General features: G+C 45.8%; 2 protein-coding genes across 7 annotated transcripts; both read left to right on the forward strand.

Moving 5' to 3' along the window:
• Positions 1–42,643: 42,643 nt before the first annotated feature.
• UNC5B (unc-5 netrin receptor B) lies at positions 42,644–189,759 on the forward strand. Of its 3 annotated transcripts, none has more exons than XR_005583220.1 (17): positions 42,644–42,853; positions 147,434–147,655; positions 157,746–157,889; positions 161,515–161,618; positions 165,381–165,561; positions 166,607–166,774; positions 167,474–167,638; positions 172,213–172,245; positions 174,872–175,066; positions 177,601–177,990; positions 178,789–178,876; positions 180,034–180,202; positions 180,606–180,839; positions 183,442–183,591; positions 185,020–185,184; positions 186,350–186,487; positions 188,004–188,135. XR_005583220.1 is itself a non-coding variant. In XM_039483049.1 (17 exons), the coding sequence occupies exons 1-17, from the start codon at positions 42,763–42,765 to the stop codon at positions 188,167–188,169; spliced, it is 2,844 nt and encodes a 947-aa protein (XP_039338983.1). In that variant the 5' UTR covers positions 42,644–42,762; the 3' UTR covers positions 188,170–189,759. The 3 variants fall into 3 exon arrangements, 2 of the variants coding, with proteins under 2 accessions (XP_039338983.1, XP_039338984.1); XM_039483049.1 differs by having other exon boundaries at positions 186,309–186,487; positions 188,004–189,759; XM_039483050.1 differs by lacking the exon at positions 172,213–172,245 and having other exon boundaries at positions 186,309–186,487; positions 188,004–189,759.
• Positions 189,760–205,948: 16,189 nt separating this feature from the next.
• Positions 205,949–243,365, forward strand: SLC29A3 (solute carrier family 29 member 3). 4 transcript variants are annotated; one of them, XM_039481454.1, is made up of 7 exons: positions 205,949–206,237; positions 212,097–212,252; positions 228,071–228,153; positions 234,461–234,687; positions 236,478–236,640; positions 238,043–239,639; positions 242,973–243,365. In XM_039481454.1, exons 2-6 carry the CDS (start codon positions 212,250–212,252, stop codon positions 238,719–238,721), a joined length of 1,155 nt encoding a protein of 384 aa, XP_039337388.1. In that variant the 5' UTR covers positions 205,949–206,237; positions 212,097–212,249; the 3' UTR covers positions 238,722–239,639; positions 242,973–243,365. The 4 variants fall into 4 exon arrangements, with proteins under 4 accessions (XP_039337388.1, XP_039337386.1, XP_039337387.1 ...); XM_039481452.1 differs by lacking the exon at positions 205,949–206,237 and adding an exon at positions 209,277–209,645 and having other exon boundaries at positions 212,097–212,398; XM_039481453.1 differs by lacking the exon at positions 205,949–206,237 and adding an exon at positions 209,277–209,645 and having other exon boundaries at positions 212,097–212,398; positions 242,994–243,365.
• Positions 243,366–258,414: the final 15,049 nt, after the last annotated feature.

Below are 258,414 nucleotides of genomic sequence, written 5' to 3' on the forward strand. Positions count from 1 at the left end.
AGGAAGAGAAAGTGTGAAGAAGGATTCAAAGGTGTCAGACTAGTCCCACTGATTCTGACTACAATAAGTTCTTATTCTTGTCTTTCAGTCTCCGTATCTCCTTTCTTGATCAGGAGGTGCTGCACCGTAATGACTTAGAACCAAGCAGATTGAGAGGCTGATCTATTATGCATGCTGCATTTCCATTCTCATGTAGCCTGTTGCCACCTGTCCTGTTAAATTAATGTGGGGTCTGTAAAAGCACCCAGGCAAGACATGCTCTCCCAGGAGGACTGAATTCTATTGTGTGATATGCCCTGAATATGGCATTCTGTTAAACAACAGCCGCCTCTGGGCTGCCATGAGACTTTGGCTGCTCAGCTGCCTGTGCTGGTTCGAGAGCAGTGTTTCCTCCTATACACCACGGTTTGGTGAAGGGCTTCATGCTGTAGCAGGTAGCAGTTATTCTTCTCAAAAGACTGAGGTTTCTGAAATTCTATTTACACCTACACTGCTTAACTTACAGCACATACCATTGCAAAATCTGTGCAAATATAAGGTGATACACATTATTCTGATGCATTCCCTTTAAGGCTGCTGTATAAAAGGAGCAGAAGGGAGACTGCGGGCACAGCAGCTATTAGAACTAATATGTTCTGTCATATGATACACCTCTGGATTAATTAAAAGTAGAAAAGAAAAGAAAACAAAAGGGGTCAAGATGTCTCTGAGAATTATTCATGCAGCTTTTTACTTCAAGTTCACAAGTCTTGAGGAGATGGAAGGGGGTTTAGTGACTAGGGCACTGACTTGGGGATCAGAAGACCTAGGTTTAATTCTCCTCTTAGACACAGCATTCCCGAGTGACCTTGGGCAAGTCACTTAGTCTATCTTGTGCCTCGGTTTCCATCTGTACAATGGGGATAATACTTCCCTACTTCACAGAGGTGTTGTGAGAAGAAAATCCCATTTCTTGGGATACCCAGATACTGTGGTGATGAGGGCCATATAAGTACCTAGTTATAGAAAGAATACAGAGCAATTCAGTGGTGAGTAAAACGTCATTGATGTTTTGGTAGCCTATGTGAAATGATGTTGTAGCCCTGTGGGTCCCAGGATATTAGAGAGACATGGTGGATGTGGTCATGCCTTTTATTGGACCAACTTCTGTTGGTGAGAGAGACACGCTTTCCAGCTTACTCAGGCCTGAAGAAAAGTTCTGCCTAAGCTCAAAAATGTGTCTCTCGCAACAGAAGTTGATCCAATAAAAGATATTACCTCACCAAGCTTGTCCCTCTACCTGAAATGAGTCAGTCAAGTTCCCCTGGGGGGCAAGTCACCAAATCACCACTTTTGACATCCTTGTAGACAGACAGAAAGGCCTTGGACTGAATGGGCATGGACAATGAACTATCCAAAAAAGTTCTCCGTGTTTGTCTCCCATTCTGCAGATAAATAAAAGGTTTTAATCTCCAAGACTCTGGCACATTTTACAAGCCTCACATTTCCTTTCCCAACTTCTCTCTATGTGTCTGGCAGTTCCCTCCATTTCTCCTGTTGTTTTGCTAATGCTTTCCTCCTAGGAGATGGAGGTGTATGTGAAGAACGCTGCATGGATTTCTCTTGCGGCTGGGTTGTGGAAAGTACAGAAAATGGAGTGTGATTGCACCGCTTAGGTGATTGCTTTGTACCTTGGGAGAAGGGGTTTGACAGTTTGTATGCAGCACTATCTGGGTGTACCTGGAAGGCGTATCTGATTAATAGAATTGCTTTATTTGCCTCCGGCTGAACCACGCAAAGCTCAAGAGAGTTTTTTTTCTGAGCCGCTCCATTAACACACAAACAGGCAGCAATGCTAGCTGCTGACACCAGGGTTAATTAAATCTATCTCTCCATCAATTCTTATTCAACTATTATCGACGGTCGTTAGATCAGTGACAAAGTGACAAGAAAACAGTAATAGACTCATTTTAACCTTTGCAGTGCTGGAAAAGCTTAGTGAGAAACGGGGCTGGCACTTCTCTTGCAATCCTTTTTGTGTTTCTCTCAAATGCTTTTTGGCCCATACCTGTCAGCATCACTTTGTTTTCATACATCTAGGAACATAGGCATCTCTTGCACTTCCTATCCCTGCCCCATCTCCATTAAGGAGAAGGAAGGAGAGTAATTCCTTCCAGGAATAAATTATGTCTCTTTTATCTTGTGACACTTGATACGGTGGAAGAAATTAGGACAATTAGCTTACACAAAAAATGTAAAGAAAACAAAGTTTAGAAGTCATCAAGTCTCTCATAAACTTCAGGCTTTAACATTACATTAGATGCAGTAAGAGCCATATCTTGCCTGCCCAGGAAAATAAGTTATTGGAGAAAACATCCTTTGTAACCATATAGCCCCATAAAATATACTTATCAGAAAATTCTATCTTGCAGCCCTGTGGAGACTCTGCAAACTGGCATATGTATCATACTTCACTGATTACAAACTAACCAATGCACTAAAACAAATTCAGGCTTTTCAGCTCTTTCTCGCTTTCTCTCTCATGGTCTGCAAATCTAGAGATCAAGGCACTGGACCCAAATCCAAAAGCTGGGATTCTGATTTCTGAGTTGCGTGGCAAGCCTGTGGTCCTTCCCCCTCCCCACAATGGTATAAGGAATGCACATGTGATGTGAGATCAATTCTAAGATTAAGCTGTGATGATTTATGTATGACTTATGAATTCTGGCTGATATGAAGTTGTTACTGTGAAAACTACTGTATCATGAATGCCCTTCTCTCTATATGTGTCCTCCATTGCTGACAAGCTTTTAAGCATGTATCTCCAAAACCAGAGACAATGGTGGGTCATTAGACATCAACTACTGTATATTCTGCAACACATCTTGAGATAATGGCTTTTCTTGAAGTGAGACAGAGTTTATAAAAAGACTCAGAGTCACACAGGAAGTTTTGGGCAGCAGGAGGAAGGAAGGCAATGGAATGGCCAAGTCCAGCAGAGGTGGGCCAGGGGAGAAGGCTCCATGTTGCAGAACACAAGCCAGGCACTGCAACAGAAGGACATTGGGTGTCCCCAAAGGACTCTAACCTTACTCTGAAACCTGTCATTATTCTAGGCAAAGGTGTATTTAAGCTAGAAGGAGGGTCTGAGGTCTAAGCACTGGTTCCGGAGATTGGGCAGTGGGCCACATGGTTGCAACTCTCAAGAGGGGGTGATAGCTAGAAGATCTGCACCCCAGTTGTGTGCTCAGAGGCTCCAAGATAGGGACAGTGCCTGGATTCTGTTCAGGCTCCAGGGGCTTAAAACACATGTGATCCAGTAGCTGGATTTGCTCACAGCAGTCTGGTGAATAGCCAAAAGGGGGCATTTGAGTGGACCTGTGACATAAGTCTATCAAGCCTATACCTAGCGGCTGTTTTTCCATTCCTGGGGGATCCCATGCAGATAGTCTGACTCCTCACCCTGGGAGCCATGTAAGTGAGGCATCTAATCATCTGTGATCTTGCTCAGTTCTGACCCCTGTTAGCATCTCCTTTTCAAAGTCTTCTGGGAGTTGTGGAAAAGCCTCATAATATACCAAGAAAGAAGAAAGTTCCCCTCCTAACCAGAGTTGGACTCTGTTAATCACTGGAAAGGGGCAGACTCAATTGGTGACCTGGCTGGAGTCACCCTTTACTGGAAAGGTAACCGCTATGGTGCCAGAGTGACTACCAGCAGGGGACTTCAGAGAAGGGGAACAGTTGTGACCCGGGTATCTAACCACTAGGCAGTACCACCAGTAAGCTCAACCCAACACAACTATAAACTCCTAAGCAATTAAACATCCCTTGGGAAAGTCAACTACAAATGTCACTCAGTCTGTGAAGTATGTAATCACAAAAAGGGACCTAGACACTTTTCATTCCCCGGAGCAGTTCTCTATTGGATCAATATTTTTCCTCCTGTACCAAGGAGAACCTATGTCCTGCAGGCTCCTTTCAGTACCATTTGGGTTTTCACAGGCAAGCTTGAGGGGAAAGAAGCTTTACTCTTTCCCCTCTCTGATTAACAGTTTAAATGAGAACTGAAGGCTGCCGAAGGGCTGCAATCCATTTCCACATTTCTATCTCAGTGGCTTACAGGGTGCTGTCCGGCTCCCTTCAAGGTCAGTCACAGCCCTGCAGTGAAATGTCAGCATATCCAGAAAGTGTTACTTGTGTCCCACAATTGTTCCTTTGCAGAACAGATAGATGGCACTGCAGCCCTGACAGCTCACCTCTCCCAACCTGCCCATCACCTGAATGCCACCTCCACTCTGCCCTGGTGTGAAACTCACCCACGACACATAGCAAACACACTGGTGTCCGCATTTGTCCTCTTGTCCATTGGAAAAACGGTGCTTCAGAGGGGATGCTGCTCTAAACTGCCTGAGCTCAGAAAAGAGAGTGGTCATGTGGTCAGATAGCTCAGTGAGTCAATGCCTTGGCCTGCCACCTCGAAGACTTCATTCAAGTCATGTCTTATGTCATAACTGTGATCTCAATCCAGTCTCTAGAGGACAGCACAAAGCCAGTGATGTGTCAGGACTGATCGTTTCTAGAACCGGAACAGCGGAGAGTGCTCTAGTCTAGCTCACTAATGAGGTACATTCACAGACGTGCTTTATCTGAAACCCAGCTGGCCAATGACACCACGGGATCCATGTCTGCAGCGGTTCATAGGTGATTTAACTGCACTACTGTTGACACTGAAGGGGGTCATGCTCTGACATGGGGACCCAGCACAATGCCAACCCCCCCAGACCTGACACTTGTAATCAGGTCCCATCAGGTTTGGGTGGGGTTGCAAGGCTCTACTCTATTGCTGCATTAGCAGCCCAAGAGAGCAGGACTTTTCAAGTTTTCAGGTGGCAGACTCCATCCTCACTTGTCATGGAACGCTTTCCACCTGTGCATAGGGCAGGCTTTTCACATACCTTAGGTGACATTTTCCACATTGACTTTCCAGTCATTTGCTGGCTCCCTCTTCTGGAGTTGTCACAGATTGCCCATGCAGTGTTTAGGGTATTAGTGAATACCTGTGTCATTTTCCGCATCCTGACAGATTGTCCGTTCCTACATCCTTTCATTGGGGAACAGAGAAAATACCCAACCCTTGCCCTCAAAACATGTGCACATCCACATTTCAGAGAGTTATACCATCCTCCCTTCCCCATTATCATCACCAAACAGGCACATTATAAAATGTCCTTTGGTCTTTATCCCAGTAAAAATAGCAGTGAGGGGAAAGTTGCTGGCTTAAGGTGATTGTTTTAGGCTAACATCAGAACTGAGAGCAAGACCAAAAGCCCTCGTAATCCTAGTCTTGCATGCCTTTCTTTACTCAGCAAAGAGCCCTTGTTCTGCCTTGCAGGGGACTCTCAATGTTGCGTAAAGGAAAGCTTGAAGGGGAAAAAAAAGATGGAGAGAAACAAGCCTGAAAAACTAGCATTTGGAAAGATGAGAGACCGTTTTGTTAAAGAGCAGTAATTAGGAGGTACAGAAACGTAAGGGGTTAACATGCTTGCCTCTCACCTCTCCAGACGTTCACTCCTGTAAGGTTACTGATGAAAATGAGTTCAGTTTCTCAGCCTATTTGCTAGTGGATGTTGGCTCCCAGGGTAAAACACCACTAAAGGGGCACCATTATTAGTTTCTGCTCAGCAGAAACTCAGGACTGGAATATTAGGGATATGACAGATCAGGGTTCTGGCATACTGTCTAGGTTCGGTGGAGGTCCAGGCCTGGGGGAGTGGAAGGGAATGGAGCTATACTTCACAATTGTGGCACAGTTGCATTGGCAGAACTGGACAGGAGCCAGGACTGGAACAGCATGGAGGACTGCGGGCACAGTTCAGTCAATTTTAAAAGCAATTATTTCCTGAGGGGGAAGCGTGTCAGTAATCATGAATATACCCTATTTTTTTCTATTTTACTTTGCCATCCATTCAGTCCAAGGCGCCTGAGCCTCAAGTGTGTCAGTGTCCAGCAGACAACGGCTAGGTGGCCACATAGTGCTTCATGCAGCAGCCAGTAAGGAACTAGTTTCTACACACAGGGTGAGTTTTTTAAGGGTAAAAGTGTGATGCCTTGATAGCAGCTAGAGAGGCAGAGGTGGTAGGAGCTTTATACCTCTCCAGTGCTTCCAGCTTCTGCTGGCCCAGCAGCAAGGTTTTAAAGCAGATCTGCATGTAAGGATCAGTTTTGCTGATTAGCACCAGTTTAAAATAAAACCAAGCCAACACTTTAACTACTTTTAGCCAGCTCTTGTTGCTCAAAAAAGAAAATAATTTCTGTATTCATTTAGCGAAGGAAATAATTACTTCATTTATGACATGAAGTTGATTTTTTTTTTGTCCTGAACAAGAGGGAACTCTGCACCAACAGAGGGAATTTTAGAGAGAAGGGAAACAAGATTTGCATTTCTGTGCTTTAATTAAAAATGAAAAGAAGTCTATGGTGTTGTGGGTTTCTTCCCCCCCCCCTTCCCCAACACAACACAACATAAAATCAGATTGTGTGAAGGCTAAGATTTGATGTGGTTATTAAATGTCCTGGATTTTTCTGTGTTGAAGGGGGGAAATGTCTCCCAAACCTTATTAGTCATAAGACTTGTTGAGACTTTTACAGTTTGGAGACATCTGGGGCTAGGGAGTTCTTCTTTCCCAATTGTCCTTGTAAATAGGTAGATGAATGTAAATTGTAGGCTCAGGAAACCTGTTCTTCTTTCAATGGCCCAAGCAAGATAAAATCGGGCAATTTACATGAGTTAAACTGATTGATGTTAACAGCAGTTGTGGGTATAAATGAGCCAGAAGACCTGTGCGTACATTTCAGCTATTGGGTCATATCTGAAATCCATTCCCAAGTGGGCTGAAAGATCTAACCTGGCATTTCTGTGTGGCTGCCCATAGGTGACAGGTGCAACCTAATGTAGCCTCCACCGATATCCTGGGCATGTACAGGCTTGTTAACTCAGTTAGAATGAGGAGGAAGAGAATGACATGTGGATTTCTTTCTCTTTAACTTCTTCATGTGCATTAGCCTCTGGGAACAGCCTATGCTTCTGTGGTCCTCCTGGCTGCAGCACCCATTGATCCTAATTATAGATTATAAAATTGACTCCTGAAAGACTAGAGAGGAGCTGTGGCAGAATCCAAGGATGGACACAGTATAGGGGTGCTCTGGCCAGTCACCGTTTCCATCCATACCCCCCTAAAGTGGATGCCATGGAAGGATTGGCATAGCGCTACTGTGCTGGGTCTCTGCCACCCAGAGAATCCTCAGGAAGCCAGTTAAGTGGCCTTTATGGCTCATAGCAGGACCGAGTTTCAGGCCTTCAGTTTCTTCCTTGTGTTTGCCAGCACTGCAATGTGAATAACCCTTATTACATTGAGCGTGCAGGCAAGCCTTGAACTGGCACAATTTTGATCTAGCAGGTAGTAGCTCTAGCAGATAAGCTAAAGAAGGGTGCCTTCTGCATAGCTCATCTGCTAGAAGCTCTGCTCCAGCTGAGCAAGTCACAGCTATGCATTGAGCTGTTCTCATTTGAAAGCAGCCTGTACTCATATACAAGGGGAGGGAGATTCTAGTTCACTTTAATCTCCTCTGGGCACACTGCCCTTAGGAAGTGGTCTGGACTGACCTCCATCCCAGCAGCTCCTGCCTGCTTTCCTTGTACAATCTCCAAGGGAAAATGGAGTGGATGCTGGTTCCATCACATGCAAAATCTGAGTCTGCTTCAGGAATGCATGGTGCCCTTCTGGAGCAGTGGTGCAATCGGGTTAAGGAAGGTTATATTTGAACAGGATAATTGATATTAAATTACATGGGAAAGAAGAAATTGTAGACGGGTGAGTTGGTAAATATATCTATTTTTCATCGTCTGCACCAAAATGATTGAAGTCAGTGGCAAGGATGATACATGACAGAAAATTGATAAAACATTGATGACAGAGGATTAATATTTCAGGAGGGGTCATATGCATTGTGTGGCACCCTTGGTAAATCTTTAGCCAACGTTGGATAACCTTGAGAGATGCATTTATAAGTTCTTATTTATTTTGTGGCAAGGCAGGAGTGTGTTTAGGAAATAGTAACCGGGGGGGATTTAGGCACTCTTGTTATCTCACTGGGGAAGTCCCATTGGTGAAGAAGAGATCTGAAATCATCCATTAGGATCAGAGTAGCAGTTTGCAGAAAGAGCTACTGATTAGCTAGCATTGCAACAAAAATCCTTTCAATGCAGCTGGCCTATTCCACAGGCAGGTGCAGAAAGCTGGGGTCAGGGCCCGTCTCCATCTCCCTTCTTCCTTATCCATTTGAGATGCCATGAACCCCTTGGAGCACACCATGGGAGTGGTATCTGTGCTCATGCAAGTGCAGGGATTGCAGCTGTGACAGGCCCTTGAACTGTTTGCCTGAGAGATTGCTCCTTGCCTGCTCCTCTTCTGCTAGCTATGGTCAGGGTGTGTCATAATTTGGCCCTAATGTGAAAATGGGCCTGAACACCTCTCCCCCCTGAACTTTGTGGGATTATGGTGACAGACCAACCCCATCAGTATTTTAGAGCAACTGTGAGGGACAGACTGTATGGTGACAATCTACTGTCCAGTAACTAATCTTTCATGTTTGTTTAAAACTATTGAAAAGATCCCAGAAGGATGTTTTGGGCAGTTGCTTCTCTGCTCTCTGGGTTCTCTTATATGGAATTGTGCAGGGTTCTCCCATGTCTCACCTCCTTTCCATTCATCCCTTGTCTTGTGGGCCTGACACTGACTATGTACGTACTGGTGTCCAGGTGGAGTTTTGGAGGTTGATTTTGACCTGTAAAGCTCTAAATAGGCTGGTCCCAGGCTATCTAAGTAATTGCCTGTCTCCAAGTCCCATACGAATGCAGCTATGGTCAGTAGGGGCACTCAAAGCACAGTCCCCCTGGTATAAAAGAGGGTGAGCTAGGAGCAAAGCATTCTCCATGGGGGAGCTTCAGCTGTAGAATCCACCCTCTTCCCCCTTGATGACTTTCAGGGCATTCTACAAAGTCCATCTCTGTAGTGTAGGTTTCAAGGAGGGGGTAATCTGAGGATAGCTGGTATTTGGGGTGTGTTCAGGGTATTGTTTGGTGCAGGGTTCTAGATGGTTATTTTTCTGTTTACTAGTAGAAAATTTAAAATTAAAATCAGGAGGGGGGATATAAACTGAGATGTTAAAAACGGCCTAGGGATTTGGATGCCCATTTCTCATTAGTTTTAATGGAAATTGGGCATTCAAATCCCTTTGGCAGGTTTGAAAATCTCACAGGCAGTGCTGATGGTTTTTCTGTTGGACTTATCTCAAAATACTAGTATAAATGTACTCCCTCGGGGAAATAAACGGTACTAGCAGCTAGAAAACTGTAATGGGGCTAGGGTGGGATTATCATCAAAATCCTTCTGCTCCCATTGAACCCAATGGTAAAACGCCCACGGACATCAGTGGGAACAGAATTAGGCCCATGCTGAGTGCTTTTAAACCTCCCACTCCTAATGTGTGGAATTAATACTGAATTAAAATTCTTTTAAGCTCAGTTTGGAGACAGGAAGAGGATGTTAGATCACAGAAGGACGGGCCAATCAGAGAAAAGGAGAGGAAGCCATGAGGCTGCAAGAAGGAGGCCTGGGTTTTCAGTGTGCCTCAGTTAGAATGGAGGGGCGTGTTACTGAGGGGAGGATTTAGGAAAGGACTTGCCAGCAATCCTCAAAACAGACAAAGTATGAGTGAAGAAATTAAGAGTAATACGGGGAATTTGGGGCAATGGACACAACTCCTGCTTCCTAGACCCTGCTGAGTGGGAAATTCTTGCTGGTTTGTAGCTATTTAGAGGTAAAGAATTAATTTAGCATTACAGGGAAAACAATAAAGCTGTCCCAGAAACTGAAGCAGTCGAAATGTTATTGCTAGGGATGAAAGTAAATAATAATCACAGACTTGATCTTTATGCTACTGAATTCAGAATTTCCATTGACGTCAATGGGAGCAGAAGCAGGTCCTATGTTTGTTCTATTCATTCGAGGTGCATTTGGGCTGAATTTGTTAATTTTAGAAATAGCCACGCTAATGTACAATGCACCAGCGTTTGCATGGAACCCAAGTGAAGCTCTAACATACCGTACAATGTGCCCATGCAGGCATTAGGCCTAATTCTCTTCAGTGACATTTTGAAGGAGCCTAAGGGGCCCTCTGTATTTGCTGCTCCATAGGTTTGCTTGTTTATTTGGAAATTTGCAGTGCCTGAACTTTTTTGTTTTAATAAAACCTTTAAGAAAGTTTTCCCCTCAGATGAGGGGTTTTTTGGACTATAGGAGATTCTCTAGTGTTGTTTGGATGTTCCATGAACACACATTATTATTATTACTATTATTTATTTGTATTGTGGTAGTGCCTAAGAGACCCAGTCATGGAGAAGGACCCTATTGTGCTAGGCCCTCTATCCCATACAAACGGAATTCCTCAATCCCTTTCAGTCTAGCTCTTGGCCAGAGTATAGTTCCCGAGAATGTGCTAGACTTACTGGCTGTTGATCAAATGATGGACAAAAGTCAGGTGTCCATCCATCCTGATTCTTTTAAATCTATCAGCAGCCTCTGCTCTCATTCCCCATGAGGTTTTGTTGAATTTTCTGGGATCGCTATCTGTAGAAGAGAGTACAGCTCCTGAGTGGTTAGGTTCTTTCCTAAGGGAAGTAATGGAAGCCCCATCATTTGATTTTTTTCTCTTTTTTTAATAAAACGAGGTAACACATTAGCAAATGTGTTCTGTCTGTTCGTGTATCTATACTGTGCCCATCACTGTTTATTTCTGAGTCCCTATAGGGAACTATACTTCACTGGTCATCTAGATTATCTAATAATTCTTTTCATGTCTCGTTTCTATTCTTCTATATCTGGTTCTCCCCAGAGATAATATCATGCAGATTTCTATGGCAGCAGCCTTTGGAATTTTCCATAGCACCGCTAGACTCCCAGATAATGCAATAGTCATTCCAGTGTAAGAAGAGCAACAGGCAATTCCAAAAACCACCTCTGTGTATGCTTCCTCCCCACCAGTGAAAAGAGGGAACAGAAGACTGGGGCATTTGCACATTTCCACAATAACTCACTGATGTCTCTTTTTAGAAAAATAGAATTTTGCATGCATCATTCACATGTCAGAGGTTGTTTTGCACAGAATCAGTTTAATAGAAAGGGGCCATAGACCAGGAAATATTTTTGAAACATGGGTGCAACAGCTCTTTAAAATTATTTTTAATGATTGCACTGGATTTAAAAATTAATCATAGTGGTTGAGAAGATCCTACATTGGTTTCAAAAGACATCACATATCTGTGCACTGAAGCAGGACTTCTTAATTTGTGGCAATGATATTTTCCAGTAGAGTACAGATGTTTCATTTCTCACCTGGCTGTCTAATGTTTAGCAAAAGACCAAGTGCTCCATTATGGGGCTGTATTAACTCTCCTGAACTTCTTGTTCGGGTTACATGTGAGTGTGAGCATATACTGGGGTAGCTCTAGCTTTTTTGCCGCCCCAAGCACGGCAGGCAGGCTGCCTTCGGCGGCACGCCTGCGGGAGGTCCGCTGGTCCTGCGGATTTGGCGTACCTGCCACCGAATTGCCACCAAATCTGTGGGACCGGCAGACCTCCCGCAGGCAAGCCGCCGAAGGCTGCCTGACTGCCGCCCTCGCAGGAACCTGCAGGGCGCCCCCCCACGGCTTGCCGCCCCAGGCATGCGCTTGGAGTGCTGGTGCCTGGAGCCGCCACTGAACATATAGACCCTGATTCAGCAAAGCACCTAAGTGCCTGCTTAACTTCAAGCTTGTGTTTCAATCCAAAATAGGACTTGAGTGTATGCTTAAAGTTAAGCACATACTTAAGTAACTTTTTAATAGAGATTAAGTTAAGCACATGCTTAAGTAGTTCGCTGATCCAGAGCCATAATCACACAATGTATAGGTATCAATTTAGTCTTGCTCTTGGCTGTGATATAGCAAAATCTTTTGTGATAATAAAGTGGTACCATTGCTGGGAAAAGAGAAAATCTAGTACCGCTGGTGTCCTGTGCTGAAGGAGAACTAGGCATATCAGCTGTGACATGTGTGATTTGAAGAAGAGTATTGCTTTAAGAAATTACAATGTCATTTCAGGAAAAGACAGCACAGCTGCACTTAGGAAAACACGGTGAAACTAGACAACCTTCCAGTCCACTCCGCAGTGCATTTGTAGTGTCCATTTCAAGGTTAGTGAAAAAATTAAAAATACTGAGAAAAGAAAGTTAATCTGTGATCCAAAGCATTTAAACAAATATGTTTAAAATAATCACTGCAGACCTGCTGCCTCTCTCCCATCTCTTGTAACAGTGTCACTGAAATGCAATGACTAAAGCAGTCTGCCCCCTTACAATTTCAACATTAATTTAATATCTTATTTCCAGCCAACACCTTATTAATTCTAGATCTTCTAATTTATGTCAGGCCAGGTACTCCAAATGTCCCAATTATGCAAAGATCAAGGAGCACTTACTGCAAACGGCATGCAAGTACTGCTGGGCGAGCATCAGCCTCTTCCCAGCAAACCCTTCACATCGCTGGCTGGAAGAGATTGTCATAGTCGCCTACCGGTTTGTAGAGTTGCATGACACAGTTCCAGGATCAAATATACTCCTGAGATGAAGGATTTCCAGCCTGCAGCAAAGCGTGGGGAAGCAAATGATCCTTTTTGCTGTTATTGCTTCTTGCCACGTTACCGACAACAAAATCCACTGTGTTATGATGAGCTAATGAACGTCCTCCTTGGGAGTTCTGGAGCTACAGCCCTCAAAGACTTTTCCATGGACTAATATGGTTTGTGGAGCAAAATAGCATTTTACAAGCATTGAAAAATTGATGTCTCACATTTTGGACTTTTCTCAAATGTTACCACATATTTCCAAGTGATGGTATTAAGAGGCCACAGGAATTCCATTCTACCAACTCCTAGACCTAGACCCTTTTCTTCCCCTCCTTTATACACCTTCCAGAACTTACCTTCTCCCACCTAAACTGTTTTATCAGATTCCATCTGCCCTCATTATAAGGCTCCTCATTAGACAGGCTGTTCAGTCTCTGATATAGTGCTATTACTATACATTCTGGTTTACAACATAAATCTCATAAATGCATACACTCTATACTGGCATACGCCCCACTGTGCAATATACTCTATAACTGCAGTCACATTACACTGACATACTGCAACTAACTGCTACGAGATGGCTTTAGAACACCAGATGCAACTGAAAACCTTTGATTGACTGTCAGTGATGTCACACCTATATCAAATAAGCTTCTCTACTTGTCTCTTTCTGAAATGATCAAGTGCCCTTGCTCATTGATTGAGTGATAGCAAATACCATGAACTGCAGTTCATCAGTTCTTCAAACTGCTCAAACAAGAAGCAAGAACTCTTGGTAATTCCTGAAATAGGCAGGCAGGGGAGCCCTTGTAAATCGGTTACGCACAGAAACACAAATGCTGCTGTGAGAGAATGTCATAGGTGCTCTCTTGTACTCTGTGTGCCTCTTTTCAGTGCTGTGCCTGTGGCTGTGATACACTCTGCCCAACTGGCATATGAAGAATCTACAGTGCAAGGTAACATCTCCTTTAGAGGGGAAAAAAAGTGCTGAGACTGTTGGTATGTGCTACCCAGTGATTGGTTGAAGGGGCTTCAGTACTGTGTAATGGCCAGTAAATGTACAGTTTTGATTGCCTTGCTTAATTTTACTTACGGATTCCATTTCAGAGCAACAATAAGATACTCCAGGAACATGCATTGCAGGGTGATTATGATATTTCACACAGGGTTTAAACTTACTTGGCTTTGTGTCTTGGAACACCCCAAATGGGGCATGCTGTAATTGCCCAGAAATTGACTCCTGTAATGGGCTGCTTCTGATGCTTTATTAGAGCCACTCCTTAATAAAAACACCTGCTTGTGAGAGATCAAAGTTGCCAGTGTGAGAACATCTTCCAGCCAAGGATTTCAATGAGCGTTGCAAGCATCCAGGAATTCAGCCTCACAGCACCCACATGAAGTACAGTGGTGAAGTATTATCATTATTTGACAGCTGGCAAAATGGAGGCAGAGGGAGATTAAGTGACTTGCCCCAGACTCCTTGGAAAGTCAGTGGCAGAGCTGGGATTAGCATTCTGGTGTTCCTGATTCCCCCACCAGACCAAGCTGTCCATCTGCCTTTTGGAGCCTAGAGTGCAGTAGTGAACTGTAAGCCTGACTCCAGCAGCACTCACGAAGGCTGCATATGTTCACAATAACACAATTGTCAGTTTGAACTTGTAGAACATTATTGCCCGTTAATTATTGATAGTTATTGTACCCTCTGGACAATAAATGATTGAGGTTACACACTGAATGGAGAATGAGAAGCTTGTGTTCTGTTTACAGCACAGCAGGGCTGGGTTGTTTTTTCCTCCTTGCCTTTCCTTCTGAGTGAGAGTCCCTCACTGAAGTTAGATAAATGCCAAGGCTCTGACCACAGTGAATGACAGAGTCATTGGGCCAGACAGTCCCTCATATGTAGGAGTCTCCAGAGGAATCCTGGTTTGGGGGGATCCCTGAATCTTGTGGCCTATAGCTGATAAGTGGCCTCCTGTAATACAGAGCGCATGTCGGTTTGAGCAAGTGGTCGAGAGATGGAGGTGCAATGGCAGGTACCACACCCCATCTCGGCAGCTCATCTTCACAGTAGTTGCTGCACTCTTGGCTCACAGCAACTAAAGTCCGTAGTGGAAAGTCTAGAATGCTATGTCTGGGGGAGGTTAGAGATGTAACAGAAATTTGAGACGCTCCTATTAATAATGGCTTCTTCCCTTAGTATTAGCAGGGCTGACCAGGTCATGTCGTTCAGCACAGACATTCATCATCTTTGGGTGGATGTGCACATACCAGAGGATGTCGCAATCACATGATATTTTGCACTTATATACAGTAACTCCTCACTTAACGTCCTCCCGCTTAACATTGTTTCGAAGTTACGTTGCTGCTCCATTAGGAAACATGCTCATTTAAAGTTGTGCAATGCTCCCTTAAAACGTGGTTTGGCTGACTTCACAAGGGAGCATTGCACAAGTTCCTCTTCTCCGCCTCCTCCCCCTCCCTTCCTCCTTCCCTTCCAGTGCTTCTCCCGCCACCGAACAGTTGTTTGGCAGCGCTTAGGACTGTCTGGGAGGGAGCGGGGAAGCTGCCTTTCCCCCCCGCCACTCCCAGGCAGGGCCGGAAAGCCGGCCGGAAAGAAGTGGCGCTTCAAAGGGGAAAGCACCACTTCTCTCCGGCCGCTGGCTCCCGGCTGCCCCTGCTCCTCCTGAGTCCTCCGGCCCATGCTCGCAGGGCTGCATTCTGAAAGGGGCTTTACAGCTACAGGCCAGGATCCCGGGGCCCCCTTAGCCCAGGGCCCTGCAGCCCCTAAAGCCCCTGTGTTCTGGGTGGCCCTGCCGGGGGTGGGGGGAGGGGCAGCTCCCAGAATTGTGGTTCCCAGAATTGCAGCCATGGGGGCAGTGCCGCACTGCACAGAGCCACCTACACACCCCCTGCACCAAACAGGAGCTGCCCCAGATAAGTGCTCTGCACCTCTTGCCTGCGCCAGCCCTGAGCCTCCTCCCGCACCCCCATCTTCAGCACCCTCCCACACCCTAACTCCCTCCCAGACCCTGCACCCCCAGCCCTGAGCCCCAGGAGGAGAATGGAGAAAAAAAGAATGAAAAACAGGGTGGGGAGGGACATAAGAAAGAATGCTCCCCCTGGGGGGGGCAAAAATGAAGCTGAGCACAGGGCCCCACTAACTCTAAATCCGCCACTGGTGGGAAGGGGAGGAGCGGAGAAGCACTGCGTCTCTGCTTCTCCCCCTCCCTCACAGAAAGTCCTAAGTGCTGCCAAACAGTTGTTTGCCGGCAAGGAAGCGCTGGGAGGAAGTGGGAGGAGCAGGGATGCAGCGTGCGTGCTCCAGGGAGGAGGTGGAGTGAGGGTGGGAAGAGGCGGGCCTGGAGCAGAGCAGGGACGGGAAGAGGCAGGCCTGGAGCATCCCCCAGCAAAGTCAGCACCTGTTCCTCTGGGGGGGAAGCTGCTGCTGTGCAAGGTGCTTCCTGGCGTCCTTGCCTGCCTCATTACTCTGCAGCGGGCTGTGCCTGTGTGGGGTAAGCCAGGGGCACATCCCCACCACAGTACTGTACAGTATATAACGCCTTTTGTCTGTCCCGCAAAAATTTCCTTGGAACCTAACACCCCACATTTACATTAAATCTTATGGGAAAATTGGATTCATTTAACATCGTTTCACTTAAAGTTGCATTTTTCAGGAGCATAACTACAACGTTAAGTGAGGAATTACTGTAGCATCTTTTTTCAAAGCAGCTGACGTTCCTTAGGAGAACTGTTGCCCAGAGAGAAATATGTGCATTTTTAGTGCAAGGGTTAATGGTGGCTGAGTGAGGTCGTTTGTTTGTTTGTTGTAACTTGGTGTTCTCTGCAGGTTCATTTCATTGGTATTTTGACTTTATTGACTGGGTAACAAGAAACACTTCCTGCCTGTGTTTTAAACCCTCACCCTTTCCACACAGCTCTCGTTGCTTAAGCCTTAGGGAACGATGGCTGTTTGGAGACTGCACAAGTGTTGGGGATGATGTTACAGAGAGAGAGAGAGGTTTTCATGTCAGTACCACATTGCTATGTGCAGCAAGGATCCTCATCATGCCAGGTTCTGATGAAAGCATGGGCTAATGCTTTCATCTGAGACTCTCAAATTTCATGTGACTTTCCTAAAGTCATATAGTGAGGGTGACCAGATGTCCCGATTTTATAGGGACAGTCCCGATTTTGGGGTCTTTTTCTTATATAGGCTCCTATTAGCCCCCCACCCCCTGTCCTGATTTTTCACACTTGCTGTCTGGTCACCCTACATACAGTGAACCTGTTCCAGAGATGGCAGTAGAACCTTGGCGTCCTGACTCCCTTGTCTCTACCATGAGAAGTTGTTCTCACCTCCTGGGAAGGATCTCACCCTTTGCATAGTCTTATATGCAACCAGACTTGTACAAAATTCTTAAATACTTTGTGCTGTGTATTAATGATAAAAACTGACCAATTCTTCTCACATGAAGGTGCATTTTAAATATTCTTGCGTGTGTGTGTGTGTGTGTGTGTATATATTCTTTTAGTTTTATCAGACATCAAGGAGAAGGATTTGGATGAGAAGCTCGTTGTGCTTGGTCAAGTTGGGATTGACAAAGAACTGATGTTCTCCACACTGACCTTAAATTAACCACGAGGACTTAGCCTCTGCAGCATTTCTTGGAGGCTTTCTGTTAGACTTCTTGCTTCTTTGGGCTAGTCTACACTACAAAGGCTTTGCCACTGTAGCTGTACCAGCAAAGCCCCCTACTGGAGACACAGCATATGACAGCAAAATGAGTTTTTTTGCCAGTACAGTTAACCCCCCCTTCCCAAACGACAAGCTATTTTCAACACAAAGAATCTTTTGCAGTTATAAGCCTGCGTCTACACTGCATTTTTTGCCAATATAGCTACATTGGTTAGGGGGTTGATTTTTTCCACACTCCAACATGGCTATGCCAGCAAAACTCATCATCAACCTCACTCATCGACTGCAAGGTGGTGTTTGTGATATGGGGTTGATAAAGCTGGTTCCATTCCTTCTCGGTCTATATCCTACCTATAAATGATCTTTCTGCTTTCTGGTCCACTGCAATCATGCAATCATTGCAACATAAAATGCCCCTGATTTCTGTATTCTCTCCATATAGCCCTGAAGGATAGAGCTACGGTGAGCATCCATTCTGTCTCCTCACCCAAGGCTTGTCTGGAGTTTGTTTCTACATTCCTGCCATATCTTTCCACAGCAGCTTGCTGAGAGGCTTGGCTGAGGTAGAGATCTGGCACACCATGGAGATGATAATTAATCATCTCTGACATCCATTTAAAGATTGGCCTCACCAGTTTTAGGAATAGCCAGGCTTAGGAGCACCATCACTTTCTTTTCTGAATCTAACTCCATTCACAGTATTCAGGAGACCTAGGACAGGTACAGAAGGTGGAGAATGAGGCATGGGATGCCATTGGCATAAATGTACTCTCTGAGATGCTCTGCTGCCTTGCTACATATGAAGTCATTTACACCTGTGCAAAATGAGTGTAAAATAATTCCATTGTGATTTGGTAGCATTTTCACTCAACATCACCCAGGTGCTCTTAGCAGTTCAAGGTACAAGCCAGTGGAGAACCAAGCCCACAGTACACACTTTGCCCTCTCTGCAGCTAAAGGACTGCCTCTGGCAGCATGCATCCAGCTTTACTGAGCCTGCAGCATCATCCTGGACCTGTCTGTGCTTGGACAATCTCCATCCCCTTTCCTTGGAGGATTTGGGGAGCAGTTTATTCACATGACAGAGGTGGTATCCTCTTCTAAGCAAGGGACTAGGAATAGAATCGTAGGATCATTATAGTGAGAAATGAAAAATACCTATTCAATCATAGTCTATTTCCCTGCCATAGTGAAATATAATTCCTTTATATGGGGATGTATCAGATATTAAGCTGAGCTTTACACATGAGTAAACCACTTGACCATCACCATCTGTGAGCAAAATAGGACTCATCTCATACACTAAGCAAAGTCTAGTAACAAAACATGTTTTTTCCATAGATTGCTAAGAGATATACTGATGTCACATGGAATAATCCTCAAGAAATATACAGTTAAGCCATGAGAAACAATGGTAACTACATGATAAATGGTTACACTACCCGGTTACACCTGTACTAACGCAGCTCTGTAAATAACTTGTATCATCATTGTAAGATCTTCTCTACCTTCGCCTTTCTTTTCTTCTTTTATCCATATTTGCAATTTCCCACTCTCCTCCTACAAGCCTGACCTGTATCAACTGGATGCATGAGTCAGAAGATTCTTTGACTTGTTCCATTATTCCCTTTATCTCCATTCTCCTCACTACTTCTTCATTGTTTATAGGTAAGGGGATAGAAACTCTACAAGTGCTGCTGACTGTGGATGGTTCAAGTGCTCCCTTTGGAGCCCATCAAGGCCTTGATCAGTTAGGAAAGATCACTGCTCAGTGTCAGAAAACCTGATCTTCCTTTCCTCTTATTGCTGGACCTATAGATCTTCACACATCAGCACCTACACGCCAGCGTGTACCCAGGCATGCATGTGCATAGGCTAATCCCTGGGGCTTGTTTTAGGTAACAAGTGAAATTCATTTTGTGCGCTTAGCTTCATCCTCTCTGGGTGTTCGATGTTTGTCATCCCATCAACCCAAACCTGGCACAGCTACCCTGAGTGTCTGCTCAAGCCCTGTCTCCACCTGTGGAGTTATTTACAAAGAAGTGTTATGATAACTCAGTAAGGTTTCCAGTCACCATGGTTTCAGCTGTGTAGTTCTCATGCATTATTCTGGGGCACCTACAAACTACCCAAGCCACTGGGTATCTCTTAACTACCCAAGCTGACAGAGATGTAAAGGGGTGAGGTGAGGGACTGGAGAAGAGTAGGGAATTCTGAACTCACTTAAACTTAAGCAACGAGAACCTAGGTAACCTATTTAATTGATAATAGGAATCATTTGTAGCAGTCTGATGTCACAAGAATAACATGGCTGTGTTACCTGAGCCAGTCAGGATTGTGTTGCATTGGCAGAACCGTGTAGAGGCAAGAACTGCAAAAGGATTGAAGTGCATCTGTGGAGCTGCAGTGTGGGGCCAGCACTTAAGCAGCAGGAATATTGCAGATCAGGTTTTGAGATGCATTGGCAGCATTGCATGGGGGAAGCTTGCAAAGGCATGTGTTCCATCCTATGGACTGGATTACCTCTCCCTCTGGAAGTACCCACAGAAGAATCCCTGGGAAATAAAATGTCTGTGAGGATCTCCTGGCAAGGTTTCACTTACGTCATTCTGTGGGAGGAGATGGGATTTGCTCCACTTTTGCGCAATGAAATGTGGTTCTTCTCCTATGCCCAGAGGTCTGCTTGGAGTGTCGGACCATCCTTGCGAAGGCCCTCTCACTTTACGCTGGCTGTAGGACTCCCAGCACCCCCTGCCTCTGTGGTTCCAGTGGCTATCAGGGCTTCCTCAGGATGCAGCTGCCCTGAGCTCTTTATTAAAAGGGGGTTGCCCAGTGTGGAGGACTCTGGATAAAGGACAGTACAGCCTGGCATAGCAGAAATGGGGTGAGTGCCGTGGCGGGGCTGGTTGGCTGACCCTCCCCCTTTCACACAGGGCAGAGGAAGCTTGCATGTGGCAGGCCCTTTCCATGCGCAGATCTAGGGCACAGGAGCTGTGCATCTGTTTGGCTCTAACCAGCATTACCAGACTGACATTCATTAGCACCAAAATTCAAATTAAACAACACAAACCATTCTGTCCCCGCAGGCTGCTAACTCATTGCTCCCCCGGGCAGTGATGCATTACATCACATGCAATTGCTCTTAACTACACCTCTACCTCAATATAACGCTGTCCTTGGGAGCCAAAAAAACTTACCGTGTTATAGGTGAAACTGCATTATATCGAACTTGCTTTGATCTGCCAGAGTGCGCAGCCCCGTCCCCCTGGACCACTGCTTTACCATGTTATATCCGAATTTGTGTGATATCGGGTCACGTTATATCGGGGTAGAGGTGTATATCTTTTCCCTGACACATGCCTCTCAAAGTGCATGTGTTCCCCTTCCTCTTATCCCCCTACCTGGGGACAAGCTGCATTGGGGGAGTGATTGCAGCAAATGAATGGGGCTGGGGAGGGAGGAAATGATGTAGGAAGAGAGTGAAAACAACTGCTGGGGCCTTCCTCCTCCTCCTCCTCCTCCACCGCTGCTAGCTGTTGAAGTGGATTTACATCATACTCTCAAACTGAAGCCAAGTAGACTCTGGAATCAGTAGAAAGTGAAGCGCTTTCCCTAATCGAATCACACGCTGGTGTCACTTGTGAAGTGCTGCAAAGCAGAAAGAACTCTGGAGCCACTGAACCGCAAACGCCACCCCCTCCCCTTTATCAAATTGTTCCTTTATTTTCCTTGCCTCTCTCGCTCTCTTTTTTGGCCATGAGCAAGCTTTTTTGGGGTGTGGGGGGGAGGAAGTAGGAATGCCATGTTAGAGACTCTGCCTCACGCTCTGTGCCTCCACTTCTTGCCTACCCCCACCACCACTCGCTCACCCGTAGCTGAGGGAAAGGGAGAGGCTGAAAATGCCACATTGGCTGGGTTGCAGTCCCTTACTATTGCTGCTATTGAGAAAGGGCACCTCCTTTACTTCTGTTTTTAGGCACATCCTGTGAAGCAGTGGGCCTGAGTTTGATCACGCACCAGTGTAAAGCATAAGAGAGATTGGGCCCCGGGGGTGCTGGGGAGTGAACAGGGTTGCAGCTTTCAGGAGATATAAATGGTGTTTTTGCTAATCCATCATGCTCTGCTGCCCCTAGTTTAATATGTGATGGTGTCTCACTCCATCAGGGACTTCAGCCCAATCCTGGGCAGTGCTGAGGGTCTCTCAGGATCAGGTCCTGATCAAGAAGATGGACTCGCTGTCCTAATGGGCCTTTTCCATCTCAGTCTTCTATGCTTCCTCTCATCTTCTCCTGTCACTCACCCACTCATTTCCAGGCATCTCCAACCATTGCACAGGATGAGCTTGCTCCTGCCACATGTCCACCAGTGAAGATGATTTGTTAACAGTCAGTTTGGAGGTGAGAAGCGGATAGAATGGGATCTAGGAGTGGTACATCACCTGCACCAGCCGCAGACCGATCATGGGTCCCCAAACAGGGACTTCTATACTGCATGGCAGAAGGCCTGATTCTCTAGTGCCCTCTGGCCCCTTTGCTCTATTTGGGGAATACAGAGAAATCATAACCCCAGTTTAAATGGTTCCAAAAGATTCCTTCAGCACTGTGGAATCCTGCATTGGTGAAGAAGTGCTGTAATAGTTCCTATGGCACTCTCCTTCCAAGCCCCCAGTTCAGGGGATGTATCTAGGTAAGGCGGGGAGGGTATGGATGGGGCATCCCTATACTCAGCTCTGAGGACTGTGGTTAGGTGGATGCAGCACATCCCTGGGGTCAGCTATAAGCCACTTTTGCCCCCCTTGCTTCCTTCCCATGGACTTGTTCTGAGAGCCTCTCAACTAGTGCAGGGAATCTGGGCCAAAGTGTCCCTGCTGATTTAGATGGGTCAGCTGACTGCATCTTGTCACAAGAGTGCTCTGCCTGCCACCGCTGCTGGTGTGAGGTTTAGCTGTCAGGTAAGGCTGCCATGTAGAGGAGCCTCCATGAGGGAACTGGGGAGATAGATGAATCAACCATGTTCTGAAGACAGCTACACCCAAGTACTTGGGATGAGAGAGTAAAGTCACCAGGCTCAGTCACTGCTCAGCCTCTCTGCTGAGGCTGCTAATAAGGATACCTATTGCATTGGTTTATCTGACACAGACACTTGTCCACCAAGACTGGACTGATACACCAGCTAACTCATGTCACACAGGCCTTAGTGCTTTACTTAGGAAAATGGGTCTCACTGATTTCCCCCTTCCTCTCATCTTCAGGCCATTTCTCCGGTCTCATCTTCTCTGTTCAAGGAAGGGCAGGGTAATAAACTTAAGATAACCAGTCATCCCAGCAAGTGTCCATCCCACACACAAGCTCTGTGGCTTCTCAACAACAGTAAACAGTGTCGTTTCATCAGGTCTGTCAATGGCTGACATGGCAAAAGAGGGGATGTGAGAATAGAAAATTGGCTGAAACTGGCTGTCCTGCCTTTCCATCAGCTCCCTTTTCAGTCTGGTTTGAAAGCAGGAGACCACTATGTGCCTCCAGCTCCTGTCCCATCAATCAGCCAGGGGTATAATTCCACTCCTATAGCCAGTTCCCTGACAGCAGCACAGCTATGGAAAAGAAGAGGAGTGGGAGGTGTTGCTACCACCAGGTGCCTGCCAACTGCAACACAGAGGAAAAAATATTACTAATATTTGAATGTCATTGTATTTATTTTTGCATTTATTTTGTGTTTGGGTTTGTCAGTAACATCCTTTTTATAACTCATCTCTACAAAAAACAAAAGCCACTTCAGCACTTATCAAACCCTGGAGACTTAAATCCCCTATCTCCTGAACAGAGATAGAAGAGGCAGTCACAGGGTAAGCCTCCTCACATGGGCCAATCAATGAGCCTTCAACCTATCCTAGAGGGGCCACTTTTAGGTGTGAAAGGTGCAAAGTTCCCAGGCCCATTCAGTTCTGGGCTTTTCTGGTAAAACTACAGCTAAGGGTCCAAATGATTTTGCAAAGTGGACAACTAGGAATTAAGAACTAGAATGAGACCACAAAACCATTTTGCACTGGCCACCAAACTACCACCAGCTGGTAACACTGCCTGGTCACTCATTCTCATTTTCCTGAATCACCATCCCCCCTTGCTAAAATAATACATTACCAAACCAGAGAAAATTACTTGTTGTCAGGCTTTGCCCTGGGATGTACTATGAATGCTTCACATTCATCTTTCCCCTCCTCCCCCCATTCATCATGCAGAGTTTTAACACATTTCCTCATTAACCGTCCAGGCATAGCTGTGAAACACACACACCCTGAGAGCCATTTCCAGGCATAGCTGTGAGATGCGCAAACACCTTTCCAACTACCTTAACATTTCAAACCACTGGCTTGAGTTTACCCCACCACAGGTGACACAAGTACAGTTCCTTCTTTCACATTGCATCTATTTGGGAAGTGGATGACTTGGGGACATGGTAACAGGATAATGGAGCTTTTCATGTTCTAGTTGACTGGTGTGAGCCTGGGTCTGGTTGGTGGTGATCTAAAGTCATTGCCATTTAATGTATGCAGTGTCATTGTAGCCATGTTGGTCCCAGGATATTAGGCAGATCAATTGTTTAGGTGAAATGAATTGTGGGATTCAGTCCACAAATGGATACCTCTCCATATCACAACTGTCACAAATCACAACCAGCACCCTAGCTGGTGGCAGCCTCAGCAGAGGCCAAAGAAAGAATGGCACGAAAAGCTGTGCTATCATCTCACCTCAGAAGGTGGCTCCCCCAAGTCAGGCATCAGTCAAGTTGGCAGGGCAATGGATTGACTTAGTGTTGCTCTTGCTGTATTTGTTCTCTAATGAATAGAGGACTTTGGAATCCAGGGCTTTCCTCTTGTCGGCTTTTCCCCAGCGCTATAATTCATCCTCAGAAAAAAGGGAGAAAAATAAGCCTGCTATTTTTGTAAGGGAAGCCACAGCCTGGGGAATGATTTGCTGTGGAATTATTTCCGTATCCAGGCAAACTCCAACGTAGCTTGTGTACAGGAGTTCTTCTTGGTTTGTCCTTTTTCATATGCGGTATCCAGCACTATCAGTATCTCTGCCTCACATTCCTTTTTTCTCTGTTAATTTCTCTAGCTTTCTTTCAATGCTGTGTTAATTTCTTTATATTCCTTCACCTTGCAAATGCCTAATTAGGTTGGAGTGACTGTCAGACTTGATAGTATAGTTACAGATAATGTATGCAAATTGTCTTGAAGTCCTGAGAAGCCCTGAAATAGAATGGACAAAGGCCTCCAGCTAACCCAATACACACCTGTTAAAGGGTCTTTTCAGCTGACCAAGGCTGAAAATAACAAGCATGCCTGTGAACCAGCTGCATCTTGAATTGATAAATTGGGGTAAGGCAAGGATACTGCCAAAAAGAAGCAATGGTTTAAAAGTGAAATGGAAAGGTATCTTTTTTTTTAATTCTCTCTCCATTAAAATCCTATCTGTATCCTAAATATACTTACCAGACCTCCCCTGGAATCTCAGGGCACTTGTTGCTGCTCAGACTTAATTTCCAGGAGGGAAGGTTAGAGGTGGTAATGTTGCAGTCTAGTAGCTGATAAGTACTCGTGATTGCTGATCCTACTCTCCCAGCAGGCAGGATGTGATGTGTGTGTGTGTGTATGCCCCTGTGCACTTAAGTACATATGGCAAATCACTCTTGCAGTTAGGATGGAAGAAGATAAACTAATTTCTTCTGTGGGGATGCTGTAGTGTGATCACCTAACTGGAGTTGGGAAAGAACCTTCGTGGTAAAAATGACCTTCATGGAAGACTGAGTAAAGCTTTGCTTCACCTACAGACTATGCCTCGGAGTTTTCTTCTTCTATAATTTGTTATTATTTTGATTTTTAAAATAATACTGTAAGTGCACATAGCCCTTTACAATAGCTAACATATGTGGAATAAGGAACAAAATAGCTGACTCCAATAACTTACAGTCTAAAGGCACAGTGCAATATAATGGAGCAGCACAAAGTGTCATGTGGTCTTTATAATGTGCGTGCATCACAGGAGAGAGGGGATTTTGGATATTTTTGGAAAGAGGAAAGATGAGATGCATTAAATAGGACTGTTCCAAGTGTATTGGTTTGTATGAAAGAAGGAACAAACTCAGAAGTGGGAAAAAGAAGCAGCCAGAAGAGGAGGTTGGGCTGGACCATAGGGAGAGAGGAGAAGTACAAGGGAAGATGAGGATGGAGATGTAGGTGAGGATTAAGTTAGGGAGCCCTATGTGGAATAAGATATGGAGTGAGTGAAGAGAGTCAAGACAGGTTCAAATATCAGTGGAAGAAAATAATCTTGGCAGTGGTGTTTTGGATAGAATGGTGGGGAGACAGAGAGAGATCAGAGGGGAGGCAGAGAAGGAGGGTAATTACATCAGCTGATACTACCCCATCAGAGGAAGACCCAATATAAGATGTGGAGTGAATAGCAGGTCTCATGTGGCAGTGAGCAAAGGCAGAGAAGCCCCAGGGTGGCCAAGACAATATTTTAAAGGCGGTTATATGTTTTCCTCATAGGAAGGGTGTGTTCAGTGAAGAAATCTGACTGATGAATGCTGGTAAAATCCAGTTGGCAAACGCTGTTACCTGGAAGACACCTGTGATACTTCTTGGGGCACCCAGGGCTGTGAGTCACCTTGTTGCCACCTGGCTCTAGTGTGAGGGGGTCTTGCCTGTGCCAGCTGAGTGTTAGGGCTTGTCTACATTACCCGCTGGATCAACGGGCAGCGATCGATCCAGCAGGGGTCATTTATCGCGTTTAGTCTAGACACAATAAATTGACCGCCGAGTGCTCTCCCATCGACTCCAGTACTCCACCAGAGCGAGAGGCGCAGGCGGAGTTGATGGGAGAGCGTCAGCCATCGATTTACCACAGTGAAGACACCGCGGTGAGTAGATCTAAGTATGTCGACTTCAGCTATGTGAATTATGTAGCTGAATTTGTGTAACTTAGATCGATTCCCCCCTGCCCCCTAGTGTAGACCAGGCCTTAGCTCCCTAGCACAACCAGCCTTTCAACCATTCAACCTCTGTCTTCTGGGCTACAGCCAGCCCAACCTTTGCCTTGCAGGTTGGCAATAGATATACCCCATCCCCTGAGTCCCTTCAAAATGTCCCCATGTAATATCCAGCCCCTGATAACTGGACACCCACAGAAATCCCATGTCCTTCATTCTCAAAGGAACAGCGTACCCCAGTTTACAAGTTTTTCCTTAGCCCACTGCTTCTGTATCACACAAAGCACTTGAGTTCAATTATAGTAAAACAAAAGGAAATTGATTTAAAAAAGACTAGAGGTTCAATGAGAAACACATGAGTAGTGGAAACAAATGGCTACATATGAAACAAAATCATAACATGTGAACTAGGGCCTACACTTAATAGCTACCTTTTCTATCTAATAACGTAGATTCTCACCCCAAAGTTCAGTCTTTTGCACCACTTGCTAGTCCCAAGGAACTAGGACCTAGTCTTTCATGAAGCACCCCTGCTCATCAAGGTACCTCCTCAGTGAATGCTGAATCAATCCACATTGTCTTTCTCCATGCTCAATCAGTCTTTTGTCTTTATTCACAGACAGGGCCATCCCCTGTCTACTATAATGCTCCTTTTCACTTCCAAGGGGTGTTGATTATTGTAGTTTGTCTTTGATGGTTTTCCCTTGACTTTTCAGGCTTAGTGCAAAGATAGACAATTGAGCAGTACCTTATGTAATTGGCTAGTCAGAGAAGGGTGACAACTCCCTCCTGCTTGAATGGGCCAGCATAGAGATTTAGGATTGCCTGGTTACTCAATCTCATTCCAAGACCATAATTTTCAATATAGTTATACTTGCCTTAAATATCACCTGTACACACATCTCACAATGATTATGAGGAGTATCAATAAGTTACAAGCTTTAAGTAGAGACCTTGCATGCTACCCTTTGTGGATAAATACCATGAAAGCACCATATTAGGTGTAGTGAGTTTGTCGAGTCTGAGGTGGGAATTGCTTGTAAAGAGCAGTGAAACCTTTGCCAGTTGGCACCAATGGGCCTCTGTGTCACAACACTTTCCATGATTCAGTCCCTAGCGGGGGGTTAACATCTAATCCACATTCAGCTTTCCTGTTACACTGAAATGTTTAACGATAGTCCACCTGACTGAGCCTCATTGCCCCAGATACAAGTGGTGGGGGTGAAGCGGAGGATTTGTGTTCTCGCCTTGTTTGAGCTCATAGTCCCCAATAACATGTGTAGAAGTCATAGATGCAGGAAGGGCAGAATAAGGCTTCTCCGTTTAGATAATATTTGTATTATCAGTGGGTTATGGACTAACCAGCAGGATATAATTCTGGCTTCTGACCTGCTGCCACAAGGCCTGGGGCCAACTCCGCTTCCAGCCAAGGAGAGAATGCAGCACACCATTTCTGAAAAAGGAAAGGCCAGAAGAAATTGTTGGGCAGGGAATTGAATTGCTCATTAAGCCTCCTTCTTGAAGCAGTGCTGTATCTCCTCCTGTGCTACGATGCTATTTCTGCTACCTGAAACTGGATCTCGTTCCATGACTAATACCATCCTCTGGGCCAAGTCCTAGTCCCATGGAAGGCAGTGGGAGTGTGGTCAGTGATTTTAAAGGAATCAGGATTTGGTCCTTTCTGCAAAATGCTTGTGGAAGTAGATGTGACATGTAACCAATAATTTCCTCCTTTTCCATCTCCCCTGGAATGGGCTTTGAACTAGGTGGGCTTCCTTTCTTTACCCAAAATGCTCACTGTTTGAACATTCTCTGAGTGAGGACAGTGAGGGTTTGGGCCTCAGTCACCATAGCAGCTCTGCCGTGCAGTGCATCAGCTAGGGATGGGAGTCAGAATAAGTCCTCTTCTGCACTGAGAAGCACAGTCCCGGAAAGCAACCCAAATGGGGTTGGTGAGGGTGGGGTGGAAGCTGCAGTGGGGAGGACTATTTCAAGTGGGAGTGGCCACCTCTCACTGTGTGCTATGCAGAAACAATCAGTCACGTGGATTTTCCTTCTTTCTGCTGATAGCTGACTCCTGCACAAACTACCGCTAGTGGCAAGAGTCTCGTGTAATGTGTTGTGTGTGCCAGGCTAGTCCTCAGATTGATAGAGCTAGCCCCTAAACAAGGGCCAGGAACCACGACCAGTATGGCCTCAAGCAGCATAGTACTGGCAAGAGTTCAGGAATGCACTGTAGGAAGAGAGGCCCTGAGTACAATTATGCAGCAGCCGCCCCACATCCTACTTCTGTGGATAGACACGTTGCCTATAGGGATGAGTGTACTTTTTGTCCACCGTTGCCCTTGACAGAACTGGCAGAATATGTTCATGCCTAAGGTTGCTAAACTAGTCCCTCCTGTCCTGCAGCTCTTGGGAGACAGAGCCCCATGCAATCCAGTGCATATTCTGACTGGTTATCACAGAGGACACTTTAAAGGGATTCAGGGGTTGGGGTACATAGTTCCACTACCTAGCCCCACCTCAGCCTGAGCAGCCATCACACTGAAAGTCCTTCTAAGCCCCTATATAGTCCTGATCTGGAGCAAGCTCAATCACTCTGTGAGGATGCTGCATGCACAGTCTGGTCAGCAGTAGGAGCTGTGAGAGGTTCTAGCATGCTCATTGAGGACAGAATCTTTGGAGATGTCAGTTGTTGAGCTCTAGTAAGTCTCTACTGAGCATATGCAAAGTGCATTTTTTTTTCAGTCTTATAAACTTAGCTAAAGTTGTGTGGATTATCATGGGAAGAGCAAAAGGCACATCCCTCACACAAAAGTCACCCCCTCCCAAATTTCAAGTTGCTACTCCGAAGCATGAGAGTGTTTCAAAGAAAAAGGGACAAGATTTTTTTTACATAGGCAAACAATGTTTTTGTTCCTAGTCCTTAGCTTAGAAATGGATGAATCATTTTCAGCTGAAAATTAAAAAAAAAAAAAAAATAGCTCGTGGCAGACACCCGGAATAGAAAAAAATCAGTCCAAACAGTTAAAGTTGGGTTAAATTATAAACAACTGAAAACAAAGTCTTAGAATGGGAAGTGTCAGGCAGCCTTAATAATAGGAGGTGCTTCCAGCCCCACTGGTAATACTAGACCTGGGAATTTACATTGTGGCACTTACACGTTGTATGTGTGTGCTTGTTTATCTGTTTTTGCTTATCTGAATGTTTTGCAGCCTGGATGTTCAAACTTGGATTCTTGACAGAAAATTAATAGACCATTGTGTCTAATCCACTAGTACTGCATCATTAGTGGTAAAACGGTATATGGAGAGAGAACACATAGGAACGGCCATACTGAGTCAGACCAATGGTCGATCTTGCCCAGTATCCTGTCTTCTGACAGTGGCTGGTGCCAGATGCTTCAGAGGGAATGAACAGAACAGGGCAATTATCAAATGCTCCATCCCCTGTCATCCAGTCCCAGCTTCTGGCAGTCAGAGGCTTAGAGAGGGATTCAGGGGTTGGGGTACATAGTTCCACTACCTAGCCCCACCTCAGCCTGAGCAGCCATCACAGTGAAAGTCCTTCTAAGCCCCAGAACATGGGGTTGCATCCCTGACCATCTTGGCTAATAGTCATTGATGGCCCTATCCTCCATTCGCTTATCTTATTCTTGTTTGAACCCAGTTATACTTTTAACATTCACAACATGCCCTAGCGATGAGTTCCACAGGTTGACTTGTGTGAAGAAGTACTTCCTTGTTTGTTTTAAACCTGCTGCCTATTAATTGAGTGACCCCACTGTGTTTGTGAAGGGATAAACAATATTTCTTTATTCAATTGCTCCATACCATTCATGATTTTACAGACCTCTATCATATCCCCCTGTAGCGAGGCGGTTTGGCTCCCCGCCGCCCTGGAGGGGGATGAGCCTCTCTGGATACCAAAGTGGGTGGAGCCAGCAAACCCTGCGCCCACCCCTCAGCGGGGAGGGCGCAGGACAGGAAGTATAAAAGCCCGCCCCCAGAGCTCACTTGGCTCTCAGCCACTGGAGCAACCAGATACTTGAGGCGTAGCTCCCGGTGGGGAGACCACGGCGATTGGCGACCGACCTGAGGGCTGGCCAGACCAGACACCACCTGAAGCTAGCCCGAGCCCAGAGACGCTGCCAAGCCTACTGCTCACCCATTACCCCAAGGAACTGCCAGGCCTACCATGTGCCAGTTACCCAGAGGAGCTGCCAAACCTACCGTTCACCAGCTATCCTGAGGAGCCCATGGTGCTAGACCCCCCGGAGGACACCACTGTGACTCAGGTACCTCTAGAGGGGGAGGAAGGAAGTAGCCCAGGGGCAGCTGACTATAGTGTGGCTGCAGCACTGCCCGAGCCCATGTCAGTGTGTTGCAGCCAGGATCCCCACTGAAGGTCTTCTGCCGCTGCTAGGGCCCTGGGCTGGGATGCAGTGGAGTGGGTGGGCCTGCATCCCCCCTGCCACCCAACTCGTGGGTGTCAGTCTCCCCCTCTCCTAGGCCTTTGGAGGCTTGGGCCTACTACTGGTTGTTGCTCCGCCCTGTCCCAGGGCCTGGGCCTGCTAATACTGACTGTTTGCTGCAGGACCACGCTAATTCCCCAACACACCTGACCAACGCAGCGAGGCGGTCTGGCTCCCCGCCGCCCCAGAGGGGGACGAGCCCCAACCAACCAGCGTACACCCCCCTTAGCCATCTCTTTTCTAATTGAACAGTCCTTTCTATTCTCTCTTCAGATGGAAGCTGTTCCATACCCCTAATCATTTTCTCACCCTTCGCTGTATCTTTTCCAATTCTAATATATCTTTTTTGAGATGGGATGACCAGAACTGTATGCAGTATTCAAAGTGTGGACATACCATGGGTTTATATAGTGGCATTATGATATTGTCTGTCTTATTATCTATCCCTGTCCTAATGGTTCCTAACATTCTGTTCGCTTTTTTCACTGCTGCTGCATTTTGAGCGGATGTTTTCAGCGAACTATCTACAATGACGCCAAGATCTCTTTCTTGAGTGGGAGCAGCTAATTTAGACCCTATCATTTTGTATGTATAGTTGGGATTATGTTTTCCAATGTGCATTGCTTTGCACTTGTCAACATTGAATTTCATCTGCCATTTTGTTGCCCAGTCATCCAGTTTTGTAAGATTCCTTCGTAACTCTTTGCAGTCAAATTTGTACTTTAGTATCTTGACTAATTTTGCATCAGCTGCAAACTTTGCTACCTCATCATTTACCAATTTTACCAGAACATTTATGAATATGTTGAACAGCACTGCTCCCAGTACAGAGCCTTAGGAATCCTGCTATTCATCTCTTTCTATTGTAAAAACTGACCATTTATCCCTACCCTTTGTTTCCAGTCTTTCAACCAGTTACTGATCCATGAGAGGCTCTTTCCTCTTATCTCATGACTGCTTACTTTGCATAAGCATAAGTACCGATTCCGTGGATGCTCCAGGGCTGGAGAACCCACGGGAAAAAATGGTGGGTGCAGAGCAACCCACCGGCAGCTCGCCTATTAGCTCGCCCCCACCTCCATGGTGCTTCCTGCCTGCCAGCAGGCCCTACAAATCAGCACCTTCCGCCCCCACTCCCGCACCTCCTGCCCACCGCAATCAGCAGTTTTGCAGCATGTCGGATGCTGGCAGAGAAGGGGAGGGAGCGAGGCCATGGGGATGGAGCGGGGGTGGGAAGAGACGGGGCGTGGGGGAGTGAGGGCAAGGCCTGAGGTGGAGCTGGGCTCAAGCACCCCCCAGCACTTTGAAAAGTTAGCACCTGTGTACCCAGGGCCGGCGCTTCCATTAGGCAACCCTAGGTGGTCGCCTAGGGCGCCAGGATTCGGGGGGCGGCATTTTGTGCGCTCCCACGGGGCGCACGGGAGCTTTTGATTCCGTTCCCGTCACGCCACCAAAGAAGGACCTTCTGCCGATGTGCCGCGGAAAACAGCAGCAGGCAATTGAGCAGCTCAATGACTGCCGCTGTCGCCTGCATCATTTCGGAGGATGGTCCTTCTTTGGCAGCGCGATGGGAGCGTAACCGGAAGCTCCCGCGCGCCCTGTGGGGAGCGCACAAAATGCCGCCCCCCAAATTCTGCCTAGGGCGCCAGAAACTCTGGCGCCGCTCCTGTGTGTACCTAAGGCTATATCTACACTATAGCCTATGTCAGCAAAATTTATGTCACTGAGGGGTGTGAATATTCCCTCCCCTGAATTTTGTCAACATAAACATTTGTGTGTACAGCACTATGTCAGTGGGAGACCATTTCCCACTGACATAGCTTCTGCTGCTCATGGAAGTAGGTTTTTTATGCCAACGGGAGAGCTGTCTCCCATCAGCATAGAGCATCTTCACCAGATGCGCTGCAGCGGTGTATTGGTATCGCTACACCGCTACCGTGCAGTACATATAGACATGGCCTAAGAACCTTTGGTGAGGGACCTTATCAAAGGCTTTCTGAAAGGCCAACTACACTATATTCATTGGATCACCCTTGTCCAGATGTTTGTTGATCCCTCTCAAAGCATTCTAATAGATTGGTGAGGCTTGATTTCCCTTTACAAAAGCCATGTTGACTCTTTCCCAACATATTGTGTCCATTTATGTGTCTGATAATTCTATACTTTACTACAAGTATCAGAGGGGTAGCCGTGTTAGTCTGGATCTGTAAAAGCAGCAAAGAATCCTGTGGCACCTTATAGACTAACAAACTTTACTACAGTTTCAACCAATTTGCCTGGTACTGAAGTTAGGCTTACTGGCCTGTAATTGCCAGGATCCGCTCTGGAGTCTTCTTTTTAAAATAAGCCTTATATTAGCTATCCTCCAGTCATCCAGTACAGAGGCTGATTTAAGCGATAGGTTACATGCCACAATTAGTAGTTCTGCAATTTTATATTTGAGTTCCTTCAGAATTCTTGGGTGAATACCTTCTGGGTCTAGTGACTTATTACTCTTACAGGTGTGCTTCCTTTTCAGCCTCCAGCTGCTGCATTTGTCTTTGGTGAGTAGCTTTCTCCCTTTCCTTGGCTGCTTTTTCCAGTTTGGGCAAAGTTTGCTTCTCCTTAACTCGGATATCAGCCAGCTTTGCTTCATTGTCAAGCCTCTTTTCATCTGCAGATGGACAGCTTCTGTTGTTGCCTTATGTTCTCATATCAGACTCATGGTCACTAATCTTTAACCTTTAAAACTCTCAATATCAAATTTAGATTCTGAAATGTGTGGGGTTCTGATCCAAAGCCCAGTTGACCTGGTTCTGTAGATCCTGTCCTGACTACACCAGTTTGACCTTGCCTGATGTGAGTCACAGCTGAGAATGCCAAATTCAGGACAGACTGATACAAAATAGGCAATCACTCCCCAATACCGGTGGTTATTCTAACATTGGAGTTCACCAAGCCAGTAACAAAAGTGACCTCCTGTATCATCACACTGGTTAACAAGAAGCTAAAAACACAGTCCCTCACAGCCCAAGTGCATGGAAAGTTACTGGCAAAAGATGGAGTCTTCGATCACATGTACTTATCACATATCCTTACATGCCTTGCTGAATCATGTGGCAGCCATTGCCTCAGTGCTCTCTGAAACATCTCCAGGAGGGGCTCACTGAGTGAGCTGATATCAAGTAGGTCGGCTACTTTAGATGCAAATCTGTCCTGGGGCATCACCCAAGAAAATAACATGTTTGAGATACAAGCACATAGCCAATGGTCATTCTGATACAATGAAGATACATGGATTCAAATGGCATAATCATACTTAACAGATTATGACGTTTCCATTGATACCTTACATGACATACTTCGTACAAGACATTGCAATTTTGTAACAGTGGTGACTCTTTTAGTGTACCTAGTTATCTTCTTTTTGACACAGCATCACAGTTAGTTTTTGTGTCTTTTGCTAGTTGATCTTCAAATTCTTTTTGGCCTGCCTAATTATACTTTTACCCCTGACTTGCCAGAGTTTATGATCCTTTCTATTTTATCTGTAGGATACGACGTCCAGGTTTTAAAGGATGCCTTTTTGCCTCTGTCTCGTTTACTCTGCTATTTAGCCATGGTTGTATTTTTTGGTCCTCTTACTTTTTTTTTTTTAATTGGGATATACATATAGATTGTCTCTAGTATCGTGTTTCATTTCCATGAAGCTTGCAAGCATTTCATTCTCATGATTATTCCTTTTAATTTCTGTGTAACTAGCTTCCTCATTTTTTGTGTAGATCTCCTTTTTGAAGTTAAATGCTACTGTGCTGCAATTCTTTGGTATTTATCTCCCCTACAAGAATGTTAAATTTAATTACATCCTGGTCGCTATTAGTGAGTGGTTCAGCTATATTCACCTCTTGGACCAGATCCTATGTTCCACTTAGGACTAAATCAAGAATTGTCTCTCCCCTTGTGGGTTCCAGGACTAGCTGCTCCAAGAATCAGTTATTAATGGTGTCTAGAAATTTTATCTCAGCATCCCATCTGGAGGTGACATGTACCCAGTCAATATGGGGATAGTTGAAATGCCCCATTATTATTGAGTTTTCTGTTTGTGTAGCCTCTCTAATCTCTCTGGACATTTCCCAATCACTGTCACCATCCTGGTCAGGTGGATGGTAATATATTCCTACTGGTCTACTCTTGTTATTCAAGCATGGAATTTCTACCAATAGAGATTCTAGGGTACAATTTGATTCATTTCACATTTTTACTATATATAACTCTATGCTTTCTTTCACATATATAGTGCTATTCTCCCACCAGCACAACCTACTCTGTCATTCCTATATATTTTGTACCCTGGTATTACCAAGTCCCATTGATTAGCTACTTTTGACCAAGTTTCTGCAATGCCTGTTACATCAATATCCTCATTTAATACCAGGCACTCCAGTTCACCCACCTTAGTGTTTAGACTTCTAGCATTTGTATACAAGTACTCACAAAATTTGTCAATATTTAGTTGTCTGCCTTCATGAGATGTAATTGAATGGGATTCTTTTTTGTTTTACTGTTTCTCTTCAAAAACAATGAGGAATCCTTGTGGCACCTTAGAGACTAGCAAATTTATTTGAGCATAAGCTTTTGTGGGCTATAACCCACTTCATCAGATGTATGGAGTGGAAAATACAATAGGCAGGTATAAATATACAGCACATGAAAAGATGGGAGTTGCCTTACCAAGTTGGGGGTCAGTGCTAAGGAGGCCAATTCAATTAGGGTGAATGTGGCCCATTTCCAATAGTTGACAAGAAGGTGTGAGTATCAACAGAGGGAAAATTATTTTTTGTAGTGACCCAGCCACTCCCAGTCTTTATTCAGGCCTAATTTGATGGTGTTAAGTTTGCAAACTCATTCCAGTTCTGCAGTTTCTCATTGAAGTCTGTTTGTTTTTGACATTTTTTTTGTTGAAGAATGGCCACTTTTAAGTCTATTATTGAGTGTCTAAGGAGATTGAAGTGGTCTCCTACTGGTTTTTGAATGTTACAATTCTTGATGTCTGATTTGTGTCCATTTATTCATTTGTGAAGGAACTGTCCGGTTTGGCCAATATACATGGCAGAGGGGCATTGCTGGCACAGGATGGCATATATCACATTGGTAGATGTGCAGGTGAACAAGCCCCTGATGGTGTGGCTGATGTGGTTAGGTCCTACGATGGTGTCCCTTGAATAGATATGTGGATATGTTTCTCTGCAGTTCCTACCCATACTTTATCTTCTTCGATCCTCTCCTTTTTATTAGGATATAAAGAATCACCTTTCATAAATCCTCCCCTAAGGGATGTCTCTGTCCAAACCATGTGCTCCTTCACATCTGTTGGTTTCCCTACAGTCCTTAGTTTAAAAACTACTCTATGACCTTTTTCATTTTACATGCCAGCAATCTGGATCTGTTTCAGTTTAGGTGGAGCCCATGCTTCCTATACTGGATCCTCCTTTCCCAAAAGGTTCTTCAGTTCCTAATAAACCTAACTAAATCCGTCCTCCAAACAGCATTGTCTCATCCACATATTGATAGTGTGCAGTTCTGCCAGTCTAACTGTCCCTGCATGTGGATGTGGAAGCATTTCAGAGACATGAAGGGCCTGGACTTTAATCTCTTATCTAGCAGCCTAAATCTGTCCTCTGAGAGGACCTCTCTCCTACCTTTCCTTATATTATTGGTACCTTCATGTACCACCTCCTCTGGCTCCTCCCCAGCACTGCACATGTCTATCTAGATGTCTTGAAAGGTCCACAACCTTCAGACCCAGAAAACAATTCACCATGTGGTTCTGCCTGTCATCAAAAACTATATTCCTAATAATTGGGTTCCCCTCCCATAGAGAGGTACCCTTAGTGTGAGAGGATACCATGACATCATCTGGGAGGAACCATGGGATCATTTCCTCCATTCCAGCTTGATGTTCTCCTCAGGGCTGCCCAGAGGATTCCGGGGGCCCGGGGTCTTTGGCGGCGGGGGGCCCTTCCGTTCCTGGACCCGCCGCCGAAGTGCCCCGAAGACCCGCGGCGGGGGCCCCCCGCCGCCAAATTACCGCCGAAGCGGGACCCGCCGCCGAAGCGCAGCCCGGTCTTCGGCGGTAATTCGGCGGAGGGGGGCCCCGCCGCAGGTCTTCGGGGCACTTTGGCAGCGGGTCCCGGAACGGAAGAGACCCCCGCCGCCGAATTACCGCCGAAGACCGGGCTGCACTTCGGCGGCGGGTCCCGCTCCGTCTTCGGAGGTAATTTGCCAGTGGGGGGTCCTTCCGCCCCGGAGCGGAAGGACCCCCCGCCGGTGAAGACCGGGAGCGGCAGAAGCTCCTGCGCCCGGCCCCGCAAGAGTTTGCCGGGCACTCCAGAGCGAGTGAGGGACCCCGCTCCAGGGCCCCCGAAAAACTCTGGTGGGGGCCCCCATGGGGCTTGGGGCAAATTGCCCCTCTTGCCCCCCCTCTGGGCGGCCCTGGTTCTCTTTCCCCGAGACTTTCATACTCCTCAGCAAAGTGGCTGGCAGGCTGGGAGTGGGACCACTCTACTGTGTCCCAGAAAGTCTCATCCATGTACCTGTCCATCTCCCTTAGCTCTACAAGTTCAGCTACTCTGGTCTCAAAAGTCCATAGTTGGTCTCTGATGGCCATGAGTTGCTTGCACCCAATGCACACATATGCCCTCTCCCCACAAGGTTGGCAATCATATGCTGCAGTCAGTGCAATAAACTAGAGAGCCCCAGTTCCCTCCCACTGCTGGACTTCTGCCTGCATTATTTTTACTTTTGAAGGGTTTTTTGTTGTTTGGGTTTTTTTATTTGCTTAAGTTTAAAGAATGTTTATTAGGTGTATCTGGCTCTCAGGCTCCCTCACAAAACTCCCCTGTTGCTGCTCCCTGCTTGCTATCTCTGGTAGCTGAGGAGCTGGCTTTTTAAATCTCTGTTCTCCCTGAGACAGTCCTGCTCCCTTGTCAAGGAGTCTAAAGGGATTAGGGAGCAGAGCTTGGCTAGGCTCAGCACAAAGACCACACTGTAAACTTCAGTCAAATAGGCGGAGGGCAAGCACACAACAAACAGGCAACAAACTTACCCCAAGAGTCACACATTGTCTTAATGTGTTAAAATGTTATTCTCTAAGTGTTTTCCCCCTTGGTAAGCACTTTTGTAGGCACAATAAATAAATGTTCAACTGGAAAAGCATCTCCCAACCCCAGGGTGCTCTCTGGCCCAGCTGAAGTAACTCTTAAAAGATCTTGTGGGTGCAAAGATAATCTTGAGTTTTACCTGTCTCAAACTGACAGGTGGGAAGGTGCTGCGTTAACAATTCACCATTGTTAAAGTCAAAGGAGTGCATTCAGACTGAAGTTTGGTTGGACTTTTTCATGCATCTCCTGAGAAACTGACACTTTCGAAAGTGCCTAGTCGAAAGTTGTTGTGCTGTTTGATCTTCTTTGGCAGAATGATGCCTAAGGGCCACACCAAAAAAAGACACCTACCCTCTCTTCCCGGAGAAACCATACACAACAGATCTCGGGGCTGGATGGGAGCCTTACAGCAGTGACTTCCCCTCTAGCCGGAGAATACACTGAAGTGGTTAAAGTTGCAGAGCTCCCCCTGGTGCTGATTTTTTATAATTGCAGGACAGCACTAGGAAGGGGAGTTTTTAATCAAGCTTGTCTTACTGTTTTTGAGGTTCTTACTTAAACAAACAACTGCCATGTCTTTTAGCTGAGACCAGCCCAACCTGAAATGGTGCAGCGCAGAGAAACAACAGAACTGCTGGCACCAAACGCTCCATTGATCATCGAGGTCCATCATTGTTTTCTGTGTTTCATTAATAACTGTCGGGAAAAAACTGAGAGCTGCTTTCTCTTCATTTGACTTTGCAACAGCGCAAAGCTTTAAAATTACAAGACAAAACTTGTCATTACTGTTAGCTGACGCTAAATCACCCCTCCAATAAGGTCCGCAGTAATATCCCATTAGCTTTTCACTCCGCATCAAATTATGAAGGGGATCCACCCGGCTTGTCCGCGTGTTTGGGGGCGGGGGGAGCGGAATAGCTGCCTCTTCTCACACAGCATTTCAAAACCCGATCCACTTCACAGTCCCGATGGCATGTTGTAAGGATACCGCCAGAGTCAGTGAAACATACGGAACCAAGTTACTTGCTTTAACAATTTGGAAGGGATGACTAGGGGGAGAAGTTCAAAACAATGGGGGAAACGTGTCTCTACAATAAATATGTCGAGATGATTATTAATTATTTCGAAGTCAGTACAAAAATGCATGGACTGTATTAAACCACCGGGAAGGTTTCTTATTTGAGAAAAGGGCACACCCACAACATGCAGCGGAGTGCTCCACTTCTCCCTGGAAAGTCTGACCGGTCAGATCTTTCCCCTTCCGGCTGGCAAGCGCGGTCTGCGCGGCTCTGTGGAGTACTTTCAAAAGTCAATACAGAAAAAGAGCCAGGTACATCGCTCGTCGCGTCCTCCGTCCCAATACCCAGACAAAGGAATGAAACCTGACCTGGGACCCCCCAGAACGGCTCGCTGTAATTGCTCCCTGCCGTAGGAGTGCCCCTCTGTTGTAACTCTTCACAAAGTTTTGGGAGGAAATATGTTCCGAGCAAAAGTGTGGCATTGCATTGAGGGGGGAGGGGCAGGGAAAGGGAGTCAGGTATTAGGATGATAAATGTAGTTATTGTTTCTCTTCCCCCAAATGATTGCTCGGGTGGGATGTATTTTTACACTCTCCCTTTCTGCTAAACTTCCCCGGAACCAACATGCAACTAAAGATATTCGCCCCCAAGCAACCTGCAGCCTCCTGTCCCTGATCTGGCGCAGGCACTTGTGCTGGCTCTAGAGAACCCATTGGTCTGGGTCGGTACAAGTTGCAAGTAATTGCCGAGCTTTTTCGGTCCTCACCCGCCCTGCGTGGCGCCAGCGCAATCACTTCATTCTGCACTAGAACGACATCAAGGGCAGGCATCAGATCGCTGATAACCCAGGCACCTTCCCTGCCCCGTAGCATTGTCCAGGCCAAAGGGAAACGTGGCTATCTAATCTGGAGGAGCGGGAGGCGGGCCAGGCTGTCTGGGGAATGTATAGGGAGTGGGCCTGATTCTCTTGTCACTTACTACAATGCTGGAAATTGAAGAATCAGGCCAACTCCTGTCCTTTCGCCGGCCCCCTCCTTTGCGGGTCGCTCAGAGAGATGGTGGTAGGTAAGGGAGGGGAGGAAAGGGAACTTGCTGACGAGTCTCCTCGTATTCCAGTTCAGGAAAGTTATGAAAGAGAAATAGATGCCAAAGGGAGACAAACGAAAGAAGCGTCCCCTCCACCGCCGCCTTTTAATCGAACAAAAGAGGTTTTGTTTGGATAGAGAGCCAGATCCCTTTCCCCCTAAGCAATAAACAGTAGGAGAAGCACCAGAGCTGCTACACTCTCCCTGCCTTGGGAACTGAAAGAATTAAACGTACCAGATAACTCGGAAGCTTCTAAGGGAGGTTCAGAACAGCACGGTGTGGATGCTTATTCTGGCCAATGCTGCTACCTCCCTCCCCCCCAAATCCCCTTACAAAAGGCAATAATTCCACTCTGGGCACGATCAGCAGAGCGCAAGCAGCCCATCAGCTCACCCTAACTGTCCTTTTCTTATTCTTTTCAGATTTGGGGGGGGGCAAAGAGGGCTAGAATTTCTCTGCTATGGATTTCTCCCCCTTAACACAGCTAATCTATTTTACTTTCATCTGTTGCAGACCATATAAAATAAAAATAAATCAGACAAGCTGAGTGCCTCCTAATACTTTGAAAACCCAGTGACTTTTCTTCTTTAAATTTTAAATCTAAAACACTGTGCAGCTTGTTCCAGGGCTCATCAGACCTACACGAAAAGGGAGGAAGACCATGAAGGCCAATCGCTTTCAGGATCTTCTCCCTTCTGCTCCTACATTTAATTTCAAGGAAAATTTGTTTGGGACCATAGGAAGGGCACCTAAAATTGACAGACAACATTCGCTTCCCCACCCTCCCCCAATGTTTCGTCCCTTGTTTCTCCTTGTTTCGTCCACTAAGGGTGGGGGTCGAACTAGGGTACGCAAGTTCAGTTACATGAATAGCGTAGCTGAACTTGAAGTACCCTAGTTCGAACTACTTACCCATCCAGACGCTGCGGGATCGAAGTCCGCGGCTCCAAGGTCGACTCTGCCACCGCCGTTTGCAGTGGTGGAGTACCGGAGTCGACCGGAGCACGCAGGGAGTTCGAACTATCGTGTCCAGATTAGACGAGATAGTTCGAACTCCGAGAAGTCGAACTCACCGCGTGGACCCGGCAGGTAAGTGTAGACTAGCCCTCAGTTGGACGTCTCCTCCTCCAGACAAAGAATTTATGTCAGGTATGGGTGCTGTACTCACCCATTACAACCTCCTTCTCCCCCATACTCCATAGATACAATGCATGTGAAAGAAGCTGGAGGCAAAGGCCAGTGGGAACTGAGGATTGTTTTGGAAACAGCTGGACTGATTTTTTAATTAGGAAAAAAATCAAATGGAAAATGAAGTATTGCCTAAAGAAAAGGAAGGGGGCAGGAAGCATTGGACAACATCACAGAATGCACCTTAAGTGACTGATAGGAGGATAAAGGAAGAGAGAAATACGTGTTCTTAAGGGTTTTTCAGGTGTGATGTTCTGTCCGGCTCCTCCTGGAACATCCGAGGAAAGAGCAGCTATGGAATATGTTTGTACTTATCCCTCCCAGCCCAGTAACCACACCAAATCCAAGCACAAGGGAGGTGGTGCGTTCAGGGGTAGGCAACCTATGGTACACATGTCAAAGGCAGCATGGGAGCTGATTTTCAGTGGCACTCACACTGCCCAGGGCCTGACCATGGGTCAGAGAGCTCTGCATTTTAATTTAATTTTAAATGAAGCTTCTTAAACATTTAAAAAACCTTATTTACTTTACATACAACAATAGTTTAGTTATATATTATAGACATAGAAAGAGACCTTCTAAAAACATTAAAATGTATTACTGGCCCTTGAAACCTTAAATTAGAGTGAATAAATGAAGACTCAGCACAGCACTTCTGAAAGGTTGCGGACCCCGGTCTAGCTAGAGCCACAATGTATGGCTGGAGAGGAGCTGGAAGCTCATTGCATGTAATAACGTATGAAGCTGAGAGCGAGCTGAGGGGAAGGCAGGGGGCTTGAGGGGACGACGACGATGTGGGCCACTGAGGAAAGGGCAAAGGGGGAGGCAGAAAAGAAATTGACGGGCGAAGAGGTTCCGAGCGGACTGGAGGGAAGTGCCGAGTGGCTCCAGCTCCGGCTTTCACTGCGGATCCAGCCAGCCGGGTTTTCCGCTGCGCGTTGCTGCCGGAGCGGCGTGGGCCGTTCCGAACTCCCTGCCGCCCCCCTGCGCCCTGCCCACGCCGCTCCTGCGGCTGTCGGCTCCCCCTCGTGGCCCCCCGCCGCCCCCCTGCGCCTGGGCTCCGGCGTGCGGGACACCTTGGCAGTGTGGCAGGAGCCGGGCTGGGGGCAGGATGCAAGGGCCGTGCTAGGCGCAGCGCCCGGGCAGGGAGGCGGCGGCAGGAGGAGCCTGCAGTGATGCGCACCCAGCGGCCGCTCCTCTGACACGCTCTCCTTGGCACCCAACTTGGGAGGGGAGCTGCCCAGCCTGGCACCGGCGGGATCCAGCGGCAGGGGCGGGAGCCTTCCCCGGGCTCGCCTCCCTCGCCTCGCCGAGACCCGCGTCCCCCAAGCGCGTCGGGAGGAGGCGATCCCGGGCCGGGGAAGTGCCGGGGAGCTGGGGGGCTCGGGGCGAAGCAGGCAGCCGAGGAGAAGGAGCCTGGGAGCCAGCCCCGAGGGGACGGACACAGAAGCTCAGCCGGGGAGCGATGCCTTCAGCTCGGAGCCGGGCCGTCTCCGCGCCCGGGGTGCTGCTCCTGGCTCTGATGCTGCACTGCAACTTCGGGCGCTGTGGAGCAGGTAAGGAACCGAATCAACAAGATGTTGGTATGAACGAGCCGCGGCGCCTCTGCGCCCGGCCACCGCCGGCCTCCTGTCTCCGCGGGGATCGGGCTGGGCTGGCGCCCACAGGGGAGGCTGCCCCCCGGAGCCCCTCCAGAGTTTGCCCTCGCTCTCGGCTTCTGGTTTTCGGAGCGCACGTTTGTTCCCTTCTGCCTCCGGCTGGGTCCGCGCTGTTCCGCGGCGGCAGGAATGCGAGCTGGGCTTTAATAAGAGGCTCGCCGTCAGGAAAATCGCGGCTTTGCTGGCCCCGTGGCGGCTTCGAGGCTGAGCCGTTTTTAAGTCATTGAAAACCGAGAAACGTTCCCATTCTATTTAGAGAGGAAACTGGAGCAAATTATTCCACATCTGCACCGGGCTGGTTTCCCACTGCTCCCTAACTAGTGATTTAGGGGGAGCTGGAAGAAACCCAGCTATTTCAGTCCGCCCAGAGGGGAGAAGAGGGTTATTCACTAACTCTTCCCCTACTTTTGGTTACCTCGTTGATTAATTTTGCATAAGTGAAAATGCTTCACACAAGGGATCGGGGTAGCCCCAGGCAGGAGGTTACTTTGGATTCGGGCTGTAGCATTTGAGAGGTGTTTTTTTTTCTTTGATTGTTGTTTTTATGGAGTTGGAAACTGTTGGTAGAAGAGGAAGGCAAATTGGACATGGATGTTAAATGGTGGCACAGAGAAAGAATGACACCATTGAATACCTCTAAAAGGGGTTTTAAAAAATGTTTGTTCAGACCCTCAGTTACTTGTAAGACCGTGAGTGCCAGTGCAGTTCCAACCCCCTGTTCTTCCACCTTTGCCTAGGTTGACAATAGTCTCACTGAAGCCCTTGAGGCGATCCACGCTGAGCACAGGTAGTAAAATGGGTCCCATGCAAGGGAAATAGGAGCATGCTCACATTTGCAGAAATACAGTTCAACTTTAGTAGCTGACTCTGCCACCCCTTACTTTTGCTGAGTAGCATCTTACTTCAGGATTAGTTCCATGTCTAATCCAGGAATAAGAGGTTACTCAAAGGCCCTTGTTCGTATAATATCTTTCATATGAACTACACAACCTCAGATGTTTTCCTCTAAGGTAAATAATCAATTACAGTGGGAAGAATTAAGAGGGCTAGGCAAGGGAGAAAATAATTATCTTCAGATGAAACTAGAAAGGAGTTGGAGAATGAATGAGCAGTATTAGTTTTGCCTTGTTAGGTGCAGTATTTACTGCTGAAGGCCTCAAATTCCAGGAGAAAGAGGGGACCAGAGTTTGGACCTTTCAGATGGTCAGATTACTTTTGCAGTAAGAAACAGTGTAGGAGTTTTGACCCTCTGGTGTCAGGAGCATGAGTCAAAGTCCTCTTCCAGTGGATCATTGCCATTTTTGCGTGTCCGATTGCTGATGGCTGTGAATGTTCTGTTCTGTGTGTATATTAAAGAGACCTTTCTGTGGTGGAAGGGAAGGAGACAGTACACTATATAATTAGGTAGGCACGCCACATGTTTTTGTGCTTCTTAATCCTTGTGTATCATGTGCTGAAGAAATGTGTAACAGACTCTAGGTTACTGGTCCAAAGGAAAAGGGATTCTCTCTCAGGCCCATGCATGATCTACTGTGAGAGCACTGGTCCATCTTTAAGCTGTTCTGTCTATCTGAGACCTGCTTTTTGGCAGAGATTTAGAACAACAGATGGAATTTTTTGTATGTCAGACACTGTTGAAATGTAAGGCTAAATTGAAGGACACAGATATGCAAAGACTATATTGGTGACAATTTGTGTCTGGTTAAATATTTATAATTGGCAATGCTTGCTACACTGTGCAGAAGCTAATGTTTTGCTAGTCTCATAGGCTGAGTGCCTTTCTTTTCTAGTGCAGTGTTTGATACAGTTCTAAAAAGTTGCAACACTTATAATTTGATCTTGGCTAATTATAATTTGTCCAGAGTCTGGTATTTAAAGATGTATTTTGAAGTTGCAGTTAATGATAGGGGAAGGTTCAGTACTGAATGGAGAACATTGTTTAAAGGGATTCAGGAATGTGAAATAGGAGCACTGGCTTAAGAACATTCAGAGTATGTTTACGAATGTGCAGTACTACAAATTAAAGAGAAGTAAAGCAATAGAGCAGATATTCCAAATTAAAGGCTCAATTCTGCATTCTTTGTGCACCCAAAACACCCACTGAACTCAGTGGGAAACTTGGGTGTGCAAGGAGCCTGGGATTGGGCCCCCGCACAATATGGAGACACTGAATGGAGAGAGTGGGCCTGTTTTGAATTAATATTAATAACAAAGGTGCATTCCTTTGAAAATGATGATTTGGAGGCCTCGGATGAGGGAGAGGATGGGAGACAAGGAAGCCCAGCTGAGTGAGTGACTTGCAAGCTGCCCCTGCTATTAACTCCAACTTTGTGATTCATTTGATTCTTACTGATGTTTTGTTTTGTTGGCAGGGGAAATTACATCCCTGCTTACAATTTCATTCTGTTCAATAATCCGGAGAACTAGGGGTGCAGTTTGAATGATGGGCATAGGGGCTTCTTACTGTGGGAATAAAAAAAGGCCAAGGTAATAATCATTGCAACCACTGAACTCTAGAATTACCTTTTAATTATGGACTCTGATTTCTTATTGATTCAAACATGGAATTGAATCATGTTCTTCTCATACTTGATCTTAATTTTGTAAATCAGGCTGCCATGGTCAGACTAAGTTACCTAAGCCTTGTCTAACAGCTCCCAACATTTCCTAGGGGCAAACAAATCTGGTGATCATGAGTCATTTAAAGTCAGCCCTTCAAGTTGTGTTTGTGTGTGTGTGTGTTTGTGATTCCCCCCTCCCCCCAAATAACTAAGGAGCATGTATCCTGCTCCCTACCCCTATCCCTGATTCCTATAATAAAATTCAGCTGCATGCTGCCCAGAATGACTTCACTTTTGATGCCTGGCCTCTCTTTATCTCTTGATTCTGCACCATTTATCCTTTGTCACCCTCCAGCAATAGGAAAATAAAGGTGTGAGTGTTTTCCCTTTAAGTGCAGATATAAAAAGATGTCTTCAGCTTTAGATCTCAGAAGTGAGGCTCTATAAAGTTTGATGGCTGTGGAGTTTGGAAGAGACCATAACTTTAAATGTCAGACCTTTGGAGTGGCCTGTCAGCCTGTGACAAGCAGACAGCTTGTAATCTTCGTTGAAACTTTAAAGCCTAACTAACATAGCTGGTCATTTCCCTCCCATATTGTGAAGAAAGAGGATGGCTATGGAATGTGGTAGGTGTGTGTCACCAGAACTGGATGTTGTGCAGATTTGTCCTCGTCTTGTTAAAAGCATTTTTTGACAATGTGATCTTACAGGAAAATGAACCAAGCCTTCATTTTAAAGGGTAATTAAAGATGAGTAGGAATTTTGAGCATGTTTCTCAACTAGAAGATTTAACCCCCCAGCTTTCTTCACTTAGGAAGATGTATGTTTTACAAAGGTACTTTTTAAAATGGGGGGAAGAGGGGAAATAAGGGTTGGGGGGACGGACTAGTTTTAATGCACTGTACCTTTGCTTCTAGAGACTGACATTAGATTTCAGTCCTGGGTCAGCATAAGTGAAAATGAGTTGGTTGTTTTCAAGCTTAACCCATAATAGGGAATGTTTGTCCATTTAGGGGATACAAAGACAAGGGAAAAAACCACCCAAATATTTTGGCACAGTTAGCACTGTGTGCTTCAGGGAGACTCAGTCTATTGGAATATAATAGTGGTGGTGCAAGTCAGGATTTCAGTGCCGTGGCAAAGTTGAACAGAGGCCAGGGGAACTGGATTAGCAAGGGTGCTGCAGGTCAGGATTTAGGTGCATTGTCAGAGCTGCAGGGCTCAGGATGGGGATTAGAATGGAGTGCTGCAGGTCAGGATTGAAGCAGGGTGGCAGAACTGTGTGGGTGCCCCAGACTGGAATAGCAGGCTGAGTGCAGGTGTAGAAAGAAAAGCATTGGATTAAATCTATATGTGTGGGAAGGTCGTACAGTTCCTGTCCTGCTCTGTCTATCCCTCTAGTTTTGTGAGCACTAAACTCAGAATTAAAGTATAATTAAAGGAATTAAAAACAGGGTGGGGAAAAGCTGAATATGAGGCCTGACAGGAGAGATTTATTCTCTTCTTTTTAATGGAAGAGAACTTCAATATTTTTTATTGCGCTGTATCTTCTGTTTAAAAAGGGAAGTGATGTTTAGGGTTTTATTTATCTTTCGAGAGCTTTCAGTGGAGAAACAGTAGGAGCATTCGTTCCTTTGAGTTTTCTTTGTTGCTCCAGAAAATGTTACTACCACCCCGATCAGACGGTTTGCGTGATGGGGATTCATTGCCATTCTCTGACATGGAGCTGATTTTGTTGTGCATTTGGTTTTTATTAGAATTGGCATGTACAACTTGGAACAAGGATCACAAGCTCTCTAGGGTACATTTTCCTCTCCCTCTTTCTTCCCCCACACCTCAGTGCCAACTCTATGTGGGTTGTGTAGTGGCTGTGAAAAAATGGAGTGTGATGTTGTGACACTGACTACCATGCTGTACCAGTAACAGCGTGAACCTCTGATTGTTTATTGCAAGGTAACACCATTGCTTCTGTTTGACTAAGATATGGGCCAACACGCAGATGGCTTTTAAAAAAATAGATACACTGGTGTTTATCCTGCTTGACAGAGATGGAATCTCTGGGAGCCTAGGATTAAAATAGCAGTAGTAGGAGGTGTCTGCAGGTCAGGATTGAGATGCATGAGCAGAGCTGTATGATGAAAGTTTCACAGCACTGTCTGCACCATGCTAGGTTTTCTCCAGTGCCGTCAGTTTTGCACTTTCATCACTTTTTGAAGGGGTCTTACCCTGGGTCTCTTGCCCATTAATATACAGAAAAGGTAACAGGAAAGAGAAGGAAACTTCTTGTCCCCAGCCAGGATTGCAGGCCCTTGCCTAGCTGATATGGGTACACTAAGGCATAGGCTTCTTCAGGCACCATGGCCCCAAATAAACAGCCAGGGGCACCTCTGGATCCTTGAGCTAGAGAGCCTTAATTGAGGATCTGTGGTTTTCAGTTTGGCCCTTTCATAGTAGGCCCCAGGCAAACTATTGGGAAGACAGCGCAGTAAGCTAGCACCGTTATCCCAAACTAATTGGAAAGTGGATGCCTATGGAATTCTACATGCTGTTTATGTGAATCCCAGTGGAATTCCTCCCAAGTGATGTCATTGCAACTGTATGGCAAAGGGAGAGAGACATTAGATTGACCAGTCAGTGAAGCCAGACATTGCATAGGAAAGAGACCTGCTTGGCTACAATCAGCGGTGTTTGAAGTTCTCCTGTGTTGTCTATTTTTTCCTCCCTTATTCTTGGACTGGGTCCCCTTCCTAAAATAAAAAGCAAGCCCCCTCTTGCTGTCTCATTATACTAAATGTTTCTATTAAGAACAGTGAATCTGTGAAAATGACACCGTGGGGTTCTGTGTTTGGGACTTCAGGTGTCATTTTCTCTGCTTGCAAATCTAAAGATTTTTCTAACCAGCAACCCTGCAAACACAGCCCGAAAAGTCAAGCTGTGTCCTGTGTGACTGGTGGTAACATAGGAGACAGATTCTACAGTTAGACCCTGAAGGGCCGTGCAGCTGATGCTGTACAGACCAGACTGGAATCTAGGTCCCTTTCCCTTTGCTGCACTAGCTGTGTGATGCTAAAAGGAATAAAAGTTTGTCAGGAAAGAGAGCTCATATGACTGGACGACTCCAGGGAGCAGATCTGTATTGAGTAAGGAGGTCTCTTTATTTAGTTCCTTTTCTGATTGTAATGATACTTTAAAGTCACTAGTTCCATGACTTCCCCCTTTGTGGTGTATTTTGACATGAGCTGGTCAAGGCATAGCACGGCATGCAGTGTGATCCCTATAGGTAAATGGGAGCTCCACATTCTGAGCGACTTTTTTTTTTCTTTCGTTCTTTCGTTCTGCCTTTCTTTCAAAAGACACACAGGCCTGCCTGAGTGGCTCGATGCCGTCACTAAAAGGGCGCCCACATGGCTAATATTTGGGTTCCTGGTTTTGCTGGCAGTATGTCTGGAGAGCAGGCAGGAAGTGGTGAGCACTGAGGTGATGATGGAAGGGGCTGTAACGGAGTCTGCGAGGAGTTCATTACAGCAGATGTTAGTGCCGTAAAGCCACAGGTTCCTGCTGTTTCTTACTTGCTTGTGCCCTTTCAGCTTTAGCAATGCTAATGTTAGTGAAAACATTTGCTGAAGTGGAGGCATAAATTACAAATCTATTCCCACTTCTCACCCCAACCCCCCAGGTCTTGTCTTTCCTCTTCTCTTCATCTTTCTCTCTCTTTTGTTTGCCTCTTTCCTTCCCTTCTACATAACAGCAGCAGAGTCAGTGGAAACTTGCACATTTCTCCCCTGCAACAAAGAGTGCGTATTAGCATCTCTTTAGCAATGTGGGTTTAATTCAGTGCTGTTCAGCAAACACCACTCTGTTACTGTCTGCACACTCCCTCCTTCCCTCCCCAATATGCTGACACTCATTCACATGCATCCTGCACACAATAGCACACTCCTGATCACCAGCCCACATGCAAGGACCTCGACCCCCTCCCCCTGGCTTGCCTTCTCCCAGTCTTATATAAATGATTTACCCAAGAAGCTGTGATGTTGATAATGATGCATGGCCTGGAAATCATTCTCACCTTGTGGGATCTAGCTGCAGTAATCTCACTGTAACTGTTTATCTCTTCCATGACAGAGATACTTGTTTCTCTACTGATGAAGAGAGGGGTGTGCATGTGCGCGTGCGTTAAAGAATAAGCAGTAGAGTTTGACTCTGGTAAAGCTTTCCCCTGTGGATGGGGGGAGGGTTGAAGTAAAGAGGAGTCCAAGTGCAGTAGCTGGTGGTGGGAGTGGACATTCCATCAGAGGATAACACCACCTCAAAGTCTCTTTGCCCAGGATTTAGGATTGCTGCAGAGAAAGCTGGAGAACGACTGCCCCGGACCTGCTTGGTGACCTTGATCTCGGTTTGTTTTCCCAGTTTGAGGCTGAGCTGTTGTCCTGATCTGCTTGTTAATGAAAACCTGTTTTATGTATCCCAAAAAAGGTTGTTTTCCCCTGAGGGCCTTTCTAGGCTCCATTGTGATTGAACTGACTCCCCTCTGCTGGCTGCTTGGGAAGAAAGGCAGATGTAGGCACACACAGTACCTGTTAGAGAGGAAGCAGCAGGGGTAACTTCCTTCTTTCCCAACTGGGTGTTAAATGTATTCCTATTTAAACAAGGGTGAAAAAGAGAGACTGCGGAAGTGAGTGATGGCAGCTAGGATTACTGATCCTCAAGAAGTCTTGGCTGTGGTGGAACCGGATTTGGTTCCCGTGCCTTCCCCAGTCTCTATTATATTTTCACCCACAGCACACTTTAAACCCTTCATGTGGTTATTCCTGGTGATGCCTGTCTTCTTTTGAGCTCTCACCCTGGAATCTGCTGTGAGCAAGAGGCTGGATTCTAAGGATGCCGTTTATGTCTAACATTTAGGATTTGTGTCAAAGGGTTTCATAGCCCCTAATGCAAATGAGAACACTTTCAGGTACACTTACATTGGTTTTGTTTAATCTTTTTAAAGCCTTGTTCCTTTCAATCTGGAGTAAGGTAGAGTTTTGTCACTTTGCTGCAGTGTTGGGAATCCAGACACAATAACTCTGTTGTGCTAGTGCTTGAGAACTAGAAAGGGGCTCAGTGCAAATAAGTGAAGTTGGCTAAGTGCATTGTGATTACTTTCTGCATGTCACACAGTATAGGCAAACAGCACGCATTGCTCTTCTAAAATCCCTTCGGTTCTAATAATTAAAGGTGGTACTAAAGGCGTAAGGAAAGAACATGTCTATTTCTTTAAATATGACAACTGCTGTTGAGTGAAATTAATCCTTACTTTCCCATTGTAGCTAAGTTTAGAAATAATCTTTTTGTTTGTGTGAGAAAAGGGAAGGATTTGGGGAAAGAACAACTAGAAATTACTTGAGCAGGTTGAAAAATGGGGGAAAATTTTGTGCGGAATTTATCCTTTTTTGTCAAAATCTCAGACTTCATCCCAATTTTGAAATTCAGAAAATGTTGCCCAGTTCTATGCTTACCAGAAAGTAGAATGACTTTTTTCTGTAAAATTCATCCCATATTTTAATCAAACTTTCATTGCAAAATCAAAATTTGGAAAATTTCATCTACTCTCAGAATTGGTCTGCATGAAATTAAGTACTTTTTTTTTTAAACAAATGAAGTGCAGTAACTCTTCGTCCCATGGCATAGCCCAGCTATCTTTCCAGCTAAGAAGGATTGACTGAGACTCTTTTCCATTATGTTGTTTACTTGACCAGAGTAGATGGTGCTATTGACTGAACTATGGGACTCCCTTCCACACCACAGAGAGGCTGCTGATGCTGAGTGAAATCCTGGCCTTGATGAAGTCAGTGAGTCCAGGATTTTATTTGCTGTTTCCACAGCATTTCTAGTCCTTTGAGCTTGAGGAACGAGAGCCTAGGACACAAAATATGGTTTCTTCCTGAATGAAGGAGGCTGTTTTGTATTTCCTTTGAATGGGTCAGCTATGCCCCAGCTGTGTGTAGGCCTGTGACTGAAGTGGATTGTGATTTTATTTTTCACCAGTGGGGCATATTTCTCAGTAGAGCTCTAGATCCCCCTTCTCACTAAGCATCATTCCTGCATGAGCACTCCAGAGAGAAGGAAAGTCAGTGCGCTGTCTTCTCTCTGAACCAGAGCTCTTCTCTATGATCACCTTATCCATAGTCCATAAAAGTCATTGAGAGTCTTTCCATTGATTCAGTGGGCTTTGGATAGTAGCACTGCTGCTATAAAGATAAATGGTTTGGTATATGCACCACGTGATCTGCATGCCGTTGCACCAAAATGTATCTGCAGTCCACCTAACGCTACACAGCAAAGAACAATTGTTATCTATTTTTGCAGTGTAGACATAAAACGATCCCTAACATGACAGGTGCAGTTGGACCTAGAAAAGAGTCAGTACATGCCTGGCTGAAGAATAAAAGCCTTGCCTGTTGCCATAAGAAATGTTATATCATGAAAATGAAGGTATTTGGTATCTGTCTTAAAGCCCTAGCTCCTGTTGTTATTGCGTGAGAATCTCATCATTTGTTTGTTTTGTTTTGTTTTGTTTTGAAGTAAGTTTCTAGCCCTCATAGTTGTGGAGAAAAGCTAGAAAACATGACGTCCAAAAGATTCGGAAAATGGAAAGCAAATAAGAAGAACCCAAAATATATATATATTTTTCAAATCTCATGACTTTGAGGGGGCCTGACTCATGGCTTTGGAATGCCTGTGGTTGGCAATACTGTGCCCTACATAGTGGCAGGGGAAAGCAGCCTTCTCTTGCTCTGAAACCAATTCCCCCTTTAAAGTGCCAGACTGAGTGCAAGCACCACAGCTATTGTGTTCTGTGTGTCACACAGTGGCAGTTGCCAGAAGCCACTTCTTTGTCCCCTTTGTGTGTCTGCTAAGTTGGGGCCCTCTTGATAGGGTCTTCTATACTGCCGCTGGTCATGGCAGGCTACAGTTAATTTGGCTCATGGGGAAGCTTGGCTGGCCACGAAATAGGCCATGGCAGGCTGCACGTGGACACTCTCTCTCCCTGGCCATATGCTGTACACCTCTGTGTCAGTATGAATGGAGGAGGTGGGGAAATCGGGCATGAACTCTTAGACACTGAGGACTTGCCTGCTCTGTTGAGTCTGCTGATTTAGAAAAGGAAAGACCCAGCACAAACCCCACAGTTCAAACAAGAATTCAACTGGGAAAGACTATCCAAAAAAATAGGGCCCTACCAAATTCACAGTCCATTTTGGTCAATTTCACGGCCATAAGATTTTAAAAATCGTAAATTTCACAATTTCAGCTGTTTAAATCTGAAATTTCACAGTGTTGTAATTGTCGGGTCTTGACCCAAAAAGGAGTTTGTGCGTGTGTGTGTGGGGGGTGTCACAAGGTTATTGTAGGGGGGATAGCGGTACTGCTACCCTTATTTCTGTGCTATTGCTGGTGGCAGTGCTGCCTTCAGAGCTGGGCAGCTGGAGAGCAGTGCCTGCTGCCTGGGAGCCCAGTTCTGAAAGCAGAGCCACCGCCAGCAACAGTGTAAAAGTAAGGATGGCCTGGTATGGTATTGCCACCCTTACTTCTGTGCTGCTGCCTGCAGAGCTGGGCCCTTAGTCAGCAGCCCCCACTCTCCGGCTGCCCAGCTCTGAAGGCAGCAGCGCAGAATTAAGGGTGGCATGGTATGGTATCACCACCCTTACTTCTGCACTGCTGCTGGGGAGGCACTGCCTTCAGAGCTGGGTGCCCAGCCAACAGCTGCTGCTCTCTGGCCGCCCAGCTCTGAAGGCAGCACAGAAGTAAGGGTGGCAATACTGCGATCCCTTTAAAATAACCTTGAAACCCCCCCTGCAACTCCCTTTTGGGTCAGAACCCCCACTTTGAGAAACACTGGTCTCCCCTGTGAAATCTGTATAGTATAGGATAAAAGCACACAAGACCAGATTTCACGATCTGACACGTTTTTCATGGCCGTGAATTTGGTAGGGCCCAACTTAAAAAGGAGAAGGAATATAAACTAAGTATTTAATGCAGGACCTGCTTCAGGATGTCCCACATGGCTCACACCCTTCAGTGGGTCACTTAATCTGTGTGTGCTTCCTTCCCCATTCCAGCCTATCATGCACAGCTGACAGCCCTAATACTAGGTGCTCCCTGTAATATGCTCTTGTAATTCATTCCATTCTGCCCTTCAGGACCTACATCTCCTCCCACGAGGTCACTCAAACTTCCTGTGTTGTTTGTTTCTTGTTCCAGAAAGTCCTTCGGCCCCTGCACCCCTTTCATTGGGTCTCTTTAGCGTCCTATTGTTGTTTATGAGAAAGCAGATAAGGCTGTAAATATTCAGGACACTACAAACTTGTATAAAGATATGCTCCCTACTCTGAAGGGCTTAGAGTATAAATAAGATAAGGAGGACAGCTCTTCAGGGGATGGAATTGCCAGTGGTAAGAAGGGCAGGGAGATTGACTGAGGAGCGAGCTGTGTTTTAAGGAGGAGAAAGGGGGTGTTTGGCAGTTAAGGACATAGGGAGGGTCGAGGACAACATCTAAGGAGGAAAGCAGCCAAGAGTAAGAGGAGGAGACAAGTGGAGGAGTATGGCTAGAGGACTGGGAAGAGTGTAGGTGAAGGGAGAGGGGATGGGGCAGAACTAGGTGAGGACAAGAGGACATAGAGCCTTGCAGGTGAAAATGAGGAGTTTGCTTTCCTATCTCCTACAGCATCAGATTCAATAGAGAATTTCAAACAGGATGAAAAAGGTGCCTTTAACAGTGGGATTTTGGACAGACTCTGAGGAGACAGCTACAATGACCAAGGCAAGAGACGAGCAGCATTTGGAGGGAGCCTGTGAGGAAAGGGCAGATTTTGTTTGTTGTGTGTTTTGTTTCCCCTCCCATCCTGCCCTGTGGGACCCACACCCTCTCATTAGGTCACTGAAACGGGCCTGTGTGCTCTGTTCCGCATACCAGCCTGCCCTGCAGGGCTCCCACCCTCTTTGCTGCTAGTAGGTCACTTTAACTCCCTTGGCAATGCTTCCATGTTATTCCACAGCCCCCTTGCTGAAGACTCTTCAGTAGGCCCATAATCACCTTTTTAGACCCTGGAACATAACAAGAGAGGAGATAATAAATTGCTGACCTTGCTCAGTGCCATCATTTGAATATTAATGTGGTTTTGTGGGAGAAAAGAGAGGGAATATCTGTTCACAACGGCCCTCTGAGAAATCCTTGAAACTGCCTAAGTATTTGTGAGATTCATGTCCATATCACTGTGCATGTGTGTGAATGTCTGTGGCTACACCTGGAGGCCTGGATTATACTTTGTTCTTGGATGGCACTTTCCACCTGAGGCTCTCCAAAACCAATCTCAGAAACAACCCCCTGTGGTAAATATGATCATGCCCATTTCACAGCTAGAGAAAACAGAGGTCAAATAGCTTCTTTAGAGTCATGTAGGAAGCCTGTGATGGAGCCAGAAATAGAACCCAAGTTTCCAGAGTGCTAGTTCTGTGCCTTAACCACAAGACCATGCTTCTTCCTGGAGCTTTGTTTCTGCAGATGAAATATTTCCAGTGAGCTGATGGGGAAGCATTTATTGTCATTGAAATGTGGGGCTCAGTTCACATAGCCATGAGACTGCAAAGGCAAACATTTTGGATCTACTTCTTCCTTCCATTCCGGCCTCTTTCCCCCTCAGCTTAGTTTATTACTGCATGTTAAAAGTACAGAAAGAAAAGAGCAAAATCTGATGAGGAGGTGGGACTCGGAAAGTGAAGAACAGAATGAATGGAAGCCCATCTAAAGAACGTGTATCCGGTTATACAGTAGGTAGACTTGGAAGGGCTCCAACGCATCTGAATCTGTAAGCATTGAAAGACTGTTTGACTGAGCATCTACACTCTCCCTCTCTGTGGACAAGTAGGGGTCCTTTTGTTAGTGAATAACAATGCCACAGATTGTAAAGCTTCTTTCTCAGTCGCTCTCCTTCCAAGTCTGGTCTGATGTAGCCCATGAGTTATTCACAAAAAAGAGAGACATATAATTAATGAACCCTAACCACCCAGACGTGTTTCCATTTTCTTTTCAATGAAGTAGACTGAGAGTTGGGGGGGGGGGGCGGTGCTGTTTTAGAATCATGGCATCTTCAGCTAAAATGTAATATAAAGGAAATTACCCCTGTTCCCTGCAGCCAGCGAGCCCCACCCTCCAGTGCAAGAACTCACAGGGAGATTCCCCTGCCTGCGTTTTTGTTCCCCATTTATTTTCTAAAACAGTGTCTGCAGTGGAGTGAGCTCTCCTCCAGCTGGAGGTGGGGGGTGTAACTGCAGTCCACAGAAGGGATGGATTGCCTTCCTAATCATTACAAAATCTTCATCGATCCAGAAACAAAAAACAGATTCCAGCATTGCTGATGCTCCCAGGGGGTCTCACTAGTGTGATTTCTTTAAGGGTCCTTTGAGTGACCTTTCTTTTCCCCAATTCCCCTTCCTCACACACATGCACTGAGCTCCAAAGCGAAGGGATTGTTTTCCTTTGAAAGAGCGTGGAAAATCTCATTTTGAGAAGTTTAATGCTTATTACACCCATCTGCCTCTGGGGTGAGCTCCCTTTCTCTCACTTGGAGGCCACCAAAAGAGAAGAGCCAGAGACCCTTTAGCATAATGCACAGACAGATGCAGAGTGCTGAAGCGGGGAGGTCTTTCTCTTTTTTAGGAAGCAATTCTATGGGCAAAACCTGTTAGCAGCATCCACCAGCCATTAATGGACATTCAGGTTGGTAGCTAGAGGGTTAGCATGCAGATATCAAAAGGAGAGAGCTCTGTCTTCTGCACAGGTATGTGTGTATTTGGAAAGGTACAGAATTGCTCCAATTGATAAACACATGTATATGATTTAGCCAAACAAACACACACAAACACCATCCAACACTTTCCCGGTCAACATGGCTACTTTATATTGGTTACATGAATATATTGGGCCAAATCGTGCAGCTGTTACACAGGCAAAACTTCAACAGAGTTTTCTGGGAGATCTTCCGAAGTGAGGACTGCAGGATTTGGCCCATGGACTAGTATTTCCTTGTGTGTGTTGTAGGCACGGGGCTGCTCTTAAAGCTGTATCTTTTCCCATTAAAGGTATGTGACTTTGCTTAAGGTGCCGCTGATGCCATTGTTTCAGATCCCTGGTAGAGGAAGGAAACCACCAGCAGCAGAGAACAGATACTGCTACCTGGGCTCCCCTCCACCGCTGACTTTGTATTACACATTTTAGTATTTTGTTGTCCACTGGTCTATGCAACCCAAGTGGCTAGCCTCAGAGTTCTCATGTCTTCCAGTGGCACTGTGCTTACCTGGACGTGCCAGTCAGAGTGCTGTCTTGGATAACATGGTTGTGGGCCCACCTGATTCCATTACCAATAGGCAGTAGCAGAGACTGACCTCCCTAACTGTCCTTCCCCAAATCCTGCTTCAAAAGCTGCACTTCACTTCCACCTTCTGGTTTCCCAACCCATCTAACGGGTGGTTCTCAGAGGACATGGATCTCTCAAACAGGTGATAGTTTGGGCTGGCAGGAGGTGGCCAGTGAGGGTTCCATGAGTCCATGAAGGTAGGAGGACCCGGATATAAATGGGGAGGCTGCTGGATAGGGCTGTCCATGAAAACTTCCACAGAGCCCCACAAAACCTAGAGCTGGGCTTTGCTTCTCATCTTGTTGGCTGACAACCAAGGCACTAAAATAGCCTTGCCACATAGGAACAGATTCATTTGGTTTGGTATATTTTCCTCTGGCAATAGGTTAGACTGGATACTACTTAGTACAGCTTAAAAAACCCGTATAAAGCATTGGGCAGAGAGCGTACTCCATGGGGAGTGGGCTGGGTAAATTCATTTGTAACTCAAGATGCTGTCAGCTGATGCCTGAAACCATGAGAGCTGGTCAGACTTACAACTTTTTAACCTAGCTAATATATATGAATGTATGTGCCTTATCCCACTCAGTCAAATGTCAGCATTGGTATTGGTTAGGAACATTATGAAGGCAGCACATTAGTTCTTGGGGTGCGGGGAGAATCCTTGCTTTACTGAACAACTCCTCTGACTGAGACAGAGATGCATTTGTGGAGTCCTACCTAATCCTTTGGTGAAATGATGGGGACTTCAATAAGGAGGAGACTTAAAGCAAGCAGAAGGCTGGTAAGGGGACCTTGGGACACTGCATGGAGTTTGGAAGATGCTGAGGAAAGGAAGAAGATGGAAACATCTTTTTCACATCCAACTTGACCACCTTGAATTCTCTCTTCCTCTTCCTGACACGTGCTTTTCTCTCAGTACCAGCTTCTCTTGGTCCAGCTGGACTCATGTCTCCTGGAGACCCTCCATTAGGTACTCTGGAGGTGTGGGATCCAAGAAGGTAGAAATCTGCTCCTGCTTTTTCCGCCACTGGATTAATTTCTATTCCGATACAATTCTTTTCGTTTAACTTACTGTCCTGGCCAAGCAGCAAATAAGCCAAATTCCCAGACTTGTTAAAGGGATGTCATTTTTCTCATGGTTTGATTGTGTAATAGATTATAATAGCTTTGAAATACAGGTAATCAAAAACAAACATTGAGATAGTGCCAAGAGACTTCTATTGTCTCCGCAGGAGACACTCAACCTCTGGTATTGTTCTGTCCTAGGACTTTATTTGTTATACCCCATGGAGACTTAAACAGTGAACTCTGTTGTATTTTTGACAGGCTATGTTTTGCGGGGCTCACTGATTTGCTGTATTTTCATTGGCTTAGAGAACAGACTGTCCTTCAGCCAACTAGAGAGTGGTTTATCCATAAAATTGCAGAGCAAAGCCCTATGTTTATCCACAGAGTGGGTAGAGCATAGGCAAATGTTAGGGCAAACTTCCCCACTCTGACCTGAAGGGACAACCTCTAGGGGCAAGGAGGTAGGCCGTCCTCTGCAGAGACTGGCAATTAGGCTGCTAATTAGTGCCAATTATGGTGGTGGCTCCTGTAATGTGGACATTCTGTCCACTGGGACCTGGCCTGAGGCCACCAGCTCTTTTCACACAGACCACTACCCAGCCCAGATACAAGCCACTTTCAGTCATTTCCTGCACCCTCTGTTTACCCTAAATAAACAGTAAGGACTGTGACTACAACACAAAACATAGTTTCTAATTTGGCTGATTTATTTTTAACTCCCTTCAGACAGTGCTGCAGCGTTTTGCATTTTGGGTCATATTTTGAAGGTTTTTTCCCCCCTGCAAACATGAGGGCTTAGAGACTTCTCTTTAAATGAACGCTTAGAATCTCCCAGCACAATTTATGCAGCAATTATGTGGCTGCATAATCATTCTGCGTAGGCCCTGCCTTCAGTATTTCCTCCCTTGAATTTGGTCCCCTCACCCAATTCTCAGCAGGGCTCACCTAGAGGACTTCTCTTTTCAATCTTAAAATTAAACCAGGGAGCAGTGTCCTATTCTGGTCTGAAGAATACTAAACCTAAATCCGCTGCAAACAAGCTGTCTTGTTACTGCTGTGAGGTGTCTGGGACACTTGCATCAGGAATTGCAAATTTTATCTTGCTTCAGGGGCCCTCTTGGGAAAACATCTTGAAACCAGATAGTACAAAGTAACAACTTGAAATGGCCAGTAAATAGATAGCGAGCTGGGGCAGTGTGAGGTTCGTTAGGAAGAGACTAAGGGCTCTCTTTAAGCCTCTGACCCTGCTGCATATTGTCACTTCTTCCCTGCCTTCAGCCAGAGAGAGGACTTTAAGGTCTCTAACTCTATGAGGGAATATGAGGTTGGAGACCTCGTTAGTTCTGTATCGGGGTAGCCCTGTTAGTCTGTATCCACAAAAGCAACAAGGAGTCTGATGGCACCTTAAAGACTAACAGATTTATTTGGGCATAAGCTTTCGTGGGTAAAAACCCTCACTTCTTTGGTTTTTTACCCACAAAAGCTTATACCCAAATAAATCTGTTAGTCTTTAAGGTGCCACCAGGCTCCTTGTTGTTCCCCTCAGTTCTGTGCCTGATGATTGCTTTTCAGGGCTGCTGAAATCCCATTAGAACCTAGGAGATGACTGGACAGTGTGTGTTTGTAGCTGTTTTCTGTTAGAACTTTGTCCTTTTATTGGAGGTCTGGTGAGATAGATTCTAGGCTGAAGGCCTGTGCCTGCCATTATTTTATGGAGCTCTTTCCTGGAATTTTACATGTTTTGGGAGAAGGAGTCTGTTCTTGGTCCCTGCTTCACTAGGATTGAAATAGCTTTTAATGGTACTGCCAGAATTACTGTTCATGGTGGTAGCAGGGGGCGGGGAAGATGAGCGTGAGATGGAGAGGGATTTAAGCAAAGCTAGAGTTAACTGTCTTTTCTTTTGTTTTTTGTTTGTTTTTATTTTCCAAAAAATCCCTGACAGCTCCTCCTCCTGCCTCCCCATTCTGAACCAAAGGTCAGAATAGTCCGACTCCCAAGCATTATGTCAAGAACAGTTAGTGTAAGTGATGGGCTTAGTGCCATTAGAACAAACCCACCATCTGCTGTTCCCCCCAGAAGTTGCATAATCTTACAGTAGATTGAGTGTTCTGATGGATTCGGGGGACAGCAGTGGTGCTGTTCTCCTGGCAGATTCTTCCCAATATGCCTCTGGGACCTGGTCTACACTGAGGGTGGGGGGAAATCGATCTAAGATATGCAACTTCAGCTACGAGAATAGTGTAGCTGAAGTCGACATATCTTAGATCTACTGTGTGTCCTCGCTGCACGGGATCGACGGCCGCTGCTCCCCCGTCGACTTTACTTCCGCCTCTCTCCGAGCTGGAGTTCCTCAGTTGATGGGAGAGCAATCGGGGATCGATTGACTGCATCTACACTACATGTGATAAATTGATCCTCGATAGATCGATCTCTACCTGCCGATCTGGTGGGTAGTGTAGACATACCCCTGGGTGATCACACTGTTACATGGTTTACAACCCCCATTGAACTCCTTCCCTGGCCTGTTGGTTTTTACTGTAGTTTAAGTTCAGAGATGAGCATTAACTGACCACATAGTAAGTGTTGCTGTTTTGTATGTTCATGTGTTCCAGCTTTTGTTTCAATGTTTATGAAAGCAAGGAACCATTTGCACTGCCTAGAACCAAACATAGCCCAAGTAAGCAATGCGTGAGCTTCCCACTGTCTGTCAGTGTACCTCAGTCCTGGCCTGTAACACCCATGGCATTCCAGTCCTAGAGCCTTGCAGTTTCAGTCTTGGTTTTCTCTGGAGCGCAGGCTGTGTTGAATTGTGTAGTGTATTTTGATGGAGCAAATGGGCACTAGGCATTATTGTGACCTTTTAACACAAGTCAGGTCTGAACTCTGGGCTCTAGAAGGAAATTCCTAGTTCTTATCTATCTTAGGTTTTTATATAGCATCTGTCAGTGTGTGGCATATAAGTGACTGCCCAGTGAGCCTCTCCTCAAATTCCACCATTTTGGATGTTTCCTTTTTCCGCTGAGGAATCCTGTGTGAATTGTCTCCACCCTCTTAAAAGCCCATCTCTGAAGTGTCTCTGAGTAAAATGAAAATGGCAGTCAGTAAGAGTTTGGAAATGGCTGGTGCTGAATCTGGGTCTTGACACTGGTCTACACTACAAACTTATGTCGGTATAGCTAGGTTGTCGGAATATCCACACCCCTGAGCGATGCAGTTACAGCGACTGAACTCCCAGCATAGACAGCACTATGTCGACGGGAGTGTCTTCTCCCATCAACCTAGCTACCGCCTCTCGGGGAGGTGAAGGACCTACAGCTTTCCTGTCAGCATTGATAGTGTCATCACTAAGCGTTACAGTGGCACAGCTGCAAGGGTAGACAAGCCCATAGTTAGAACTCATGGAGCTAGCGTCAGCTCTCAGAGGTTGTGGGTGAAAATCCTTGTGTTTACAGGCTAGGTTGAGACTGCCACCAGCTGGCAGCATTAGGCCACACACAGTGTAACTTTGATAAGCACCAGCTTTGTTTGTCTGTCTTAAGTGATGCCTTTAATTGCAGCTTAGCAAGCTAAGGTAACAAGCTGACCCTCAAGACCTTTTTCCCTCTTCGTGTGTGTGTGTGTGTGTGTGTGTGTGTGTGTGTGCGTGAGAATATGTCTGTTTTCTTGAAGCATTTATAAAATTGTTCTTATTACACTATCACAGGGCCGCCCAGAGGATTCCGGGGGCCCGGGGTCTTCGGTGGTGGGGGGCCCTTCCGTTCCGGGACCCGCCGCCGAAGTGCCCTGAAGACCCGCGGCGAACCCCCTCCCCCCCCGCCGCCAAATTACCGCCGAAGCCGGACCCGCCGCCGAAACGCAGCCCAGTGTTCGGCGGTAATTCGGCGGAGGGGGGCCCCGCCACGGGTCTTCAGGGCACTTCGGCGGCGGGTCCCGGAACGGAAGGACCCCCCGCCGCCGAATTACCGCCGAAGACCGGGCTGAACTTCGGCGGCGGGTCCCGCTCAGTCTTCGGCGGTAATTCGCTGGCGGGGGGTCCTTCCGCCCGGGAGCGGAAGGACCCCCTGCCCTGCCGGTGAAGACCGGGAGCAGAAGAAGCTCCTGCGCCCGGCCCCGCAAGAGTTTTCCGGGCCCCCCGGAGGGAGTGAAGGACCCCGCTCCAGGGGCCCCGAAAAACTCTGGTGGGGGCCCCTGTGGGGCTCGGGGCCTGGGGCAAATTGCCCCTCTTGCCCCCCCCTCTGGGCGGCCCTGCACTATCATAGCAACCCTGGGTAGCTATCCTGGATACTTGCACAGAGCCTTTATTAGCCAGTCAGATAACTCCTTTCATGCACCAGTTTTTAATAATGATAACAGAAGGCTTTGTTTCAGACTGTGGGATTTTACTAAATGGATGTCACAACATTTAGCTCACCCTCCTACCCCCATTGCCCCTCTGGGACAATTCACTCAACTGTCTCTGATCAGGAGAGTGAGTGTCTAATGTAGTGTTAGACCCCAGCAAGAATACTGGCATCGGACATTAGTGGTGTGTCTCCAGTAGGACAACTGCACACACGTTTTTGCTCCTCTGGTGGATGCTGCAGAGCAGACATAGAACTAGTACTTAACTCAGAGCTGGGTTAGACCAGGTGGCAAATGCCTAGTGAAGCAGGCTGGGAGAAATATTTTGAGGTGATTTATCCAAGGATGAGGCTGATCTCAGACTTGGTCGTCCATCAAAAAATTATGATTGTCACAATTTTTTTGAATCCTGGATTTAGCCATGTGCATGCTTCTTCAATTGCAACTGTGCAAGCTAAAGGGGAGATTGAGCAAAATTGCAGGCCTAGTAAGCAAGTCATCCATTTCTTTTGCTGTTCACTGGTGGGTTTGCAAGAAAACCAAGGCAGGTGGCCCAGTTTTCATTTTCAGCCTAGATAAAATCTTCCAGGCAGCTACTCATGATTTTTAAGTGATGTCCTGCACCTTCTCTGGCAGACATTGAGTGGATCACCACCTTCCATAGCCAGAAGGAATACTCTGAGGCTCACTTTGCTGAGTTTTCCTCAGACTGCTAACTTGAAGAGGAGTAGGGTTGCCAGGCGTACAGTTTTCAACCAGAACGCCTGGTCGAAAAGGCCCAGGTGGCTCAGGCTGCTAAAAGTCTGGTTGGCTACAGCGTCTGGCTCAGCACAGCTCCTGGAAGCGGCTGGCATATCCCTCCGGCTCCTAGGCGCAGGGGTGGCCAGGGGGGCTCCACACACTGCCCCTGCTCCTGCTGTGCCACTCCGAGCACTGGCTCCGCAGCTCTCATTGGCCAGGAACCGTGGCCAATGGGAGCTGCAGGGGTGGTGCCTGTGGACGAGAGCAGCACGTGGAGCCCCTTGGCCGCCCCTGCGCCTAGGAATCAGAGGGACATGCTGGCCACTTTCCGGAGCCACCTGAGGAAAGTGCTGCCCAGAACCCACACCTCGAACTCCATCCAACACGCCAAACTCGTGCCCCAGCCCTGAGCCCCCTTCCACATCCATACTTCTGGAGCCTGCACCCTGAACCCCCTCCTGTGCCCCAACCCCCATGCCCCAGCCTGGAACCTCCTCCTGCACCCAAACTCACTCCTGGATCCTGCACCCCCTCCCGCATTCTCTCATGCACCCCAACCCCCATGCCCCAGCCCTGAGCCCCCTCCCACATTCCAAACCCCTGCCTGAGCCTGGTGTCCTCTCCCACACTCTGAGCCCCTCGGCCCTATTCCCCAGCCTGGAGCACCCGCCTGAACCCCAAACCCCTCATCCCTGCACCCCCGCACCCCCAGCCAGAGCCCTCGCCCCCACCCCAGCACCCTGCCCAGAGCCCCTTCTCAGACTCCAAATACCTCAGCCCCACTCCTGAGCCCCTTTCTGCACCCCAAACCCCTCATCCCTGGCCCTACCCCAGAGCCCGCACCCCAAGCCGGAGCCCTCACCCCAACCCACTGCCCCAGCCCCAGCCCGGTGAAAATGAGCGAGTGAGCAAGGGTGGGGGGAGAGTGAGTGACGGAGGGAGGGGGGATGGAGTGACAGAGGGAGGGGGGATGGAGTGAGTGGGGTCGGGGCCTCAGAAAAGGGGTGGGGCAAGGGTGTTCAGTTTTCTGCTCTTAGAAAGTTGGCAGCCCTAAAGGGGAGTGATCTAGGGCTCAGTCTAAAGCCCACAGAAGTCAATGGACAGGCTGCCCTTCACTTCAGTGGGTATTGGATCAGGCACTTATTTTCAGTGGCCTTTGATTCACTTGGAAAAACAAAGCATGCTGGAGTTCTACTTACAGAGCAGATTTTCTGTTCAGCACTCACTTATTGCCTCACTTTCTCTCTGTCTCCATACACACATGACTTATTGGATGGGTTTTCATTAGTATTTATGTACTAGCTATAAGGGAATGTAGCAGCTCCAGCCTGACTGTTAATGACCCTTTCATGCAATAGCAAAGACCACTTAGCTGACTCAGTTGAAGAGTTTTACTGCCAGCCTGTCCATCTCATTCTGCCTATGTCTGTCTTATTCCTTTAGAGAGTGATCTAAAAATGTCTGTGATTTTCACTTAGAGCAAGTGTGTGTGTGTGTGTGTGTGCGCGTGCGTTTAAAGAGAGAATGCAAAATATGTGCCTACAAGGCTTAAGTTGTAGAGTTAAAACAAAAAATGGAGGAAATGGAAATAGTTATGGTTCCTACAATTTAGCTACACTGTATGTTTTGTGTGCATTGAATTATGCCTTTAGCCCCAATGAGATACGGGTCGCAGAATTGAGCCCTAATTATGCAACTTAATATGTTGAGTAGCATTTTCCCATGCAAAGGTCCCACTGAATTTAAATGGCACTACTTGTATGAATAAGTGGTACTGACTGTGAGTGAAGGTTGCAAAATTGGACCCTTAAGGAAAACAGGAATAAAAACAACTCTGCATTATCCTGATTCTTTACAACGTTAACTGTGTAGCCTTAATATCACAGGCACATAATTGCTTGTATTTAACTTCCTAGGCTTAAAAAAAAAAAAAGGGAGTAAAAGGTGGTGGTGGGGAACCACGAATAAACTATCCTAAAGTGGACTTCCTGGAGGAACAGGTACATTCCTTCTATGTACTCTACTAATATGTCTTTGAAATATATACTCCTTTAACCTCGCCATTTGTACTCCTGCTTTGCGTGGTTATTTTAGGGGTATTGTTTTTAAACATTTTGGGTTGTTTGTTTTTTTCAGAATTTCTTGTGAATGATTTTCAGTTTTTTTAATTGAAAATCGAAACTGCAAACTTTAAGATCTTTAAAAAAGATGAAAACTTCAACCACAATGAACGTTTTCTGCCCAAAAAAAAAGAAAAGAAAAGAAAATTGTTTTGGTCAAAAAGCCATTTTTCCTCAAAACAATGTTCTGACAATAAAGTTTCAACCTGCTCTACATTTAAGGAGTGTGTGCTGAATGTAGCTACTAAAGCAGCATTTATTTACAAGTTTCTGTGGAGTCACACAAAAAGAGACTGCAGCAAAGGTTTGTGTGGATCCCTTGCTAATCAGGGACTGGAGGGGCCAAGAGATGCTAGGAAGCAGCCATGGAAACCAAGGATGAAATCCTGGCACTGTTGAAGTCAATGGCAATATTCCCAAAGGCCAGAATTTCACTCCAGGTCTCCAGCTGTTCATCTCATATTTCCCTGGAGAATGTCTGGGGGCTGTAGGCAATCTGGGGCACAGTGCTCAAGGGTCAGGGAAGTTTGAAGGGATGTTTAGTCATATAGATCATATCTTCTTGTAATATCGCTGGTAATATTAACACTTTTTATACCATGAAAGATGGTCCTTATTACACTCTAATTCTGTTAATGGAGTTTACATTAGCTCACAGCATTATTGAGGGGCATAGTCTTTTTGGGGTCCCCTTGTCATCCACTTAGACGGGGCCAGCAGGAAGCCTTTTCACAGAAATGCAAGGACAGCTGTTTTCTGGCTTTACAAAAATATATATATATAATATGTTGTTTGCTATCCTGCTTCTAGTACAATCTGCTGAGTGATGTGATAATTGAGTGAAGTTCAGTAAGAGAGAGAAACAATTGCCCTGCTGGTTGCAAAGTGATCCAAGCATTATTGTCCCTGTGTGGATACTTTTTAAACTTGATTGGTCAGACTTTTTGCTATATATTAAGATCTCCATCGTCTGTACGTTATTGCACTCCTTTAAATCTTCTTAGCATATGTGCAGCATGCCTCAGTGGCACGTGACTAGGATTCATCACTGTATTTGGTCCGCTGGTTGGATCATTCGTTTCCCTGGCTCGGGCTGGGTACTGAAGGGGAGTGCGATGTGAATGCCGGACCATGCCCCTCACTCCTTTAAATGATGAAGAGCAAAGTAATTCAGTTTCTCCTCTTCCCCTAGAGCCTGCCTACTTGGACTGCTTGCTTCTCTCCATGCTGAGTTACCTGGCTGCTACCTCTTCTCCAAGATTTTTTAAAAAGTTTTATATTTGTCTTCTCTTTCCTGATTCCTGATGCTTATCTGCCTTTTTCAAGTGGGTTTTCATTGAACTGCTAAGTCACTTGTCCAGAGACTGGAATGTGTCCCAGGATTCTTTGCATGGCTGCAGAATCTCCTTTAAAGAGTCCTGGTGACTGGTGCCACAGCTGAGTGGGGAACTGAAAACCCATTTCTAAGTGGGAGCCCACTTCCAAAGAGGTACCTGAGGACTAAGCTGGAAAATGCTTTTTTCTTAAAGGAGAGAGAGAGTTTTCCATATAAATTAAACTGGATGACCTTGATTGGGATGATGCACTGTGCGGTGGGGTCCCTCAGCTCCAGGATGTGGAGCGCTAAGACCTGTGCTAACGGTGTGTGGGCACTGGCCCTTTAAGTGCTGGTACTTCCTGAGCTGGCAGAACTCAAAGAGAGTAGTCAGTAAAAAGCAGTTCCAGCTGGAATTGTTTGGGGACTGAACTCTAGTATAGGGGCTGGAAGTAGCTTATGAACAAGGACACTGCCGCTCCTTTCTTGAGTATTTTGCTGTTCCTTTATTTTATTTATTTATTTTCTTGTTCTGATCCAGTTCAAATCCTTGTAGTTAATTTAAGGGCGTGGGTGGGTTGGTTTTTGAGAGACATAACAAAAATAGATGGCAAAGACGGAGTCCTTTTTGGAAACAGCAAGCTGATCTGAGATGCAGCATTGAAGAAGAAGAAGAAAAAGAAAGTAAAATAATGGTAAAAGTGACTACATGGGGGGGGGGGGAAATAGATGGTCTCTACTTTTATGAAAAGGCAAGTTTGTTTTTCCCCACAAAAGCTGTTGTAGGGGTTTTTATGCCAATAACAGAGGAGGAGATAGTCACATAAAAACATCCATTATCCCAACTCTGGCTGAAAAAGAGGTAATTGCAGCCCTGAAATACATATAGGTTTCTCTAAGTGAGGAACAGTAAGTTCTCCAAGCAAATTTCCTAACCTCAAGAGATCTTTCATTTAAAAAAACAAAGGGATAGGGAAAATAGCTGATTTTCCTGGCTAGTCCTAGAAGGCTGTTCATACCTGTCATCTTGGTAACCACCTAATTCTACTAGAAGCCCTCAGGAGTGGTTCTGTATCTGGGACCAGAGTCCAGAACTGAGAGAGAGGCTGTTGAGTATTGTTCACAGAAAGAAACTGAACCTAGAAGCCATGGTGGATATTGCCATGGTGGTTAAGTCCCTGAGAAATGTATTGCAGTTCAAGAGAGCCCTTACACATCCCATAAAGCGGTGCCTCTCAACCTTTCCAGACTACTGTACCCTTTTAGGAGTCTGATTTGTCTTGCATACCTCCAAGTTTCACCTCACTTAAAAACTACTTGCTTACAAAAATCTGACATAAAAATACAAAAGGGCCACAGCGCACTGTGCTGAAAAATTGCTTACTGTCTCATTTTTACCATATAGTTATAAAATAAATCAATTGGAATATAAATATTGTACTTACATTTCAGTGTATAGCATATACAGCAATATAAACAAGTCATTGTCTGGATGAAATTTTAGTTTGTACTGACTTCACTGGTGCATTTTATGTAGCCTATTGTAAAATTAGGCAAATATCTAAATGAGTTGATGTACCCCTGGGAAGACCTCTGCATGCCCCCGGGGTATGTGTACCCCTGTTTGAGAACCACTGACATAAAGGAAGGAAGCCCATGGGCAAAGCCCCCCAGGAAGACATCAGCAAGCTGAAGGGATCTATTTTTCTATTCTTTGGGTATCATCATCCAGAGCAATGATTTTTCAATAAGCTAAAGTGCAGGCTCTGTGATAAGAGAACATCCAACTTATACAGGAACAGGAATTAAACGAATTCCTGTGTATTTTTGCATCTGTGAATATATCACACCAGCTATGGGACTCTGAAGGCAAAAACTGTGCCTGTGCATAATGAGATGAGTTGTGATTTATACCACTTGTGAGAATTGTTTGTGGTATAGGATCAATGCGATGCTAATGTTCCATATTGGGTTAATGTAAATATAAATAATGTAAATAGGAGGATGGTTATTGATACAGGTGCTGGAATAGCTGTAATTTCTAAAGAAATGCACAAGCCAAAATTTGCTAATATTAAACTAAGAACTGAAGCTATATTTAAAAACTATAGTCAAGGTGAGATGAACACTGTAGAATGCCTTCCAGGTCACTGTAAAATACAGTGATATTTGTTTTTTGTTTGATGCCATTAATTGTTACAGAGGCAAATGGTCCTTCACTAATTAGCAGAAATTGACTTCACAAGATGAATCTGAATTGGAGCCCAATACACATCTTTTAGATCTAGTAAAGAAATTAAGAGAAAAATGTGAATCTGTTGTAAAAGCTATAACAAAGAAACTGCACATTACATTGCCATTCCAAAACTACGGAAGGCTTATCCTGTGCCTTATGGTTTGTGAGGACATGTAAACAGGCAATTAGAATGAGAGAACCATGGAAAAATTTCACCTATAATTCAGTGAATGGGTTACACTGATTGTGTGTTTCTACTACTGATGGAAGTGCAAGTAGGTGTGGGTACTAGAAAGGCATTCTAAATCCCTGGATCGGGGCAGATCAGTATCCAGTTCTCAGGGGCGGCTCTAGAAAGTAGGCTGCCCCAAGCAGCGCGGAGCGCTGCGCCGCCCTTCCCCGGTCCCGCGGCGGGTCCCCTCTTCCCGCGGCTCCGGTTGAGCTCCTGCCGGCATGCCTGCGCCAGGTCCACCGGAGCCCGGGACCAGCAGACCTGCCGCAGTCATGCCGGCGGGAGCTCAACCAGAGCCGCGGGAAGACGGGACCCGCCGCAGTCATGCCTGCGGCAGGTCCGCTCGTTCCGGGCTCCGGTGGACCTGCCGCCGGCATGCTGGCGGGAGCTCAACCGGAGCCAAATGCCGCCCCCCCGGGAAACGGCCACCCCAAGCGCCTGCTTGGCACGCTGGGGTCTAGAGCCGCCCCTGCCAGTTCTAAAACCACATGATTTATTTGGTTTAGATGGTAAACTCTTGAGGGCAGGATTGTCTACTCTGTTTTGTACAGTGTCTATAGCAGTGGGTCCTTGATCTTGGTTGGTCCCTAGGTGCTACCATACAAAACAATTAACGATGATAAATTGGCAGAAGAGATCAAGTTCATAAAACTTAACCTATCTCAAGCATATTGACAGGTGGCAGTAGAGCCAGAGTCTTAAAAAAATCTTATAGTGAACCCACACAAAAGAGTTAGTCAGATGCGAAAGTCTCTCAGGCAGTGTAGCTAGGGCCTAGCCATATTTCAAAGAACAATGGATCAAGTTCCTCAATCTTTGAACCATGTTGTTTATTGATATAACATTAAGAACACTTGAGAAACCTTGAAGAGGTTCTAAAAAGGCCACAGAAATATGCGTTTAGAAGTAAGGAAATAAAGTGTGCTTTCTTCCAGAAGCAAGTTGATTATTTAGGGTATAGCACAGATGCTATAGAGGGGCTATATCCCTTAAAAGAAAAACAAAAAAACCCAGAAGCTTCTGAGAATGTGACTGTAGTTCATAATGTTTCAGAGTTGAGGTCATTTTTGGCTATGTTAAACTATTCTGGAGGGTTTATACTGAAATTGTCTGCATTAGTAAACTCAAAGTCTTATTTTTTATAGAAAAATGCAAAATGGGTTTGGACCAACAAATAAAATAAGACTTTTGGGGAAGCAACAGCAAAACAGAGTACTTGTGATGTTTTTGGTAATCTTTAGTCCAGAGCTTCCCTGCCTGTTAGCATGCAGTACTTTTCCAGTAGAATAGGAACTATAATTTCCAACACATGCAAAAATGGAACAAGAAACCCATAGCATTTGCATTAATGAAAGCTGGAAAGAATTCACTCAAATGAAGAGGGGCACTAGATGTTATTTTTGAAGTAATTGCATTTAAAGAACATTTATTTAGAAAGAAATTTACCCTGTTAATTGATCATAAGCTTTTGGAAAAGATAGTAGGCCCAAAGCAAGTATTCTGTCTCTGGTAGTAGTCAGGATTCAGAGGAGGGCTTTAATTTCAGTAGCATATCGGTACAGCGTGGAGTATAAGTGTTCAGTGCAACTTGAAAACAATGATTCATTAACCCAGTTGTCTCTAAAAGTAGAGACCCAGCTAGAAATAGAATCATTATATAGCAGTATCTCTTTCTTAGAGGATCTTCCCATTACTGCAAAAGAATAAGTAATAGAAACTAAAAAATTTCCTGTTTAAAGAGTGCAATATACTCTTTGTGGCTGGTGAAATCATATAATGAATGAGAAATTTTATCTTTGCTCTTCTAGGAAAAATTAAGTGTTCAGAGAACAATTGTTTACAATGGGGACAAGAGTGGTGATACCCAAATGCTTTAATGATAAAATGCTGTTTGAATTATATGACTATTCGCAAGGCATGCTGGAAAGAAAAAGGGTTGGCTACATTATTTTTGGTGGTGAAACTTAGATCAAGATATTGAAGGAGAAATTAAGTAATGTGAACTCTCTAGTCATCACTGATGTGTGTCACAAACCGTTCCATGTAATCTGTGCAAGTCGGCCACTAAGCCTCGGCAAAGAACACGTGCTGATTTTGGTAGAGTACATATTGATTTTGGTAGAAAAGAATTATTAAATGTATTTAATGGTAGTTACAACAAGGTGACCAGAAGTGGTACATATGTCAACCTCTGTTGGGGATTGGAGGAAACTTTTCTTGGGAGCAGATTATTTTATAACTGTCTACTGCTGAGTTTCTTGCATCTCCTCTAGAGCATCTGCTTCTGGCCACCATTGGAAACAAGACAAGGGCTAGATGGACCACTACTCTGATCCAGTATGGCAGTTTTCATATCACACACACTTCTGGTACCAACTATGTCTGCTGCACATGATTTGTCTGAAGAAATAGTTTGGAATAACAGTTCAAATGGTTTCAGAGGGAGTTCAGATTTTCCTCAAGAAGAATGTAGTAAAACACACTAGATCATCTACTCCTTATTCAGCATCGTATGAGTTAACAGAATGCTTTGTGTAGACACTTAGAGTCATTAGAGGAAAAACAAGGGTAGAACCCTCCAAAGCTGTACTGCAGACTGTGTTTTATTGTATAGGTCAGCACTACAGACCACTACACAGAAAACTCCAGCAGAGTTATTTCTTAAACATCAGTTACGAACCAGATTCAATTTGCTTGAACCAGACATAGCAAAAAAACTAGATGGAAAAACAGCAGAGAGCAAGGAACCCACAACATAAGCCTCAGAAGTTTTTATCTAGAACAAAGGGTATTAATTTTTAATTACAAGGGAGGAGAAAAGAGTGGGGGGAAGAGGTTAGAAAGGTGTTGTAAGAAAGGTATTGAGATCAGTGACATGCCTGGTTGAGGTAAATGGAGCCATTATGAAGAAGTGTATTGTTACTGAAGGCTCAGAAAATAGAAGAGGAATTTAAATGGATGCTTACCATGTAATTACTATGAAAGAAAATTGTTCTCCTTTTCATTGGCCTGATGATGGTATCAGTGTCAATATAAATGCAGAAAGTGAATCTAAAAATGCAAATGTTACTGTAGAAAATGAATCTGAACTGGAGAAGCAAGTGACAACTGCTCTTCCTGACATGCCCGTCCAACCAAAACAGAATCGTAAGCCTCCCAAAAGTCTAAACCTATAATTTAAAAATGACGAGGGAGGAGAGTGGTATGCGAAGCGCTAAGAACTGTGGTTACTGTACCTTTAAAACCTGGAACGTTCTGGATGCAGAGTTCAAAACAAGAGTCTCGTCATTTGGAAGCAATTGCAGCAAGAGTTGGTTGGAAACCAGACCCAAGAACGCAGCAAGGAGAGATGTAGCTTGCAAGCAAGGGCCCTCTCACTGGCTTAACTGACTGAATCAGAGCAAGAAAATAAACCGAAGTCCTCGGAGCTGGCTGACATAGCTGGCTGACTGTTTTTTGGGAGACATAACAGCCCAGTGGAACAGCAGCAAAAAAAAGCCAGGATCAGAGTGTCACTGCAGTAAGGGTATGAGCAAGCCAGACATCTTTTAGGCCTTGTCCACATGGGAAAATGTTTTCAGTTATACAGATACTGTATACAGGCATTACCCTCACTGTGTGTAGACATTTTCCTGTATAAGAGTGGGGTTTTTGTGGCTTAACTTAAACTCCTTCCCAAGTGACATAAACTAACCTGAAAAGGACATTTTTACGTCAGAATAAGTGTATCTTCATGGGGTATGTGGTGTGTGCATGTGTGTTCATATCATTATATCTGCTTAAATTCACAGATTAAGTTATGCCAAAAAATCTTCCCTGTGTAGACACAGCCTTAGAAGATCCTTACTGTACCATGGCTCTGGTGCGGATGAGGTAGCCTCACTGGCTGGCTGTGCCGAAGGAAAAGAGAGGCCAGTGAGGTCAGACAGCTGCCTACTGAGGTCCAGATGTAGGGAGAGGGCCAGAAAGCCAGAGGTGAAGAAATTAGTGAAATGGGAGCACAAGTCTGCCATCTTCCTCTCCTCCACTCTCTGAGCAACAGGAAAACAACCTATTTACCTTTTTAACAACTGTATGAACTTTGCATTGGTGGAAGATGAGAGGTTGACAGCCTTGGAGCCTTGAATCCTCTATCTTACCACTAAAAATAGGCACTGCATGGACAGTAACAGTGAAAGCTGCCCCACCGTTAAGACCAACTACTAGCATGGAGGGGTCTCTAATCTCCAGGCCCCCTCAGTTGACATTTCTCAGATTTTTTTTTTTTAAATTCAATAAATTCAATCCGTAGAACTTACAAATGCATCTTATATACACGCTGAACATTTTGGCTCAGCTGAAGTGTGTTGTGACTATAACAACTGATAGGTCCTCTGCCACAGAGTCTATATCCAGCCCATTTGTGGGGTTAGTTTAGTAGGTTTTTCCCTCTACAATTATCTGAACATACTATACTCTTGTTCCTCAGATAGGGAGCCTCACAAATGTAAATATACATTCTAGATGACACTTTACTTAAAGGTTTATGGTGTTTTACTCTCTTTTAAATGTTCATAAATTGATTGCATAGTCTTTTTTTGGCAGAGGAGAGCGAGGATATATGTGTGTGTGCTTGCATGATGTTATTACAGTAGACACCTCTAAACATGTATCAGCATTAGCCTGTGACAATTAAACACCCACAGCGTAACGATGGAAGTTTTGCCTTCCTGGATGGAGGCATCACTGTGCCTGTTAGTGAAGATAATTGAAAAGGGCAGTGCTGGGAGACATTGTGGTTTTACATACATGTGCATTAAACTCCAGCTGGGAAAGTGGCAGGGGCGGCTCCGGGGCAGCATGCTGGGGGCGCTCTGCCGGTCGCCAGGAGGGCGGCAGGCGGCTCCGGTGGACCTTCCACAGGCGTGCCTGCAGAGGGTCCGCTGGTCCTGCGGCTTTGGTGGACCTCCCGCAGGCATGCCTGCGGGACGTCCTCCGGAGCCGCCTGCCGCCCTCCCGGCGACTGGCAGAGCGCCCCCCGCGGCATGCCGCCCCAAACACGTGCTTGGCGTGCCTGGAAAGTGGAGAGCAGGAGTAAGTAAGTTGGGCCAGGTGGAAAGGGTTTTGCTGGCAGCTGGTGAAGCCTGCATGGGTCATGGGGAATTCTTTGTGTTTTGTGAGCAAAGCAGAAGGTTGCGGTGTTGGGGAAACCAGTGTAATGAATGGGCAGAACTTTTGTAGATGTTTCTTCCATTGTTTAGTTTTGGAGCTGGCATAGCTGAAAAATATGTTGGCCTAGAAAGGGTGCAGAGAGTTTCTTGAGCAGGAGCACTGGGTGTTAACCTGTAGTAAGGGCCATGTAGGTTTGTGGACAGGAAGCGGTGATTTCCAACAGCTTGATTTCCCTCCCACCCCCCAACACACACACATCAAGACTAGGGCTATAAAACCTCAAATTTGAATGGCCTTGTGTTGCTGTCGAGCTGGGAACTCTGTCCCCTTACAGCTTTGCATGGAAGGCTCTAATAGCAGTACCTCAAAGGAAGCCCATATCACTACAAAAGAGAGAGTACAGCAAGAGAGGAGGGAGAATTCCCCTGTGCAAATGTGTTCCAGCTCTCCTGATCCCAGCTATGCCATGCCTCCTTAGGCTTCCCATTCGCTCCACTGTAGCGTTGTCCCTGACACACTTGAGCGTCTGGCTCAGATAAGGAGGGTTCTGAAGTTCCTCCAAACTGGGGCTTTTCATGTGGCAGTACACTGTTGTGATGGAACAGTAGGGCTGGCATGCCTCCCTCCTCCTCTTGAACTGTACTTCCAGTTATTAGATTTCCTTGTACTGATGTAGAGAGAGAGGAAAATCCTGACTGCACAGCCATTTGCATCATTGCTGTATTTCTGCTGCGTAGAGGGAGTGGGAAAATAGCCCTTCTTAATTCCGGGATATCACTAGCAGTTTCTAACTTGTACACACTCAAGTCCTGGCTACAGTACACCTACAATCTCCCAAGGTAAGCCTGGAATTACACATAATATGACTGTCTGTGCTGTGGTTGCAGTTAGACAGAAGGCTCTTGGTGTGATCCCATGAGATCTCTCAAGCTGGGAGTGGTTGCAGTGGATGAGTTCTTTGCTAGGAGGCTTTGAAGGGAACAGCTATAAACTGCAGGAATTGGAGGTGATGAATCAGCAGGTGGGATTTTTGCATGTTAATGTTGAACTACTGCCCCGGTTTGGTGCATGGGAGCACTCGGTACTGCTGGAGGTGTCCCCCTTTCAGAGTTGTAAAACTGAAGTTCTGATCAATAGTGACCATTTTAAAGATCACAAGGCAAGGGGTGGCTAGCTCTGATAGCCTGTCAAAATTCTAGCTATGTCACCTGCCTCCCACCACCACCAGCAACGCTTTTGTGTATACTGCCCCTAGCACCCAGCTCTTTGGGATTCTTTTGAGATGAAGGCACCGTAGAAAATATAAGCTATTAGAAGTATTAAGGTAGCATCTAAAGGCCCCAGCCCAGGTAGGGACCCCTTTATGTTAGGCACCACACAAACAAAACACAAATTATGAGAGAGCCACAAAGAGCTTACAATGTAAGGGGCTGGCCAAAGCCCACTGGTGTTAAAGGGAGTCTTACCATAGACTTTGGATTGGGTCTTAAGTGGGCAAGGCAGACCAAATTTGGGAGAAGATAATAAAAATATTTCCTAAGATATCTAGCTGTGTGCTTAATAAAAGGTCTGAACACAACCACTGCCTGTGACAATAAGAAACAATGCCCCAGGAGAACTAAAAGAGTATCTCATGGGAGTCATGGCACATATCGGACTGCCACATGACTGAGTGCCCTGTCGGTATAGGAGGGGTAGGGGATATCTGTTGTGATTTACTGAGTATTCCTACGAGAAGATACAAAATAGCATTGGATGCCAAGGCAGCTACAGTGAAACAAAACAAACTTCATTTCCTTAATTAAAGTGCCTGTAGCTGCCATTTCAAGATGGGTGAAACAATAATAAATAGAGAGCAAAGAAAGTCAATCTGTATCCAAAGCACTTTAATAAATAAAGGTACAGAAATAAAACCACTGTGTCCCTGTTATCTCCCCCAGGCTCTTGGTTTTTATATGCTTTTAGATGCCCCTTAACACAAAGAATGGGAAGAAATGGAAACGATCAAAAACCAATTTGTGTTTGGGTGAGATACTCCAAGATACCTGATCAGATACCAAGCACGGCAGTCAGGCGGCTTTTGGCGGCACACCTGGGAGGTCCGCTGGTAATGCGGATTCAGCAGCGCGCCTGCAGGAGATCCGCCAGTCCCGCGCCTTCGGCGTACCTGCCGTTGAATTGCTGCCGAAAGTGTGGGACCGGCGGACCTCCCACAGGCGCGCTGCCGAAAGCCGCCTGCCTGCTGCCCTCGCAGCGACCAGCAGCCCGCCCCCCACGTCTTGCCGTCCCACGCACGCGCTTAGTGCGCTGGTGCCTGGAGCCGCCCCTGTACCTGATAGTTGAAAGCTGCCGAGCCATCCCCAACTTCTGCCACCACTGGGGCCTCTAGTGAGAACCAGTTCTCTTTCCCTACTTGCAGGTGACTGGTCGGGTAAAAGGGCTGGACAGAGCAGAGCTTTTTTAATCAGCCCCAATAATGACAGTGGGGGGATTTTCTTAAGGACAGTTTATAAAAGGCATTTTCCCCTCCCTCCCCAGTGTGAGGGAGAGGGTTAAAAGTAGTTTACTTGCTGTGGGTTTTGGTTTTTTATTAAGTGATCAAATCTCTGGCATTGGGGTGACCTTTCAAGTGGGCTGAGCTGCAAAAGCAGAGAAGCAGAAGCTGCTTTTGCCCCTCTTTGCAATGTGAGTGGGAAGCTGCAGGTCTGCTGTTAACTAACTTTCTTTGAAGGTGAACTAGGGAACCCTTGTTAAAGGAAGCCCATGGCAGTTTGTTTTGAGAACATCGATTGGAGTTTGCTTTCGCATCATGCTGGAGGGAACTTCACTGCTACTGTCAGCACATAAATAAAATAAGAGCTTTGTTTTAAATTAGACTCTTTCTTCTGTTGGTTAATTAGACGAGCTCCTACCTGCAGATGCATTACCTAGGCACCAACTGTACTGTGCATATTTGAGGCATATGGTTGATGCCTATTGCTTCCAAACTTCATCAGCCCCCTATTATTTTTTTAAATGCCCCTTTTAATTGGATGCAAATTCCTTGAGGACTGCTAGCATAAACAGAGCACTTTGTAGATAGATGCACATGAAACCATCCAGCTTTTCTATACAATCTCTTGCAAAGATTAAGCAGCCGGTTGTTACCACAGATTGGGACACAGCGGCAGATACTGTTAATGGGTGCAGCATATTTAAACGGGAATGCACAGTGCTGGAAATGAATTTATCACTGGCATGAATGTACTGTCTGTGCTGGACTGAGTTTTGGCAAACAGGGGTAATGGTCTAGGTTTCTAATGACGAGTAATCGCTTAGAGTTTTCAAGTTTGTTAAAATGTGGCTGACAGTATTTGCACCAGAAGGATTGGACAGAATGGAGGTTAAGACGAGGCCAGGCTCCAAGAAATTGTTTGTATCTTCACTCTCCCCAGAGTCTTTGACTACATCATCAGTCAGACATTTGGGAGTTCCTCTTGCTGGTTTTGAGTCTTTGTGTCTTGTGTGTGCGTCCAAAGCACTCTGCCTCTTGCTCCACACTTGTTGGACTTGCACTGGCTTGTAAAAATCTCCGTGGACTTGTTCAGCTCTACGTCTGACCTCATATCCACCTACTCCCCTGCCAGCTTGCTCCACTTCTCTATTCTCTGACTCCTGCCACTCCTAGGGGTCTGTCCCATGTGCTGGAAACTTCCTCACCCAACCCACTCAATTGCTTTCTCTCTTTAAATCACTATTGGGCCCTGACAGACATTTTGTAGGGGTCTATATGAGTGATGCTGTTTCAAAATAATATTCATTCTATTTATTTAGTATGTTACAGGGTGACCTCAGCTGAGGCTCAGAGGTGTCTGAGAGGCAGCTAGCCCCCAAGTGGAACACTTTTGGATTCTCTCCATTTTTAGGGTGTGTGGAGAGAAAGAGGGATAAATGGTGTCACACAGGATTTCAGGAGGAGAATTACTATCCTAGAGAGAACCTGTGTATGCACACACAGGCATTTGTATAGTCAGGGATGGATTCTCTCAATATTCAAGACCCCTGGCTGAACTATGCTCATTAAAGGAACAAAGAGGTGCAGGCTTTATTTCACCACTGCGCTGTATGCACTGTGTTGTACGGGCGGGCTTTACATCCGTCTAGTCCCTAGCATACATTAGATCAGCTTTGAGGCAGCTCGAGCTTGTGCCAGATGTCAATAGCTCCTAGGGATGTTCTGTCGGCCAGGAGCAGCTGGAGCACAGTGGCACTTGCCCATGCCCTGTCTCCCGAGGCTTGGACCCCCTACATTTTCCCTACCCAGGAGGTAAACTTGGTGGTCAGATATTATGGCCCCTTTGAGCCACTGGAGCAACACAGATTGTCCGGCTTGGGATCCAAGTGCAGCACAAGCCCCTCAGCGCTGCCAGATGCATCCAGGATATGATAATGGCTGTTCTTCTATTAAAAACTTGCTACGGGGTCAATACACCCTCCGTCCAGTGATGAAGGAGTTAACCTCTGTTCAGTGGTGGCTGCTGCCATGATGACTCCAATAACCCTAACCTCTTTGAACTCTTTTTATTCCTTGGGTGTTAAGCCAATCCTTTATAAAGTAAGCAAGGAACATAGCATGCTGCTAAATCTAAGTGCCACTCCCCCACGCTTCCCCAGAGCACACTTTTTTTTGGGGGAGGAGCTGAGGAAAACGTTAGTCTGAAGTCTGAGTTGGAAATCTGTGCTCCCTAAATTGTCACCCCACGCTCTCTAGCTAAATGCTACCAACAAAAAAAAAAAAAAAAAAAGGGAGCCAGATGTTGCCCTTGCTTTTCCCAAAGAATTAAACTTTTCCGTCATGCTGGTACACTAGGCACTGGGCTGGTATCCCCACATTTCCTTCCTCTTGTGCCCTGGCCAGCTCCAGCGACTGAGGGCTTGACTACGTAGGAAAATGTAGCAGAATAATTATACCAGTATAATTATAGTTCTATAGTTGTTATACTGGTAAAACTCCTTCTGTGGACACCTTATTCCAGAATCAAGAGTGCCTCCTTCTAGCTTATGCAGCTTTAGAAGCAGTACACAGCTAAACTGGAAACGGGGTTGGGGAGGGGTGTTATGCTGGTATAATTACACAGCTATAGTTATGCCAGTAAACTTTCCCATGTATAAAAGCCTGGAGCCTCTTGCCTGCTTCTTCTACTGAAAGGCAGCTCTCTTCCTCCCCCCTCCTTTGTGTGTGTGTGTGTGTGTTTTTCCCCCTCTCTGAAAATGTTGTACTAGTTTCCCTGATCCAACATTCCTCTTTACAAGGAGATAAGGATCCTGTCTGGCGCCTGGGTTTCAAATCTGCTCCCTGATTATCTGCAGACACCCTGGTATGAGAGCCCCAGGCAACAGATAGAGAGAAGGGAAGGCATTCTTCAGACCACAGCAGCAGTTTCGTCCCGCAGCCTGTCTGCTCTGTTCGCTCCAGCAAAACAAAACCCCACTGGGCTATTGCTTAATGCCACCATTGTGCTGAGGAAATTGTTAGCCCTGGTAAAAAGGATATTTTTGCTGACTGGCTTTGTTAGAGGCAATGGGAGGAAAACCAAAAAATAAAATGAATCCAGGAGGAAGAGCTTGACTGGAGCTATTTCCTGCTAGCGAAAGGACGGGGATGGCCATGAGATACCAGGTGGCCAAACTTGATTTTGGGAGTGAAAAGGCTGACAGCCATCACCACCAAGCCAAATAAATAATGAGATGAAATCAAAGTGAAGGAAAGCTATGCTGTCCAGCTCTCCCTGCTGAGCAACTCCTTCCACAGATGGAAGTGAGGAAACCAAAGCCTTAATGAAAGGCAGCTGTTCGAATGCTCTGCATTTGGCAGAGGGGTTTGATCCCTACCTACTAGGTTGAGAACAGGCAAACCCAGGGCTGGAGAGAGAGTGTATTCCTCCTGGCATGCAACTTGAGAAAGAAAAAGGGAGGAATGGGATGGCCCGTATATAGCAGTGGGAGGCAGAGAAGAGAGAGAGTCTGTCTGTGGTCATTGCATTAGTTAATCACCACTTGGATCCAGAAAGAACAGAGGAGATGCAGTGAAACCTACAGTCTGAGGGTTGGCATCTTGCAAAATTATGTTTTCTTGAAGCCAAACCAAGGGAGATGCAAGCCGTTTGGAGCTTTAGTGTTTCTCTCATCCCTCTCCAGAAGAAAACAGCAAACCAATCTAGTGCTGTGTTTCTTAGGGTTTCTTTGTTTTGTTTTGCCTGCTTCCTGTCCTCTTTACCCTGATCATAAATTTCTGTCACCTACCTTGCAGGACAGTTTAAAGTGCCCTGTTTTTATTCTGGGCCTGGTGACACTGAAGTGCAGTGCTACAAGATTGCATTTTAGGGTCAGCATGCAATGCCATTGCATGCTAACCGTATGAAGCCACAAGACCCTCACACATTGGTCTGAGTTATGGGCATGTTGTAATGCAGCTCCCTGGCATTGCCACATGGCTGTTTAGTCTTGTAGACTGTCAGCATTCTGTATGTTTCCTGCTCCAGACCTCAGAGTCTGGGTTTCACCAGCTATAGGACAAATTGCTGTACCAGATGGATGAGCCCTTAGCTGGGCAAAAATACCTATCACGTTTGGGCATCTGACCTGGTATTTCTACTACTCTGTTTAAAATCCAGGTGTCCTCTCTCTCTGCTCTGCTAGGGAATTCAGAAAAGGAAGACGCTTGCTCTGCTCATTTGCATGCTGATAACTGGAACACTTTTTCAGCTCACAGTTCTTTCACAATTGTGGTAAGATCTGAGCTCTGGGAAGAAGCCAAAAAGTTATTTTCTTCCACTCTAATAGAATTTGTAACTAGTATAACTTTCCAGTGTTTATATTTATTATTTTTCCTCCCAGTGGTATTCTCCATACCGCTCACTGAACTCCCAGAAATTCTCCTCACCTCCAAGTCTCTCACTTTTTTTATATACATTCTCTGCAAGGGGGGTGCTGCTCCATCTGGAGACTGAACTCTCTTTCTGACATCAGCCTCATGAGGTTGCTGGAGTGTGGTGAGGTGCTCCCCCATTCAGGGAGTGAACAGTGCTCCCCATTCCTGCTGTGGGAGGAGGAAGAAATTCAGCTTGGATCTCTTTGTGTATGTGTGTCTGTATCTTGTCTACAACTCTCATTATTTCATCATGAGTCTTGCAATATGTGGTGTTTTCCTTAAAGCCCTAGCTCCAGGAGTCAGGTGATCTCAGCTTTCATCTAAGAAAAGTAAGTTTCAAGCTCTCATCGTTGTGAAGAAGAGCTTGAAAATGTGATCCTTAGAGGCTCAAATGCCAGAAAACAAATAAGGGGAACCCAAAATGTATTCTTTGCAAAAAAACAACAACAAACAAACCCAAAAACAAACAAAAAAACCTCCCCTCATTAGTAGGGCCCTACTAATTTCATGGTCCAATTTGGTCAATTTCATGGTCATACGATTTAAAAAATCATAAATTTCATGATTTCAGCTATTTAAATCTGAAATTTCACAGTGCTGTAATTGTAGGCATCCTGACCCAAAAAGGAGTTGTTCGTGGTGGTGAGCGGGGCGTTGCAAGGTTATTGGGGAGGGGGTTGTGTTACTGCTACTCTTACTTCTGTGCTGCTGCTGGCAGTGGTGTTGTCTTCAGAGCTGGGCAGGTGGAGAGCAGTGGCTGCTGGCTGAGAGCCCAGTGCTGAAGGCAGCTCCACCGCCAGCAGCAGTGCAGAAGTAAGGATGGCCTGGTATGGTATTGCCACCCCTACTTCTCCACTGCTGCCTGTAGAACTGGGCCCTCAGTCAGCAGCCTCCGTTCTCCAGCCACTCAGCTCTGAAGGCAGCAATGCAGAAGTAAGGGTGACATGGGATGGTATTGCCACCCTTACATCTGTGCTGGTGGGGTGCTGCCTTCAGAGCTGGGCACCTGGCCACCAGCCACTGCTCTCTGGCCACCCAGCTCTGAAGGCATCACAGAAGCAAGGGTGGCAATACTGTGACCCCCTTGCAACTCCCTTTTGGGTCAAGACCCCCAATTTGAGAAACGCTGGTTTCCCCTGTGAAATCTGTATAATGTAGGGTAAAAGCACACAAAGGACTAGATTTCATGGGGGGAGACCAGATTTCACGGTCCGTGACGCATTTCTCATGGCAGTGAATTTGGTTAGGCCCTCTTCATTATAGTTAAGCCAGTCTAATTTTTGAATGCTTGGGTTTGGCGGTAGTGTGTATGTCCACAGATAAGGAGGGAAGCTCTTTATAGAAACACTGGTTCTCTGAGGAGGTAATAGGTGTCGGACAGACTCTCTCTCTCCAGCTCCTGGACCCATCTGTCTGTGGCATAAATTATGCTAAAACGAAGGTTCTCTCATCCTAGTTAATCTGTTCCCATGGGAGATGGCAGCTTCCATGAAACAATTTCTATGCCCTCCTCTGCCACAGAGCAACGCCGAGTCTTCCATGGGCATTCCTTTAATACTGGTTAATATTGGATATTTTATATCAATAAATATTGATCTCTACAACACTTAATGAGAAAAAATCTGAAGATGTCTCTTAACCTGCTGCACTGCTTTGTTCAACAACATCTTTGGGTACTTCACAAAATACCGATGTGCTCTAGATATATTTTTACATAAATCACTGTAGTTGCACTATTATGACAAAGCAGTGCTTCCTACACATATTGCTTGCCATGTTCATGTGGTATTGGGAACACAATGCTTCAGTGAAGATAAGAGGGAGCATCCCACCTATTCCCTGGGGGAAGACCCTCTGAGGGTAATACTGTATTCTGGGATACACATACACTCCCATATACCTACACTTCCATGCTAAAGGCCACATTTCCAGATACTCAGCTCCCATTGTGACCTGTTGAGAGCAGAACACTTAGGAAAATCTGATCAAGTAATTTTGGTACCTAATTGGGAGCTGAGTTCTTTTGAAAATGTGAGAGGACTGCAGTGAGGGTCAGAGCACTTTTTCCAAGGTCTCCTGTCTGGCAGTATAAAGAGGCGGGTGGCTATTGTGAGAACCCACATGCAATTTTGTTGCATGCTTGAGACCAAAAATAACTCTATTGATTTTGTTTGTAGTTTTTAAAAGAGGTTATCTTCCTTTGTAGCACCAAACCCAGCCTCAGAGCCTTCACGTTAGCCTCAGTCATCAGTACCCCTCCTCCCAACCCACTTTTTTTTAGCCAATCAATCATAAAATAAGGACTCTGAGATACAATGAAAGGGAGATCTCCTCCACTATGTATTGGGGAGGGTCTGGAATGCACTCATGCTCTCGTTTCCAGTGTGGTTTCTTTGAAACTTCCCAGCATTAATGTTTGATGCATTTCCTTGAGGCAAACATTAAAAAGAAATGGCCACCAAAAAAAAAAGTTTTGGAAAAAAAAAAAAGCTGAAATAAAATCATTTTTTATGGCTTCCCGGAGCTGCTTGGAAGAGGACGGGATGGCAGTAGGTCAGAAACAGAAGGCCTGATAGCCCTGTGATTGTCTGCCTCCTTGCATCTTTCCCTTTCAGGTCGTAAATATAAAACCACTGTTTGGAAAACAAAAAGGTCATTAAGCTGTCAGCGGGCTCCTTCTTGGAAGGCTGTAAATGTTTCTTTTAGCAGCGCCTCTTACTCCTCTCAGCTGAGGGCTTAGGTACCCTCTGTCTCCTGAAGAAGGCGAAGTGCTTGGTTAGAGCCTGTAGTAAGTGAGAGAGGAGGTCTCAGATCCCATTCACATGGTTCCTGAATTCACCCCCCAGCCCCCAATTCTCTGAAGAGACAGAGGACTGTTACCTCCCTCTTCCCCCCCCCCCCCCTCCATCTCCAGGTATGAATTCTAAGGAGTGCTTCTGTCATTTCCCCCAGCTTATTTCCCCTGACCACAAGTATGACTGGCCCCTCTTTGTGCTTGTCCTCTGGGGCTTGCACATCTTCAGGCACTGAGACAGCACCCTCCAAATGCAGACACCAGCATGAAGTGAAGACTTGCCTCCTCGCAGAGTGAGACTTAAAATGAAAGTGAAACTCTCTCATCTGCCTACAAGCTGCGTTTCAGTGGCTGGATGGGTCTCTCTTCAGTGCTGCCTCCTTATTGCCCTGAGGAATCGCTGCTGAGCAATGCAAGACACTCCCTATATGAGTGCCAAGCCAGAACCAGGCAGAGCGCTGAGCAATACTGAGTTGTCTCACTTTGGAATAAACGTTCTCTCAGGACGCACAGTTCTCACTCCTGTTTGTTTCTGCTAAAGAAACACATGTAGTGGGCCCTGCACGTAAAGGCTACCCGTGTACCTTATGCATCCATAGAGCGTGCGTCTTTAAAGCGTCTTCTGTCCACAGCTGCTCTTTTCAGGGCTGCTTCAGAATTTTCTGTGGCCGCCATCTCCTCAGACTGCGCAGTGATGGCTTTCGTAATAAAGTTTTTAATCCTTGTGTTAGGTTAAGGATAATATCTGAAATTAGATTAGCTTTTCGTAATTATAGTGAGTTGGGAAGTGTGTGTGTGTGTGTGTGTGGAGGGGGGAGGGATAGAGGAGGAGAGGTAGGAAAGGGAGAGGAGAGGAAGATGGAATGTTAATGGGAACCTGATTTCTGAGCCTGTTTGCATTTACGGCCTTGCAGGTAATTACAACAGGCAGCCTTCATTTGCTTTCCTGGGGAGGGGGGGAGAGGCAAAGCAAGGGCACAGAATTCTGGCACTGTACCACCTCATTAAGTTAATTACAAATAACTTAACACTGCTGCTTATTACTTGCTGAGGCGGGAATTAGGGACAATTCAAATAAATAAATGCCATGATAAAACCAATGAGAAGGAAGAGCTTGTGACAGAGGGCACTGTAAGAGTGAGAGAGTGTGTGTGGCTAATAACAAAGTCCCACTTACTAGTGTGCGGGAAAGCCAAGATGTGGTACCACTTCAGGATCTCCCAGTGCCCCCCTACTGGTGGAAGTTGCTAGCATCAAGGAAGTTGTGAAGCAAAAGGCCAGGGCTGGCAGGTGGAATCCATGTCTTAAGGGATCCGCATAGGCGCAGGAGGTGTTGCAGTACCCTCAGGTCTTACGCGAGGCTCTACTCCTGGCCCTACATGTGGGGTCCTGGCTGCCGGTCCTGTGCCTGGCCCCACAAGCGTGCTTCTGGCCCTGTGCCCAGGACTCCACTGCCGATCCTGTGGCCACCCTGTCCTCTGCCCCCTTACCTCTGTCTGGGTCCCCCGCTCCTGGAGACACAGCCCTGCTCCCGGCCTCAGCTTGGGGAACGGACGGACGGGCTAAGGGGGTTGGCTTTCAGCACCCCCACTATTAACGGGGCCGTAGTGAGTGGCACCTTGCTCTACAGGTACCTCCACTGACACCACTAATGGAGTAAGATGCTACCCAGCATTAGTAAGAGTGGCAGAATCTGGCCCTAGATTTAGACCAGACTTCAAGGTTGAATTGTGCTCAAGAGATTTTTGACCCCAAATGGCGGAAATCTCTTTGAGATCAGTTGGTGTCACAAGTTGTTTCCATTCTGAATGGAGAAAATCTCATGAAGTCAACTGTTCTTGCAAGATTTCCACCATCTTCTGCCAAACTGGGCAGGGCCTGGGTCAGATGCCCCCTCAGGCACAGTTATTTTATTGACCCTGCCAGAGCTGCAGCTTGACCTGCCAGTTAGTCTGTGCAACAGCACTAGTTGCATGGGAAGCCTCCTGCTGCCTCACAGTGTTAGGGTACGTCTACCCTGCAGTTAAACATCCGTGCTGGCCTGTGTCAGCTGACTTGGGCTTGCAGGGCTTGGGCTATGGAGCTGGGCTCAAGGACTTCCCCCTCATTTCTTTTTCTTCTTCCTTTCTCTCTCTCCCCCTCTCTCTCTTGGCTGGCTATGTCTAAACAATAAACCTGCAGCATGGGCAATAAAGGAGGGACATTGCAGAGGACTCGATTATGCAAGAAGCAGTTTCCTGGTAGCTCTTGTTCAAGTGTGCTGCCTCAGCAAACTCCCCCTCCCACAATGGGACAGTCATTTTCTTTTCTTAATGCTGTCTCTCTGTGGGTTCTGAGAATACAGCACTGACACCTGTCCTCCCTCCTCTCTCAGCTAGGCATCTCAAGCTCCTATGGTTGCATCCCTTAACTCAGTCAAAACAAATCATTAGGCTTTACTTTCACTGCCGTTGCTTATGAGGCTGCTTCCAGCTCCTATTCCCACCCGACTCTCAACCCTAACTCTGGTCTCAAGCTAGCAGTTTTCATGTTCAACTGCATCCTAGCTAGTTAACACGTTCACCTGTTGCTATCCCAGCATGCTGCTTTAAGCAGAAAGGCTTATTTTTATTAATAGACAGACATGGATCTGCTATAGATTGATGTCCTTGAACCTTGAAGGATGTGCCATGATGATGGAGGAAAGAGGAGCAGTTGAGATGAGAAGTGGGACCAGGCAGCAGAAAAGCATGTGCTGGGGCAAAGAGGGAAAGAGGAGCAGAACAAACAGAGGGGAGGGAGAGAGTAAATGGAATATAAACACAGTAATTTCTTCATTCTTTTTTCCAAAAACTCGTATCGATCTCTAAAAATACATAAATACTTTCCTAATGTTACTTTCCCATGTAAGCAGTTGCTCTTGGCTCAGGGATGAAATGCAATTATGAATGAGAGGGGGAGACAGTCAACACAGTTGGAACTAGGAGCAGAAGTGTCTGGCAGACAATCTGTCCATTAAGATGGGTACTTTAGACTACAAATAAGAACTCCATCCATGCAATAGTTTTTGTCACTTAGGCCTCTGATTTTCTTCCCTGGTTGCAAACTCCTCAGTGATTGGTTGCAGGCCACATACTGAAAAACAAAACTCCTCTCACTCAAGTGACTGTACTTATCAGCAATTACAAAGCCATGTTTAAAATAGGAGAAGGAGTGAGAAATTAGAGATGGAAAAAACCTATTAGATCATCTAGGCCCTGCACTAGGATTATTTCTTTTGCTTTGTCCAGTTTTTGTTTTAGTGTCCCATGGGCTTCCACCACTTCCCTTGGAGACTATTTCATTGTGTATTGAAAGAGTCGTGAGCCCTGATAAATTTAAAAGCTTTGTACAATAGAATTAAAAGAAACAGCATGTGTCACTACTATTGCATTGTTTTCTGTGGTCAGCTTTGCTTTTCACTTTTTTCAAACCTATTTAGCTGGGATTTTCAAAAGAGGCTGAGGAAGTTAGACGTCCTGTTCCCATCGAAATTCAGTGGGAACTGGGCACCCAACTTCCATAGGCTCTTTGAAACCCCCAGCCTTACATCTTTATCATCAACATAACTCCATTACATCAGACACTCTCTCAAGCTGTGACTAACACTTTATTAGTGGCTTCCATGTTGCCATGTAAGACTGTGAGTCCATGAAGGAGCGAGGAAAAGGAAAACTGCCTTGTCTGGCATTGCAAATTGGACTAAAGGACAGGCACGAACAGCAGATAAAGATGCTGTTACTTGCCTTAAGTCATGCTCCCTGCTGAGTCCAATGAACCCCAAACTGCATGTGGCTTCCCATAGGTAGGGTGGGGGTTTTATTTAACTAGGAGCTTAGTTGTGGGGAAGCCTCTGTCTTTAATCCACTGATCTGTGCTTTTAGTTGAAATGCAGCCTTGATGCTAAGTTATCAGGAGGGCTGGCGGCCATTGATGTAGGGTCCAGTCTGGCCACCAAGGGGCTCATATTAGAAGTGAAAATGAAACCAGCTTTTGCAAAGGTGGCAAGTTTCTGGGTGAGGTCATACAGAATTCTCTCCAGGCTGTGGAACCCAAAGGCAGCAGCCAGTCTGTGTTCCCACTACTGGGCTACGGGCCTGGAGCACGTGCTGGCAAACTATATTCTGACTTCCAGTTGTCATAGACAAGCCTCCGAATTAAGCTGAGCAGTGTGGGAAAGGTGCTTCCCATCACACTGTCTGTTCTTCTGTGACCTCGCAGCATTTCAAAGAAGATAGAAAGTATGTGTGTGGGGGGGTCCCTGTTCCCCCTTTCTGCGCCCCCAGGTGGTCCTCTAGCATGGCACTCCTGGGTAGTTCTGAGAGACTCCCAAGGACAGCACTGCTGAGTAAAGAGTGGCTGTGTGAAGAAATCCCACCATAAGCTGTTTCTTGGTAGTCAGTTTATCTCACCATCTGGTCCTGATCATGAATATTGTTGGGGGCTCTGTGAATTCATCCCCATTTGAAGTGACTCTGGATCCTGGCCTTCTAGATGTTGTACTTGCCTCAGTGTGGATTTCGGAGCGGGGTGGGGGCTGGGATTTTGCATTGGTCAGGGGATGCATGAGTTGCATATGTGTTGAGGGTGATGAAAAATTCTTAACTGTTTACTGCTGAAATAGAGCCGTTCCAAACAGCCTGCCAGAATCCAACACCTTCTGCTCTTTTTCTTAATTGAAATAGTCTATTTGCCCTCCTGCTGTATATGTTCAAATGTCTTCAAGAGACAGTCTGCCTGCGTGTCTAGCCAAATGTAGCTGTGGTGGCAAGCACATGTAACTTCTTCAGTGCTGTTTTACCTCCTGGTGCCAGGGCTGAATTTGGCTTGTCAGATTTCTCTCAAAAAGAAAATGTGATTTAATAGCATGAAAGGGTTATTGGATCTGGGAAGGGGTGGGGGAGAGCGCATAACCCAGTGGAATGGGCATTATACTGGATGCCATGAGGCCTGGATCTACTAACGTAGCACAATTCAAAAAGATCCAGTACAGCAATAGCTTTGTCCTTGTGTTTCCTGCTCTGCCCTTGACCTGCTGGGTGACCTTGAGCAAATCACTTCACCTCCCTGGGCCACACTTTTCCTTCCCACTCTTGGTCTGTCTTGTCTGTTTAGACTGAAATGTTTTGGGGGCAGAGGCCTGTGACAGTGCCTGACACAATGGAGCTCTAATCTGGGAAGGGACCTCTAGGTGCTACTTTAATATTACTAGTAGAGAGGGAGTTGTGCCTCTGTACAGCTAAAGGCTGTTTTGGGGAGCTTTTTTTGGTGGGGAGGGTTCCCAGCCACAAACATTAAATCCTGGGTTCAAAATCTGGTGTAAAGCAACTTCCTATGTTAAAAAAATAAATAAATAACTTACATTGCCCCTGGGTGTGTTCCCTCCCCCCAAGACTAATCCTTAATTCTTACCTTTAAGTGTTTCTGTTCTGTTTCCTCCCAAAACGACTCTTCTCTTTTTGTGATTTTTTTCCCCCCTCCCCTCCCCTCCCTGTTTTTACCTTCAGGGTTTTTTCTCTCCTCCCTCCTTCTCCTCTCAGCTCTAATCTTTTCCCTTCCCTTCCCTTTCTCTCCTGGTCCTCTTGAGGCAGAGCCTAGGTCCTACTTGCCCTCTAAACTAGAGTGTTTCAGAGGGTGGATGGGAGAGAGCCACTCTAGTACAGGCAAGCTGTCAGCCCTGCTTGTAGTGACTCAAGCAAATACAATGTCGTTTCCTTCTTTGTAGCACCTGCTGTACCTGTGGGATGCCAAAGTGCTTTACAGAGCAATGAGTTAGATCGGGGGGGTTAGTACAGTGATGGTGGGCCAATGCTGCAGCCATTATGCACTTGACTATAGTTTTTGTGTACAGCCTTGAACTCTAGAAGCTGGTTCATTAAGAGAAGGAATGTTGAGTGCGACTCTGGGGTTATCGCTCTGCACCTCACAGCAACCATCTGAGAGCTCATCTGAAGGGACCTTGGTTTAATCTATCATCCAGAGGATGGCATGCAACTCAGTCACCATATTCTATGGGGTGTCAGCTGTAGTGCTCTGAGGAGCCTCAGTCCTGAATGGTATAGGATTGACCTCACTTGTATTGTAGCTCCCGAGAGTTTGCATGTGATAGTGACGCGCTGAGCGTTGCACACAGAAACTCAAACAAGCACTGCCGGCATACATATGTACGGCATTAACAAACAAACAGGACACCAACCCGGGAGCGTGTCTATCACTTTGACACCTGTTTGGTCCAGCAAAGCTTTGGCTGTAAAATCAGGGAGCTGTCTTTAATCCTCACTGTTAGAAAATGCAAACCACTAATCCTGGGACTTTTCACAGAATGAGTCGGAACCTCCTCTCCCTGCTTAGAAAGCACAGATGCTAACAGCAAATGTGAGAACCATGACCTGCTCTAAACACCTTCCAAAGCAGCTTCACTGATCATGCGTCTAAAGTTACGTAAAATGGGCATTGAGATTAAGAAAGAAAATGCCCACAGCCCCCATACCTTCTGGGCAGGATCCTTTCAATCCTCCATAGAAGGAAGCAGGGGCAGTGAAGGTGATTTGAATATCAGGGCAACGTGTGGAGCTCCCAAATGTCAGTTTTGCTGGGGATGGCATATGTGCTTGGAGTAGGAGAGAGCTCCAGGAAGCTCAGAGACTCAGAGGTGCTGGGGGAGACTGATTTCCCCCACCCTCCTCCGCTTGCTTTTGAGCTCTGAACCTTGTGTGCCTCACCTCAGGAGGTGTTGGGAAAGTGGAAATAGCTGAATGTGCAGGTCCTGCTGTGTTGCTCATCAAGGATTAGCCCATAGGGGTAGGGTTTGGTAAACCAGAGTGGACCACTTCCCCCACACCCCTCTTCTGTCTCCAGAGGCTGTAGCAGAGCTTTCCTGGTTATCAGGGACACATCACATGCACCCTCCATCTCAGTACCATGCTATAGCAGGGCTGTCACAGCTGCTGCCAATGCAGTGTGTCATTAGTCCCCTTGCTGTCTCTGCTGGGCCATAGCAAAGCTGTTGCAATTGTTTGAAATACACTGTGCACCTTCCGTTATTCCATAGGGTCAGTCTGGCTGCCAGAGATATACCACGAACCCTTCATCTCTCTCTCCTGTGGGCTGTAATTGTGATAAGTTATTTTAGACTCAGATCTATTGTCACTGACTGGTTTGGCAATACAGATGCTACAAAAAGAGATGTCACTGCTACACAGCTCTCTCTGTCCCGGGGTGTGTATGTAAATGTTTATGCCAGGTGTGTGTGTATTTATAGTACAGTGGACTTACCCATTTAACTAGGCAAAGGGTGGGGGGGGCAGGCGGGCTGCAGAGAGAAGGAGAGACCTGATCTAATCCTGAGATGTTTAGGAATTGCTGCATTATGTATCCGATGAGATGGATTGAACCAGACCCTGTCAACAGCGAGAGCCCCATACAAGTAGTGCCCTTCAGAATCAAAAGGGCAGGGGTGCGAGTTTAGGGAAGAAGGGACAAGAGGCAACAGACCTATTTAGTCTTTCATTATTTCTGAGACATGGCACCAGGTATCCCGAGAATCCAGCCACTGTAGGCTTGCAACGTAACAACGGCCAGATGTTTCCCAGATGTTTTTCACTTCCTGTCTGGCTCCTCCGCATTTAGCTTTTTTTTGTGCATGTATTTGTTTTGGACTACAAACAAAATCAAAAAAGGCTTTTATAACCCTGTTCCCATGCAAGGGACAAGTTCAGGATATAATTTGAAATCTATTCACTATTGTCTTGGGGCATTTCACCTCTCCCCCACCCCTCAACACCCTACACACTTCTTTTGTTAAAGGTTTTTTCCCATATGATACGTTTTCTCAGTTGGCCACTGGGCATTTTCTGTTATCTCTTCCAGCCATCAGAGAAATGGTGGGAATGTCTTGAGGTGGTTGAGAATGGAGCACTTTTCCTATATAGGTTGAACACTTAGATAACCTGATTCTGGCTGTCATGTAGGAACTGTGGGCTATTAAACACACATGTATAATACTTCTGGATAGGATTCTCCTTCCCTGTGGGTAAGGAAAGCTCTATCAAAATGCATTAGGAGTATGTTTTGGTGTTCTTGAGATACAGCATATTTTGTGCGTGTACGTGTGCAATTATGAATAAGTGTATACGATATTGAGCACAGAACCCTTTTACCTGAAATGCTTCAGTGACATCAAAGACAGGTAGGTAAATAGGATAATTAATTGTGCTTGCAACCCTTACCATATGCAATATATTTAGATTGAGCACTGAGAGACGGAGAAATAAGACAGCCCTGGAGAGAGAGAGAGTGAGAAGAATAGCACTTTAGACCATTTTAAATAGGATCTGTGGCCCAAGTATTTTGATTTATCATTTATGAGAATAAATAGGAAGCTGAATGAGAGAGAGAGAGGGAAATATTAAAGGAGGCACCATCAACTTGAAAAAAAATCATATTTCTGTCTGAAAATATTGTATGTACAATGATTACAAGTAGTCCCTAAGGTTACTATAAATATTGGCTAATTGCTTTCAGTTATAGTAATCTTAGGGACTACTTGTAATAATTTTTAGTCAGTTTCACTGTTCCTCTATATACCCAGCTAATTAGTCATTTTTTTCCATGCTGAAAACACCCTTATAAAGATCAGCAAAAAAGGGAAAAAGCCTTTTAACAATTAAAAAATATATACATATATATATTTCAGGACATGTTGCTTAAAAGATGCTCTGGCTGAAACTGGGGAAAACAACATTAAGATGACCGTATCCCTTTAATAAATGATTGTCAGCTGGTTTTTGTGCCCCTTAGCCTTTTCTACTTTATGGAGTTAGTCTCTCTCTCTCTTTTGTCCCCTCCCTCTCCCTCCTTTAATTGCCTGTTAAATAATTTAAATATTTAGGACTAAAGGGCTTCAATTATCCATTAATTTACATTAGTAATTTATATATCAGGCTGAATGGACACACTGTTAGTATAATGGGCCCCAGTGGACTGGCAGAATCCACACTGCAATGCATTTTCCTGGAATATGATCTGTTTCTTTACACCTCCAGGCCTTTATTTTAAACACATGTGGGCACATGTATTTGATTGCATGCATGCACACAGACACACACACAACTATGTGCATCTGCACACACAGAGAGGTATGTATGTACACACATGGAGGTATGAACACCTGCTCTTTGGTGGCTCTTCTCCCCCCCCCCCCCAATGTACAGAAGTTTGCATAGACACCCACACACACACGTACATACGTACAGGTAGCTCACTTGCACCTATTCACTTTTAACATGCACACGTATCCACTTGTTTTAGAATACAGAACCTCCTTCCCTATGTTTCTTGAGCAATTCCAGCCCGTCTTTTCCTGAGAGCTGGTGCTTTCCTGTCCTGTGTAATTTGTGCAGATTTGCCTCAGTGTCCTGTTAATCAGCATCTCACAGGCCTGAGATCACTCTCTTGGCAGTAGCATAGCAAAGAAGAGAATATTTATTGTCTATTTAATATTAAAGGGGACCTAAATCATAGCGAGGGAGGGTATTTTTCATCCTTCAGAGGCCCACTGTGCTTCTGCCAAGGCCCTGAGGATTCCACACACCCTCCCCTCCTTTCATTACTTCTTACAGTTCCACCCTGGGAGTACGCACATCATGACCACCCTCCTTTTGACTAAGGAGGGTTACACTGGGCAGCACATCAGAGCCCATTTATGCCATTCCTTTGTCAGCCCAGGGGGTTGCAGTCGTGCAGTGTACAGGATTTGGTCCTCCGCCCTCATTAAGGCTGAGCATGCTGTCACCAGGATACTTCCTGCCTCTGAATGTTTTGGTCGAAACTTCAAGAAGAGACTGCTCATTTGGGTGCTTGGCTTGAGATACTTCAGTTCTCAGAAGTGCTGAGCATGCCCATCTCCCACTGAAGTTAGTGAGAGCTGTGGCACTCTCTGGGAATCTGGCTCAAAACATGTCAAGTTGGGTCCCAAAAACCTGAGATGCCCAGAATCACGAGGCACTTCTGAAAGTGTTGGCTTTAGGATTTACAGCCCTTTTCAGGTGCTGTCTTCACTGCTGCCTTCAAGGGCACCCATGCGTTCTGTTCAGTTCTTCCCTGAATTCTCACTATGCAACACCTTTCCTGCCATTCGCTCAGCTCTCCCCGCTGTTCTGGGTGACACCTGCCTGTCCCCACCCGAGTGACTGTATGGCTGTAACTTGGTTGCAGTTTGCCTGCCCTGACATGCCTTTCTCTAAGTTCTTACGATTCACAGCTGTAGGGCCAGGCCAATATCCTCCAGTGCACCTGTGGTACTGAATAGAGAAGGGCAGTGGCCAGAGACTCCCTGCCCATCTCCAAAGCAAAGAGCAATCCAGTTTTGGGGCAGAAGCTTGGTCTTAGCTTGGTTCCGATAACAAAGCCAGGCTCTAAAGCCAATCAAATTAGCTGTTGAAGATCTGAATCCACTTGGATATGGAGTTCCCCATTACAGCTGTGGAGAGGGGTTGAGGGAGGATAATATAGCGATTAAAAAATCCTTCTACTCTTGTATTTTAATTGTTCAGTTTTCCTTCCCTTCTAGGGTACTAGGAATGAACTCTCCTACATGATTTGCATAGCTCACTCAGTGTATCACATGCTCTGTCACAGAGATTTATCCCACCCCCGTCCCCAATGACTCTTCATCATATAGGTTATGTCTTCACTGCACAGTTAACTCAGGTGATCAGCAGCTGGGTCTGAGTGCCCGGGTTAGCCTTGCCCATGTGCAACAGCCACATTGCAAAGTCACACTCAAATGTTTGTGTCCTCACTGGTGCTATGCTCCCCTGTGTGTGTCACTAGGACTTTGGGGCATATCCCATGGGTCTTTGTGCTGCAGTGCTGTTATCTGTATTGTGGTAGCACCTAGGAGCCCTAGAGCAGGACCCCATTGTGCTAGGTGTGATACAAACAGAGAACAAAAAGATGGTCCTTATCCCAAAGAGCTTACAGTCTAGAGAAGTGTAGTGGCTCCTTGACTCCTTCCCAGTGAATTGTGGGAAAACTTGTCTATCCTTCTGGGCACTTGGGAGAGGGGAATTGTGGGAAGGTATTGGAGAACTCTCAGGCTAAACCACTCAAGCACTATGTTCTCACTCCAAAGTGGGTGGCTTACTAGCCCAGGTGAAAGCCTCACTTAACCTGTAGCCTCTAGTGCCCTTGAAGGCAGCAGTGAAGACAGCGTCTGATAAGAGCTTTAAATCCTAAGGGCAACATTGTCAGAAGTGGCTAGTGATTCTGCGTGACTTAGCTAGCCTGAGTTTAAAACACCACCGCACTCGGGTCAGAGGGTTTTGTGTGTGTGGAGATGAGGCTAGGGGCGACCCCTGAGTAAGAGCAGTGAAGACTCAGGGCTCCTTGGTAGCCAAAGTCTTGATTGTGATCTGGTGAAAAGAACAACACTGGTACTGTAGCAGGGTGGCTGAGGCTGAGTAGGAATCTTCTCAGCTGACTGTCCCCAGCGCAGGACTCAGAACTTCTTTGCTAGAGAAACACCAATAGCCTTTTCTAGTGAGTTTCAGGAAAAACAACGTGATAATATTCACAAGGCCTTTGCTTTTTATCTAATGTTGGCAGAGAGCTTGGACTCTGTCTCCACTTTTATGGCAGGCTTTGTAGCTCTGGAACAGCGGCAGCCATTCAGTGTCTGAGATGGATGGACAGAGAGATTACTCTGACAAGCCCCTCTCATAGACAAAAGCCCAGCGTTGTGACGTCTCCATTGGCTTGGGCAAGTGCAAGAGGCCTTTGGCTCTCCGAAGCTCCAGTCTTCCAGTTTACCAACAAGGGACTACTTATATGTTTGCTTATGCATTTACTTTTCATACTCATAAATGTCATCTTTCTTTATGAGTTGTTCCTGTTTGTCTTCTGCCCTTTGTTGCTAAGGAGCAGGAACTTCACGAACACACTGCAACGGTGGAATGAAGAAACAAACTACATCTGTTACGGCAGCACTTTTGATGACACTGATCGGGTTGGCACTCGGGGCATTCAGCACGGTGAGGCCTTTGATAGGCTCTTTGTGTGCTTGTGTGCCTGTTTATAATGCATGCATAACCTGCAGCTTTGAGTATTCCATCATACTGTTTCAACCTTCTTTGTAGCAATTGTTCTCCACTATAAAACTCAGCTCTAGCCATTCAGGAATTATACTTTCAATGAAACCCAGTATTTTGGATTAGGACAGGAGCTATGAATACTATTACATGGGCAGGTCTATGCCTCAAAAAGAAAAAAAAAAGTGGTAACTCAGATTAGCTAAATCAACTTAAAATGGCAGTAAAGACACAGAAACTTTGCTCTGAACTTGGGTTAGCAGCTCAAGTTCAAAAGGCAGCCTGGGATTGAACTCACTCTTCTAACCCAGGTTAAAAACAGAGTTGCAATGTCTTCACCACTATTTTAGTCTAAGTTAGCTAACGTGGGTTAGCTAACCTGAGTTAAGAACATCCCTTTCTGTGCAGTGTAGACATAGCTGTATTCGTTAGCACTAGCTTAAGAAATGGGGCCTGCATAGACTTGTGAGAGCACTAGAACGGAATAGAATAGATTCCTTCAGTGCCTTTTATATGAGGGATCTAGAAACTGCTTTACAAACTCATGAGTTTTAGACAGCACAGTGGCTGGATAGGCAAATAAGACAGCCATCATGAGTTCAGTGACAGCTCGCACACAGCCATAGAAATCTGTTTCAAATGGAGAGATGGTAACCCAGGTGTTGTCAACAGCATTTTTTATTCCCTCTGTTGTCGAAAGGTGCCACTGGGTTGTTAGCTTGTCCCAGAGAGAGGCAGAAGGAGCCTGTTTGCTCTCCTGTCCAGATACTAACACCTCTTTGCTTCAGCACCCCCTTCTCCTCAGAACGTCACTCCGCCGTCGGCATGGGTTAGCCTGGGAAAATGCATTGCCCAGACTTCTAGCCCAGAAGCTAGCCTGCTGCCCACTGAACCACACTAAAACTAACAGTGTCCATGTAGCCAGCTCTAGCACCAGCCAATGCGAAATATCTCTCATGTACCAGGTAGGAAGAAACCAACTAATAAGAAAATATTTACATTAAACATTAATCACTGTTCTATGTGGTGCTGTGTGGATAGGGAAAAACAGGAAGATTAAGGTGATTGGAAGCACAGAAACCTCGAAGCTTTGTGTACAATGGAACCTTGATAATCGGAACCTTGATTAGACAGTCTGTTATCTGAAGGTCAGACTTGACCCCCAAGATTTGATATCATTCTATGGAAAACGTTGTTTATTAAAGTCCTTAAGCATTTAAACCTGCAGTTTGTGAACTCCACAACAAAAAGGTTTTTCCCTGAGGAATATGTAAATTCAGCTGCCTTTTTTCTGCAGGGTTTTCCTAAACTCAGTAGGCACTTGGCTCCACTAAACCCATTTAAACAAATCTTTAATTATCTAGATAAACTTCATGTCCCCAGTTCCAGTCAGATAATTGAGGTTACTCTGTGTCTGTTGGAGAATTTCTGAGCCTATGTCTACTCTGTAATAAAACACTCACAGCTGGCCCAGGTCAGCTGGCACGGGCTATGGTTTCGGTATAAAATAGCAGTGTAGACAGTTGGTGTCCCAGAGCCTGGGCTCCAGCCTGAGTCCAAATATCTTGCAGTGTTATAGCCAAGCAGCCTGAGCCCCATCAGCCTGAGTCAGCTGACCCGGACTAGCCACGGGTGTTTTATTGAAGTATAGACATACCCTGAGCAATCATCTCAATAGTTTCTGGCTATCCTGTCCCACTTAGTGGGAGCACACAGCTTTGACACAGATTTCCTTAGCAGAGTTGTGTGCAGATTCTGTAAGGTGGTGGTATAATGTAGACAAATAGGTACAGGGATCTGTGTGTTGACCAAAGTCTTTCTGAACTAAACCAGATTTCAACTCTGGTCCCCAGAAGTGAAAGGGCAATGTATTTACTCCCTTTGCTGCAGCAGGCAATTAGTTAACTTTCCAGACTCAGTTTAGCATTGCTGGGTTTCTTACCTTCTCAGCTGGCTTCTCCACTGCAGAATCTCTGAGATGAAATTCAGAGATGTCAGGCCCCCTTCCTGTCACAGACTAACACTAGATTACATGAACTGCCAGTCACCCATTATTTCATTGTCACAGAGATGCTTGTTTCTGATGAGGCAGATTCAGGTTGGCAAATCGCCTTGCATTTAAATCTTAATGGCTAATGTCCACGGGAAAATGACAGCCATTGCTCTTGTCTGCTGTCATAGAAATCCAGCTCAGCGGGTCCCAACCACAATATCTAGACTCCACTCTGAGAGGGCAGGTTTCCTCCTTAAGGTGGCACACAGGTTCCATTCCAGATGGGCACAGAAATCCAGGTCTCGTAGTGGCTAATGAAATCCAGTTCAGGTACTTGCCATTCCCAGAGAAACTGCATCAGACAAGGAGGGCTTCATGGTCTATCAGTAACTATGGTTTTGCTTTTCAAATGGGGACCCCTAAGTGAAATATTGGACTGAATTTTGATGACTTCCTGGAATGGATTTTGGATCTGCTTCTGGAACTAGCAGAGTAAACCAAGGAAGGATGAGGAATGGGGGAAGTACCTTTATGGGCCAGATGAGCAAGACTACTGCGATCAGCAGGTGGACATGACAGACATTGATGGAGCAAAATCCCTTAAATTACAGACCTGGTGTCAAGGGAGATGAGCTAATGTGGGAGAATCAACCCTTAGGTAGGAGTGAACAGTACCTATAGTTCTGTTCTGGTTGACTGGGATGCTAGCTGAACTTGGACATACGCAAACCGAACCTTGACAGATCTCAGAAGGTGATCGTTAGCACTCTTGCTGGTTTGTTGAAATTATTTCCATTTATACAGTCTTGCTTGCCACTAACCCAGTCATTATGGTAGTACCTCTTCTCCTGGTCCAAAAGGCACCAGACCAAAGGTCTTATGAGGACTACATCTGTTGATTAGTAATTAGTGGCTCATTCACGCCTTTGGGCCTCATACCATTTTTCAGGCTATCCACAGAAGTGGACACAATAAGCAAATCTATTTTATTAGGGCATAAACTCCAGGAGCCTTGACTGAGGACAGCCATACACTATAACCACAAAAAATCACAATGCTGCATGGGACATAGACAATGTTAGTAGCTGAGTCCTGAATCTTCCCATGACGGGGGACTTGCACTCTGAAAGGTAAAATGATTGTGTGTTCTGAGCATGGGAAGCTAGTGTTGGGCATTGCTGGAAGTTTACCAGTTCCAACTCTTTTATCCAAGATACCCAACAGGACAAATCACCAGAAGAGGCAGGAGAGTAACTAGGGTATGATTACATTGCAATTAGAGTTGTCTGTCTAAGGGTGCTGCAGTCACCTGAGCTAGCTTTGAATAACAATAGTAGTGAAACCATGGCAGCATGGGGGGCAGCAGGACTGTACAAGCCCACTGGGGACGCTGTTATGTAATCACGCCGCTGCTACGTAATCCATGTTGCGCAGCTTCACTGTTATTGTTCAAGCTAGCTAGATCAAAGCAAGCTCAGGTATGTCTACAGGTGCTGCAGCCTCACCTCTGATTGCAGTGTAGATATACCCTAGTACAGGGGTAGTCAATTATTTTTTGTCAAGGACCAAATTTCTTGGTCAAAATAATAATAAAGATAAATAAGTAAATACAAAGATTTCAAGGTCCATTCAAAAGTGTCCGGCAGTCCAGATTTGGCCCACTGTCCGCCTATTGACTACCCCTGCCCTAGAAGTTGGTGGCAAGTCAATAATACCAATAAGGTTGTTCAGTTGTGGTTATATTCGTGTGTGTGTGTGTCTTTCTTTCTGTACATTCAATGGAGAGTTTTGCCAAGTACCTGTCATGATGCGTTATGGGAAAACAAAGCATCTCCTTCTACTCCCCATCATGCCAACGCACCTCCTCCTGTCCTGATTTGTAAATTACTATTAAGTGCTGACGGGAAGGACATAGAATGAACTGTCAGGAGTAAGAGCAGTAATCATGGCTCATGTGTCAACATGAGTTTGTCGTTAGATTCCTTCTTCCTCCTCATTCTGGGATCCTTACCAGTTTTCATTTTGACTCTCTTAAGCAACCTGAACAGACAGATGAGGAGAAGAAATACCAAAGAGGACAGATGAGGGGCATAATTTGCTAAATGGGCAGGTGAAGGGATTAAAGTGGTGGAGAGTAATTCCCTGGAAAACTTCAAATGGCAAAACGATTTTACCCAGACATGGAATATAAAGTGCCTTGTGTTCAGTACTTCCTTTCCAACCACGGCTGACTAGTGCTGTCCTTGCTAATTAGTTTGCTCCTTGACTGCTTCACTGATGTCATAGTCTAGTATCTGTGACCTCACAGTTGTTATTGTGGTGACACATTCATTGGAATTGATGGGGGGCAGGGGGGAATAGAAACCAGAGTCATACTGGTCCTTGCTGAACATCTGGACTGCAAGTGCTAGGCTGGGCCTGGCTGGAGGTGGATTACTTGCCTTTTTTCAGCCTTGACTGTAAATTAGTTAGCATTCCCACCAGGCTTTGAAGTTCTAAAGCAACATATACATGCTAATTATTACTTAAAATCCCAGTTAAATAAAAATGAACCAATCCAGTGTAACAGTCACTGAAGCCCCTTGCCCCTCTCTGTTCCTTCACATGGAGGCAGCACATCCTTCTCTCTGGGGGAGAACCTATGAATAGCCTCTGCTCCCTTGCAGCACTGCATGAAGAACACTCTCTGGCAGGCCTCAGTGCCCGCCAGATCAGAGGTCATTTCATGACCCCAGTTACCTGTTGCATAGCCTTATTTAAGGCTGTTCACGATTGCCTCCTGCTTCTTTTCCTGTGCTGACAGCCCCTGCGGTTCAGAATTGTGCGTCCTCCGTCCTTTCTCTTTCCTGAAATACTTTGGGTGCATTCTAATGTACTTGGAAGTTAGGGGCTGAGGGCACAAGGAGAGGCTGGAATATGTAGATTAGGCACTACACAAGCTGCTGCCACATATATGCACTGGAAATTGCATCTCTCCGCACTGGCTCGCAGCATACTCTGCTCTTCCAGTTGTGTGGGGGTGATGATGGAGGCAGTACAGCTACGCTAATACCCCTCTGTTTTGAATAAAGCTGTTTCCTGCCATTCCAGCCCAGGGTTTTAGCAAATCTCTGCTAGTTCACAACAGTCGTGACCTGCAGCACCTCCATCCTTCTCCAGTCTGTGAGTCAGCTTTGATTTTTTGAAACTAGACATAGCACCCTTGGAAAATCCCCCGGATTAGACCTCAGGGCTTTGGCAGCATAGGAAGGTCCCTTTGGGGAGATACTGATACTGATGCAACGTGCAGTAACTGTGGGAGAAAGCAGCCTGGAAGCTTTATTTCTTTCCTTTGCATGGGGATACCTGTGCCAGTAATGTAAGGTTTTTGATGCAGTTGTCAGGAGCTAGAACCTGATGTAACTAGCACCTTGCTTTCTTTTTGTTTTGGTTACAGTAGGTTAAGTCTCTGTTGCTTATAAGACATACACGTTTTCCCCTAGCCTCTTTATCTTTAGTCTGTTGCCTAACTCTATGCTTGACTCTATTTCAGCTGGCAGCAGTTCTAGCAAAATGACAATATTACTAATCCCAGGCTACCCGGAAGGTGCAAGGGTTATCATGTCACCTTTGGACTCAGACTCTGGGGCTGGTGAACATTCAACTGTTGTTGAGATGGCGCATTCAGAAGCAGTGTGTGTAGCAGGATAGGTGTGTCTGATGAGGGCTCCCTGACAAGTGGTACACTCAAAGGTATTACCAGTCTTAAATGAGCTTCCGACTGGTGGGTCGGAGGCAGAGAAGCAGGGTCTATGGATGACCCTGGAGGTTGCTGTAATTAACATGGAGGACTGTACCAACGTCCAAATGGCCCCAAGAGTGGGGGAGCATGAGCGGGATCTTAAAGCGATCTTTGCATCCTCCTGCCCGGCTGTGCTGAACGCCCCTCAGCTGCTGATGCAGACCTGGCCCAAAGCTTAGATGTGGATCCATACTTTAGTGGAGATCAAGAGTAATTAGATCCAGAGTTCTCATTTGAGATGATCTCTGTCAGTAACAAACTGAACGGTGCTAAGTGAATGCTGTATATTTCTAATAATAAAGTAATTAAAGTTTCTGGATTCTTTGTATCAAACTTTTATTTCACTTTCTCTTTTTGCCTAGCAGGTAAGATTCCTCATTAACGCACAGAGAAGAGAAGGAAGGGCTCCAGCGTTCCTAGAGCAATTAAGAGCAGGGCTTTGGGGCGGAGCCTGGAGCTGGAGCGTGGAGCAGCTCCAGAGCAGTGGAGCTGCAGGTTTTTGCCTGGAGCTGGAGTGGAGCCGGAGCATAGCTCCAAAGCCCTGGGGAAGTGATAGTATGGTCCTTAGTCAATTTATGCACGCACGCATACATGTCACAAGTTTCTGGAGGCTGATGTGAATTTGCATGCTGCTGCATAGTATCATATGGACCAGCAATAATTGTACAGGTAATTTGTCTCAATGGGCTCTCCCCTAACATTATTGGGATTCCCTGCCACGGTTGTGTGGTGGCGCAGTGCTGCTCATGCAGGTCATAGTCTTTCATGCCTTTAGCGCCCTGGATGCCACCAAACGTCATGAAAATGAAAGATATTATATTCTCAGGGAAATAGAGGGTACTGGGTAGCTTTGGTGCACAAATGGGAGCTGTTGTATGACAAGATTTACTCTTTGTATTGATATGGGTAAGAGCCAGAGTATGTATTTCCGGCTCTCGCTCATTCTCAGGAGTGCCATCCTCCATAATGACTGCCTGCAAAGTGGCTTGGGCCCAGCAGGCATTATGTGCTAAAAGCTTCATTACCTAGAGTCGCTGCAGTTTCATGTACAGTGTGTTCCATCTGATAAAGGCATTTATTCTTGAGTGGCACGTGGTGGGGGAGGGGCATCGGGTGTAAGCAGTACCAAGCTTGAGTGACTTTTTAAAGATGAGGTGCAGGTAGCTTGCTGCTATTGCCCATCAGGTCTTCAAAGGCCTGTGTGGGTCTTGTGGTGCTAACAGTGTCTACACTAATGCATGGCAAAGCCACGCAATTACAACAGGGGCTCGCATGCTTTGAGCGGAGGCCAAAACCCAAGCATTTTCAGTTGTAGTTTGAATGCTGAGGTGTAGTGTACGCAATTGCAAACATTGCCTAAGGAGTCCAAGTCCCTGTGGCTATATCAGGTACCCACATGCTCTGGATCTTCATCAGCAACCTGTTTTCTTTCTTCTCCATATCGATTCTGTTTTGTGGGACTTGAATTCGGCACTCATGGACAGGGAGGGACTGGTAGCTCTAGTTAGAGACAGGCAGGTGCTGTGCAAACTTCTGATGCACAGCTCTGCCAGAGCACTGCAGTCCTCATTTATAGCCCTCCTGCTGCTGTCCTGGGCTTGGGCCCACCCTGTACAGAGAGTGTCAGTCACACTGAATTATGTTCTCCTCCCATACCTCTGAGCAGCCATTGGCCCAATCTCAGAATTACAGGGTATGGAGATGCTGCTCACTTGGTGTTGGGCTCTGAGGGTGCCCCTGCTCTTAACATATCTTATTGGCATGTTTCTTTTGACTCCGTGTCTCTCTTTCCAGTGGGGATGCTAACTGCCTTGTTAGCACTCAGTTAATTTCTCCCAGGAATCTTGGAGTGCTGCCACCACATTCCACCCCAGAGAGGTGCTCTTTGCCATTTCACCTTTTGGCAAAATCAACTACAGCATTTTGCAAAAGTGACAGTGCATTTTGCAAAATGATGGAATGTACGTTTGAGAAAACTGAGTGGGGGGAGGGGAAGCAGGTTTCTGCAATGAGGTTGTGTGAGCCTAGGGAATACTGAGAAAGAGACTATGGGAGGGAATAGCTTTTTCTTTGAACCCCTCCCCCCCAACACAAACCTACCACAAGGTGGAAATTCCCAATAGTGAAACTAGGAAAGAAATGGCATTAAGTCTTGCCACTGGAGCTGTGTTTTGAATATATTTTTTTAAAACAGTGTTTCTTTGGTAGCAGGTTTTGATCTGTGCTCCAGAGCTGGGAACGGAGGACTAATCATTTGGAAAATCACCAGTTAAAACTTACTGGCTCCCTGTTTCCAAAACAATAAAGGCCAGGCATGCATGCAGGGAGAGAGTCTCTTTATAGCTCTGATTAGGAAGTAATCCAGTGGCACAAGAAGTGCCTGGAGCCAATTCCTGTTTGTAAATGTTAATAATACATGGTGAAAGCATAGATGCCACATATCGCCCAGCTGCTCCTAGTGCGACTGCGGGGCTGGGAGGGAGGGAGCCAGCTGCGCCTGGCTGCAAGACACAAACCTGAACAATTCAAGGAAACTCCCAAAGGAAACCAACAGGCTGCAGGCACAGAGCGTGAGGAGCTAACTGTGAATGGAAAGGCTTCCCACCAATGGTGAGAATTAACAGCCCGCTTTCAGACTGGCTCGCAATCAGTGGGAATGGAAGTGGAGGGAAAGGACTTTGTTTTCAGTATAGATTTCCTTTCTTTCAATATTTTTTTGTTTTTCTCACCCCCTCTCCCCCTTCCCTGTCTGGCCAACAAACAACAACATGAGTAACCTTAAGGAATGAGCTTTCAGCAGCAGGTACAGTTAGGGGGTCTGTTGTAATGAAGTATCTACACTCAGAGGGGGAGAAGTCACAGAGCCCATAAGTAGAGAGTGCAATGTGAAGTGTAACTAAAGGGCACATCACTCTTGTGTTTTATATCGCCAGATAGAGTTATAGAGCAACAGAGATGATGAGTCATTTATAACAAACACATGAGCACGTATGGAATGGTGGGGTGGCAGAAAGTCTGAATTTGAGATGGTCCTGTTACTTGTAGCTGAAAATGCCACAAGTGCACTATGCTGTTCGTCCCAAAGCAGTTCTCATAGCACCTCACAAGCCATATAGCCCACAGATGTGACAGAAGAGCTATTTTACAAAGGTGTTCAAGAGTTTTTAGGCTGGGATTTTCAAAGGGTATTAGACACCCAAATCGCTTAAGACTCCTTGAGAACAAAAGTCTTAAACTACTCTGTGTGTGTGTATATCTTATATATCCTGTAAAGCCAGGTGAGGTTCGCGTGTACCAAACGTGCAGGACTTAAAGGGGAAGGAAAGAATTAAACTATTAAATACTTCTGAAAATGCCCTAAAATTGCTTTTCTGTACACAATCAAGGTGGATATAATATTGACTGGAGGTGAGGTTTATATTTGGAAAATTGTTCCCCTCACAGGTGGAATAAGTGACTGACAGTGGGACAAAATGCCCAGAGTTGCATGGTGACTGTATTCATACCGTGTAAACTCTTTGGGGGCAGGAACCATCTTTTTGCTGTGTGTTTGTACAGCACCTAGCACAATGGATCCCTGGTCTATGACTGGGGCTCATAGGGGCTATTGCAATATAAGTAATAATAATAGGGGGGAGGGATAACTCAGTGATTTGAGTATTGGCCTGCTAAACCCAGGGTTATGAGTTCAATCCTTGAGGGGGCCACTTAGGGATCTGGGGCAAAATCAGTAATTGGTCCTGCTAGTGAAGGCAGGGGGCTGGACTCAATGACTATTGGAGGTCCCTTCCAGTTCTAGGAGATTGGTATATCTCCAATTATTACCTTTTACCTTTAATACTTGCATATACAAAATATCCAAAAGCCGAGGATGTCATTGTGCAGCTGGGTTTTCAACCCCAAAGTCAATAGTGTTCCATATAGTCTAGAACCTTCATTCTCTACGGCTGCTATCTCCCCTTCATCAATAGCAGTGGCAGCCATCTTGGATGCATGCACAGGAAATTGTTAGCAATTTTTTATTTGTTTCCTTATAGTCACTGTGAAATTTTAGTTTTGTTCAGAAGTTCCTGGTGTCCCTGGGATGGTTAAGAAGCATATTTACTTAGGGTGGGGTTTTTTCCCCCACAATTTTTATGGTGTTTCTAAGAAACCTGAAAGGATACGCTAGTGCCAAGATATGTGCCCCAACTACTTTATTTAGGGCATTGAGGTCAGTGGGACTACTGGCATTTGTAAATATTTCTAGGATTGGGTCCTTAGGTTGGAATAAATTTGTTTCTCAAATACATAGGATTTACCCTTCAATGCACTGCAACATCAGAGTTGCCACTCGCTGCAATTAGCTGTTCAAAAATATTTGTAGATATGTCTATATATTTGTTTCTTTTTAAATGTTTTTTTTAATGAAAAACTGAAGTAGGAGGAAAAAGAAACTGAAAAGTCTTTTGGTTTTCAAAAACCAACATTCTGAAATATTTTGGGGGTATTAGAGCTTTTTTTTTTAACCTTTTTCTCTTTCTTCTCCCCTTTCCTCCGCTCCACCACCCCATTTTTACTCTTTTTTTTTGGCCTTTCCATTTTGCCATTGGAAAAAGAGAAGAAGAAGATGGGGGAGAAAACAGACAACAGAAAGCTGACAATGGAAATCTAAATATTTCAGCTTTAATTTTTAGTTTCTTAACAAAAAATAAAAATTGCAGTTTTTAAAAAAAGAAGTTTCAAGTTTCCTGCAAAAAAAGTAATGGGCATTTTTTCAACCTGCTCTAGCTATGATGTTTCTCTTTGAGAGATTAAGGGACTTGTACACTTATCTCTGCTGATGTCTTATCTGCTAGTAGATTAATTTTGGGCACCAGATCTAGTTTTGTTTATAGGACAATATTAAAGCTAGTTGTTTGCCAATCTCTAGCTGTAATGTTTTCCGTAGCGGGCAAGGGAATGACCCTGGCTAGTGTATGTATGTTTTATTTCCACATTTTAGGAGTGGCTGTATAAATCTCAAGCAATGGTAGAGTGGAGTGAAGTGTATCACGCTGCCTATTGCCACATGTTCTGTTTATACCACACCAGAGAGATGGGCTGCAGAGCAGCACCAGGGATAAGGCTTTTGCTATCAGTACAGTTGTTCATGTTATCAATATAGTTCCTAGTAGAAATGTAGAATTGCTGTGATTTATTGATAGCTTTTAGTCCCCGCTGGTGCTATTTAGATGTATATTTATGCTATAATGGACAGGCTGCACTGAGCTACAAGAAGATATTTCTATCAAGGAGTTCTGATGACAGCAAAAATCACAAGAGGTAGAAAAAGGAGACCGAGAAGTTCTGAGTGTATTGGGATGGAGAATTTTATCACCAGCATACCAAATTAAAATGGTTGCTGTTACATTTCTGGAATACTCTCCATGGATAAGAAACTATCGGAGCTGGGAGCAGGCATCAGAAGCCATGCAGGGATTTTATGGACCAGGTCACTTATAACATGTTCTAGAATCATAGGACTGGAAGGGACCTTGAGAGGTCATCTAGTCCAGTCCCCTGCCTCATGGCAGGACTAAGTATTATATAGATCATCCCTGACAGGTGTTTATCTAACCTGCTCTTAAAAATCTCCAATGATGGAGATTCCACAACCTCCCTACATAATTTATTCCAGTGACTAACCACCCTGACAGTTAAGAAGTTTTTCCTAATGTCCAACCTAAACCTCCCTTGCTGCTTCTTGTCCTATCCTTGGAGGTTAAGAAAAACAATTTTTCTCCCTCCTCCTTGTAACAACCTTTTATGTAGATAAAAACTGTTATCATGTCCCCCCTCAGTCTTCTCTTTTCCAGACTAAACAAACCCAGTTTTTTCAATCTTCCCTCATAAGTCATGTTTTATAGTCCTTTAATCATTTTTTTGCTCTTCTCTGGACTCTCTCCAGTTTGTCCACATCCTTCCTGAAATGTGGGGCCCAGAACTGGACACAATACACCAGTTCAGAGCAGAGTAGAGCGGATCTCATGTCTTGCTTACACTGCTCCTAAGTATCAGAGGGGTAGCCATGTTAGTCTGGATCTGTAAAAAGTGACAGAGTCCTGTGACACCTTATAGACTAACAGACGTTTTGGAGCATAAGCTTTTGTGGGTGAATACTCACTTCGTCAGATGCATGTGGTGGAAATTTCCAGAGGCAGGTATAAATATGCAGGCAAGAATCAGTCTAGAGGTAATGAGGTTAATTCAATCAGGGAGGAGGAGGTCCTCTTCTAGCAGTTGAGGTGTGAACACCAAGGGAGGAGAAACTGCTTTTGTAGTTGGCTAACCATTCGCAGTCTTTGATTAATCCGGAGCTGATGGTGTCAAATTTGCAAATGAACTCAAGTTCAGCAGTGTCTCTTTGAAGTCTTGTCCTGAAGTTTTTTTGCTGCAGGATGGCTACCTTTAAATCTGCTATTGTGTGTCCAGGAAGATGGAAGTGTTCTCCTACAGGTTTTTGTATATTGCCATTCCTAATATCTGACTTGTGTCCATTTATCCTTTTACATAGGGGCTGTCCAGTTTGGCCAATGTACATAGCAGAGGGGCATTGCTGGCACATGATGGTGTATATTACATTGGTGGACGTGCAGGTGAATGAACCAGTGATGTTGTGGCTGATCTGGTTAGGTCCTGTGATGGTGTCACTGGTGTAGCTATGTGGGCAGAGTTGGCATCGAAGTTTGTTGCATGGATTGGTTCCTGAGTTAGTTACTATGGTGCGGTGTGTAGTTGCTGGTGTGAATATGCTTAAGGTTGGCGGGTTGTCTGTGGGCGAGGACTGGCGCCTGTGAAAGCGAGAGATCGTTGTCCAGGATGGGTTGTAGATCAGTGATGATGCGTTGGAGTGGTTTTAGCTGAGGACTGTAGGTGATGGCCAGTGGAGTTCTGTTGGTTTTTTTGACTTGGGCTTGTCTTGCAGCAGGAGGCTTCTGGGTACACTTCTGGCTCTGTTGATTTGTTTTCTTATTTCCTTGTGCAGGTATCGTAGTTTTCAGAATGTTTGGTGAAGATCTTGTAGGTTTTGGTCTATATATTAGGAATGGCAATATACCCTTTATGTCTCTAGCTAATTTGATCTTGTTTTGTGCTTGGCCTTTCTAATTTTGTCCATACATATTTGTGTTATTTGTTTATATTCATACTACGTAATTTGACTTAGTTTCCACTTTTTGTAGGACTCTTTTTTGATTTTTAGATCACTGAAGATCTCCTGGCCAACCCACAGTAGTCTCTTGCCATACTTCCTATCTTTCCTACACAGTGGGGTAGTTTGCTCTTGTGCCCCTCATAATGTCTCTTTGAAAAACTGCCAACTGTCTTCGATTGTTTTGTTTTCCCCCTTAGACTTGCTTCCCATGGGATCTTACCTACCAATTCCTTGAGTTTGCTAAACTCTGCCTTCCTGGAATCCATTGTCTTTACTGTGCTGTTCTCCCTCCTACCATTCCTTAGAATCATGAACTCTATCATTTCATGATCACTTTCACCCAAGCTTCCTTCCACTTTCAAATTCTCAACCAGTTCCTCCCTATTTGTCAAAATCAAATCTAGAACAGCCTGTCTCCTAGTAGCTTTCTCCACCTTCTGAAATAAAAAATTGTCTCCAATACATTCCAAGAACGTATTGCAGGGGTGGGCAAACTACGGCCCGTGGGCTGTGTCTGGCCCGTCAGGCCTTTTAATCTGGCCCTCAAGCTCCCGCTGGCGAGCAGGGTTGGGTCTTGCCTCGCTCCGGCTCTCCAGCCGGGGAGCAGGGTTGGGGGCTTGCCGCACGGCTCCCAGAAGCAACGGTGTGTCCCCATCCAGCTCCTACACGTAGGGGCAGGCAGGGGACTCTCGGCATACTGCCCCTGCCCCAAGCGCCACCCTCCGCAGCTCCCATTGGCTGGAAACTATGGCCAATGGGAGCTGCAGGGGCAGCACCTGCGGATGGGGCAGCATGCAGAGCTGCCTGGCTGCGCCTCCGCATAGGAGCCAGAGGAGGGACATGTCGCTGCTTCCGGGAGCTGCTTGAGGTAAGCACCGCCCAGAGCCTGCACCCCTGAGCCACCCCGCTGCACCCAGCCCCTCAGTCCCAGCCCAGAGCACCCTCCTGCACCCCAAACCCCTCACCCATACCCCAGAGCCCACCCACCTGCACCCGCTCTGCCCCGGCCTCCTCCCACACCCTGAACTCCTCATTTCTGGCCCCACCCCAGAGCCCACATGGCCAGCTGGAGCCTTCACTCTCCCACGCACCCAACCCCCCAATTTCGTGAGCATTCGTGGCCCACCATATAATTTTTATACCCAGATGTGGCTCTCAGGCCAAAAAGTTTGCCCACCGCTGACTTATTGAGTAATCTGTGCCCTGCTGTGTTTTTTTCCCCCTACAGATGTCTAGGTAATTGAAGTTCCTCATCACCATCAAGTCCTGTGCTTTGAATGATTTTGTTAGCTGTTTAAAAAAAGCCTCATCTACCTCTTCTTCCTGGTTAGGTAGTCTGTAGTAGACCCCTACCATGACATCACCCTTGTTTTTTACCCCTTTTATCTTTACCCAGAGATGTCTGTCTCCTATTTCCATCTCAATCTCAGTCCAAGTGTGTACATTTTTAATATATAAGGCATCACCTCCTCCCTTTTTTCCCTGTCGGTCCTTCCTGAGCAAGCTGTACCCTTCTATACCAATATACCAGTCATGCATATTATCCCACCAGATCTCTGTGATGCCAACTGTGTCGTAGTTGTGTTTATTTACTAGTATTTAGAGTTCTTTCTGCTTTATTCCCCATACTTCTTGCATTAGTGTACAGACATCTAAGATACTGATTTGATTTCCAAGCCCCAGTTCTGTCTTGTCACTCCTTTATCCCTGCTATAACAGCCCATGCTCCCTGCAAATTCTGAACCTTCTCCCAGGTCTCTATGTTCTTGGTTTACCTGTGGGATTTTGTCTCTTGCCCCCTTCGAATCTAGTTTAAAGCCCTCCTCACTAGGTTAGACAGTCTGTATCCAAATATGCTCTTCCCCTTCCTCGATAGGTGGGGCCCATCTCTGCTTAGCATTCCTTCCTCCTGGAACAGCATCCCGTGGTCAAGGAAGCCAAAGTCGTCCCGGCGACACCATCTTTACAGCTAGGCATTCACTCCAAGATGCATCTGTCTTTGCCTGGGCCCCTACCCTTGACCAGAAGGATGGAAGAGAACACCATCTGCATCCCCAACTCCTTCACCCATACTCCCAGAGCCCTGTCGTCACTTCTGATCTGCTGAGGATCATACCTTGCAGTATCATTAGTGCCCACATGGATGAGTAGCATGGGATAATAGTCAGAGGGCCGGATGATCCTCGACAATCCCTCCATAATGTCTTGGATACAGGCCCCTGGCAGGTGCGTACCTCCCAGGATGCCATGTCAGGGTGACAGATGGGTGCCTCTGTCCCCCTCAGAAGAGAGTCACCAACCATGTTTCCTCCTTGGAGTCATGGCTGTGATCCTCCCAGCCTTGGGGGTACATGGCTTCTCCTCCTCCACCTTTCGGGGTGATTCCTCATCGCTCGTTGCCAGGGCAGCATATTGGTTTTCCATCTCCATGGTGGTGGGTTGAGAGTTAGGGATGGAGTACTGCCTGCTGCCAGAAGTGACCAGCTGCCAGTGTCCTCCCTATGACAGAGCCATATCCTCCTCCCCCAGTGGTGTGATAGCAATCCCCTGTAGCTGGATAGCTTCTTTAGCCTTGGATGACTCCATATGAATACTTGTGGGCACGGATGCTCCTCAGCCTAGCCACCTCCTCCTGTAGCTCTCCCACCTGGTTCTTGAGAGATTCCACCAGCACGCACCTTTCACACTGGATGGTCCCCCCAGCGGGAAAGGCAGGCCACAGTCTCTGCAAATCCGCACTAGGATCTGGGTAGAGGCATACATGGTTAGATTGTCTGTCTGGATACAGGCACAAGTGGAGGGGACAGGAGCAGGGTTGGCACACAGGCGACGCAGCCCTTCCTAACCATAGTGATTATATTACAACTCCCTCTTACAAACTCTTGGTCGCTTAGCCTTTAGCTTTTAAGGCCTTCCCTCCGAGGTCAGCCTTCCCCCCTCATTAATCACACTGGGTAGGCTGATCACAAGGCTGATCAAAGATGATCAACTGACCCAGTAACTGAAAATAACTGAAATAAACTGAAAGAGAAAGAAACACATAAGCAGCCAAACAAAATCACTCACCCCTAAATTAGTACTCGCACCTTATTTGTTCAGCAGGGGGTAGGGTGACCAGATGTCCCGATTTTATAGGGACAGTCCCAATTTTGGGGTCTTTTTCTTATATAGGCTCCTATTACCGCCTATCCCCTGTCCCAGTTTTTCACACTTGCTGTCTGGTCACCCAGGAAGGAGGTAAGTAAGATGTTGATCAGATGGCAAAGAGCAATGGATTGCCTTTCTTTAGTGAAGGTTATAAAACTACTGTTCCCACCCTTGGGCTAGAGAAAATGCACACATTTAAAGTTATCCATGCTGTATATGGTATGGAGCACACAGTTTTTCTGCCTCTTGTCTCTCTCAAAATTGTTTCAGAGAGGTATTGATTTCTGAACACTCAAATGCAGATTGTCTCTGAGCCTCACTTTCTAAATATGAATGATCTTCCTCCTTAGCATAACACTGTCCCTGGGGAGCTAACAGACAAGCTTTGCAAGAGTTTTGTAAAAAAAAAGTGATTTGAAGGGGGCTGATTCCTGTGATTGGAAGCTGAGGTAGAGCAAGTAGTCCTGCATCAGAGGGGATGATAGAACTGCAAGGCTTGTGTGGTAAAGAGAGCAATTACTCAGTGTCTGTGTATTGTACTGTCCAGCAGCAGTGTCCTCTCTGGCTATTGGTACATGCTAAATGTCATGCAAATGAGCAGAGTGAGGACAAGAGGTAGAGATTGAGCCCCATTACTGAAAAAGGGATCTGTTTAGGCAGAGCCTTACATCTACACCAAATCACACTTGTAGTCAATAGGGCTCTGCATAGGGAGTGGGGGAAGAGTTTGCTTGCTTAGATCACTTTGTAGGGTAGTGACAAGGTAGATCTTCAGGCTTGGTCAGCCACTGTATATCAGTGTGTGTTAACAGTACAATCTATATGTTTGTATGCTACAAATGAAGAGAAAGGAAATGTAAAACTTCTCTAGCACAGCACTAGTTGGCTGCACAAGTGGGGTGGAAAGGGCATTTAAAAGGGAGCGGGCTAATGGTAAATCATTTATAGAGGTAGCAGTTGAACCAGAGGGAACCCAATGGGATTCTGGAGCTTGGAGAGCTTTGAATTATGAGTTCCAGGTTGCCCCTCATTTCTGTGTGACATCGGCTTTATTTGATATTGGACAGGGTACAGCCCATCTTTTGCAATCTGATCCCTTACCATTTGGATGCTGAGCCACTTTCAGCGGGATGCAAAACCCTGACAAGTCTTGAAGCTATGAGCAAGGCAGGAAGCTGCATTGAGGTTCCTGGAGAAGTGTTGCTAACTTTGGTCTCCCTAGTTTTTCAGTTGAGATCTGCCTCAACTAGTAGCAAGATCTACAATATGGTGTCCATCTCCTTTACACGTGGACCATTTTTATCTCAGGTGGTTTAAAAGCATTGATTACAGCTTTTTAAGTCACCACATGCCTTAAACAAAACATGATTGCTGCCTGATTTCCATGTTAAGACAATGCATTGCAAAATAATTGCTTTAAATTATAAACTCAACTCATAGACTCATAGACTTTAAGGTCAGAAGGGACCATTATGATCATCTAGTCTGACCTCCTGCACAATGCAGGCCACAGAATCTCACCCACCCACTCCTGTAACAAACCCCTAACCTATGTCTGAGTTATTGAAGTCCTCAAATTGTGGTTTGAAGACCTCAAGCTGCAGAGAATCCTCCAGCAAGTGACCCGTGCCCCATGCTGCAGAGGAAGGCGAAAAACCTCCAGGGCCTCTGCCAATCTGCCCTGGAGGAAAATTCCTTCCCGACCCCCAATATGGCGATCAGCTAAACCCTGAGCATGTGGGCAAGACTCACCAGCCAGCACCCAGGAAAGAATGTTTGGGAATTTAATTTTTTAAATATATGTGTAATTTCCATTAACATGAGACCACTTTGTGTGTGCAAAATGGTTCCTTTAGTTCCCCCGTAGTATTTTTAAAAGGTGTTGCTCTTTTAAAAAGAAACCCATTCCTTTTGTCTGAATCATTTATTTCAATGAGATTTCATATTGTGCTTAATTTTCTGTATGTTAGATGATAATTAATGATAATGCTTTGGACTTTCTGACATTAACTGGAGCAGTCACTTCCCTTTCTTCTTCTCTTTTTTGTTTTAAAACTGTCATTCATTTCACAATACTAGTGATGCACGTGAAGAAAAAGAATATTACTGCATTAATCACTGCTGGATTTTTGTATATGGCGTAAAGCCCATATAATTATTATATCCATTAAAATAATGTTGGGGCTCAATAAACAGAACAAAATATACACGAGTAAAATGATAATGGAATTAAAATAGCACAAAGAGAAGTTTCTTTGTCCATAATAAGAACCAGCACTTGATGAAATTTTGAGATAGTTTTCAAACATAACTGCCTCCCTAAAGGAAATGTGTAAAATAGTACAAAAGAATCTAACACAGTAGCAGAGTATAATATGGATTTGCTACATATTATTTTTAGTCTCCCTTCCCTTGGTATTTATGGAGATTCGCAAGGCTCATGGATGTGCCCTGTTAAAACCAGAAATAAGGAACAATTTGCACCAATCTGCTTGTGATGTGTTATAAATCTGTGTAATGAAAAATGAGTAGGTTCGTACCATGACAAATCTCATTTGTTTACACGTCTCTGTCGGTTTCCCCTTTGATTATCATAATCATAAAGATAAACCAAAGAATAGTACTAATAGCTCTATAAATACTAAGACCTAATACATAATAAACAGGCAGTCTTCTCCTAACTCTGAATAGGGCAAGGCTCTGGCAATATCTCGTTTTTGTCCTCATTGAGGGTTGGTTTTCCTGATTTCTATCCTTTTGGGAGACAACTTGTATTTGTGGCTGTTTAGAGTTGTTCCCTTTTTCACGGTTGAGGTTTTGACTTGTGTATTGGGAGCTTTTGGATTATATGCAGAAGATGGAACTGGAAGGTTGTCACTGAGACTCTTTCTCCCCCTCCCCCTATGTCCCCTTTGGAGAGCACATGGATGAATCATTTTAGTCATACTCTTGGAATTGTCCTTCATTGTGGTTTGGAAGCCCCAGAACAAGAAGCTGCAGACCCAGTGTTGGTAAAGGGTTACCCCAAAAGGCAATTTTTTTTAAAGTAACGTGACTTCTCACTTGGGCCGTGCTGAGAGGCCATAAAGCCAATCACAGAGATTTCGAAGCAGAAGTAAATTCCAGGTGGTTCTGTTCAGTCTTAGGAGGAGTTAGAGTGTTAGATACATCAGAACCCTAAAAATATCTAAGTCCTGAGATGCTGTTCAAATTCTTGTCATGATCCCTCCTAAGGAACTGGCCATGGATGCTGTTGGGGAGCTAAAGCTCATGTCCCCTCAGAACCCAGAGTGTCATGTTAGAATGGGGCCCCAGAATATGCTGAGGCACTTGGATGCCATTTTTTTGCAACGAGAGTAAGGGAATTTCTAGGACAAGTCTATTAGTAAGTCCCATATCTGTTGTAATGTGTGCCAGCGGAACCCCTGAGCAGCTGAAAGCATCCCCATTAGGCTAAGCCTTGAGAGGAGCTGGGCACCTGCAACTCCAGTTGATTTCCAGGAGAATTGCAGGAGCTCAGCACCTCGCAGGGTTTGGTCCTGTGTGTGTGTGTGTGTGTGCGCGCGTGTGGTGTGCATGTGCGCTAAACTTTGTTCTGGAGCAGATTCCTCTGAACTGTTCGGCCAAGACTCCTTGCTATACCTGACCCATGTGATCAGTGCATGGCATATATAGTGCACATGGTGAATGGTGAGCTCCCTTCTCATGGTAGCCAACTTGTCATTCCTGCTGCAGCTGAAAGTTTATGGACCTCGCCAGAGGTTAATGAGCCAAAGTGTACCATGTTGTAAGTCTGTCAATGGTGTATATTGAACCATAGCTCCAGCATGATGGATGGTGCCAACTCGAACCTTTAAAATATAAAAATAAAATTAATCTGGACTGCCCCACTCCTGTAGTGCTCCCCAAAGAGATGGAGTGTTGTTTAAAGAGGATGGCGTGACCAGACTGGAGCCCGAATGGAAATTGCCAGGTAGGTGGGGGTGGCGCATCCCCATTGGTGTCAGGATGAGTAGTTAGATCCCTTGCTAGAGAGGCTAATAGCTAATGATTGGAGGTGGGAGGGGGAAGGTGAGAGGAAAGGGCATGGTGGATGATACCTAATCAATATACACCATTCATTAACACAGAGACTTTCAGGCTGTTTGTCCTCATTCTTCCTGCCTAGGAGAGCAACGCAAGGTCAGTTTCAGCAGACACTGTTCACCTATTTTATTTTAGTTTTATATTTTAGAGTGAACGTTGGTCTCATAAAAGTGAGAGAATAACAACATTGGCTAGTGCCGGCATACTCCTTGCCAGCTTCCCATGCACACAACTCCCCGCCTCTCCACCCCACAGCACCTTCGGTTTGTCCAGTCCTGGGACCCACTCCTACCTTTGCTTGTGCACTTTACCGTTGCCAGTCACGCTGGGCTGTTCTTGGTCCAGGTTTCTTCCACACAAATGGCACTGATGCCAAATTTTGCAATGGTTTATGATATTCTTATAACAGTGGTGCCTACGTCGCAGCTGAAAGCAGGCTCTGATTGTGTTGTACAAACATAGCAAGAGGCAGTCCCTTCCCAAAGTGTTTACACTCTATAGATGACAGGAGAAAGGTGGGGAAGAGGAAGAGTGAACCCTCTTTCACAGATGGAACAAGGCCCAAAGTCACACAGGAAGTCCATACCGGAGCCATTAATTGAACCCAGATCTCCTGAGTCCCTTTCCAGTGGCTTTAACCACAAAACCATCCTTCTTCATTAAGAAGCTGATGTATGTTAACGGTTCTGGAAGACCACCAAAACAATTTTATTTGTGTCCTGAGTCAGGATTTGCATCCAGGAATCCAAAGGTGAATGGTCGCTGCTGTAACTCTCCTTCCAGAAGCAGTAACAAAGCTCTGATTCAGCCAGTCAAAGAAGCAGGGGACTTTGCGTGGAATCTCCACTTAACCTAGTGCCTGACCATTGCAGATAGAGCACTAGCAGTGCAGTGGTTTTTGTTTTGTGCTTTATCTTGACAGTGTTAGATTTTAAGCTGTTCAGGACAGAGGCTGTCTTGTTAATTTTTTTGAAGCATCAAGGACATGAACATCATGTACATTTACAGTGCTATAGAAATACTTACTAACACACAAGAAGTTGCTCTCCTGTGGGTTGTAATATTTTGGTCTAAGTTCGTTGGTGGGCTTACTGTGCACTTGCTGGGTGGTATTGGTGGCCTGAGAGACATAGGAGGTCAGACAAGATGATCCTGTGGTCTTTTCTGGTCTTAAACTCTATGACAATTTCCTGTAGAAAAATAATTTCCCCTGTCCCATCAAATGCCTTTATTATCCTTACTTCTATCCTCTACCTCCAGCTGTGCAGCACCTTGGGAGAAAGTACAGGAGGAACCAGAATTCCCCCCAAAGTGTAGAGCATTGTACTTACTGTGCCCGGAGATGCTTGGCAAAGGTTCAGCCAGCAACGTGGTGAGGAGTCCAGGAGGAAGGGGGTGGAGAGCATAAAGGGGAAAGTGCAGGCCCAAGGCAAGGGAGCAGGATGTTGGGGTCAGGACAGTGTTGTTGGTTCTTCTCATTAATAGGGCGAAAGTGACATATGCCGGAGGCAGTTACTTAGGAAGAAATCCTGAGCCCTGCCAATCCAACTGTCACACTGAATGTGGAAGATGGAGAAGAGGAGACAGGGAGGCAAGAAGAAGTGGGTGAATCACTGTAGGGGCTATTTTTGCAAAAGGGCATCGGGCAGCTGAAGCTGGGTCAGGGGAAGGACATGGACTGGTAAAGTGTGACAGTGGGGGAGACAGAGATTGCAGCAAACGGTTAGCTAGACCCCACCTTAACTCAGCGCTGAACTCTTAAAGTGAAAGGGACCAGTGGGGGAAAGAACTCAACCCAATAAAACAAGAGGCTATTCAGCCAGCACTCCGGAGCGCCAGCCCCTCCCTATTTGGTTGCCAAACTTTTTTTCTCTTTCTTTGTATAGACATCCCTCTCCTTTTCTCTCGGTGTCCAATCCCCATTTAATAAAGGTGCACAGCAAGGGAGTTCATCTGCAGACTTTTAATTTTGCTTGGAGAAGAATCTGCTTATTTTAAAACTGTATAATTACTGCTGGCTTAAAGCACCCCCTCATTACCGGAGTCTGGAAGGAATGCTCTGTAATTACAGCATTCATCTACTGCAGGGAGGGAAGGAGGGAGGGGAGAGGAAGGGATCTGCTAACAGGTCTCAGAAGCTGGAGACAATTCACGTGTGAAAAATGTGTGAGAGCACACTCGGTTTTCGGCCAATCGGTCAAAGGGAGCCCATGCCTAATACTAGGGAAGTGTTCACAGGTTCAGGCTAGCTGGAGGCCCTTGTTGCCCATGAATCTGGTGTGAAACCCTGACCCCATTGAAGTCCAATGGAAGTTTTGCCATTGACTCCAAAGTGGCCAGGATTTCACCCTTGGAATCAAGTAGTACAACAACAACAGTTGATACTTAGCACTTGTTTAATGCTTTCACCTGATGATCTCAAAGCACTTTGCCAAGGAGAACAAGCATTATAATAACTGTGATACTGGAGGAGTGGAGTGTCTTGCAGTCACTGAAAGTGAGTCAGTGACAGAGCTGGGAATAGAAACCAGGTCTCTTGGCAGTGAGGGGCTGGTGACACAACTCCCCACCTGGCAGAGTGAGGAAGCTGCAAGGTTGTGACATTGAAGGAATTGGGAGGGGAGATGTTTCTTAAGAGAGATCCTCAGGTTGGAGCTTCCTCATAGTGCAGCAGTGGCCATGTCCAGACACCATGAGGAAATGGAGAGATGTGACTGGCATCATCCTCAAAAGGAGGCCCATGTAAGTGAGGTTCTTCAGGAACCAGCTGACGAACCCACTGGGTGGCTGGTGCCACCTGTTTAATGCAGGAGTTTAAATGGGCTCTAGCCAAAGGAAGAGAAAGGAGGATCACCAAAATGTTTCAGCAAAACAAGTTGCAAGGTGATACACCTTGGGAAACAGGATCTCCCAGGCCAGGGCCAGTGCAACCCATTAGGCGACCTAGGCAGTCACCTAGGGCACTTGCATTTGTGGGGCGACATATCGGGTCCTTCGGCGGCAACCACGGCGGCTGGATTTTTGGCCACCCCAGTCATCATCGGCATTTAGGCGGGGGGCCCTGGGGCAGGGGGACGTGGGGAAGGCCGCCTGCAGCAAGTAAGGGGGGACGCGGCATGCAGGGGAACCGCTTCCCGCCCCAGCTCACCTCTGCTCCGCCTCCTCCCCTGAGCACGCCGCCCCGCTCAGCTTCTCTTCCTCCCAGGCTTGCATCGCCAAACAGCTGATTGGTGCCGCAAGCCTGGGAGGCGGGAGGAGTGGAGCGGTGACGGCGTGCTCGGGGAGGAGGCAGAGCAGAGGTGAGCTGGGGTGGGGAGCTGCCGCACAGCTCCCTGAGCCGGGAGGAGCTGCCACAGGGCTCAGGGCCGGGGAGGGGGGTGGGGGGCACAAGGTGGAAGTTTCGCCTAGGGTGCAAAACATCCGTGCACCCGCCCTGCCCAGGCCCCCCATAATCATGAGAGACACTGTGTGCCTCCTTGCTTAATGAAAATAGAAGACTAGGTCAGACGCAGAGGGATTTCACCCTAGCAAGTGATTCCAAGTTTGACAGAAAGGGACACAAAAGGGACTATGAAACTCCAGGAAAAGTGCAATTGGTGGAGGAAAATGAGCTTGTTACTCAGACAGAAATCCTTCTGGGAAAAGGTTAAGTGTTTTTCTAAAATTAGTTATTAAATAAAAGATTATGTAGAATAGAAAATGTTGTCCATTGTTTTGCATGAGCTAACCTTAGGGAGGAGGGAAAAGTGATATTTTTGGAAAGCGCACTTAGTGTAACAGCGGGTGAGACCACAATGCCAAGTGTGTTATGCAGAACTATTCATGCTTATGGCTAGAATCACCTTCTACAACACTAGCTGCTTTTTACCATATTTAGTAGGCACACAATCAAAGGAGTAGCAATGCAAACTGCATTATATTTTGGGGCAGGCTGGAGGGGCATTGGTAACGCTGCGGGAGTCCAAGCGCTATCATGACGGAGCGTGCTGGAGGCCTAAGACTTGACTAGCCAGGACTGTTGCTGGCAAAGAGGGAGATGTGCTGGCAGAGTGCTGTGGGTAGAGGGGAGCTGCAGGTGACAATTAAACTAATAATAATTGTAGCAGTCTTGCATTTGTATAGCACTGTTCGTCTACGGCTCTCAAGGCTTTACAGACAATTCGTCCTCGCAGATATGCTTTGGTCTGTGCTGGCTGAGAGCTGCCAGGGTAAGGAGTGCTGCAGGACAGGGTTGAGGTATGTTGGCAGCACTGTGTGCATTAAACCTTCTGCATTCGGACTGCATTTTATTTCCTAAGCACTGAATTTTACCCCCTGCTCCCCTCACCCCCGCAAATCAATCTAGACAGATAAAGGGTTTAAATCTGTTTGGCTTCCTGGTACAATTGGTGTGTCACACAGCCTCGGGGGCGCCTAGCTGTCTGCCTAGTTGTGTTTGAAATACCTGTCCCTTTGGGGGCGTGGAGGGATACACAAGAGGGTCATGCCCTGCTTCAAGGCATAAGACCTCACTCCACTGATGTTCCCTGGGTCTCTGGCAGTCTGAGAGCAAAGGTACAGTGTGGTATGTTGATATAGGGCAGGGATGGGCAAACTACATCCTGGCCCACCAGCGGTTTTAAGCTGGCCCGCGAGCTCCCGCAGGGGAGCCAGGTCGGGGGCCACACCACACGGCTCCCAGAAGCCTCAGCATGGCCCCGCTCCGAGGGTCGGGGGCCGCTTCACGCATAGGAGCCAGAGAAGGGACATGCCACTGCTTCTGGGAGCCACTTGAGATAAGCGCTGCTCGGCGCATGCACCACCTGAACCTCTCCCCATGCCCCAACCCCCTGCCCCAGCCCGATCCCTCTCCCGCTCTCCAAACCCCTCGATCCCAGCATGGAGCGCCATCCTGCACACCAAACCTCTCATCTCCAGCCCCATCCAAGAGCCTGCACCCTCAGCCTCAACATGCACTCCTTCCTGTACCCCTGCCCCAGCCCTGGTTCCCCTGCGAACTAACTCAGTTCCAGCCCAGAGCACCCTCCTACACCCCAAACTCCTTATCCCTAGCCCCACCCCAGTGTCCACACCCCCAACCAGAGCCCTCACCCCCTCCTGCACCCCAACCCCAATTTTGTGAGCATTCATGGTCTGCCACACAATTTCTATTCCTCGATGTGGCCCTCAGGCCAAAAAGTTTGCCCACCCCTGATGTAGTGGGTTCCTTCTTCATTGTGTTGTAGGGCTAAGCTGTGATCTGCCCTTGCATGGGTGCTCAGGAGGAAAGAGGGCTGCACAACAAGCTTCCTGCAACTATGCATGACTAAGCAAGATCTGACCACACTAGCAGCCCCTGAGCAGAGACTGCCCAGTCATTGCTCCCAGAACCGGGTGTGGATGACACAGATTATCCAAGATTTTGCTGGTGCTCCCCCTGGGCAGGGTAGCTCTGCACCACGCCCTGCACAGGGCTCTGTGCAAATCCCTTAGAAAATTCAGGTTTGGCTGTGAGCTGAACTAGAGAATTGAATCCCCCTCTCCCTTTGCCAGATCAGTGGGTCATTGGCTCCTAGCTCAGTGACTTGAGACACACTGTTCTCCCTTGGTGCCCGTTCATACATTCTAACATTAAAACAGCAGAAACTGTGGCTCCATACAGACTGATCCTTTCTACAGAAAGAAATGCAGTATAGCCACATCCAGGCAGCCAAAAATCATGAGTCAGTCCCCAGAAATCCATGAGAATTTAAAAATAATAAATGTAGGGGTTCTCTTTATTTCCCTGCTGGTTTTTGAGTCTTTAGGGTGCTTTCAGCCAGGGCTAGAAACTTGGTGGGGGGTTTTGTGTGTGTGGGGAGGGATGTTAAGTGAAAGTGAGGATTCCCATGTGATAAGATGACAGCGGAAGTTGGTGCATCAGGGAAAACATCAATACATTAAAGACTAACAGGTTTATTTGGACATAAGCTTTCATGGGTAAAAAACCCACTTCTTCAGATGTGAAAAACCACTTCTTCAGTCCTTCTTGCATCCGAAGAAGTGGTTTTTTACCCACGAAAGCTTATGCCCAAATAAATCTGTTAGTCTTTAAGGTGCCACTGGACTCCTCGTTTTTGTGGATACAGACTAACATGGCTACCCCTCTGATACTTGACACCAAATACATTGAGACTTGGCAACAATGCAACTATGTAGAGCAATACATTGTGTGACTGACCTTTTCAATTTTAGGAGCAGATTATGATTTCAGTTATAGGTCTATAGGCCTAGTAACTGTACTGCAATCGGGAGCATTACTCTGCATTTGCACCACTGTAACTGAGATCAGAATCTGGCCTTTAATGTATAATGCACCATTTCTTTGTTGCAATTGAAATAACTAAATCATCTTATTACCTCCCTAATACACCCAGATCATACTGTCTCTGATTTCCTTCCTCTCAGTACTTATTTCCTCCTCTCCTTCTCTACTGAACCCCATCACAGATCTACGTGCCCTTGAGAGAGAGAGAACTGTCCTGGGGAATGCATTCCTGGTCCAGTCTCCACTGAACCGCCACTCTGTGACCTAGCTGTCACTATGGTGGTCTCGTGAGCATTGGGAATTTGATTGGCACTTAGATAGTATGTACCAGCATCAGATGTCAGATGCCAAGGGGATAGGAGCCTTGTATAAATACATAGATGGGTAGACATGCACCATGCCTCCAGGTTTCTTACTCACAATTTCAGTCTGTAGCTGAGATGTAAGGTATATTTCCCAACTGTCCTTCCTTCTCTAACATCTCATCCCCGGGGATCTGTTTCTCCTCCCCAAATTCTCTCCCTCACAGCTCTTTCCTTCAGATGCAGTCTCACATCCCCCACTTGTAATCGCATTCCTTTTTTTCCTTGTCACACAGACACATTTGTTTACCCTGTTGCACTGTCAGTCCTCCATGCGCTCCCACTCCTCACTTAGAAGGAGAGGTTAATGTACTCAGCACTGAGTTAATGAGGACGAGGGATTACATCAGCAAACTGCAAACAACGGCGAGAAGGTAACAGCAGCTCTCCCGGGAGGGTGGTGACAAGGCCCCATTATATCCTCTGTCTCTCTATTTCATCGACTGTTTCCAACTTGCATCAGCCTTTTGCAGCTCCTTGTCGTCAGTGGGTAGGGGCAAGCACATTGCTCACAAACAGCCATGTAGCCATGTCCTGGAAGTTTGACGCAGTCACAGACCCTTAACTTTGCCAAGTAGGATTTCTTAGTTTGCAGGTATGGCCTTACCCATAAGCAACCCTAGCAATCAACTGAGGCTTCCCTATTGGATGGCACCATGATCCTGCCCAGCACAGCTCACAGACTACTCTGGCCACTAGACCAGAGTGAGGCAACTCCCCACACACTCTCCCTGAACCTCAGGGTAGTGGGACCACAGAGGGAGACAATTTCCAGGCCGTTATTTCCCCTGGCATCTTAGAGCTCTGGTCTTGCTTGGAGCCCTGCAAATTGCAAAGCCAGCCTTGAGGAAGAGTCTGCAGTTTGCTGTACAAAGGGGTAACGAGCTAGACAAGCAATCCCTGAGCTGGGGTTATGATGCAGACTGTATAAAGTGGGGAGATCCCCACAGAATTCTGCTCTGGACAAATAGAAGATTCTTGCCTTATGGAGACTTTAAGGAATCAATTGAGCATCGAAGTAGCATTGGAAATGGGCACTGAAGGAGGAATTAGTTTAGCTGACTCAGGTGCTGACACTGCAGGTATCCAAAATAACTACATGCCTTATACAGACATACACAGACAGAGAAACCAAAAGGAGAGAGACTCATGTCGCTGCCGACTCCCTGCCTGTTTAGTTAAGGCAGCGTGGTATAATGTGGAGATTGTCAGACCAGCATCTTGCATATATGTCTCTGATTATTACATATAAATATATATACAGCACCAATGTGGAGCTGATATCCAGGTGATAAATTGGAGAGCCATGTAATTAATAGACTTTATCATGCACTCTTTGAGCACCTCTCCTGCCTTCTGCCCATTAATCCATCTTCCCCAAGAACTTCTCTGACATCCCAAAACCTGACCAGCTCCCTGTCCTTTGCCCCACCCTACCAAATGTGCCACTTTCTCCCTAGAATGACCATCAAGGCCAAGGAACATCAGGATTCATTCCTGCACCATGATTCATTTATGGACCAATACCTTACAGTCCTGCACAGCTAGAAAAAGGTGCTTCATACTGTTGGGAAGGGGAGACTCCCAATATCCAGATGGGATCCAGCATTCACTTCAAGTCCTGGGAAGTCTAGAGGCATCAGTTGTCCAAGTCATAGCATACATGGAAAAGCTCTTTTTAGTCTACTTTTTGGAAACATTTTACAGGCATACGTTTTAATTTTAATTCCTCTCTCAGATGCACAGTTGGACTCCTGGTAACCAAAGCAGTTGGATTCATAGGCAGAGGGATACAAAAATAGTCTGAGTAATGTATAATAACTCTCTAACTCATTGGTAAGAGGTTTTATGCAGCACATGTGACATACATTGTTCATAGTGGTGCAATATGGTATGAAAGTTTTAATTACATATACTTGGGAGACCTGCAGAACTCACCTGTAACTTTGCCACATACGAGTAATGTGACCATCCCAAACTCATGCTGGTAAGACCTTTTTACCATGCCACATCATTATGAATTTTCTCTCTCTGTGTCTGTGTATGTATAAAATCAGACTTACAAAATTGTCATGAGAATTTGCCAGCCTAGGGACAAAATCCACCTATTTTCCCATACAACATGATATTGATGTTAATGGGAAAAAAAAAAAGGTTCTGGTAAGTGGATGAGTAGAATTTTACCAGGCTGATATTGTAGGTATGAATAGCTAAGGACTTACAGCACAGAAATTTTCTGTTTGTCCCACTGGATCAATGCAATACAAGATGTTAACTAGCTCACTTCCCCATACTGATTACTTTAACGCTGACCTGCAATTCCATTCTCTCGCATCCTCTTTCCCTCCCCTTTCTCCTTCTCTGTGTCTGCAAGTGAGAGTTCCTGGACATCTGCCTCATTTGCCAGCTGAGACTTGTGATTCCTCAGAAAGAAAAGTAATCAGTGCTAGAATATATACTGCTCTGCCTGCTTGTGGGTTATAAAACATTACCTGTTAGGGGCAAGATTTCCCTTGCCACTTATAGTCAGCTCAAGGAGAGGACAGCTGAGGGCAACAAGATCTAAAAGAATGGAAACTAATGGAATAATTACAAATATAATAGTTCCATAAAACCAAACTCAGTAATTGAGGATCCTGAAACTGTGAAACCTGACACAGAGAGAAGTATGGCTTGAAGTATTTGAGTGCCATGCTAGTTTCATATCTCTTGTTTGCATGTGTCTGTTGTTACATTCCGGAGTGCAATCCAGACCCGTGAGGGGCTGTGTCACCGCTTGCTCCGCAACCTTTGGTGCCTCACAATTTGGCAGTGCCCTGGTCCATGGAGTGAAAGGACTCTTTCCTGTCCACACATGTACCTTCACCCCACAAAATCCTGAAGACTGGAGAAGAGTGTAGTTCAAATCCCAGCAATTTCACTTGGTCACAGAAGAAATGAACATGTCCCGATTGTGAGGCAGAGATAGAGCGTGAGAGAAGTTCTCTGGCCTGTGCTATGCAAGAGGTCAGGCTAGATGATCACAATGATCCTTTCTGGCCTTGGAATCTATGACTCTATAAGGTTTCATGTAGCAGACTCAGGGGACTTGCTGTCCGTACTTTATGCCACTGACTGTGCTTGCTTTGTTGTCTGCTAGAACCCCCATGCCTTGGAGATGCTCTGAGTCACAAGGTCCAAGAGAGTTTCCTTCCGTTGTCCTCTCATATTGATGACAGAGGCATGACATGGGGGCATTCTGTGTGTTTACTTCATTTTCAAAGCCCTGCAGGTAAACTAGATCAGTTGCATCATGTGATATAGTACAGAAATAGCAAAGGGAGGGCAAGGATGTCCTGGAGCCCAGCATGGCAGGGAGAACAGCTGAGGCACTCCCAAAAGCTGTTACCCTTTCCCTATTCCCTCCTCTTTAGCTCTCCATCTAAAACCAGGAAATCTTGGTAGTGGGAATTCTGAAACAACCAGTCCCCCAGAGACAAGACTGCTGTGGCATCACAGGGCAGGGAGCATTCTGAGTGGTATCATGTAATAAGAACACTGTGCAATTCTATAAGGCCTTTCATCTGAGGATTTCAAAGCATGTTCTTACTAATTAAGCCTCACAACATCCCTGTGAGCTAGGTAAGAGATATGGGGGGATGCTTCATTAATTAGTTACTGTTTGTAAAGCACTGTAAAGATGAAAACATGAGTGCTGAGTAGAGATAGGCCAGAACCAGAGCCTCAGATGTAAACATCACCCCACTATGGGGAAGTTCACATCTGGATCTGATCTTAACAGCTAGCTCCTAAGGCTCCAGTCCTCAAAGACATTTAGGTGTCTATCTCTCAATATGAGTTGGGTGCCTAACTACAGTTTAGGATCTGGGCCCTAGCTCTTATATGGGCCCAAGAGCACAACAACCACCCAAGCTTTGGGGGAATCTGAAGCCAAAATTTGTGTTGCAGGGCCTTCTTATAGCATTAAACAGGAGTATTGTTTTTTCACCCCTTACTGAAATTTTTAATCACTCATCTCAACTATTAAACTGTACCTGGGGGTCATGGGAGGAAGAAGGGGCAGTGTCTCTTGTTCCTCGGATCCTGTCCTGTCAGGTTAGTTCTAGCCTGGTCTAACCGATGGGTTTTGCTGCTTCCTCTCTCCCAACATTTCATTCATCTCATGCACAGAATGGAGACAGCATCACCGGTTGATACATTGGCTGGGAGGAGGAGGAATCTCTGTCCTCTCTCCTCTGGTAACAGTGGTCTTGCTTGGACAGGGAGAGGGAATGTAAAATGTGTTGGTTTTGCAGTGCTAATCCTTAAATGAGTGTTTGTTTCCCCTGAGGCAAGAGGGAGGACAGTGATAGGATCACCAGATGTCCCGATTTTATAGGGACAGTCCCAATTTTGGGGGCTTTTTCTTATATATAGGCACCAATTACCCCCAACCCCTGTCCCGATTTTTTACACTTGCTATCTGGTCACCCTAGATAGTGGGGAAAGATAAATTAGGGCTAGAGAGCCAGACTGGTCCAGACTTTCCACAGGTGCCTTGAGGTGCCTTCTAAAATAAAACCAATGAAACAGCGCTGGAAGTCTGGCTTTAAAGAGATAGCAGCCCTGTCAACTGGTACAGAGGGCTTTGAGAGCAAGGTGCATCTGGTCTCTGTGATCACACACAAGTGAGATAAGGTATAATAATACTGTACAATTCTATGGGAATTCTGTGAATGAATTTAGCCACTGCCTCACTGGGTACTGTAAGGAATATTGTTATGGTACATGTGGGGAAACTGAGGCACGGCAGTTCAGTGTCCAAGGCCACATGCATCCGACGAAGTGGGTATTCACCCACGAAAGCTCATGCTCCAAAACATCTGTTAGTCTATAAGGTGCCACAGGACTCTTTGCTGCTTTTACAAGGCCACATAGGAGATTTAGCAGATTTTGGCCATAGATTTCCTGACTCCTGGCCATGTGCTTAATCCTTAGACGATGTTCCTTTTCTCACTGTGTGTCTGCATGCCTGCTTGTGGTGCAGTTGGGGAGGGGAAGAGAGGAAGTGGGGGATGGACACTGGTTTTCTCAGCCACTAATGCTCCCATAATCTCCGAAATGTTTTGACGGATAACAATTGCAGGAGAGAGGATTTTAACGCTTTCCTGCTGATGTTTGTGTGTGACGGGAGACAATTGCCGTGAACTGTGGGACAACAAGCCGACAGGTGTGGGGAAGTTGTTTTCTGAATCTGTCCATTGTTTTCTTTGTTTAATCTGATTTCCCTTCAGACCCTCCCCCCAAATGCCACCCCCCACGAAAGACTCGGTTGGAGGTTGTCAATCTTTTACAAGTTGAGAGAGCTGGCAGCAAACATCTCCACATAAGTCACTGAGGAACAGATGTTGCGAGTAATCCGGATCAAGTCCATCAGATTAAAATGTGTGACATGCATCCTATCAAATATGCTGTGCGCCAACATTTCACCTACTGTCAGAGAGAGAGAGAGAGAAGTCATTTTCCTGGCTAAAGGAGACGTCCGTGCCTCTCTCCCCTCAGTCTCTCGGATTCAGTTTACTCATTCTCTAGGCTGTGGTTTTCTGTCTCATACAGTCAGCACACAGCCACTTTTGTCTCAAAATTCCACTCCCTGATCATCCTTTTGGATGCAGTAATCTCTGGCAACAAGACAGCAGCAAAATGCTTGAGAAAGAGGTAGTGTCCCTTGCCTGGACACTACCACGTATGGATCCACGTATAGCAAAGCAGCACACATCAAGTAAAGGGTGGAGTGTCTCGTTGCACACCATGCCCCTGACCGGTAATAGCAATCTGATGGATGCAGTGGCCGTGGGAAATAGGGCAGTGGGTGTGAAACTGACTGGAAGAATGTCCATGGCAAACTGGGCAAAGAGCGAGAGAGAATGTGTGGCTAAGAGTGCAGTCTTTTGCACAAGGAGCAGTCAGAGTGTGGTATAGTGTTGGCGCACTCTAAGGCTCCAGTATCAGTAGATTAGGGTGAACAGACAGCAAGTGTGAACAATTGGGACAGGGCGTGGGGGGTAATAGGAGCCTATATAAGAAAAAGACTCAAAAATCAGGACTGTCCCTGTAAAATCGGGACATCTGGTCACCCTACAGTAGATAAGCAAGCTCCCATATGAATATGTTCAGGGTGCTGATACGCAGGTGAGAGAAAATGATACCTCCTGCATAGGCGCTGACTCTGTGGGTACTCTGGGGCTGGAGCACCCACGGGGAAAAATTGGTACGTGATCTGCACCCACCGGCAGTGCCCCGCCCCAGCTCACCTCCGCTCCGCCTCCTTCCCTGAGCGCGCCACGTCCCCGCTTCTCCCCCTGGCTCCCAGCGCTTGCCACCGCGAAACAGCTGTTTTGCGGTGGCAAGGGCTGGGAGGGAGGGGGGAGGAGGGGGAACGGGGTGCGCTCTGGGAAAAGGTGGGGTGGGGATTTGGGGAAGGGGTCCAATAGGGGCAGGGAGGGGGCAGAGTTGGGGCGGGGAGGTTGGGGAAGGGGTTGGAATGGGGGCGGGGGTGGGGGAGAGCACCAGGAAAAGTTGACGCCTATGACCTCCTGCGCACATGGGTTTTGGATAGCAGTAAGCAAGCCATGGTGCAGGAAAAGCAGAATCAGAGGTAGATTAGGGGTTTATGAAGCCCTGGGCCGAAGCAAGTGGGGGTCCCTCCTCACCCCTTCCGCCTGCAGTTTCCCCCCTTCCCCCCAGCGCTCCTGCTGAGTAGCAGGGTCACAGTGCGGGGGCTTCCCCCGCTCCCTGGCAGACGCGCCGGGCGGGCAGATCAGGGCAAGCCCCTGTACTCCAACCCCATTCCTCAGCAGAAGCGCTGGGCAGGCAGATCAGGGCAAGCCCCCACTCCCCAGCAGGAGTGCGGCAAGCCCCCATGCCCCGACCTGCTCCCCAGCAGGAGCACCAGGCAGGTGAAGCAGGCCCCCGTTGGCCCAGTGGCTAATCCACCACTGTCCAGATTGGTTCTTTGTTGGCCTGTTTGTGGCTGCCATGTGCTAACCATGATTGCTATGCAGCTCTCTGACATTGCAGGGATGAACAGGATGAGGTGGCTTGTGTATAAGCCATCTTGTGTCTGGTATGTTAGTTATGGCTGTCCCCATCCATCTATGACATAGTGCTCTTCCATAGGTAGGTCCCATGTTGAACGACTATATTAGCTCTGTGTTGGCTGGTATGCATTTGCATTTACCCTGATCTGGTTCCTCATTAGCCTCTAGGTGGCAAGGTGCCTGGCCATAGCTATATATGCATATTCCAAAATATGTCTGTCCGTATACTGCCTGTCTGTCACGGATTGAGCAGCATTAGCAGAGTTGTGCGGAGGACCAGGGCTGGTATAGCATTGGGGGCCATTGGTTGGCATTAAGGTTCCAGGACAGAGCAATACAGAGGAGCCTGCTAACACTACGCCTGGCTCTGTTTGAAATCAGTTTCTCACTTTGGTTACCACCAAATAAGGAAGTTTAGTGAATTGTATAAACCGGTGCAGTGAAACGTTTCTCAGACTGTCTACACTACGCACCTTTTAGCAACACAGTCGTGCCACTACAGCCGTGCCACTAAAAGGTGTGCAGTGTAGCTGCTGTTTGTTGGCAGGAGAGAGCTCTGCCACCGGCAAAAACCTCCCATCCCCAACAATAGCAGTAGCTTTGGCAGGAAAGCTCTCCCGCTGACAAAGCGCTGTTCACACCAGTAAAACGTTTATCATTGGGGGGGAAAGGTGTTTTTTCACACCCCTGAAGACAAGGTCCAGTGTAGATAAAGCCTCAATCACCACTTGCTGCTTATCAAGCCATCAGCCGGAGCTCCTTGCACATGTTACTGCAGTCTTGCAGTAATGTTCCCTTCTGCTCTGGAGGTCATGTGGTGTGTCTCTGAATCGACTCACGGAGTAGACATGCTCATCGGGTGGGGCAGAAATACAGGGGAAATTGGTGGGGTATGTGGGGTTTTTTGGCTCTCACACTCTTCCATGCTGCCCATCTAGAGCTCTTGAGGGTTGCTTGCTCGATTGAGGTCAGCGAGGTAAAAAGGACTTTGTTTACAGAAGCCAGACGGCCTTTTGTTGCCACTCAGAAAAAGCCCCCAAATTGCCAAATGTAGCAGAAAGTGCTGAGCGGTGTCTATTGATATGTGTCACGTTCTGAAGCCTTTTCTTCTTCCCTCACTCCCTGCCATCCCCTTCTTTTCTTTCTTTTATTTTGGCCTTTCTCCTCCCCTCTCCTCAAAAATGTCCCATGACAGGACAAAACCCGGCCCCTCCCCTTTTCTCAGTGCCCCTTGCTGAGGGAATTGTCCTGTGGCGTTGAATAGGCTGATGGCAGGCGAAGGGGGAAGGAGGCCTTGACCTGCTGGTACTAGCAAAGCAAAAACACAGTGTAGGGCAAAACAATCAAAACTGCCGGCAATACAGAGAGGACCTTTGTAATCTTTAGTCCCAGCTCAATAGCTTGTGTGTGTTCTGTTTTCCTTTCAGAAAAGGAGGTGAAGAGACTCTTCCTTTTTTTTTTTTTTAAACCTACTACCCCTTCACAAAATAAATAAACCTGAAATGGAAGGGAGGTTAAATTATTGCACTATTTGCAAACTTGGGGAAAGGAAATCATTTGGAGTTGTAGGGGGTGTTTGGAAAGCAGAGCATCCTTAAGTCTTGTATGTTGTTACGTCCTGGTCACGGAGACTATAATTGTTTTGCTCTTGAAGGAGGACATGAGAGGAGAGCACTCTCCCTTTACTTTATTGTCTTGTCAGCTATGATGATTAGCGGTGGTGCCTTATTTCAGGACAGACACAAGAAGAAACTTCTTTGCAGCATTAGGTGCTGAATGCAGCCTTTTGATTGATTCCTTATACTGATTTTTACTGGTAAAAGATTTGTTGTAATTAAAGTCAGGATTTAGTTGGAAATCTTTGTCCAGACAAGGAAGGGAAAGGCATTTTCTTCTTTCTAGCTGCACTTTCTGTAACTACTTCAAGTCAGTGTCATGCTTGGAAACATCATGTACTCATAGCTTGAAAAAAGCAGCCTTCAAAGTACTCCTTTTCCCCCCTCCTGCCCCGCCAAATAAAAAATTAGGTGTTGTAGCACCAAATGTATGTGTTTTGAAATGCACCCTTTTTCCTACATGCTGGATTACTTTGGTTTATAATGACTGACATTTATATAGTACCTTTCATCAAGATCCCAAAGCACTTTGTACACATGAAGAACCAGTGCTAAATTCAACCTGACAAAATATTATTTGGCGGGGAGGGTCAGAGGGATCATTTAAAATCCTGTGGCTCTTTCCTTTTAGAAAGCACTGCAAACATAACCCTTTCACGTTATGCCTGTGTCCCAATGGTAGCTAGTAGCAAAGGGCTTGGACTTGATCCTGCGCTGCCTTGTGTGATGGCCACTGACACACTGAACCAGGGACCTCCAGATCTGAAAGGAGGAGTCGCCACAGTTTGAGCTGAAGAGCCAGGCTCTGTGTCTTGCACTGTAACTGACTCTTATCCTCTGCAGATCGTAACACACACTGACCAGGGGGTAACACTTGCACCCTCTAGAATACTCACTTAGAGGTGTGCACTCATTTTGAACAAATGTAACTGCATACATAGGTGGAAGACTATAGTATAGAGCAGGGGTCGGCAACCTTTCAGAAGCGGTGTGCCAAGTCTTCATTCATTCACTCTGATTTAAGGTTTCGTGAGCCAGTAATACATTTTAACGTTCTTAGAAGGTCTCTTTCTATAAGTCTGTAATATATAACTAAACTATTGTTGTAGGTAAGGTAAATAAGGTTTTTAAAATGTTTAAGAAGATTCATTTAAAATTAAATAAAATGCAGAGCCCTCCGGACCAGTGGCCAGAACCCGGGCAGTGTGAGTGCCACTGAAAATCAGCTCGCGTGCCGCCTTCGGCACCCGTGCCATAGGTTGCCTACCCCTGGTATAGAGTATCTCAGTTGTTTCTTAGGGCTGGGACATTTTAAAAGGGATTGAGGGAGTTAGGCACCTGGTTCCCATTGAAAGTCACTGACATCAGAAGAACGATGTCCTCTTTAAAGATCGCAGCCTGAGATAGAGGAAACCCTCCCTCCCCACTGTAAATGTTTGCAGGTAGTAGTGTGATCAGAGTCAGTGCACTATACTCTCAAATATTATTGGTTTGTTTGTTCAAGTTTTGTTGCCTGTGTGAACGGTATAGTAAATCTACTGCATGGATATGTAGGAGAATCGTTCTCATTCTTACGTAAGTGTATGTATCTCTCTCCCTTGTGTATGTGTGTGATTGTGTGTGTGTATGTTTGTGCCATAAGAGAATGTGTCTCTCTCCTTCCGTTCTAAGGGCCATAATGTGTTCTCAGTTACATCTGCAACACTGGAAATTAGTGAGGTATACACAAGTTGTAACTGAGAGCAGAATTTGGGGTATCTTATGTTTTTAAGTATCTAAATGACTTGGTAGAAAAATTCTCATTGAGAATCAATGGGACTTGTGTTTCTATGTCACTTAGGCCCTTTTGAAACTCCTTCCCTTTGTCAGGTTTATTATAAATATTTTTTACCTGCTAATAGCATTAAAAAACTTGGAGAAAGCAAGAGAGAGAGAGGTGCTTGTATGTTTCACCCTGAAAACATCCTAGGTGCCTGGATTCAGAAAACATCACATTTCTTGTGGGTAACCACGCCTACCCTGTGCTGCCATGTTTTCCAACTCTCTTTACTTCCACAAATGTTTAGGACCTGAATGGCTTGTAAAATGACCTTCCATTTTAGGTCCATTGTAGTGGAGTTTTCGCAGGGTTAAGGAACATTGTTAAACTACAGTTCTTCCCCTCTATAGTGCAAGACCAATGCATAGTTTGATCATGGTTGGAGCTACTGTGTTGTAACCAGGTCCCCTCATAGATTTGAAACAGTATAGATAAGATCTTAAAAACTCCCAGTACCTCTGGGGGGACCATAGTTTGACAAGGGGCAGGAGACACCCAGTGTTAACTTTCAGTCTGCTCCGTTCCAGAGGCCTGGGTTTCAGTGTAGCTAAAAGGTATGTGTGAATTTGCTGGTCTCTGTGTGGCAGATGTTTATTTAAAAGACCAGCATGTAGTTTGATGTGACTGGCAGCCTGGCCTCGGGAGGCCGGAAGGTTGGAATAGCAGGGATATTACATGTCCAGACGGAGGTGCGTTGGCATCACTGGGAAGGAGGAGGAGTGCACAGTGCTGGCTTTTCTGCTTGGATCTTGCCAGTGCTATTAGTGCAATACTAGGAGCAATATGAAGCTGATTAAATGGCAAAAGGTTTAAACCTTAATCAAAATTGCATCCAGTTTTGTTTTTGGTTTTGTTTCTAACAATGCAGAGAGCAGCACATTTGCCTGATGAGCCCGAGGAGAAATTAGGGCTCACAGGGGGATCGTTAAGAAGAAAGCTGTCCCCTCTGTGTTGTCTGCCCTGGTTTGATAATGACTTTTAAGCTGTGTCTTTGAATGAGTTCAGTAAGCTCACCAGGTGAGTGGGGCGTGATGCTGACTGGACTGGCTCTCTAATAGCCACATTCATTGCCTTGTATTGCTGGACTTTGGGGGCTAGATTTATCCCTGGTGTAACACCTTTGACTTCAGTGTAATTACACCAGGGATGAATTTGGACCTGTGTTCACAGCAAATATTTCTTCTCTAGAGATGGAAAAGAGGGAATCAGGAACCCGCAGCACTTCAGATATGGAGAGAGAGGGTCTTTCCCAGGCATCACCCTCTCTCATTCTTCACCAGCTTCTTCAGCCGTCATTCAGAAGAATGCCCCCTCTACTCCCACCCCCACCTTTGTGCCTCCAAGCAGAGGGAAAGGCTCTATCCTTGACTCTGCTTCCATATTCTGCTAAGTAGCCTTTCTTGGGAGCCCTGGCTGCACAGCAGCAAACTGAGCTTTGCTCGGGATTCCAGCGGGGGAAGTAAAGGCAAAGAGAACAATGGACTCTCTTGTTCTCCAGCTGCCCTTTCCCCTCCACTCCCAGTAATCTTGGTTTCCAAGGCAGGTTGTGGAATCCCCACCACTGGAGGTTTCTGTTTACTATACCCTGCTTCAGCACAGGAGGCTGGACTTGGTAGCCTCTTGAGGTCTCTTCCAGCCCTACATTTCTATAATTCTGTGGCTTCTCTGCCTGCATCTGTGGCTGGGTCCTTGTTCCCGTTCCAAGCAGTGTGTTCCCTCTGTCGTCCTCCCTGCCCTTTTACGCTCCCTTTTCCTACTAACACCTCCTTTTTATTTGACCTTTCTTGAAAGGCTGGGGAAGTGACGACTTCCTGCTGTGCCAGGTGGAAGTGGCAGATCAGGTAAAGCAGGGGTCTCAAACTCAAATGACCACGAGGGCCACATGACGACTAGTATATTGGCCCGAGGGTCGCATCACTTACACCCCCCCAACCCCCGCTGCCCCCACCCCGCCCCCACTCCCACTCCACCCCTTCCATGCCCCGCCTCTTCCAACCCCTTCCCCAAATCCCCGCCCCTGCCCCGCCTCTCCTCCATCTCCTCCTCTGAGCGCGCGGCTCCCTGCTCCTCCCCCTCCCTCTTAGAAAGCGCTAAGCACTGCCAAACGGTGCCTGGAGGTAGGCAGAGGAGCGGGGACACGGTGCACTGCGGGGGAGTAGGGGGCGGCAGGTGAGGGAAGCTTGGCAGCCACAGGAAATAACTCGGGGGGGAGGGGGAGTGCAGGAAGCTTGGTGGGCTGCAGCAAATAAGTCTGCAGGCCACATGCAGCCCGCGGGCCTTGTGTTTGAGACCCCTGAGGTAAGGGAGCTATAGAAAACTTCTCCTAGGGGAATCTGCCTGTAGCAGGAAGAAGGTGCTTCTCCATTGCAAGTAACCCTGCTTTTCCCATACCAGTCAGCTTCCATTTAACAGGTGTTTGGGTTTTTTTTAATTAATGCTCTTAGTGTTTCCCTTTTTATATTAAGAAGAGCCAGGATCATCAATCTATTCATCCACAATGAAGCTGATGTAAAAGGAAAAGGGCTGTTTTGTGTGTGTGCACCTGCCCCGCCCCCCCAATACTAAATGGATTTTTTTCCCCGTGGAGAGAATGTAAGAGATTTCCCATGCAGTGGGTGGCCAGGGCTGGCTGGAATTAGCAAGTGTCAGGAGGGGGTATGAAAGGCTGTTTTGATTGCTTATGATAAATGTGCCCAGCATGGTACTCTTCCTTCTTCCCAACCAAATACCCCCCCCCCCCCACCATCCCAAACTCCCATTCTCCCCCTTGCCATAGCTCACTGAAACACCAACTTTTGCAACCTGCCGAAGAAGCAAATGTGCTCTGTCAAGCTGCGGGGTCCTTTCTTTAGTTACGGCTTTCTTCTCTTTCATCCACGCAGTCTGGGCCACATCCACAGATGCAGCAGAGCTGTGCTTGGCACAGCTGGGCAGGCAGGGATGGGAAACGTAGCCTAAAGTACTTCCCCAATAGCGGGGCTCACAGGAACCACTTTGACCTCTGGTGTAAATCAGGGCTGCTAAATTTGACCGTCTGCAATGGCTTCCAAGGGGCTGTTACACGGGCTGGGCATCACTGGAGTCCAGTCCCTTTCAGCCATGCCCCGGTGCTGGAAGGAGGTGGCGTTAGGGCAGCTTTATGGCCTGTGTGCTCTGCTAGAGGGGGGGAAAGGGGCGGGAGCCAGGGAGCACTGTGGAGACTGGTTTCAACAGACTAGTCCTATGTGAATATGCCACCAAGATCCTGTGCTGCTCATTAGGGCTGCATTTCTGAGCCCAGTCCCCACGGCTCTCCCTGGCCTACATAGGATTCTTCCAGCCATCTCCACTACTGGGGCAAATTCTCAGGTTTGAAACCTGCGCCAGTGGCAGATGTTATCCATTTTGATATTCACTTTTTTAAAGGTTTTTAGCTCTTTCAACTCAAATGTAAAACCAAACAGGATTTAAAAGCCATTAAAACCTAGACTAATTCTCAGTGTGGCCACAGGGAAATATACACATGAGCTGGAACCCTCCACCAAATGAATTGTGTTCCCCATGGATAAGAAACCTGGAACATGTATTGCAAGGTATGAAACAGAATAAGGGAGGCCCCTGAGGTTCAGTGCCTTGTGCCGCTGTGCATGGGGCCTTGCTTTGACTTCTTCCTCATATCTGTAGGGGTTCAGATTCTACCTAAGAAGCTTGCTCAGCTCTGTCAGGAGGGCTCCCACTGCTTAATGACGAAGGAGTTTCCTTGATCTGAATGGTGGTGATGACCTGAGTGGCAATGAAAGGAGTTCAGTTAGGGAAAAATGAGGAGTCAGTGCTCCAGAAGGGGCCATGAGGACCACAGCCACCCCATCCTGAGCAAAGAACCATTAAACTTTTAACCAGGACCACGCAGTTGGTGGTAACAGCCCAGCCATTAACTATGGGAAAGCAAGGCCCAAAGAATCCACTCCCAGCTGAGGCTTGTTGTTTCACATCTTTTGGTGCTGCAATGAAATGACTGGAAGCCTCACGTCTCTACTCAGGCAGGGACAACCTATTAGATTTGTGGCAGTGAAAGGAGGAGGGTGGAGGTTAATAACACCCGCTTTTCCTTCCCCTGAATTGTGGGCTGACTGGGGGCTGGAGCACGCCGCTGCTTGATGGTAATAAAGATTGCTAGTAGTTATTTCTTTCTTCTCTTCCCTGGCCCCCTCCCTCGCTCACTTTAAGTCGTAGAGAAATAAGAGGCACATTACAAGGGCAGAACGCCTGGCTTGAGCTGCCACTTGGTGTATTCTGTCTCTTCACTACTGGCTGCAAGCAACAGCTGAAATGGAGAGAGAGAGGGAGCTGTCTACCTGGGAGCTGGGCTGATGGTTTATTTTCTCTTCCCTTCTCCATTTTCAGAGGAAAGAGAAGAGCAGTCTCTTAGGGCAAAGCTCAGCCCTGGTGTAAGCAGGTACAGACATGTCATCGGAGCTGTGCTTTGCTGACGCCATGGCTGCTAGTGTCCCTCACACTGGGGTGGTCTCTGGTGAAGAGTTAGTTTGCTGGGTTTAGTGCTGTGCAGATATTTATGTAAATGAACCAAATGTATGAGAGAACAGGCCGGGAGGGGTGAGGGAATGTAGCTGAAGGGTGAGCATTGCCAGACTCTGGGTGCCGGTGATACTTGGTGGGGAAACGGCTCTTTGCCCCTTCACATGTGAATGATGTGCACAAGCTTTGTATAAGGAGTAGAGAATTGGCTGCTTTCCCATTGTCTCATCCTCAGCAGATACCGGGATTGGATCTGGATGGGGGCTGGACATGCAGGAATCTTTTGCCTCTTTCTCCATGCTGCCTGGTGACAATAGTTGCTTGGAACTCACTGGTATTTCCATGGGGCAGGTTATTCCATATAAGACTAGTGTGGATAAGAAAGAGGGTTGTGAGATAATATGCTGCTGTCCACATCCCCAACATCAGGAGCCTCTCCTTTTCCCCTCACAGAAACAAAGGAAGGCTGGCCACCTCAGCAATATAGCTACAGGCTGGTTCACGGAAATGAAAGGGGATTTAGGAAATCATGTGATCAAATTATTAGAACAAAAGACAAGGATAGAGATGGTCCTGTGTTCAAATCGCAGCTGAGCTGCCAGCTCTCTACGTGACCCCACTGGGCACATCACTCAGATTCCCTCCTTGTGCTGTATAACTGGGGTGAGGAGCCTTCTGGAAAATGCTGCCTCTAGATGGAGCTTCCTAAAGGACATATTTCTTACACCCCAATATTGTGGACTTGTGCATTAGGCACTATTGGAATTCCGTAAGTACATTAGAAAGGGGAACATGCGTTCTGGACTGTAAGTAGGGCTGTGGTTTTGTCACAGGAGGTCCCAGGAGTCACAGACTCTGACTTTCTGGTTTTGTGGGCTCTTCTTGCTGCTGAACCCCATGCAGGGGGCTGATGGGCTGTCTGTGCTCTGCTCCTGGGCAGGGATAGTACAGATCATTTTGCAGATAATCAAGGATGAGTCAAATCTGCGTTGGTTTTTTTTATCCACTTTTGCCATGACTCATCTGTAATTCCCCCCCCCACACACAAAAATCCTCTCTGATGACCCAAAGCCCCAATTATAATCAACAGAGAAGCAAAGTGTCTACTGCGGTAGGGAAAATGTCTGGATTTTGTTTTGGTTAATGATGAGCCCTCTCACGCATACCAGAAGGATTTGCATGTTTTTCTGTAGTATGGAAGAGTGCCTGCCATCTTACCTAGCCTAGGTTCTGGGACAAAGCAATCACATGGCAGTGCCACAACAGAACATAGAGATGTTTGCATTTGGGGTGTTGCCTTGGCATATGGTGATGTGATGTAGCAGCATCCTGTCATGACACTATGTCTCCATGTGAAGATGAAAAGTCTCCAAGTTGTGATGTCACAGCCCCACTGCACTTGAAGTCAATTTATGCCTCTCTGGTCACTGTTTGAGCTGGGTTTATATGACATGGGGTAGGTGGTAAGCATCAGAATACTCCCATGAATTTTGGGTGGGAGGTGATGCTATATGTAAGGTCATGAGGAAAGAATGTTGTAAACCAGAAGGCGAAGGTCCCTTTCCTTCTGCAAGTCAGTGCCCTGCTTGGAGGAAGTTCGTGCTTGTACAGCTTGTAAATTGCAGTGCTGTTAGCCCATGGCATAGGGTTTTAAATCTGACTTGAAAAAAAAAGTGAAATAAAAAACTAACTGGCGCACATGCAGCGGAGAGAAACTTAATCGGTAGCTTCAGGCCTGCATTACAACTCTGGCCAGGGATAATATATCTTTAAGTACTTGTAATCCTTTGAAATTCCCTTCAGCCATGCCTGGGAGAGGACTGGAGATTACCGGGAGGGCTAGGGTGGGGGAGAACTCTGCCAGACGCACTTTAAGAGACTAATGGATTTCTAATGTTTACATTCGATATATACAAACCTACTTTATAAATGATCCTGGCATTAGAGTTGTAAAACAAAGTCATAAAAACGGCCTGCAGCTCAGGCAAAGAGCATAAATGGCTCTTTCCGCAGGCAGATGTGGGGGAAGCAGAGAATGTCGCAGAGCACGTCGCAATCAATATTTATGTGTGTATCTGCATTTCTGCTGTACAGGAAGGAGGTGGAGCATATCCACGATATATGCCGCGAGCCATTATGGTGGGGCACTGGGATTACTTTTTTAGTTTGGATGAATGTTGGGTCTCAGGAAAATGAGAGACAGGAAATGCTGTGAGTAGAACCACTCAGGTGCTGTGCAAGCTTGTCCCACAATGCTCTTACAGTACGCCTCCGCTTGACCTTCAGTCTCCTTTTCCGGTCCCCAGGTGGTCCAGTGTTGATCCAGCTCCACCAGTGCGCCTCATTCCTGACCTGTAACACACCCAGTCACTCCAGTCTCTTGCTTCTCCTAGGAAGTGGCTGCTAGTGGGCAGGGGCGGCTCCAGGCACCAGCACGCCAAGCGCGTGCCTGGGATGGCAAGCCACGGGGGGCGCTCTGCTGGTCGCTGCGAGGGCAGCAGGCAGGTTGCCTTTAGCGGCATGCCTGTGGAGGGTCCGCTGGTCCCGTGGCTTCGGCAGACCTCTCACAGGCGTGCCACCGAATCTGCGGGACCGGGGACCCCCCGCAGGCAAGCCGCTGAAAGCAGCCTGCCTGCTGTGCTTGGGGCGGCAAAATACCTAGAGCCGCCCCTGCTAGTGGGGATGAATTGAGATACCAGCAGCTGTCCTGTAGAGACTTTATTGAGGATACCAAATTCATTACACGTTAGGTCTCTGTGAGTGAACAGTCAGTGCATCCATCCTGGGATCAACCACTTCTTTGAGCATACATGAGGTAGCAGAGGAGACAGGGAGTCTGGAGATCTGGGTTTTCTATTTCTCCCTGTCCACAAGCCAACTGCTCTGACACCATGGCCAAGTCACTCTCCCATTGTGTTCCTCAATTTCCCCATCTGTGTAAGGGGGGATAACAAGAAGTTATCATTGCAGAGATACACACTTTGTTAATTTTTAGTAAGACAGTTTGGAATCCTGGTAGGAAAGTGCTGTCGGAATGCAAAATATTATTTTAAGAGAGGTTTTCACACTTCATTGGCTGATGCTGGAAACAGATACCCTTACTACTCAGCCTCCTTGCCAGAAAATCTAGATTTGTGGAATCAAAGAAGTTACATTATTTTGCCAAAAAGCCTGGTGATTGAACAATGGGTAAGACAGGTGAGACTCCCTGTGATCCAGGAGCTCGTAGTGTGTATGAAAGGTGTCCGTTTAAGAGGACGTGATGTAATGCTACAGCAGCCAATGTACTGCCACCCTAGAGGTATAGGAGGAAGAAATAACTAGAGGCAATGGAGGCTGAACGCTTAGGCCTGGGAGAGCCTTGTATGAACTCATCAGTGACAATGGCACCTAAATACAGGTGTGGTGACACAGTGATACGTAATGGCATTTTTGCAGCATTCATTGGCTTTTTACGCATGTGCATGTGGTTAAGAACGTGTTGATTTATGGCACATACTGGAAGCACCCAGGAGTTACTGGGAATTCAGTCATGAGTAACCTGGCACTTCCCATCTCTTTGTATCAGCTGCTCTTACCTGCTGCTTTGCAAAGGTCTCTGCAGTGCTGCACCTGACCATTCCTCTCTGAATCAGCAATGCTCAGCCAAATGCACGGTAGAACCCTCTCCGGCACTGTGCTAATCCATCCACCCACCCTGTTGCTTGTAGCCATATTATCTTTTTCCGTGAGTCTCATCAGGCCAGGTTAGAGACACAGAATGTGGTCAGGCCCGTGCCTAGATGGGAGATCTCCAAGAAACATGCAGGTTCTGCAGTAGATAGTGTTGGCGATTCAGCGAGAAAGTGATGCTCCTCCCTCTGGGATGGTGCTGAATCAATACCACAGCATGGCACTAGGTGTGCTGCGGTTTTCAGATGTGAGGTAAAATAGAGGTCTTGACCTCCTCTTCAGCTGTTAAGGATTCCACCTCACAAAGTCTCATGGTCAGATTGTGAGGACGTACAGTGCCTTATGAATTTTATACTCAAGGCCAGGCTCACAGACCTGCTTTTCTCTGTAAACCAGTAACTGTGTGTTCCCAGCGGCACCTGGTCTGGAGAGCATTGAATATGGTGACTAGGGAGGGTGATTATAGTCAAGTAAATGGTTTGTAACATGGTCATTTTTTTTTACCTTGAAGCATGTATCTTAGGTGCAGTGTATGTTCCATTTCACCTGATTTCTGTTGCTCTAATGCACTTCAAAAATTCGAGTGACACTTTTTGTGATATGTACAGTTTTAGCCTTGGTCTCTCGGCTAAAATTTCAACTCTAATAGGATCTGCTGTTGTGTTGTGTTGCTATGTAATAGTTGTTTTGCTCAGAGGTAGCAGCATTTCAGTGATGTGAGGAATAAGATGATGTCTTCCTGATGAAAGGTGAAGGCTTCTCCTGTACTGATCTTTTCTGTCCATCTGTATCAGCTGGTCTCTACTCACTGAGAGCAGAAGCCATTTTGGTCTTGCTCCTGTCCTTTGTGCTCCATAGTTGGCCAGAACCTTGCTTTGCCTATCAATTGTGTTTGGTGTTGTTCGCAAAAGACCGTGGTCTAATGCATGGGTCGGCAACCTTTCAGAAGTGCTGTGCCGAGTCTTCATTTATTCACTCCGAATTAAGGTTTTGCGTGCCAGTAATACATTTGAACGTTTTTAGAAGGTCTCTTTCTATAAGTCTGTAACATATAACTAAACTATTGTTGTATGTCAAGTAAAGTCAAGTTTTAAAAATGTTTAAGAAGCTTCATTTAAAATTAAATTAAAATACAGAGCCCTCCGGACCGGTGGCCTGGACCCGGGCAGCGTGAGTGCCACTGAAAATCAGCTCGCGTGCCACCTTCGGCATGTGTGCCATAGGTTGCCTACCCCTGGTCTAATGTCTGGCCCAGCAGTAAAATCCAGGCACTCCATTGAGAACATCACCTGTAACATTATCATGGTCAGCAGTTTTGACTGTGAGTCTTCCCGTACCCATTTCCCCCAGTTCTGATAGGCTCTCCTGACCCCCTTGCTCCTTATCTTTGTAACTGATGGGATGCTTATGTCACCCCCTGTGCTGGTTGTCCTCTCAGGTATCCTGCTGAGCTTTGTACTAATGTCTTCTTTTTAAAGGCCAAAACAGAAAGCTGTGAAAATGCTTGTTCTTTAGTCACCACTCCCCACTGTTTATCTGTGGGATCTACACTGAAGCACACTTATTCATTAAATCCTTCAATCCTCAAGTATTTGAATGTTCATTGCACTGTGTTCAGTTCTTCACAAAAACATAATGCTCTCCTGCCCGTTTCTTCCCCTCCTACCCTGTGATGGCTTGGCGCACCAGCCGGCAGCCTGGTGTTTGAGTTGGGCAGCAACTCACAATAGCTCTCCAGGAGGGCATTGTACATCCTAATTATTCTGTGTCCCAGTGCAATTGGTAGGGTGCTGAGAAAATTACAGACCTGCAAATGAAATCAGAGAGGGAATGGCTGGTGGCAGCAGCAGAGAGGGGAAGAGCCCGAAAGAGAGAGAGAGAGAAGCTAGCCTGGAGTTTAATTCATTGTTTCCAAAAGAGCGGTTAATGGATTATGACAAATTTCTTACTGTTCTCCCTTAGTGTTGTGTTAAAATGGAAATGGAAGGTCAATTTTCCTAAATGGATTTTAAATGACTGACCTCCACTCAGGAGGCAACTTGGTCATTTTGCTTTCTTGGTCTGCTTGGCTTTTGTTTTCTTTTTACTTCCTGTAACACTTCCAGTGTTCTGTGGCCCTCTTTTATACCATAGCTTTTTGCTGCAGGTGGCTGGGAAGTGGGCTCACTTCAGCATTGCCAGCTCTCAAGATTTTATCACCAATCTGTCAACCTTTACTGTGAAGCCCTAGTGCCTGGAGCTGAGAGTCTCCACTTCCACTTCCCAGTTGAAAAAGGAGAAGCTGATAGCCCTCAGGGTTGCAGAGAAAAGCCTGAAACCTTGACCTGAGAGTTACCGAAAAGCTCTGAAACCAAAAAGTCAAATAAAACAACCTTCACATTTTAAAAAATCATGATTTTTAAAGGGCCTGATTTTGTGATTTGTGAATGCGAGGGGTTTAGTGATTCTTAGTTTACATTTTAGGGCTCATGAAGGTGATGAAGTGGACAGCGTGCGTTAGAGCTGGACGTAGGGCATGCAGGCAACTCTGCTCAAGCATCTCAAGCCCGACCCGCTCCGTCCTGTGCTGTTTCCTGGGCACACACAGCTCTGCGGTGGTAGCTCAGTGCTCACCTACATCACCTCTGTTCTGTGTTACTACTTGGCCTTGCCTGAACATGAGCTACCAATTGTCCCTTTGTGTCAACTTTTGGTGTATGTGCATAAGTATTGTCTAAGATCAAACCTGACAAACTCACTGCACTTGTGACCAAAATGGCACACCTGAACTCCGGTTTCTAGAGAGGAGACTAGTACATTAAATCCTTGCTCCACTGTCAAGTGCGCTAGGATCTTGCTTTCTTTATAGCTCTTAATTCCTAAAGCAAATGGCCTGGCTGGAAGGGAAGTAGTCACGTTTATGTGCCAGGGAGATTGTGAGTGTGGTGTCCAAGTCCCTTACCAATTCAATGGTTTTAGTCATGGGAAAAAAAAGTCACTGGTACTTTGGATTATATTTGCAGCTGCTGCAAAACCTCTGTTGTTGATCATTCATGAAATATTGTGATCTCTGTGTTGGAGTGTATAATCTTCTGAGAGGGATGAGCAGGGCATGGGCAGGGGTAGTGGAATGTGAGTGTTACGCAAAAGAAGCGGGAGAGTTGGCTGCTGTGGGGACCACTGGAATCCAAAAAAGAGCTGTGCCTAAAACCTGAAAAGACAGGTCAGTGTGATTTATGTTGCGGTCATGGTCAGCTTTCCCAATGCAAGCCCTGCTGGGGTTTTGTTTGGATCATACCAATGCATTCCTTTAGGCTGTGGGATCGGAGGCCCTGGGGCAGTGCCAGACCCTCTGCTCATTCTCACAGAAGAGAACCTGTGAAAAGAGCTGACATGGAGCAGGAGACTGGGAGGAAGATAGTGTGAACAGCCTCCTTTCCATTTCAGTGGCTTGATTTTCTTTAACCCCTTTGGTTCTGATCCATGACTTGTAGGTACCTACTTCAAGCACCCCCCTTCAGAGTAGCCTCAAGTGCCTTGTGTCCTGATAATGCGTTCACATTGCTGTGTGGGCAATGATGAGGTAGCTCTGACATGAAGTGCCCGTCCCAACTCCTGGATTTATTGTGTGTTTTCTCTATTGTAAGTACCTCCACCCAGCAAGAATTGCAGGATTAGTGTGACTTTGGAGTGCTAGGGTGCCAGTGACGCACTATGGATGCCCTGGGTCTGTATAGCAGCAGCACGGCGGTGGGTCAGAGACACTTGGCTGAGTCATATGTTGCTCATGGCTCCAGTGAAGAGTGAAAGAGCAGGCTTCTGTTGGAGCACAGAACATGTCAGAAGTACATTTAATTTATAATCTAGTGACGAATGTTCTCTGGATTCTTAATATTTGTTTTTTCTTCTCTGAGGGCCTCCAATCTCTTTCATAACCCGAGAGATATTCCCCATCCCCTTCCCTTAAGGTCTCACATTGTAGCAGCCTTGCTCCCAGGGGCTGAGGTCAATATATACAACTGCTCCTGAGCCGGTAAATGCCCCTCTGTGTATTAGCCAGAGGACATCACTGTAGAGTGATTTAAAGGGCTTCCTTCCTCTACAGGCACTGGCCCTCTTTAGGGCTCACAACCTTGAACTGGTCCATAGCGAGGCACCCAAACTTGGGTCTCCTTTGTTGTCTCAAGGCTAGTAGGCTGGCCTCTGGATTCTGTTTCCACCATTTGTATGTGACACACTGAACGTTACTGAGAGCTGCCCTTGTTGTCAGCAATGAAAACGAGCACCTCCCCACTCACATCATTGCAGGTGAAGGTGTCTGAGAGAGAAGAAAGGAAAAGGCTGCCACAGAGCAGAGAAGCATGAGGGATAAACAGGGGAAGGACAAAATCTGGAAGAAAATAATCATTTTCGGGCATCTAAGAGGATATGGCAAACTGTGTGGAGTGGAAGTAATGGTAGCGAAGTAGCTGGCTGTGATATTTTACATAAGAACGGCCACACAGGGTCAGACTAATAGTCCGTCTAGCCCACTGTGTTCTGACAGTGATTGGTGCCAGATACTTCAGAGGGAATGAACAGAAGAGGGCAGTTATCAAGGGATCCATCCCCTGTTTTCACTTCTGGTAGTCAGAGGCACCCAGATTATGAGGTTGCATCCCTGACCATTTTGGCTAATAGCCACTATGAACTTATTTAACTCTTTTTTAAAACCACTTATACTTTTGGCTTCACAACATCCCCCGGCAATGAATTCCACAGGTTGACTGTGCATTATGTGAAGAAGTACTTCCTTATGTTTGTTTTAAACCTGTTGCCTATTAATTTCCTTGGGTGACCCTTGGTTCTTTTGTTATGTGAAGGGGCAAATAACACTTCCTTATTCACTTGTGCCAAACCATTCGGATTTTATAGACCTCCATCATAACCCCCCTTAGTCATCTTTTTTCTAAGCCAAAGCGTCCCAGTCTTTTTAATCTCTTATATGGAAGCTGATCCAAACCCCTAATCATTTTTGTTGCCCTTCTCTGTATATTTTTCAGTTCTAATAAACCCTTTTTTGAGATGGGGTGACGAGAACTGCATGTGGTATTCAAGATGTGGGCATACCATGGATTTATATAGTGGCATTATGATATTTTCTGTCTTATTATCGATCCGTGTCCTAATGGTTCCTATCATTCGGTTAGTGTTTTTTGTTTGGTTTTGTTTTACTGCTGCTGCACAATGAGTGGATGTTTTCAGAGAACTATCCACAATGACTCCAAAATCTTTCATGAGTGGAAACAGCTAATTTAGACCTCATCATTTTGTGTGTATAGTTGAGATTATGTTTTCCAATATGCATTACTTTGCATTTATCAACATTGAATTTTATCTGCCATTTTCTTGCCCAATCGCCTACTTTTGTGAGATCCTTTTGTAACTCTTCCCAGTCTGTTTTGGGCTTAACTATTTTAAGTAATTTTGTATCATCTGCAAACTTTGCCACCTTGCTGTTTGCCCATTTTTCCAGATCATTTATGAATATGTTGAATAGCACTGATCCTAGTACAGATCCTTGGGGGATCCCACTATTTGCCCCTCACATTGTGAAAAATGACAATATATTCCTACCCTTTGTTTCCTATCTTTTAACTTGTTACTGATCCATGAGAGGACCTTCCCTCTTATCCTATGACTGCTTACTTTGCTTAAGAGCCTTTGGTGTGGAACCTTATCAAAGACTTTCTGAAAGTCCACAGGATCACCCTTGCCTTATCCACATGCTTGTTGACACCTTTAAAGAGTTCAAATAGATTGGTGAGGCATGATTTCCCTTTACAAAAGGCGTGTTGACTCTTCCCCAACATATTGTGTGCATGCATGTGTCTGATAATTCTTAAATAAAGAGCTCATTGGTTTAGACTCTGGTTACACTAGTGGAAGCATTTGTGGAGCATGCTCTGTAGGAGTAACTGTTTTCCTGACTCTCTTTCTTTCCTTTCAGGAATTGAGTACGGGGATGTGCTTCCAGATTCCTTCCCATCAGCCCCTGCAGAGACCCTCCCCCATTTCCTACTGGAGCCACAAGATGCGTATATTGTAAAGAACAAACCTGTGGAGCTGATCTGCAGAGCCAACCCAGCCACTCAGATTTACTTCAAGTGCAATGGCGAGTGGGTCAATCAGAATGACCATCTCACTAAGGAGAGCCTGGATGAGGTGACTGGTAAGAAACCATTGCAGACCCAACTCTCTTTTTACCCCATTCCTCACCCCCCCCTTCTCTTTCTTTGCCGACTTTCTCTCTCCTCTGCCACTTCATCTGTCTACTCCCTCTCTCTTTTTAAGGCTCCGTAGTGTGCAACACAGTGGTATTTAAAGCACATTACTGTGCAGGCATGCTTGAAAAGGAGGAATAACTGGATCCCTTTCCACTTTGGATGAGGAACAGTATTACTGCCTCCTTTCAGCATCACCTGACAGGATGGGTCCCCTTTAAAAGTGTTTTGTAAGCCCCTTCTCTGGTTCCACAGTCAGATTTTGCAAGTTCAAGGAAGACCTTCCCACCACGTAAGAATGAATTTCCTTTCCCTTCTTCTTGCCTACCCCATCCATACATTTGTAGACTGATATAATGCCTCCCTAGTACGCCTTGTTTGGTCAAGCTATGTACATTTTACTTTGTCTAATTTTCTTTCAGGCCACTGATGATTTTTGTTAGTCTTTAGTAAAGTCTGAGACTGAAGTGTCCATGTGTGAATGCAATATTGGAGAAGCATTCACACCAGAGCCAAAGAGAACAGGAGTGTGATCACCCTTCTCTGTGCTGTGAAGTGTCCGCATGTGCCACCCAAAATCGAACGGATCTTTTCTGCTGCCAGATCCTCCTGCAAGCTCATGGCTAATTTGTTGTATACTATTGCCCAGAAGTCTGTCTCAGAATTTAACACTTTCTAGTTTTCTTCCTCCCATTGTATATCTGTGTTTGAGATTATTTCCCCCCAGATATATTAGCTTGTGTTTTGCCAATTCATTTGATCATTTCCTGTCCATGTGTCCAAACTGTCTAGGTCACTTTTATGTGATTTCTCTGTCCTCACTGATATTCACAGCTCCTCTCAATTTTGTATTATCTGTGACTTTCAGTAGAAGAGCTGTCCCTCCAACTTTGTCGATAAGGATATTAAATAAGACTGGACCTATCAAACTCCCTTGCGGTACCCCACTGAGAAGCAATTTATCAACATGTTAAAACAGTTGCTTCTTGGAACAGCTAGTTCTAGAGAACACAAAAGGAGACAGTGTTCCCAACTTAGTCGTATGTAACCCACAGGAGTTCAGTCAAGAAGTAGCTATAGTTGAGCCACTTAATAATAGTGACCACAATGTAATTAAGTTCAATACCCTTGTGGGAGGAATCATACCAGCATGGCATTTTTTAGATGAAAATTGTTCCTCTCCAAGCTACAAAACAGTGCTGATAAAGGAGAACTATTAGATATAATTTAGTTGGACTTTCAGAAAGCACTTCACAGGAGGTGGTTGAGAAAACTAAGTAGTCGGGGTAAGGCATAAAGTACTGACATGGATTAGAAAGTGGCTGAGACAGAAAACCAAGAGCAGGAATAAATGGTCAGTTTTTAGCACGGCAAAAGGTGAACAGTGGCGTGCCCCAAGGATCCCTACTCGGACCTGTTCTGGTTGATCAGAGAAGGTTGGAAGATTTTTGGTTGGGATTTTTCAAGGAACCTCAGGAAGACCTGCAATACCCATTCAGTTTCAATGGGATTTAGGTGCCTAACTCCCGTAGTCTCTTTTGAAAATTTTAGCCTGTGGCAAAATGCTTTTCTGATTTAAAAAAAAAAAAGTGGTGCAAAATTCTCAGCAAAAATGTTACAAATGGTTCATCTTTCTTTGTCCAGCTCTATTTAAGGTCTGTCCTAGGTACTTGTATCACCCCATTTCTATGGTCGCTGAGCACCACACAGTCTTTCATATGTTTATCCCCTAAAGTAGGGAAGTGCTATTAACCCCATTTGATAGATGGGGAAGTGAGATACTAAGGGACTTACCTTAAGTCCCAGAGAGTCTGTGGCAGAGCAGGGAATTGAACCGTGGTCTCCCAAGTCCCAGCCTAATGCTCTAACCACCAGACATTCCTTCCTCTCTAATTGAACATATTCACTAATTGTCTGGAACAGGCTGAACAAGTAGGTGGCAAACTTTGCAGATGACACAACTTTATTTGTGATAGTCAATCTAGAGAGCTCTGAGGAACTTCAGAAGGACCTAACAAAGTTGGGTGAATGGATGGCATAATGTCAGATGAAATTCACTGTTGACAAAGACTCGTTGGAAGCAACAACGTGAATTACTCACACAATTTTGCTGAGTTCTAAATTAAATGGAATCACACTGGAAAAAGAGCTAGGGGTCAGCTCATTGAAAAGCTTTGTTCCGTGTGCAGTGGCAACCAAAAAAGCAAACGGGATGCTTAGAGAATAGGATATAAAAGAATATTGAGGCTTTTATAATGCCATTATATAAATCCTTGTATCACCCTCACCTGGAATACTCTATTCAGTTTTGCCAACCCTATATCAAACAAGGTAAAACAGAAATACAAAGGGGTTCAGAGGCTGGCAATGAAAATGATTACAGGCAGGAAAAAAAATTGGATGAGTAGAGATTGGAAAGATCAAGATTTTTGTTTAGAGAGAAAACGAACGAGAAAGGAGATTATACAAAATAATGGCTGGTCTAAAGAAGGTAGGTCAGGCACTGGCATTTATCTTTCTCATAATCCAGGAATGAGGGGACATTTAATGAAATTGAAAGGCATTTAAAACTGATAAAAAGAAAATACACAACACATAATCAATCCGCAGGACTCATTGGTGAAGGGTATCAGAGGCCAAGAGCTTAGTCAGATTAAAAAAACAATTAGATCTTTAATGGATAGTGAGAATGTTCATAGGTAGATTTTAAAATGTGTATAAGTGATATCAAGTCTCTCATGCTCAGAGCATAAATCAACCAGTAGCTGCCTGGACTAGGAAGAATGTATTTTATGAGCATATTATTCCATAATTGTCCATTACAGGATTTCTTGCACTTTCTTCTGAAACCCTCGTGGTTCTGGTCACTGTCAGAGACAGGATAATGGACTGATTGAATCATTGGTCTGATGTAATGAAATGGTTTGCTAAAATTTAAATATTTTACATTTACACCTCTCTTCATCACTAATTTTGTAACTGTGTCCTGAAAAAAAAACAACAATCAAGTTTCTCTTATAAGTTATGGCTCTGTATAAGCCCATTGGTGTGGTGAATTGTTCATCACTTAGAGTCTTTAAATCAAGACGGAATATCTTTGAAAGATGTGCTCTAGCTCAAACAGAAGTTACGGGGTTGATGCAGAAGTTATAGTTTGGGGTTCTTTGGCCTGTGTTGTGCAGGGGATCAGACTAGATGACCATAATGGTCCCTTCTGGCCTTAAAATCTATTAACAATGTCTATTGTTCATGATCCCACTAGCCCCAAAATAATGACCCCCCCCAAAGTATTTTTACCAGTACTTTACTAACAGCACAGTAATTACCAGGCTCATTTTTCTTTGCTTTTTTAAAATATCAGCATTATAGTTTCTTATCTCCAGGCAATCAGTACCTCCCAAGGTTTCCATTCGTTTTCAAAATCAAATGTCAGTGGTACATGACATCTGGGTCAGCTGATTTGTGCATGTTCACATTTATAAGTATTCATTTACCTGCCTGTTATGAAGAGCTTCTTAATTGTGTCAGTGTTTTCCTGTTCCATCAACCTCATATCATCACCATCTAGTTTTAACTGGGAGGTCACTCCGTTCTGTGAGTTCTTGCTTGGTTCCCTTTCCAAAACTGCTCTGTAAAGGGAAGACTGTTTATTGAAACCTGAGATATTTGAGCAGTTCCTCATGAAGCCACTTTTCCTGTTACTTGCATTTTTCTTTTCCTGAGGATTTGCAGTCCGCTATTCCCTACTTACGCTCTTCCTACAGGATTCCCCAGTCACTTTCCATTCTAGTGAATTTGAATACGCCTTCCAGTCGCACCTTATTCACTATGTCCCAGATTTTAAAAGGTATTGAGGCATTGCTGTACTCACTATTGTAATGCCTAACTGATTTAGGAGCCTAAATCTCATTTTCAAAAGTGATTTTAGGCACTTAGGAGCCAAAATTCCATTGATAAGCAATGGGATTAGGATACCTAAGGGTGTAAATCACTTTTGCAAATTGAATTTAGGCTCCTAAATCAGTTAGGCATTACAGTGCTGAGTGCAGGAATGCGCGAATACCTTTAAAAATCTGGGCCTAGATTTCCTAATAAATGCACTCAAGATTCCTTACTTACCTTGCATGCCGTGTTTAGAAGTTGCAGGTCAGACCCATAAACATTAGGATAGTTGTGCCAATTTTGGGATGGGTGGCTGCTTTGAAGGGAGGTACATCACAAGTCAGACATCTCGTTTAACCCTCTCCTTCTGGATTCCTGCAGGGCAGCTATCTCCCCCAGCTGGGGATTACCAGGAGAAGGTGGGTGGGGATGAAGTAGAGTTGTTGTTCTATCATAAGTGATGAGTGATTGTAGGAAGGAAAAATGTTTATTCCTGAGCAGTTAGTTTTTGTTCTTGTTTGCGGTGTTCAGTTTTTCTATCTAGAATGAACGTATAACTATAATTAAAGTGTCCATTAAAGAAATGTGTGCTGCACTGTTGAACTTCTGCAAAAGTCCATATGAAATGGGTAAATGTATTTAATTAGTATCTAAATTACCAGTATAAATATCAAATGAATTCAGGATGGCAAGAGGCTTTACATTCCCAGGAGGCTAGTTGCTGCGTACTGCTGTAATCCCAGCTGTGTGACTATCATACCAGCTAAAGGAGCCAAATGTCAGGTGTGATTCAGAGGTGGTGGAGCCAAGGGGAAATGCAAAGGAGTTTAGTGAAGCTAGGGAGATGGGCACCTTACATGAGCCAGGGAGTGATAACAAACTAAACCTTCTAATAAAGGTAACAGTGCATGGAGCTGTACGCAACATTTAGAGCAGCAAATTATGTAGTAACTATGTGTTTTATATCTGTAACTAGCTGGCAGTGCTTTCTGGGGTTTATAATTCCATCATGGATCTTTGCTCAGAGTTGGAACTTTACATACCACAGAAAATAGAGAAGCTGATTGCAGGGCCGCCCAGAGGGGGGGGCAAGAGGGGCAATTTGCCCCAGGCCCCGAGCCCCACAGGGGCCCCCACCAGAGTTTTTCAGGGCCCCTGGAGCGGGTCCTTCACTCGCTCCGGGGGGCCCCGAAAACTCTTGCGGGGCCGGGCGCAGGAGCTTCTTCTGCTCCCGGTCTTCGCCGGCGGGGAGTCCTTCGGCTCCGGGGCGGAAGGACCCCCCGCTGGCGAATTACCGCCGAAGACGGAGCGGGACCCGCCGCCGAAGGTCAGCCCGGTCTTTGGCGGTAATTAGGCGGCGGGGGGCCCTTCCGTTCCGGGACCCGCGGCCGAAGTGCCCCGCAGACCCGCGGCGGGGGCCCCCCCTGCCGAATTACCACGGAAGACCGGGCTGCCCTTCGGCGGCGGGTCCGGCTCGGCGGTAATTCGGCAGCGGGGGGGGGGGGGCACCGCGGGTCTTCGGGGCACTTCGCCCGCGGGTCCCGGAACAGAAGGGCCCCCCGCCGCCGAAGACCCTGGGCCCCCGGAATCCTCTGGGCGGCCCTGGCTGATTGTCTCCAGTGATTCTTCTGTGCTCTGCAGTTCAAAAAGGAGCTTCATTTTCTCAAGTGGAAATGTGCAGAGTCTTTAGTTCAGAAGGTGGGTGGTTACCTTGGAGAGAAAAATGCAGCTAAAAAGCCCACCAAGAGCGATTTCGTTGTAGAAAGGTGTGTGGCTTCACTCCTGTCGGAAGTAATGACACGTGGTGACTGCTTTTAATGGGTACTCCCCACATGTTGCTGAAGTAGCCATGTTGCTTTCTGAGGCCATGAGCAGCTTTCCACAGTTACTGGGCAGACTGCACCTTTGACTGCTCCCGGTCTTTCTGAGCGCACTCCCTCTAAATGTCAGGTCTGTAGCAGTCACCCGTCTCTGGGAATGGAATCAGCGCAGGGAGCTGGACTAGAGCTCTCGAGGTCCTGTCCACCCCTGTATTTCTGTCATTCTCCCACTCTGACTGACTGGGCCCTGGGTTGCATTCTCCTGTGCATCATCCGTGAGTTGCCTCAGCAAGTCTGACTTCTGTCCAAACCCTGCAGCTCTGTTCCCTCCGGGGCAATGACAGTGGTATCTGGTGACCAAACAGCCTCCTTAAATCCACATACTTATTTAGAACAAAAGCATTTTGGAGAAAACATATCTTAAAAACGATATAATGGACTATATGCATGTCTTAAGCTTACCAGGTATATAACCATCTTCGACAGGGGGACCTTGGTTGGACTCACTCCATGCAGACTTCTCCTCCCTAGACTAGAGCCTCTCAGTTTCAGCCCTGTGCCCTGTCAGAGCTCTCTGACAACTCCCTGGATAGCCCCTGGTAACTTACCCTCCCACCCCCACTTGGCAGGAATCAAGTCACTTTAACTCTTTATAGCCCTTTGCTGGTTGAGACAGGATCGTGAAGTTAACGCTTTGCCCCATTGTCTTGCAAGTATGTGCTTAGGCATTCTTATCTGGGAAGCCATTACGTGGCCTTCATGCATTGGACCCTATTAAATTTGAGATTATGGACATATAATAAACAGTCCAATTCCCCCAGTGTAAATTAGATCGATCTGTTACACAGGAAATTCAAATAACCCCTATATACAATAACTTACTCCTACGACTAGTTACCTATAGTGTTCATAAAATTGTTACATCTCAATGTTCATAACATGGGAAATAGTGGCCACTTTGAGTAAGGGAGTGTTGTTGATATAATGGAAAACATAGGGAAACATTGTTAATAACTTTGCTTAATTAGAACCTAATTTCTTCAAAGGCATATTTGAAGGCATTTGGCAATGAGTTTTAACTATATGAAAACTCTGAAGGATAAAAAACTTTCCTTTATGAGCAAAAAGAGTCTGGAAAATGTTCTCACGTTGGGGAAAAATTTCTTAAAACCCATTTCTTATCATTTTAACTCATAAATGCAGTAACAGATTTAGTTGACAGTCCCCAGAAAATTCAATCTTCACTCACAGATTAGGTGCTGTAAATTTGGGGAGGAAACATTTGTTCTTCACTGAGGTTGAATTGCAACGATAGGTGAAAAACTGAATCCAACTTTCATATAGAGGCAATAAGAACATAAGAAAGGCCGTACCGGGTCAGACCAAAGGTCCATCTAGCCCAGTATCTGTCTACCGACCAGCAGCCATCCTGAGAAAAGAAGCTAAAATCAAGATGGCCTACTTTGCTAACAGTATGCATATCAGGTGTCCACTATGCATTCATAGAACAACTGCAAAGGAGAGGGGGGTCACAAAATTGCCCATTTCAACTTAACATGTTAAAGTTTGATTCCCTTAACACAATGTCCTTAGCTATAGATCAGAAATATGGGCGTTGAATAATAAATTTTATGACAAATTTTGTTGAAGTAAATATACTTTATAAGTGTTGTAGCGTGTCTTAGTATATTTTAAGTGGAAAAATGAAAATAAGCCAAATCAGAGAATAATAATTCAAACAGAAAAATAGGTAACATCTGTACTAGCAGCCATGCTAGAAAGTGGCTCTCCATTTAAATGGCCATGGGGAGCAAGACATATGAGTGTTAACTTGATGCTGCTAAGATGCATAAACTCGCCTTGGTCCCAATTGTCTTGTTCAACTTGATTGTTTAATGTTCTAACATGGCAGTTTAAAGCTATAACCCCTCTTTATGTGGTTAAACAATTCAGCCAAGATTTTCACAAATGACTAGTGATTTGGGGGCTATCTGATTTCTTGGGTGCCCAACTGAGATTCTGTAAGGGCTGATTCTGTAAGGGCTGATTTTTCAGAAAGCACTGAGCACCTCCCTCTGAAAATCAGATCCCTTTAAAGTGTGTAAAGAATCTTGGCATCCAAAATATGAGTCAATTCTGAAAATCTTGGCTTTTTTCCCCCCCTTTCTTCCCTAAACTTTCTTTTTTTCCCATGGGAAATCTTTTTTGTTTGTTTCAGGTATCTCATTTTTTCTATAGAAAGGTGATTACAAATAAAATAATTTCTAATTGCATTGATGGAAATAACTTAACCAAAATTTTAATTAACAAAATATACAACTGCACTTGGTTTTGAAGTCTGTGCCTTTAAAAAGCAAGGCTAGCACATGATCTGTTAAGTTACACAGACTTTGCTAGACTGCTAGGCAACCCTTCAGGTTTCTATCTTGTTCTGTCAATGCAATAGAAATATATTAAGAAATGGAAAGAGTTATACATTTTGAACAAAGCGTATTCCTCAGTTCATACTAAAGTCAAGTCTACACTATCACTTATGTTGCCAAAACTTATATCGCTCAGATGTATGAAAAAAAACCAACCCAACAACCCCTGAGTGACATAAGTTTTGCCAGTGTAAGCACTCGTGTGCATGGCGCTATATCGGCAGGAGACACTCTCCCACTGACATAGTTACTGCTGCTCATTTAGGTGGTTTTATTATGTCAACAGGAGAGTTCTCTCCCATCGGCATAGAGTGGCTACAGGAGTGATCTTACAATGTCACAGCTGTACTGGTACTGGTACAGCTGTGCCACTGTAAGCTTGCTAATGTAGACATGGCCTAAGAGAGGGATACTACACGTATGGAATATGTTGTGAAAAATAGGAAATCATTCCCTGTTTTGTTTCTTCAACAATAGATTGAGGATGAAAATGTTCTATATGTTTCTCCATGGGTGGGACACCTACTAAAATAACACCTTTCCTTTATTTTTTAATGTGATGTAGATGTGACTAGGTTTGTACAAAAACCCAGAAAGGCTAAGGTATCAGTGCCTGGTGTTGTTGGGGCAATAAAACAGATTCCTTAGTCTATACAGATAGTAACTGGGGATTTATTTTAAACAAGACCGAGTTCTGACAGCGACTCCTCATATAAGTTATCACACCCTGGGATGACTAAACACAGTCCAGCTGGCTAAGACATGTTCCTGTGACCAGAAATAGTCTCAGAAGTTGACCCACTTGACCACTTGCCATGACCCTGTTCAATTCAGCTAGATTTCGTTTCTCAGCTTAAGAGACAGAGTCCTCACCTCCCTCTTTCATCTCCTCTCAGCGGCCACTTCTCTCTCTCTCAGACTGTGAGGGGCTGACATACTGTTCTTGCCACCTCACTTCACTAACAAATCTGAGCAGTCACGTGATTTATTTCCATACCATTTTTTTGCCTTCAGGGCCTCTCTGCTGGGTGCAATGGCACCATGTGCATCATCGGAGCTTTAATATGTCCAAGGGTCCTTGTCAGCTGCAGACAGGCACTTTAAAAGGACATTGTCAGGCTGATTTTGACACAACATTTAGTCTATGTAGAAACAAGATTTAATGGGGCCTAAAGTGAGCGCAACAGAAATGTGTGTAGATTTAAAAAAAAAAAATCCAATGTAAAAATATTTTTTGTTTGGATTTAAACATTCCTCTGCCTTGTTTTGGAACCCAAACTTTTCAGCATTGTGGTAGTGCATAAAACCCAGGAAGGGAACCTGACAAGAACCTGGCTAGAAACAAAAGTGAAATTGAGTACTTTACTTTCATTGCCCTGCCTGGGCGAAATGTAAAAAGTAAACAAGCAAGAATCAGTGGTAAAAAGCAAAATGTGATGTTTTTAAATCTTTCAGTTTTATTAGAGTATGGTGGTGGTAAGAACTCGGGATATTCAGCTTACTTGTTTTTGTGATGAGATTTTTTTTAACCCCCCTTAAATGGCAATGCAGCAGAACCACCAGCATATCCAGACACATGATGTCATCTTTAAAACACTGTGTGTGGGTGGAGGGGATCCTGGCGTGGATCAGAATCTGGGTCAAGCCCTTAAAAAGAAGATGGGGCAAGAGAAGAAGTGGTTGCAGAGGAAGAGAGGAGATGACTGCCTCATGAAGAAGGGGTTGTGTCTCTCATCAAATCCATCCCTCTCTCAAGTTCCTTTTTCGACCTGCAGGACCATAATTTTCCTCCCCTTCAGTCAGTCATGAGTACACACATGCGCACACACAGTATACTTCCATATGCAGCTTATTTCATAAGGGTTCAGCATTCTGGCCTCCTTAACCCTCTCTTTTGTTGTCTCTCCTTCCAGGGATGCTGGTGCGGGAGGTCCAGATCGAGGTATCACGGCAGCAGGTGGAGGAGCTCTTTGGTTTAGAAGATTACTGGTGTCAGTGTGTGGCATGGAGCTCTGCTGGGACCACGAAAAGCCGAAGGGCCTACGTCCGGATAGCATGTAGGTGTCATGCACACTTATCATTCATCGCAGCCCCTGTCTCTATCTCTGTCACGTGCTCCTTCTTGCCAGCCTGTCCCCACACTGTGCCTAGGAAATCCTTTTCATCTGCCCTAGTGGGGATTTCCCTCCCAATATAGTTCCATGACTCCTCCTTTCCCACTGCCTGCCACCATAAGTCAGCTTACCCAGGATAACCACTGAGGTAGATGCTCCCATTTAATGAGCCAGTGGGGTTCACTCAGTGTGGCAGAGCCCCATTCCCCCATTCCACCACCCTGCTGGACTTAGTGGATAGGGTCAGTGCCGTCTAGTGGTTACAGGATTAGGGCTGGGAACTCCTGAGAACTGTTCTCAGCTCTAGCATTGACTCCAGGTGTGACCTTGGGTAAGTCATGTACCCTCTCTGTACCTCAGTGTTCGCACCTGTAAATGGAGATAAACTTACCTGTCTTACTAGGGTGTTGTGGTAATTAACTAGTTAATGTTTGTATAGCACTTTCAACATGCTCAGCACTTACATGGTGCTTCATTATTTTTAGCAACCTGACAAGTTAGCACCTCAGCCACAGAGGTGATTTGCCTGATTCAGCAACTTTAAATCCTACATCCCGGCTTGTCCTCCTGTGGTGTTTCCTTTACCAAGTGAATAGCTCATGCCTTCTTAGGGTGGGAGGACTCTACTACTGGGCTATTCTGCCACCCAAAGGATGTAAGAGGTGATTCTCTTGACAAGGGGAGAGCTGGGGAAACAGTGCATTGCAGTGTGGAAATTTCAGTTCTGCCAATAGAGAAGTTGTTCTGTGATTAAAGATGCTTCCCTATAGAAGCATCATGCTGAATATTGAGAGTCCATATGGAAACCTACTTTAAGAATATGTTACAGTTGCACTGTGTACAGCTTGCACGAGGGAGCCCCCTTCCCCATATGCACTAGCTACACAGCTGAGCAAGGCAATATGCACCTTCCCCTTCTGCAGAGCTCCTAGGTGCATCTTAGACCATATCTACACTATGAAAACTATAATGGCATAGTTATAGCCAGGGCTTTGGAGCTGTGCTCCAGCTCCAGGCAAAAACCTGCAGCTCCACTGCTCCAGAGCTGCTCCACACTCCAGCTCTGGGCTCCGCTCCAAAGCCCTGGATAGCACCGTACATCTGCCAGCATAGCCCCATAATGTAGATACAGCCTACACCAATGGAAGGGGTTTTCCGTCGCTATAGTAGGCACACCACCTTTTCGCGCGCTGGTAGCTAGGTTGGGGGAAGAATTCTTCCACTGACCTAGCCGCAGCTACGCTACAGGTTAGGTCAGCATAACTGCGCCGCTCGAGGATGTGGCTATCTCACCCGCTGAGTGCCATAGAGATGTCGACGCAAGTTTTAAGTTTAGACCAGTCTTAGTGGGCCTCCCTCTTGCACACTTTACAAAGGCTACAGTAGCCCCTTTGTACCTTTCCATGAGATAGCTGCGTTAGCTGTGTGTGCACCTCAGTGCCTCGGAGGGACTGAAAGCAGGGCTATTTAGGGTGGAAACTGTTAGGCTGTTTTATCTGTAACAGTTGCTTTTCCCCTGCTGCAGCAACTGCAATGTTCTCAGCCTTCAAGGCAGTTTTGACACTAAGTGATGCTTCCTGCTCTCAGTTGACAGTAAGGCCACAGCTAGGAAAAAAAGCTGTCTGTTTCTTAGGAACACACAGCACTTTTTTTTTTTAACTTGCCTGCTTTGAGGCTACATGAAAAGCCTTCTCTTGTCTCCTTTCCAAAATGGTTCCCAGCTCGGTGACATTTGCTAATGGACCTCTGGGTTTCCCGAAGTAGCCCTGTGGCAGTCAGCCTGCGCATGTTACACACCCCATAAAAGAGTGTGTGTGTGTAGGGGGAATGGGGATCACAAAAAACGTTGGTGACCAATCACACTGAGCTTGAGTTGGAGCAATGCTTGTTGGAAGCAATTCCTATGGATTGCAGCGCCATCTAGTGAGGAAGGGTAGGACTAGTATCAGTTGCTCCTTTTTCTCTGCTGAGTGTAGCCCACGAATGTACAGCATGCCTTCACGTGGTGGTGGATTGGACTGCTTCTCCTCTTTCTTTTAACATCCCATGTGATCATCAGTAAGGACATATGTGTTCTATATACATAAGGCCCAGTTCTGCTGTCCTTATATTCACAATGAGTGATTCCTTACTATGCAACTGGTGCCAATGGCTTCAGTGGGATTATTCCTGAAGTAAGGTGCTGCTTACTGTAATGATGGTAGAATTTGGCTCATGGATAGCATGCTACTTATAGTACATATCACTGTAATATATGACCACTTTCTTATTAGATCCTATCTGACCTACTATGTCATTGCATATTCTGTAATTCCAAATGTTAACACATACAATATTTATGTATAATTCACTTAGAATAAAATAAATGCAATTTACATCTGACAAAGGCACAGTGCCAGATTTTCAAAAGTGCCCAGGTCCTGGGAGTTACTGGGAGATGGGGCCTTTTGAAAATCTGACCACTTCATTTAGGGACCTAACTGGAAGCAGCACCCTTCTGAAAATGTTGTGGCTCATTTAGGTGCTCAGACGGAGCTTTTGGGGGCTGAGCTCTTTTGAGAATCTGGCCCATGGATTTCCTTGAAATGCATAGTGCTACCTAATAGACAGCATGAGTTCCAGCTCAGAATGGTACATCACCCCTGTGAATTCAGCTGCTCCAACATGCACTGCCAGATGCTCAGTCCCTCTTTCACTAGTGCAGCAAACAGGGCTGGCTCCAGGCACTAGCTCAGCAAGCAGGTGCTTGGGGTGGCCAAGGGGAAGGAGCGGCACGTCAGGCTCTGCGGCGACAATTCGGAGGTGGGTCCCTCAGTCCCTCTCAAAGCGAAGGACCTGCCACCAAATTGCCGCCGAAGAAGAAAGCGGCGTGGTGGAGCTGCAGCCGATTGCAATCATGGCTTTTTTTTTTCCCCTGCTACTTGGGGCGGCAAAAACCCTGGAGCCGGCCCTGACAGCAAAGCAGCAAGCCCGTACTTCAGTGGTCCCCTTTCAGAAACACAAGACTTCATTTTGGATTGATTTTGATGAAAGAATGTGAAGTTTCTCGGCAGGAACATGCCACTCTGGCAATAGCGAACCAGCACGTCCCCCCTTCTCCCTGCTCTGAACAGTTCATTTAAGGCAAGGAGAGTGAATCCCATTTCAGGAATGGGAGAACACTCAAAATCATGTTTTATCCATGGGCAAGTGGATGTCAGCTCTTGTTCTGAGACATCCTCTGGCAGACTTGGCCTCTTTCTGCTGGAATATGATTCCATCCAGAAGACAAGCAAGCACCTGGGAAACAACATTTCTTACATTTGCAAGGATAAACTGGGGTGCAAAGGGCCCAGCTGGGTGGGTGGGGCAGGTAGTAGTGTTACCAGGAAAGAAGGGTGGAGGTGGTAGACAGGAAATCCCTGGGAATTCTGAGTGGGCTGGTCAGCAGGCTATTTTACAATAAACTCCTGATAGATTTTATCTCGCTGCAGGCTCCTCTGTCCATATACGGTGCCCCCAAGGTTTTGAGGGTTGCTCCATTCCTGTCACTGGCTGATAACACTTGGGGCTCATTTTTCTTTCCCAGACCTGAGGAAGAACTTTGACCAGGAGCCTCTAGGGAAAGAGGTTCCACTGGAACATGAGGTGTTACTGCAGTGCCGCCCCCCGGAGGGGGTGCCAACAGCAGAGGTAAGCTGTGCTCTCTCTCTCACACCTCCCAACAGCAGAGCTGGCCTGAGGGGCCACACCAGGTAGAAGGTGCCAGCATGCTGGGGACATATTTTACTCACACAGGAAAAACTCTACTCACCTGAGTGCTCATACATTTTAGAACAGCTATTTCCCCCCAGCAGCTTTGCCCAAATAGACCAGATTTTCCATTGACACTGACCCTGGCAGACAACCCTCAGCAGCGCAAAATCCTCTTCCTAGCGAGGGATTACGACAGGGGAGGCTGCGCCATCCCCAGTCCACTGGGGGCCTTCAGTCGAGCAGCAGCATCCCCAAAATGGGCAGCACTGCCAGGAGATGGGGTATGGTCAGATCAGCAGAGGGATCCACAGATGACTAGAGCTGCCCTCCCTTGGCAGAAAACCCTACAGAACACTGTCTGCCCTTGGCTGGCTGTAGCCCCCAGAGATGTAATGGGCTAGACTGGCCCAATAAAGCCGACTTCCCTGCCCCAGCAGGAGCGACACCATTTCACTGCCAGGCTGCCAGCCCCCCCCCCCCCCCATTCCTCTCCATGCAGGCTGACTCATGAAAACACTCCTGCAGTCCAGTGGGAAGGAAGGAATGCTAAGCACATTTCCTCTCCCACCTGCAGTCTCTGTTTATGGCTGTCCTGGTGGGTGTTAGTCTGGAGAGACTCCACCCTCTTAGATTTGCGGGAGCGGCTGGTTTGTTTCTGAGAGCACCTGTAACTGCTGGAAATATCTTTCCACCTGCTGGAGGCGGACGCTGGAATAGCTTTTACAAGGCTCCTGGCATAGCTTGTATTTTGCCAGTTTTAGCAGACACAGCTTTCTGTTATAGACTTTACTGCCCTGCCCCCTTTACTGCTGTGGTTTTTGTTTATCTTTAATCAGAGGCTATGGGAATTTACTGGTAACCAACCCCTCCCACATGCCCTCCCTGCCTCCCTCAGCTGGACACAGCTGTGGCTTCAATGAGGCCTGATCATGAAGGTGAATAATTGCTAGCCAGCCTGCTACATTCACCATCGTGATCCATTAATAAAACAGCACAAGCTATTTCCAAGCCACATTTGGGGACGCAGCCTCCCTCAAACTCCGGTCAGCCCACAGCACTTGCATCTTCCCCATTGTCCCTTGCAATGCCTTGCTAACACCTCAGCAGTGTGCCAGTTAAGTTCCAGCGAGGAGCAAGGGAGAGCATATGAAATAGATTGGGCACATCTTTGCAGATGGATTGGGGCCATGATGGATGGCCTCGTGTAGGCCGTCAGCTTCCATTATTCAGCAAAACTGTTTATTTTGGGCAGTGAATCTGTTATTCTGACATCTAATAACACACTTAACCTCAACACCTGTTCAGCCCATGCCTCCCTCCTGTACATGCTCATCTGCCGTTAACCCCTTGCAGGACTGATTGGGAAGAAAAGAAAGCACAGAATGATTTGTTTAAACGCTATGGGTAAAAATGAGCGAGTGAGGCCTGGAAAGAAAAGTTCATGGATTCTCCTACCAAGGCAGGACCTTTCCCCAAGGCCAGTCGCCTTTCCTCCGTGCTCCAGTAATTCAGTGCAGTACTATTAGCATCACCGTGAGTGTGCTCTGTGTGAGAGAAGTTTCTGACCTGTCATCTCTCATAGAAAAAGCAATTAGATGGACAAACCAGACTAGTGCCAGCCCAGCTTGTAGGGGAGGTGAGAACAGTTCTTGATTAGTAAACAAACCCCCCATTTTTGGTTTTGATTGGTAAACAAAACTCACATGCCTCATGCTGTCAGCATATCTCCAGGCAACGCAAGCCTCATTCTTGTATGGAATTTGTTGACCGTTGCAACTTTTTTGATAATGTGTAAATAAGCAACACCTAAAAGCCCCAGGAAAGGTTATTTTAAATCTTAATTTTTTTTCTTTCTCTTTCCCACCCGCATGTACTTTAACAAGCCCCTGCACACTGACTGACACAGACATACGTACACACATTAGAGAGGCAGTGTTCTTCAGTGGGGAGAGCACTGGCCTGGGACTTGGGTTCTATTCCTGGTTGCTGGCTTCATCACTGTGCTAGTGACCTGATGTATGGCCATGGGCATGTCACTGTATCTCTCTGTGCCTACCTTTTCCCTCCAGCGCTGTTTTGTCAACTTAAATTGTAAGACCTTCGGGGCAGGGACCAGAGTCTCACTATGTGTTTGTACAGTGCCTGGCACAGTGGAGTTCCAATTTCTTGTTGCAGCCTCTAGGTGCTATTGTAATACAAACAGTTAATAACTAACACTCTCTGAGCTCTCTCCTACATATACTAATTCTCTCAGAGAAAGACACACACACGTGCACACACTCCGTCACACACAATTTGCACATACCCCTCCCAAGTAGCCTGCACTAGTGCACAGCAGAAACAAATCAGCAACACTATAACCCGAGTGGGATATGTGGTGTGCACTCAGTTGTCCCCACCGAAGGAGGCTATATTACCCCAAACTCTGCCAGTGTGGGGAAGAGCCAACTAGAGGGCCGGCTGCCTAGACATGGCGCTGCAAATGCTAAAGCAAACAAAGCTAAGGGCAACAACTGGGCAAAGCAAGCAAAGGCACCTGTGGTTAGCAGGACCTGGTTGCTGCATCTCACAGAGCATTTCCCCTCTACTGATTGGCAGGACATCTGAGCACAGGGAGATGTGCCAGCTCATGCTCAGAGTGTGACCACCATGAACGCACAGTCCCAGCAATGGACTCGCCGAGGAGCTGCATGATGACATCACGCCTCATAGGGCTATACCTTGCTCACTCCTAGTTCTGATTCATAGATTCCAAGGGCAGAAGGGACCATTGTGATCATGTGGTCTGACCTCCTGTATAGCACAGGCCATAGAACTTCCTCAAAATAACTCCTAGATTAGATCTTTTAGGCAAACATCCAATCTTGATGTAAAGATGGTCAGTGATGGAGAATCCACCATGACCCTTGGTAAATGGGTCCAGTGGTTAATTACCCTCACTGTTAACAATGTAGATCTTATTTCCAGTCTGAATTTGTCTAGCTTCAACTTCAGAGCCCATTTCCCCCTCTTCTTTGAGTCCTATTCCTGCTCGTCTCCTTCTGTGTGTCAATCAAATTGCCTTCTACTCTGTAGTTTTCCTTACCACCCCGGTGCAGGGTCCTTCCTGTATAATTAAAGCAACTGGACCCTGATTTGGTTTACACCCTGCTTACACCATTTGTAAGCCAGCATTGTGGTGGGGACCATATGGCGTTCCGGTTTCTTTCCTAGCCCGTGTCCCCACTCCCGTTAGCCACATCCCATGTTAATTGTCTCTTCATCCCTGCACCTACTGACCAGCATTCACTTTGTGCTAGGGGAGCACAGTAGCTCAGGAAAGAGCCAGCATGCTTCACATCTCTTTAGTACACCTTCCCCTTCTCTCATTCTGTGCAATGAGCAGGATGGTTGAGGCCACCTTCTCACTCACTCACCTAGCTATTTATCATTTCTTTTCCTGGGAGTGCAATGATGGATTTTGAGTGGTGTTCTCAGAGATTTAGCCAAGCGATTTCTGGTAGTGACAATGGGCGCTGGATGTTTAACTCTGTAATCTTGCCTTCTCATGATGATATCTAATTGCCTCTGATTCTCTTTCTCTTTTTTTCTCCTTCCTCTGTTTTCTTTTAATAACTTTACCAACCCTGTCATCTCTTTTATTTTTCTCTGTCTTTCCTTTCCTTCCTTCCTTTCTCCTCCTTTTTTCTGCCTTTCTAGGTGGAGTGGCTGAGGAATGAGGATGTTATTGACACCACCCGAGACACCAACTTCCTGATAACCATAGATCATAACCTCATAATCAAGCAGGCCAGGCTTTCAGACACCGCCAACTATACCTGTGTGGCCAAGAACATTGTGGCCAAGCGCCGGAGCACCACAGCTACTGTCATCGTCTATGGTACTGACCCTTTCTTCTTAGGAAAGCAGGGATTAGCCATAGTGTGTGTCCACAAGCCCAGGGGAGCCTAATATGATTATCTGTGGCTTTATCTGTAGAAGTACCAGAGTTATCAGCTAATGCACATGCCTGATGTGAGGCGTAGAACTCATGCCATTCAGTGTCAGAAACACAGACATCTTGAGCTGAAGGAGATGTTCCATCAGCTTATACCAGTACTAAAGTTTATTCTTAGGCTTTTGAAAGCAAACCTGAAACTAGCGGGGGGGGGGGGGGGAAGCCTTGCTTGGTTGCTAGTTTTGAGACAAACCTGGCTGGTTCACTGAAATGTATACATTGTGCTTCAAGTGAAGCTGGGCTGCATCGTTTGAGCAAACCTAGACAAGTTTTGCAAGGAAACCAGATGAAATGCTGGATTTGGCTGAGTTTTGCTTTGAGTTTTACATATGAGAAACCCAAAGCAAAACTCAGAGGGTGCGAACCACAGTGAACTCAAATGAAAGGATAAAAGTCCAAGCAATCTGTCTCTATTCAATTTCTGGAGCAAAGTAGTGGCCGTTTTCTGCTCTGTTCCACTGAAAAGCTCTCCAAGAGAGAAGTTAAAACTCCTAGGCCAGCAGTGCTGGGGTAAATCAGTGCAGCTCCAGTGAGGTGAGAAACCAGGAACATTTAAAAAATGTTCAGGGTTTTTCAATCATCTGGAGTTGGGAGGTGCTCACTTAGAAGGCGCATCTTTATTCGTTGGAGTGTTGTGAATGGGGGGGAGGGTCAGATTAAAGGAGCCTGGTGATTGGCTGGTGTGGATCAGTCTAGGGAGCTGGAAAAGAGTAGGTACAGCCCTCACCTTGTTTAGTGACCCCTCCAGGTGGGTCCATGGAACTGTAATGTTCACTCCACCAGCAGCTTTCCCTGTTGGCTATAGTGACTGCTAGGGTGGGAGAGGACAAAAGTGGCTAGACTGGTGCTGGGACACGAGTATGATGTTACTCCTGGGCTCTGAGTTTTTAAGCAGCATGTTTGTTCCTGTTTCCTTCTCTGTACACAGTGAATGGTGGCTGGTCCACCTGGTCAGAATGGTCTCAATGCAACAACCGCTGTGGCCGTGGCTGGCAGAAGCGCACCCGGACCTGCACCAACCCAGCACCTCTCAATGGTGGTTCCTTCTGTGAGGGGCAGCCCTTCCAGAAAATCGCCTGTACCACGATGTGCCCAGGTAAGGGCAATTCATGCAAGAGCCTGAGGCCAGCTGTAATCGTGGACATGTGCCTCCCCTCTTTGGATTGTCCAGTTCAGCACTATTTCTAGTGCTGCCCAGGGGCTTGTGGAGATGCTGTGTGTTGTGGAAGGGGCTCTGCAGGGAGGTCAGGGGGCGTGTGTCTCAGAGCAGCCTCCTTCCAACTAGTATGAAGTGACTTTTCCCTGTTGAAAACTCACATTGTGGGCTGTGAAAACTGAAGGTCCTAGACGTGAGAGCAGCCATGCACCTTACATTCCCCAGGCCGCTGCAAGACTGGGCTTGACATACAATGGACCTCCATAAGGACTCCCTCAAGTACCTAGGCTGGTAGAGCTGTCTCTTTTTCTAGATCGCCCTTCTCCCAAATGATCTGCCGAAGCCCTTCATCTAGAGAACAAGCCACCAGTGAGATGACCTTCCAGTTCTCAGCTGTTTGGGCTGCTAAAGCCAATTCACATATGCATTTCTGTAATGGCTTAGCCTCCCAATTCAGAGGTTATGCAGCAGCTGCCTCATCCTAAGGTTTCTTTTGATTGTTATCTGTTAGGATTAGAGAAGCCAAGTGCCTGCTGTATATACAATACTGATTCTAATCTCTCTGCTCCTTCCTCTAAACCTTCAATGAATTGTTTTCTGTGTGTGTGTGTGTGTGTGTGTGTTTTTCCTGGAACACAGTAGATGGAGCCTGGACAGAGTGGAGCAAGTGGTCAGCCTGCAGCACGGAGTGCACCCACTGGAGGAGCCGGGAATGCACTGCCCCATCCCCGAAAAACGGAGGCAAGGACTGCAGCGGAGCGTTGCTGGACTCCAAAAACTGCACCGATGGACTGTGCATGCAAAGTGAGTGAGCCAGTGTGGGGACAGCATAGGAGGGAGGGAGAGGGAGGAAAGGGATAACCAGGAAAAAAAACCCATGCTAATAGGGTTTTATTAAAAGGGAAGGCATTGCAAGCTGAAGGGTTTGTTCTGCCTTTGTCTAGGCCAGGAGTTCTCAAACTGGGGATCGGGACCCCTCAGGGGGTCGCGAGGTTATTACATGGGGGGCAGGGGGTCTCAAGCTGTCAACCTCCACCTCAAGCTCCACTTTGCCTCCAGCATTTATAATGGTGTTAAATATACAAAAAAGTGGTTTTAATTTATATGGGGGTGGGGGGTGGGGTTGCACTCAGAGGCTTGCTATTGAAAGGAGTTTCCAGTAGAAACATTTGAGAACCACTGGTCTAGGCAGCAGGCCCTATACCTGGTCTCCCATTCCGAGTGGGCACAGAATTCCAGCTCAAGATCATCTCTTCCCAGGGATTGCCCCCACAGCTCATTCCAGGTGGCCCCAGAAACCCAAACCCACTTTAGAGCTCCTCTTACTGCAAGTGACATTATAGACCAGGGTTGCTGTCAGCCTGTCTGACAGTATTGTCGACTTCATAAGCTTTTTACATCAGACAACCACAGGGAAATTCCAGACTGGATATCCAAGCCGATCTGGAATGGATTCTGTTTGCAGTGATGTACAGCACACAGCTGACTTGGAGAGGCAGTGACAGCAAGATGCACAAAGCCCTTTAACTGTAGGAAATAAAGGTTATTCATGCCCATTTAGGTGGATGTGGGATATATTCTTAAGCACCATTACTGGACTCCCCACCTGTCGCCGATGCTAGCGTAGAATTCTGGCACAGCCCCCTCTTAGCCCAGTCGGAGCCTTGCTAGACTACTTGCAAACCTGAAGGTTAGACATTTTTAGGGCGGGCAATTGATTACTGCTCCAAAAGGTTGATGGAAGTTGACTGCATGGGTCACTGGGTGAAGCACCAGCCTCTTATCTGTGGCACCTGGCTTCAAATCTAGTTGACACCCTAAAGCTCATGGTACGCATTATTATTCAGAACACTTGGCAGTGTGCTCCCTGCTATGGAAGGACCTAGGAATGAGCTGCTAAAAGAAAGCAAAATGTCTGGCATCCCTGGCCCAGGTGACCTTGCCAGGGCAGGGTGGAGGTCACTGGCTGCACCAAAGAGAGTGAATGTGCACAGCAGGTTCCTGGCCCATGCATGATCTATTTTCATTACTACCAAGTCCATTAACCTTTAAAAAAGCATGTTGCTCCATGTATGTTGCCAGAGGAAAGGAAACTGTGGTAGGAGGGATGAAGGGAGGGGAACAGAGGGCCAACCACTTCTTTTAAATATGCCTCTTCAGGGGGAGTTATAGTCCTAAATTTCCCTAGTGACTCCTCTGTGTATTTTTCCACTCTGCACGCCCACACACCACCTCTTGAGGTACAAGTGTTTAAACACAGGCCTCTCCTGAGCAAACTGAGTGCTGCCTGTCAACTGCAGGCCTGGGAAGGGTTGAATATGCAGCTTGACTCCCCACGGGAGGAAAGTTCCATTTAGTGCCACAGAAAAGGGGACCATTCGGCAGTGATGGGAGGCTTATTTCGCCTCTGATCACTGTACTTCACTGACGTGACAAGTCGTGGCAGACCTCCAGGGTGTTCCCATCCTGAACGTGCCTCTTGCTCTAGCAGAAATTGTCACCCACTCCCAACGCTGATCCAGTCCCACAAAGTGCAGAGTGCTGAGCATCCGCATCTCTCTTCGGACTTCATTAAGGTTGCATGTGCTCAGTACTGGATCAGGCTCTGTGCAATGTTTGTGTCCTGATGAGACCCAGCAAACTCATTTTATTTATGGCCTAAATCCCCAGCGAGAAAAGATTTTAATTATTGTTTTGTTTTTTTCTTTAAATCAATTGTTATTATAAAGTCTATGTCCCGGAGCCTGGCGTAAAGCCAAAAACCTGAAGTCTTTAAAACATCTCTGCTTTAAACCTTCTCCTCTAGAATTCAGATGGGGTGGCGAAGGGCTTGGATGTTTCCCGTTCCTCATTTGGGATCTAAATAGATCTAGTAAATATTCTGAAATACCAACCCTATTCTAGGTCTGAGTGGAAATGAGTGTGATACATTTCATGGGGCAATCCAGGTGGAATTCCTTAACCTTAATTTGAAATTCCTTGGACTCACCTCATTCCTTAGTGTCATTCCTGACTAGCAGCCATGGAATGATCCCAGTTACAAACATGGGGCGGTGCTACAAGAAAAACCTGCTTCAGAGAGTATAAAAGTGTCCTCCTTAGTCTGCTTAACAGCTAGGAATAGTGCCAGTGCTGCCACCTGCTTGTTCTATAGCAATATCTGCCCTGGTGCCTTGCAGCTCGTTTGCTTAGTATAACCCTGAATGCCCCGTGTGCTGTAATCTGCTTTAAAGAATAAGTTAGGAGCGCATCATAACCCCTTCCTCGCTGTATGAGTGCCTTCATGTCATCTTAAATAAACTCACCATGTCGATCCATGTTGGCAGTGAGCAAGGAGGAGGGGGGGCGGGTTGAACCACAGAATTGGTTTCAAAGAAACATCTTGCAAGCCCGTGCCTTCTGGGCCTGGTAGAAGCTCATGGTTGGGAAAATTAAGGCATCGTGACAGCAGAGGTCGGGTCCAGCTAGCAGGCAGAATCAAGCTACGTGTGGTGCCAACCTGGTGCTGGCTGTTAACACTTAGCAGGCGGAAAGCGCCTCACAGAGAAAAAGGAAATAGTGGAGTAGTGAGACAGGGGCTTCCTGCAGCAGCGAACCTGCAGGGTGTGGAAAGGAGTGGGGAGGGTTGTTTTATATCAATGGCTACAAATAATTGTTCCCATGCTGAGGATTTCATGCTTTAGACCAAAACCAAAGGAGTGACCTTACAAAGGGGCTTCCATCCTGGATCAGACTTGGACAGTCCACACATGAAGGAAAAGTATCTAGTGGGTTCCCATGTAAATCTGTCCGATTATTTGCCAACCTTGGGTCTGAACAAAGCCCTTTCTCCTGACACAGGGCCAGCGTGATAGTGGCCATTGCCGTCCACAGCCATTGAAACTGTTGTGCTGGCCCATCTTATATCTCAAGGCTTCAGTCCAAGCTGGAGTTAAATGAGAGGATGGGCCAGGAGGGAGAAAGCTATTATTACATAAGGCTAATAGCTTTGATAATCAGCAAACCAGACACAGGATAATTTTGACAAAGCCTAACATGTAACAGGACAATGCTTTTATGTTTCAACCACTGATTTCCAGCCTGAGTGGTGGGCACAAGACCAGTGTGGGAGAGGAGGGAGGGAGAGAAGCGAAGCGGGAGGGTGTGTATGTGTGGGGGAGAGGTTTCAAGAACCCAAATCCTTCCCATTGCAAATGTCCTGCAAGTTGCTCCCCCCTCCCATACGCTCCTTTGGTGGTCCCTAATGCAGATTCCATGAGACAAGCTTACGTGTACAGGCTCAGACAGTAGCCTGGCAACCAAGCTTCTCTCTCCTGCACACACAGTATTCAACGAAGCCCTGAAAGTTCACATGGAGGCTCCTCTGTGCTGCCAGGAACGTGTAGCCATCTGATGAGTGAGAGAAAGGGGTACACTGGGAATAAAAAACAACCCAAGGGAACAAGCAGAAGAACTAGAGTAGAAAGCAAACAGAGGAAGAAAGTGGGATGAGAGAGAGAACGGAGATGGGAGAGAAGAGGAGGAATGGAGAGAGAAGGAGAGGTGGCATAACTGCGCTAGTAAGTGGGGAGATGGGCAGAGAACGGGGGCACGCATCTTTCAGTCCATCACAAGGGAGTGCCAGCTAAAAGAACAAACAATGGGTGGGAACCACTGGTTTTAATGGAACAATGGTTCTCCCTGCTGCACCGGACTCATTAAAATAGCACTGAAATTCAGTGGGGCTTTCTCAGGGCTCGACTGAGCCTAGGAAAACCCCTCTCACTCTCCACCACACCTAAAAGAGGCAGAGGCTGGCCCTGAGAACTGGGCACCACTTTGTCACTGGAGCCTGAAGTGCCTGGGGCTTTGTCTGTTGAACCCCTTGGGAGGTGAATGAATTTCATTGTCAGACCAGGAAGCTGGGCAGAAGAGAAACAGATTCTGCTCCCCTAAAACCTCAGGTGAGCAGAGGGTGGAGCGGCTTGGGAAGCTGGCTCCCCACTTGTCCCTTTGAAGTAAACGATTTAATGGGAAGGGGTCATTGTGCTCTCAGTTTCCTGCAGCTTATTGGAAATGTAGGTCAAAATTTGCCATTCTGGTTGTGCAGCTTAGGCCCCTGTGGATGGGCAGCAAGGTCAGCCAGGCTTGCAGGGTGGGAGAGTGGTCACAAGCCTGCTTCCCTAAAACTACCACACGGGCAAGGCTTCTGCATGGCTTCGCAGAGCTCCACAGAGCCTAAGGCTCCTTGTTCTCTCGAAACCATTCGCTGGTTTTTATGTCTCAGGGGACCCTTCCCCTTGGTGTGCTGGGGCTGATGACTGTGTTTGTTTCCTTCCATTAGCATCATCACCATCATCATTTTCACCTTTTGTTTTTAACTTTGTTTTTCCTAACAGATAAAAGAGTTCTAACCGAACCCAAAAGTCACTGTAAGTCCTCATTTCATGGCCACTTTATTTCATTGTGATACATTACTTTGTTTTTTCTTTTGTTTGGTCATTGGCACCTCTGGTGTCAGCCTGGAACTAGAAAGCTCCATCTCCAAGGGCTTCTCTATGGAGTTCCTCCAGTGAGCAAGGGAGGAGAGAGCTGAAATACACCACAAAGGGTTAGCAGATGTTAAAGGGACAGTTACTCCATCATGCTTGAGAGACCTAAATTTAACCTATATTCTACGCATCAGTTTCTCTATTTACATGGGCTAAACTTTATTCTCAGTTACAACAGAATATATCCAAAGTAACCGAAGTCCATGAAGTTATTCCAAAATGAATGAGAACAGAATTTGTTTGTATACATATAAAAAAAGTTGGAATTTTTGGTTTGATTTGTTTTGCTTCAGAACAAGTGCTTTGATTCCCCTGCCCTGAATTAAAACCAGTGCCAGCAGTTTGTTCGTTTCCTAGCTCTGTTGTTATTAATGCATCCAGAGCAACTTAGGAAATAACACTTCTTTTCCGAGGAAGAGTTCTGTGTAGCTCAAAAGTTTTACCCTCCACCAACAGAAGTTGGTCCAGTAAAAGATATTCCCTCACCTACCTTGTCTGTCTCGTATCCTTGGGGCCAACACGACAACAACAACACTGCAAACTTCTTTCCTTGCCAGTTTTGTCTTTTTCCATATGACCAATGGTTTTTCTCTCCCAGGATTTCAGTAGAACAGAAACTAATGTGGTTTTATTTTCTTCCCTCTTGTGCCACTACATCCCCAGTCATGTCAGTGTTATAAGGTTTGATAGTGTGTGCTCCTTCTCAGTATTGCCAATCACAAATGTTCAAAAATCATGAGTCAGGCTCACTAAAAATCATGATACTGGCTTTAAAATCATGAGCTCATGTAAAAATAATAGATTTGGTGTTCTTGTTATTTGCTTTCTGAACCTTTAGGGTGCACTGGGTCACATTTTGAAGCTTTTTCCGCAGCCACAAGAGCTAGAAACTTATTTTTTCTTTAAGAATGAAGGATGAAATCATCACATATCCACTTGACTCCAGGAACTGGGGCTTTAAGGAAACAATAATTATAATGAGACCAATGATGAAATCATGAGCTTTGGCAACACTGCCTTCGAAAGGTGCAGAACATAAAACATGGATCAACATTTCTTGAAGACAGTGAATTTAACACATGTAAAGAAGAACACTTTAAAAATTGGATTCTTCCCACAGTTTAGAAGAGTTTTGGAGTACACAATAGCTCTGAAATACTTGTGTTCCATGAACATTTTTCAGTTCAGAAACACTTTGGGCCTTTCAGGTTCTTTGTGAGTGTAAGTTTCCAGCTATTCTCCTACCATCAAATTGGAATGTTTCTGTGATACTCCTACCCCTGCAAAAGGAATTCCCCCCCCCACACACACACACCCCAGAAATAAAAATAATCATAACAAACAGGCCTTGGTTCTGATCCATATACCTGACCCTGGCCCTGTACAGGTTAGAAACCATGAAGCTAAACTAAACATAATCTGAGAGCACCTGGAAATCAGGAAAGGAAAAAAGAAAAGAAAAGAAAAGGGGGTAAAATAAAGAGCATGAGTGTTCAGGCCAAGCTGTTTGATGTGTCTGGAGTAATTTTCTTGGAGGCAATGTTCAGATAAGACACATGTGTATGTCTCAGAAACAACAGCATCTGATTCTCTAATATGGCCTGACTCCACGCACTTGACACCAGTCAATGGTGGGTGCAGATTCTGTCTTTGACACTAAAATATGCTGGAGGCAAGACATTGATGCTGCAGGATCCTTGAGTTAGAATTCCTTCCCTTGGCAGAGTGGTGTAATCAGAACTCATTTAAAATCAAAGGAGAAAATACCCTGGATAAAATAGGTGTTAATTTGCTATTGAAGAATGAAAGGAAGGGAGTCAGGGATTTTAACAGCAGTCAGTGACAGAGGCAGAGATTCATGGGCCTGGTTCAAGCTTCCTCAATCCTACCATTGGACATTCCCAGGCTAACGTGACACATATTGGCTTAGGTGTCCCTGCAGCAGCAGCTGACCAAATCACCAGAGCAGCCATTCTGGAGCAGTTGGTCCTTTCCTTCTCTGAGCTGACACATCTACTGGTTTGAGATGGGAGCAGACAGAAGAATGCCCAGTGATCGCTCTATGGCATCTCTCCATGCACTATCCTATTAGCTCATTGCCATCTCTTCCATGTACATGCGTATCTTCTTTCAAGGCAGATTTCTTCATTCTCCTAAAGATCAAGAGTCACACTGGGTGTGGGTGTGTCTCTGTGTCTATATACACACACACACACACTCTGTGACTCTTGATTTTGGGGATACAGATATGTATATTCAACATGTTGCTCTCACTTTTGGACTGCACTTTGAATCCATTTGTTACCTTGTGCTAGCCCAGCCTCCCCCGCTCCCCCGCCCAGCATTTGCCAAAAGCTTGGGTTAATCCTAGAAGTAGTGGTGTCTTTTGTGCAAAGACAGTGGGTTGATCATGCAGGGATCCAGCTGTGGGTGGCACAGGTCTGATGGCAGATTCGTGCAAAGCCCCTGTTTCCTTAGTTTCCCTTTTTTCGTTTCTCTCTCCTAGTGTTGGAAACCACGGGGGATGTGGCCCTGTATGCCGGCCTGGTTGTGGCCATCTTTGTTTTCGTCGTCATCCTGATGGCCATCGGAGTGGTTGTGTATCGGCGCAGCTGCCGGGATTTCGACACTGACATCACAGACTCCTCAGCTGCTCTGACTGGAGGCTTTCACCCAGTCAACTTCAAGACCTCCAGGCACGGTAAGAAGAAATCAGCTGGCCTGCTCCTTTATATCATGTCCAGCAGTATCTTTGATCCCCCAGAGGAAGGCGGCTGAGGGAGGAAGGTGAAACCAAAATAAAGGGGCTCAGACTCGGGAGGAATAGGCCACATTGACAGGAGTTCATTTATTATCCAAGTGGGAGAGGTGAGTTGAAGTTCTCCTCATCTTTCCATTTCCTTCCTGTGTGAGAGAACCACAGTCAGCACTCCAGTACTAAAGAATCCATGATGCCAGAACCCTTTGCATACAGAAGTTTGTTTTGTGTGTGTGCTTCAGAAAACAAAAGAGGTTCAACTTCCTGCTTCACCAAAGCCACCACTGCAACTGAAATGAATTGGCACTTTCTTTGCAGTGACTTCCAGAGACCAAATTACCCCACAGGGCACTGCAGGGAAGCTTGCATTTCCACTTCCTGCACTGTACCAGCTCTGTGGGCAAACAGAGGACTTCAGGCTTCGTGCTTATCAATCTAGCACGGGGTGGTCAAACTTTTTGGCCCAAGGGCCACATCTGGGTATGGAAATTGTACGGCAGGCCATGAATGCTCACGAAATTAGGGGTTGGAGTGCGAGACGGGGTGAGGGCTCTGGCTGGGGGTGCGGGCTCTGGGGTGCAGCCAGAAATGAGGAGTTCAGGTTGTGGAAGGGGGTTCTGGGCTGGGGCAGGGTGTTGGGGTACAGGGGGGTGAGGGCTCTGGGTGAGGATACAGGCTCTGAGGTAGGACTGGAGATGAGGGTTTGGGGTGCAGGAGGGTGCTCTGGGCTGGGATCAAGGGGTTCAGAGAGCTGGAGGGGGATCAGGGTTGGGGGAGGGGGTTGGGGTGCGGGAGGGGGTCAGGGTGCAGGCTCCAGGCGGCGCTTACCTCAAGCAGCTCTCAGAAGCAGCAGCATGTCCCCCCTCCAGCTCCTACACGGAGGCGCAGCCAGGCAGCTCAGCGCGCTGCCCCATCCGCAGGTGCTGCCCCTGCAGCTCCCATTGGACGTGGTTCCAATGGGAGCTGCGGGGGCGGTGCTTGGGGTGGGGGCAGTGTGTGGAGCCCCCTCGCTGCCCCTACATGTAGGAACTGGAGGGGGGACATGCCGCTGATTCCAGGAGCTGTGCAGAGCCACGGCATGCACAGAGTGGGGCAAGCCCCCAACTGGAATGCTGGAGCGGGGCAAGCCCCAGACCCTGCTCCCTGGTGGGAGCTCAAGGGCCAGATTAATACATCTGAAGGGCCGGTTGTGGGCCCGGGGCCGTAGTTTGCCCACCCCTGATCTAGCACCTTTCATTGGCATTAAATTGCCCCCAAAACTTGTTTAAAATAAAAAATCAAATCAGAATTTCTATCTTAAATAGGCAGTAGGTCCGTTGGCTCTGAGCTGCTGTTGGAAGCATTTTCTTCTTCAGTACCGATAGGAGAGGGATTTCTGTCTGCCCTGCACGCTGACCTGACAGATCAGATTCCATTTGATTCCTGCCTATTAAGTCTCAATGGAGACAGAGGGTGGGTCAAGTCTCCATGTTCCCATAGGCTGAGAACTGAAGTAACAGGCGAGTTCATAGGTAGAGCTGGTTGGAAACATTCTGACAAAACAGTTTTTCATTGGAATGTGCTGATTTGTCAAAATCAGAACCATCTCCATGGAACACTTCATTTCTATGAAGTTCCTCCGGAAACCAGGTAGTCTTTGAAACCTGCCTGATTTCTTGCCAGCTCACCAGCCCCACCTGCAGCCCCAGGGCAGCCAGCAAGATGGACTGCCCCAGAGTCGGTGATGCCAGGGCTTCCTGGGTCCGTGGTTCTGGGGCAGCCCCACCAGTTCTGTCTCTGTGTCTGGACCCCGGCACTTGCCTTTTCATGGAGGACTTTCAAATTTGGGGGTTTAATTCTGAATTGGGGGGAAAAAAAACAAATTTCAAAGTATTGAAATCCTCTGCAAAACGGAATTACCAATCTTCACCCAGCTCGGCTCACAGGGTCATTTTATTTTTGAGCTTAAAAATAAGGAAACAAATCAAGCAAGATAATGACCTCATGTTTATACAGTACCTAGCACAGTAAGGCCTTGATCTTGACGGGGGCCTCTAGGCACAACAGGAATACAACTAATAAGGAAAGAGAACTGGTAGAAAGTATAAAGAACACAAAGCATTTCAGCTATTCAGCACGGGATGAAGTACCAACTCCTTTGTGAGAGTTGCAGGAGAGTCAAACTACTTTCAGATTCTTGTTAAACCTTCTGTACATACACTATGATGCAGCTTCTCCTTCATTCTTAAGGGAGTTTTGATACTGATTCTCAGTCCAGGCAGTTTCCTTTCAAGTAATTGATAAAAGGGAGACAGATCTGTTCAAAGTCCATGCTCCAGTCTCTTGCTTTATAACCTGCTTCTCCCAGGGACATGTCTTACACATCCTGAGCCCATTGTTTCACAAAGGCTAGGTTTCCGTGTAGGTCTCTTTTGATTTATGTTTAAATTCACAAGTTACTGAAGTTTTTGCCTTTTTCATCTTTGTTCGTCTTGCAGACAATCCCCAGTTGTTGCACCCTTCCATGCAGCCTGACCTAACAGCCAATGCTGGTATATATCGTGGCCCGATGTACGCCCTGCAGGACTCCTCTGACAAGATCCCAATGACCAACTCCCCCCTGCTTGACCCACTCCCAAACCTAAAGATCAAAGTGTACAACTCCTCCACAGCATCCTCCTCCCCCAGGCTGAATGACGGGGCAGACCTGCTTGGGGCAGTGCCCACGGGCACCTACCCAGGGGACATTGCCAGGGACAATCACTTTATGAACATAAGGAACAAGGCCATGGGCTCTCAGCATCTCCTCACCCTGCCCCGGGAGCATGGGAACAGTGCCACTGGCACATTTGGCTGCTTGGGAGGAAGGCTCACTATCCCGGATACAGGTAAGAGTCAGAGTGGGAGGTGCAGCTGTGGTTGCTGCTGTCCCAGTTGCTCTCTAACGTCAGCTAACTTGAGTAGTGAGGCCTGGTGATGTTGGCCTCTGGGTTTGAAGACAGTGTGGTGCTGATTAGGAATGAAAAATGCATCCAAATATCCCTTTCTGTAATGACATCCCCACTATGCTGCCGGCCTGTGTATCTCCCTAAGATAGAGTGGATTGGAATCAGTCACCATCGTGAGGTGACCATCATTTTGTATTTTTGCTACTCCAGTTGTAACCTGTTGGAGAGCATTGGAGGAAAACAAGCACCGCACTTCTTGTGCTAAGGGTTATCCTGTCTCTGAATGCTGCCTGACTGCAAGGAGTCTGGCGTGATTTCCATCTTGGCAGGCTAGAAAGTCTCTTAGGCCCTGCCACAAATTCAAGGATGGCTGCTTTCAAATCATATTGGTGAAAGCATCTGCGCCAGTAGCTGAAATAAACCCAACACATGATCATTTCACTGCACTTGCCAACTTACAGCTCACAGGCCTTACCTAGCTGCCTCTGAAGGTACCCACTTCTGATACAGACAGTTCAACACGATGGTATCTGACTTCCAGCGGCAGTAGCAGTCCCAGATTCTGGGAAGCTTTGGGTTAGAACAGCAGGAGGCTTCAAGCTCTCACACCACTGTCTGCACACAAGGGAGGCCCCCAGTTCAGTTTGCAGTGTTCCCACCATTTGAAATTAACCCATGAGGAAACTGGCTGTTCTCAGTGGGGTTTCATTCATTATTTCCTTTTTTTCTTTCCCCTAGGAGTGAGTCTGCTGGTGCCTCATGGAGCAATCCCACAGGGGAAGTTCTATGAAATGTACCTGATCATCAACAAGGCAGAAAACACACTGTAAGTTGAATGTACTGTACAGCATGCTGCAGTCTGCCATCACCATAACTACCACCTGAAGGAGATAGCATATCTGAATTCCCTCCTGCATCTCCGCTCTCATTTCCTGCTACTCTCTCCCTGGCTTCTTACTCGGACCAGGCCTCAGGCCTAGCCACACTCCATCTGTCTCTTTTCCTATCCTCCTTTTCACAGCTTCTTCAACTATGCCTTTTACACCTGGAACACCTTTCCTTCCTTCCTTTCTGAGATGAGCATCTACCTTTGCTTCATTCAAATCCGTCCTTAAAGCATTTCTTCCACTAAGCTTCTCAATTCTAGCTGCCAAACAAAGAAGAATTTATTTTTCGCATCGTTAACAATAAAAAAGCGTTGCTTCGTTGTGGTAAATTTCACCTGGTGCATTCTGTGTCTGAATTGGAGTGCTGTGTATGTGTGATTGTGAGCACTTTGAGTTAGCAACTATGTCTTCCTCTGTGCTTTATAGATCATCGAGCATTTTCTCTGGGGCTTAGTAAATAACAGATAAGGGTTTTTTACTTCTGCACCCAAAGATGCAGAGACTATTGCTGGTGACGTAGGGAAGAGGAGGGAAAGCAGTGTGTCTTGCTGTGCAGTTTGCTAATACGGCACAGAATGAGTTCTTTTGCCACTTGTATTTGTTTTGTGACCCATTGTCAGGGGATTTCTGTGCAGCACCTGGGCCTCTCATGAAGGCAGTGAAGATTCCAGAAGCAATGGCTACACTACAAACTTAGAATCTTTTGGCCACTTGTCTGTCCACTGTTCAGTATGTGTCCTCTGCCAAACAACTCCCTGGCTAGCTCTTCTACAGTATTTCCGTAGGCCAGCAGAACTCCTGATAGCAAACACAGTAGTTCAATTGCCAGTAATTGCTCATTGTCATCTACACAGGAACCCCAGTGTCTTTAACCACAGTAGAGCTGATTCTCCACTCCATGACATGTGGTTGTAACTCTGCTGGTTTCACAGTGTGGGAATCAGGCCCGTTAAGTTTAGAGGATGCCAGGTTGCCCCTCTCCTCAATTATGAGCAGCACACGTCAGCAATGTGCAGGCTGGCCGTCTTTCTTCAGGTGCATGACTTGGGTGGCATAGGCTAAATATTTTCTGCATGTGTTTATTCATCCCCTCCAGCTTACCTTCAGAAGGCACGCAGACAGTATTGAGTCCCATGGTGACCTGCGGACCCACTGGGTTGCTCTTGTGTCGTCCAGTCATTCTCACCATCCCTCATTGTGCGGACATCAACTCCTCAGACTGGATTTTCCAGCTGAAAACACAGTCCCACCAAGGAAACTGGGAGGTAATGTGCACTTTAATAATACAATGGAAACTAAATGTCATCTCAGAGCTCTACCTCAGTCAGCAGGAGACGCTGGAGGATGTGTGGGAATGCAGGCTGCAGAGCAGGTCACAGCAATTCCAGTCAGAGCCTTTTGAGGGATCGTCACTGTCAGGGAAAGGATAGGAGTTCAGATTGGGGCGGGGGTGTGGGGGTGGGAAGGGGCTGGTTGTCAGGTTTACTGCAGGGATGGAGTGCTGTTTGTGTGGAAAGCTCACAGCTGTTCTCGTGCTAGCTTGCTGCAGCACTACAGAAAGTGCCATGGTGAATGATGAGTGGAAAGTTTTCAGTGCCTATGCCAAACAAATTACTTTGGAGCAAAAGGGCTGACCAGGAACCTTTTGTTTTTAATCCCTCCCTTTAGGAAGTTGTGACCCTGGATGAGGAGACCCTGAACACTCCCTGCTACTGCCAGCTTGAGCCTAAGTCTTGCCATGTTTTACTAGACCAGCTTGGCACCTATGTTTTTGTGGGAGAGTCCTACTCCAGGTCAGCCATCAAGAGACTCCAGCTGGCTATCTTTGCACCTACCCTCTGCACCTCATTAGAATACAGCCTCAAAGTGTACTGCCTGGAGGACACACCAGACGCACTGAAGGTAACGCTGCCTGAGAGTTTGGGGTCACAAGTAAGCAACCCCCCACTGTCACTTTTTTCTATTTCCAGCCCCGTTTTAGTACCTGTGGATTTATAAGATCGTTTCACCATAGGGCAAATAATGAATAATCACTAAGCTATAAAAGTGTTTCTTTTTTGAACTCTGAATGTCTTGTCACTCTCCAGCTCTTTCTCATCCTAAAACTGCAGGGAAAAACACTGATTAATTGTGAGCATGTTCTGCTCCATGACAGGGGAAGCAAACTAGCTTAGAGCCTGGCAGTCCCAATGGGCAACAGACATAAATCCATTTTCGTTAGCCCAGCACTAACGTTAGACAATATATTCATCAGAGATTTTCAGGTAGGTTTATCTGCTGCACTTGATCCAGAGCTGGTATAATCCTTTGGAATCATGAAGTGATCTGTTACCTGAACTATGCTTTGAGTAGGTCACCAGCCCACAAGTTTGTTAGTCCTTGTGCAAATTTCTAAATATATAGGGCCAGACCAGACCACCAGCTGGTGTAAATCAGCATGGCTCCATTGACTGTGGTAGTTTACACCAGTTGTGACTCTGGCCTACAGTAACTGGTTAATATCAATCTTGCTGTGCATGTAAGTTTACTTATGAATACTGCTCTTCCAGCTGTCTCAGTCTCTGTATTTGGGCTACAAATTGCTTCAGCCTGCTCCTGCCATTGCTTCCAAATGTGGTCATGCTGGCACGCAAGATGCTGTGTGGTGTCTCTCGGAAAGGTCTGGCTCCAGGGAGAAAACAACCTGATGCAACCCTGTGAAAAATGACCAAAGTTAAATAATAAGCATGTTTACTGTGTTCCCCAGAGATCAGCCATAACATTTTCCATGGTCCTTGGAGGAAATATCGAGGAGAAGGGAGAGTGTTTCATAGCCGATATTGTGTGCCTTCTTTCTGCAGAGATTACACAAGGGCTTATGTTGTTGTCACTGCTGGAAGATTTTCTCTCCTTCCTGTGCTAATCAACCCTAAATTGATAATACCATGATAATACTCTGTTCACCACAGCTCCCACTGTCCCTGGCTTAGACACATTTCCCTATTTCTACTCGAGGATTCCTTGTCTGTCTGTCTGTGGTATATAATAATAATTAATAATAATATTAAACTTAGTTCTTATAAATCATCTCTTAATGTGGGTGCCTTGGGACCTTTGTGCTTGTTCCATTTATTTCCTGTGTTACTTTCTTACCCTTATGGTGATCTCTCTAGATGGGGTTCCACGCTTGGCAGTCTTATTGGATCTTATTTTTCTTATAAAAACAACATTGTCTTACACTGGTAAAATAAAGTTTAAAGTGGTGATGAAAAAAAGAACATGCTAGAAACCATCAGGTGTCTCTTGAACTGAAAATAACTATTGTGATTTGGGTTGTTATTGAAGCAGAGCAGTGCTCTGAACACTGGTGGCACGCACACACTTGTTAAAGTTCCCCACCTGTACATATTTATGAGATCCAGACCTTCAGACTACCTGAAAAATACGGCAGGGTCCAACGTCCAAACCCAAAACAATGTTTCTGGCCTCACTGTGTTGTGTGCTGTCTCGTTAACTCTTATATTACAACCAGCATCGTTCTGTTTTCAGATTCTAAAATATCCATGCGGTGACTTGTGAGGATGCACAGACTTTCACATCTAGGTTACTCAAATCCAAATCAGGATTTTAGTGGCTGAAAGTTGTTCCCATCTGATGACTGTTTGATGGCCTCTATGGAATGAGTTGATGTACTCAGTCCAGTTTCTGGTGAACAGGTGTCAACATCACACAATGTACTAGCATAGCTCCTTAGCAGACAGGCCAAGAATGGAATGAGGGAGAAAACTGAATTCCCATCTCCCCCTTAGAGAGGTGATCCTTTGAGTCAGGGTTTAGTTATATTGCCCAGACAGTATCTGGAAGCTTGCACTGTTGTAGCTCTTCTTTGGGACAAGTGGAAGAATTTATTCTCCAGGGCTGTCAACATGGCACATTTCACCAGCAAAACATTCATTTTAAAAAAGTGTTAATTCATTGGGGTCTAGCTTAGAGAGAGTGCGTTCTGTAGAATCAGAGTAACTTTCAAATGATCTTCCCTGTTGAAGGGCTGTAACGTACCCTGAAGAAGGCCCTGTGGGAAGCACAGCAAGGGCCATAAGCATTGCCTAGTCTGTTATATGTTAAAATATCGCTTTAGTGCAGGATGCTGTACCCTTGTTTTATCATTGCACCTGTGCAACTGTTGTAATTCTTAAGAGACACGTCACACGTGGATTTGAATTTCCCTGTATTTTGCTGATTACTGGGGCTAAACTTGGTGTCATTCTTCTTGTCATTTCAACTCTGGTTGGTTGGCTTGCATGCAGCACCAACCACTATCCATTATGTCAATACAGTATCTTCAAAACATACTAAACTTGAATGTAGTTGTTGTTGTTTTTGTACTTTGCAAAGTTTTTTGGCAGAGTTCATTGAACAGTGTGGACCCTGCATTGACATAACGCTGCCTTAAAAAACTCATGTGCTCCACTTGATAGTAGTGACCTTTGATGTCATGGCTTCCCATCCTCTGTCTGCCCCATAGGAAGTGCTCGAACTGGAAAAGACTCTGGGTGGCTACCTGATAGAGGAACCCAAGCCACTACTCTTTAAAGACAGTTATCACAACCTACGCCTCTCCATCCATGATATCCCCCACTCGCTGTGGAAGAGCAAGCTGCTGGCTAAATACCAGGTGGGTGGCCAAGTGGTAATATGAGTCACATGGAATTTTCATGTGTAGCAGTACACTGGAACATTAGCTGCTTGTGCAGAGGTTGGTGGGGAGGGAAAGGACAGGGCGGAATGATCCGAAGGTGCCCCCAAAACGGAAACTTTACTAAAATGGTCCCTACAGAAACAACAGCTATGGAGCAATTATTCATCCATCTGTTTGTAGAAGAGAACACCCAGTCACACAGGGACCCATGTGTTGTGCTCACTCATACATAATTAAGCAATAACGCATGAATGACAGTGTATATATGCTGTGTGTGTTTGTGTATATATATATTATATCAATATTTGAATGCCAGCAGCAATCCAGGCGCTTAAGTATGTTTGGATTATGCTTTACGTGATCTGATAAAGATCTGTGATCATGCCTTTGATTGTGATAAGTAAGCAATGTTCATACTATTGAGATCTAGAAATCCAGCACTTTGCCTAATCACTTTTTTATCTACTCAAGATTTAGGGCTTCCCCATCTACTCCTGATTATCTGCTAAGAGAGTGATACAGCTCTCTGCTTTCTCAGGCTGTCTTCTAAGGCAGTGGCTCTCAACTTTTCCAGACTACTGTACTCCTTTCAGGGGTCTGATTTGTCCTGTGTACCCCACGTTTCACCTCACTTAGAAACTACTTGCTTACACAATTAGACATAAAAATACAGCTTGTACTGACTTCTCTAGTGCTTTTTATGTAGCCTGTTGTAAAACTAGGCAAATATTTAGATGAGTTGATGTACCCCCTGGAAGACCTCTGTGTTCCCCCAGGGGTACACTTACTCCAGGTTGAGAACCACTGTTCTAAGGGAAGAAGGCAGCAGGGGAATTTTCATTTACCATATTTGACTCAGGGTCCCAGCATGGCAGCTGGGTCACTGTCTGTCAGCTTTCCCTGTCCCACCCTGCCAGTTGTCAGCACAGAACGATCCCTATCTCCTGCCAGTCAATGTAGAAGCTGGGAAATCTAGAATATGACTTAAAAGCAAATCTATATGGTATTCACAGGGCTGTGTGGCCATTATTATGGTAATAATTGGAGATATACCAATCTCCTAGAACTGGAAGGGACCTCGAAATGTCATCAAGTCCAGCCCCCTGCCTTCACTAGCAGGACCAATTTTTGCCCCAGATCCCTAAGTGGCCCCCTCAAGGATTGAACTCATAACCCTGGGTTTAGCAGGCCAATACTCAAACCACTGAGCTATCGCTCCCTGGTTGTTGTACAGTTAATTGTCAGGCACCTAGAACCTTTTTGGGAGGCATTAAAAAAAATTACCACTTAAATAATTTCAAATATGAAAAAACCCAATGGGTTTTAGTCAGGAAGCCCTTTCTGTATTTACGAAGGGTTGTTGAGATTTGTGTAACATTCTACTGAACTAATCTGCTGTGACAGGAAATCCCCTTTTATCACATCTGGAGTGGCAGCCAGAGGGCTCTGCACTGCACCTTCACCCTGGAGAGATACAGCCTGGCTTCCACAGAGCTCACCTGCAAGATCTGCGTCCGGCAGGTGGAAGGGGAAGGGCAGATATTCCAGCTGCACGCTACACTCGGAGAGGTGAGCAAAGAGAAGGGGAAGAGAGCAGGGAGGCCGTGCCCACTCATCGTTATAGCTGGGAGGGCAGAGGAAGGAGCAGGGTCTGATGATATCTCTTCTGAGGGTATTAATCTGAATTCCCGGGGCTGATTCTGATCTGAGTTTTCCACCAGTGTAATTCTGTTGATGTCAATAAAGTGGGTGCTAATATGTGTGGTGTAAGTGAGAGGTACAGAGAAAAGCCCACTGAATTGAATGATCATCCAGTTACAGCTATTGCTGAGATACCAGCAGATTCTGGCAGTAACAGCAAAGGGGCTAAGAATTTGTTACCCTGCTTTTGAAAATATCGATGCGACATTGATTTTTGGTACATGAGCAACCCCTAGAACACTCACCTGTCGATCACGAAATAATAGCACATAACCTCTGCTGTGTACGAGTTCTGTTTCCCAGAGTCTGTTTTGGGGATGGCACTAAAATGCCAGTTGGCATTCCCCTCTCACAGCCAGGTGAAAGTGTGCGCTAACCAATAAGATGGGAGTGAATGAAGAGGCCAAGGGCTGGGCTTTGGTAGCCAGTGCATTTGGAAGAGTTACTGGGAATTTCAGGGCTTTAATATTTGTGCAGCCCTGAAAATGTGCTCTGATGCTGCTGGCTCTGCTCCAAATTGTTTAGCCACATGCACTGATATTTGGAGGTTGCTTCCGACTGGATTCACTGAAGGGACCCTTAGGGGAAGAGCTTGGTGTCACTAAGAACTAGCTGCTTCACTGTTATATTTTGTGGCATGTTATCCACCTCTCTCTTTTTGTTTCTGTTCTTGGACATCCGAGCCGAATGCATTTTAGTGAATGTTACAATCTTGTATCTCTCTTTCCCTGTCCCAATCTTTTTTTTTTTTATGGTCTGTCTGAGTCTCTCTGTGATCCCAAGTTATCTTTGCTGCTGGATAGTTTTTGAAAGCACTGCTGAAATTCCACATAAAGAAACACAATTATCCCTGCTCTTGGGCAGGAATGCACAGACCCTGAATTGTGGGCAGGGTAAGGTGACAAGGGGGGATGCAGTGCAGGCTGATAAGGGAGGAGTTCTCCATTGAAATCTTTTTTTCTTAAAGCATTCTGAAATGTTTTTTCTCCCAGAATGCCAGCTCCTTTGATGCCTTCTGCTTGCACCATGGCAGTGCTGTGACTACCCAGCTGGGACCCTATGCCTTCAAGATCCCGCTATCCATCCGGCAGAAAATCTGCAACAGCCTTGATGCCCCCAATTCAAGAGGAAATGACTGGAGACTTCTTGCTCAGAAACTTTCCATGGATCGGTGGGTTTCAGTTCGCTGTATACAGGGGCGGCTCCAGGCCCCAGCACGCTGGTCCCACAGCTTCGGAGGACCTCCCGCAGGCACGGGCGGCAAAATTCCTAGAGCTGCCCCTGGCTGTATAGCACTAGATGCTTGGCTCTCACCTTCCTGCCTCACACCTGTCATTTGGGAAAACAGAGTTTTGTATTTCCTTGTTACTCTGCACTCTCCCCACATTCTCCTCTGAGGCAGAGTGGCGGGGGCTGGTGTGACCCAGGTGTAGAATCATAGAATCATAGACTTTAAGATCAGAAGGGACCTCCTGCACAACACAGGCCACAGAATCTCACCCACCCATTCCTGTAACAAACCCCTGACCTATGTCTGAGCTATTGAAGTCCTCAAATCATGGTTTAAAGGTGCAGAGAATCCTCCAACATGATTACGTGCTGGGTGTTTAGTGCCCATTGTTTTACATTTATCAGAAACAGTCTGAGAGCGGATTTGCTCCAGCCCCCGGAAGGCGCTCTTGCAGCATTGCTAAGTCTCAAGGGGCAGTTACCAACTTACAGGGGCAGCCTTGGAAAGTTATTATCTTGCACAAGCCTCGAGGAGAGTGTCTGACCAACAACACAGAAACCTCTCAGGGCTTTGCAGACCCCAAGTATAGCACTTTGGGAATCCAGCGCTGTTTCTCTGATGGCACAAAGCCGGCAAGCATCGAGAATGATAGTGAGCTTATAAGGGAAGGGAGGGGGAAGGAATAATGTGTGAAAGAAGACACAAAAATGAAGCACTGGTGACTCAGAAATAACACTGTGTAGCACTAGATGTACATTCAGGAACTACTTTTTGTGAGGTAGGGCTGTGCTATTATCCCTGCTTTACAGATGGGGAGCTGAGGCACAGAGAGGGACAAACAATTTCTATAAGGGTACACAGTGATTCAGTACTTGAGAGAGAATTAGAGCTCGCGAGTTTCTGATTCCCAACCCTGTGCTCCTTCCGCTCAGCCACAGTGCCTTGAGACCTGGAGGGTGGGGAAGTTGATATTCCCTGTTGGGTTTGAATGGTGCTTTCCCCCCTTCGAATTCATACTATAGAGACCGGGGTGATGTGCATCTAGTTAGATCCTGGACTGGCTGAACATTCCTAAAATTCTGCCATGATTGTGCAAAGCAAGTGCCTCCGGCCAGGGACCTTAATGGCTCTTGGGCTATTCTGTTTTTGGATCTCACTTTGGGGGCAGGGGTAGAGAGAGCATTTGTAATTTTAATAAAATAAAATATGCCTTGCTTTTCCATGAATGTTTTCTGCATCAGTGCTGTATAAGAAATGTAGATGATGCCCTGAGGAGCCCTGCATTTCAATTATGCCATTTCCATCCCAGTGCACATCAGAGAGAATTACCCAGATTTGCTCCAGAGTCTAATACTCTGGCCTCCTTTCCCAACACCCCTTTCTGCTGCCTTCAGACCATACCAATAGGGTAAATGTGTAAAGTTAGACACAGCTTTCTCTCTCTCTTCGTTCACAGGTATCTGAACTACTTTGCCACCAAAGCCAGCCCAACAGGGGTGATCCTGGACTTATGGGAAGCCCAGCACCAAGACGATGGTGATCTCAATACCCTGGCTAGTGCCTTGGAAGAGATGGGCAAGAGCGAGATGCTGGTTGTCATGGCAACAGAGGGGGACTGCTGATGTTACTTTCAAGTAGCTGGTAGTCTTCAGGCAATGGATGAGAAAGACAGAGTGGAGGGGGGAGAGAAGGAGGAGGAAGAAAATAGGGAACAGCCTTTCCTGAACTGATGGGGAAGGGTTGTGGGAATGGGGCCAATTTCTACTTTGTGTCTGGTGGGTTGCTGATCTGTAGCTAACAATGAGGGGTAAAGGCAAACTCCTTCTCCCACTCCTCCCTCACCAAGTCACTATCCGCCTTAGAGATCCAACCACACCGTTTACAAGCAATCCAAGTGTTAAACAGGCTCTCCTCCTCCTGGCCATCCTCCGGAGTGCGGCGCAAGAGCAGTGCCTCTTTGGTGACCATGATGACAGCCATTGGTGGAAGTGGGCAGCTGCTTCCGCCATAGCATGCAGGAATATAGGGCTTCTAGAGTCTGGGTTGAGGTTTATTTTTGTTTCATTTGGGGGGGGGGGGTTCTTCTCCCCCACACCTTTGTTGTTCTTCTTTAATGGCATTTATGCTTAGAAGACTTGAGTACAATCTAGCCAAACTGCTTACTTCTGTCAAATGCTTCAGACAGCTTATTGAGGGGAAAAAAAGGAAAAAAACCAGTTTCTTAGGAAACGCAAATAATTTATTATCCAGATCTTTGGATGAGTCCTTTTTAAAAAAACAAAAACATTAAGTCTTTTGTGTATGAGCAAGAGCATCAGTCTGCTTTGCGTGAGAATGAGAGAGAGACAGAGAGAGAGATTTAAAGTAAAACACTTGTGAGAATTAGTAATGAAAACACACACACAAAAAGTCAAGAACAACTTGTTTCCATATCTCTGGACCCTTGCTGAAGTCAGATTGGTTAAGTGCCTAGAGACCCACGTGGCACAGAAAGGACAAGCTGAGCCCTCTCCCTTATGGCTGCAGCACAATGCAAAGAGGCCACTTAAGCAACCAGCTCACAGAAGAACAAACCCCATGTCTGGAAACAAGGTTAAAGGGACATTGTTGCTCTTTTCACGGTTTTCTTCAAATGGCAACTAAAGTCCTCAGCATTGTTACAGAAGCTGAAACCTCTCACAACCTTCTCCCCCCTCTTTTCAGGGATCATTCCCTCCCAATCCCATCTCATCTCTGTTTGAATCAGAGAGAAGAATGTGGCTTCAGAACATTAGCTTCTTTTTGTGTGCACCAGTGTCATCGTTTCAGTGGAATGATAATGAACAAAGGACACTTTCAGCTGCATATCAGGGAAAAATGTATTCATTGTTGGAGTGTGGAAGTCTCTCCCAGAAGATGCAGTAGACACCCTCAAATGTGAGATGATTAAAACTAAACTGCAGGGAATACTCCTGCACTGGCAGGAAATTGGACAAGATGAGCATTACTGGTAATGGGCCTTTTCCTAGTTCCTATGCAATCAGTACAGCTCTGGGAGTTTCCTTTGTTAGAAAACTCACTAAACGCCCAGCACAGCCAGCAAAGGGAGGACAAGAGGCTACAGTAGCGGTTTGTTTTTCTTCTCTTATTTGGGTTATTTAGGAGGGAAATTAAGTGTATGGCTACACTTACAAATCTGCAGCGCTGGTAGTTGCAGCGCTGGTCGTCCAGCTGTGCAGGGCCAGCGCTGGTGTGTGGCCACACTCACAGCTACCAGCGCTGGTGTGTGGCCACATTTGCAGCGCTGTTGAGAGTGATGCATTATGGGCAGCTATCCCAGCGTTCAAGTGGCAGCAACGTGCTTTTCAAAAGAGGCGGGTGGGGTGGGGTGTAGTGTGACAGGGAGCGGGCGAGAGAGAGAGAGTGGATTTTTGGAGCCAACACTGTGTATCGGCTCCCTGACTTGAAAAATCAGAACATGTTCCCGATCCCTTACCCTTAACTCTTAACTGCAAACAGCCTGCAGCCAATGGACTCCCTCTCTCCCCTCTGCCCCGTTTCTGTCAAGCAAACACTCACTCCCTGCCTGCCTCATTATCTCATTTGATTGTTCACAGATTGATCACAGCAAACAGGAGCTGTGTTTGTAGATAAGCAGCTCCGGGATCAACTTAGCTATAGAGCTCTGAGTTCACAACAAAACAAAGAGAGGCTGCATAACAAAACAAAGAGAGTAATTTATAAAAGCATTCTGGGATACATCCTTATACCCTGGAGGCCAATAACAGCGCTGGTGTGTGGCCACACTTGATGACCAGCGCTGCAGCACCAGCGCTACAATCTTTATTCCCCATGCTGAGCCAGGTGTACGGCCAGCGCTGCAGCCAGGGAGTTGCAGCGCTGGATGTGCCCTGCAGGTGTGGACACTTACTAATTGCTGCGCTGGAAAGCCTCCACCAGCGCTGCAACTCGCAAGTGTAGCCATACCCTTAGTGCTTTCACACACTGGTGAATTCATTGAAAGCTAGTTAGCATCTATGGGGCATCCTCCATCAGATTGTTACAATTCTGGGGTGGGTCAGATTTTGGAGCCCAAAGTATGTAAGATCTGTATTTTAGGGGGAAATTCTTTTAGGACATTTGGGAAAGAAAGAAACTTGTTAGGATAAATAGACCTTCATATCAACAATGTAAATACACACACTCACTGATACAGTTGTGGACTAACACACAGCAACATGCCACCATCCATAAGCCAAGACTGTAAAAAATGGGAGCCTACAGTTAGGCTCCTAAATCTATATTTTGGCACTTTAAACAAGTGGTTCCCACTGGGAGGAGTGTTGAGTGAGAAGGGGTTATTTTTACAAAGCAAGGTCCAGTGGCCTGGGATATAGAGGTTAGTTTGAAGACCACATCATTTTAAAGTCCTCATAATCAAATCCATCTTTTGATACAATGTTTTGCAAAATCTTACTTTGATAAATTGATTGAAATATGCTTGTCCTGAACACTGGCCGAGAGACCATAAACAGTAGTGCAGCAAGTGGGAGAGGAGTTTGGCATGGTCGTGCGGTGGTCAGTGATCTGTAAGAGAATAAACAGCACATTAATGAAATTCATAGGTGGTACAAAACTAGAATGTGTTGCAAATACCAGTGAAGAAAGAGAACTAATACAAAGGAGACCCAGTGAGATTGGAAACACTGTCTGAAGATAGCAATATGAGATTAAAATTGGAAAATGCAGCTGTTTTATCGGCAGAAAAAGATCATCTGAAACACAAACTCATTGGGAAAGAAACCTGGCAAGCACTAATGCTAAATTAAATTGTGGGGTGGGGGAAATAAGAAAACACTGCAAATTAGACATTTGCCGCACCATGTGGCAGCAAAAATTATCAATGCAACACAACGGCATATGCAGTCAGCATTGAGTCATGAGGTCATAGTGCTACTGCTATGGCATACTGCATGCAGTCTTCAGTGCAACAGTACCAGAAATACATTGATCCAACTGTAAGGAGATAGGAGAAGGGCAATAAAAATGATTAGGCGTTTGATGGAGGGACTGACTGAGAAAAGACTGAGAACTAAGAACCGACTCCTCCAGACTTGTCTACACTTAATAAAATGAATTTGGATTAAACCAGGGTGTGAATTTAAAGTGCAGTAACTATTCCTGAATAACTCCATCTGTAGACAAGCTGGTGTAAATTGTCTGCAGTGGAGCTACATCAGTTGAGGATCTGGCCTATAATCTGTCAAACTATTTATACACACTAAAGGGTGTATAAATCTACACATATTTGAGGGGTGTAATCACCAAGCAGGGGAAGATGAACTATTTAGGGTGACACAAGCAGATATAAGTAGGAGTAATGGAGAAATTGAGAAAAGGTGAGGAAAATTCCTAACTGGGGAATTAGGCTGGGGAATTTGTGGACCATTTAAAATTACACTGGACAAATATTAGAATATGTATAGTAGAAGACCGTCCCTCACTAATCTGTCTGGGTAACCTAATTTGTCTGGGAAGGATGGCATGGAGCTCAGTGGTTCTCCCTCTTTGAACTTAGCAGTTCCTTTCTTTCCTACATTAAAAGTGCTCTGATGAAGTGAAGGTTGGTTACATAACAAAGCTGATTTTAATTAAGGGGTATCCATGAACACAACATAAGTTTCATCTCCAGGATGTGGTATTTTAATGAAAGAAAAATATTCTGAAGGGTACTTTGAATAGCCACAAATGGAAATATTTTACTCTGGTTACTGCCTCTTAAAAGTTTCTCCTCCAGGATAAACATGTCATGACACAAACAACACAGCATTATATTGTGGTGCTGCTGCATCTGCTCTGAAACGCCCAATGCACTCACCACAAGATCTTTGTGGCCAATAATGTAAAACTGTACAGAATACAGTGAGCTTCCCATCATGCATTTCCCCATTTTCCTCCATCCAGTCCACCATCTGTGGTATAATTATATAGCTAAAGAAAAAGTAAATGCAAACTCAGGGAGCTAGTGCATAACAAAAGAAGACATTGCCCTTATGAGGTAGTTTGGTATTTCCTCAGGATCTAAACCTCCAGTTGCTTAATTCTTTGGCACACAAGTACTTGGAAGCCTGTTTCCATCTCTAATGCTTCCAAATTGACAGCAGACAGTAGGAAAAGGGACCCACAGGGGAGAACGCTGGCAATACTTGTTCATCTACTTAAACAACCACATTGGGAATGGATGGATTCGTTGTACAGAGGTACCATACAGTGGCAGAACAAATCAGCTCCAGTCAGTCTTGAAACTTGATTGAAAAGGACAGTCTCAGAGCTTGGAGCCTCGCCTACACGTAGGAGAGGCTGTACCTTCTTGCCTGATTAGTCAGATGGAAGCAATTCTGGGTTTTTTGTTTTTAAATACTGGGACCATTTTTATGGTGAAAACACAATCTGTTTTCTTCAGAAGTCCTTGTATAAAGAGTTTCTTTGCCAGCACTTCAGCCATTTTCTCCTAGGTGTACACTTGTGCTGTGAATTTCAGTGTCGTTGGTGTAATTCGCAAACAGAAACATCTTTTGTTTCACACCCAAAATGTGCATTAAATATGTATATTTAATTTCACTTTCCCCTTTTTTAATTGCAAAAGGCCGCTAAAACCTGGAAATCTGTATATATCTGTAGGTAATATACAGATCTGGATATGTATCCAAAGTTTTCGATGTATATCTTAGATGATTTAAAAGTTTCATTAAGACTCAGAACTGACTACTTGGATAGATCAAATGCTCCAATGTAGCTGAAAATATTTTTGTGTGGCTGTTTTTTAAAAAACAAACAAACAAAACCTCTTAAAGCAAACAGTGTGACTGCACGGTATTCAGGAAGTTTGACAAACCTAACCTTCTATCACAATCCCATTTCCCAATGCTGGGGACTGCGTTGGGAGGAGAGCTCCAAGCTTATCTGACATTTCTTTGTGTTATTACGTCAACAGGATTTTCAATGTGTTGTGTAGACTTGGCTAGAAAACTGAGGGACTGATCCAGTTCCAGTTCCCCTTAAAGACTCCTGTTGATTTTGGAGGGAGTTGAATATGGCTGTAATATAGAGAGAGTTCTACCAGTCTGTGTGACTCCATTTCATAATGATGTGTTGAAATTTTGCTTGTAATCTGAACAAAATAAGCAAATATGGGAAGTAATGTAGGAAGTGATAAAGCACTCAGCTAATACACAGACATTTTAACATTTTCAAAGCTACCGTAAATAACCTGTCATTGTTTATTTTCTTAGAAATTCAGTGGTATCCATGAAATTTATCCTAAATGCTCTGCTCTTGGAAGACAGGTGTAGATTGTCAGTGTGTCTGACCCTCTCTCTCTCTCTCTCTCGTTAAAGGATCACAGTGTGTTTGTCTCACTCTCAGATCAGTGTGTGGGTGAGATCAGGAGATCAATGTGTGTTTGTGTCACCTTTTCTCTGAGTACAGAACCAGAATGTCTGTGTATGTGCTTTTCTCTTTCTCAGATCACTGTGTGTATGTGTGTGCGTGCGTGCGTGCATGTGTTTCTTAGTCTTTCTGATCAAGGGAGCTGTGTGTGTGTGTGCGGGAAGGGAAGGGAAGGTATTTGCTTCTCTCCGATGTGTGTGTGTTGTGGCCCCTTCTCTGACTCCGTCTCGCTTGGATCATGGGATTATAGTGTATGTGGCACTCAGATCACTGGGTCAGAGTGTCCAAGTACTGTTCATGCTGCCTTCTCCTTTGGTCATATGTGTGTGTATCTCTGTCCCTTGGAGATGCACTACGTTATGATCACACAAAGCAGGGTAGCAGCTTTGTGATACTGGGCAGGCATTTCATAGTTTCATTGAAAAAAATCAGCTGTTGTTTCTCTTGTTGAGAGCGTCCATTCTCTTGCTCTGCATTCTGTTTGCATATTTATATGTCCAGGGGATGAGTTTGACAGCATCCTCTAAACACACATCTGTTTATTCTGTAAACTAAGAACTGTAAATAAAGTTTAGCATTCCTATTGTAACAAAGTAATTTTTATGCAATAAATTATATTTCCTAGTCTAATAAAAAATGAAATGTGGTTTGCTTCCTTATTTCTGTTTCAATTCCAGGTGGGTTTATTTCTAGGAAAATTTAGTCTTGGTTTCACTACCCACACTCTCGTCCTGCCATCTCTACAGGCCCTTTCCAGCCCACTACTCGGCAATGGCTTTCCAACACTCCTATCCATCCCCATCTGCACTTGTCAGTCACTGCTGGGAGAAGACCTCAGTGCTGTTCCAGCTATTAGAGGGAAGGGAGAGTTGGACTGGAACTTAACTGTGGGTGGCCAGTGTAGGCTGGAGAGAGCCTGCCACTCCAATACCAGTCCAACTCCCACACTGACCTTCCCTTGTGGCTGAAGCTCTGAGAGGCTGGCTTCAGCAATCTCCTCACTGTCACAGATGGACAAACTGACTTCTCTCAACTCTGGTTCTAGTGTTCCCCTTGCCATCACACACCATAACCCGACCCTGGCCACCTTACCAACCATCCAACACCCACGTGCATCCCTGCTCCCTGTACCTTTGACAAGGTCCAGTGCTTCACTGTAGCCACTTCCACTTTGTTTCCTTGAACTCTCAACCTTGCCCAGGCTGTATTGCACACCAGATTTGACATTGAAGGCATCTAGTTCCCAGCAGAGACCTAGCTGGACACAGCAGTGCCTCTGAAAAGGGAAATGGCCCAGGAAGACCTAGAAAGCAGGGGTTAGCACTAGAACTGGTCAGGATTTTGTTTATTTTTCATCAGAAATGCCAATTCATTGAAACCGAAACTGTACATGAAACAGCGTCAGATTTGACAAAATGTCAGAAAAGTTTTCAAATTGTTAAAGCATTTTCTTTTGACATTTTAAAAATGGGGGAAAAAAATCATTTTCTGGATTGAAGATATTTTTGTCTTGAAATGTAAGCTGCTAATTAGACTGAAAATGTTAAAAAAGTTTGAAATCAAAACAAAACATTTGAAAATTATCATGAAACCTTTTGATTGTCCAGAAATGGCGGGTGGGGGAGGGGGAAGGGTTTTGTTTTGTGAGTACTTTTGAGCTTTTGACTTTTTGTCCTGAATCAGGACGGAAAAATATTTCAAACTCTCAAATATTTACAAGAGGGAAAACCGGTAACCAGGAAAACCAACTCTAGTCATCACAAGCTGTGAACTGAGCAGCTTCTCCCCTCTTGAGGCCTCGACTGAGTGAATGGCTGATCTTTGATAAGCAGGTCATCTTACTCACAATTCTCTCTGTTAAAGAAAACCCATCATCTACCTTCATTAGGGTGACCAGATGTCCCGATTTTATATGGACAGTCCCAATTTTTGGGTCTTTTACTTATATAGGCTCCTATTACCACCACCACCACCACACACTGTCCCAATTTTTCACATTTGCTGTCTGGTCACCCTAACCTTCATTTCAGCCCAAAGCAAAAGAATATTTTGCTCTTGAACAACATGCCTTCAGCTGAGCTGGAGATAGTGCCTCCCTGAGACGATTGCATCCCAAACCAGCAGGTAAGATGCCGTACTAACTCCCAGACACAGCACTCCACTAAGCTTCTATAGGAATATAGTCTCTTTTGGCAACAGCTTTTTCAACTTCTCCTCTAACCCAAGGCATATAAGGGACCTGTGTATCCAAGGGGAGGTTTTAGTGGTTATTCCCTGTTGCTCTGTCCTTGCTATCCATAGCCTTTCTGTCATGGCGGAGTAAGTAGGTGACTATGGGAAGTGTGCTGAACTGTACTTTGGAGTGGAAGTCTCTTCATTTGCCACCAAGTTCTGACCTAAAGAGAGAACTATTCCTAATTTATTTGTATAGAACATTGAAACCTGCGCTTTGGCTGCCTGTATTCAGGAAGAATTAGCCTATATGGCTTGGATGCTCGGGATTTTTCCACAGGTTCAGCTCAACCAGTTGTGGCATCAGAGGAAGTGCTTGTGTAAAGACATTGGTGCTCATCAGTGCTTTTCCCACTGGGTCATTTAGCCTCCACTTAGAAGGATTAGATGATACCGTATTTAAAAATGCAGACAGATGCAGGAACATTGAATACATCAGTGCTCCTGACTTTGCTGTGAGGCATGGAGGTGAACTACTGGGAATCTTTGCAAAAAGTCTAGTGTCGACACAGCTCATGGGCCAATATGCTGGTTCATTATTTCACTAACCACTTTAATGCAGCCACCTCCAAGGTGGAAAGTGGCAGCTGTTCAACAGTGCAGAGCAACACTACAAATAATTTTGGGCAGGAAGTGAAGGATTACCTAGGGAGGTTGTGAAATTCCCATCACTAGAGATTAAGAACAGGTTAGACAGGAACGTCAGGAATGGTGTAAGTATACTTAAACCTGTCTCAGCATGGGGGCTGGATTAGATGACCATTTAAGATATGTTCCAGCCCTACACTTCTATGATAATGTGGATTAATACTTTCAGAGTGGTAGCCGTGTTAGTCTGTATCAGAAAAAGAACGAGGAGTACTTGTGGCAACTTAGAGACTAACAAATTTATTTGAGCATAAGTTTTTTTTCTCCTGCTGATAATAGCCACCTTAACTGATTACTTTCATTATAGTTAGCATGGCAACACCCATTTTTTTCATGTCCTCTGTGTGTGTGTGTATATATATATATATATATATATATCTTCCTACTGTATTTTCCACTGCATACATCCAATGAAGTGGGCTGTAGCCCACGAAAGCTTATGCTCAAATAAATGTGTTAGTCTCTAAGGTGCCATAAGTACTTCTCGTTGGATTAATACGGTATCTGAGTGAAGGTAAAGGAGAAGGTGCAGGTAGGTAGAAGTTATTTAAAGGAACTGAAATGCAACCAGGACATCAAGGCCAACATCCCTGGCAGCTGACTCTCCACACAGAGTTAGTGCTTTCCCTATAAGCTTGTCACATTTCGGAAGTGGAAGAATGTGATTCTTCCGCATATTTTGCCAGGGGAGAACACAGTGAGCTGCAGAAACTCCAAGGAAAGCATCCCACATAATATCCTCACAGAACTGCTTGCCCTTTGAAACGTGTGCCCAGTCCAGTGGGCATCATTTCAAATTGCTTATACTCCAATATGTTTCTCCAGGATGTTGTTGGGAAGAGGAGGATTCCTTAATTGGCTAAAGAAACATCCTAGGCTTTCTTTAGGCAGGTACATCAGAGGCTGGATCTTTTTGCTTTCCTCCGCACCTGAGCTAAGAATAGTGTATGTGTTAGCTGTGCTCTGTCTGGGTGGTAGTGTGTAGGGGGCACACTGATGGTGCTGGGTGCACTGGCCATAAGCAAGTGTGTTTTCCCCCCTCAAATAAAGTGCACTTTTCAGTTTGAAAGATCCCAACCACCAAAGAGAGAGAGAGAATTGGGAACAAGTGACCCCCTGTTACCTTTACCGTGTCTATCTTGCCAGGATCCATTTTGTTAACAGAACTATGGAAGGTTTGTCTGGTGACTGCTGCTGCTGCCACCGTCTGGAGCCCTTATGCTATTTTTTTATTAGTATTTAAAAGAAAAAAAGGCTGGATCCCAAAGCCTTTCGCAGCGACCAAATGCAATGCATTTTTAAAAACGGTTTTCAATTTGCATCCTTTTATTCTTTCCATGCTGTGGTAATGAGACCTGTTTTGTGCCTTGCCTCAAAGTCTTCCTGTTCATCTCAGCTTGTGATTCTTTTAAAATCCCACTCCCCCTTCCCTCTCTCTAGGTCTTCCTCCTTCCCCTATCTCCTCACTGTCACTAGCCTTCAACAATATTTAAGTGCATACTTGCATCTTGTAAACTTCCTCTATTTTTTCTTCTTCTCAGTATCTTATGATGTTTCATAGAAAGGACTGTATGAGAATAAACAGAATGGGCATCTGAAAAGGCATGGGTGCCCTGCTTGCAATGACACAAATTTTCCATTAGATGGCAACATTGCTCCTCCACCCTGGAGCCAGCATCTGAAACAGCAAGACTGATGTTTAGTTAGAGGAATGGGGGATGCATCTATTTTTCCATCACTATTATATGCTTGATGAAATGCCACTGTAATAATTAAAACATGGCTATGAAAAATATAGTAAATACGACAAAACTGACTAATAAGTGATGAATTGATCACAGTTACTACCTGATCGGGCAGTTGCCGCACATTGTCGTCTCAAAGGCAAACGCTGAGAACAGTGCTCCCTTTTTCTTCTTTTAAATCAACTCAAACAACCCCAGATGGCCTGAGGCTGAGCGGGAGACCTGCTCATATACAGGCAGGTGCTTTAATACCGTGAGTCTAATTGTCCAGGCTTCTGGGGGAGGGGAAAACAATAACTCATACATTTTAAAACCTCCAGATGGTGACCTAAACCAGTTTTTCTAAATACAAGAGTGCCTTGATTTAAAGGTCTAATGTCCCAGGGTTTTCCAGGGCTAGTGCAGTTTTCCCATTGGAAGTCTGGGAATCTCCTCTTTCCAGCATGTACATCACTTGCTTTTAGCACTTTAGGCTCATAAAATGTCCAGCTTAAATCTGATGCTGTTTGAGTTCTGTACATTGCCTGTGTAAGGCTTTGGGACAGTGTGATTTTTAGATGGATACCTGACCTGGGAGAGGTGACAGAGTGTCCATGTACACGACCTAAAGTCATGTTAACTGTGTTGAAGGATCAACAGACACACACCTCGTGCCTCCCTTTTCCTCAACCCACCATTCCCTGCCTTCAGATGGGCTGTGAGTCTTTTTTTTGGGGGGGGGGGGGCGGGGGGGAATGGCTACATCAGCCCCCACACTCCAGAGCAGGATTGTGTATTGGGTGCCTCCTAGCAGACCAGCTGAGGGTTCTCCTGGCTTCCATCTTGACATCCCAATAGAGAGTCCTGTGTGGACCCCTGATCCAGGGAATCAGGGTGCCCTCTCCTGGGAACTGTTGTTCCTGGAGTTGGGCTGATGACACCCTCTCCAGCTGCCAGATGATAGGTGGTAGCCCCTGGCCCCCCTTCTCCCCATCCGCAGGTGGAGAATTACAGTGGCAACCAGCAAGTCTCCTTCAGCCCCAAGTGCTTAACTGAGTACCTGCTCAGCTGGGGCTTCCCTCCATAGGACAACTGCCCATGATGCATGCAGTCTGCTCAACATGTGCTCCTCAGCTGCACAAATGACATTTCTGAATCCAGTGCCAGGGCTTGAAATGATAAACAAAAGGAGAGGTAGTCTTCTGAGCACCACCCACAAACCAAGCTCCATCCACTGGGGATGACAAAATGAGACACCGCTCATAGAAGATTGCAGGTGTACAAACTTGGTTCCATCTACTCCGCTGGCCTTTTCAGACTTGACTCCCTTTCAACGGGGTCAAACACACCCATGGGCAATTTGGGTTTAGCTCTCCCTCAGTGGAACCTGGAAGCTTCACTGGACTCCTTTTTTCTTTCCTGGTTTCTTGGCTCTATGGATCAGTTTGGGGAATGCGGAGAGGAGGGAAAATTGGTGGTATTCTCCCAAATGCCATCCACTCTTTGCACCAAAATGAATCATTCAATAGTTCATGCAGATCTCCACAATATGATCCTCCTCTTTCTCCCTTACATGCTTTGTTCAGCAGTGAAATATTTCATGCTGATATTATAATTGGACATCTGATTTTACATCCCATTGGCATGAACATGGCTGTTCATTCTTCTCAGAGCTATTATTTCAAGATGTTTGCAAACTCAGATAGACATCACTCCATCAGTTTATATGTGGTTCATGCTTTTTTTTCTTCACAACAATAAAGGACAGGGACTTACCTTTGGAAAAGAAAGCTCAGCTTCTGGACTACAAGATGAGACCCAAAACTGGGGGCTGTATGCACAGGCCCAGTGGTTAAGATTGCCCTTGCAATATTCTGTCCTAATTCCCAAATCGCTTTAACCCTGTGCTAGAGCTATTATCACCAGAGTTGAGCATGTAATCCTATTATACCATATATATGATGGTGATATCCACGTGCTAAACTTTTTTATCATGCACCTTTGACCATTTCACCTGCCTTCTGCCAAGACATGCCAAACCCGCAAAAAAAACCCCACAGAAATTGGGCTTGGTTTTGGCTTCATTGGCTTGTGAGTTGCTTGTTGGCTAGTTTTTGACTTGTTGCTTGTTTGACTTATAGCTTGTTGATTTTTTTTTTGATAGGCTCCCAGCCGCAAGGGACAAGGGGTGTGGAGAGTCAGGGGTGCACAGTGGGCCCACCACAGTCCCAGACTGTTCACCAAGGTGATCTAGGCACATAGAGTGTTGGGATTCTTAGGGACTGGCTTGTTTTGGCCTTGTTTTGAAATGGGATTAGCTTGATTTTTGGCTTATTGTGAAAGTCGGGGTGCTTATGTACCGCATGAAAGTTGGCAACTGTGCTTCTGCCCACTAATCCATCTTCCTCGGGGCTTAGTGTAAAATCGCAAACTTCTGAGCAGCTTCAAACGGCTGGCTATTCATTTCATTTTACTTGGTACTAAAATAGCCTCCCAAATAAATGTTTCCTTCTTAGGCCCTACACAGGCAATACACAGAACTCAAACATTGTCAGGTTTAAGTTGGACGTTCTATGAGCCTTAAGTGCTAAAAGCAAGAGCTTTACGCCACTAGAAAGAGGAGATTCCCAGACTTCCAATAGACTAACTGTACTAGCCCGGGAAGATCCCCAGGACAGTAGGCCTTTGAGCCTACTTATGTTTAGAAGTGTTTTAGGTCACGGCTATAGGTTTTTAAATGTATGAGTTATTGTTGTCCTCTCCCTCAGAAGCCTGGACAATTAGATGCAGAGTGCTAAGACGCCTGCCTGTGTAAGAGCAGGGATTTTTAAAAGTCTCAGTAAACTTATTTCAATTTCTTAAAAATTATACATTTTTTTGGTGAAAGGTATAGCACATATAGAATAGCCAAATGTGTGATACAAAGGTTTTACCAGCATGAGTTTGGACTGGCTGCATTACAAATGGCACGGCAGTTATGGAGGTTATCCTACAAAAATACCAGTAAAATCTTTAAAAGCAGCAAAGAATCCTGTGGCACCTTATAGACTAACAGACGTTTTAGAGCATGAGCTTTCGTGGGTGAATACCCACTTCGTCAGATGCAAGTAAAATCTTTATACCACATCACAGAGCAATGTACATAAGAACACAAGTCTGGCCATACTGGGTCAGACCAATGGTCCATCTAGCCCAGTATCCTGTCTTCCGATGGTGGCCAATGCTAGGTGCTTCAGAGGGAATGAACAGAACAGGAATCATCAAGTGATCCATCCCGTCACCCATTCCCAGCATCTGGCAAAATGTAGTTTCTATTCATTATTATTATTATTTTACTTTTTATTGGCATTGGGGTAGCACCTGGGATTCCCAGGACCCCATTGTATCAGATGCTGTACAAACAGAACAAAAAAAAATGTTGTTATGTCCCAAGAATCCTTTAACTGCCCTCCCCTTTTCTTGTTTGCTTAGAGCTGAGCAAAGTTTATTCTGCCATTGCCTTCAGTATCTTTTCATTTCTTTTACCATCTCCAGTAGGGGAGGGGAAGAAAATAGACTTTTGCAAGTCTGGTAGAAAATCCAACAGGACCTCCTCATACAGGTCCTGATCCAAAGTCCACTGAAGCAAACAGAAAGACTCCCTACTCCATGGGGCTTTGGAATGTGGCTATCGCTCCTGGGGAAGGCAAGTGATAGGGCTAGGGGAATAGCAGTAGAAAAAACAAGTCACAAGAATATGCAAAATCTGTTCTGGTCCAACATGTAACTGTGTTACTGATTGAACACATCCATCTTTTGGCTTTTTAAACACTTTCATGGATACTATTTACTTGATAGACCATGACAGCTTCAGTTAAATACAGATTTTGTTCCCAATACTAATTATATTGTTTACCCTGGTAGGCTGTCATGGTCTCTTGTGCTAATCTGATCAGAGGCACTTTTTAAACAGTGGATTTTTTGACATGATAGACCATAGCAGCTTGGAAATATCAGGCAAATCCTTCTGAGCTGATGGATTACAGACCCAGATAGGCTGTAAGAGCTCCTCCGGTGCTTTCATGGGTTGATATGTCAATGCAGATGAAAATCCCAAGGAAAAGTAGGCAGTGAAAGAACAACACTCATACAGAGTCATTCAGTCTTAGGTACATTCCATTTGGTACTGTACCTCAGGGGTGGCCATGTTTCCTTCTTGTTTGCTGGGGGGAAAAATAGAGCCCCCGGGGTTAATTTTACATCTGGATGACCAAGCCAGTCTGATTTATTTCCCTAAGAGGCTATGAAGAAGGTGGTGCAGTTCTGTTAAGGACAACAGACTTGTTTCCAGGAAGCTGTGGGTTGTTTTATGTATGCACACAGTGCTGCTGTGGGTAGCTGAGGTGTCTGCATATCTATTTTGCAGTAATTGTTTTATCTCTGAAAAAAATAAATGTACCAGAATTTCTCAAATCTTTCTGCATGTGTGCAGTCCCAGTGGAGGGCTCTGCTGTTTCTTGGCCAGTTTTGATGTGGATGGTGACTTTCAAACACTGTAGACAGGCAGGAAGTGGCAGGAGCCATTTGGACCTAGAGACAAGACAGTCATGTGCAGGCTCCTGTGCTCCTGCAGAGACGGGATACTGAACAAGATGGACAATAGGCCTGATCCAATGTGATGATTCCTGTGTTCCTCTTCATCCTTACCTGTTTCCATACAGAGATACTCCCTGCCACTAGGGAAAGGAAGCAAAGTCTCTCCCTGCTCCCCCTCCTTTCCCCCCAAGCCTGAACCAGAGGACATAGAGCCAGATTCTCAGCCGGTGCAAATTGATGTAGTTCTATTGAAATCAAGGAGGATATGGGTCTGATTTTCAGAAGTGCTGCTAAGCACCTGCAAGTCCCACAGTGAAGTCAATGAGCGCTGTAGGTTCCCAGCACCTCTGAAAACCAGACACTTTAGAACTGTAAAGGTTACATGTGATTGGCTGCAATTTTTACTTTCAGTCTAGGGTTCTGGTAGGAAGGAGAGCAGCAGGGGAGTCGGAATGCACAGGATGATAGAACAGTAAATTAACATAGGTTGGTTAGCATGAACAGCTGGAATGGTAGTTGGGAGTAGTCTGTATTTAAATTAAATTCATTTAAAAAAAATGAAGCTAACAACAATGAGGTAGAGAAGCATTTGGGCATAGGTCTTGTTTTGTTTTTTTTAAAGGAGGGCAAGCCTTTAATCTCATATTTTTAAAAGGCTAGGATATAAAAAATTAGAAAAAGGCCACTGTTAAAACATATATTTTAAACTATGCACATATATATGAGGCAAAGGTTAAGCCAACCCTGAAAAAGGTCATGTTTACTATAAGCAAAACTAGGACTAACATTAACACAAAAATATTCAGTAAAAATCAAAGATTATAATTATTTTAGAGATTAAAATATAGGAAATGATCAAATTAATACATAAACAGAAAAAAAGGGAACAAATGAGATGTGTGCCTGATCACTTTGGGCCCGATATTGCAAACATTTACAAACATTAGTAAAATTACTCACCTGTGTAGTCCCATTAACTTCGGTAGGACTACTCATGCATAAAATTAAGTATGTGTGCAAGAGTTTGGAAGAATCAGGGATCTGAGTAGTCCCCCTGACTTCATGTGGGCAAAGTCATTCATGTCTTTGCAAAATTGCCCCCCTAGATGATAAACTTTTTGAGGCAGGAACCTTTTCTTGTGTGTTTTTTCAGTACCTTGCACAATGGGACTCCAATCCTGACTGGGGCTTTTGAGCATTACAACAAAAGCTAATAATAATAATAAATAATGTTTTCAACCTTTTTTTTTAATGCGTGATCTCATAAAAATCACAATCCATTTTTCTGATGAAGTGAGAAAAACAAACATGATAATGCTACAGTGACAGAATATACCCCTGTGTTCACACCCTACACATTACTGTAATAATGTTTATACAAGGTATGCCTTGTGAGGTATCATTTAAAAATTCATAATTTGCTGATCAATAATAACATGGCAAAATACACATAGCAGCATTATGTGTAAAGTTATAACCATAAGCTGAGCTCAGGACTAAAAGTATATTTTCCAGATAAGTCTGGGGAGTGGCCAAGCCAGTTTCTCAAAGACAAATGGCAAGATAATGCCTCAGTCAGGTGTAAACACGTTCTAATGGACCATTACCAGCTAAGTGGTCATTCTCTGGCAGGAAAGGGGTCGGGGCAAAAATTCCATCTTAGCCAAGAAACAGCATGGAGTTTCCTTCTACATAGACTGCCTGCTGCCTTGCTCCCAGCTAGAAATGCTTCTTAAAAGGGGGACATATTCTCTGCACCTGAAAAGACAAAGGAAACAGCTGTTGGAGTCTGGGGGAGAGGTCCTGACCTACAGAGTTTGATCAGTATGACTGCTGAAAGCATGTAGCGAGAAAATGTTGCTTTGAATGGAATATAGTTTGTTAAGGTAGGCACCAGTAAGCATTTTATCTTTATTTTTCTTGTAACCATTTCTGACTTTTATGCCTCATTACTTATACTCATTTAAAATCTCTCTCTTTGTAGTTAATCAACTTGTTTTACTATTTTATCTAATCCAGTGTGTTTAACTTGAAGTGGCTGGATAGCTATTTAAAATAATACACTGGCATGTTATTCCCTTACACTAAGGAATGATGGATGTAATATATTTGTATTGTTCAGAAACAGGCTTGGCAGTACAGGACATACATTTCTGTGAGAAGATCTGGGATGGGGGTTTATTGGGGTCACCCAGCAACATAACTAAAGCTGGTAAGAGCCCGGGTGTGGCTGGCTGTAGCACACCCAGATACATAGCTGGGAATGATTTGCATGCTGGAGGCTGTTTGTGAGCTGTCCAGGTTGGAGGCTACAGCAGCAAGGCATTGTAAAGGGTACCCCATATTAAAGGGTAGGGGTCATACAGCTCCTCACTAGTCTGGATTATGCCCCTGGTATGTTATAGCTACCAAGTTACAATGTTATAGTTTTGTGATTTTAGATGTATTTATTGATTTTTCAGGTAAATATGCATTGCAGAATGAGGGTGAAAAGCTCCCTATAAAAAGAGGAGAGAGAGAGAGAAGGAATAAGAAAAATAAATTATGCTTTTATAACATTCATTTTTTTTATTGTGTGCACTTTTATTTGAATTGGTCTTAAGTCAGTGTACAGGTAGCCCCTCTGTAGTGAGCCGGTGTCGCTCCCCTCCTGCCCAGAGGAGGGAGAACCCAGCCAGAGACCAGAGTGGGCGGAGCTATGGAGCTCTGACCCCGCCCCTCAAAGGGTCAGGCAGCAACCCGGAAATATAAAAGCCGGCCCTCAGAGCTCAGTCAGGTGCCTGCTGCCGAAGAGAACAGATGTACCACAGCGAGCTCGAGACTGGGAAGCCTCTGCGACCCGGGGCAGCTGCCCAGACTGGCCTGAGCTGCCCCGTGCCCGCTACCTGGAGGAGCTGCCAGAGCTGCCCTGTGCCCGCTACCTGGAGGAGCTGCCGGAGCTGCCGCGTGCCTGCTGCTACCCGGAGGAGCCGCTGGAGCAACCCTGGGCCGACTTTCCCGAGGAGTTGCCGGACCTACCACCCAGCCCCGGCCACGATGAGCCCATGCTCATGGACCCTCTAGAGGCTGATGTCAGGACCCAGGTAGGCCCCAAGGGGGAGTATGGAAGTAGCCCGGGGGCAGCTGACCCCAGTCAGGCTGCGGCTTTACCGAAGCCTATGTCAGTGTGTTGCGGTCAGGATCCCCACTGACTGACCAGCGGAGTGATAGCCGCTACTAGGGCCCCGGGCTGGGACGCAGTGGAGTGGGTGGGCCTGCGTCCCCCCCTGCCACCCCACTCCGGGGTGGCAGACTCCCCCTCTCCCTGGCCTGAGGAGGCCACTAACTGTAACTGATACTGTTACTCAGCCCTGAACCAAAGGCCTGAGCTTCCTGACTCTGTGGTTGCTGCCCCCCAGCCCCCGACCTAGGGCCAGGCCTTAACTATACTGTTGCTCAGCCCTGAACCAAAGGCCTGAGCTTTCTGACTCTGTGTTTGTTGCTCTGCCCTGCCCTAGGGCCGGGCTCATAGCTCTTGTTACAGCTCAGCCCTGCTGAAGGGTCTGAGCCTCTCACCCAACAGGGCAGGCGACTGCCGCAAGGACTGCCGAGGGAGACCCCGGCCAGACTATTTCCCCGGACTCCCCGGTGTGTAGTGAGCCGGTGTGGCTCCCCTCCACCCCGGAGAGGGTCGAGCCCCGGTGAACACTTGTACACCCTCCCTCCCCTCACATACTGGCACCACTTCTCATTGGACTCAGGGGCACCGTAAAGCCTTCATTCACATCTATAATTGGGGAACACAGCTCATTTGCTTGACAAAAATCAAGAATTGCTTTAAAAGTGTCTGGCTTAAATTTAACTTAGAGGTAAATCAGTAACTTTACCAAAAAATTTAACACTCTTATGTGTTCAAGGAAGTGAAGTGAATAATGGGCAGACTCCTAAAACAGAAGAGAATACCTTTTCAGCTCACCAGTGTTTGGTATGTCATAGTCTGACAATGAGACTGAACATGGCTTTTTGAAAACTCTGATTTTTGTAGTTATTCTTCTGCTAGAGCTTATTAATAGCAAATAAAACAGCTGATACATTTAGTTAGGGTTTTTTTTCCTATTCTTGATTTGTTTGTGAGACAATGTTCCTTTCTGCAAATGTATCCATAAATATTCACCAAAAAGTTGGACCAAAAAAAATCAGCCTGTGGGTTATTTGCAAACTTCACTTTGATTCTTCATAGTGCAGGGTCACTTAAGTCACGATATTGTTTCTGTACTGATTCCTAGTTAGATTGTTGAAACTTTATCCACTTTTTGCCATTTATTGTTGCTCTTCTGTTTAATGACTAGAGACTACTCTTGCATATGCACAAGTATCCTTGTTAACAAATCTTCATTATGTCCAGCTCTAGCTCAACAGGAGTGAGTAGAGACTAGCTGAAATTGCTGAGAGAGTTTAAAGACAGGAAATGGGGAGCAAGAGGGAAGAGTTTCACATTGAGTAAGCTTAAATAAAGATTCTTCTTCGAGTGTTTTCCTTTCCTATCCTTTGTTGGTTGTGTGTGTGAGTAATCACAATAAGTAAAGGCAAACATATGTACATTTTTGCAAGCTCAGCTCTGCAGAGTGTAATATCTTTGGGACAGGGAACTGTCTCATGCTGTCTGTGTAGTGCTTAGCACACATGAGGCCTCTGGGTGTTAAAGTAAATAAATAATAATGCTCTTCCACAAGCCACGGGAGAGTTCTGTAGTCAACAATTATCTTTCTGTAGTTCTCAGCTGTGTGGACAGCAAGTGAAATTTGAAAGACATAAAATGCTTATCCTGAAAGAGGAAGAAGTAGAAAACTGAAGTAGCACTAGTAAACAATAACTGGAAATAGGGAAGAAAGTAATAGAAGAAAATGGGAATTTTGTTTTACAAATGTTTTTATACTTCTACAGTGCCTTTCCTCTTGAACGATTCCAAAGAGCATTGTATAAACTAGCAAGGGATCACTTTGTCCACAACCCTGCGGTGGAATGTAGAATTTCAACAGTTGTGAATAAGCAACTCTGCACAGTTGTTTGGGACAGAAAGTGACTAATACCCTGAAATTTCAGTTAGATAGGGTATTCAGAGAGGCAGAATGTAATTACATGCAGGGCTGGCTCTAACTTTTTTGCCGCCCCAAGGGAAAAAAAAATAAGCGCCTCTCTGCCGAAACAATGCCCCCCAGTGCTGCCTCGCCTCACCAAAACAACGCCCCCCCAAGCTCCGTGCCGCCGAAACAACCCCCTTCCCCCGAGCGCTGCACCGCCCCACCGAAACAAACAAAACTTTGAGTGCCGCCCTGCCACCCGAAGATTGGCCACTCCTTACAAAGTGCTGCCCCAAGCACGTGCTTGGTCGGCTGGTGCCTGGAGCCGGCCCTGATTACATGCACTAGAATTTGGTCAGGACATTAAGGTGAACACCACTATTTTTGCACAAAATATCCCATGCTTTTTTATGACCACAAGCAATCAGAACTCTGGTTTCCCATTTCGCTTGCAAGATGGTGCTTTGGGTGTTCCCTAAGATTGGTTCAGTACCAAGGTATCTACCTACTTTTTGTGGTTATAAAGGGTTAGGGTTAAATAGCATAGGACAATGCTTAATTTTAAAGGCCAGCACCACAGCGTGTCTCTCATGGTAAAATCTCTGCAAACAAATATGATCCCACACTTATGAATGGCTCTTCAGTGGATGATGGGTGTCAGGCACCAGATACAAGCATTAAAATACAGGATATTTGAGGCTGACTCTGAGGGATGTGTGTCACCTGAGGCTTGTTACACATAGTGTTATTCTGGAATAGTTTTCCTGGAATAACTATTCCCGCATAACTCCATATGGATGCTCTTATTGCAGGCTGGTTACACTGTGTTCCTATGGGCTTTTAATCCAGTAGATTGAGCTAAACTGCAGAAAGCTCAGTCTGCCGTGAGCGTGTCCACACAGGGAGTTATTCGGGAATAAGCACTGTGTTGAATCGATTCACAATCTACCTTAATCCGAATTGCCTTTCAACGGTAGACCTCGTGGGCAATGCCCCCCCCCCGTTTTAAAAGCCTTGCCCTTTGCCCCCCAAACTTCGCCCCTGTTAAAAAGTGGAGGGGGCATGGCCCCTGCTGGCTCCCCCGGGTTCGGCGCCGGTGGCCCCCACTTCGCCTCTGCGTCCTGTCTGCTTGCGGGGGGGACCCTGCGGGGCCGGGCACAGCACAGCACGGCACGGCACGGCACAAGGAAGGCCGGCCAGTCCAGGGCCAGCCCAGAGCCAGCCAGCCCGCGAACCCGCCCCCGGGCAGGGCCGAGCGCCCCAGCCCCCGGCCGGGGCGGTGCTGGAGGCCGGGCCTAGGAAGCGAGGCGGGGGAGGGCTCTGCGGCGTAGAGCCGGCGCGGTGGAGCCCTGCCCGGCCAGGCCCCGCTGCAAACCCCGGGCTCGGAGTCGTTGCTGCCCCGAGCGGGGCTGGAGCCTCACAGCGGCAACAGTGAGTGGCTGCTGCCGGTCGCTTCTGGGGGGCCGCCGGGGAGCCTGCCCCGCCTCCCCGCTCCGCTCCGCTCTCCCTGCCGGCCCGACTGCCTCTCCCCGCGCTTCCCCTGGCCCGAGCCGGGCCGGGGCGGCTGGCCCCGGCTGCCGGGCGCCCCGGGCAGTAGCGGGGCTAAACTGGGGGAGGGGGGTACAAGTTTGGCTGACAGGACTGAACGCAACGTTTGTCGAGCTGCTGTGGGGGGAGCCCCAAGGGCGAGCTGAGCGGGCCCCTGCCCCACGCAAGGTTGCAGGAGCTGGGCGGGGGGAGGAAGCCCTAGGGGCCGTTTGCCTTGTGGCGACTGGCGAGGAGGGTCTGTTGAAGGGTTTGGGATTTAAGAGCTCCGCCATGCCCAGGCGACTGAAATGCTAAGGGCTGGTCTGCACTACTGCCTTACGGGCTGGTCTGCACTACTGCCTTACATGGGGTAATGACATTGCTCGGGGTGTGAAAAATCCACCCTCCTGAGCACCAACCTGTCCTGTGTAGACAGCTCTGTGTCGGTGGGAGAGTGTATCCCATCTACATAACTACAACCACTCGGGGAGCTGGATTAACTGTGCTGAGGGGAGAGCTCTCTCCTGTCGGCTAGGAGCGTCTTCATTAAAGTGCTACAGCTATCGGTGCATCAGTGCCAATGCAGCATTTTAAGTGTAGGCTTGCCCTAAGCTACTTTCTTTGTTGTCTTTCACTTAAAATGGCCCATCAGATTTCATTTTGAACTTGGTTTAAGGATAGATAGGCACAGGCTGATGCTGCCTTGTGTAGGGCTTGAAAGGTGTTTGAGTTACTGTTCTGTGTGATGAAGGTTTATGAATGATGGAAACATTGACATTAAAGCAGAGGTGGGCAAACCACAGCCTGTGGGCCACATCCAGCCTGCTGGCCCCTCCTGCCCCGCCCCTGAGCTCCTGGCCTCGGAGGCTAGCCTCCGGCCCCTCTCCTGCTGTCCTCCCTCCCCTGCAGCCTCAGCTCACTGCGCTGCTGGCGCAATGCTCTGTGGGGCGGGGCTGCGAGCTCTTGCTGGGCAGCGCAGCTACAGAGCGGTGGCCTGACCTGGTGCTCTGTGCTGCGTGGTAATGTGGCTGGCTCCAGCCGGGCAGCGCGGCTGCCTGTCTTGGTGCTCTGGGTGGCACAGCTGTAGCGCCACCAGCCACCAGTGCTCTAGGCAGCACGGTAAGGGGGCAGGGAGCCAGGGGAGTTGGATAGAGGGCAGGGGAGTTCAGGGTGGTGGTCAGGGGCTGGGGGTATGGATGGGGTTGGGGCGATCAGAGGGTGGGGAACAGGAGGGTTTAGTGGCGGCAGGGGTCCCAGCGAGGCAGTCAAGAAGGGGGTTTGGATGGAGTGATGGGGGGCAGTCAGGGGCAGGTGTTCCAGGGGCTGTCAGGGGACAGGGAGAAGGTGGGGTGGATGAGGCAGGAGTCCCAGGGGGGCCATCAGGGGGTGAGAAGCAGGGGGAGTCTGATGGGGGCAGGAGCCTGGCTGTTTGGGGAGGCCTCCACTAACCGGCCCTCCATACAATTTCGGAAACCCAATGAGGCCCTCAGGCCAAAAAGTTTGCCCACTCCTGCATTAACGCAATGGGCATGAAAGCATTGGCATTCAAGTAATTATTTACTGGGGCTCCATCCCCGTTACAACAAGCACAGTGATGTTCTACAATCAGATGTGCCCCACATACTGCAGCAGGTAGACCTGTCTGACTGCATGACAGTTTGTTAGATGCTTGTTTGGGGTTATTGTCGTTGGCCCAGTGTTTCTTGTAACTTCCTTTTGCCCTAGAACGGATCCATCTGCTATTGTGCCAGTGAGCAGAGCTTCATGCCGGTAGCCCCTCATGCACTGCATCATATCCCTCAGTGTCTCATCTTGTTCTTTGTCCCATTGTTTCCATCATCATCTCGCTCTACATTAAACCCTTCATAGTCATGGTGTTTCCAGCTTTCGTTGTAGCTCCTGTTCACTGTGTGTGATCAGTGACCACCATGTCTCCTCTTTGTCATAGTACCTGAGTCTGGAATAACATCCCTGTTCTTTGAAAGCAGCGTACAAACTAACCCATTAATTCTCAACGTCCCTGTGAGGTACATTTCCCCACTTTATGGGTGGGGAATGAACACAGAAATCAAGTGTTTTGCCCAAGGCCGCAGTGAATTAATTGTTGGCTAAACTGGGATTAGTACTCAGGTGTTCCCAATTCCCAGTCTCATCCTGCTTTCTTTTTGGACCACACTGCCCCTCTTTCTCTATGAGCTGAGAGAGAAAACTGGGATATCTTCCTGTACAAGCTGACAGGAAATGTGTGTCTTGTGTTTCTTGGCTTCCTGAGATATTTCATCCAGATGGCATATAATTTATGATTACTTTTATCATACATAATAATCTCTCTCTTTCTTTGCTTTCCCCTGGAAGTGGCTGTTGATTTGGAAGATGGAGATGACCGATTTCAGCACAGTGCTAACTCTGCATATAAACCAGTGAATACCTCTTTCCAAGAAGAAGAGCCTCTGATTGAGGAGCCAGTGGGAAACAGATACAGTCTGCAAAAGCCGAAGGATCACTTAAATGGTGCCTATGTTATTTTTTTCATCCTGGGTATTGGCTCTCTGTTGCCTTGGAACTTTTTTATCACAGCAAAACAATACTGGATATATAAACTTCAGAACTGCTCCAATCAGCAGGATCCAAAGGGACATGGAGTCTCTGATCTCCGTGTGAGTATGATGGGTTCCCACTTAATGTCAGTGTGCTAGCGCTTGCGTCAGCCACTAAGTCCAAGGTGTCTAGGTTCTCTGTATTTTAATCTTAGCAATGGTTAACAGGAATACTAGGTACTGGGGTCGAGGCAACTGACTTCTGTTTTCATATTGTTTAAACTGCAGTGGTGTTCTCTAAAATGGGCCTGTTAGTCACTCAGAACTAAGGAGTGGCAATAGCTGCTCTATAATTAAAAGTTGAAACTAGTTGTTGTTATAAACTTGATTTCTTCCCCTCCATCCCTTTGGCACTTCTGTAAAAATAAATAAAATAAACAAATCCCTCTGAAGTTTTACATACTGTATCTCTTGGAATAGAGAGGGGTTTTTTTTTGTTTTTTTTTTTAAATTTGCTATAAACACAACTTTCAAAACCTCTTTTTATGTTTAGAACTTTTACCTGAAGTTCACTTATGATTCCTCCTCTACTTTAAAAGTAAATCTTATTTCTTATTCAAGGAATCTGTCTCCAGTTATAGCCTACAAATTTAATATGTTTTGACTTTTGCATATATTTTTGTAAATTTGAAGGTGAAGTTAGATTATATGACATTGGGAAAACTCTGGATCTCATAACTATTCCTTTTCAGACCACCTAACTTTTTTTTTTTTTTTTAAAAGGTTAGAATTTTTGTAAAGCGAGTCTAATACTATTTTGGAGTTTTAGCTGGATTTAAATAAAATACACTTTCAGCTTTAGCTCTTTGTTCACTATGCTTTTCATTCACAAATATGTTTTAATTAAACAGAGTTGATTGTGTGCTTCAGCTTCAGTGCAAAAGCTCACATCATAAATTCTGATAGGCAGTGATTGTTGTTAGATCTGGAGTTATTCACTACATTTCTCCATTTCCTCTTAAAAGTGAACTTCCATTTCCCTTCTCCTGTAATTTCACTGTGTGTTGCTTTCCAAAAGACAGTTCAGCACAGAAACAATTAAATATAGAACTGGAGGACACCACTTTAGCGATAGCCATGTTCAAAGTTAGGTGCATAGGTCAGACGGGACCTAATAATGCAACGTTCAGCTACCATTATTTATTGCTGTACTTGGGTCCTACTGAATGGTTACTGCGTCTGTAGACGGTTGCCTTATGGAAACATGTGCGTGCACACACACAGCCCACTCCTGTCCAAAAACCAATTTTCATAAATAGCTTCTATTTTAGATTTTGAAACCTTCTGGCCACTCTGTTAAGGTGTGTGTGGAAAGAAAACTCTTGTAGCTTGTGGACTATAACAAAAAAAGTAAAAATAATTCTTAGTTGTGAGAGGAGACATGGTAGATTATGGAGTTAACTTCCTGCTCTTCTTAAATTCAAGAATTAGGAATGTTGGTGACAATCTCATTCCTGATTCAGGTGTCACCACAAAATAACGGCTCTTAAAGTTGGGAGTATATCTCTCAGATTCACTGACTAGGGGACGGGGGGTGGGAAGGGATTCCTTTGTACTGGACAGTTACTATTCAGTGTAGCAAAATCTTGTTATATGGAAGCACGGAACCTTGAGAAATCCAAGGCCAGACGGCCTTCCTCAGATCAGCTTCATCAGATAAAATTAACATCTGTTTGGGCTGCAGTTTGGAGCTGGATTGCTGCTGCACTATGTAGCTTCTGGCCGTATTCGGAATAGACACTTTATAGTCAGTTTGGTTATATAAGATGTTTCACCATGCATAGGGAAGACAGGAGGCACACGGTGTCTGTCTGCTTTGCTGGAGACAAGATTAGTACTAACATGGCCCTCTAAAGAGGCGTTGTGCTGTTTTCGACATCTTCCCCCTGTGCACCTAGTGATGAAGCATGTACCTTAGAGGCAAAAGGAATCATGACAGCAGGACTTGGCAAATGACAATTATAGCTGAACTTCTATGACGCTAAGCCTATTCCAGGTCCTGTTTACAATTCTGTAGGCCACCTTATGATTCAGTACAGGTTTTTTCCAAATGCTGGCAGGTGTGAATGTAGTACCTGCTACAGCATTAAGCCTCTGGCTTTTGGCATGTGAGATGAGAAACTTGTCACCTCTCGATTCATGGTCCAAACCTTGAAAAGCAAACTTGCCATTAGAGAAAGCGGTTTTGTGTTTTACATTGCATTTTTCTTCTTAATTCCTTGTTTCTTCACTTCTCATTGCTGCTGGATTCTTGAGTTCCCTGCAAGAGGTGCTACTCTGATGCCTCTGTCTGAAAGCTCCTGTGGGTGAACACAAACACACCTGGCATCACAAGCACCTGCAGTCAGATCATTTCTTTGCACTAAAAAGAATTCATTCCAATTCTGCTTCTGAGTGTTGCTTTCCAAAGTCAATGTTGGCAAGAGAAGCTTCACTGAGCCAGAGCAATCCTGACAATCTGAAAGTCTTCATAACCCACCTGAGCAGTACAGCTTGTAATGGCTTGGGAACTCTTAGGCTGGATGTATTTTGCTGCTCCTTGGTTTCTTCAGGTAGAAAACACATTTCTGTCTACTCCTGTTAGCATTTCCATCAGTCGCTAATGTCTTTTAATCATAATGATTTATATGACTTCCATCCTAAAGGGTCACAAACCACTGCCTAAATTTAGCAAACTGATATAAAAAATTATACATGGATCACCTCACTAACTGCTCAAAGGTAGCAAACTCTAGTTTGAAACATAATTATTTAACAATGCACAGGAATTCTATGCAACAGTTCAGAGCAGGAAGTGTATATTACCTTTCTAAGGAATTTAGTTGGGTAGAATATAACTTGAGCCTGAAATTTGACCAGGGCACTGAGGTTAACATTCCAATGGCGTTTAACTCTAGTCCAGCAGTTCTCAAACTCCATTGCACCTCTGACAACAAAAATTACCACATGACCCCAGGAGGGGGACCGAAGATTGAGCCCGCCCGAGCCCCTTCCTCTTATTGTTTGTTGCACTTCATTTTAAATTAGGTCCTGATTCTGCAATCTGATCTATGGGGCCACAGCCCCATTGACTTCATTGGGATTCTATGTAGGAATAAGCTTACTGCATTCAGAATAAAAAAAGATCTATCTCTGTCATGATTTTCCCACAATAGTACCCTCATTCATTCATTTGTTCATTTTAAAACACCCTAAGCCTGCTTCTTAGGGTATGTCTACACTACCTGCCGGATTGGCGGGCAGCAATCAATCCAGCGGGGATTGACTTATCGCGTCTAGTCTAGACGCGATAAATCAACCCCCGAGCCCTCTCCCGTCCACTCCTGTACTCCAGCGCTGCAAGAGGCGCAAGCAAAGTTGACAGGGGAACAGCAGCAGTCGACTCACCGCAGTGAAGACAACCCAGTGAGTCGATCTAAGTATGTTGCGTAACTTAGATTGACACCCCCTCTTCTCCCCCTCCGCCCCGCAGTGTAGACCAGGGCCTAGTAGCAGGGGAGTGTGGGGAAAGAGAGGCATTTGGTTACAGTGGTTGTGAGGGCCACAGAAGTATCCAGATACATAGGAAGATCGGGGGATGTCTATGTAATCAGATTGCAGGATCAGGGCCTTGGATTGTAAACTCTGAGGCAGGGGCTGGGGCTTCCTATGTGGTGGTACAGCACCTAGTACAATGGGGCACCAACTGGCAGATATATTATCCTGCCTTTGCCCAAATTAAATCCCATTTTGTTATCTTCTGCCCGTTTCTAATCTAAAGCCTCCTTTCTAATCTGTTTCCTCAGTAGTATTTGCAACATCTCCCAACTTGGTGTTAGCTGTGAATTTCATTAACATGCTGTTTACTCTTGTCTTTCAGTGCATTAATCAAGATGTTAAATAAAGATCTGATCTAATATGATCACTAAGGTGGCACTCTATACACCTCCCCCCAGCTTGTCACATTGCCAATTATTATTAATCTTTGATTATGGTCACTTAGCCAGTTTTCATTCCACATGAGAGTTCCTATCCAAGCCAATTGTAATTAATTTTTCAAGTAAAAAAATATTGCTATATGTTGCGTCTACCTTCCCTCCTTTGCTCCAGAGTTTAATATTGTGCTGCCACATTAGGCCCTAGCACACTCATATCACTTTGAAAGAGGAGAAATGGATTGAGTGGATGAGGTATTTCAGAAAGTAGATGATAGGACTTCCCCAAAGGAGAAAAAATGCATTCTGTATTTGTAGCATGGTTCAGAACTTTTCAGTTGGACATTTTGTGATTTCATTTTGGGATACACACCCTTCCTTACTGCCTAACTTCTCATTTTGGGTGGGTTAGGACAGTGGTTCTCAACCAGGGATACGTGTACTTCTGGGGGAATGCAGAGGTCTTCCAGGGGGTACGTCAACTCATCTAGATCCGAAGAAGTGAGCTGCAGCTCACGAAAGCTCATGCTAAAATAAATTTGTTAGTCTTTAAGGTGCCACAAGTACTCCTGGTTTTTTTGCGGATACAGACTAACACGGCTGCTACTCTGAAACCTGTCATCTAGATCAGTTTCTCAATCTGGAGATTGCAAACCTTGGGGGTGGGGGTGGGGGGCAGTCACAAGTGCATGGCCGGTGTTAGAGGGTGGCAAACAGGGCAACTGCCTGGGGTCCCACGCCACAGCCCCCGCAAAGATGAAATTACATGGTTCAGGCCCAGGTGGCAGGGCTTGGACTTCAGACTCCTGAAAGGGGTACAGTAGTCTGGAAAGGTTGCGAACCACTGGGTTAGGATTTCTCTCAAACTGTTTCATTTTCTTCCCTACTTTTAAGGCAAGGTTCATCCATAGAGCACTATTGATTAACTAGTGTCTTTTTAGTCTTATTTGGAATGATCTTTCTCTCTCTCTCTTTTATAAATAATTTAGTATTCATGAAAAGTGCTATCTTGCCAAGCCTGAAGCCTCTATTTATCCACACACCAGCTATAGCAAAGGCAGGAGCAGTAGAAGCTTTCCCTAGTCTGTGCCCCACCCAGAAGATCATATCTGTACCCCTGATTTGAAGGGACCACCCTTCTAGGGATGTGAGGGTAATACAGTCACCATGTCCATCTGACCCTTGATCTCTCTGCCAATGAAAGAGCAGTTGCATTTTGTCTGAAGTGGACCTCTCTCCACTAGGAAATGGACTGAAATCACCAACTTATTACCTAGGCCTCTAAATATCCCTAAGTGGAGTCTGGTCATTCTTCCTTAGGTGGTTTTGGGAAGGGGAAATTGTATCAGTGCTTTTAAGATCCAGGCTACTTGCTTGTCCAGTAGTCAGCTCAGTGCCATTCACAGCTTCTTCAATAGAGTTCTCTGCTGATGCCTTCTTGCCCCCTGAAGATGCTGATGCAATGATCTCTTGTGGTAAGGCATTCTCATGGAGAGCAGGGATGGAAGGAGAAGCTGAGAGAGGAAGTAAAATCACCTTTGGCTTCTTTATAGGTATCAATTAATTGGAAATGTAAAGAAAGTAATTAATCAGAATGAGGAAATGGCCTCATGTTTTCTTCTTCCTGAAAACTGTTACCCAGCACTTTTAAGGACCAGAGTATTCCTAATTGAAGGGCACAGCCCACTATTTAGCTTGGAGATCATGTTTTTTGTTTCGTACGTACTTTGTTCTTCATATAGGAAATACTGAGTTCCTTCCTCATTCCTGTGTATTCACTGGTGCAGAAATGAACCTGGTTTGGTTTTGTTTACTTCCTTGGTAAGGTACCAATATCAGAATTTATAACCTACATTGTGGGGTCAGAGGTTTTAGTTAGTTTGCTGCAGAAGCAGTGGGATGCTTAATGCCAGTGGGATTCACAAGAACATGAAAAAAAGAAAGTCAATTTATAGAATTTCTTTGCAGTGGAGAGATGGGTTTCCAAGCCTTCACATCACAAAGTTGTGCTGCCTCATCACCATGTGATGGAAATTGAGTCCATTCAAAAATGAATTTTGGACTCATTCCACATTCTGCCCTTGTGGAACATGACACTGACTTTGAGAACTGTGATGAGAGTGAGCTTGTATGTCTTCATCCTCCAAATTAATTTCAGTATTTAAGTCTATAATCTAAATTTAATTTCCAGAAAAGCAAACCCATTTCTTAGTTTTATTCAGCCATTATAGTGAAATGACTTAACATGTTCATGCCAGAATATCAACATTTTTCTCCCTTTCATATTGTGAACCCATAGGTGCTTGGACACTGTGGGATTAGTGCTATAGATATGCCAATAAGTAAATAAATTAATGTTCAGTCATTTGCAACTGGCTTTCCTCAAATTCACCCCAGAATACTTTGCACTAGTCCGTGCAGCACTTCAGGAAATAGTGCAGCAATTTATGTGGTGTCTGAGAAGGACCAGTTGCAAAGAGGCTGAGCAAATCCATCTCAGCAGATGCCTGTGCATAAGGAATGGGAGCAAGTTTGATGGCTAGCAACCTCTTAGGTGTTACAGCCTATGTGCTGAGAAGTGGAGCTGAGCTTTGAAAATAGCAAAAAAGATTCCAACCAGTTCTCATGGAAATCTAGCTCTTGCCAGTTTGACTAATTTAATTTTGGTTTTACGTCCTTGTGTGGTAATTGTTTCGGTTCCTAAAGCTCCTTAAATAACAAACTCTGGGGATCAGCGTGAAGTGCTATGTCATGGTTTATTAGAAGCTCATGGGTTACTAACTCATTCATGTGGGTGAGGTTTCTATGGATATTTAAGCAAATAGAAATAACTAGGGTGTGATGGTTGCAATATAGTTGCTGATGGCTTGATATTTGCCCGGAAAGCCTTCCTCTCTACTGCATTCAACCACATCAGAGGAGATTGCAGGAGGGTTGAATTCAAACAAGGAAATAGATTTTCTTTCTGAACACTAGTGAGATTTTCAAAATCTCCTAAGTGAATTTGGAGCACAGATCCCCTTTATTCATATACCTAAGTCATTTGCCGCCTTGAGAAGCAACTGGATTTGTGCTCCTTACTCACTTTTGAAAATCCCACTCTGAGTGAATTTTGTTGACTGTGAAAGGTGGTGGCTTGCCAGACCTGAAGGATGAAATCCTCTATCTACAGACTAAATATAGCATAGTCGGCAGCAGTGCAGGCTTCCAGTATCCCACCTTGTGCTGTCCTCATGACTTGGAGGAGATATCTCTAGGCGTGGAAGGGGTAGTCTAGTCTCTGTGCCCATTCTGTTCTTGTGTGTCTGCTGAGACTGTAAATGGTGGTTTGGTAGGGCAGATTTTGTGGTCTCAATCTAGTTTCATAGTCAACAAGGGCCGGCAACCATATTTTGCACCAACCATCCTCAGATAGTGGTAGCCTTTGGTTACTACCAATCTACAGCCCTGGAGCCTTAAAATCCCACCTGTCTTGCAGGAAGGATGTACCTTTTTACAACTGTCAGGGAGGAATCCCCCTTCTGGACGTTTGGGCCAACATTTTCAAAACTTGGGTGCCTAAAGTTAGGCTGCTAAATTTGTATGTAGGCACCTAAACAAATGGGCTGATTTTCAAAAGCACTGAGAACCCAACAATTCCTGTAGTTGTCATTTGGGCATTGGTAAGAAAATCTTGGCCATTGAATTTTAAGGCACCAAGATTATTGGCTGGAGTCAAGCCTGTTACTAGAGATAAAAGGCTCTGTTTGGAATTTAGTGTAAAATGCGATTAATTACACTGACTTCCATCTGAGGATTTCAAAGTACTGTAGAAACTTAAATTAAGCCTTACAACATGCCTGAGAGAGAAGGAAGTATTTTTTTTTTTTTTTACTGGTAGAGGGACTACAGCACAGAGAGGTTACCTAATTTGTTGAGGAAGTCAGTGGCAAAGATGGGAGGAGAACCCAAGTTTCCTTGACTCCCAGTCCTGTGCTTTAGTCTGAGGACCATCATTGCTTTTTTATTAGGATGCTCATTTCTGTATGTCAGATTTGAAAGGCGTCTAGTTCTGATCACTAGGGGCATGAATCCTCCTGTCAGGCAAGTGGCATGGTGTTGACTCCCTTGCTACAGGGTTTTCCAGTGTTGCCGGCTTTGGAGCTGATACTACCCAGGCTTTTGGGGTAGGAGTAGTGTGCTACCCCTGCAGAGTCATCAGAAGTACAACTCTGCTATCAAAAGATGAGTTTACAACTGCAAACTCTTCTTGGCTCCAACTGCTTGCTTCTGCTAATTTCATGCCCCTGTAATCCAGGTAACGCTCTAGTGCCTTGAGCCGCCACCCTGGGCCTGAATTGCTTTTCTAGCTCAGCAGGAGCCAGCTGCCTCTGCTGCCAAGTTTAGGTTGTAGCTGAATAAAAACTACTTTGCAGAAGCATTTTGGCAGCACAGAGCAGAGTCTGCTGAAGCTAGTGACTAATTTGCTACTTTCGTGGTTTTGTTTTGTTTTAAAGTACCCAGTATGCTGTTTGAATAACATCCCGCATATGCAGAGATCGCAGTATTGTGTTGGAAGATGCTGTAATTAATATTGGTCATCCTCTCCATTATAAACCTCAGTTCTCATAGATTTTAGAATGCTCGTGATTGAGTTCCTTCTGGGTTGATGTGAACTGTATAGGAGATTGGAGAAAAGTCCCCCCCCCCCTTTTATAAATGTGATTGAAATCAGCCCAGCTGGCTGCTTGGCATTCTCTTTTTCCTCTTCAAAGCAAAATGCTTGTTTTGTGCTGCATGCGTAGTCATTGCATCACAGAATGGAGAGGTGACAGCCTCCCCTCCGCCCCCCTGTTCTGGTGACACCATGACTGGAATATTGTATTGGGCTCTGATGTAGACAAACCAGGAAACAGTAAGAATGAAATGTATACAGTGTAGCTGAACTAGGAAGCTGGGCAGGGGTGGAGGGACAGAATATAAATCTACAGATACGTGAAGAATATAAACACCAATGCTGGGGGAAGGCTTATTTAAGAGGGACTAAGGGGTTATGAGTAGAAGCAATTATGACATTTAGAAAAGGAAAATATTAGGCTGAATTCTGGGGCATAGAAGATGGTAATCTCCCAACAGCAAAATGTAATAGTCTGGGAAATAGTCTTCTATGGAAAGTCATGGAAGATCCGTCCCTGAAGATATTTAATACTAGGCTGGTCAGGGTACTAGCAAATGTTCTGTGAGGTGCCATCCTTGTCCTTGGAGCATGTAATGATGTAATGCTGTAGATCTATTTCTATCTCTAGCATCTGTGATGCTATAATATATTATGTTTTAAATTAACACAGTCAACAATTATGTTAATAACCCCTTAGATTATTCAAAGTGAAAGAATTTGAAGAATTCAATACACAGTACTTGGTAGTGTTTGTACTCTGCTTTATACACTTTTTTGGCATGGATGCTAGCAATCAAATTTCTTTTACTATCAGGTTTTTAGGGCCTTGAACAGCAGGATCTGGCCCTTGCTGCTGTGGAGTAAAGTTCAAAAGCATCTAAGTCAATGGTACTTAAGGTCCTAAATCACTTAGAAAATTTTACCGTGTGTGTAAAACAGATGATCACTTCCCTACAGTATTGAAATCCAGCTACTTTAATTGGATTTTCTAAAATGTGGAAACATTTCTACTGGTCAAAAGTTTAATAAAGCCTTGTTTTCACAAAGCTGAATATGAGAGTGATAGTTATGGTGACAGCATCCCTTTAAAAAAAATCCACAAACAAGGCTAAATTTTAACAATTAAATTTACATTTTTCTTATAATTGTACTCTCCTGTACCACATCCCATTTCCCACATCTTTGTGTTTGGAGTCTGTTCATTCATACTACAGCTGTAGTAGATTCATGTATTTGTGTCTCACTCTCTGTGTGAAATCGTAAGCAGTGTTTATTAGATTCTTTGCTGCTTACAGTAAAACTCTTTATGGGAGAAAGTAAATGAGCATGCACATAAATTGAGTAAAAGACTATGGTTCAAAGTCTCAGAAATAAGGAACATTTCAGATAAAGGGAAAATATGCCAAGTACCTTCTAATTCTTGGCCACAATAAAGCACCATCTCTGTACATTGGTAACAAAGAATTATATAACCATTTCCACTTCCTGTATATACTTCTCCACATGATGACCTATACATAAGCCTTTCTATTAGCTGAGATGGCAAAGCTATCAAAATAAAACAATAATTCTGCACCCTAAAAAAGGGGGAAAGTAATGAGTGTTTTAACAGCATAACAACACATAAAATGAATTCGAAATACAAATACTGATCTGTGATGTTGGCACAAAAATCATTGCCTTCATTGTAGTCATTACTTTCTGTGTCTCTTCTCATTGATATTATTGCCTGGTGTGACCTCTATGTCAGACTTGCAAATATTGACCTGAATGTCAGCCAAGTTATTCAGGGCATGTCTGCACCACAAACCTAAGTCAACCTATATTAGGTTGATTTATTTGCAGTGGTTTGTGTTCACACTAACCTCCTTCGGTTGGTGGTGAGCGTCCTCACTAAGAGCGCTTCCACTGACCTAAGAGGGGGAATGTGGGGAGCTGAGAGTCCAGGCTGCCTCTGTGTAGTGTAGACCAGGGCGTAGATGATACATGAGCAAATACAGTAAAGGTACATTTGAGTCCGAGTCTTTGGCCCTTTCACATAGAGTGCGTGTGTGTGTGTGGTGTGCTCTACATGCCTTCTTTCTAGCTGCAGATGCTTAGTATTACAGGGTATGTTTTCTGCAGGGCCCAAATAACTGTGGATGAAGAGGGAAGAAATAGGTTTGATTAATCATTGCAAACTTTCAGTTTAGTTAATTAACAATAATGCTTTTGTATAGTACTTCCATATAAACAAATCTTCCAACACACCCGTGAGTCAAATAAGCGTCGTCATTCCCATTTGATAGGTGGGGAAACTGAGGCAAAGTGGTTAAAGGATTTGCCCAAGGCCAAAGAGAAAATAAACATCAGAGTATTAGAAACTCTGCAGATTGTGGCTACCAGTCATGAGCTCCAGACAAAAAGCCTCATTTGCATCAGTGTTCCCTATTTATTCCCTCATTTACATCAGTGTTCATGAAGGGAAGGAAGGTAGGACAATGGTTAGTCTAGGATTAAGGATACCCACTTAGTCTCTCTCTGCCTCAGTTCCCCATCTATAAAATGGGGCTAATAGCACTTTCCTACTCACAGAAATGTTGTGAGGATAAATACGTTAAAGATGGTGAGGTGCTATGCTACTATGGTAATGGGGGCCACATATGTATCTGAGATAGATATCAGATTAGTTCTGAGTTGGGCATATGTGCTCTCCATGGAGGCCAATGTGAATAGGTGCAGTGCTGTTGAAGGAGACAATCTTTTGCTAGATGGCAACCAACATTCTTCTGGGGATGGAACCAAAGGGGTACATCTGTGACACACCGTAGTTTTGGGTGAAGGCTCTTCTTAAACAGCCAAGGTTTTAAAAAATGAAGGAATCCTAATAAAAGGCATCCACTGCTATTAGGAGAAGGGGGAGAAGGAACGGAAAGTTGAAATTAATTGGGGTCTTGTGTCTGTTTCCACCTACTCTTCGTTCTGCCTTGAATTCTTGCAGTGGAAGTTCAAAGGTCTCCAATTAAAAGCTTCATTTTCTTTCCTAGCCACCTTGTCCTTGCCCGTCTGTCGCTCTCTAGCAAATAATACAATCCCAGATTAATAGCTGCTAATTCTCATGGATGTGGAAACATACTAGACTATAGACAAGGCTGGCCTGAAACACAAAGTGACCTTTGGCAGCCCAGCATATAATAACAGCTCTGTAAATTGCTCCATCATAGCTTTGTAGTGTAGGGGAATTGGGGTGGGAGGAAAGTACTTATTGTCCAGGGTTGGATAAAATCAATAATTTAAAAAAATACAGATTTTTAATTTAAATTAAATACAGATTTTTTTAAATAAACCTATTTGAAGTGATGAAAACCTATGTTAAGCCTATGATCTATTAAAATCATTTATATTAAAAACAAAAAAATAATATTAAACGGTGTTATATTTGCTATCAAGTTTTAAAGAAAATCACAACACTGAAATGGTGGAAGTCACTGGCTAAGCACCTGGAACCAGAGTTTGTTGAAGTGCTAAACCAGCTTTGGACAGCAATAGCCTCTTCTATAAGTGCAGAGAGGATGATTTCTTCATTTCAGTATATACAACTAGTTCAGTGCAGTGACTAATTCTTTTTAGGTTAAGAAACCAATTGGATGTTGAAAAAGCAGGAAAGCTTGTTTTCCTCTTCCAATCTATGAATTAAAAACTAGGTGTGAAAGGATGAGATCTACTCGTTTTAAAATCTTGGAGGACATGGTAACCAGAAACAATCAGTTTGCTTTGCTAACTACAGACAATACTTTCTTTGTTTAATAAATCAGTTAGTTTTAAATGCACAACATGTTTTAGTAAACTTTCTGATAAACTTTTTTTCTGATGTATCCACCACATGTAAGGTAGTTCTATTGAACTAGTAAAACAATTAAAATACTGTTTTTGTGCAGTTTAATTTAATTTAAATTTCTATCCAAATAGAGATTAGGTGACTACTTTTTTACTGTGATTTGTCACAGTCACTAAAAAGTGCATCATTCACCATTTTCTAACATGATAAAAATGTAAAAATTAAGTATCTGAATAAATGTATGTTAAGCGCTATATTTTTTAAGTAAATGTGTATAGCTATGGTATATAGCAAAAAACCCCCCACCACATGAGGTGTAAAGGCTATATTCATTTGCAAGTCAACATGTTTTAGTCCTGTGGCACCTTATACACTAACAGACGTATTGGAGCATAAGCAACAAGTGCATCTGACGAAGTGGGTATTCACCCACGAAAGCTTATGCTCCAATACGTCTGTTAGTCTATAAGGTGCCACAGGACTAAAACACGTTGATTTGCAAATAAATATAGCCTTTACACCTCATGTGGTGGTTCTTTTTTTTTTTTGCTATATACCATAGCTCTATACACATTTACTTAAAAAATATAGCGCTTAACATACATTTATTCAGATACTTAATTTTTACATTTTTATCATCTGAATAAATGTATGTTAAGCACTATATTTTTTTTAAGTAAATGTGTATAGCTATGGTATATAGCAAAAAAAACAACCCACCACATGAGGTGTAAAGGCTATATTTATAAGCTTTCATGGGTGAATACCCACTTCGTCAGACGCACTTGTTGCTTATGCTCCAATACGTCTGTTAGTCTATAAGGTGCCACAGGACTCTTTGTCACTTTTTACAGATCCAGACTAACACAGCTACGCCTCTGATACTTGACCCCATGTTTTAATGGTTCCTAACTAATGAGAAGTAAGCTATAGGAAAGTAACTAAAAGTACCAGTACGAAATATGATTAAAATCAATTTTTTAAATCAAGGTTTCTTGCTTGGTAATTTTAAACATTATTAAAATTAGTGATTTAAAGCACTTCAATTTAAATCAATCCACCCTTTCCTCGTCGGTCCCATTTATGCTCCTGGCCATGGGATTGGAGGGCCTGACAAATCACTACCTGATTGTGTGCATATACACAAGCTTTCCACACAAATACAGAGGTGCTCTAAATCACTAAGACCTCTTAATGAGATGTCCTTGCTGGCTGCTCAGTCAATTAGTCATTCCATTTGCAGTGCAGGAACATATGGGATTTTCCATACTGGATCAGACCAGTGGTCCATCTAATCCAGTGTCCTGTTCCTGCTGCAGGGGGAGAGTATAGGAAACTGTGTACTAGGCAGATATGGGATTCATTGCCCAGGAAAACCTTTAGTTTCCTCCTAACCCTCTGTAGTTAGAGGTTGGCTTAAGCCCTGAAGTTTGAGGGGTTATAGCTCTTCCACAATGTTGGTTTGTTTTTATGCTGGATATTATTGTTAGTCACATAAACGTCTAATCTTTTTCTGAATCCTACTAAACTCTTGGCCTTAGTAGCATTGTGTGGCAATGAGTTCCACAGCGTCACTGTGTATGTATGTTATATAAACAAGTATTTTATTTTTTCAGTTTTGAATTTGCCACCTTTCAGTTTCATTAAATGGCCCCTTGCTCTTGAGTTATGAGACCATGTAAAAGAAAGTTTCCAGTCTGCCTTCACCATCTAATCTATAAAATGCTTTGGAGCATGTGCTGTGATGGAGAGAGAAATGTATTTGGTGGTTAAATGTCATGCCATATTGTAAGTAATAGAGAAGACAGCTATGTTCGGAGTGAACTTTCTTCGGCAGGATATAGTGACAAAGTTGGGGTGGGGGAACACACCACAACAGCCATTGCTTGGCCCACCAGGGCTTGGAATGCAGAGTCTAGCCTGGTTAATACACTAGAGGTCAGTGATCAGTTGAGCCATTCTGGAATCAGCCACTGTCTTAAAGAATATGGATATATTTAGTCGCTTGTGCTGTTTCAGCCATTGATTAAACCCTTGTTAGATTAGGGGGACCTGACCTGCTGTTTCACTTCCCCAGATGCACATACTTACTCTACCCTGCCAGGGTTGAACAAATCACCATACTACATACATTCCAGGGGGATAGTGTGATAAATGAGAGGAGGGATAGCTCTCTTTTGTGGACACCCAGCCAGCCAGTTGGCTATGGAGTCCCTCTTGGTGGTGGTTCTCTACTTACTTTACCTGTAAAGGGTTAACAAGCCCACAGGTAAAAGGAAAAGAGTGGGCACCTGACCAAAAGAGCCAATGGGAGGGCTAGGACTTTTTAAAATTGGGAAAAAACTTCCCTTTGTCTGTCTGTCTGTTCTCAGGGAAAGAGGGGAACAGGGAGCAGTTATGCTATGAGACGCTTTAAGCCAGATAATCAGATCATATCTAGAACTACTTTTAACAACCCAAATATGTAAGCAGATCAGAAATGTTTAGAAAGGCACAATTAGGTTTATTTCCTATGGCTAGTGGACTCCTCTGTGCTAACACCAGATGCTTTTGTTTGCTTGTAAACTTTAAGCTGAACCCTCAAGAAAGCTATTTTGGATGCTTAATTTTTGGAATTGTTCTTTTAAAATCTAGCAAAAGCCCGAGTTCCAAATATATTTTCTTTCTTTTTGTTTTTAATAAAATTTACCTTTTTTAAGAACAGGACTGGATTTTTATGTCCTAAGAGGTTTGAGCGTATGCTGTTTAATTAGCTGGGATCAGCAACTAATTTCCTTTCTTTTCTTTTCTTAGCTCTTCCCAGGAAGGGGGGGGAGGAGAGAGAGAGAGAGTGTGTGTGTGTGTGTAAAAGGGCTTGAGGGTACCCCACAGGAAGGAATTCCCAAATGTGCCTTCCTGGGTTCCAAGGGGTTTGCATTTGGGTGGTGGCAGCATCTACCCATCCAAGGTCAGAGAGAAGCTGTATCCTTGGAAGTTTAATACAAGCCTGGAGTGGCCATAATTAATTTTTTGAAACCTTGCAGACCCCCACCTTCTGCATTCGACGTGCCAGAGTGGGGAATCAACCTTGACAGATATTAATGCAGTAAATATTTTAGTAGCTCATACTGTTTATGGTAGCTAACACAGTAACTAGCTGGAAGATTAAGACAAGTGCATTAGAAATAAGTTTGGTAAATTGCAGCTCAGTCTGTAGGCCCACAGACATGATGGTATGGCAGCTGAGAACTTTGTCTTGGTGTTCTTGATTTGCTCACTGCTACTTGTATAGGAGGTTTCTGAGGTAGTGCGTAGCTAGATTTGTTTCTGATTTTGGTTTTAAATGCCTTTGTTGCTTTTTGCAGGACTACTTTGAAAGTTACATTTCCATTGCCTCAACTGTGCCTTCGGTGCTCTGCCTGATTGGAAACTTTGTGCTAGTCAACAGGTAAGTGCAGTTACATCTCCAGTCCAGGATGCATTAAGCACCACCATTTCCAGGCTTGCCTGCTCCCTCTGCAGTCCAATCACTCCACCCTTTTCTCTAGTCTTTAGTGCTAGCCCAGCAGTGGGCTTGAAGTCAAGCTGAAACATCTAAGGGGGAACTACATTTAACCAGAAAAAAATGTTAGCTAAACTGCTTATGAAAGAGACTCACTCTGCTGTTCTGTCTCCACAGCAAAGCCCACTCAAAACACCTCTTAGGTATTAGACCAGGCACAGAAACAGTTCTATGCGCAAACTCATCTATATGTTCTCTTGTGTGATAATAGTTTTTCAGAGAAATAACAGCCCACTGTAGAAAAAGGTCAAATACAGTATTAAGTTCTGTGTTACATTTCCCTTTGAAATCTGTGTTCTGAATGGTACTGTAGTTTATAACGTAGTACAGGCAGTGATGAGCTGCCAAAATCATAACAACCGGTTCCCTCCTCACCCCAGGAGGGATCATGCCCCCCCCCCCCCGGACTCCTGCCCCAACCAACCCCCCGCGTTCCTTGATGCCTCCCCACCCCAGGGACCCCTGCCCCATCCACCCCCCTTCCCTGTACCCTGAGTACCCTTCGCCGCCCCATCCAACCCCTCCTCTCATTCCTGATGGCCCCCAGGACCCCTGCCCCATCCAACCACCCTTTCTCTCTGTCCCCTGACTGCCCCAGGAACCCTTGCCCCAGACTGCCTCTCACCGCCCCATCCAATCCCTGATCCTTTCTGACTGCCCCACCAGGACCCTTGCCCCTATTCAACCCCCCTGTTCCCGGCCCTCTGGCCCCCCCCCCCCAAACTCCCCTACCCTGTCTCCAAAACCCCTCCCTGCCCCCCTCCCGCGCTGCCTGGACGTGGCTGGCGGCGCTACAGTCCGGCCGCTGCTGGAGCCGGGAGCCCGGGGACGCGGGGCCGGGACAGGAGTCGCGTGGCCGGAGCCAGAGGATGTGGCGGGAGCCCGGCGGCCGGAGCCAGGCGGCTGGCCGGGTGGAGCCAGGGAGGGCCGCGGCCAGAGCTGGAGCTGGGCAGCCGGGGCCGCCGCCACGCCCAGACCTGCGCTGCCGAAGCCCGGCCCCATGGCAAAACAGCAGGGGTGGCTGGAGCCACGGGGCCAGGCCGGGCTGGAGCTGGGGGGCCGTGCCCAGAGCCGGGCATCCGGGTAGGTGGGGGCACAGCGGGGCCGGGGGGGGGGGTGGGCGGAGCCGGGCGGCCGGGGACGCGGGGCTGGGGAGGGATGCAGCCGGGGGCAGGGACGTGGGTCGGTCCGGCCGGGGCACACGGCCCTCCCTAGTTTCCTACCTCAGCATCGTCTTCCTGGGCCGGGGAAGCCTGCTTGCTTCTCAGCCCTCCCAGGCTTCCCGCACGAACAGCTGATTCGCGGGAAGCAGTGGGGGAGGAGAAGCAAGGAGGAGCATTCATGGCAGGAGGTGGAGGCAGAGCTGAGGTGAGCTGGGGCCGGGCAGCAGGGAGCGCTTGTTAAATTTAAATGCCCTTTTAGAACCAGTTTGTCCCACGGGGAACAACCGGTTCTAAAAGGGCTTCTAAATTTAACAACTGGTTCGCGCGAACCGGCTGCAGCTCACCACTGAGTACAGGTCCCTGGAATCAGTGATTCTTCTTCGAATGATGGTCCCTATATGTATTTGTGGCGGGGTGATGATTTACCGGCGTGGCACCTCCTGCTGGTCGTCTTGGAAATTAGCTCTTTCCAGCCCAGAGAGCCCTCTGCAGGCCAGTGGCTTGCCCGCCGCTGGTCCCCGTGTCCCTCCTGGATCCCGGTACCTCTCTACTTCAGGGTTCTGCCCCCAGCAGCAACCCACTGTCTCTGGGTCTCCCCTCCCAGGGGAACCCCCAACCCTCTATCCCCACCTTGCCTCAGTGGCTACTGCCAATCATCATCTAGCCCCCGCTCACTGGGGTGGACTGCAGTCTGTAAACCACTCATGGGTAAGGGGGGGTTAGGACCTGCTGCCTTTGCCTATCTCTGGGCTGCCCCTCTGCAGCCCCAGTACCCTTTCATAGGCCTTCACCAAGGCCTGCAGCCTGGGGTTTTATCAGGCTGGAGCTCCCCAGCTCCCTCTGCCCTTCCCCAGCACTGCTCCACCACAGGTACCTGTCTCGGCTCCCAAGCAGCCAGGTCCTTCTCTCTCAAGCTAGAGAGAGTGTCCTTTTTGAGCTCATGGCTCACAGCCCTTTTATAGGGCCAGTTGTGGCCTGACTGGAATGTGACTCCAGCTGTGGCTGTTTCCCCAATCAGCCTAGCTTTCCCTGCTGCAGCCTTCTCCAGGGCTGCTTTATCCCCTTCAGGCAGAAGTGGGGTGACCACCCTGCTACACCCCCCCCTTAAGAATGCGCGGGGTGGAGGGTCCCTGTTGCCCCAGTGCCCCTCGCAACTGGGCTTGCAGGGAATCCCTCTCCTGCTGCAGGCTCTCCACTATGTGGAGCCACCTGCTTCCCTCTATAACAGTCTGGGTCCCCACTGTAGCCCTCTCAGCTCCCATGTAGGTTCCCCTCTCTGTTTGAGATCCCACCATAGCCCTCCTGGATCCTGTCTGGGTTCCCTGGGGCCTCTCTGCCCCTGACAGTTCCTCGTTTGGGCCTCCAGCCTTCCCTGTCCCTCAGACTCAGGCTCAGACTGGGCCCCTTTGTCAGCGCTCCCCCTTTCTCTTAGGGGGCAGTGCCTTTTTATATGGCCCTCATTGTGGCACTGGAAGCACCTCTTGTGCCTTCCCTTGGCCACAGCCTTCCCACTGTCTGTTTCAGGCTTAACCCTTCCCTCAGGGCTAGCCTGGGCCCGGCAAGTCCCCTGAGGGGCACTCCCTCCTTGTGTGCCCGGGCTCTTTACAGGCCCAACATGTTCAGGGCCCCCCTGTTGCCCTCACAGGGGGTGCTCCCTCAGTTTCTTCCTTGTCCAGGTGGGGTCCCCGGTAGGGGCACTCCTGTTGGTAGTGTCCCAGTCGCCCACAGGCGAAACAATCTTTAGGCCGGCACCAGCCTCCAGCCCCAGGTGCCTGGACCCCGATGAGATCTATGTGCCCTCCCCCGCAGCAGCTGAATCAGTCCCACTTGCTGCTCGGCAAGCCGGGCCACACAGGCTCTCCAGTACCAGTCCATCTTTACCACCTTCACGTTCTCCACTCTCAGATCTGGGCAATAGTCCCACAGTCCCTCCCCTGCCCTTTGTATCGGGGCGGACCGCGTGCCCACATTCTCCACCACGTGTGGTGGGGTGCCGACTCACCAGCGTGGCATCTCCTGCTGGTCGTCTCGGGAATTAGCTCTTTCCAGCCCAGAGCGCCCTCTGCAGGCCGGTGACTTGCCTCGTCTCACCTTCAGGCAGAAGCGGGGTGACCACCCTACTACAGTATTCCAAATGTGGGGTGCGCATGCACACCATGCACCAGAGCCAGAAGGTTTTCTTAGCAGTGCCCATTGATCCGCACATGTGTCGTGCATCCCCTTATGCTCGCATCCGACGGTATAATAGGCTGTGTGGGTTGATGCCTCTCCAATCCTTCTTACCGCCACATGGCCTGACTCAGAACCCTTGTTCTTTTGTGCACTTAGTTTTTACTAAATCTGTGTTCTGAATGCTACTATAGTTTATAACCAGGACACTACCAAATTCATAGTCCATTCTGGTCAATTTCACAGCCGCAGGATTTGAAAATTAGTCAATTTCACATTTGCAGATGTTCACAGATGAAATGTCAGTGTTGTAACCATGGGGGTCTTGACCGAAAAGAAGTTATGAGGAGGTTGCAAAACAGTTGTAGGGGGGTTGTGGGATTGCTACCCTCACTTCTGTACTGCATTCAGACCCACCTCTGGGTAGCTTTCCCTGCTGCAGGAAGCTCTGCCTTGTTCCCATTGACCAGTTTACCCCCGCCAAGAGAATCTGAGACATGGGGGAAAGGTTTCCCCACCTACTAGGAGAAAATCTTTTAGAGGGAACTATAGCGCTGTACTTGTCTTGATTCCCTGTTGACTGGCAACTACAGTTCTATTTTCTGTACCTATGGTGTTTGCCTGTGTGCCAGTCCCTTTTATCTGCCTTATTCTGTGAGTTCTAATCACTGAAGAAAGAATGGAAATTAGTCTGAAGATGAGCCATATCCGTGCAAAATGGCAGGAGGTGAGTATGTGGTGTGTACAGTATATACTTCATAGTGAGTAGGTACTTTAATGTTCACCATTAATACCATAGTAATTATTAGCCAAGTGATAAATTCTTAAAATAGGTGCTCAGTTGTTACCTGTTTTTGCATGTTGCATGCAAACAGGGAAAAGGGAAAGAAAGCAAAGGATAACTTCAGAAAATAGCTCTTGTTTTTCTTGCATATCATTCAGACTGCTAATGTATCCATTTCACTAAACTATTATGTATTTAATGCATTACATTTAAATGTAGCATCTATCTCCTGCATATCACAGATTCTTCTGACTGGTGCATCTATAATCAATAAGTGTTTTATTATGTTAAATTTTCAACATCATAAATACTCATGAGGCAGATTAACATTATGAAGAATTCTAAGCAAATCGGTTCCCTGTGGTTCAAATATTATGCAGCATGTTTGGCTAGCATATGCTCCACCTTCAGTATAACAGCATCTTTGAGAGCTAACCATTATGGCACTGTCTGTGGATACCAACACATATGAGATCATGAAAGTTTTTTTTTCTTGTACATCATTTGGGAGAGAACAACAAAACCAGGTAGTGCTGACTCCTTGTGGGTGCGTGAAGACACTTGTATTCATATTAGTGCTCCTGTTTGACCAGATATAATTATTTGTATTTTAATTGCTTTTCAAAAAGGTGTTCCATGCACACAAGGCATATTTGTCAGGATTCCTTCATCCTACTAAAACTGGGCCAGTCAGACTACAGTATTTGTAGTTTGGGTAACTATGAGGCATGATGCACCATATTGTGGTCCCTGGGAGACCTGCCTAGGAGAATATGGTTTAGTACAGGAGACCTTGTATCTGAGGATGAAAGGAATGTATTTCAACACTTCATCTCTAGATCTTGATTGCTAGCTTAGCTTTCCTTTTTCCTTCATCCCTCCTCTGCCCTGAAGGTAAGCTGATAAAGTCTTGTGTGTCTATAAGTAACCTTCCTGTTCAGGCAACTAATTATCTTGTAGTGACAAGCATGTGATTGCTTTCACCCAGCCTGCAGTATTCCCCAAGCAGACTTTGTTGCTGCTGCGTGTTGCTCTTCTGAGGGGAATATCTCCTGTTTCTGCTAGAAATGGATATTTAGAGCTTGGTTGGGTTTATAGACTTAGAGTTGAATAGGCACTGATGGAAGATGTGGAAATCATCAACTTGATATCAAAACACTTTAAAATAATTACTTTTTATTTCCCCCCTTTTTCTTGGTCCTTCCCACCCCAGAGGAATTAGTTCATAGCAACTTCTACGCTGGCTTCATTTCTCTAGCCACCTGGCTTCCTTTGTGCTCTTGTATTATCTCCCAGTTGGCTGGCACATCAGCAGCCTGCCTTAGCCAGAGTATGCATTTCTAGGCTGTCGTTTGTGCTTCCAAAACAACTCCATTGTAAGATCCCATGTTGTGGTGCGGCATCTTGAGTGTGTGCTCTAAAAAGTGGGACAGGGTGACAGCTACACACTTGTACACTGCATTTTGACAGCAGTCAGTACTACTAGCACATGGCACTTCTTGGCTACCTTTAAAGCAAAGGGCCTTACCTGGGTTGTGAAAATTACTTAGTTTGTAGAGTACTTTGAAACTTTTGGGTGGAAAAGGATACAGAAATGCAAAGTTACAAAATGATAGCCATTATTGTATTTGTCTGGAAACTTTTCAGTGACTCGGGTTTTTAAAAATGAAATATGTAGAATAGATTGTGCCAGCCTGTAGGCATTTGAAGATGAGTCACATGTAAGAAGAGGCAGTATGGTCCAGTGCATAGAGCACTATACTGGGAGCCAGGAGACCTGGGTTCTTCTGCCAGTTTGCTAACTTGGGGCAAATCACTTCACCTCTCCCAGCTCTGTTTCCACTCCCCTTCCCCATAGTCTGTGTGTTTAGATTGTGAGCGCCTTAGAAACTGTCTCTTACTATGTGTGTATACAGTGCCTAGCACAGTGGGACCCTGATCTCAGTTGGGGCATCTAGGCACTACCGTAATAGAAGTAATGAATAATAATAGATTTTTGTGACTAAAATAGATGGTGGTTGGGGTGGGGGTGTCTCATTTAAAAAAAAAAATCCAAACCACTGCATTTCTTCTCTAGGGTATCTGCCAGCATCCGCATTCTGTCCTCCTTGGCTGTCATGCTGGCTGTCTTCGTGGTGATCACTGTGCTGGTGAAAATGGACACATCCACATGGACACGGCGTTTTTTTGTCATAACCATAGTTTGCGTGGTTATAGTCAGCAGCGCCTCAACCATCTTCTCCAGCAGCATCTTTGGCCTGACAAGCTGTTTTCCCATGAAGAATTCTCAGGCGTTGATTTCAGGTTAATCTCTCTCTGATATTCAAAATGTAATTCTCAGGCGTTGATTTCAGGTTAATCTCTCTCTGATATTCAAAATGTAATCGATGGCAGTAAGTTTTCAATGGAAAACTACCCACTCACTGAGAAACAGACTGACAAGAGAGCTTAGAAACTGCTTAGAATCATGGGTTTTAGTTTTGTGACCCATGCTTTTGGTTCTGTAGCACATGCTCCATCTTGGTGGAGGTTTTGCTGCATCTTGCATTTAGATGTGATAATGAGGTCTGCATGTTTGCTGAAGTAACATGACCTTTCCTTTATTTAAAAAAAAAAAATCTGTAGACTGAGATAAAGGGAAGTTCCCAAGGAAGAAAAGCAGCCAGTCATGTGAGCTGACTCTCTAGTTTCTGTAAATGTTTTGTAGACTGCCATACTTCACTGTATAAAACAGTATTTGTTCTCTCAGAAGAGACAAGGAGAATACCAGATCCTTGGTATCCATATTCTGTAGGTGAATTTCCCCTAAACAATGTGAGACAAAGGACCACAGAGTTGATTTTTCTATAGGGGGAAGAACATTCTTTAGTTCCACGTTTGTTTATATCTCCGGAAATCTTAAACTTCGCATTGTCTCTCTTTTTATATTCCACATTTATGCTCATTTCCATAACTGATGAGGGACACGCTGAGAGCCATGAGTGATGAGGTCCCTGGAGGTTTGGCTGTTGTTGATACCTACCCTGCAGTGCATTTAGAATGTTAAGAGAGAGATGAGGGGGAAGAAATCAAGACAGTGACTTCAGAAATACTTCCTTGGGCCAAGGCAGGAATGTTTTAATGATTTTTTTTCCCGGTGAGGGAAATTAGCTTGTCTCAGATGTGGCTGTTCCTGTTGTAAAAAATGTGTACGTGGTATTGGCAACTTGATTTGCATTTTGGGAGGTAAAAGAGAGAGACTATCAAACTCCCAATTTTAGAAAACCAAGCGTGGGTTTCTGATCCGGTAACTAACACTCTGCCCTCTGAAACTAGGCATAGGAAATCCACGTTACAGCCCAGCACACCAGACCCACCTGGCCCCCACGATGTATTTGTGTACCCTTGCTGGAGGGGGGAGAAGGATGGATGGAAAGTGGGGCTCCCATTTCACTACACAACTAGTATAGAGCAGGGGTTGTGATCCAATAAATAACTGATTTGAGACCAACATAAAAGTATAGGCAATACCAAATATGCAGATAGGCTTTCCCTTTTGAGGCTGCTGGCTTTGAAGCCTCATATCTGGGGTAACTAGATGATCCAACATGTTAATGCACTAGCTTTTCATCTCTGGAGGCCTAGACTACAATGAAGCTTGGGTCAGACGAGATGAGTTTAGCGGTTTCCAGGTAGCCAAATATGTTTTTTTTCCTACATCCCAAAACTACCATACAGCTTGCAGCGATTGGCTGCCTTGTGTCAAGAGACCTGGCGCTGGAATTCAAGCCGTGTTCATAGGTTAGGACTGAGGCGCATTGGGTAAGTTGTGTGAGCACTTGCACAGCACTTGCCAGCTCTGTGTATGGCTCTGGCCAATACTACCAGTGGCTCTGTTCCAAGAGCACTGAAGTTTGCCCTATACGTTTCAGTTAAAAATCATTTCTGAAATTCCTAGGTGCAAGCCTCTTACCCTCACTTCTCTAATACCTACCCTCTATTTCGAATTTGAAGCTGCTGTCTACCCAAGTGTCTGGGCCTGGCTGATCCAGTATAAGCTGGGCATTATTAGATGCTTCTTTGACACTGAATTTTTGCTTTTTCTCCCCATGTAGGTCAGGCCATGGGGGGAACAGTCAGTGCTGTGGCATCGGTGGTGGACCTGGCAGCAGCAGCTGATGTTACAGACAGCGCCTTGGCCTACTTCCTGACAGCAGATGTCTTCATCATTGTCTGCATTGTGGTATACCTGATTCTTCCCAAGTTGGAATACTCCAGGTAAAGCCTGTCAAGCCACCAGGCCATTGACTATGCAGATATCCTAAGCACAGTTCACCTGATATAGACTTTGGATGTGGTGAATATGCCTCAGGTGCAGATAGAGAGGTATTTTTCTCCTTAATAAGAGCTACAAAGTACATAATTGTAGTATGTTGAGGTGTGAAAAGCCAGCAGTAAGAACAGCAGTGCAAATGGGGTATCTGGGGACCTACTTTCTCTTTCATTGTGTGGCGTAAAGGGTCAGGAAAATCATAGTCTTATGTGATGCCCATTTCTCCTGCCTCCTGCCATTCGGCAGTCTCGCCTTTTATGTTGTTTGCTCATATGCTTGTCTGATTGTTGCAAGAATCTCCCTTCTCTCCTACCCTGCTCGGAGGGCCATGCAACACACCCTGTGCTTTGCTGTCCTGCTGCTTGTGTTCAGTTCCTTTGCTGGGTCTCTTTCTTATGATCTTCCTGATTTGACAGAAACCGCAGACAGAAACTGGAGGATTTGCAGCTTGTCTTGAGTTTCTGAAAAGCTATCTTTGTGGGGAAGAAGGGGAGGGGGATGACTGAAACCACATAAGCAGATCTAGAATTGCTTAATCAGAAGTAGTTAAGCTGACTCTTATTCAGATTAACCCCTGAAACATACAGATGATAGCTGAACCAGTCCCCTGGTTCATGCAGTAACCAGTGGGACATACCAGTATTTTAGACTCCTAAACTTCTGGATTCTCCAAGCCTGGTTGGTTTTGAAATGTCTGAGCGTCCTGTGAATAGCTGGGCATTTCTGTGCATCAGAGGCATTTCTTGTTTAGTTATGACACATTCAGGTTGGGAGGAGAGAGTTGGATAGTCCATGGGATTTGAGTAAATTCTATAGGAAGCCCTAGTTAGAGTGCATTTGTGATGATGTAGGTAGGTTCATGTGGGAGCAGGAGATACTGTTTTTGTTTTGTTCGCAGCCTTCTTTTATTGTACAGTGAAGAGCACAGGAAACTGAAGTATTTTGTACACTCCCCCATGATATGATTGACATGGGCCCATATTGTGTAGGGAGTGGGATCTTGGCAAGGAAGAGGAATGTGCTCTTATGTGTCTATTAAATCCTGAGCTCATTGAAGTAGTCTGTGTGTGTAGCGCTTTATTAAAATAGAATCCACTGACAGAAACTGTGGGGATTGCCACAGCTTGTGCTGAATTTCTGTCTTCGGTTTCTCTCTGGATTTTGGGCTGGGGAGGGGATCAGTTTCTGGTGAGGTGGGCAGTACAAGCTATATAATCTAAATACTGAATTTTTCTTATTTGTTGAGTGCCAGCAGATTTTACTGCACAGCCAACTTCTGTTCTCATTGCAGCTGTCCATCTTGATTTCATTGGGTTGTTGATAGTTTTCCTTCCTCTCTCCTTTCAGGTACTACATGAGAAGCCACAAGGGTAGCACACACCCAGCTGGTGTATTGCCTAGCAGTTATTTAGAGGGAGCAGATGAATCACAAGGCATTACCAACAGCTCATTTCCAGCCAAAGGGACCAGTGTCCAAAATATCCCACCCTTACGTCCTATCCTGACGAAGACTGCTGTCCTGGGCTTCTGTGTCTTCTATGTCTTCTTCATCTCTATCATCATATTTCCTTCCATCTCCTCCAGCATAGAATCTGTCAACAAGGACTCGGGGAGCTTATGGACCAATAAGTACTTCATCCCTTTCACCAGTTTCCTTTTGTACAATTTTGCTGACTGGTGTGGACGGCAAATCACCGCCTGGATCCAGGCCCCTGGCCCAAAGAGCAAACTGCTCCCTGCTCTGGTCCTCCTGAGGACTTTGTCACTACCCCTCTTCATGTTATGTAACTATCAGCCTCGGATCCATATCAAAATGGTAATCTTCAACAAAGATGTCTACCCGGCTGTCTTCATTGCACTCTTAGGACTCAGCAATGGTTACCTGGGTACCTTAGCTATCATCTATGGCCCCAAGATCTTGCCAAGAGAGTTGGCAGAGGCAACAGGGGTGGTGATGACATTTTACCTGACATTAGGGTTGGCGTTGGGATCTGCCTGCTCAATTCTTTTGGTCCATCTAATATAGAAGAGAGGTGGGAGGGTGAGGGTGTTACCATCATCTTGGGCAGCACCAGATTGAGGCCACCAGCAGTTGGCTGAAGAACCAGCTCCTTTCCTCAGGAAATCTGTGAAGTTACATTCCTGAACCTCTGATCCTGATCAGGTGTAGTGGGACTCGGAAATCAAGCTCTTGAAAAGCAGGTGGGCAGGAAAGTTGAGGGAAAGCTGCAGGGTTAGTTGCTGAACCTGAAAGTCAGGTGAAATGCTCCTTTTAAGAAGCTCATAAAAGGAGTGCCTAGCTAGTATGGGGAGAAACAAAGCATCTGCAGAGATTCTCTAGGCTCAAAAAGGAGCTTAAGATGTACCCTATTCATTGCTGTCACTATGTCTGTTATCGCTTTGGTCTTATATTAACTATTTCCTGGCTTCCCAAGCATGAAGGCTGACTAAACTGGTTCAAGTTACTGCTAATGGTAGAAGTGAACTAATAATGAGTTTTGTAAAAGAACCCGAACAAATAAACAAGCTCCCCCCAACCCCCCATGGTTTGTGGGGAAATTCCCACAGGCTGTGCCAAAGGGGGTTAGTCCAGAATGCCAATCGTGATGGTGTGAAAGCTTCATCTCCAGGAACAACTCATTAGGTCAGGTGGATGCGCACCAAATGTTGCTCTTTTCCTTCCACCCACAATTCTGCCTTCTTTCATACATCTGCTGGACCTAACATTGCAAGACCTAACATTTTCAGATGCTTCAGTAAGCCCCACTATTTTCTGCTGGACAATTTAAAAGGACACTCTTGGAGGATTTGTAATTGTTTTATTACTGAATTAATGCTGTGGGACCTTGAAAATGAAATCTGTTTCCCTGTGGAATACTTCCCACATATGATGTACATAAACACTGCTTTGTTATTTAGGATTGCTTATTACAGCTGACATTGGGTAAGTGTATAACTTTTAATGCTGTTTGTATGTGTATGATGTGGAACAGAGCAGTGAAGTATTATTCTTGGGAGAAACCACAGCAAAGTACAATACTTGGATTGTATACACTTATTCTAAGACAAGGAAAAACTCTGAATATTGGGCATAACTTCCTAATAATGAGATCTATCAGACTGTGGCATAGTTTCCTTAGGGATGGAGTGGAAACACCAGTGCCTGCGTCATTCCAAATTAGACTGGGCAAAGCGCTGAAAGGGGGATGTCCTAGATCTCCTCACTCTTAACTGCAGATACTATTGGAGAGTTGGGTAATACTTTGTGCTTTACTAGACTTGACAACATCCCTTTTCTGTGACTGGCATAGTAGAATGATTAGCGGCTTAATTTGTTATTTAAAAAAAAAAAAAACTTCCTGTGCTGCTCTTTTTACCTAAATCTTTGAACTGGTTCATGTTGTGGCAACTTTCACAAATTCAAGTGAATGGACACTGTTTTGTTTTGTTTTCCAAACCTACCAAATGGGGACCAATTAAATCTTAAACTGAAAAGGATCCAGTGATAATAAATTTTGCTGATATTTTAAAAAAATTCTACAGTGTGTGTTGAGAGGAGGAAATTTTATTAAAAAAAAGATTTATTATGTTTACTAAATTCACTGTATGAAAAACATTGAGACCCCAGTTAATTCAAATGGACTGGCTGTGAGTGAAGGGAAAGATCACACTGGTGATCTGGCATTAGATAAATTTGGCCTTTACTGTTATCAGAATAAGGAGATGTTATAAAGCAAAAAGATTGTCTCCAAATGGGATGGCTTTTTAAATTTATCTATGAAATTTAGATGAAGCATAAACTAAACTAAATACAGTTCTGATTATATTTTTACTCTAAAATTGGATGGATATATGCTGTAAAAGGAGACTGACTAGCCACCTATTTTTGTAATTTGTCATTACAATTGAATGTCTCTGGGGAAAATAACCATGGAAAATGTTTCCCATCCCGGGATTTGATATCTCAAAGAATTGAAAGAGGAATATCAAGCCTTTTGCTTCTAGATAACTGTTTCAAATTCACCCTCAGCTGGTAACCTTTTTAGATTTTAGTCTCTCCTTTGAGTTCCTAATGTGCTGGCAGTCATGTGTCAAAAAAGTGCCACCACAACTAGTTCTCATGGTAGAGATGCTATGGGATGAATAGTCTTGGGAGTTAGAACTCGCCTAGAGTTAGTGCTGGTAAGTCATAAGATTTTTGTCCGGGTGGCATGGCTGCATGCCATGCTGCTGCCAATGCAGTGCCATTTCTGTGATGGTTATTTAAAGGTTTTCAGGCTTTGGTATGGATAATTAAGAAGTAAAACTTGAAAGATATATTTAGTTTTTTACTATTTAACACTTGACAGAATATTAATTGGAAAGTAATCTGGCCTAATTGCTGAAGCCAGTGCCCTGTGTTCTGGAGTCTCTTCCTTTTTTGTGGTCTGTGTGGGCAATAACAGTAGATGATAAGGTTTTAAAAATTGAAGTTCAGTTTTGATAGCTGAGAGTTTCACAAAGTGTCTACCCACTGCTGACTTTCATTACTTTATATAGAGAATAATACATGGCTAGCATATAACCTACCATGATTGACAGCAGTTATTGAGACTGAACTAAGTGTTTTTTCAGTATTTAGTCTGGGATCATTGGTAACACACATACAGTTCAGCTTTATAGGTAGTTTTAAAACATAAAATCCAGACATGAGTGGAAAATTTACAGGGCATGTGATGCAGAAGGAGAAGCTTTACAAAATGTGACTTTGCATGGCATAGGCTTAAAAAAACTGAAATGAATACTGTCATTTCACTAGGAACTAATCCTTTGGCCTTCATTGTGTGGAAATATAATACAGCCTGGCCAAGGCTGATACATGTTAGATTCCATTTTTGTTTAGATTCTAAAAGGTAGCTAAATGACCAGGTGGTACAGTTTAAATGCACCTCTACCACTGACAGCCATTCTGCAGAAGCCCAAGGCGCAGGTGTGTGTGTGTAATATTGTTTTAAACCAAAATAGGACTTGGTTTGTACTGGTGCCTGTCACCTCTGCAGTGTTGTGAAGATTTAGGAGCCTTTGTGTTGTGTAGTGCACTAGTCTCTCATCACTGGAGAGCCGAACTCAAATTCACTTCAACAGATAAAGGTGACATTTGTGGTCGTAACTATTTCCCACTAACATTTTTGCCTATATCACATAAGCCCTATGCAATATCGGATAATTTTCATTCTCTTTGCAGAAAAAAACTGAGCCTGGAATAGAACTCTGTTGGGATATATATGTATTGTGGCAGAGCTCTGACCTTACTCCTGTGGGTCCTGTGCTTCTAGGCGGTTTATGCTTAGCCTCAGTGGCTCACTGTGACCCTCCACGTAGCCCTTCTCTCTCTAGGGCCAGGGTTACAGTCTACTGAGCCCTTTTCATCATAGGCTGCAAGGAGGTTGGTGAGAGAACTCCCACAGTCTCTGTTCAGCCTCCTGTCCTTACAGGGACCTGACTTCCCCTTCCAGGAGCTGTTCCTGTAGTGGTGGGTTGGGGGGAACCCGGGCCCGCCCTCTACTCCGGGTTCCAGCCCAGGGACCCTAATGGTAGCAGTTGTTGGCAGCCAACCTTTCACTGCCAGAGTTGCTACATTTCCCTGGGCCACTTCCCCACAGCTCTCCTGCTTCTCCCTTCTTCACCCTTACCTTAGGGCTCCTTTAACGATGTTTTAGGGTGTCTTCAGTGACCAGCCCTTCAGCCGCACTTCCTCTCCTCTGCCTGACTGGAGTGAGCCCTTTTTATAGTAACAGCAGGGCCTTAATTAGAGTCAGGTGGTCACATTAACTGAATGGCCTCACCTGACTCTTTACAGGTTAATTAGAGTCAGGTGTTCTCATTAGCCTGGAGCAGCCCCTGCTCTGGTCAGTCAGGGAACAGAAAACTGTTAATCCAGTGGCCAGTATATCTGCCTTCAGCTATTCTGCTGTACCCAACTGGCCTGAGTCTATCACAGTATATAACCTCCATTCGGGGTAAGATATTTTAAAAAGAGGCTTAAACCCAACATCCAGTTTTATACCTTCAGTCAGTTGTACAGACACAAACAATGGCATTAGCACTTCTAATTAGCTGATTGCAACTGCAAATCAGGTAGATGCCTAAGTACAATCTCTTGTGTCTGCAAATGTAAAGCCATAATTAAAATATTGCCTGTTGATAGCTCTGGGGGGGACTAAATGTTTGTTTGTTTTTTCCTTGTTATGTGGCATGTGAGTCTTACTGTCCTGTACTAATACTGTGTGTATCTCAGTTTCCCTTTGTACTGCACCAGTGCATAGGTGGTGGGAATTTGAGTATGAGACTTCTGCAGAAGCCCTCGAGGCAGGTGAGGCTGCCCAGCTGCCTGCACATAGGTGATGGTCGATGCCTTTCGCACCTGAGAACCAGGAAAGGGATGCAACCAGATGACATTTTGTCCAGGAAGCAGGACAAAGAGCGGAGGAGTAGCAACGGGCGTGTTGGAGGCCAGGCAACAGAGTCCATGGCATTCTGCTGTGGGGAACTGGAAGAGGGGGAGTCCAGGCTGTCTGGCTCAAGGATCCCCCAAGATGGACTTTGCTAAAACTCACTGATTTCTGTGCTAACAAGTTCTGTTCTATGCTGTGTACCTGTCAACTAATAAACCTTCCATTTTACAATGCTGGCTGAAAGTCATGTCTGACTGCGGAGTTGGGACGCAGGGCCCTTTGGTTTCCCCAGGAACCCCACTCAGGCAGACTCGCTGCGGGGAGTGCACAGTGAACGGGGATTCTGAATGCTCTGAATTTCAGACACAGGAAGCTGAAGGCACGTAGGCTTCTTGCCCTGGCAACAGTGGCATGCTTCGCCAGAGTCCTGACTGGATCTTAGAGAGCAGTTCCAGAGCATCGGCCCGGTAACTCCGTGACAGTAACAAGGCGCTCTTCCTAATGCTAAAATTTATTTCAGATGCTTAAGACTGAAAGGACTTCAGCTCAAGGTTTGTTCTGCAGTTCTTTAATATGCTTGCTCTGGGTGTCTAAAAGTGATCTCAATGGGTTTTTTAAATATGAAGCCGCCTGCTCAATGTTCCTTCTTTTAAATCTCCCCAATTGTGAGTAGGGTACATAGTATTAAGAAAGAGGGATTGCTCATTAACTGACTATTTTGCACTTACTCTGATTCTGCCCACAGTTAAAAAGGGACATGTGTTATCTCTTGAAATGGAACTCTAATTGTCTCATAGCATTACTAATAAAATTAATTTAGTACTGGGTAAATGCTGGAGTCTGAAGTGCGTGAATTTTACTTCGACACATTCAGAGTCTAAGCAAGCTTTCCACTTCCAAGACTGATCAACGGAATGCATTTTCAGCCACATCTTGTGATTGGTTTCCCCCATTACTGGTTACGCATTTGGTGATATCTTTACTGAACCAGAGGTTGAGAAGCCAAGAACGAGGGCTTATATACATACACACAGCCCAAATGTATACTGAACTCTGATTTGAACCCGAGTATTGTGATTGTTTTGTCCTGAGAGAGATTTTGAAATGTGACTGTTGACCTCCGTAAAGTCTTGGCATTCTCTTACAGTGATTCTCCTGTATCCACTCTCAATTTATCCTCCCCTACCATGTGTTTATTTTAATGCCTTTATACCTCCCATTTCCATAGCGCCTTTTTATAGAAGGATCTCTAAGATAGAGAGGTTCTACAATCATGGTTAACCTTACAGACATGTTAAGAATTACACCAACAATATATCACAGAGAGATGGAGGGGAAAAAATAAGAAGCTTAAACCTGGCCTCTGATTCTATGCCAGCAATTAATGGGTAGTGCAACTGACATCATTTGCCTGGCTGTTGCGATCAAAACTGTGCTCGCAGAATATGAAGGCAATGTCTGATGGAGCAAAAGAACAATAAGTAGTAATGGAATCCACAACTTCTGACTCTGTCAATCCTCATCTGATTATTAGACCAGACTGCATCTCAGATAAAAACATTGTTGGAGGCTCAGAGTAATTATGGGAAGGGTAGTGAGGTAGGCTTAAAAAGAGTTTTGGAGCCATTATAATGCAATACGTTCATATGACCTGGAGGAAGATGCAGAGAGACTGCTTACTGAACTTAAAGGTGATGCAAACGAGGGAGTTCTCTTACCTTTATTTGTGTTATTAATCTAAGGGAGTTAGATAAATGAGGGGAGAGAGGAAATCAATAGAGGTTCAGTGTAGGAGACAGAATCAGACATAAATATAAAATGGAAGAATCCTGGTCAGAATACAACACCACAGAAGATTTAAGGCAATGACAATTTGAGCATGTGCTGTGATGCTGCTGCAAAACAACTGGGATGTAATTATTTCTGTATACAGCATGGGCAAAGCCAGGTGATGCATTGTGTGCATTGCTGTGCTGTATAAGAGAGATCAAACTGAAGAGATGGCAATAGAAATACTAAGCAAAAAGTGCCTTTGAAGAAGGTTGGCTTTGCAGAGCAATGCAGTGACCTAGCAAGCATGTTTATACCGCCACTGTTGTTGAAGATATTCCAGGCTAGGCCTGACTCCCACTATCAGAAGGAATAGTTAGTCAGGGGGCTAGAGGTAGTATGCAATAGCCAACCAGAGGTTCCTTCCCAACCCAAATGAATCCAGCGTTGGCAGCACAAACTAAAAGGCTGCAGTTTACTTCAGTTCCTTTAGACACTGTGGGGTGGGGAAAAAGGAATTCATGCTTGTCAAGCAGGGGTAGAGAGATTGTTTTCAAGCTTCTAAGAGCAAACTGCAAATAACTGAGCATCGAAAGCATTACAAAAAGAAGATTGCCCTCTTAACAGAATGATAGGAAAGCTCTGCTGAAGAATCCAAGAAAAACCCAAAGCTATGTACATTAAGAGAGGAAGGATGGTGTAGTGGTTAGGGCACCAGTCTGGGACTTGGGAGACCCAAGTATTGTTTACTGTTCTGCCACAGACTTCCCTTGTGATCTTGAGCCAAGGCAGTTAATTGCTCTGTGCCTCAGTTCTTCACCTGTAAAATGGGGACAATAGCAGTTTCTTACCTTCCAGGGGTGTTGTATCTTAAAGATTAGGAGGTATTCAAATACCACTGTGATATGGGGAGAGGTGGGGCATATAAGTTCCGAATATAGAATAATTATGTTCTGTAATGCCAAAGTCATTCTTACAGATGTCTTGGTGGAAATAATAGTAACAATTGTGTTCTTGATTTTGTTTAAACAACAATTTTTTGGCACTTACAAAAATACATAAATGTTTGATGTGGAATTAAGTTGTTAAGCCTGGTTTAAAATTCAAGAATTACAAATTCTCACTGCAATCTACCAGAATCAAGACGAGCGAGCAAATTAAATATCCTGCTTCAATTTAGCATTGATCAGTACTCCAGAAATACTGAGGAAAATTTACCACCTTCTTCGAGTGATTACTCATGTCCATTCAACTTAGGTGTGTGTCCTCGCCACATGCACCAGTGCTGGAAGTTTTTCCCTCAGAAGTATCCGTAGGGGACCGGCTCTGGTGCCCCCCGGAGTGGTGTGCATATGCCCCTCCAAGCTCAGTTCCTTCCGGTGACGGTGCATGGAACTGGTGCTTCTCGTTCTTTCAAACTCATTTGCGTCTTGCAAATATTATTGTATATAGTTTCCCTCTAGTTTAGTTCAACCTATTTGTTAAGTTAGAGACAAAAGGGACTTTGCCTCAGGATGGGGCATGCCTTGGTCCCCAGGCTTTAAACCCTGCGATCGCTGTAAAAGGCCTGTGCCCATTAGCAATCCACATAATAGTTTACGGTGCTTAGGCAAAGGTCACATTATTGATAAGTGCAAAATCTGCAAGTCCTTCAAGCCTAGGATGCAGGAGGAGCGTGACATTTGTTTGAAGGCGTGCCTGATGGCATTTGCCCATACCCCGATGCTGGAGCAGCGTTCTGATTCGGCGCTGAGCACCGTGATCTCAGTATGCAGCGCCCCGCCGGTACCATCTACAAGCCACCACTGGTCTCCTTCCGTGGCTCCAGCCAAGAAGCCCAGGAAGACGAGATGAGGAAGGTCTCCAGCTTCCCGCAAGGGAAAGGACAAGTCTGGGGTGGACCAAGGCCCTGTCTTGGGCACCTCTTCACCCCCTTCGGGATCCGGGGCCCCAACTCAGGTTGAGCAGTGTAGTCTAGCCCACTCCCTGCCGGCTACGCTGGATAGCGGCGGAGGTCCTCCTCAGCTCCAGGTGCTGTCCACACCGGAGGCCCTGCAAGCTGCGCAAGACATTATGTCCCTCTCATGAGGTCCCTGCAGGGTCCCGATCCCGGGGTAAACCTGCGCTGGGATCACCACAGTCTCCACTTTCCAGCAGCCCTCCCCGTCATGGAGAACGTCCCCACCAACAGTCATCCTCTCGCAGCTGACACACTTCTGACCACGACAGGCAGAAGCTTCGCAGCCCCATCCAGTCTCCGGACCTCAGACAATGGCAGAGAGGCTCGAGGTGCAGCTCACCGGTAACCGGGCACAGACCTCTGGAGGCACGCACCCCCCGGCAGGAGTTTCAGAGTCTATTTCTGGAATCTCTGTGGCACTGGTACTGCTCAAGGGACAGGTTGAGGGACCGATGGTACCATTCCCCAGACCGTCGCCAATCCCCCAGGGCAGCATCACCACCTGCAGCTGCATCTTCACAATGTCAAGGCCACTCTGGTTACCGGTCCCGCTCCACATCCTGGTACCACATGTTAAGTGTGAGGCATAGATCGCTGACCCAGTGTCATCGCGGATCCGCTGAGTGCCACTGGTTGCTGAGGCCCTGAGCCAGATGCTGGTTGAGGTCAGCCAGATCCAATTCCGGGAGGGGCGACCTTTACCGATCGGCACAGAGCCACCAATCAGCCCTGTCTTGGTCGCAGGGGAGTGATTGCTTGGGCTCAGGTTCAGAGCAAGGTTCCCTAGCAGTGAGACAGCTTCCAGCATCTATGGTGCAGACTATGCTGGTGGGCCTGTGGTCTCGGACTCCGTGGTAGGCAAAGTGGTACCTATGGAAACCATATGGGTTCTCTCAGCCCTCTCAGGCTGCCTGCTCAGTATCCGGAGTTTCTGAGAGACTGGCTACCACCCTGTCTTGCCCTCTCCAGCCCAAGAGGCCTCGGCTGCAGGCACCCCACACGCGCAGGATGAAATGGGTGGGCAAGCAAGCCACCAGACTACCTTTGGGTTGCGGAGGACCCCTTGGTGCCGGCTTCCTCCTCCTCATTGCCAGACAAGGCCACATTGGGACCCCCTCCACTGGTGCCCCAGGATGATGCTAAGGTGCATCAGGAGCTGTTAAAGAGGGTTGCCACCAACCTTGGCCTCCAGGAGGAGGAGTTAGAGGAACCTGCAGACTCCCTCTTTTATGTTCTCTGCCCCGTGGCCCCTGCCAAAGTAGATTTGTCCCTACATGAGGTGGTCGCTAAAATTACAAATGCCCTCTGGCAAACCCCCTCCTCCTTGCCTCTGATCTCCAAGACGGGGGAGCGCAAGTACTTTGTGCCATCCAAGGGCCATGAGTACCTTTATACCTACCCTGCTCCCAATTCCCTAGTGGTACAGGCAGTCAGCCACAAGGAGAGACAGGGTCAACTGGGGGCTATGCCTAAGAATAAAGACTCAAAGAGGGTATTCACCCATGAAAGCTCATGCTGCAAAACGTCTGTTAGTCTATAAGGTGCCACAGGATTCTTTGCTGCTTCTACAGAACCAGACTAACATGGCTACCCCTCTGATACTTGACACCATGCAAGGCACTGCATTTAGCCGTATGAAGTGGAAATCCATCAACCTCATGAAGAAACTTGCACAAATACAGACAGATATCATATTCCTTTCCAAATATAAATGGATGGACATCATACCTAATGGACTAAAGGTAAAAAATCCACTGCTATCTACATCCTACACAGACCACAGTGAGAGATTATGCCATACTCTATCAAAGAAACTGAGGAACCACCTGATCAGCATCCTATACAGCAAACAGGAAAACATCAAAAAAGAGCTCTCCACCCTGGAGACTCTTATCAATAACCAAACTTCCATACAAACGGACTTCACTAAAATAAGACAGGAGATCTACATCACTCACTTCACCTCTCTACAAAGGATTGTAAGCTGTCTAAACTCCTACCTGCTACATGGTGCCACAACCCGTGGTACCCCTAACCCACCCAGCAATATCGTCAATCTATCTAACCACACACTCAGCCCAGAAGAACAGTCTGTCCTATCTCGGGGACTCTCTTTCTGCCCTGCCACCCCCACCAACATGATACAGTTCTGCGGTGATCTGGAAGCCTACTTTCGCCATCTCCGACTCAAAGAATACTTCCAGGACAACACTGAACAGCGCACTGATACACAGTTACCCTCCCACCAACAGCACAAGAAGAAGAACTCCACATGGACTCCTCCTGAGGGTCGAAATGACAGTCTGGACCTATACATTGAATGCTTCTGCCGACGTGCACAGACAGAAATTGTGGAAAAACATCGCTTGCCTCACAACCTAAGTCGTGCAGAACGCAATGCCATCCACAGCCTCAGAAACCATCCTGACATTATAATCAAAGAGGCTGATAAAGGAGGTGCTGTTGTTGTCATGAACAGGTCTGACTACCAAAAGGAGGCCGCCAGACAACTCTCCAATACCAAATTTTACAGGCTACTTCCCTCAGATCCCACTGAGGAATACACTAAGAAACTGCACCATCTACTCAGGACACTCCCTACACTAACTCCGGAACAAATCAACATACCCTTAGAGCCCCGACCAGGGTTATTCTATCTACTACCCAAGATCCACAAACCCGGAAATCCTGGACGCCCCATCATCTCGGGCATTGGAACTCTCACTGAAGGACTGTCTGGATATGTAGACTCTCTACTCAGACCCTATGTTACCAGCACTCCCAGCTATCTCCGTGACACCACTGATTTTCTGAGGAAACTACAGTGCATTGGTGACCTTCCAGAAAACACCATCCTAGCCACCATGGATGTAGAGGCTCTCTACACAAACATCCCACACACTGATGGAATACAAGCTGTCAGGAACAGTATCCCTGATGATGCCACAGCACAACTGGTAGCTGAGCTCTGTGCCCTTATCCTCACACACAACTATTTCAAATTTAATGACAATATATATCTCCAGATCAGTGGCACCGCTATGGGCACCCGCATGGCCCCACAATACGCCAATATTTTTATGGCCGACCTGGAACAACGCTTCCTCAGCTCCCGTCCACTCACGCCCCTTCTCTACCTGCGCTACATTGATGACATCTTCATCATCTGGACCCATGGGAAGGAGACTCTGGAAAAATTCCTCCACGATTTCAACAGCTTCCACCCCTCCATCAACCTCAGCCTGGACCAATCTACACGGGAGGTCCACTTCCTAGACACCACGGTGCAAATAAGTGATGGTCACATTAACACCACCCTATACCGAAAACCTACCGACCGCTATGCCTACCTTCATGCCTCCAGCTTCCATCCCGGACACACCACAAGATCCATTGTCTACAGCCAAGCACTGAGGTACAACCGTATCTGCTCTAACCCTGCAGACAGAGACCAACACCTAGAAAATATCCACCAAGCATTCTCAAGACTACAGTACCCACACGGGGAAATAAGGAAACAGATCAGCAGAGCCAGACGTGTACCCAGAAGCCTCCTACTGCAAGACAAACCCAAGAAAGAAACCAACAGGACTCCACTGGCCATCACATACAGTCCCCTGCTAAAACCCCTCCAATGCATCATCAGGGATCTACAACCCATCCTGGACAATGATCCCACACTTTGACAGGCGTTGGGTGGCAGGCCAGTCCTCGCCCACAGACAACCTGCCAACCTGAAGCATATTCTCACCAGCAACTGCACACCGCACCATAGTAACTCTAGCTCAGGAACCAATCCATGCAACAAACCTCGATGCCAACTCTGCCCACATATCTACACCAGCAACACCATCACAGGACCTAACCAGATCAGCCACACCATCACCGGTTCATTCCCTGCACGTCCACCAATGTAATATATGCCAGCAATGCCCCTCTGCTATGTACATCGGCCAAACTGGACAGTCTCTAAGGAAAAGGATAAATGGACACAAATCAGACATTAGGAATGGCAATATACAAAAGCCTGTAGGAGAACACTTCAACCTCCCTGGCCATACAATAGCAGATCTTAAGGTGGCCATCCTGCAGCAAAAAAACTTTAGGACCAGACTTCAAAGAGAAACTGCTGAGCTCCAGTTCATCTGCAAATTTGACACCATCAGTTCAGGATTAAACAAAGACTGTGAATGGCTTGCCAATTACAGAACCAGTTTCTCCTCCCTTGGTTTTCACACCTCAACTGCTAGAACAGGGCCTCATCCTCCCTGATTGATCTAACCTCGTTATCTCTAGCTTGCTTCTTGCTTGCTTATATATACCTGCCCCTGGAAATTTCCACTACTTGCATCCGAAGAAGTGGGTATTCACCCACGAAAGCTCATGCTGCAAAACGTCTGTTAGTCTATAAGGTGCCACAGGATTCTTTGCTGCTTCTACAGAACCAGACTAACACGGCTACCCTTCTGATACTTGACTCAAAGAGACTAGACTTGTTTGGGCGTAAAGTTTATTCATCCTCCAGTCTACAGTTGCAGGTTGCCAACCATCAGGCCTTACTAAGCTGCTATGATTTTAATAGGTGGCAGGCCATGACCAAGTTTGAGAGCACCCTTCTTGAGGCTTCTAGGAAGGAGTTCCAGGCAATCCTGGATGAGGGCACGACTGCAGCCAGAGCAGCTCTCCAGGTGGCATTGGACACTGCAGACACCGCCACCCATGCCATGGCATTGGCTATCTCATTGCGCAGGGCTTCATGGCTGCTCCTCTCTGTTTTTGCCTCAGAGGCTCAGCAGTCAATGCAAGACTTCCCTTTTGACAGGCACGCCCTGTTCACCGGACAGATGGACATTAAACTCCATGGCCACCAACCTCTGTCTACATCCCAGGCAGGCTCAACCCACAGTAAGCAGATGGGCAAGTGCCCGTTTTGAGGGTACGCCCGAGGGCGACCTACTGGATTGTTCCCCGGATCCTTCCTCCCCTCTGTTTGCCAATCATCTTTCTTCCTTCCTTCCTCCCTGTGTGGGCATCTATAACATCGGACCGATGGGTCCTCAATACAGTGGTGCAGGGACTTCCCTATCCCTCTTCAGGGACTCCTTTTACAAGAATCTTCTTGTACAGGAGGCAGAGGACCTACTACAGTTGGGTGCAGTGGAGCTAGTTCCTGTGGAGTACAGGAACAAGAGGTTCTATTCCCGATACTTTTTAGCCCCCAAAGCCAAGCGCAGTCTGCAGCCCATACTAGACCTGTGGGGCTTGAACCACTACTTAGCAAAACTGAAGTTGCGCATGGTCTCCCTGGCTTCCATCATCCCCTCCCTGGATCTGGGAGACTGGTACGCCGTCCTCAATCTGAAAGATGCATACTTCCACATCGCTATCTTCAAGGGACACAGACGCTTCCTCCGGTTTATGGTAGGTCCTGACCACTATCAGTTCATGGTCCTTCCATTTGGCCTAGCGACAGCACCACAGGTATTTCCCAAGTGCATATTGGCAATGGCGGCTTACTTCAGACATCAGGGTATCCAGATCTACCAATACTACAACTACAATCATCAAAGGCAACTCCAGGTCCAAGGGGATGTCGCAGTGCTGCTAGCCACATGCCATCACCTTGGCCTGTTGGTGAACAACAAAAAATCTCCTGGTACAGAGGATAGAGTTCATCGGAGTGGTGCTCAACTTGACCTGCGCCAGGGCGTTCCTGCTGCTGGAGAGATTCAGGGCACTGACGGACCTCATCACAGAAGTCTCCATATTTCCCCTGACCATGGCCAGGGTTTGCCTATGCCTATTAGGTCACATGGCAGCATGTACATATGTAGTGCTCCATGCCAGATATGACCCCTGCAGCAATGGCTGGCGACGGTCTACTCCCAGTCCAGGGACCACCTGGAGAAGGTCGTCACCATCCCTGCGATGGTATTTACCTCACTGCGATGGTTCACCGACCCCGGGAAAGTCCTGGAAGGAGTTCCCTTTGTCAGCACTCCTCACTCAGTCAAGCTGGTTTCGGATACCTCGGCTAGGGGGTGCACCTTGGCACCCTCCAGACCCAAGGCATGTGGTCCCGAGAGGAATCAACGTTACACATAAATGTCAAAGAGCTCAGGGCAGTGTGCAGAGCATGCATGGTCTTCCTACTTCACCTGTTGGGCAGAGTGGTCAGAGTCCTCACCGACAACACAGCCTCAATGTTCTACATCAACAGGCAAGGTGGAGCGCAATCCTCAGTCCTTTGCCAAGAGGCACTCCATCTCTGGGACTTCTGCATCGAACATGGAATCCTCCCCAAGTGAATTTGTTTGCCACCAGGCAGAACAGGAAGTGTCACAGGTTTTGCTCCAGACAGGGTCTGCGCAAGGGCTCCCTCTTTGACACCTTCCTCCTGCCATGGGCAGGAAGCCTGATGTATGCATTCCCTCCAATTCCTCTCATCAGCAAGGTCCTAGCGAAAATCAAGAGGGACAAGATGCAGGTTATCATGATTTCCCTGGCATGGCCTCTCCAGCACTGGTTTGGGATGCTATCAAGCTTGTCAGCGATCCCTCCCTGGCCCCTGTCAAACTGACTGGACCTTCTGTCACAGGATCATGGCCGACTCTTGCACCCCAACCTCGCAACCCTCCACCTCACGGCGTGGATGTTGCATGGCTGAACGGGCCTCTTTGGAGGTGGTGTCTACTTTCCACATGAGCCAGGACATCTTTCTTCTGGTCTTCTGCCCTAAGCCCCATGAGATTAGTGAAGAGAGGTGCCTTCATGCTTTGGACATAAGAAGGGCTCTGGCTTTCTACCTAGAACAAAACCTTTCCTTAAGTCAACTTAGCTTTTCATCTCTACAGCTGATAGGATGAAGGGCCTCCCAGTGTCCACACAAAGAATTTCTAACTGGATCACCTCTCGCATTCGGACCTGCTATGAGTTAGCGGGAATCCCTCCACCACCGATCATCATAGCCCACTCGACTAGAGCGCAGGCATCCTTGGCAGCATCCAGGGGGCGCCAGAGCCAGTCCCCTATGGATACTGCTGAGGAAAAAACTTCCAGCACCAATGCATATGGCGAGCGCACACACCTAAATTGAATGGACATGAGCAACACATCTCGAAGAACACTAGTTATGGAAAAAGGTAACTGTCTTTTCCACCATTATCTGTCTTTCCGTGCAAACATCAGCCAACAGTACATTTAACATAGTCATTCCCAGTAAATTTAAGTCTACCACAAAGACTAATGTCTTTATTAAATGACTAATGAAAAGGTATTATTTAGAAAGACCTACAAGGGAATTTATCATGCATCGGTTAATCTTTTGTCCACTGCCCTCTTCTGATGGCAGGCTTATAATGGATTTGCGCAAACTTTTGTCACAAAATTGGAGATGATTGACATTTTTCAAATTTCTAAAATTCCATTGAATTTTTTTTCATGAAAAACTTTCCCCATTTTTTTGGACCAGCTCTATCCCAAATCATACGGTGTTATTCAGATGTTGTGTTTCTTTGCCATGTGTGAGCTCAGCCTTGGTTCTTTGCGAGGGTTCAGAATCATGACCCTGTGTCAATTTATGATTTCACACTGCAACTGGGGAAAGCTTGTAATTTCACATAGTTTTGAGGCAAAACCAGCTGAAGCGCTGCAGTGTCTTGACTGTTTTCATTAATGGATGTAAGACCAGCGCATGATTCTTACAAAATTAATGAGTGCGAACCCATGTGAAATTAAACCAAATAAAAGATTCACGTGAACCCTTCCAAACTTCCAGTTGATATAGTCCAGTTTTGCACAGCACTTGTATACAGTGTGGCCAGAGGATACAAGACAAAACAAAGATAAAACTGAAGCTTCTCTGGTGAGGACAAGCCTGGAATGGTAAGGATGCTGAAATGGAAATGGCCTGTATTTTCAGTTTTGCCCAGCCAGGCAAAAATAAAGACATTTTTAACCAGAAAAGTGAAGAGGCTAGTGGGGTACCTACACTGGGAAGGAAGTTGGCTGACGGGCTGGTGGGGCGTGGAGGAGACATACCCACTTACAGCATAATATGCCCCTGTCCCCCTCCCCACAATTTCCTTAGCACCATACTGCCACTCTCAAATGTTCACAAGTCACGAATCAGTTCTGCCTCCCTCCCCCTGCCCCAAAAGTAAGATTGTAAAAACAATTTTTATATGCTGTTTTTTGAAGTAGCTTAGGTCCCACTCTGCTCATGGTGTTCAAGATTTTCTCTGCAACCATGAGAGCTAAAACTTACATGAAAGCTATCAGGTAATTGCATGGCTCCAGGAGCTGGGGCTCCACATCCATGAGACTGGGCCAGCCTGTTGCAATGGACTAGAAGGGCAATTGGTCAGAGTTATTCCTGTGACTTTAGAATAAGGCAAACAAGCAGGTTTATGCATGCTGTAGCAATTCTTGTTCTGTCTGTGCAGCCTAACGATAAAGCCTATCTGCAAAGGTCACAGGCTTCCTAATGAGCTGTATGCATATTTCTCTCCATCTAGGTCCACAGGACAGCCAGTATGACTTCACTCCTAATTACCACTCTCCTGTCAGTTTGATTCGTATGGGAAAGGAGGCCCGGGGGTGGAAGCATCAGTGTTTTTCATCACCACACTGATTCCAGCAGAATGTTAAGAGATTTCCTTATTACAGGTGGGTCTCTCAAGTCATTGCTCTCTGACCTTCCTTCAGCAGCTCATAAGTAGCTGCATTTAGAGACTTTGCTACCTTGACCTCAACAGTCAAGGGCAATGCATGCTCCTGGGACAGTCCTACTTGTTTTGGACTATTTAAAACATTGGCCTTACAGTTTTTTGGTTCCACTTTTTTTAAGCTATAGTTGCTTGGCAGTTGCACTCTCCCACTGCCACGCCTCAAATTAGTGACCTGCTTCCCCCATCCATATATAAATGTGCACCTAAGCCAATGTTCTAAAACGCTGGTGGTCTCTTACATGGGCTGAGGAAGCACCAATACCTGGAAGTGGAGCACCAACTCTGAAATTAGACTAGTTTAAGGCCTAATCCAAAGCCCATTGAAGTCTATGGAAAGACTCCCAGTGTCTTGAATAGGCTTTGCATCAGCCCCCAAAGATGGAGTATTCCAGGGCAGCTGGTCTGATCCCATGCCCACCCAGACAGGATCGTTGTATCTTGTAGCATTTCACTTTGTAGGAAAAAAATGTGCTTTGAAATGTAGACAGCCAGCTGCAGGCTCACCCTCTGACTCTCTGTTCCTGCCCTTCTTTTGCAAGTTTTATGGAGTGATTTGTACTATATTTACACAATGGTGATAAACAGTTTTTAAAATGTAACTGAAGAAAATGCAGTTGAATGAATTGCTTCAAAAAAGCCCTATTTACCATTTTAAAAAAAACCCTAAAGGTATAAAAATCACCATTATAGGGACATTCTGTTAGTCAGATTTGGGTACTTTTCTGTTGATTTGTGTCTCTAACATGAGGAGAAGAAGCCACAGATGCATGCTGAATTCTGCAGGGAACATATGCATGCATTTAAATCATTTACAGCTTTTTACTGGTGCAATTGTAAAGCACATTATTTTTTTGCATTTGTAATTAGGTTCTAAACAGATGGTGAAGGACTGTAGCTCCCAGTAAGATGGGCTTGTGCTGTGTTGGATTGCATTGGAAGAACTAACTGAGCTAGGAAAGTTTTTCTAATTTATTACACCATATTGGAAGGGAGGATATAACTATGTAACAGGGGTTGGCTAAGTACGAATTCCAGCATGTGTATATCTATCTGGACAAAATTGAACTAGTCCACTTATATGCTTATTAATTAGCACATTTATATGAATACAAGCAGTCTTCACCCCCAAGATTTAGCATAGATTCCAGATTTCATAAATATGAGTGATACCCAGTAGCTACTGCATGATTTGTTCTGCACAGCGTAGTTTTTATTATGCAACAGCATAAGGCACAATATCTGCTTTGACAAATGTTTTTAATATAAAGCAGAAGGTTTTGATTTGAAAAGAGACTTTAGAATTATAGTAAACTTGAAACATGAGATCACATACAAAGGCCAACTGTCCTGTTTATGGTTTTCGCTTTGCCTTTCAGCACCCCCTTTCCCATTCAAACCTAACTTCCCATTCTGTTTGAAGATATGGTGTAAAGTTCATTTAATCCTCTTCCAAGGACAACCTTGTAAACTGCAGCAATGTCACAAGCTCAGTCTACGGCTTTCATTGCAGGATTATGAAGAAGGAATACAATGAGCTGTAAGGGAGAAAACCCTGCTTTAAACATCTCTCACTAAAGGCTGGCAAAGATGGTTCTGAAAAACTCATCACATGAGCAGTTAAACAGTTGTGTGTGTAAGTGTGATCCATTTTAACCTTGCTCCCAGAACTGTACTCCTGTACTAAGTTACTCACAAAGGGTATGTCTACACATGGATAAAAATTGCACAGCTGGTTCGGGTCAGCTGACTCAGGCTCGTGAGGGTTGGGCTCTGGAGCTGAAAAACTACTGTGTAGACATTCTGGCTAAGGTTGGAGCCTAAGTTCTGGGGCCCTGTGAGGGTGCAGGTCCCAGAGCTTGGGTTCCAGGCCAAGCCTGAACATCTACAAAGCGATGTTTAGCCCTGAAGCCCAAGCCCTGCAAGCCCAGTTCAGCTGACCTGGCCCAGCTGTTGCCCTGCTGCAGGGCTTTTGGCCCTGTGTAGACATACTCTTAGAGATAAACTAGCTGGATCTGTAGATATTTGCCTTTACCAGCAGCAACTGCTCTTTATGGGCTAAGTAAACATGGGTACCAACTGGATAATTCCACATCTTATGAGCTGCCTCATTTTTATAGATGCTGTGGCTGCCAGGTGACCTCCGTGACCCAGCTGTTGTGTACAGCAGGCATTTTTAAGATGCATTTCCTTGTCTTATGAATTTATACATGTCTATACTTCTGCTGCATCTGGCTCGGTTTATGTTTTGTAGGGAAGAGAAGGAAGGGGAATTAGGTGTGCACATAGCTAGGACAGGGTGAAAATAGGTGGAAATGCAAGGAGCCAAGAACAAAATCGAACCAGCCTATACCAAGAGCATGCATCAAGGCTGAACCACTAAAATAGACATGAATGGCACTATAGGTAAGACACTGGACTGGGATTCTGGGTTCCATTCCCAGTTCTACCCCGAAGTCCCTGTGTGACCTTGGACAAGTTATTTAATTTTGCTGCCCATCACTTCCCCACATGTAAAATGGCAATAATGATACTTCCTTTCTCCCACCCTGGGCCTGGCTTGTATATTTGGATTGTAAACTCTTTGGGGCAGGAGTTGTTGCTCATTATGTGTATGCACCCAGTCTACACCCGTGGTGCCCTGTGCTTGGTTGGGCCCTCTAGTGCAGTGGGAGCTCTAGTTGAGACAAAGTGTTGGCTGTTTTACCACCCTGTCATCTCACCCTGCTCAGTGCATGTTTAAATGACAGTGACAAAAATGCCATTGGCCACCAGCACGTTACCTACACTCGAGCTTACCACTGGCAGTAGTGGGAAATCTGAAAGTGC

This window comes from Mauremys reevesii, linkage group 7, assembly GCF_016161935.1.
Source record: "Mauremys reevesii isolate NIE-2019 linkage group 7, ASM1616193v1, whole genome shotgun sequence".
NCBI classification, from domain to species: domain Eukaryota; kingdom Metazoa; phylum Chordata; order Testudines; family Geoemydidae; genus Mauremys; species Mauremys reevesii.

What these genes read in the sequence shown, in the direction of transcription:
- SLC29A3 (XM_039481452.1), top strand. An exon ending in AACTTTGTGCTAGTCAACAG is followed by an intron (nt 228,154 to 234,460) that starts GTAAGTGCAGTT and finishes TTTCTTCTCTAG; the next exon opens with GGTATCTGCCAGCATCCGCA. An exon ending in TTCTCAGGCGTTGATTTCAG is followed by an intron (nt 234,688 to 236,477) that starts GTTAATCTCTCT and finishes CTCCCCATGTAG; the next exon opens with GTCAGGCCATGGGGGGAACA.
- UNC5B (XM_039483049.1), top strand. Translation starts at nt 42,763, where the DNA reads ATGCCTTCAGCTCGGAGCCGGGCCGTCTCCGCGCCCGGGGTGCTGCTC. An exon ending in AACCGAACCCAAAAGTCACT is followed by an intron (nt 172,246 to 174,871) that starts GTAAGTCCTCAT and finishes TCTCTCTCCTAG; the next exon opens with TGTTGGAAACCACGGGGGAT. An exon ending in CCCACCAAGGAAACTGGGAG is followed by an intron (nt 180,203 to 180,605) that starts GTAATGTGCACT and finishes CCCTCCCTTTAG; the next exon opens with GAAGTTGTGACCCTGGATGA.